At 40.0% G+C, this 277,967-nt stretch overlaps 1 protein-coding gene across 1 annotated transcript; it reads right to left on the reverse strand.

Moving 5' to 3' along the window:
- Positions 1 to 4,496: 4,496 nt before the first annotated feature.
- Positions 4,497 to 152,758, reverse strand: gfra4a (GDNF family receptor alpha 4a; the record flags this gene model as incomplete). The annotated part of the gene is made up of 8 exons (XM_083910306.1): positions 4,497 to 4,646; positions 17,458 to 17,630; positions 31,182 to 31,316; positions 34,001 to 34,110; positions 37,510 to 37,849; positions 45,489 to 45,569; positions 47,558 to 47,839; positions 152,701 to 152,758. The coding sequence occupies 8 exons, from the start codon at positions 152,756 to 152,758 to the stop codon at positions 4,497 to 4,499; spliced, it is 1,329 nt and encodes a 442-aa protein (XP_083766432.1).
- Between the last annotated feature and the right edge of the window lie 125,209 nt (positions 152,759 to 277,967).

A 277,967-nucleotide genomic window follows, 5' to 3' on the forward strand; every position in this document is an offset into this window, starting at 1 on the left:
CTTTCAGTTGCAGTTGCAATTATTTTAGGAATTATTTGAGTAATTTATTTAATAAAATGTCAACTCTTAGTTTGATGTTAATCTTCTTAAACTGGGTGATTTTCTGCTTGTTGAAGCTTAATACTGGCAATTTTCTGACATTTAAACTAAATTACAAAATTGCAAACTTTTTTTAGCAAAACATTTTTGATTTAATTATTGTTATTATAATAATATTTGGCAGATCAATTAATAATATGCATTATTAACAACATTTTCCCAGTTTTGGATCAATAAAGTCTATCTATCTATCTATCTATCTATCTATCTATCTATCTATCTATCACTGCATTAGAAAACAATTGATTAATGTAAAAATATTAAATTAAGTAACAATTTAAACAAAAAACTGTTTTATTTTAGGTCTATATTTTAAGATTTAGAGTTATTCTTAATAGTTTGTATCAGGTTTAAACTGTTGATTGTATACTTACTGGTAATTATTGATAATATATGATCTGTATTTACACTCAAAGAAAATCTCTTTTCCTCTTCATCAGGACGCCTGGTTTCACAGACGATCATTAGCCGCCGTAAACCGAGGTAATCCAACTCAACATTTACACACTTTGTTGAGGTCAAGCCGTTCACAGTTGTCGACTGTGAGAGTTTTACCTCGAGTGTCTCAGGAGGACGCAGTGGTGGACACTGCAGCAGCAGAGACGGAGACGTTTACTGCTGATTGATCTGCTCGGATTTTATGTCCATGTTCATTTTCTGCAAAGTCATAAAAAAACACATTCTTCTCGTCATAACACGAAGTTGAGTTTTGAAGGTCCACGTATACTTTCATCCACCTTGTAAACAAACCTTTAACAACGTCGTCCAGCGTCTCCCAGACTTGTTTTTATAGAGGAAACTCTCTAAATATGACAAGCAGGCGCCGCATAATACACAATATAAACAGTGCTAAAAGGTCATTTGTCCATAAAACTGGCTGCTTTTACTGCCGCATTGTTTAAAATAGGTAAACCAGCTACTTTTAATCGATATACTGTGTGTTAGATAAATGATCATAACTTCATTTTACCTCACTGTTGCACGTCTTCTACATATTACACGTCTTGGATACTGCACAGATTCTTGTTTATATTTATATTCAAATGTATTTTTTATTGTAAACCCGATCCTGATTCTGTGTTATTTGATATAATATATGGAAGTAAAACGCTGGAATTGGAAAGAAGGTTAATGTGGAAGAACTTGAGGACCAACTTTTCTAAATTGTTGTGTTGAAGAAGACCAGAAACGAGTGACTAAGATCATCAAATCTTTATGATGTTATAAATCATTAGAGAAGTTGGCTATTTTTCTAATACACTTGCCCCCTGTTGGTCATTTTAGAGAATGCAAGCCTCCAGAACTTCCACATTGGTTTCATTTTCCGGATCAAGACATAAATGACAGTTTATTTCAAGGAATAATCCGATTTTCTCGCAGTTTTTTCTTCTCTGTGCCACTGAGACCTGATCAATATTTTTTTTTATTGATTGACACGGGTCAGGAAAGGTGAAGAAACCTACATGTTCTGTGCTGGTTCTTGTTGTTGTGTTGGCGGTGGTCAGTTTCTGAGCCTTTTATCAGCCTGTAGCAGCAGCAGCTACAGTATGTGGGACAGCAGGCCGTCTGTCCCACATAGCTGATGACCCGTAACGTGGAGAATGGCACCAATTACAGTCGCCATATGCAGCGCACAGGTGGCACACAGGTAGCTCCAGTCACTTTGTCACAGGGATGGCGGCCTAAACGTCCCTTCTCGGGGCCAAAAACTGCTAATCTGCAGTTTGTAAAACTAAGTCAGGTGCCTTTTTTTTTTTTTGGTAATTTGTGAAAGTCCCAAGTGTTGGCGCAGTTTTCCAGCAGCAGAGCCCCTTGCGCCGAAGCCTGAGGCGAGAAGAAATTCAAATTGGCTGCAGCTTTGTTTACACCAGGGGTCTCATTTATTTAAGTTTTGGATTGCACAAGTTTGTGCTCTGGAAAGTTTTGATGCCAGAGTCATTGACCGTCTCTGTCAATTTTTTTTTATTAGTACTTAAAAAAATAAAAAATTATATAGACGTCATATTGATTATGTAGTTATATTATATAATTATATCAAAAATAAAATATTGCATTTTTCTCTGAAACACAAGATCAGGTCAAAGGTCACATCAGGAAAAAAAAAGTTCCTTCTCGCTCGAGATCTGCTCAGAATTCTCCTCCATTGACAGCGTTATCTCTATTTGCAGGGAGTGACACGTGTCACCGCACATCTAGGATTCTGCCGCTTCGTCGCAGTCACCTCACGCCCAGCTCCAGAGGACGTGGCGGCGGCGGCGGCGGCGGCAACGCCACACCCAGAGACTGATAAATCACGGGACGAACCGAGATGCAGAGCTCAGCTGGTGAGACGACGTCCTGATGGGAGACGAGAGGATCTGTGAAGATGAGAGGTATGACGGTATGAAACACTTTTATCACCAAGTGATATTCTGAGCTGAAGGTTTGAAAGGACAACTTCATTAAAATTAGAATAATAAATTTTTTTTCAAAATAAAGTTTTCTCACTCGAATCTCACGTGGCCTCTGTATCTTGCCACGCACAGAGGTGTGATTTCTAACTTTTTATACTTACTATTTTTTATTATTAGACACTGTGGTTGATCTTCAGATCACAGTACAGACAGTCATGTGGACTTCTTATCTTTTTCCAGACAAGAAACACTCTCAAATCGATTCCCTCCCTCGTACGGTAAATCCTATACGGCTAAAATTGTACAAAGCAGCCAAATTTACACTTACAAAATTGACGTTACAAAAAGACGATGGTTTTTGCCGTAGCTCCTGAAACGTGCTGTAACACAGAGTAAAAACCATGAGAGTCCAAGAGAAAAATGACTTTAATGTTGTGAGCAGTACAAATAAAAATCCAATCGCCTTTTTTTCCTCTTTGAGCTGTGACATCATCGCAACACCAGGGCAAATACTATCAGACGACCTGCACGTAGCGACACTGTTAAGAGTTGAGTGATAAAATCCTGTGCAGTGACTCAGCGCTTTTACAACTTCATACATTGAAATCAGTGTTTTTTTCCCTTCTTGTCATTGAACTTGGCAGGAAAATGTCCTACCAACCCTTGTGCTGTTATTGTTATGGCGACACCATTAGCTTATAGCGTGTTAGCTTCATTAGGTCCAACGTGAAGAAGGTTTGCGTCTGCGTTTGTGCTTAAATCACATAGACTGTATGTTGTCACGACTTCACCAAAGGTCCACATGAATGTCCGCTCTTTGAGGCAGAGCTATGTGCTTTTTTACAGTTTGTGTTTGTAAGTCCTTCATCGTCCCAGCAGGTGGCGCTCCAACACGAGTCACTTTCCAACGACCGTAAATCATGATTGGTCACAAATGTGTTATGTGTTTTTTTTATCTGCAGCAAAGTCCACACATATGTTAAAAAATAGAAACGAGTCTTCCTCTTTTGTTGCTTCCCCACCAAAACAATTTTTTTACATTTTGTTGAAAAACAGAACACATTTGTCCAGCCTTCACACTTAAAGCTGAATGAGGAGTGAATGGTCATGAGTGGTATGAACCAGTCTGACATATTATAACCTATTCCAATTCCATTAAGGCTTATTTGAAAGAAAAGAAGAAAAAAGACACATTTACAGACGTTTAGTAAAATTTCAATCAGATTTTTTTTTGTTTTGCTCTGTATATATTTGGAAATCAGTTCTTCAAAATTGCGACTTAAAACACAACAATAAACATCCAGAAGTCCACCGCAATTCGAGTCAACACAAATGTGCTTCCGTTAGGTGTCGGAAATTAAGAAAAAAAAAAAAGGATGTGGCGTCAAAATAAAGTGTTGCATGTGGACACATTCACCTTAACCACCTTAAATCTCATATAACACGCTGTCACACGTCATCAGACAGAAAAGTCTTAACATTTAATATTTTTCTTTCACATTGAGGAATGTTCAAGGACAAAAAGTATTTTTTGGGGGGGCTTTTTTATATATATGTATATTTATATATATATATAACTTTTGTATAGTCAGTGTCTCTTCACTGTACACATTCGGGTCCTGTGTGTTTTTTTCACTGTGCTGTGGACGTTGAGAAGGGTGAAGGGAGGAAAGAGTCTGTCAGAGTTTGTGTTGGGTTGGGTGATGGGGTGTGTACTTCCTGGTTGTTTAGCTCCTCCCTGATGTGGTACAGTGGCCACACCCTCTTTCTCTCTGGTGATATTCTGCACAACACAACACATCTGATTTGAGTCATGTTCCACAAAAAGTGATAAACTGTGATTTTTGTGATGGAGACGGAGCAGGACAAAGTCTCACCCTCCCTCCGTCCATTCATTTGACACATACAAATGTCTCTCTTGCACTATCTCTCTCTCCCCTCTCCCCCCCCCCCCCCCCCCAGGTCTGGAGTTTTGTCAGTGGAGGCCAGGTGAGCGAGGCCTTATTAATCAGACAGGAGCAGCAGGGAGCACAGGAACCAGCCGAGGCCTAGAAGGACAGACAGTTGGACGGGCTGGTCCCCACAGTCCGACAGGCCTGGAGATGGAAGAGTGGAGTCTCCATCGTCGCCCCACAATCTGTCGTTCTCGTTTACCTGTGTGGGAACAGACAGTCCATCAGTCTCCTATTTCACTGTGTAGAGGTAATGACACATCACATTTTCCATATCCACAGTTCAGGATAAACTTGACACTTGGACTCAAAATCTTTGAAATATAGTAAAACTTTAACAATGAAAAAAGGTTTGTCAAAAGCTTAATGGAGAAGACATGAAAAACAACATTGTTTGTTAATAAGTGATAGTAAAGTAGGATTTCAAAAACTCACAAGAACATCAAGTACAATAAGAGCAAACATGAAAAAATATTGGTTCGTGTCACAGGACAGCCAAATCAAAACTGCAAAATTACAGCATCACTTAAAAAACTTAAAATGTCCAAAAAATCGTACAAAAATATCGACATCCTAAACTATGACGTTTTTCTGAAATTTTGAACGACATTCTAATGATGTCCAAAATTGAGCAAAAACTTTATACTATACTATGTAGTCCAAAATTTGACAAAAACTTTATACTATACTATGTAGTCCAAAAATGGACAATTAAAAAAAATAAAAATAAATCTGGGTCCAAAATTGGTCTTACATACTAACTATCATCCAAAATTTGACCTTTTCTTTTTTTTCTCCAAAATTTTACAAAAACATCATACTATACTATGTCATCCAAAATTGGACAATGTTTTTCAAAACAATAATTGGGTCCAAAAATGGACAAAAACAAACTATACTATGTCGTCTAAAATTTGACAAAAACGTCATACTATACTATGTCGTCTACCTCAATGTTATACTAGACTATTTTGTCCAAAATCTGACAATTTTTCTGAAGAAAAAAATTTGGTCAAAAATTTGACAAAAACGTCATACTATATACTATGTCGTCCAAAATCAGACAATTTTTTTGAAAAAATTTTTTTACCCCAAAATCCGACCAAATCGTCATACTATACTATGTCGTCGACCTCAATGTCATACTTGACTATTTCGTCCAAAATCGGGCAATTTTATTGAAAAAAAATTTGGTCCAAAATTTGACAGAAATGTCATACTTTACTATGTCGTCCAAAATGTGTAACAATTTTTGAGAAGGAAAAACAATTTGACAAAAACACCAAGACTCGGTGAGATCTCCAGTTGGTGTAGCAGTTAGTGCTCCTGCCTTTACAGCAAGAAGAGCTGGGTTGCTGGGTTCGAACCTTGGCTGGAACAAGGGCTTTTATGCAAAAAAATTGACCAAAATGTCATACAATACTATATTGTTCAAAATCAGACAATTTTTTATTAACTTTTTTTTACCCCAAAATGTGACCAAAACGTCATACTATACTATGTCGTCCAAAATCTGACCATTTTTTTGAAAAACGTTTTTTTGGTCCAAAACTTGACAAAAACGTCATACTATACTATGTAGTACGTCCTACTATACTATGTCGTCCATAATGTGACCATTTTTTGAAAAAAAAAATTGGTCCAAAATTTGACAAAAACGACATACTGTACTATGTCGTCCAAAATCTGACCATTTTTTTAAAAAACGTTTTTTTGGTCCAAAACTTGACAAAAACGTCATACTATACTATGTAGTACGTCCTACAATACTATGTCGTCCATAATGTGACCATTTTTTGAAAAAAAAAATTGGTCCAAAATTTGACAAAAACGTCATACTATACTGTCGTCCAAAATCTGACCATTTTTTTGAAAAACGTTTTTTTGGTCCAAAACTTGACAAAACGTCATACTATACTATGTAGTACGTCCTACTATACTATGTCGTCCATAATGTGACCATTTTTTGAAAAAAAAAATTGGTCCAAAATTTGACAAAAACGACATACTATACTATGTCGTCCAAAATCAGACAATTTTTTTGAAAACATTTTTTTTACCCCCAAATGTGACCAAAACGTCATACTATACTATGTCGTCCAAAATCTGACCATTTTTTTGAAAAACGTTTTTTTGGTCCAAAACTTGACAAAACGTCATACTATACTATGTAGTACGTCCTACTATACTATGTCGTCCATAATGTGACCATTTTTTGAAAAAAAAAATTGGTCCAAAATTTGACAAAAACGTCATACTATACTATGTCGTCCAAAATCTGACCATTTTTTTGAAAAACGTTTTTTTGGTCCAAAACTTGACAAAACGTCATACTATACTATGTAGTACGTCCTACTATACTATGTCGTCCATAATGTGACCATTTTTTGAAAAAAAAATTTGGTCCAAAATTTGACAGAAATGTCATACTTTACTATGTCGTCCAAAATGTAAAAAATTTTGGGAAGGAAAAACAATTTGACAAAAACACCAAGACTTAGTGAGATCTCCAGTTTGTGTAGCGGTTAGTGCTCTGCCTTACAGCAAAATGAGCTGGGTTGCTGGGTTCGAACCTTGGTTGTTCCAAGGGCTTTTATGCAAAATAAATTACCAAAATGTCATACTATACTATGTTGTTTAAAATCAGACAATTTTTTATTAACTTTTTTTTACCCCAAAATGTGACCAAAACGTCATACTATACTGTGTCGTCCAAAATCTGACCATTTTTTTGAAAAACGTTTTTTTGGTCCAAAACTTGACAAAAACGTCATACTATACTATGTAGTACGTCCTACTATACTATGTCGTCCATAATGTGACAATTTTTTGAAAAAAAAAATTGGTCCAAAATTTGACAAAAACGACATACTATACTATGTCGTCCAAAATCTGACCATTTTTTTGAAAAACGTTTTTTTGGTCCAAAACTTGACAAAACGTCATACTATACTATGTAGTACGTCCTACTATACTATGTCGTCCATAATGTGACCATTTTTTGAAAAAAAAAATTGGTCCAAAATTTGACAAAAACGACATACTATACTATGTCGTCCAAAATCAGACAATTTTTTTGAAAACATTTTTTTTACCCCCAAATGTGACCAAAACGTCATACTATACTATGTCGTCGATCTCAATGTCATACTTGATTATTTCGTCCAAAATCGGGCAATTTTATTGAAAAAAAAATTTGGTCCAAAATTTGACAGAAATGTCATACTTTACTATGTCGTCCAAAATGTAAAAATTTTTGGGAAGGAAAAACAATTTGACAAAAACACCAAGACTTAGTGAGATCTCCAGTTTGTGTAGCGGTTAGTGCTCTGCCTTACAGCAAAATGAGCTGGGTTGCTGGGTTCGAACCTTGGTTGTTCCAAGGGCTTTTATGCAAAATAAATTACCAAAATGTCATACAATACTATGTTGTTTAAAATCAGACAATTTTTTATTAACTTTTTTTTACCCCAAAATGTGACCAAAACGTCATACTATACTATGTCGTCTAAAATCTGACCATTTTTTTGAAAAACGTTTTTTTGGTCCAAAACTTGACAAAAACGTCATACTATACTATGTAGTACGTCCTACAATACTATGTCGTCCATAATGTGACCATTTTTTGAAAAAAAAAATTGGTCCAAAATTTGACAAAAACGACATACTATACTATGTCGTCCAAAATCTGACCATTTTTTTGAAAAACTTTTTTTGGTCCAAAACTTGACAAAAACGTCATACTATACTATGTAGTACGTCCTACTATACTATGTCGTCCATAATGTGACCATTTTTTGAAAAAAAAAATTGGTCCAAAATTTGACAAAAACGACATACTATACTATGTCGTCCAAAATCTGACCATTTTTTTGAAAAACGTTTTTTTGGTCCAAAACTTGACAAAAACGTCATACTATACTATGTAGTACGTCCTACTATACTATGTCGTCCATAATGTGACCATCTTTTGAAAAAAAAAATTGGTCCAAAATTTGACAAAAACGACATACTATACTATGTCGTCCAAAATCTGACCATTTTTTTGAAAAACGTTTTTTTGGTCCAAAACTTGACAAAAACGTCATACTATACTATGTAGTACGTCCTACTATACTATGTCGTCCATAATGTGACCATTTTTTGAAAAAAAAAATTGGTCCAAAATTTGACAAAAACGTCATACTATACTGTCGTCCAAAATCAGACAATTTTTTTGAAAACATTTTTTTACCCCCAAATGTGACCAAAACGTCATACTATACTATGTCGTCGATCTCAATGTCATACTTGACTATTTCGTCCAAAATCGGGCAATTTTATTGAAAAAAAAATTTGGTCCAAAATTTGACAGAAATGTCATACTTCACTATGTCGTCCAAAATGTAAAAATTTTTGGGAAGGAAAAACTATTTGACAAAAACACCAACACTCAGTGAGATCTCCAGTTGGTGTAGCGGTTAGTGCTCCTGCCTTACAGCAAGATGAGCTGGGTTGCTGGGTTCGAACCTTGGTTGTAACAAGGGCTTTTATGCAAAATAAATTACCAAAATGTCATACAATACTATGTTGTTCAAAATCAGACAATTTTTTATTAACTTTTTTTTACCCCAAAATGTGACCAAAACGTCATACTATACTATGTCGTCCAAAATCTGACCATTTTTTTGAAAAACGTTTTTTTGGTCCAAAACTTGACAAAAACGTCATACTATACTATGCAGTACGTCCTACTATACTATGTCGTCCATGATGTGACCATTTTTTGAAAAAAATAAATTGGTCCAAAATTTGACAAAAACGACATACTATACTATGTCGTCCAAAATCTGACCATTTTTTTTAAAAACGTTTTTTTGGTCCAAAACTTGACAAAAACGTCATACTATACTATGTAGTACGTCCTACTATACTATGTCGTCCATAATGTGACCATCTTTTGAAAAAAAAAATTGGTCCAAAATTTGACAAAAACGACATACTATACTATGTCGTCCAAAATCTGACCATTTTTTTGAAAAACGTTTTTTTGGTCCAAAACTTGACAAAAACGTCATACTATACTATGTAGTACGTCCTACTATACTATGTCGTCCATAATGTGACCATTTTTTGAAAAAAAAAATTGGTCCAAAATTTGACAAAAACGTCATACTATACTATGTCGTCCAAAATCTGACCATTTTTTTGAAAAACGTTTTTTTGGTCCAAAACTTGACAAAAACGTCATACTATACTATGTAGTACGTCCTACAATACTATGTCGTCCATAATGTGACCATTTTTTGAAAAAAAAAATTGGTCCAAAATTTGACAAAAACGTCATACTATACTATGTCGTCCAAAATCAGACAATTTTTTTGAAAACATTTTTTTTACCCCCAAATGTGACCAAAACGTCATACTATACTATGTCGTCGATCTCAATGTCATACTTGACTATTTCGTCCAAAATCGGGCAATTTTATTGAAAAAAAAATTTGGTCCAAAATTTGACAGAAATGTCATACTTTACTATGTCGTCCAAAATGTAAAAAATTTTGGGAAGGAAAAACAATTTGACAAAAACACCAAGACTCAGTGAGATCTCCAGTTGGTGTAGCGGTTAGTGCTCTGCCAAAATGAGCTGGGTTGATGGGTTCGAACCTTGGTTGGAACAAGGGCTTTTATGCAAAATAAATTACCAAAATGTCATACAATACTATGTTGTTTAAAATCAGACAATTTTTTATTAACTTTTTTTTTACCCCAAAATGTGACCAAAACGTCATACTATACTATGTCGTCCAAAATCTGACCATTTTTTTGAAAAACGTTTTTTTGGTCCAAAACTTGACAAAAACGTCATACTATACTATGCAGTACGTCCTACTATACTATGTCGTCCATAATGTGACCATTTTTTGAAAAAAATAAATTGGTCCAAAATTTGACAAAAACGACATACTATACTATGTCGTCCAAAATCTGACCATTTTTTTTAAAAACGTTTTTTTGGTCCAAAACTTGACAAAAACGTCATACTATACTATGTAGTACGTCCTACTATACTATGTCGTCCATAATGTGACCATCTTTTGGAAAAAAAAATTGGTCCAAAATTTGACAAAAACGACATACTATACTATGTCGTCCAAAATCTGACCATTTTTTTGAAAAACGTTTTTTTGGTCCAAAACTTGACAAAAACGTCATACTATACTATGTAGTACGTCCTACTATACTATGTCGTCCATAATGTGACCATCTTTTGAAAAAAAAAATTGGTCCAAAATTTGACAAAAACGACATACTATACTATGTCGTCCAAAATCTGACCATTTTTTTGAAAAACGTTTTTTTGGTCCAAAACTTGACAAAAACGTCATACTATACTATGTAGTACGTCCTACTATACTATGTCGTCCATAATGTGACCATTTTTTGAAAAAAAAAATTGGTCCAAAATTTGACAAAAACGTCATACTATACTATGTCGTCCAAAATCTGACCATTTTTTTGAAAAACGTTTTTTTGGTCCAAAACTTGACAAAAACGTCATACTATACTATGTAGTACGTCCTACAATACTATGTCGTCCATAATGTGACCATTTTTTGAAAAAAAAAATTGGTCCAAAATTTGACAAAAACGTCATACTATACTATGTCGTCCAAAATCAGACAATTTTTTTGAAAACATTTTTTTTACCCCCAAATGTGACCAAAACGTCATACTATACTATGTCGTCCAAAATCTGACCATTTTTTTGAAAAACGTTTTTTTGGTCCAAAACTTGACAAAAACGTCATACTATACTATGCAGTACGTCCTACTATACTATGTCGTCCATAATGTGACCATTTTTTGAAAAAAATAAATTGGTCCAAAATTTGACAAAAACGTCATACTATACTATGTAGTACGTCCTACTATACTATGTCGTCCATAATGTGACCATTTTTTGAAAAAAAAAATTGGTCCAAAATTTGACAAAAACGACATACTATACTATGTCGTCCAAAATCTGACCATTTTTTTGAAAAACGTTTTTTTGGTCCAAAACTTGACAAAAACGTCATACTATACTATGTAGTACGTCCTACTATACTATGTCGTCCATAATGTGACCATTTTTTGAAAAAAAAAATTGGTCCAAAATTTGACAAAAACGACATAAAAATGGTCAGATTTTGGACGACATAGTATACTATGTCGTCCAAAATCTGACCATTTTTTTAAAAACGTTTTTTTGGTCCAAAACTTGACAAAAACGTCATACTATACTATGTAGTACGTCCTACTATACTATGTCGTCCATAATGTGTCTATTTTTTGAAAAAAAAAATTGGTCCAAAATTTGACAAAAACGACATACTATACTATGTCGTCCAAAATCTGACCATTTTCTTGAAAAACGTTTTTTTGGTCCAAAACTTGACAAAAACGTCATACTATACTATGTAGTACGTCCTACAATACTATGTCGTCCATAATGTGACCATTTTTTGAAAAAAAAAATTGGTCCAAAATTTGACAAAAACGACATACTATATCGTCCAAAATCTGACCATTTTTTTGAAAAACGTTTTTTTGGTCCAAAACTTGACAAAAACGTCATACTATACTATGTAGGACGTCCTACAATACTATGTCGTCCATAATGTGACCATTTTTTGAAAAAAAAATTGGTCCAAAATTTGACAAAAACGACATACTATACTATGTCGTCCAAAATCTGACCATTTTTTTAAAAACGTTTTTTTGGTCCAAAACTTGACCAAAAGGTCATACTATACTATGTAGTACGTCCTACAATACTATGTCGTCCATAATGTGACCATTTTTTGAAAAAAAAAATTGGTCCAAAATTTGACAAAAACGACATACTATACTATGTCGTCCAAAATCTGACCATTTTTTTGAAAAACGTTTTTTTGGTCCAAAACTTGACAAAAACGTCATACTATACTATGTAGTACGTCCTACTATACTATGTCGTCCATAATGTGACCATTTTTTGAAAAAAAAAATTGGTCCAAAATTTGACAAAAACGACATACTATACTATGTCGTCCAAAATCAGACAATTTTTTTGAAAACATTTTTTTGGTCCAAAACTTGACAAAAACGTCATACTATACTATGTAGTACGTCCTACTATACTATGTTGTCCATTATGTGACCATCTTTTGAAAAAAAAAATTGGTCCAAAATTTGACAAAAACGACATACTATACTATGTCGTCCAAAATCTGACCATTTTTTTGAAAAACGTTTTTTTGGTCCAAAACTTGACAAAAACGTCATACTATACTATGTAGTACGTCCTACTATACTATGTCGTCCATAATGTGACCATTTTTTGAAAAAAAAAATTGGTCCAAAATTTGACAAAAACGACATACTATACTATGTTGTCCAAAATCTGACCATTTTTTTGAAAAACGTTTTTTTGGTCCAAAACTTGACAAAAACGTCCTACTATACTATGTCGTCCATAATGTGACCATTTTTTGAAAAAAAAAATGGGTCCAAAATTTGACAAAAACGACATACTATACTATGTCGTCCAAAATCTGACCATTTTTTTTAAAAACGTTTTTTTGGTCCAAAACTTGACAAAAACGTCATACTATACGATGTAGTACGTCCTACTATACTATGTCGTCCATAATGTGACCATTTTTTGAAAAAAAAAATTGGTCCAAAATTTGACAAAAACATCATACTATACTATGTCGTCCAAAATCTGACAATTTTTTTTAAAAACGTTTTTTTGGTCCAAAACTTTACCAAATGGTCATACTATACTATGTAATACGTCCTACAATACTATGTCGTCCATAATGTGACCATTTTTTGAAAAAAAAAATTGGTCCAAAATTTGACAAAAAAGTCATACTATACTATGTCGTCCAAAATCTGACCATTTTTTTGAAAAACGTTTTTTTGGTCCAAAACTTGACAAAAACGTCATACTATACTATGTAGTACGTCCTACTATACTATGTCGTCCATAATGTGACCATTTTTTGAAAAAAAAAATTGGTCCAAAATTTGACAGAAACGTCATACTATACTATGTCGTCCAAAATCTGACCATTTTTTTGAAAAACGTTTTTTTGGTCCAAAACTTGACAAAAACGTCATACTATACTATGTAGTGCGTCCTACTATACTATGTCGTCCATAATGTGACCATTTTTTGAAAAAAAGAAATTGGTCCAAAATTTGACAAAAACGACATACTATACTATGTCGTCCAAAATCTGACCATTTTTTTGAAAACATTTTTTTACCCCCAAATGTGACCAAAACGTTATACTATACTATGTCGTCGATCTCAATGTCATACTTGACTATTTCGTCCAAAATCGGGCAATTTTATTGAAAAAAAAATTTGGTCCAAAATTTGACAGAAATGTCATACTTTACTATGTCGTCCAAAATGTAAAAAATTTTGGGAAGGAAAAACAATTTGACAAAAACACCAAGACTCAGTGAGATCTCCAGTTGGTGTAGCGGTTAGTGCTCCTGCCTTACAGCAAGATGAGCTGGGTTGCTGGGTTCGAACCTTGGTTGGAACAAGGGCTTTTATGCAAAATAAATTACCAAAATGTCATACAATACTATGTTGTTCAAAATCAGACAATTTTTTGAAAAACGTTTTTTTGGTCCAAAACTTGACAAAAAGGTCATACTATACGATGTAGTACGTCCTACAATACTATGTCGTCCATAATGTGACCATCTTTTGAAAAAAAAAATTGGTCCAAAATTTGACAAAAACGACATACTATATATACTATGTCGTCCAAAATCTGACCATTTTTTTGAAAAACGAAAAATTGGTCCAAAATTTGACAAAAACGTTATACTATACTATGTCGTCCAAAATTAGACAATTTTTTTGAAAACATTTTTCTGGTCCAAAACTTGACAAAAACGTCATACTATACTATGTAGTACGTCCTACTATACTATGTCGTCCATAATGTGACCATTTTTTGAAAAAAAAAATTGGTCCAAAATTTGACAAAAACGACATACTATACTATGTCGTCCAAAATCTGACCATTTTTTTGAAAAACGTTTTTTTGGTCCAAAACTTGACAAAAATGTCCTACTATACTATGTCGTCCATAATGTGACCATTTTTTGAAAAAAAAAATGGGTCCAAAATTTGACAAAAACGACATACTATACTATGTCGTCCAAAATCTGACCATTTTTTTTAAAACTTGACAAAAACGTCATACTATACGATGTAGTACGTCCTACAATACTATGTCGTCCATAATGTGACAATTTTCTGAAAAAAAAAATTGGTCCAAAATTTGACAAAAACGTCATACTATATATACTGTCGTCCAAAATCTGACCATTTTTTTGAAAAACGTTTTTTTGGTCCAAAACTTGACAAAAACGTCATACTATACTATGTAGTACGTCCTACTATACTATGTCGTCCATAATGTGACCATTTTTTGAAAAAAAAAATTGGTCCAAAATTTGACAAAAACATCATACTATACTATGTCGTCCAAAATCTGACCATTTTTCTGAAAAAGTTTTTTTGGTCCAAACCTTGACAAAAACGTCATACTATACTATGTAGTACGTCCTACTATACTATGTCGTCCATAATGTGACCATTTTTTGAAAAAAAAAATTGGTCCAAAATTTGACAAAAACGTCATACTATACTATGTCGTCCAAAATCTGACAATTTTTCTGAAAAAGTTTTTTTGGTCCAAAACTTGACAAAAACGTCTTACTATACTATGTAGTACGTCCTACTATACTATGTTGTCCATAATGTGACCATTTTTTGAAAAAAAAAATTGGTCAAAAATTTGACAAAAACGACATACTATACTATGTCGTCGACCTCAATGTCATACTTGACTATTTCGTCCAAAATCGGGCAATTTTTTTGAAAAAAAAAATTTGGTCCAAAATTTGACAGAAATGTCATACTTTACTATGTCGTCCAAAATGTTACCTTTTTTTTGGAAAAAACAACAAAAAACTTTTGGTCCTAAGTTTGACTAAAACGTCATCCTATACTTTGTCGTCCAAAATGTTACCTTTTTTTTTAAACAAAACCAAAAAACTTTTGGTCCTTAATTTGACTAAAACGTCATAGTATATATGTCGTCCAAAATCCTCACCACACTGCAGTCCACCTATTAGTGACCTATCGTAAGTCTTCCAAAATCACTCAAAAATGTCATAGCATAAATGACTTGACTTTCTGGACGCCTTACTATACTAAATGTTGCTTAAAGATGATTTGATCCACAGTTAATTTGCTGATTTAAGTAAGTCTTGACTTAAGTCTCCTGTCTTTTTTTGTGTGAGTGAAAAGCACTCACACAAGGACATCACAGACTGTTGAAACAATCACGCTTGGGACGAGGCGTTCGAGGACCTGAGGGGAGGATGTGTAATTTGGGCTTTTGGTCGTTTCCTTCTCCCTCTTTCCCGCTGGAAATGAGCGAGTGTCCTACTTACTAGTTTAGCTTGTGAAGTGTATCTGTTGGCGGGCAGAGAGTCAATTATGTTATCTGCAGCAATTTTTCGGATTCCCGTTAGAAAGCACAGGCATGAAACAAATGAAATATATTATTTAGGAATTTCTCCTGATTGTTGAAATTTGCAACAGGTTGTCCACATTAAAAATAAACGTTCAGCTGATGTTTACTTTAATGTCTTCGTTGTGTGCGGCCGCAGTAATGATGTTTACAGAACCTGATTATGCTGTTGATGAAGCAGCGATGAATAAGTGGCGGTTGTTTGCACCGATTGTCAACAATAAAAGACGTGTGACTGAAACTACGCAAGGTCTTCAGGATGGTTTGGTTTAAAAACTGCAACTACAATATTGGTGTTTGTGTTCGACAGTGGACACATGATGCTGCTGTTTGTTTTTCCAAGTTAAAGTAAGAAGAACAGCTTTTAATAAAAGATGAAAATGTTGACAGGCTTTTCCAACAAGAAGGAAGAAAAGAACATTTACCAAAGTCCATGGAAAAAATCAGCGATTTTACATCACGACACACAGGAGTTGTTGATCCATGGCTGCCTCCTTCAGCAAGTCCAAATGTATTATTTCACCAGGTCCAGTGTTTGAAATCCTTCATTTTGATTTGAACTACATACACCAACACACCAAACGAGGCAGCAGTGGACCAGCAGCTCCTGTGGCCCTGCAAGCTAAAAACACTGATTTTCTCTCTGGACTTTGGTTCAGGAAAGGGAGCAGTTCACAAAGTTATTTTCATTTAACAACAAGATAAAGTGGCAAAGAGTGAAATGACCTGGTTTGTTAAGTGGCTAAAATTGTATTTGGCTTTGGCAAAAACTTTGTACTCTCCCTTTAAGAATTCAGTTTTTCCATTTCCTAAACATATTGTATGCCATCCATGGATTTCTCTCTGTATATATCTAATAAAAGTGCTGAGACGCTCAGCCATAAACATGTTTTGCTGATATTTTAAATTGTCTGAAGTGTTTTATTCTCATTACGTGGTCTTTGGTTGACGCGCTGCTTCGTGTGCAGAATCTGTTTACTGCTGCACAGACTTAATGACCCCACAGGGATCAATAAACTTACAACCAATCTTAGAGAATCAAGGCTCCGTTCATTCAAACAAACATCAAGACACGATAAACACTCAATAGATCAGTCTTTAGTGAGCAGCGCTGCCTGTGCGGTGAGTTGACCTCATCAGCTGACAGAAGCTTGTCACAGTGTGTGATTTAAATCTGCACAAATAACAGTCACAACAAGGTCTTACCTCATATTAACCCATACTTCTTTTAAAATGCAGTTTTCAAAACATTATTTTTTCGTGTGACTGACTGTGCACACGACACTATTTGAATGATGCAGGTCTTGTCGAGTCAGCACTTTGAAACAAACACGCCGAGTCATCAGTCCTCGAAGCGACGTCGTCTCCATATGTTTGGAAAGGAAAAAAAAAAATTGAACATGACACTGATGCGGCGCTTCCATCTCGTCTCACCTGAGTCGGTATCTGTGCCCGCAGAATGTTCTGCTCTGTTTCCATGGAGACGGCTTGGGCGGGGGTTGTTGCCAGGAGAGGAATGTGGTTGTCCGTGGCCGGACTCGACATCCCGGGCTGACTGGCACCGGTTTTCACGTCCGATCCGTTTCCGAAGGCCAGGATGGCATTTTCTAGAAGACATGAGAGAGTTTGGTTTTTAAAGAGACACAACCAACAGCTTACATAGTATAGTATGTCGTCCAAAATGTCATAGTATATTAAGATGTCCATAGTCCTTCAAAAATGTCATAGTAAAGTAAGCTGTCTGAAACATCATAGTATAGTATGTCATCCAAAATCACTCAAAAATGTCATAGTAAGGTGTCCAAAATGTCATAGTCATAGATGTCCATGGTCCTACAAAAATGTCATAGTATAGTAAGATGTCCAACATGTCATAGTATATTAAGATGTTCATAGTCCTACAAAAATGACATTGTATAGCATGTCGTCCAAAATCACTCTAAAATGTCATAGTAAAGTAAGGTGTCCAAAATGTCATTGTATATTAAGATGTCCAAAATACTACAACAATGACATAGTATAGTAAGATGTCCAAAATACTATAGGAATGACATAGTATAGTAAGATGTCCAAAAGGTCATAGTATATTAAGATGTCCAAAAGACTACAACAATGTCATAGTATATTAAGATGTCCAAAATACTACAACAATTACATAGTATAGTAAGATGTCCAAAAGGTCATAGTATAGTAAGATGTCCAAAATACTACAACAATGTCATAGTATATTAAGATGTCCAAAATACTACAACAATGACATAGTATAGTAAGATGTCCAAAAGGTCATAGTATAGTAAGATGTCCAAAATACTATAGGAATGTCATAGTATAGTAAGATGTCCAAAATACTAAAATACAACAATAACATAGTATAGTAAGGCATATACTATAATATATTATTATTATTAATAATAATAATAATAATAATAATAATAATAATAATAAGAAGAAGAAGAAGAATAAGAATAATAATAATTTTTCGGTTTTATTTATCGCTTACTCAGCATTCACAACTGAATTCCCAATACAGATAAAGAAGAGCTGGGAATATTATCTGTGGACTTTGTACAAAACACAGTGTAGAGCTCTGTTATCGTCAGATTTCCCTAACGGTATTTCGCCCGAGACACATTAGCATCCATGTTTTGTTTTTTTTCTCACCAAAAAAACGCAGTCAACTCCTCGATGTGTCTGTTTCCAACAGTAGGGAGAAATAATTGCGAACTTACAGAGCCTTACATCTTATATTTATTAATGTGTATTGATGGAAACTGTACAGAAAAAACAAGAAATATTCAGAGTGAGACGACGTAACACAACCCGTTCCATCATATTTACATTCAGTATATTGTTTCCCACCCAACATTCATGATTTGATTATTTAGGAATAAAAATGAAAGCTTGAGTCGTTTCTCTTTTTCTGCTCTCAGAAACGTACGCATCGGTGGATAAATAAAAGAAAATCCAGAAGTGAGTGCTTCTTTTATAGCGAGAGCCCATTTATAATAATGGAGGTTCAGATTTTTCCAAAAACGCACACATCGTGAAGTCTTTTCTGGGCCACCAGTGTGAAAAATTGCCTAAAAGATATGTAACATATGTTATTCATGTGACTAGGGAGTAAGAATAATATTCCTTTCGGCAAAAACAAATAAAATACTGCCGTCTGCAATTCTGAACTCAGCTGCTGCTTGACATTGCAGCAAGGGAGAGACGAGTGTTTTTGAGAACAGGAATTTAATTCTGGGTTTGAAAATGTAAAATTCAAACTGGAAAAAGCTTTGTGTTTTTTTTGGCCAAACACAATCATCAGCGGCAGATTTGAGTTTTTAATGACAGAAATCTGAGAGGAGAGAGCTGCTATTAATCAGATTTTGTTATGCCACTTAACTCAATGTCAAAATCCTTCAAAAAAAGAAAAAGAGAACAGAACAATGATGAATTATGAGCTGCATGTACTTTTTTTTTTTTTTTTTTAAATCCACTCCTGGTCAGAAAGTGAATTGTTTGCCTTAAAGAGCTGTGGGGTTGCATTGAAAGACTCAGGTGAATCATCCGTCCTCCGTTAACTATTCTGATGCGTTTTTTCTTTTTTTTTTGTATTTTTCCAGGTACGTAGTTCGCAGAGTTTTCCGAAGGCTACAAATTATGCAGTAGTCGTACACCATCATAATCTAAAAATCACATTTTTTTTACCCCGTGAGGTAGAAGAAGAGTGGTGCGAAAGAGCAAGAATAAATTGTTAAGAGAGGTATGAAATGTCCACCTCATAAAATATACGTCTGCTCATGTCTACGATACCATAAGAATATGTTCTTCACTGCTGGAGACTGAAGTTTGGAATCTCTGCACCAAACTCCATAGAGAAAATCAGGGATTTTACATCACAGCACAACAGGAGTAGTTGATCCACTGCTGTCTCTGACTTCAAATGTGTTATTTTGTGTTATTTTGTGACTTCGGGGTCTGAAATACTTTATTGAGTGTGAAACTAACTCACCAAACGAGGCAGCAGCAGCAGACCAGCAGCTCCTGTGCAACCGTGAGCTAAAAACACAGATTTTCTCTATGGACTTTGGTGCAGTGAAGTGAACAGTTTACAAACGCATGTTTTCGTCCAGAACAGGCTGCATGGCAGCAAGATAAAGCGGCAAACGCGTTCTTAACATATTGTAGACTCAAGAAGGTATAAATCTTTTCAACTGAGCCTTTTGTGGAGCGGCTAAAATCTGCTGGCAGCAATGTAAAGTGCAAACAGCAGTATGTAAACTAACTATGTGTCAGTGCCTCATCATTATTTACTGAGCGCGTAGACGAGGTGCAACGGCTGAGTCATATCCTCTCACCAAACAATGGCACGCTTAAATACATTCTGATTTGCACGCCAGCAGCGAGCAGTCATGTTCCACAAATGCAAAAATATAAAAAATACAATTTAAATGAAACCTGGAGTCTCCTGCTGTCGCTTCACCCACAGAGTTTTTGTGAAATCACTCTGCCGACACTCAAAAAACACTTTACACTGTGGATTTAAACTTTAAATGTGCCGTTAAGTTATGGTTAAAGTGTGTTTGACGGATGGTGTTAGAAGTTATATGAAGTGGATTAAGAAAAGTGTGTGTGACAGAGCAGGTGGAATCCAACATCTCTCGTTCATCGCTGGTGTTTATCGACAAAAATATAAACGTCACAGACTGAAGTGAACTTTTGAAGTGAGTATTTTGATTTTACGACAGTTTATGATCCTTAATTCACTTCATTTCTTTTGAAAGACAAACTGTTGATGATTTCCAAATCCTAATTTTAGACCCTTTTGATGGAATAAAGGAACAGTATGTAATTGTTACAGCGCTAGTTTAGCAGCTTGGGATTATGGGAATTGTTGTCTTAAACCAAAATTAAAATGGTCTCTAAAGTTGAACAGAAATATACTGTAGATGTGTGTAGATTTAAAGAGTGGCGGAAACAGTTGGGCTCATTTAAGTAGACTTATTCTTGGCTTCCCGTCCTCTAGGGGTCACCACATGTAAGTACACACATATACAGTGGTTACGGAAAGTATTTAGACCCCCTTAAATTTTTTTCAATTTGCAGCCATTTGCTAAAATCATTTAAGTAGATTCTTTTCCTCATTAATGTAAACACAGCAGCCCATTTTGACAGAATTGTACAAAAACAACTGAACTATCACATGGCCACAAGTATTCAGACCCTTTGCTCGCCCTTTTGAGCTAATACAGCCATGAATCTTCTCATGAATGATGCAACAAGTCTCAGTCACACCTGGATTTGGGGATCCTCTGTCATTCCTCCTTGCAGATCCTCTCCAGTTATGTCAGGTTAGATGGTGAACGTTGATGTTACAGCCATTTTCAGGTCTCTCCAGAGAAGCTCAATTGGGTCAGGGACTCTGGCTGGGCTGTTTCAAGAACAGCCACAGAGTTGTTTCTAAACCACTCCTTTGTAATTTTAGCTGTGCCCTTCGGGTCATTGTCTTGTTGAAAGGTGAATTGTCGGCCCAGTCTGAGGTCATGAGCACTCTGGAAAAGGTTTTCTTGCAGGATATCTATGTGTCCCTGCAGCTGAAAAACACCCCCACTGTGAGGTCTTCTATAGACAGGTGTGTGCCTGGACTCCAGTAAAGGTGTAGAACCATCTCAAGAATGATCAGAAGAAATGGACAGCACCTGAGTTAAATATACAAGTGTCACTGCAAAGGGTCTGAATACTGATGGCCTGTGTTTTTCTGTCAAAACGGGCTGCTGTGTGTACATTAATGTGGAAAAAAAACCCAACTTAAATGATTTTAGCAAATGGCTGCAAATGAACAAAGAGTGAAACAATTAAGGGGGTGCTGAATACTTTCCGTACACACTGTATATGTATATATAGTTCTGTTGTTTTGAGATATGTTAATGCAGAAATTGTGTACATATGATATCGCGATGGGACTCCGTATCAGTCAGTGTCAGTCGGTCAGTGTACATCACATGACTGTAAAAATGTCAATAAAAAATGTCATGCTTGGGCTGTTTATCTAAAATGACTGGATCGGAATCATATTGGTGTCGGTAGATATACTTGAACTTTTGATATCAGTATCAGTGTGGGACACAAAAAAAATTGGTATTGTGCCATCCCTCATATTATGTATTTTGTCATTATTGATCAATAATTCCATAAAAGCCTTAATTCATGTTCAAAATAAATTGATTTGTGGGAGAATTAAACTTCTCCTGCACTAGACGTATGATCTGTCTCATGACAGCCGACTGTACCAGACTCTGACCTACTGTATCAGAGAAGGACTAGAAAAGGTCTTTAACCCAGCTTTGATAATAACTGACTACACTGCAAAGTAACCCGGAAAAAAAAGTGTCCCAAAAGAGACAGAAAAGGACACCGAGCCTCATCCCTAAATTTTTCTTTAACGACGTGGAGATAAGACTAAACATCAATCATCCCCTCAGTGCACTGAGAGTCTGTGACAAACTGCCAGAGGTTTCATTAAAAAGTTACCACATTCATCCATCAAAACTATAATAAAATACTGGCCTATATATATATATATATATATATATATATATATATATTTTTTTTTTTTCTTCCCTAAATTGAAACTTTCACTGTACAACAAACAGTATTTATTTTCCTTTTTTAGAATCTGAAATGGTTCACAGACAATTTATAGTCAGATTATTCCAAGCGATATCATGAGGTTGTTCCTGGAATCCTTCTTATCTTCTGATTTAAAAAAAGAACTATGGGCCGGAGTCTCCTGCAGTGGTGATTTCTCTACGACGAAGAGAAGTGAAGCTCAGTTTCCTCTAAAATGACTAAGCCAAATACGTATGTTGTATTCACATTGAATCTGCTGTTTATCGCGGCTGACGGATCGTCTTACGTGGTTTCTGTATTCCCGTAGCAGCCGCTACATTAAAACAGCCTGAATCTCAGCTTTAACTCAAATGCAGGAAGACAAAAAAACATGCCACTTCCACGGAAGCTCAGCTTCACTAGGCATCGAGGGTGCAGTGCGCGGGGCCTGCGTGATGATTGGAGGAACTGTCCGTCAGGTTTTGATTGACAGCGTTGCAGAAACAAATACGACAGCAGAGCCTTTTCTGCCTCAGTGTGGAGACACACAGCTGCTCGTCATAAAAATAAATAAGTAATAAAGTTGTTAGTTTTGAAGGCTAACAACGACCTGTGTGACAGAGTCTGCTTCAACTTACTCTAACTGTGTCAGGTATTTGTCGGGATCAGACAAAAAATGTGGCCTGAGGACATTTTTTTTGAAAGAAAGAAGCATAAAACAGCATGATTTCCGAGATTAAAATCCGAATTCTGAGAATAAAAAAAATACTTTCTAATACAAACAATAAAGATGACGTCTAAAAGCCCAAAGACGCTGTGAAGTGATTCAGAATCAGTACTTGAGATTAGTGTAATAATTCTCACTCTGTCTTCACATATCATGTACCATTTCTATGACGTGCACTGTGTGTGTGTGTGTGTGTGTGTCGCTCACAGTTGCTAATGTGTTGTAACAGTTGTACATTTATTGACAACGACTCAGCGAGAGTTCTTTTTATTTTTACAGTTATAGAAGGAACAGGTGTTTAGAGCAGACGCTTTTGAATCCTCTCCTGACTGAGACAGAACGAGCGTCACTATTAGAATTTCAAGCAAGTGCATAATTAAGGTGATGACTGATCATTTTCTGAAAAGTTTCAAGTTTAAAATATTGAAAAGAAAACAGTCACGAGGATCACGTGTTGCAACATTTAAATCTGAAGAATTACTGCTTCTTCTTTGAGCCATATGATAATAGTTATTTTACGCACATTTACCCCAATAAGTTCATATTGTTTCAGAATAAAAGCAAGGTCAATTGCTGACCACTGACATACAGTGTTTTACTTCGTAGTCAAAAAGACATAAGTTATAATTGAAACTTTTTTGCAGAATGTTCAAATGCATCATTTCCAGTGGTTTGCAGGAAAGCAAAATGGCTGCGTAGGACGTCGTGTGGACAAAAATCGCAAAAAACGGAAAATTTGGAAGAGGGATTTGAGAAAGAACTTTGACTTTAATTGCCTACAAATGGATTTTCGCCCACTTTGACTTGACATTCTTCAGTTGTCTGTAATGACGTGATAATGACAATGATGAATTCTTATACAAGACCACCTGCAGTGACTAATGTCGTGTGTGAATTCTGTGTGAAAATCATCACATCATGTTCTTAAGTTTTCCACACAAACCAGACTCTGACTCGATGAATGTATGATGAATTCATGTCCTGTCAGCGTCAGTTTTCACTCCGTTAACGGCGCTGTTCGACAGCAATTACATTTGCATGAAAGTCATTTCAGTTAGAACACGGACAAAAAAAAATCATCTATTAACGTCCCCCGACTTACACTGTGAGACGGATGCTGTGGTGCTCAGAAAATGAAAACCCACACTTTTTTTTATATGTGCCATTTCCTCAGCTAAAACCTCTTTATTCTAGAAACGACTCGCTGGTTAGTTATTAGTGATGGGATTTCAGAGCCTACAGTAAAGTATCAGCGCGTGACACACAAGCACTCATTTCTCACAGGATCCGCTACGAATCGATCAGTCCTCCTCAGACGGTTCACATTTTTTTGCAAAACAAATTCTGCGGCAACCAACGCTGAGTCTTTACCCGGCTCCCTCTACTGGTGTAAAAGTGCACTATAAAATATGCCCACCCCCATTAAAGGGCAACTAAACTCCCTCCTCTGACGCTAAAGTCTGCTCCACACGAGTCAAGTCACGTCAACTTCATTTCTAGAATACATTAAAACAACCAAGGTTGACCAAAGTGGTTTACATCAACATAAAAGGTATAAAACGTAAAATCAATAAAAACATAAAAGTAAAACAGTAAAATACTGAGATAGTAAAATAATAAAATTGTAAAAACTACATAGAGGCTCACTCACAGGGTTATGTTCAAGACCCAATCACTGTTCAGTCGTAAAACATCAAACAAGTTTAAATCTTACAATTTGAAATCGGTAAGACTTTGATGCTTCGAATGACCATAAAATTGCGTCTGTTAATCCCTCACACAACAGGATAATTTGGTCAGATAATCTGTTCAAATGGGGACTGAAATCAATTATCAATTATCCTCTGATGATTGCCTGACTTGACTTGAAAAATGCCAAGACGTGGGCTGAGAGAAAGGCAACAAGGCGACACATCTGGCGCTTATAAAGGGGGAGGAGTCTGGACAAGTTGCTTTTTGTTGTTTTTAAGTATGACAGTGCTGCAACTAAGCATCGTTGGTCCCTCAAATTTCTTTTTTTGTCCACAAACCAAAATCATTCACTATTAATGATTTCTTTGGTAATATGGAGTAAAGAAACCAGAAATATTCACATTTTGATCAATTAATCGAAGAAATTAGTAATTGTTTCAACCCGACTTAAAAACAATAATCACATCGCTTGTCTTAAAGGGATAAGACACGTTTAAATCATAAGACGTTAATGTTAAAACAATACTTAAGGTTAAGTCGAGTTTACTCGTCTTTTTAAGGCAGCAGCTAAACGTTCTGTCCCTCGGTGTGAGCAGAGCAGAGCAGAGACGAGTTGACCCGTTGCACTTTTGTTTGCCAGCGCTGCAGCTAATGAGAGAACGCCAAACGTTTCAACGGAACAGAAACCAGTCAATAGTGAGGGAAGCAGCTTGAGCAGCACAGCTGAGAGGTGTGGATGCATCAGCACCTTACAGCGGAGGCTGTGGACCGGCATGCTAATGGCACTGTGGGTCATTAGCATTTGCTGGGGCAGGTGGGGAAGTGGTGCCGCCGTGCTTAAAGTGTGCAGTTAGCGCTGTGCGGCGTGCACTGATCCCCTGCGGCAGCCTGACGGATGATAGAGGCGGAGGGTGGGGTGTGGGTGTGTGTGTGTGTGTGTGGGGGGGGGGGGTGTTGCAATGCAACTCCAGCTGGTCGCTACTGTCAGCTGATATCTTCAGTGGGAAGCAGTTTCTTAGTAGATGTTTGGACACGGCTGTTTAAAGCGCCGCCGTCTCGTATTTCTTTACTTTGACTTTCTCCCCGAGGCTCGACCTGATCCTCAACCTCAATGATGTGTTTTTTTTCTGGTTCTTCTCTGAGGGACAATTCAAATGTAATGTGAAGAAAGTGTGGATGAAGGCAGATGATGAACTGAGGCATCTCTCTCACATTCTTCATGACTGACTGACAAAAACACACTTATAAAACCGTACAATAAAAAAAAGGTCAGATTTACAGTATGCTAGTAGTCATAGAAGTCCTGAACACAACCTATGGAAATTGTTGTTAAATGCAATTAAAAAGTGCAAATACGTGACTTTTATGTTGAAATGTCTCAAAAACCGTACAGTACAAATATCCGGCCTTTGGGATGAGAGGGGAAAACGTCTTCAAGAACACAAGTCCAGTTTGTTTTAGCACTTAAAGAATTGTACCTTTATCTGTCTTTGTTGCTGTTTATTTCCCCATTGTGGGACTAACAAAGGATTATCTTGCTATGCTATCCTCCGTCCAGATGAAAATTCAGAAACCGTCTGTCCTGTCATTCTTTTTACCTGAACACACTCAGAGGATGAAAAAAGTCCAGAGCTGCTATTCTGCATAGTGATGCGGTTATTATCACTGCAATGAGGAGGTACAGCGGGGTGACATCTGTTTTTAAAACCTGAACGCACACTCACTCCAGGGAGGACATTTTCTGCAGTTTTTTTTTTCCCTTTCTTTTTTGCCACCCCCTCCATCTGCAAACCAGTGCATTCTTCCCTGCGACTATTCTCTCTCTGTCCACCCCATTAGTTCTGAGGCAGAAAACCAAATTACGCTCAATTACAAAGTCATCAAAGGCCATCTGAAGTCCTGTCTCAGCAAGCAGACCCCAGAGCAGCAGCAGTGGAGGGGCTGAATCCAGTCACTAAAAAAACAGACCAACGAGGATTCATTTTAATTGAAAATGGCGCCGTCCACTTCAACAGAACCATCGCTGAAGGACGGGAGACAGAGAGAGAGTTCTGGCTGGACTCAAAATGTACAACACCTCCTTTCGCTCTGCTCGCTGTGATTATGTGAGGGACGTGGGGAGAAGAGAAATATTCACAGGGTGCTTTTCTTTTTCCAATTATTGCCTCAAATCCAGGCTCCTCTCGCCCAAAATCATTACAGACACTTTCTTTCCAGAAATAGAGGCTCATGCAGCTCGTCTCAAATGGAACTCAGACTCAGCTCAAATGGAACGCGGGAGCACCACGTGCGTCGCTTTTCCTATTAGAAACCCACTCATCCAGATTATCACGTACACTCTTGTTTGGCTGCAGTCATGTTTTTTTGCTCAGACAGGAGAGGAGAGAGGAGTCTGAGGACTGCTTTTGCCTCCGAGGAGCTTACAGTAAACATCGTACAGGAGCTGCCGCCGCAGTCCTGACTGCAGGACGCACATGAGCCGTTCTGCAGAAATACAAGGCATCCATCAACAACCCCGGCTGGAGAAGGCGTGACTACCTGAACTCTCTGCAGGGTGATGGACATTTCACTTAGTGTCTGGAGTCGGTGGCTGGGAGAACAAAAACATCTTCGTAAATGTTTGTCATTAAGTCACAAACACTGCCAGGGGAGGTGTTAGATATTTTGAGATGTTTGGAGCACACAAAGGTGCTGTAGCAGAGCTAAATTTGCACAAACCTTTATTCTTCTAAAGTACAATATTCAATGGTGTACAACATTGACTATGAGATGTTTGAATAGAATTCGCCACAGACTGAAACTAGTGTCTAAAAGCTGCTCTCTGACTTTTTGAAGGCTCTGAATTCTACACGACTTTGTCGTTTTTTGTGAAGAAAAGTATTTACTCTTACAAAGCTTAAATTCTTCCACCACTTTATCCTCTGGGATACAGCGGTAGAGAATATCCCTGAGCAGGGAGCGCTGGTGCCAATCCCAGCTGACATAGAGCAAAAGGTCACACCATATGTAGACTATTTCAGTACTCTTTCCACTTTTGTGTATTTCACATGTGGCTCCAACACAAATTCATCTACATGAATGCTGGCGGGCCAGTTTTGGACACACTTGACAAAAAAAGTTTAGGAAAAAAAAGAAGTGGCTTGAGTTCTGCTGATCTTTCACCTCCCATCCAAGAGGCTTCTGCAGTTCTGGAAGTGAAGGAGAAGTGAAGAACCCTCTTGGAGGAGAGGTGAAATGTCAACAAAGCTCAACCAAGTCCAGTTGCCGATAGCTACACTCTTGAAGATACACTGACCTCAGTGACTGAGAACTTTCACGTAAATCCACTCGGGACAGCGACTTCACTGGTTTCTAGGAAACTGAATATTATGCAGCTGGATCTGCCAGAAGCCCGTGAAAAGGAAATGGTGTCAAACATAAATATGTTGTTTCAGAATATTTATAGGTATAAAAAGCTCCTGGTCAGGGCAAAGAAAAGATTCTGTTTTTATCTAATGTAGCATCTGCAGCATGACTGTGGATGGGGGTTTTATCCTCAAAAATGTAAACAGAATAAAATTGAAAAAAGAAAAACTACAATTTTTTTTTACCAAATTGCCCCCCCCCCCTCCAAAAAAAAAAAATATTAAATTAAAAACATACTACGAAATACTAATTAATTCCCACATAAAAGGTAACGTGCGCAGGAAATACTAATTAGTTCCCACGAAATAGGTAATAATGTGTCCTTGCAATGCCCAGGCTTTTGAGAATATCTTTGGAACTCAAAATAAAACTCAATCACACTAACTCTGTCCCTCTGCACTCGCTTTACTTTACGTGCAGCTTCCAATCCCTTCTCCTAATGTGTGAAATCATTACGTCTGAATGTGTTATTCTGTTGCCTCTTTGTGGAAACGCTAGGCATTTTTTTTTCCTCCAAAGTTTGCTGAAAAAGTTGTTTTTCCGGGTACAGGAGGCTGAGGTGAGAGGCCGCTTGTGTCATCATGTTTGCAGAGAAGAAGCCGATCGTTGTCTCGTTTTCACGACTGAACTAAGACGCGTCTTTTTATAAAGGTAACAAACAGTGACAGTCGGTGTCGTCACGTCATGTCAGCAGCTGCACTTTTTTCTCTGTTGTGTCAGTGGGTTTTTATCGGCTGCTGTCACTGCAGGTCCACACTTATGTTGACAGTTTTGCAACAACTTTTGTTATTACTAATAATAATAATAATAATAACTTGCAGAGCGTGCGTGCTCGGGTGCATTTCACTAATGCCTGATGATGCGTGGCAAGGCAGAGCTGCTCTTGTGTCAGTTAACGGTTAGATAGTGTAGGGGCAGTGACGAAGGTGTACAGTCTGTGAAATATCCATGACAATTTAATGAATAGATCTTGTGCTTCCTCATATTGGAGTCCCGAGTTCATGTACAAAGTTTGGTTTCGATATGTGAAAGCGTTCCTGATATATGACCTAACTTCCTGTTTGGCGGCTGACAGGAATAAGAAAGCTTAAGAAGGACAATAGTGTGCTGCCTTTCAGCAAGCACACCAATAACTAACCCTTCTGTTACCATCCTGTCGTCGCTGACAGGATTTAGCATGTGTAATTCTCATTACAGTAACTCCTAGGCCGTTGGAGATATCTAGAGAATTCAAAAACTATGGACTGGCAATCTGTCCAGGGTGTGACCCCGCCTTTCCCCGCCCTATGTCAGCTGAGATTGGCAAAGCTCCCCGCACAATGGGTACAGGAAAGCAGAGAAATAGAGCTTCCTCAGACAAACACACAACTGTCAACATCATAAATCCCTGATCATTCCCACGTTTTGATGAAATGTTTGTGTTTAAACTGAAGCTCGACTCAAATTCACACTGATAAAACAAACACAGTCTGGTTTCCATGACGACAGAGGACATTACATTAACTTGCATTCACATCCCGGAGACTTATTCTAATGTGAATCATAAATACTAATCCCAATGCTGACCATAACTTCACTTTAAACCGTAATAATAAACTTGATTTTTGTCTCCATAAGGAAGACAATACCCACAACATGAGTAATGCCTGGAACACACACACTCACACATGCGTGTGTGCAAGGTTACAGAAAAGAAAAGTAAGTTCATACACGCTGAGATCGGGAAAAAAGATAAATGTCGACAGCACAGTCAGAGATTTAATCAAAAACTAGACCAAAGAGTTTTTTAATTAACAAAAAGATTAACTAAATTTAAATAATCTCTGCTAAATTAGTTTGCCCTTTTATTTTTTTATTGTATTTTCCTAAATGTAATCTCTTTAGTTCAAGATTCAGTCCGTGTGCTTTTAAACTGCTCTATTTATTTATGTTAAAACCTCTTTGTTGTGTCCGCGTGTGAGATTTCTCACCTGAAATAAGAAAAGACCAATTATTTATTTATTTATATATTTCTTTTTCATAATCCCTCCAGTTCAGTGTGAAAGTCGGAAAGCAACGACATATTCAGGAATTTGTCACGTTCACAACAATTACCGTCACTGTAGCCATAGATGTCGTGTTTTCTTAAACTACTTAAAATGCAACTTATACGTGCCGTGCCGTTTAATATTAGACTGTTATTAGTCTGTTTTAGTCTCTCTTTTATTTATTTATGTTTCTATTTATTCTGTATTGGTTAGAAAAAGATCTTTAACTGTCTTTAAATGTCAACTCCATCTGTACGAAAGTGGACAGTCTTCCCTGAAAGTGCTCCTGCGATATCGTGGCCACTCAACTAAAAAACACTGTGCATTGTGAGGTCACGGCGACCTTGAGTTTCGGCTGGTTATAAAAGAGGTTAAAAAGGTTTTATACACTATATCTCTATGTAGGTAATTCATCCAGGCACTTTAGAGAACAATAATCTGAGCTATTGCTTAAAAATAATAAAATATTCCCAAAATAAATGTGAGAAATCAGAGAGTAAATCCTGAATAATCCAACAGCAAATGTAGAAACTTTCACTCACTAGCTTAAGGCCGACACGTGGTCGTGTCGTCAAGCTGCATTACAGGGTATTTCATGGATTATTTTGTTCACAAGTTAGACTGTGTTAATCCTCACATTTGTTCTGGTTCTTTGTTGTTATTGTTACCGTGTTGCCAGAGGTTTCTTCCTCTCTGCAGCTGTTACTCACTCAGGCAGACGTTGTCGTGGAAAAACATCAGGAAGTCGTTGCACTGCTCCCTGTGGTTGCCGCTCGCCACGCACGAGCACCACGGTCCCACGTTGGACGTGGAGTTGTCAAGGTAGTTGGGAGTGACTGTGCTTCCTGTCGAGAAGGAGGAGGAGGGGGAGAGAAAAGGAAATCAGGCCGTGAGGTCAAATGAGGTCACGTTAACAGGAAGTCATCTCTTTATTTTGTTATTTTTTGGATACAAGAAAATGTTTTGTCTGTCTCCCTGTAGGACAAGTCTGCATCTTTTAAACATTCGGAATCAGTTTTATTTACATGCAGAGAACAAACACGACTCAAGACTCAAAAGACTCAGGATCAATAGAGATTACATTTAAGAAAATGAAAGCAAACACTTTACAAGAACTTGCAAAAAAAGAAAAGAAACAATACAATATGAATCTTTATGTGATGGAAATACACCGAAGAGTGCTCTATTATTTTGTTTTCTTTTATTGGTTTAATTCATTTACAGTGATGTAAATGCGCCAGATAGGCTATTTCTCATCTGGAGATGTAAAAATAAGTTTATGACTGTTGGAACTCTCCAAACCCTGTAAATATCAGGTTTATCTATCTACAAATGTAAAGCAATACACGGCAATATTTCAGATTTTCAACTCACAAGCGCCTCCTACAGTGCAACTACAGTGTAACTGCACTGTCGTACAAGGTACAGTGTCACTGTTTTCCAGTAATATAACTTATCCCACACAGTTGTTGTCATTTTGTCACATAAAATAAAGTTGGAACAAGTCTCAGGTTTATACTTCTGCGAAATGATCTACGCTCTAGATACAGGGATTTTCCCACGATCATGTCCTTTAGCCGACTTCAGCTTTAGCAGTAGAGGCTAAGCAGAAGTATCATCAGCTGAGAGTCAAAATACACCACTAAGCTAAGCTCTATTTCACTGCTTTCTGCTAGTGAATTTCCTAGGTATCACAAATGGGGGTCTGCAGTGTTAAAAGTGTTTATTTTATATTTATTTTCACCGTTTTTGTAGAAATAAAGGCGTAAATGTGTGTTGATATTTTGTGCGTCACATCCAATGTCTACTTGAAATGTGATAAGGACAAACATTCTGGAAAGCTGTTAACTTAAAGTAATGTGTATCTCTGAATCCACATAAAAGAATCCAGAAATTGCTTTATTTAATTTCAAAGTAGTTATTTTTTATTTAGTTTTCTTTTTGTAGTTCTTAAATTTCCCAAATGCAACTAACTATAGTTGTTTAAATATCGTATGTATAAAAAAAAACTTTATACATGATATTATTTTAATTTTAAGGGTCAAATCAGATTCATTTTATTCAGGTGGAAAAGGGACATTAATGGCTCTTTTCATTCTAAAGGTTGGACAGGATGGTAACAGAAGGATTAAAGTGCTTTATGATTAAAGTTGGATTGGATTGGACCACGACTGGAAACATAATGTCACTGTTTTCCGTTTAAAGCAAGATGAAACGACCGTTTCCGCCGGATGACAGAGGAGGACTGTCGCTGAATGTATGAGCGTCATGTTTACTCTGATTATGACCTCAGTCCTGATTATGGTAATGGAATAAAAGCGTTTACATGTGGCAGTTATTGCTCTAATCAGATTAAGGCTGAGTTATTAGCGTTCATGTACGGAATAAATTCATGAGAGGAATTTCAAAAACACTGTGCGGATAAAAGTCAAAGTGCATAAAGACAGACTGATTGGTTAAGCAGGCGGCCCGCAGATAAAAGGTCAACTGGTTTGAATGTAATTACTGACACTGTTTGATATCACCGAGTTGTCTACTCCTGTACGTGTGCTCGCCATTTCAAAGAATTAGAAACCAGCTATCACTCGATAAAAAGGTACTTGAAATTGTATTTCCTTTGTGGATATGTTATATTCATGCATGAAATAATATATATATATAAAAAAGCTGCCGGGGTTATATCACCCTCTTGATCTTTTTTCATGAATCTCATTTTCCCTTCATTCTACAACAGATCAAACAGTCCAAACAAATAAGCTTTTTTGTTGTTGTTGCATTCCTGACATGTATATTTGAATAGGTGCACTTTGATAAATGCTGCAGGGCCCACAGTGCACACAGGTTTCTCTCAGATGTTCTCCCTTTTTTTTTTTTTTTCCTTTCCGTGTTTGGAGCCTTTCAGCAGTAAATAATCACTCGGTCATTTTCTCGGTAGGGTAATACAGCCCTTGTAGCTTGTATTTTTAAAGTAGGTGGAAAGTAAAATTGCTGCACTTTGAGGCTGTATGGCGGCCAAAAAGTTCTGATTTTCCTCCATCGATTTTCTGCCGTGGTCCCAGCCTTCCAAACAACACCACCTCAGCGTCCCACTTCTGCTCAATCACTGCTCCTCTGTCTCGGTCTTTCCTTTATCTGTCTCCTTTCAGTCCCAAACAAACAACCCCTCTATTTTTTTTTAACCCCCTCTTCTCTACAGCAGTGCCCCATAATCACATGTGAACAACCGCCTGTGCACTGTGTGATCTCCTCCTTCCACTCATCGTCAGGTCAGGAAGAATTCTCCCCTCCCAAAAAAACCCAGCAGTCAATAGTTGTAATTGCACTACTTATAATTCCGGGCGACTTGTTGGGGCCGCATTAATCAGCGCTCCATTGATCACTGAACTGTGCCTCTCATCACAATCCTCGATTCATTCTTTTTGAATCTACGCTCCCCTGCTCTTCTCTCCTGAAAGCCCTTGTTTTGTTCCCAATCCATCAGGAGGACAGCGAGCGAGCAAGAGCTGGCACCAGAAGATTTAGTTCTTACCTATCAGTCCGGTGTACGCCAGCAGACACGCTCCGTAGTTCTCCTGCTTGCAGCCGCTGGCGCTCTGCTCCGAGGGTTGACAATCATACTGGAACTGTGCCCAGCGAGACCTGTGGGAGCAATAACATGCCATCCATCATTGAGTCATGCCTGGCTGCTGCGCGGTGTGTGTCAGCGAAGGTTGGCTCTTTTTTTTTTTGTTCGACAGGATGTGCACCTGAAAACCCCCTCGACGCTCGTCTACCTTCCTATAATCCTACATTAACTCCCTGCATCCGTTATGATCTCCCACACTGGTGACATTCATCCCTCTTATCCCCTTCTTTTCCCACTTTCTGGAAAGCTGCCAGGTTGTGAAGAGTCATTCTGTTTTTTCACTGAGTGGAAACACAGACGATATGATTAAAAAGTGTTGAAAATATTGAGTTAAAGTCGTACACAAAAAAGTGCAAATAAAGCATGTTATTTACACTAAACTGCTCTGAAATGTCACTCAATTCCACTGTGCTCACAAACATAGCATATGTGGGGACTGACAATGATATTCAAAGCAAATATTACTGCAGGAACAGACGGGAAAAGAACTGGAATGGGACAATGAACTGAGCAGCAGCTACAAGTGCTCTGAATTTAAGTCGTCAAGTTGTGCCTGGGTCGTACCTACGACCAAGAGGACTACATGTGGAAAGAGAAAAGTAACTCTGCTTGAAAACAGAAAGTATGATGATACTGATAGCAGCGTTAGCTTTTATTCTGTTAAAGGACAGATTATTTCTAATCTTGTCACTATATTTTCTATTCATTTTGCAACTCTGATGAATAAAAGTGTGACTTTTAATGGAAAACACAAACAAATTGTATAGGTGACCCCAAACTTTTGAACGGCAGTGTAGATATTTATTCAAAATCGCTTCTGCTGTGAATGTGACACATGGATGAAATCAAATTTCTTGGTCAAATTTCAGGAAACCATTAAAATTCACAGGCTGTGCTTCCTTCTGTCAGTGGAGACTGAGAAACATGGAGTTCTCCGGGCCATCCAGTCAAACCCCCGTCTCCCTGACAGCAAATGGTCGCTAGCGTTTAATCTAGTTCCTCTTCAAATGTCAGGAAGACAAAGGCCTTCATCTGTCACGGCTATCGATCAGACGTTATTCTCCGCCGCCGCCTCGATGGATGGCACATCTCAAGGCCCCCTGCGCACCTCCCCGCCTATCCCGCACCAGTCAGCTGGCATTAACCGGCAGCTCGCAGAGGGCGCCTTCACTTAGCGCACAGGCCGATAAGTTTTACACACATCATTACAATGACATGACAAACGAGGGCAGGGCCGGGAGTTGCGGGGCCCTGAGGGGGATCCCGTTACAAATGCCAGTCGACGGGCGGCGATGATGTGATATGATGGCCGCGATAGCCTTGTGCAATGATGATGATGGTGATGAGGCTGGATGTCTGAGGCGGCTGGCAGGAAAGGTTAAGAAGAGAAGGCAAAACGCGGCTGCAAGAGGGAGTATTTATACGGAAGATCCATATTTGCCTAATCTGCTCACGGCCAGAACCTGCCACACACTATTTATCGAGAAGAGTCAAGGCCCACGTTTGCCTCCCATTAGGTAGTTTTCCATTAGAATGCAGTCAAAACCAAACGTCGTCAGTGGCACAAGTCGACAAGTCGCATGTCTTTTCTCCCTCTCTCTCTCTGTGTGTGGGCGCTTGTGTACACAATGCAATCTCTCTGATTTAATTGAGCACGTTTTGGACTTGTTTTGTACTTCGACAATAAACATTTTAACTACATAGATGTTTCCTCTCATCTCAAAATACGAACAGGACATTAATAACTGAAATTAAAATAATAAACTAGAGTTATAATGAACGATAATGAGCCGAAACTGAATTGAATATTTTAAAACGAACTAAAATTGTAGTGAAAAATTGTGCTCAGTTTTCACCTTTGTAAAATAATTTCATACATAATCCCTTTGGGTTCATATGAAGTGTGTGATGTGGATTTTGAAATATATGTTTTCGATATTTATTATCACCAGAAGGAATGTCGATGCCTTGAAGTGCACTTTACTATACATATTGACTGTTAATGTTACAGAGGAGTATAAAACCGATCCTAAGTCTGACTAAGTGTATACATCCAGGAGTAATCAGACTATGAATCATATTATCCAGGTATGTTAGTCCGACTAAGGCTGGCTTGATTTTCATCGGACTAATGTAAAAAAAAAAAAAATCTGACTTTTAACATGCATGTGTGTAAACGCACAGAGTGTGACTGAGCCAACCACCAGGTGGCAGCATATTAGCTTCATTTGCATATGTCAATGTCAATCATATGTTTTCGGAGGTCTCAATTCGCTCCATATTAATAGCCCCAGTTGGTCCTCGTGCCCCATTAAATATGCCTCAGATAACTCCTCTTGCTCAGAAGGTCAGTGCTCAGCAAACGACTCACTGATCCAAGTGATGCTGTGGCTGTTTGCTAATGTGTGTTTTCTGAGGACGCTGGCAGCGACGCCACGTGTGAATCCCTGGCGATAATGGCCTGTTCTAATAACGATTCTTTCACATGGCGGCTTTAAGCCTGGCTGCGTCCCACAGAAAATGACTTAAATTGAACCAATTAAACAGAGTTAATGAGTATAACAATTGAATTAATTAAACACGGCTGAATAATTAAATAATTAAATCTAAATTCATACCAGCCAGACATATAGAGACACAGGCCTACTCGCTGTCCCGAGGGACAGAGAAACATCATGCTGAAGCTTTCTTGGAAAAGCAGTTCACTGTCTGCTGATATTATTCTCTTCATATTAGTAATCCTAGTTAAAGCTAAGTGTTGGTTTGATTTGACACATGTTTGCTTGGACAAAGAGAACCTGATAGTTTTCTCAGGAGTCGTCTGATCAAACAAGATACCGCATGTGTCGGTGACCCCATGGGTAATGTTCGCTAACGAGTTAAAAGCCGGGACTCGATGAGCTGATTGCATCAAAGTTTGTGTGCGCCAGTGTCTTCCATCTGCCTTTAGCTGTCAAACAACGTCTAACTCGGCTTTTAATCCCTGACATCGGCGTGTCAGAGCGGCAATTGAACACACCGGGACCTTCCAGATCAATCAGGGCTTGCTGTCATGAGTAATCACTTTTACCTGTCAAGTCAATAACTATTCACACAGTTTGTTTTGTGTGACGATGAAAAACTAAATATCACATGCATACTCTCAACTGAGCACAGACTTAATTAAAAGCAGCATTTCTCATTTATGGGGAGCAGAATATTTGTGACACAGCTGGAGAATTATGTTTTTGAAATGGCAGATTAAGGCTGCGAGGTAATGCATCAACTCTAATGTGTTGTTAACAGCTGTATCCGACTGATTTTGGTATTATTAATACCACACGATACTGGTAAAACACCTGCAACAGAATCCAAAGATTCTGTAAGTGAATTGACTCATGTGATGTGATGAACTGAAGAAACTCAAGGTCTACCTGCACACATAGTCCGCCTTGCAGACCCGCAGCTGAGCCAGGCAGTTGGGCTTGTCCTTGTCCTCGTAGGAGCATGAGGGCACGATGGTTTGCCTCCGGCGCTCGGCACAGGCCGTGTCCGTGCAGGGGCAGAAGAGCAGCTCGTGTGTGTAGTCCGGGGGAACGCGGTCGAAGAACTTTCTCAGGGCCTTACTGCACCTTGCCCGGTTGCACGGCCCCGAGCGGGCCGAAGGCTGGATGCAGGACGACACGTACTCCGTGCGGAGCTTCTGACACGTCTCGTCTATGTTGCACGCCTTGGCGGCGTCGAGGCAGCGGTTCACCGTCGTCACTTCAGACTCTGAAAGAAGAGACAGAACAAAGGGAATGTTTTCAAATATTCTTTTTGGAGAAGCCTCTTCAAAATCCACCAAGAAAGCAGACATTTTGAATTTTGTGGTCATTTTCGACGATCTTATGTCGAACTTCCACAACACAGCAGCTACAGAAACCTGGATCATCAGGCACTGTGGGAGAGTGAGGGCCCTGTCAACGCTGTCTGTGAAGGTCAGAAGACTGGAATCCTGTCGCCTACAGCAAACATTAATTAGTCAAACCCCAACTATTGTTTTCCTCTTTCTGCTATTTTTTTTTTTAGCTGATTTAAACAATTAATGTATCCAAACATTTGACCTGTTAAGGACATTCCTGCTACCATTCATTTATACCTTTTTTTGAAATATTTTTCTTCCTTTCGGCCATTTTTTCTATTGAAAATCTAGGAACCTAGAACAACAGTGCAACACTTACAGGGGAAAACAAAGATGTGTCCTTTGAAGTAAAGACTAAACCAAACGGATGATTCTATGTGATATAAAAGCAACAAACTTTGTAATGAATAGAAAGCGAACAGTGTATAAATGTTGTATGAGTCTGGGCTGGCAGTGAATATTCCATTCTAACGGGTTAATGCAGAGTGGCAGCGCGGTAAAAGCTGCTCCTCCATCTCTGCAGCCGCACAACAACTCGTCTAATTACTCCTTCCTCCGTTCATCTATCCGTCTTTCAAACACATCCTCACATCTGGGCCCCCATCCGGACTCACCTGACTCCCCGGCTCTGCGCGGCTGTATCCCTCCATCACTGTGGGCTCCTCTCAACCTCACTCCATCTGTCTTTTTTCCTGTCGCCTACTCAGCTCTCGCTGCCTTCTCGTCTCCATCCATTCCTCCAACATATAGTCCATCTCTGCCTCCCTCAGTGCCTGCGCTCCCACTGACTTCCGCCGTAATGAGGCCCCTTTTGTGGAGGCAGTGAAAGCCCTTTTCATAACCATCTTTTTTGGGGCAAATTATCTCCCAATCCATCACAATGCTTCATTTTTTCCTCCTTTAAAATTTTGTTTTGTTTCGCCTTTTTTTATCCTTTATCCTCCCCCTCAAATCGACCTCCCACTCAATACAGCCATGATGACACCCGGCTCCTCTGGCAGAGAGGAGCCGCTCATTAGTTTGTAAACTGCCTGTAGTCGAGTCTCCGGGTGAGTACGGCTTTCACCGAGCTGTCATATAAAATATGGATGGCCTTGGAGGGAGAGCTAACAACCCTTCACAAAGCTTAGGTTATTCCCAACTTAACTGCTGTGCAGCCAAGGGAGGGAGGGAGGAGGGTGGAAGAGCAGGGTGGGATGACAAATTGCATCCAGTGGCCACATGTGGCGTCGGAAAGCGAATATGTTCATTCGCTTTTCTTACGAAATCCTTTTTTTTCCCCCAGAATTCATTACTTATTCAAGGGAGACTTGCTGAGCGCACACACGCTCATCCTGCCTCACATTCATGCCTTACACACATTCCACACACCTCTAAGTTGCCTGGTGCACCAAGCTGCTCCTCAACAAATCCACTGGAGGCCTGGAGTGCATCCGTTGTTCAGCTTGTTTTTTTTTTGCCATTTGCACAAAATTCCGATGTAATATTCATCATCGCAAATCAAAAAAAGAACGTCTGCCCGGCGGGAATGTCGGGGCTGTGACACAGTCTGTTAGTTTGACTCCAGATCATCACCACAGGTAAACTAAAACACTAAGGTTAAAACAAAGACGGATGACGTGACAGCTCACACACACAAAAAAAAACAGTACAGTCAAAGCATCTCGATCGTTCCTCAGTGGCTTTGTCTAAATCACAACAGGCTCAATATATCTAGGCACTTTATACAAAGCAATGCTGAGCCCTGACGGTGTTAACGTGAGGTAGAGAAACCCAACATTTCTGGGAGGATGGAGGGAGAAAAGGGGGTACAACATCAAATATTTATTAACCCTTAGTGCTTATGGATCTGTGCACTCTTAAATGGTACATTTCCATGGGAATAATACATAACTCCTTATATGGACGTGCTGTGTTTAAAGGTCCAGGCTTCAAAAAAAAAAGAAGTGTCATATGTGTTATCATTAAAAACGTGGAGGAGCGATAATTGTGCAGAAGTGAACTTTGACCTGTGTATTTACAAAATTCCAAAATATAATCAAATATTGAACATTTTGATTGAATGAGTACATGAGTACTTTTTTGCTCAGGTGTGTCAAAAAGTTGGTGAAAATGTAAAATATATATATAATTTCACCAGATTGCCTATAGGTTGTGCAAAAAATAAGTTTTAACATGGAAACAATGGAGTGTTCCTAAAGGGATCACATCTGATCTGACCATTTACATAATCTAAAATAAATTGTGATCATTTAATTATCGACAACTTGGAAAATTCTGAGAGTGATGAGTTAAAAAGCCTTGAATATTTCATATTTCATTTCAAAAACATAATTAAATTTGTTTTAACAATGTTACGATGACTCAACAGCATAATTATTCCACAATTACTTTCGTGGAACACATGCAGTAAGTAGGTAAAAAGGTGCTTCTAAAGGTTAAAGTCTGAAGTATTTATTGTGACCTACCCTTACCCTCTCTTAAACTTGGAGAAGAACCTTAGTTAATGTTAGGGAACTACTAAAACCTGTCCTATATCTGCAGTAAAAAAGGTCTTTTACACCAGGTTCATTCAAGACATGCTTGAGCAGCACATGCACATATTAGACATAAGAAGGTGGTGACCTGAGACTTTAATGCCCTGTGGCAGAATACTGAGCTGTTCACCACTATAAGCCCACATAACTCTGACACTATGTCAGGCGACTCTTCTCTTTGTCAGCTGTTTTCATTATAAAAGTGAGGATGGTGGATAGATGTGTCCAAAACAGTAGGAGACAAGCTCACAGGAAATCATTTTACCAGATCCCCACAGATCCAGAGAGACAGCGCAGGTGAATCACTGCCTTGAAAACGTGCTCATATCGAGCAGAAGATGTTGGGAAACTAACAAGCGGCGGTTTGAACTCAGTCTAAGTGACATGCAAATGCCCGTTGCCTCCAGTGACAACAACGCTGTCTTTAGTCAAAAAGCCAGATTGCATCCATTTGTTTCCCCTCCAAGCTCCTGTAAACGCTCAGCGACTCTCTGAGGAGTAAAGATGAAGGGGAGTTAATCAGGAAGTTGAAGATGTCAGGATACTGCAGCTCTGGATTAATGTCCTCTGCGGCTGTCTCCGGCCACGCTGGGGTCATTATAAACATCAGATATATTCGGTCTGTCAAGTTCTGCGATATAACGCTCGATCTCCGTGAACTCTGACAGGTTGAACTGGTCGTGTTCATTTGTGCCGCATCCTAGGCTGCCAACACGGCAGTTTATATAGGCACTGAGAACTTTATAGGAGCCTGGTTGCGTGACGGTCAGATTACAAATCTCAAGGCTTTGCAACTGGAAGATTGCGTCGATTTTTATATACAATAGTCTATGTTCGCATGAGAGAACCAAAGTATTTGTCTCACGAATGAAGTGAATTTGAAGGTCTACAAGACGGTAGTGAGACCTGATATGATGTATGACTTGGAGACAGTGGCTGAAGAAGCTGAGATTATCATTGGAAGTGACCAGGATGGACAGGATTAGAAATTAGGTTAGCATAGGTTGAACATCTTAGAGATAAAGTAAGGGTCAATGTGGAGATGGTTTGGTCACGTGCAGACGAGGGGATCGTGATTATATTGGACAAAAGAATGTTGAAGATGTAGCTGCCGGGCAGGAGGACAAGAGGAAGGACCACAGAGAAGGTTCATGGATGGTTGTGAAGGAGGACATGAGGACACAAGGGAGAGGACGAGATGATCCGCTGTGGTCACCCCTAAAGGGAGACGCCAAAAGAAGAAGAAGAACAAACTTAACTCCTCTATGAAGTCAGTGATGAATTATAAAGCATATTTGTTTTGAAGCGGAAAACATCCTGTGTGTTCAACAGAGACCTTTTCTTAAAAAAAACCACACACTTGACTACAAGTCAACTGATTAATTGGCAAAAGGTGAAGCACATCGCTGTTGTCGATGCTCGTCAGAACACTCTGAGCGGCGGCTGCGGCTTTACATCTCAGAAAAACGGTCATTACTCTGTTTAAAAGGGGGAGACGCTGTAAGGGCGGGAAAACAGCCATTAATCACGTCTTTGTTGTTTTGTCAGTCGTCTTGTCGAGATGCATGGCATGGATGTCAACTCTGACCTCCACTGGAGGAGCTGGAGTGAAATTTACGAGGTGGCGGCGGCAGCACAGTGCAGGCCCCGCATTGTCGTAATTCAAAGCAGTCTCAAACGAGGAGTGTCATTTTAATAAGCAGTTTATGTATGAGGTCACAAAAACATATGATATGTAGTGCGTTACAGGGAACGATGGCCAGATTGGAAATGTTTAGGGTGTCTCGTGGGGCTTTTTTTTTTTTTATACAACTGATACATAATCAAAGTCACAAACAAACCGATGAGGCTGGAGTTTATGTTGTTTTCCCTAATCTGCAATCTGACTCAATTACGCACAACAAGCCCACCGAAAATGAATTGCTTCTGGAGGGTATGAATCAGGATGGGAAATGTACCTTTTTTTTTTGCCCCAGAGAAATGTTTCAAGGGAATTTTGGATCGTTTTCAGAGAGATTCATACATTCATTTGTTGTCGACCACTGTGTGCACATGAGGGACAAACAACCATTCACTCTCACATTCAAATCTATTTAAGTGCTGGCTAAAAGAAAAACAGAGCTGTACACATCGATCGTTTTAGGTACACTACCGTTCAAATGTTTGGGGTCACTTATGTCCTTATTTTTGAAAAAAAACAACAACTTTTTTTCAATGAATATAACACTAAATGAAATACACTCTATACATTGTTAATGTGGTAAACGACTATTCTAGCTGCAAATGTCTGGTTTTTAATGGAATATGTACATAGGTGTATAGAGGCCCATTTCTCTCCAGTGTTCTAATGGTACATTGTGTTTGCTAATCGTGTTAGAAGGCTATTGGATGATTAGAAAACCCTTGAAAACCCTTGTGCAATGATGTTAGCACAGCTGAAAACAGTTTTGCTGGTTCTTTGACGAAAGCAAAATTATAATACTGTATAAAAATCATTATTTCTAATCTTGTCAATGTCTTGACTATATTTTCTATTCATTTTGCAACTCTTTTGATGAATAAAAGTGAGTTTTAATGGAAACAACAAAAAAATTGTATAGGTGAGCCCAAACTTTGAACGGTAGTGTATATTAGGTTTATTTGACTTGTAAGTTGTGTTTTAGTGTATTAAATTCAAGTGTAGTTTGAGCAAGATTAATCATTCTTTCTTGTGCTGATTATGTTTTTATGTATCATTTGACAATTGTTATTGTGTCCGATTTAATTTAAGCATGTAGTAATGTGTTTCAACGTGTTTGATCATTATACGTTACGATGTTACGATGTTATTACACTGTTCATGTAAAAGACTAGCAATAGCTATAAGCTCTATGTACAGTTGCATTATTTGCATTAGAACTATGTTAACTCTATTTAAATTATATTCTATTCTAACCAGGGTACTGCACTATTATAACAGTTTACAGGACATACAGGAGGAAAAATACATGGAACTGTGTCCCGTACTGTCAGTAGATGTCCTTTTTGTCGCTTTTTGTATACATAGAGGGATGAAGACAAGCAACACTGACTTTGGAGGAAGTGGACTGTCTATTTTACTTATAAAAAGCCCCCATTATGTAAATTTCAAGGCCAATTTCATTCGCCCTGAGCCAACGCTAATTTCTGATCCTGGTATACGCTGATATTACCGCCGCACAAACACCGCCCGAGATTCACAGAAGCGTTTGTAAATAGCTGGCTGAGATGTTGTGGGAAGATGCATGAAATTGAAGAAGCAGGAGAGGAGCTGTGGTACAGGAGTACACGTCTGCTGATGCTACAGCCTTGTTATACAGATGAGGCGGTGGCGTGGAGTGTGTGCTTATTTTGGCTCACATTAAGGAGACACCTATCTCCTGCTCCATAAAATCTAGGTTTCTATAAAAGGAAACATTGGACTGGGCCCAACTTTAAAACAAACTGCACCTGTGCGTCTCTGTCTCACACCTGAAGCAAAGTGGCATTTTTTACTGTCCGGCGTCCACGCTGCTTACAGAGCAAATGGACCTGCACGGTGAGATCTGAGGAGAAAGGATTTAGACGTAAAGGACGATTGAATCAAAAGGAAAGTCAGTGATGCCGACTGCCAAAAGGAAAGTCCACTGTCGACTGCATTACTATCTTAAGGCAGCAGATGTAGTCAGCGAATTAGGAAAGTGGATCCAATTCAGGAGAACTTTGGGAATTAATGGGAATTAACTGGAAATTTGGGATAATTGATGATTTGCCTGGAGTGGAACGGTTGTCTGCTGCATGTGTTGAGCTCTGGGGAAAATTTGGGGCACTTTGCAATATGCTGCTGCATTTTTGTGGCATTCTTCACATAATGACTTTCCATCAGCTCTCACAATTTCAAAAAAAAAGTAGATCTGTTGGTATGGCTGGTATAGTTCACAATAAAAATGTAACTATTATATCCTGAGATACCACATTCAATGGTCACTGTAACCTCACCAAAATCAGTTCATCCTTATAATATATAATGTATTTAAAAAGAATGTTTCTGCTCTTTTTTCAAAGGTCCCTTCTCTTTATTCCCCAGACAAAGTGGCCAGGCTGTTTCTCTCACACTATATTTACATGTTTAAATTAAGTCCTCCCTCTGAGAGCAGCCATTATCCACTTATTTAATGTATGTGCATGAGTGGGACATTTATTATTACACAGCGAGGCATGCATGGATGCCTTCCATGCTAATCACGTCAATTAAGTCATTATTTAAGTTTCGTAGACTCTTCATCTGAGCGTCACTCATCCAGAGAATAATTACTGTTCCAGAAAACAAAACACTTGACTTTCTCTCCTCTCCAGTGGATTTTTTTTTTTTTTTTAAAAATCTCATTAAATTTTGTGCGCAGCCTCTCTCTTTCCAGACATGCGGTGTTGTTCGAGTAAACAAACCAGCACCGTCTGTCTGTCTGTCCGTCTTCCTCTCTCTCTCTCTCAAACCCTCTGTCTTTTTCTTCCATGTCATTTCTCACTGTGCTTTCTTCACACTCTCTGCCCACTCCCACTTTAACTTTTTCTTTGCTGCTTCGCTCCAGCTGCATTTGAATAAACAGGTAATTAAACTGTGCCTCGGGGGCTAACAGCAGCACACACCAGCCCTGCGGTTTTTGCCCACAGGCTCAAAGGGAAGTCCGAACCGGAGTGTGGGCTAATGCTCATCAAACACTTTGTAAACCCACCTGCATGTCCACATGTCTCCTCAGCAGAATGACACCAAATAACATCTCGATTTGCTCTCTTTCACACAAACAGCAGGCTCCAAACCACGTTCCTATTCACCCACATAGCTGGTGTGAGTGGGTTTTTTTTTTGTGGGGGGGGGGGGGGGACTGTCTAAATGACTTGTCTGAGAGGTAGGGAAAAGCAGCAGCGGAGAAACACTTGTAGCAATAGCAACAGACATTTTTTTTCTCTCAGGTACCTGCAGCGATGGAGGCCAGACGGACGTAGTCAGAGCCGCGCTCCTCTGGTTCATAGGGGTAGTCCTCCACCAGGCTGAGACCTGCCGACACAGGCGAGACATGTCAGTTTCAACCCAAACTTACAATGATCTTTTCTTCTTTGTCCACTTTTCCACGACACAGTTCCAGCATGACTCGACTCAACTCTCCTTTTTTTTGCTTTTCCATTAGTGATAGTAACTGGTACCAACTCGAACTGAGCTGATGCTAATATGTGACGTCAACAGACTGCCGGCCACCGGTTTGTCAGAGAGTGGTCTTACAAAAGTGTAGATCAGTTAAAAAGACCTAAAAATCATGAAAAAATGCCTTAATATACAAAATTTAGCAAAGGAAATGACACATCTCATCATTCATGTATTTAGCGACAGCACTGCTGAAAGCCTGCGATCGTGAGCCGAATCACAACCCATTCAGTCGTATTTCAGTTGCATGCAGTAAGTACTGAACGATTCTGTGAACAAATCTTCTAATCGACTGATTCTAATGATTCAGTTACACCAAAAACAACTGCTTTACAAGTCACTAGTTTGTGTTTGTGTCACGTAGAAAACTGCGTCATGGCTGTTTCATGCCCCGCCCACGTAGAGTCGAGCCGTGCCGAGTTGAGCTGGAACTGTATCATGGAAAAGCGCCATTAGTGTCCTGAGACAAACAGTCAATATACAGTTGCCACAACAAATCAAATTATTATGGAATCAGTTCATATCATCACTCCCACCTGGTTAAATCTGCAAAGTGCCCACTGGTGGTGACATAAAACATCACATTTAGCAGTTTCGCATGCTGCTTTCACTAGGATTATCGTAGTGGTGTTGAATAAAAAAACGGTGTTACCATGGCAACTGTGCAAACTCAGATTTCAAGAGGGAAATGAACTTCTGCAGGTCAAGCATAAAACTGGTAATTCTGTGATCCGGTGTTTGTTAAGGCGTCAGAACTTAAATAATTTCATATTTTTATGAATGCTGACAGGCAGCGAACACGGTTTTCAGAGACTTAGGAGCATCAGGGCCCCCGAGGTGGTCGCCTGTGGTTTCTTTTTTTTTTTTTACATCACTGCTACTCGCAGCTTTAAATTTTCAAGAAATAGAAGTTAGAGTCTGAGCTAAATCAGCCATAATTAAGACCACAGCACTCAACATTTCCTATGATGAGGTTAAGAAACCAACAAGCAACACTTTTGAGCTGTAAAACAGTTCTGGCAATCAGCACTTAACATGTAGCAGCATGAGGTTAGTGAAGGAGCTGTTAAGAGGTCACATAATCGTTATAAAGTGAAGGATGTGTACGTTGATGAAGGCAGCTGGTTACCACCTCAGTAGTCTAACTTGTAGCATAATATGCTGTTTTAATGCTGGTTGATTCCCAATGGTCTAGTTAAATTCCCATATTTTATTATATTTCTAGCAAATATATCATGGCCAATTTTAGGGAGAGAAAAGGGTATTTAAGAGTAAAACTACAGGAATAATATATAAAGTGTGGGTAGCACAAAAGTTTGAACTATTTAAGACACAATTACTCTTTTTATTTCAGCTGAGCCGTGTGGAGGTGGACACCTAAATTACGTGTATCCCAGAGACATATTGTACCTTTTCACAACCACTACCTGAGAGCAGAAGTGTGAGAGAAAATTGAATCTTCAGCCAACTTTAAGTTTAACGCTTCTGTGACCATCGTTACCCACAGAATTTGATGAACATTTTTGTATCTTAAATCATAGATCGTTTGACTCGTTCTGAAAATGTCCTCACTCTGAAAATGTCCTCACTTTTTGAAAATGTCCTCACTTTCTGAAAATGTCCTCACTCTGAAAATGTCTTCACTTTTTGAATGTCCTCACTCTCTGAAAATGTCCTCACTTTCTGAAAAGGTCCTCACTTTTTCAAAATGTCATCGCTTAATGTCCTCACTTTCTGAAAATGTCCTCACTTTCTGAAAAAGTTCTCACTTTCTGAAAATGTCAATCAATCAAACATCTCAGTAACAATAACCATCAGATTCAGAGGGTTAACCTCAGTCTCACCGTGCAGCACAGACTGGTGCAAACTCCAGTAGATGCTCAGGCAGTTCTTCTCCTTCTTCATGCCTCGTTTACACTGGCAGCCGTGCAGCGGGGTGGACATCAGCGCAGTCATGGCGTTCTCGCACTGGTTCCGCGCCCCGGGCCCCAGCTTCACGCTGCCGTCGCCCGCCACACACTGTCTGAGCGTGCGGAGTCGCGGGCTGCAGGTGTCGTCGCTGGAGCAGGTGTCTCCGGCGCTCAGGCAGTCCCTGCCGGTCATGGAGAGAGCCACACGTGGGACTCCTGCAAGTCCAGACAGACAGAGGACAGGACAGGTTAGTGTCACGATGCATTCATTCACATGAAGGTTGTGGGACTCACATTCACACCTACGGTCAATGTAGAGCAGGGTTTCTCACTCCTGGTCCTGAGGAGTCACTGTCCTGCATGTTTTGATGTGTTTCCCTGCTCCAACACACCTGATTCAAATAAATGGTTCATTATCAGGCTTCAGCAGAGCTTACTGACGAGCCATTTGAATCAGGTGTGTTTGAGCAGGGAAACATCTGAAACATGCAGGACAGTGACTCCTCAGGACCAGGAGTGAGAATCCCGTGGGAAGAAACCGGAGAACACAGAGAAATCCCACGCACACACGGAGAAAACAAGCAAACTCCATACGTTTGTTCATTTATGTAAGGTACAAATCACCAAAATGGACACCAAAATTCAAAATGGCCGATTTCCTGTTGAGTTGAGGTCATGGTTCTGATCAACTTTTTTGTTCATCTTGGGCGATAACGTCTTCGCACAGAAAGTTTGGGGAAATTCGGTGGAACTAAATTTTGGCTCAGTTTTTTAACCATAGGAGGTGCTATAGAGCCCTTGAGCAACACATGGGTTCGGGTGCTATGGCAATATTGCATTTTTGCCAGACCTGACCTCAGTGCAAAATCTCAAGAGTTTTTAATGCACATTAACGCCCTCAAAAATGACCACAAAGCCACGGAATAATAATTATGATGTGAAGGAAAACAGGCTGTTCGGCCCCTGGCATTCATGCTGTCGCCCTGTTTGATACCTCTTTAAAATGAGCACTCATGTTATGGGAGTCAAACCAATGCAAAAATCAATGGATTGCTCCTTTAGACGAGTCACAACAAACCACTGAATGAATGTGATATTTGATTATTACGTTATTATTATTTTTTTTCGATTGCTAAAAATGACCTCAATCAAATTGAATGCAATAATTGTGTGACATTTGTTACATCCCCTGTCAGGAACGATCAGACTTGGGTCAGTGACGCGTGTCGCCGAGGCGCTCGGGCATTCCAAAACATTCAAATTCATTAACTCGAGGGGGGTGAAGCCATATTATTCATGTATTCATACAGATGTCACATGGAATACGTCTGACACCGCTGACTGGGTTTAAATGAAACTCAGAGAGCAGGCGATGGAGGGGAGAGAGAGAGAGAGAGATCCGTCTCTGCAATACATCCTGACATGTCGAAAGCGACGCCGTCACAGTCACAACAGAGTGTCATATTTAGTGAGCTTTTAACACCTCCGTGTGGTAAAACGCTAATCTATTCTCAGACATCAAGGAGCTATGACATACACTTACACAAAAAAATGCTTAACAAGATAGTACCATTAACACATCATAAATAACAACTCTAAATGCTTTTCCATCACTGATAGTACCTGGTGTTTTTTTTGAGCTAATACTAAAATGTGGCGTCGACAGAGAGAGTCATGAACGCGACGTCCGACACAAAAATCCAACCGAACAATTAATTAATCTTTAAGATTTAGCAAAGGAACTGTCTAAAATGTCAACATTTAGTGTTGTTCTTCATCTCAAATCAACACCACTAAGAGCGTACAGTCATGCTAGCAGCTTGCGGACTTTACAAGTTCTAAGTCAGAAGTTTCAACTGGAACACCAACACGGGATTCTAAGATGGCTGCCACTCACGTCGACCATAAAAACACTAGCATTTCAGTAGAGCACTATTCAGTAGAGCATTGCTAGCAACTGCTAATGCTAACAATGGCTAACCCGAGATACGTAAAATATTACAACCTTTAACCCTTCTGTTACCATGATAAAGCGGTAGAAAACGGATGGATGGATACCACAAAAGCAGAGAAATATACTTGTCATTACGGTAGCCCATTGGGACTTCCGTAGAATGAGCGTCCGATCGCAGACAAGATACACCGGCGCGTCCCACGTTTGTGACGTCAGCTTCTCAGCACTGTCATTCCTAACCGCTTGAATAACTGCCAGATATGGAAAGTGAAAGTTACCTTGGAAAAAAAGTGGGCAGAAAAACTCACTCATTTCACATTTTTTGGACATTACTACAGCCATAAAATCAAGATGCATTCAGGATATCAAGCTGGTCATGTTAATGGGAGCAGGTAAACAACTTTCAGTTGCATCGGATCAGATGATTTAATGACTTAAACAATCCCATTTCTTCTCAGTTGTGAACCAAACTGATCATCAAACTGACTGACAGTGAATTTCTTGCCTTTACTCCAAAGTTCATGGCCCGCTGCCAAACTCAAACTCTGGTGAGAAACACACACAGATATAAAACTTTCTTTTTTTAACTAGAGTGTCGAGCCTGAGCCTGAAGCAATGCAAACGCTGGTGAGCCCAGTGAAATGTCAATATAATATGTTGTCCTGCCTCAACACCTGATTCAAATGGTCAGCCGATTAGCGAGCTCCACATAATTTTACATTACAGTATTTGACAAAGTACATGATGAAAAATAACACTAAGGAGTCTTGAATAATCCTTTTCTTGTCAGATTTCTGTGTGACTCAAAACTGCAGCTCAAAGTACTTCTCCCCGGGTGATGGGATTTTAGGGGGATAATCAGATAAGAGTGAATGTTTCTACAGCATCTCTGGAATCACATTTTCATCCTCGAGCTGAAACTTGATGCGCTTGTGAGGAGGTGGTGGGGAGAGTTTGACTGTCATGCGCCCAGTGGGAGACGTCTTAACCTTTCAGGGAAGTCATCTCATCCGTCAATAAAAAGTCGAGTAAGTGAGGAGAGAAGGTTGTTGCTGTGGATGCTGTTTTTTTTTTTTAAACATTTTTTGGGGATATTATTGAGAGCAAGCATCTGCCACTCGAGTGAAGAGCTCACCTTCACTGATCCTGACAGGCTCCACTTAATCTGCAGAGCCATTTATCTCACCATAACGTCTTAGAACAGGAAATGACATCAGCCACAGAGGCTACTGGGAGCTAACAGCAGTTAGCATTTGGAAAAGTGATCATTTGCAGGCTCTAGCAGAGACATTGCCGTCATATATAACATGTATCCACTGGACAGATAAATTCTCTGAGGCTGGAAGTTTGTGTAGGACTCTGTGCTGCGGACTTCACGGACTTTGCGGTTTTTCGGATACCGTTGCACTCGCCAGCACTCTCGCGTGTTTTATGGACAAAGCGGATCTCTACGGGACAACAATTCGAGGAATTTAGCGCATTGTGACGTCCCAATGAGCACGGGAGTCAACATTGTGTGTTTTATCTCCTGTACTTAGACTGAGGAGGACCACAAAAACATGAGTGACTCATCTTTTTTTTCACACCAACTGATAGGGCCTCCAGAGTCCCAAATATAAGGATTAACATGTATAAAAAGTTGATTTTGCATAATATGGGACCTTTAAAAGTCTTTCTAACGAAAATAACAATACCAAATGATAAGCAGAGCTTACTGACGAGCTGACTGTTTCCCTTAAAAGGCTTGGGTCGGCCCTGCTTTATGTCAAAATTCTTCTTTCGCTTTGAGAAAAATGCATATTTGCATTCAAAAATAATGCTCCTTTTACTTTGTTTCAGAGAAAAAACAACAACATTTAACCATGTTTTTGAGTCACTGTCCTTCGTCTGTGTCTTCTGTGGAACTGCAGGTGGGCACAGATAAGTGTGTGTGTGTGTTGTGATATGAAAGGTGGAGCAGAGTGGAACTTAAAAGGCATGGTCTCGGCTCTCCCCTCCCGGCCTAGAGGGAAAGAGTAAAGCCGTCGGTGAGCAGAGCCGAGCTGAGCAGCTGCAGTGTAAATCTTATTAAAATGTAACTAATCCACTGTGGATGGAGGGTTTTGATATTTGTCGGAGAAATTAGGCAGCACTCCAGATCGCGAGAGATAACTGTTTGCCTGGAAACAGAGCGGCGGCGCATCAGCAGTTCAAAGAGAGACAGTCGAAACCAATTAGGAGAAATCAGTTGCCTTGTCATTCAAATTCGTTCCATCCTATACACCCCCCGGTTTTCCCCACCGAGGTAAATAATCTATTTCTCTCTCTCACTCACTTGTTTTTTTCCTCTCCTCCGTTTCCTCCTCTCTTTGTTTTCATTGCTCTGATTTCCTGTCTGCTCCTGTCATCCTTTCCCTCTCATCTCCCCCTCCTGCATCTCTGTTTGCCTTCCTTTTCCTCCCTCACTCTCTCACAAACACACTTGACACGCTTCAAAGAGCCGGTTCTGAAATTAAAGACGTTGTTTCCATAAAAAAAAAGGAGGAGGAGGAGAAGTGTTATTTTTCGGTTTGTTTTTCAGACAAGAACCAAATTAACTTTTCAGTCCTGCAACACTCGGCGGTTTCTGCTTCAATTCTTGCTGCTAAACGGAAACAAAATCGGGGACAAAATTTGCAGCACATTTGACAAAGTGTGTGCAGGACTGTTTAAATTAGCATTAAATCACTTGGCTTTGTTTGACGGCTTCAGGATCCGACTTGAAAGCAGTCACAGTTGTGCAGATTTACTGTCGTCGGGCAGAGATGAAGAAAACAGAAGAGGATGTGTTTTAATCTGCTGAATGATGGACTTAAAGTCAGGCTCTGTGAGTCTAGAAAAGCCACAAACACCCATAGACCATCTGAATAAAACCCTGGACAAAGTGAAAAGGATAAATTCCTCTCCCTTAAAATCCAAGCCTCTCTGCAGCCACTGGGCATCGATTTAAGGTTTTAACGCTCCTTTAATGTAACTTTTGTAGGCAACACAATTTAAACATTTTCGGATAAACAACAAAACTGTTTTAATCTAGACTTTAATGAGTGAAGAACTAGTTTTACCAGCGTCTTTTTCACACAACATGTACTTTTACTGCATTTATGTCAAGAATATGAGTTATTTTGATATCTGTGTTGACAACCACATTTTAATCTTTACCTAATCAAGGCCATGTGCCAAATTTGAGATTATTTCCTCATGACAACCTTGAGATTAGAGACCAACTAATGTGTCTGAAGTCTATGCTGGTTGTTTTTTAGAAATCAGGGCAGCAAATGACTGAAAATTATTGTTGTGGCTCAAATACTTAGCTGAATTCACCCAATTTGATACAATATTAGCATTCAATGATGAAAAGTTAAAAAAAACAATGGATTTGCAATGCAGTGCAATTTTATATTTTCAGTCAAAGAAATAAAGTAAAATAAACGTTAAATACATGAATATGGGATATTGATATAAAACTGGCGTGAAAGCACAGAAACAATAAGTCTCTAGCTCTTCAGTGACTTCTGCTCTGCAAACTTTATTTGAGAGAACCCGAGCCAATAAATAAACGAGGAACAACTTGCTTTACAATGATTTTTATGAAACACAATCATTTCGGTCCATGCAGCAATTCCTCGACTCAAAGTTCCAGCTGACTTCACAAAATATCGACTGAACTAAAAACCATGATGTTATTTGTGAAGTCGAAGCGTTTGTGTTTGGTTTTCCGTGTCCGTGATGTGTTCATTACATCTCTCCAGCAGCTGTCTGCAACCAAACCATAATATGCATGAATCCTATTAAATATAAGACACTATTGGACACTTTGTCAGATCATTGACAGAGTCACAGGGGGACTGTGCTTTTGTGACTGTATATAGCAGGTCCTTATTAGCTAACCGAGCCTCCCAAAACACGCTTTAACCGAGATGACTCACACGGTGTCTGCTGGGGTTTGTCATGCGCTGCTGTCTGGCTTTTCACAGCCACTAATAACGCCCTCACTGTTCCCTGGCAGTGTGGCCAAAACAAACACACAAAAACAACATTCTTCTCATAAAGGCAAACAAAAAGACACACAAGTTATTGTTCAAGAAGAAACACTGACTTTTAAATCCACTCATGCTCACAATCGTAAAGAAAACAAAAATACTCACACACATTACCATAAATTCTCTTTTCAGCGAGACTTCTCTGGACAATTACTGGCCCTGCAAATGTGCTGCGACGGGTCCTTTCGCTCTGTCTCATTGATTCAGCAAAACATGATGAAATTTGGAGGGGAACCAAGAGACCACTCGGGCCATGATGCAGAATGCTAATTTCTTTCCCCGGATTCCTCGGTGACTAATCCATCCCAGAGAAAGTCAATATCGTCCCACAGCTGTTTTCCAGAGTAACACACAGCAACACCGCTGCAATTGGGACTTTGTCTTCTTGTGAATGAGAGGGTGTGTTTGAGGCCTGAAAACTGAGTCTACAGGAGGTGTGTAAGCAAATATTGGTCAAAACCAACACAATTGACAACAACAACTAAAAATATGTTGCTTACTCCAGCTCTAACAGTTAAAATTACAGTTAAAGACATTTTTAACCAAACGCATTCATTAATTCAAGCAGAAGATGAAAAATGGCATCTTAGCATTGAATGTTAACATTAAGTTCAATGTTTGTCTTTATGCAGACGACTTAAGACTTAAACATGTGTAAAATAACCATCTGTTGACATAAATGAGGTCACGTTAATTCATAAAACATCACGTGTATTGAACATTAGTTGAACATCACACTCAAAACACCCAAAAGTCAATAAAACTACATTGGAAATTGTCTATTTGTTGGTTTATTTGTTACATAAAAATAATTTTCCACCAATCTTTATGGAGGAATGGGACATAGGCTTCGGAAAACTCATTAAAGTTTGGTCAGATAAAAGCATATGCTGGATTTAATGTAATTAAACTTTTTATATTAAAAAAAAAATAAATGCATGTTTAATGGGCTAAATATTTTGTAGACCACAAACATTGTTCAGTTCTTTCCTCTCTACTGAGCGCCATTCTCATCTCATTTAATGTTTTCTCTTTTCCTGTCATCTCTTTACTTCCTTCCTGTCACCCTTTATTACACTTCCTGTCTGTTTTCTAGCTTTTCCGTTTCAGCTGATTTGAGCGACTGAAAATCGCAGACAGAGGAAACATGAGTCAGCGAAACTGAACTGTACGCTGTTCTTGGATGGATTAGTAATTTATGCTGACAAGTTGTTCACTCTCACAGAGAAAATTTCAATGGTGACCTTTTCTTTGCATTGGAATATTGCAATTTTTATGTCACAGATAGTTTTTCTTTAGTAAAGGGACATGAGCACTTCTTCAAGCATTTCCCTTTCGCTGCATATTTTTCTAAAGTATATTATGATGCCAAAACAAAATTATCCTCCATGAAGAAATAGGTTTGACTTCCTCCTTTTATGCATGAGCACTCAAGAGTTTCAAAACATCTTGTCAAAATAAATCAGTGTTGACTGCCATGAAAGCTTTCTTGTGATAAAGTGAGCTTTGTGCTAAATGAAAGGTGAACTGACTGATATTTCAATACAGAACCAAAATATCCCAAATACATTCGCTGCCATCTGTGGTGATGTCATTTGTAACCAGAGTCTGCACAGAAGTAAACATGTAGATGCTAAACAAACACCAGCTGGCTCTTTAGCCTGTTAGCAGCACACCTCTACACCAAAACACTACACTCACTCAATCACAGTTAGCTGTAAAATGAGCATGCTAGTGAGGTTAGCTTCCCCAGCTCCGTATGAAAGACGCAAATGCCGCTGTTCACCACACAGGTGCTGAAAAGTGACAGCGCATCTGTCTACCAGGGCTAAACCAGACACCGCTTTCCATTCAGCACCCACGTGCAGATGACCAGTGGCAGTGTTTTATAATATCCTCGTCCAATAAATGCGTCAGTTCTTTATATATGTGTATAAAAAAATGTGCCGATGACTCAGAGAAACTTTACTGAAACTGTGTTCTGTCCACGTGAGCACAAAAGCCTGTGTTGTGTGCGAGCCCCGTCAGGAGCGGCAAGCGATAGGGGAAGAGAAAGCAAGTGAAAGGCTTTGATATACATTTGCGTCATTAATAAAACCGTTTTAAGGTTAAATAAATAATTAATTTCTATTATAAATGAAAAAATAAAATAAAAGGGGCTTTCATCTGTAATGTTAATGTTTTGAAATGTGTCATTTCTATTCATCAATTAACACATTTTCACCATCATCACCTGTATTCTCCATGGCTGTTGTGATCTAGCCGTGGTTAAGATCTGTCTCTATATCTATTAAATTTTTAATAGACTGACTCATTGATAACTTTATTGTCAAACAGTTAAGTCGGAAATTTGACTTGCATAACAGCTGATAACAAAGTCAGAACAATCAACGATAAACACACAAAACAACGAGAGTTTATGGTGCACTTCTGCAGCTCTGTGTTTACTTTCAGGATTGATCTTATCAAATCGAATCGTGGAACCATATATTTGAATGAAACTGTATATATTCAGAGTCAAAGATGTTATCAGCCAGGCTTAGTTACTGTGGTACACTGATTCATTGAGTTGGCCTGAACATTTCTGAACAGATTTGTAATTGTTGAAACACTATTAGCATAAGTGAGATCCACCTGGTCCTGATCAAGTTGTCTTTGCTAAAACATGGTCCCAGAGCCAATTAGATGGGTTTAGCTGACAAAACACTGAACCACATGTACCCTGCCAGCTGCACCCTGTCGTACCGTGCCAAGAGGCAAGAGGAAGGGCGTCGTACACGATGACAATGATCCTGACCATAGAAACAACAGGTTGTCAACATGACACCCTATTATTCCCTGCCTTCAGTTGTATTAATGTGATGCCCGGGCTGACAGAGCAGAACAGGTGTTCACATCTATTATTTGTCTCTGGCGAGACGGACTGGGACAGAAAAGAGGCTTAATAATTGTTGTAGACGCGGAAAAATACATTCCATATCATTGAATTGTTTGTAAAAAAATGCTCTGTTGGGAGGCTACGGGCGTGGGGCGAGGATGTTTTGTTGGATTTTCTCTCAGCCACTAAACCCAGAGACTTGATAAAAGAGAGCAAATGTCAGTTGAGATGTAATTGCTGCCAATTTCGCCAGTTAGAGAACAATCTGGGGGAAACAAAGCTATTTGTTTGATCGGTTGTCTGGGTGTTGCCATTCTGACCTTTAAATCCTGAGCACAGTGGGTTTGACACTTGCGGCCATTACTGCTGATTGGCTGTAATGTCGCGATATATTTGAACGTAACCCCTTCTTCTCAGTGGGACGGGAGGGGAAGCTCAGAAGGAAAATACTTAGAACACGACAGGGACAGAAGGAAACACTGATGGCATTTTACTCAGACTTCGAAAGAGTCAAAGACGAGTGCCGAGTCAACCTTTGCACCCAGCCATCTGCCTTGCTCTGGGTTGGGGGTGGCAGCGGGAAGTGAAATGAGCCACCCACCCATCCTCTGATTTTCCTTATGGGATTCTAAAGTACTGGATTCCCTGCTGGGAGATGTAATTACACCAGTGGGTTGTGGCTCTGCCCAGTGATCTCCTCCTATGCCTCCTCTCTGGAACACTTGCTAAAAAGAGGAGGCCCCTAGGGACATTTTTTTTCCCACAAGCATTTGAATCACCGCAAATGGCTTCTTTCAATGTGATGGAACAGCAGGTCAACGCTTGATTGTCTCATTTAGTCACATAAAGACAGGCCCGAACCACAAAGCACAGAAATCTCATCTCCCTGATCTTGCTCGTAGGACAAAGCTTCTTAAATAGTCGAGACTTTTTTGCTTTCAAACTCCGTGCTCTTTCTCGGAATCACATAACCTATTGCGAGACTTTAATGGGACTGTGATAAGAGAAGATGCCAAGTGCCGTAAAACACCAAAGAAGAAGAAGTAGCGGGAAGATATAACCACAACTCAACCATGACTTGTGCTTGGCTGCAAATCAGCCCTGAATGGCTAATTCAAGACTAAGAGACTTTCAGCAGATACAACAGATACCATTGTCCCTATGTCATTAGTCTGGCTGATGAAATCACACCCTTGGTTTTTTGGAAGACTTAATTTTGTCCAGAAAAAACATATTTTGGATGAGAGATTGGAGCTTGGGAAGAACTGAGGAACAACAACAGGTCACAGTGTGTGAGACGCCAGCTGTCAATCGAATGTCCGGGCACAAGATGGACGCAAGATGGACGCCGTTCTGTGCTGAAGAACGATGATCGACTCCAGAGGGAAACGTTGACATTAAAAAATCCAATCAGAAGTGGGATCGCTTTGTCGTACACTTAATGGCCTATTTACAAATGTAATTTTGTGCAAGTAAACATCATGATGATGATGGTGCCAAAATGCTATCGAGTGCCACAAGTTCCAAAAGTTATAAAAACCCCTCAGGCCTCAGCAAGTCCCTGAATGTCTCGATCGCTTTTGACTTAGATTGAATGACTGACTTTGAAGATTGTACTGCAGCAAAGATGAACGTGTGAGCAAAATGGGTGTGAATGGGTGAATCAGTAAAGCAGTTTTGAGTATAAATACAGAACTTTTAGAGAACTAAATTTGACTTCTACTAAATATGAAGCTCAAAATCCCAGGGACCTTGGCTTAGACCTTTCAGAGGAAGGTAGATCAGTGTGAATCCCTGTGACCTGGCACAAAACATCCACTTCCTGTGGCCCCCCCAAACTACAGCCAAGCTTAAGAAGAGTGAGCAGAGGAATCCCATCAAATGCCCGCCTTCCAATAAACCACATGGTGCAGGTCAACAGTTCACGCTCATGTGGAAAAAACTTCCTGAAAATAACGCCTCGTCTTTGGTCACCACCCAGGAGTTGCTAGATCGTCGACCTCTGCGTAACCTCTGTGACGTGTCCTGCTGCACGGACCTGACCTGCAGTCTACAGCTTCACAGCTTGCACATCCAGGTTCTCCACACAAACCTAGGATTGAGAGGAACTTATCTGGGACACCAACGATTGTCTTCATGAAAACAAACGGATGTTTCTTCACTCTGAATCTGCCTCACCAGGCTAAAAATACGAAATGTGCAGAGTAATCCATACACAGAGGTTTGAATGCACAGCCTGCTGGTGTTGTTTTCCTTCCGCTCGCTCGCTCCCCAACTGCTACGATTGCTCCTCCTGACTTTGCCACATTTTTTACTGTGTTACAATTGCAGTTTTCTGTCACAGAGTTCTGCCACGTTCCTCTAATGATCCTTCTTATTCCGGCGCGTTCTTCTTCTCCCCGCTGCCTGCTGAAGACAAAGGGCTATAAAGTCTGAAGTGAGCACCGAAGGAAGCTTTATGAAAAATTTAAGCATTTAATCTCCATATTTCTCACTCGCTCGCTCTAAATACACATGCTAAAATAGCCACATACACACACACACACACACAAACAATCTGATTGTAGCAGTTCCTCCATTTGCAACACACACTATGTGGGTATTGTGTGTTAATACAGAACACACACAGCTTTCATTTCTGCACACATTCCTCACGTCTACTCACCAGGCTTCTGTGTGCTTATGTCTTTGAAACGTAAGGAACATTTTAGTCCGAAAAATTGCCTTTTTAGTCAGGGTTAAAACTTGACTTTTAGGTTTGGGTTGGTACTCATTTCGGGGTTAGGCTTAGTTGTGATGATTAATGTCACAAAGTTTCAGAAAACTAAACCTGAATTCTGTTCATCCTGTTAGTCTGTTAGACCGATAGCGGACTAGTTCTCAGTCGATTGTGAGATGTAGCCTTGACAATTAAACTCTTACAATCAAACAATCATATTTTTCTCTCGCCAGTGCCTCTCCGTCATGGCTGTCAGGAAGAGTTTAGAATCTCTGCCCGAGCCTGAACCACGTCTGTGTGCTTAAGGTTTGGACTGACAGCCCTAAAAAGTACTGCGCAGCTGTGATGCATTCAAAGATGCTCGTAAAATCTGCTTGCTTGCTCACTCTCGTCTTTCTCCAAATGTTGGTGGGGACACATGCCAAGTGCAAACCTACGCTATTGGTAAAAACGGCACACAAAAGTCGGGTTTGAATCAGGCTCAGACTCAGAATTACAATTCTTTTGGGGCCCATTCTATACTCTACATTGCGATTGGTGACCACCTTGTGGCCGGGCTTGAGACATCTCCGACTGCCCTGGCGACAAGAAACAAGCTTCCTCTTCCCAGTGCCAGAGCACCAAGGTAGAACAATACATAAATTGCAACTCACAAAATACTTTTTTCTATTATATCTGGATGTGTCAGTTTCTTTTAAAGTAGATGTTGAGTTAAAAAAGGTTGGGCACCCCTGATCTGGGAAACTATTCTTGAGGTTACACGAACTAAAATCTGTACTTGCCACTTTATTGCAGCTACTACTGCTTTCAGACATGGAGACATTGAGGAGATAACCCCCCAGAACTTCAAACTGAGTGTAATTTAAGTGACTTTGAACATGGCATGGATGTTGCTCTGGAGTATTTCAGGAAAATGTTGATGTACTAACGTTTTTCCACACACACAAACATCTGTATTGTTTACAAAGAAACGCACTGAAAATACAAAAAAGGAAGCAGCAGTTCTCCAGGAGAAAATGTCTTGTTGATGTCAGCGGTCAGAGAAGGATATGCAGATAACCACGTCTTACAAGGAAGGGAAAACCATCTCTGAATACACATTACACAACTACCTTTTATTGGGTTTTCCTCTGTACCTAATAAATCGACTATGGTTGCCATTACTGAAGTCAATGTCTTACTCTACATTCTCTATGAGAAAATGAGTTTACGTCTCAGCTGGAGCTGTCGCAACCTCCAACGCGGCTTCCATATCAGGAGTTGTGATTAGAGTTTGCGATGTGTCAGCGAGCCTTTGCTCCCGTAATTGCATATTTGCCGAGTTAAACACACACACACACACGGAAGGAAAGAGCTGACCAGAACTTTTGTCAGTGACTCAGAAAAGTTATCACAAACTGAAAAAAAAGAAAAGAAACTGGGCTGAAAATGATAAACGGTGTAAATGGTGTTTCATCGACTGAGTCTAAAAATAAAAAGCAACAAAGTATGTGAAGAGGGAGAGAAATCTGGAGTGACGTGTTTAGTGTCTGAAAATAACTATTTTGACTATTCATCATGAAGTTCTAATTCAGCTTCTTTAACCGACATTAATGGCAGCAAATTGAATATCTTTCATTTTCTGACATATGCTTAGACATAAATGTCAAACCGAAGACATCAGGGGGAACTGTAAATGTAATTTTTTTTCTCCCTCCTTTTGTGAGACATTTTATAAACTGAATGAACTTGTTGATTGATTTGTTAATTAAGAAAATAACAGGCAGATAAGGTGATGAACGTGGGTGGTTTACATTAAAATTTTAGTTTCTGGGAAAAAAGAAAATATTTAAAAAAATTCCACCAGAAATCAATAAATTGATGAGAACATCAACAAAAACAACACTGTGTGAATGACAATGATGTGACACATGGCCAATGGGATGAACAGTGTATTGATTATTTGATTAAAGGTCACTCATAGCTGTTCTCAGCCTGTGCTCTGTCCATGGTGCTGAATCTGTCTCTTTTTCTCCAGCAAAAAAACTCTGACTGGACATTTTCACAGGTTTTAATTCATTTTAGAGTTTTTGTAATTAAATTACTAATGAAATAACTTTTCAATAGACCCGTCTGCAAAAGATGAATTTTATAGCCACAGTGCATCATTACTCAGCCCGTTTTTTTTAATATATATATTTCTTTTACGCACTCATACAGAGTCCAAATTGAATGTAATCCTATAAATTAATTAACATTAATATCAACTAATGACAGAAAATAAGACACTTGATCATTCACTTCATTCACACGGTCACAAGCCCATGTTAAGACTTCGTTGCCTCTGTTGTCAGGTGTTTGTCTATATCGTCCAATTACGAGTCTTTTTACTCTTGATGGGCGTTTTTGACCTGCTGGACACAGGTCAGCAAACATCAGACACTGAGAGAAGTGAACCTAACCTTGAAATGGACTCATTGTTCAGTAATAACTGGATGCATGCTAATTAACAGTGTCATTTTGAAAAAAGATAGCAGACTGGACTTTGATGTCAGCACTAGGCAGAACTCTGCAGTTACTTATTCTTCAGGAAATGACCCGTGTTGAGCGAGGAGGTGAGCTGATGCTCCGTTTTATAGACGGCTGCAGCGGATTAGAAGACGCACTGGTGGATTTTCTGCGTCCCCTCCTCTTATCTAAGCTGGGAGAGCGTTTATGCTCCATGAGATCAGGATGAAATGATAATACGTATTGACAGATCCTCTCTCTCACTCTTTCATCATTCTGCATGAGCAGATTAAGGTTTTTGAATCTTCTGGCTGCTTCACCCGCGTTCTGTTCAAAGACTGAGTCTGAAATTGAAATCTTTTGTTCGAATCGGTTCTTTTTTTTGTTGTTGCCAAAAACCTTGGTTCAATACTTGACTTTAAAATCTTCTCTTGAGTATGAAACATTTATTTGTGAGGTTTCGCTTTAATAAAAAACACATTAGCCTTAAATGATATTGTTATGCTGCTTTTGAAGTAAGATATTCTTACAATCTGAGATCCTTTGTCAAATTGTCTTCAAAGATTCTTCCTAAACATGTAGATCTTGCATTTTAAATCTTGTAATTATGTATTTGTAGTTCATTACATTCCTCTATATATGTTTTATATTATTATGTGTGTGTATATATTTTTTCTTGAATGTTAAGTTTTTTGTTTTTTTTACTGATTTTTACTTATTTAGGCTGGCTTTACACGGCAACGCTACCGGGTGAAACCGTCAAATATTTTATCAGATGTGCCTTTCGTTAGGACGGCGACGGCGTTTTTGGGGCTTAAAAACGCAAAAAAAATGAACCCACCCTCCAGAGTGGAAATCTTAAAAACGCTCCGCTGTCGCATTCCCGTCTAAGGGGTTGAAAACGCAAAAGTGTTTTCTGAGCTTTCACACACTTTTGCGTCACCGTGTGCATGCAGATTTCCACCCAAAGACGCTCGTCTAATCACCAGTTCTGGCCCGCGGGCCATATGTTTTTAAACGTTCTTGTGCAGCCACTTAAACCCTGCCTTTGCGCTCAACAAATAAAACTTCCTTGCCTCGTATCATTATTTCTATTTCGCGATATTATTTCACACAGTGTTTGCATTTAAATTGCACTTTCGCTACAAACCCCCAGTAAAGCCCCTTTGTAATCTTGTTTTGCAAAGTGCTACATAAACAGGGTTCATTATTGTGTTGCCGTTCATGTCAGTGGAGGGGATTTTTGTATTAACGCGTCACACGGAGGAGAGAGTTAAAGCCCTGAGGCGTCTTTTTAATGAGGAACAGTGACAGAGTGATGGAAGCCCAGCTGATCTGATACAGTCCAGACTCGAGTCAGTGGTCAGTGGTCAGCGGTCTGTGCTGCACTGTGGTGTGTTATTATGCGCACACACACACACACACAGTGACACACACACAAAGGCTACACAAAACCTGCAGAGACAGATGAAGTCGGACACAAATGAGCAGCTCGGCTCTTTCTGTGTCAGAGGCAATTTGAAGTGGCTGCTGTGTGTACACACACACACACACACACACACACACACACACACCCACACACACACACAGTATATGACTTCAGAGGACACTGCATTGACTTACATTCATTTCCTGCACACTTACTCTAACCCTAACCATAATTACTACTGGCCTAATCCTAATCCTGACCCTAATTTTAACCTAATCCCGACCTCGGCCTAACTTTGAAAATATGTTCTCACCTTAAAATGTAGTAATATATGGGGACTTTTGGGGATTTTTGTCCCCACAACATAAGAAATACACACACACACACACCCATAGACATAATGCATTCCTTAGCCCCTTACCCTAACCTTAACCATCATAACCTAACCGTTAACCTCAACCAAATTCTAACCCTAAAACCAGGTCTTGACCCTCAAAACGTCCTCCTTTGTCTTCTAGAACACCGCAGTGACGTCCATTCATTTGGACAGACTAAACAAAACCTTATCCCTAACCCTTAAACTTCACCAAAATTTCAAAACTTAGTCCTTAACTGAACCGGCTCCTCAGAAATGAGGTTCTGCCTCATTAGGACCAGGTTGCGGTCTCCATGAGGACGACTGGTCCTGACAAGGTCAGCGTTTATGACAGAAAAGGCCCCAAAGAGACACACACGCACACACTGAAGTGTGCGCGAGTCCATCTGCAGCATCATTTCACTGTCAGGGCAGAAAAGACCTTGGTCTTAATGAGGAAACAATGGCTTCATCCTGTCTCTGCAGTTCTTCACTGTCACTGCTCACGTCCTGCAGATGCAGATATTCTCCTCCTCACACATTACGCCGTATGTTTAAATATACGGTGTATAATGCGTAACTATTTCAACTTAAATTAGGCAAAATATTGGCTGAAAATGACTGTCATGAACTTTTAGTTTGGGAATTTTTAGCAACCCCAGTCGTGTCTAAAAATACGGCTGAATGACGCACTGGAAGCGAAGCTAACATATCCTTCTCAAATACTGTAACGATATAAAAACTCTCATCTTTATCAGCGGTTTAACGTCCGCTGGTGACTCACTGCACCTGTACCTGCTCCTGCTCGACTCTCTTTGGTTTTCAAGCTCTGACACTTTATGTAAAACCCCTAAAGATGAGGAAAGAAGACTCCTGCTGTGCGGCTGCAGTACCACTGACAGACAAAGAGGGAGACGGAGAGTGGATCTGTAGCACCGAAAGAATAAAGTGATGTAAATGTTTATGCAAAAATAAGCAGCAGTTGTAGGTTTTTGTTCCTATTCTCAATTTTAATTTGGCTGATACCGAGGGAATGTAAATTTAATATAACCTCACAACCTCAGAGCAGACAAAGCTCTGATCTCTAGCGCCCCCCTGAGGAACCATGGGTTTACACTGAAGTTAAACTGTGATACCCTTTACAGGAATATTCTATACAAACACTGATGATAAACAGTGGTATTTGTGGACTTTGGTCCCCACTGAAACGACTCAGAGCAGATTACATGATATCATATGATATATAAAATCACATTTTCAAACACTTCTGCTAATGTATGTTTTTGCTGTTGATTTATCGTGTGCTACGCCGCTTCAGCCTCATTAATTTATTATTTTATGATATTTCACTGTGGTTTAGTCATCACACCCTGAGGACAGACCTACTGCATTAAAGTCTCTTCCTTTCTTTCTTCTTTTATGCGCTCAGGCTAATAAAGGCTCTTCACTCACACGCTTGTCTCGGAGCGAGTGTGCCTGAAGTGAGCCCAGAGGCTTTTCTTTCACTACATTTGTCCGATTTAACTTCTGGAGCTGCTCACATTTACCCGGGGTTTATTACGTCTTAACTGTGATGTGCACATGCTGTTATACTCTCACTTTTTTTTTTTTTTTTTACCTGTGAATAACTCTTCTACAGCCTGCAGGAGAACATTAAATGATCATATAATCCAGATTATAAGCTCACGCAGATCAGACACATTCAGGTAAAAAGAGAGAGTCTCATTTTTCGCATTTAGATTTTGATTTTTTACTCCTGCAAACAAGTTATGGCACTTTGGATTTGGTCGTGACCCAAATCACAATATAAATCGTGACAAGAACAAATTTGTGCCCAATGTAGAGGCTAATTTACGGCCATATCTGTAACACCTGATAACATTTTTGACTCAGTGAACAAATCATTTCTAAGAGACGTTTGTGAAATTAATTAAAAACTTCGTTTCATGCCCGATAATTATGTATATAGACATAAATATTACAAATTAAAGGCAACCCATCTGTGGGTCCCAACCCACTGTTTAGGAAACCCTGCTTTAGAACACAGTAAATCATGTTTTATATCTTTTAAATGAGACAAGAATTTAAGGAATTATGTGGAAATGTTGACAGATTAAAAAATGAAGCAGGAGCAGCAGCTGTGCTGTGGTGACTGAAGTGGCTTTTCAAGCACTGCAACGTCACTGAAATCTGGGGATGTGGACTGAGTCACTGATCCACTCGAAATGTGTTTTTTCATTAATCAGAGAAGCTCTTTAAATCAAGTGATTACCACCTGATTACATATGAAAAACAGTTTTTTGTTTTCTTTTTCTCCTTATATGTGAAGGTTCTGTGCTGTCATTTCCAGGTTCTGTCTGATTAGACGTCTGTCAGCGCTGGACTTGGAGGGGATGAATTAATGCGAAGCCACAGAAAGTTCTTGTGCTCATCTCATAGCAGAAAACTCCAAAGCTCTGCGTTCTGACATGAGCCATTAAAGTAAATGAGCTGAAAGTGCTCGACGATGACTGATCACTTCTGCACAGCAGCCAGAGAAAAACCCATTCAATCTCACTCAAGTCTTTACATCCAAATGTGATAATCCAAGAGATGAAACCAGCTGCCAGACGCTGCTCTCCACCCTCCAGCTCCGCCAGTGTGACTGGCTTTCTGCTTCAGGGCGGATTTCCAAACACAAACTGGCAGGAACGTGTACAGTTGACTTCTGTTGGACATGAGTTTGTAATTTACGAGAAGACATTTTCGCACAACAACTACATCACAAGCTACAATGAGGCTTAGCCTCTCAGCATGTAGAAGCCATGCTTACCGACGTTCTCTCAGAGGGCTCACACCTGGTGAAACGGCTCCTCTCATCCAACATAAAGCATGAGACTCGTTCTTAATAAGCGAAATACTGATTAAACAGTGATTTTATTAGATAAATCATGGGTTTTCTACCCCTTAGGTTGTATTGCCTACCCATGTTAATCCAGAACAATCACTCATGGGATGTCTCCATGGACAGGTGTGTCTCCAGTGAGCGTCTCGGGTCAGAGTGACAGCATACATTTGGCGGAGGTATAGTATAGTATAGCATAACATAGTTTGGTATATAATAGTATAGTACAGAATAGTTTATTGTAGTGTAGTATAGTATAGTACAGTATGGTATAGTACAGTTTTTTGTAATGTAGTATAGTATAGTACAGTACAGTACAGTACAGTATGGTATAGTATAGTATAGTGTAGTATGGTATAGTATAGTATAGTGTAGTATGGTATAGTACAGTTTATTGTAATGTAGTATAGTACAGTTCAGTATAGTATGGTGTAGTATAGTACAGTACAGTATAGTATGGTGTAGTATAGTACAGTACAGTATAGTATGGTGTAGTATAGTACAGTACAGTACAGTATAGTACAGAATAGTTTATTGTAGTGTACTATAGTATAGTACAGTACAGTATAGTATGGTGTAGTATAGTATAGTATGGTTTAGTATGTTATAGTACAGTATATTTTATTGTAGTGTAGTAAAGTATAGTAAAGTACAGTATAGTATGGTATAGTACAGTATAGTACAGTTTATTGTAGTGTGGTATAGTACAGTACAGTATAGTATGTTATGGTTTAGTATAGTGTAATAGTATAGTATGTTATGGTATAGTCCAGTATAGTTTATTGTTTTCTATTTCTATTAAACATAAAGGACTAAGGTTTTATTTCTTATATCTGACACATGATTAAAGGCGTAACACGCATCGTTTCGTTCGGTCTGATTCTACGAGCACAGAAAAACAAAGCTCACAAAGATTAAAGTTCGATTAGCTCCCATATAATGAATTCTGCTGACGTTTAAGTCGACATCACAACCCGTGAGCTCGGAGTTATGAGATGTGAAAATTATTCAGTTATTAAACAACAACACAAAAAAAGAATTAACGTGTGCATGTTTTAATCATCGCTGAATATTTCCCACCTATGCCTTCTTTATGTAGAAAAGTAAAAAAATAGTCTTATTATAACAAAAGTAAGACCAGATTGAGGTAAAGTAAAGGCAAATGTCAGATTATTGTCAGACAGGAGGTTTATAATAAGTTATTATTATTATTATTTTTTTTAATCTTTGAAGCTGAAAGAAAGATGAGATCTGTAATAATACAAGAAAAACTTTGGAAGGTTTTTTTTTTTTTTTTTTACAGCCGCACATAATGTGTTTTTTTTTTCTCTTTCCTGCTCTAGATATTAGAAACTTTGTAACTGATTTAATGCAACCAATTTAGAGCAGTTAGAGGGAACATGTCTGATAAAATGCTCCCAAAACACTCAGATTAATAAGCTCTTATTCACTGCACCGTTGACCTGCATTAAGCTGAAATTTAACATCATCAACATGAGGACTTTCTTTAATTCAAAGTCGTCTCAGGAGAAGGAAAAGAGATTTATTTTTATGTAGAAATGTGTTACTTTATGTTAGAAACTCTGTGCTGTTTAAAAGTTACACTTAACGTAATATTCTGGGGGCAATTTACGCACAAAGTCGGTCCAAATTTCAATAATCATCATCTTACATCGTTATATGTCATCATAGCTATTGAGAAGAGAAAGATAAATAAATGAAGAGGAAGATAAACATAAGGTGGCACAAAATAAAAATGAACATATACATTCCTTTTTATTTTACACAGTTTAAACGACTTTACTGCTGTAAAGCTATCAAAATTAAATTTTTTTTGTGTATAGTTTTGCCCATTTTAAAAGGGATTCATTAACATTTTGACCCATCACCCCCCCAAAAAAATCAGATAGATCCGTCAAACAGGAAGTTGCTAAGAGAAGAACATGTCAGAGGAATGTTCACATTGAGCTAAATACATATTTATGCTCACCAGTTACCAGTTACCAGCTACCAGCTTATTTCCTCCTATTGTGTGGTTTCCCTGCTGCTGAACAGAAGTTTCAGGTTTCCCAAAAATCACAACAATGACCCGGAATAAAAGCGCTAAAGCAGCAGAGACGACGAGGGCTGAAGATTTGTGTTTTAACTCTCTGTGGGTTTAGGAGACAAAGTCGTTCACAACAGACCCACAGCTTTAAAAAAAACCTTACATTCAAATCTTATTTCAAGAGCGAACAAACAGGTTTCAGTGCTGCAATAAATAAATAAGTAAATAATAAAGAGAATTAGAAAAGAAATGTACTCCTGTAGAAACAGGAGGGCGTTGATGACATTTTGCACTGTGAAATCACAGAAAATGTGTTATTTGTTTCTCTCTCCACACCAATAACGCTCGTAAAAGTATTACATTAATAACTGAGAGAACTTTTCTTGTTATCTGAGAGCGAGTGCTTCACAGAAGAACAGAAGAATATCTTACATGATCAACCAGGTGTGAGCAGAGGCCTGACGACGGCAGAAGAAGAAAAGCTGGAATCCAAATGTGAAGCTTTGGATTGAATTTATTTTTCTCAAAAGGCAGAACAAACACGGTCTCGTGTCTTGAACGCATACATTTTCAAGGCTGCTTGACTTTCGGCGCGACAACTTCGAAATTCTGCCGCGTTCACAGTTCAGCGACTTAAATCTTTCTTTTTTTTCTCCGTCGCTCAGCATGAAGCGAGGAATTAGTATGAGCGCGGAGCAGTTAGCAGTTAGTGGAGAATGTGAGCAGCCTCGGCCCCGTGGGTTTTTAAAAGGACGTGAATGTGAAGACACCGGTTGAGCGACACGGGGGCCTTTACAGTCAACCGGCATCACCTCCCATCCCTGAAACAGCCTGAATAAATTGCCCCGTTTAGAATGCACAGATGTTCAATATCAACAATCATTCTGCCGTTTAAAATCCTTTTTCCAATATGGACTCGTAAATACCAACAACCCCTCCTCCCTGCCATCTCTCCTTGACACAAAACAATATCGACTGTGAGCCATCGACCTCGCTTGGTTCCAAACCTGAGCAGGAGACGTACTTGTGCTCCTGCCAAAGCCATTAAAGCCCAGGAGAGGCCTCGGACGCTTTGTCTTTACAGATATAGGTATCAATACAAACCCAAGGCAGGGAAAGAGGGAGAATTTACCCAGGTGGTTTAACAGCTAAAGTCTACACAAGCTCCTCCGGACTCATACAACATTTCTCGGCGTGTTCAAGTGGCCCAAAAGTGTGACCTTTCCACCATCTTTCAGTCTTCGAGGAAGTTTGAAGTTCAGTTGCTGATCTATCTCAGACAACAGCAGGAGAATCTCCGGAGAACCAGATGAGCAGGAGACGGGACGCTACCAGCCACTTCGTCACTTTGCTGTGGATTATCCCAGAGTTTCCTCCTGCTGTGTTCTCAAATGAGCTCACTCTGGAGATTATCCGGAGATTTGACGAGGAAAGCTGGCAGGTGAATTCCAGCAAGAGTGACTTCTTTGGACAAGTGCATTCTCACATACAGAACATACGACAATCTCCAGAGAAGATGTGGAATCCAGGACAGCTGTTATGCCAAATTTTAAACGATTTTCGGAAAGCATTTTTAAGATAATGTATTTACAAGGAAGACCTTAATCTCAGAAATTATTGACACATTGACTATTTTGGGGCTTCCAGCTTCTCGACAGCACACATTGACACCAAGACCATAACTGTTTTATACCAAACTGTACAATCAGAATGGATTTTAAATTAAAAAACCATTATCCATAATCTTTGGCTAATCTTAAATGTCATCCAAAACCTAGTAGAATGGATTGGTTCAATGAAAAATGGAAACCTGGAGGCAACTTGTCCCTCAACTACAGCTTCTGGAGGATCTTGACCTTTGACTTCCATAATATTTTCACTTCATCCTCCAGACGTTTTGAAGATAATGAGTTCATGAGAATTGGATGTAGAGATTAATGGATTGGACCACCTGACACAAACACAGTGCCTTTTCTTCCACATCTGTCATCATCACAGAGGCGTACAGACTTCATTAAAAAGACGCAGTGAGGGTGAAAGCAGCGAAGTCACGCTCTTGACATGCGGCGTCTTCACAGCTCGCCGTCCTCTCTCCCGGGAATGTGCCAGGCTTGTGCCGCAGGGCATTTTTAGTTTATATGACACAGTCCACGTCGTACCTCGGCCACCGTTTCATCTCGCTGGACCGCGGTGTTCAATCCCGTCTGCGGCTGAACCTGCAGCGGGGCCGCGGACGGGCAGCTCCGTCCGTGGAGGATTCTCTCATTGCGTATTGATCTGTGTGCGTCCCCGTGAAAAGGAACCCCACGGGAGCCAGAGGCTCATTAATCAAGCCGACGCTCAGAGTGACAGAGGCGGTGGCATCGCGACACGCCGGGACGCCACTTTCAACACCTTTTCTTCTTCTGTTCATTCCCCTGCTCTGTGCCTGTGAGCCACAAGAAGTGCCGACGTTGTAAATAGCTGTGGTGCACAAACCGCACTCTCCTCTCCTTTCACTCCTCTTGTTTCACCACCGCTCATTACCGCAAAGTCATTGTAGACATTCATTTTTACTCCACTTTAATGATAAACTCATCTGGTCATCGATTTTACACTCGCCGTTTACACCCGTTTGACGAGTCCTGAGGGCAAATATCTCATCAAACAATTATAGGACAGCAACTCAATGTGTTAAGGGATGGAGACGTGGTCAGAATTGGGCACAACGGGTGATTTAAACTGCTCATCTACGCTGATTTTCAAGCACAAACATCCAAATGGTCCAAAAAAAGATGTCAAGATGTAGAATGAAGCGATGAACCTCTGACCGTCCCTGACCATTGACCGTTCACTGACATCCTTCTGCTGCGTTCTCTCATTGACAATTTTTCAGAAATTGGACGTTGGAGGCGTCTGGCAGGACCTGAAGTTTCACTCTTCCCTTCAGGACAATTTCAGGGGAAAAACATGTGCACACTGAGTTGAACACAAAGACCTGTTCAAACCTATCCATCTTTAGTGGCACCTAAGATCTGATCACTCCTGATCACTGATCAACACCCTTTTCCCCCCTAATATCAATCAACGAACATCAACAAGTCACAAATACAATGCAGTCAGACTGGTAACAAAAGACAACAACATAATTTGCTTTTCCTGAACAACAGGAATGACCTACATGTGCATTTGCATATTAAGTGAGTGCTGTCGAGTGAGATTGAATCAGGAAAATGTGTTTAGGTCGCATTTTAATGGCAGAACAGTCAACTGTGTTGACTGTAACACAACAGGTGAAAGTGTAAATGACATAAAGTAAAAACAGAAAATATGTGTTTGAAATAATATTGGAAGCCAAGCGACCTGTCCATCTTCAATCATGAACTACATAAAAATCCAAATATGGCTTTATTTATTTCAAAGTGGGTTACTTTTAAGGAAGGATGAGGTCTGCAGAAAGGTCAACATAAAACACTTTATATGTGATATTATCTTCATTTTATGTGTCAAATAATGGGTTTTTGTGGCTCCAGATGAATTTTATTTGAGTGGAGAGGGGACAAAAATGGCTCTTTTTTATCACTTTTTCATGTTTGATCTGTGCTGGCTGATTCTACAACTACAACTGTACTGAATAAATTAACAGCACAAAACATGACTCAGCTAAAACGCTGTTGCCGTTTTTGGCCACATTCTTACATATGGCACCTTTAACTCATGATGTTCTAAGGTGACCTATACAATGAAAAACAAGAAATAACTTCACTTTTGTTTCTCAAGTGTTCCATTTGTGGACCAGAGTTTAGGTCAAACAATAAGACACCTACAGGAAAATAACTATAACACAAACATCTGCGTTGGCGTGAGCTATACCGTGAATATACAAACACGAGAAGGGCAAACGAACGCAAGGCTTCTTACAGTCCGTGTTTTCTCTGGGCCAGGACTTGTAAAGTCTGACAGGTAGAAAGTGAGAATCACAAAGTGCACAAAGTCACACATACACACACACAGCATGAAAGGACGCCCTGGGAAGGTGCAGTGAAGAGGTGAAGCATCTCCAAAGAGCGTGTTTTTAGAGAGACAGACTGAGGCTCATCTGTGCATTTCACACTTCGCATTCATGCTTGATATTCATGCAGCAGCACACACAGAGAAAATACTGTGCATTCGCTCCATTATCAACATGTAACACCCACACATGCTGTACGACTGTATACTGAAGCTAGAGCGAGCACAGAGGCAACAGCAGCTGAAGCCTTGATGATGAAATTCCCGCAGCTCTGGATTTATTGTAGATCCAGAGTCAGGGTGATTGTGTGTGTGTGTGCTTCGTCACTGTCGCTGTTTGCAAACTGCCATTTTGAAGCTCTGACTCCACCGCCATCTTAGTTTTTTTAAATGAACAAAAAAAAGAGGGGCAAGATTTGGATGAAAGGGGTGGAGCTTACGGACACTGCGTCAATCACACCACAGCCACGCCCCTACAGCAGAGTCTGCTCTATTGCGTTTGACTCAAACTCACGACTGAGACCGTAAACTCCTCAGGAAAATGTTGACTGAGGTTGTGAATCGAGTGACAGGAAAGCAAATTTTCTCATAAACTTACATACAGAACCGATGCAGTCGCCACCTGATGGCCATTCAAGAGAATACAATCCAAAGTCTGTGCGATCAACATTTGTGATAAAGGTCTCATATTATGCTAAAATTAACTTTTCAATCATTTAAATCCTTATATTTGTGACTCTGGAGGCCCTATCAGTCGCCAAAGTGTGAAAAAAGATGACTCTCATGTTTTTGTGGTCCTCCTCAGTCCAAGTACAGGCGATAGGGACGTCATTGGGACGTCACAATGCGCTCAATTCCTGGAATTGTTGTCTCCGGAAGTCCGTAAAAAGTTCTATTCTTGGCTCCACAGTGCAGCACAGAGTCCTACACAAACTTCCAGCCTCAGAGGATTTATCTGTCCAGTGGATACATGTTATATATGACAGCAATGTGCCTGCTAGAGCCTGCAAATGATCACTTTTCCAAATGCTAACTGCTATTAGCTCCCAGTAGCCTCTGTGGCTGATGTCATTTCCTGTCCCTTTTGTTTTGTTTTGCTTTTTTTTTTTTTTATTCTAAAGAGATATTCAGTATACATTGTGCAATAAAGATATTTTATTTTATTTTAACTGATTTAATAGCAATATTTTGTTTGGTTCATTCACTTTTTTCCCCCTAACTTGAACCTGCTCCCTCCTGCCATGACGCAGAATGAATTATTGGGGCATGAATAAACATTACTGTAAGACATCTGAGGTCCAATATTGACATTAAGTATTTGGTGATAGGGTTGGACGTATAAACCACTGAGTTGCCTCTCAAATAGACTTATCAGTTGTCGGTTTGAATCCACAAACCAACATGTTTTTTGTCATGTTTGTATGACAGAGACAAAGAAAAATCCAACTATTATGGTTCGTCTGACTGAAACTGGACTTCTAAAATACTGTGCAAACCGCTCACATTATTCCACTGTTCACACCCTGGGGTCGTACCTATGTTCCCCAGGTCCTATGTTCCCCGGGTCCTATGTTCCCCGATCAGGGAGCATCAGACCTTTTTATATAAAAAAAAAAAAAAGCGGGGAACATAGGACCCTTTGGGTGAACAGCGGGGAACATAGGACCCTTTTTTAGAGAAAGGGTCCTATGTTCCCTGGTCTCATACAAAGCGGGGAACATAGGACCCGGGAAACATAGATACGGTCCCCACACCCTCTTGCTTTCACTCGGAGCTAATAGAATACACACATGGAGAAATCCAGAACTGTGTAATTTGTAAGAAAAAAACATGGAATTGTGTCTGAAATGGTGCCAACTCACTGTGTGCTTAAGTTGTTTTTGGACTGTGATGCCACAAGTCAACCGGAAAATATCTACTACAGAGAAACTTTTCTTAATGAGAGCTTTTTTGGGGACTGCTTACAACTGCAACTTCTTAACACTTGGCTAATGGGGATGACACGTTTCTGTCCCTGGCCTTAAATAAGATGTTATAAAACCGAAACTGTGGGCCCCGACTTGTGGACATGCCTGGTCTAATACTAACAAGCTGAAAGGAGACACATAACCAACCTCGCGTTTGCCAAGTTGTACACTCGATAAATCAATTCCCTGCTCGAGCTCGTACACCGAGACAAAGACAGCGTCATCCAGGTTGTACTTGGTCTTCACTGTTGCACAGAAACAAACTAACAAGACGCTGAGAAACAAACAGGAAAATCGGTTGTTTTGTCAATTATTGATGGTGTGGCGGTGTCCGTGGGGGATGTGAAGCACAAACTAAATTACATATTGTTTACTCATAATGTAATAATTAAAATAATGTCTATTGCTGCAGGGAGGTTCTCATTATTATAAGAGGAGGCTGGCGCCAGGTGTGCAGACATATGAACCAGTTATTAATTCACATTCTCACAAATCTGTTGCTGCTGCTGCTGCTCAGTGTGATTCCAAACGTGTCGTACATGGAGCGATTTGTTTCCATCAGTAGATAAAGGAGTGAAGCAGGGCTGCAGGTGAGGATGACGTTGACGGTTTTATTTTAGACAGCTGCGGTTGTTATTTGGATAGTCGTGACGCACACACGTGCGTGTACATCATAACATTCCTTTATGTCACGTTTTCAACTCCTTCTGCTCTCCATCCTCGCACACGTACGTCTCCATAGTGAGGATATTCATAGACATAAATGCATTCTCTAGCCCCTTACCCGCTAAACCAGGTCTTAATCACAGAGAAAGAATTTAAAGACCGCCCAAAATGTCCTCACAAAGACACCCATACAAGAAAAACAAAAATAAAGTATTATTTCAGAACCTTATCTAACCCCATTATAGATCAGTGTTTCCCAGTCCTGGTCCTCAATGACCCCTGTCCTGCATGTTTTAGACGTTTCCCTGCTCCAACACACTCTCCATCATTAGTTTTCTGAGAGGTTAGCGTAGAGGCAGGAGAAGACAGAGCTTAGCCATACTTTTTGCCTTTCTAGTTTCTAAGATGTCGCGGTAACGTACGGTCACACGGTTTCAAATGTCTGCGGAAGTTACCAGAGGTAGTTCTTAAAGGGTTAACTATAAACAGTTAATGCCTAACCCCTAAACTTAACCGAACCACAATTCTAACTTGAACCAGTTCATCAGAAATGAGGTTCTGCCAGGTTTTGGTCTCCATGAGAACGACTGGTCCTGACAGTCAGTGTTGATCCTTAGGAGGCATCAAATACAAGGACACACACACACAAAAGATGCAATAAAGGCTGCTGTCGACCTTGCACCATCCACCATTTCCCACCACCCTCCCTCGGTGCCATCCTCCTTTTTTTTCTTTCTAATACACTTGTTTTCTTCCTTGTCATTTTTTTCTCTCCCTCCCTCTGTGATGCACTTTGGTGACAAACCTGGCCGTTGAAAGCACTTTATAAATAGATTTCACTCGACTTGACTCTACGAGGAGGGGAGTCGTCCAAACGTGCGCTGACATCTCCGGCTGTCGCCACCGAGGGGCGGCTTGATAGAGAAGATTTGGAAAAGAGCCATGTACTTTTCTGTAACTCTCCAGAGCCCGAGAGAGCGGAACAAAACAATATCAAGTGCTCTAATACTTTAAAATCCCTGTGGTATCCAGGGTCACGGAGAGGGAAGATTCAGGGCTAAAGACTTGGTCACTCTGAGTAAACTTTGATGCACTCGCTCATGAATAAGTGATGAGCTTAACTGGCCTTCTTCAGGCTATTTTTCTGAGGACACTTCAGTGATATTTTTCCCTGTGTGTAAATACAGCGTGGCTGTGTGACTGAGACTTGGTGTCATTGAAAACGTGGCTTAAATGGGTCAGCTTAAGCATACGATATCTTCAGAAAAATGTTTTATACTGTTCAAATTTCATGTACAATAGTGTTTTTTCTTAATAAATGTCAGATTTTGTGTTTTTCTTGACTTAAACTCTTAATACACTCTTTAACATGCACCAAGTTGTAAATAACTGCCATTATTTAGCCCTTTTAAGGGTGCAATAAGAAACAAGAAAAAACAAAATGGCCCTTTTCCATGATGGTCCCGGTTTAAGTTGCATCTCCACTCGAAAAAAGGACCATCTCAACGTGCTTGGAACCTCGCCAGAGCATGTACTAAAAAAAGTACCTAGTATAGTTGAAACCCGACTTAACCATGCTGTGCTGAGGCAAGTGGAGGCGGTGGAAACACGCCTAAAGATATTTAGTGGAGGGAAATTCACAGGAAGAGTCATGGAGTTTCAGGCTGTGCTAATTGAGTTTATCTTGCCTGTATAATTACTTTTAATACCTCTTGGTTGAATTAAAAAACAAAAACACATGCATATCCAATCCCTTAGTGGGAGAAGAATAAAAAAAAAAAAAAAGTGCTTCTCAACATAGCAGCAGAGTGGAGCGTCTCTGTTCCTAATCTCCAGGGGAAAAAGTCATTACAAAGAAATGTGTTCCTGCTTGTTTACTTCCACCCATCCGCGGCACAATGGACGCCCGCAATGCAGAGACACGAAAGAGAGAGAGAGCGAGCAAGCGAGTGCGGGGCCCCAAAAATAGGCTGTTTTGTGCTTATTGATGCCGTGTCATGTTTCATTCCGTTTTTCGCCATCTGTTTACAATGCGACAATGAGGAGGAGATTGTGTTCTGTCACAGGATCTGCGCTGCGTGAGCGACAATCCAGGGGAGAACGAGACGGAAATAAAGGAGCCCAAATCTCACCCTGCAGAAATGTACAGCTTTAATTCATCACATTTATTTATTCATCTGTTCTGTGAGACAACGGACAAACGTTAACATTATATTTTCTACACTCTTAGAAATAAAAGTGCTAAGTAGAACCATATAAGGTTCTTCGGCTTGTCCTCATAAGAGAACCCTTTTTAGCTCCAGGTAGAACCTGGTTGTGGAGGGTTACACCAAGAACCCTTTTAAAACCCTTTATTCAGGAAAGGGTTTTTCAGAAGCAAATGGTTCCAGGTAGAACCTCAGCCCTTGTAGAAGGACCCTTTTGGAACCCTTATTGCTAAGAGTTTACTTAGTATTGAGCTGAAATTAAATAGTGATTGAAATGAATGATGTGATGAAAGAATTTAAAAACACCCACAGGGCTCTATTTAGAAATAAGAAAACAATAACAGACATTTGAACTTTTCTGCATCATAAACCATTAAAAATCATGTGTATAGGCATTGTAAACAACTAAAATAGTACATTTCCTCCATTGTTTTTTGTGTAAAATTTTAATTTTTATGTACAAACATAAACGTAAACTTTTACTGGTCGCGTTGTTGTTTCTTAATTCCTCATTGTTGAGGAAAAAGGCTGAGGTACATTGGAGGAAACTTTCGACCCTTTTTCAGAACGGCGTCCTCCGCGTCGTGCCACTTTTCTGACGAGCCAGCACTTTGTTTTTTTCGGCGTTGCAAGCACAAAAAAAGGAAATAAGAGCGAGTGTTTGTTCTCAACAGAAACTCCTGCTCACCTCTGGAGGCCAAACACCGGGGCTTCCCACAACATGTTTGCACAGTCCTGATGAATAATGCAAACTCATTAAGCCGACGGGTCACAGCACCTTTATTCTTAGAATGCTGATCAATGTGAGAACCGAATAAGACGGTGGTTTTACCCTCGGGTGAACTCCGACTACACTCACTTTATTCATTTCAGGTCAGATTTAGGTTTTTCACATTCAAAAGTGAGTGTGTCACGTAATCCTGATTTTGGAAGGAGATTGCTTCATTTCAAATTGTTCACACACTGTGTTAACATGCGGTAAATTGTAAATAACTGCCAGATATTGAAGGTTATTCTGGAAAAGTGGGCAAAATCACTTGGTTATAGGACATGTTCTGGTCCAGGTGGACATTAAGACCTGGTTTAAGGGTAAGGGGCAAGAGAAAGCATTACGTCTATGATGTGTCCTCACTGAGATATAAAAACAAATGTGTAAGTGTGTGTCTGAGAGAGAGCAATTATCGGAAGCTGCACTTGTCTCACATCATGTCTGTATTTACATTCAAACTCAACTGCAGTTGTTACATAATAACTGCTGTGTAACGATCAGAAGAATCCATTTATTGCCATAGTCTGACTTCACTCTCACTCTCTGCATTCAGTATATAGCTCTCTCTTTCTCTCTCTCTGCCTTCACTGTGCAGTAACAGCATAAAGTTTCTTTTACAAATGTCACACTGATGGAGTTCAGACTCCTTTGTTGAATATTGACATTTTAGTCATTTCCTTTGCTAAATGTCGGAGATTAACGCATGCTTTAGGGGTTTTTAAGTCTTTTTAACCGATCTACAGACGTTGACGTCACATTTCAGTAAAAGCACCAGGTACCAGGTACTATCGCTGATGGAAAAGCGTTGGAAACATAATTTGGATTTTGCTGTGTATTTGCATACATGAATTTTTCCTGAATTTCACGTCACATTCACTACGTTTAAAGATAAACCCTGATCAGGTCTGAGTCAGAGTAAACACGTCCACAGAGTGATGATGTCTGATGAAGTAGTCCTTCCACTGGTAAACATGTTTTTCCACACAGGAAACTTTTTTCACTTTTTTTTCCCAGTGAGCAAAGATTCATACACGACTGACCAGCAGCGATGGTCTGATGGTTGGTTGCCTGGCGGCAGCGCGGCCTCACTGCTGCATCAACAGATGTCAGATTATGTCAGCATCACAGTTACAGCAGCAGGAGAGAGAGAAAAAAAAACACACGCGCTCCGCTCTCTCTTCAAAAACCAGAGAGAGAGTGAGAAAGTGCTGCGTTTGACCTTGTCCATTTCGCTTCCCAGCAGTTGCTGTCGTGCAGCGCGTCCATTGTGATCAGCTTGATGAGACCATTATGTTGCACAGAGGAGGCCAGAAGCTAAAACCGCAGGATGGGAAACATACAGACTCTTATCTAACATTATCAGAGCAAACAACCAAGCCACAAATTGATATATCTATAAATACAGGGAACTGAGGTCACATAGCTGTCCTTGACAGGTGAATTTGTAGGGACTAAAGTGCCGACATTGCTCAGACAGGAAATGCAAGAGATTGTCGGTAGAAATGTGACATAAACATCGCTTAAAATGCGTCTCGTCGCCACTTCAACAACAATTAACAGTTTCAATAATCTGAATTTCATCAAAAATCAGTCTGGTTACGGACCACAAGGTTGGTGTAGCGATTAGAACGCTTGCCTTTGCAGCAAGTAGACCCAGTTGCAACAAGGGTCTTTCTGCATGGAGAACCTCAGAACTGCCACAGAACGACCGTTCAATCAGAGACGAGATTCACCGGTCACGTTTGTGACATCAGCATCTCAGCACATTGATTCCGAAACAGTTGAATAAATGCCAGATATGGAAAAAATGAAGGTTTTGTTGGAAAAAGGGTGCAGAATACACTTTTTGGACATTTCTACAGCAATAAAATCAGGCGGCACTGAATATCAAGAGGGTTAAACTGGTGCATCGTGATGGAAAGTTTTAGCCTTTTTTGAATGGTTCAGATTGAAGATCTTGTTGGTATGGCCTGTATTCTCTCTTATTCTTAAACTACTTCTTTTTAGCTTTTATATTCTGTTCTGAAATTGTGGAAGAAGATCTTGTATCTCGTGTGGGACTTTCCCATCTAAATAAAGGATAAAAAAAATACATAAATAAATAAGAAAAGGTTGAAAATGAGTCCCATATTTTCTGGAATTTGCCAAACAAGCCGCCGTATTCCTCTCGTCTGTGAGTACAGAGGAGAATTCAGAATATTAAAATATTCTGTATGTTTTAGGATCTTCAAAAGAAAAAGAGAAGAAACCAGTCTGATTATTTTGAAGGTGCCGGTATTTTGTGACCAGCTAAATTCAGTGTTTGTGTGTTTTTGCGGTGGCTTCCCTCACAAACGTGTCTTCACATCACATCCAGACTCGCGATATAACTCTACATCAACCCCCTCGCTGACTTTTCCTCTTTAACCGCAGCCGAGCGTTTCGTTTGTTAAACGTCCCATTGGTCACATTTAATCGGGGGCTTTTCATTCAAGGGAATACATCTGCGCAAATGAGACGCCGTCTCTCGGCCTTGGAGGATGAATTTTAATTAAGGAAACTGGAAGAAGAAAAAAAAAAAGAAAAAAGGTCATCAGTTGCTTTCATCTAATCACACGCCTTTCAGACTCTCTCAAAAGGTGGAGCCGCCTTGGCTGCCACGGTTCTGACAAACCAACCCTTTTTCAAATCTGCATTTCAATTAAAAGTCCGCGGCTCGACGGACAATTGCATGTAATTAATTAGGCTGGAGCTAATACGAACGTGACATTTCACGCCGTTACTCATAATGAACTGCCAGAGAGATCAAATGCCTTCCACTGGCACTTTTCTTTATCTCGGGACGTCGTGATACGATCGATGTCTGCGACTCCCGAAAGCGGCAACCGATCATTTTAATTCTGTTTAAGCCAAATTCTGTTTGTGTGTTTTCCTTACACCGTGGTGAAGTTTGCAGAGCACAGACAAACTCTTTCATCAATAATCCACTTTATATTCAGGCGGTTACCAGCTATAAATTCATAACAGGGAGCAGCAGTAGGCTTTTTCCCCCCCGTCTGCTCACTCACGCCATGAAAATAGCCATTGGAGGAGAAGAAAGCATTAATTATTCAAGCGAGTCAGATTCTTCCACTTTTTTAAATCCATTTAACTTCAGCGTTTGTGTTCCGGGTACACCGCGAATGACAGAAGAAACATTTGTGAGAAAATGCATTTGCAGTTTATCGCCGCGGTCCTTAGCTTCCAGACGAGAGATGAGTCACACTATTTTGGCCCTGAGATGAGAGGCATTCGGATGTCGGAGTCAAAGTGCAGTCATATCTGTTATTAGATAACACCGAAGTGTTCTTCCGCGGCGTGAGAACAAAGTGACGGCTCAATCTTGCGGCCGTGCTCCGACACCGCCCGCGCCTCCTTCCTTCCAGTGCATATTGTCAAACTTTAAGATAAAAGACGCCGACGATTTCCAGCGCGTGCCTCTGATGCAGACTGACATTAAAGGAGAGAACTCGTGGATAAAAGTGACATTTTCTCTGCGGATGTATTGCCTCCACCTGGGAGATCCTTACGTGCGTGTGACAAACAAATGCGATCTTTTTATGGTCAAGACCGTCGTACAGGAGCGGAGCTCACGCTGCGGCATTATCTGTTGTGATTTATGGTAACACATCTGCACTCGCTTCATCATCCACGCTCTAATATCATCATTCAGTGCCAGATGTATCCAAAGAGCAGGGGGGGATATAAAACGCAATTACGATTGGATTTTTCCCCGACACCGCGCGTGGACCCGGGACTCGGGAGCTTGGATTTGTGTAGATCTCTCGGCATTAGCCGCACAAATCACACCATTACCCCCGCGTTACAATGTGTCATGCATTGGAAAACAGCAGGAACTTTGGAAACCTGTGTTTCGTAGAGAGGAGGCCAGTGTTTGCAGGAAAAACACAAGCAGAATCCACAGAGATTAGCAATTTATTAAACTCTAACTGAAGCAAACCTCTACTCTACTCACAGCTGAGGATGCAGCTGCTGTTCGGAGACGTCTAAGAGATCTTTACTTACCCAGAATGAGAATGTTAGACTTGAATCTATATTGATATCAATACAGATATAAATCAATAAATTGTATAAATATGAAATATGAAGCAAGCCAGAATTCACCCGTGTCTACTTGGCTAACATGCTGGGAAAAGACAACCACGGCAAAGCTAGTTGGGGAGAAGAGGAAGAGTAAAATCCAAGGAATGGTTATCGTGAACTCAAGATGTAAGCCTGAAACGAAAAGCCCTGCAAAGAAACAACGGAAGCTCGCTGGGAACAAGACACAGTGGAACAAAATACCAAATAATTTGTATAAATCTACAAAAAAACCAATACAGCTCTGCACGATATTGGACTTTTTTGCCGATATATGAGAATGCTTGGGCCGATAAAGTTGCCTACTCATGTCACAGCCTATGTCGATTGAGCAAAATAATCCACATCATGAAGAAAAATAAGAATACGCAACTAAAAATTATAGTTGTAGAGGACGCCAGCATAGAAGTCAAAGAGATAAGCGCTTCTATAACCTACTGTTGTAGTCATCTGATAATGCATTTTAAAGCCTATATCTGCTGATGCGGATGTTGTGCTGATAATATTGTGGCGGTCACATGACTCAGTAACGGTACCAGTACTTGATTCAATGTATTAGGGGTTGTAAGTGTTACCCATTCACCCAAACTTTCAAGGGTTAGTCAGCAGCGTCGTGTGAAGATGTGATTCTCAATACTTTACGATCCCTTTTCCCTTTTTACGAACACAAGCGCATGAATCGACCGACTCTGGGGCTGATTCCTTTGTTCAAAGTTCGTCCTCCTCTTTTTTGACAGCCTTAAAAAAAAATTGAGCACCGCCGCCAGGGGCTCAGGCTCCAAGGCCTCTCATCCCGCTTCAATGGGCAGACACATTTTTCAATTATGCACACGAGGGAAGGGAATTAGAGGCCCTAATCCCGGTCTAATCCCAAAACAAACAGATCCATAGCCTCCTTTTCCAGAGGAGCCACCACGGCTGCCCCGCCCCCCCCCCCCCCCCCCCCCCCCCCACACACACATCTGTCTCCTCCCATGTTAAATCTCTGCCCCTCCGCTAACTCGGTCATGGATGAAAGTCCTTTCAGCTCCGATAGTTCCTTAAATTGATCCCAGCAAGCATTAGCCATGTTTGAATGGCACTTAGACCACTTCAAACTGCCGCTCACGACTGTTCCTTGGTCGTCGCCTCGTCATTAAAAATAAAGAAAAAAAGAAGCTAAGGAAGTACTTTCATAAAGTAACTCACCCACTTATGAAGGTAGTAATTCTGTACCCAGAGCGAGGCAATTCAATTTCTTTTCACTCTCGGGTGGAGATTACCTTTTTTTTTTTGTTGTTGTTGCAGGCATTCAAACCTCTTTTCACATAAACACATAAGAATCATAAAGTGAATTGGTAACCCTTCTCATAAAGCTGTTTTCTGCTCGCAGCACAGCATTCACACGTATATATAAAATGAAGACGTGGTAAAGAAAGAGATGTGTAATGTTTGTGTGTTGGGTGCATGAATGGCGTGGTGTCTAAACAATGAATTTAACGGTGTTGAATCTCTTAAGAGAGAGAGTTCTGAGCAGAAAAACTGTGAATCCATTCCACTGGTGTGGTCCGGTACTGCAAACCACTAAAAGAGTTGGTGTCAGTGCACAGTAGTGGAGAAACCAACATTCAAATACAGTCACAGTTGGACTTTGAGTGAGAAAACACAATCTGCTACAATTATGTGATAAGAAACAACATGTTTTGTTTTGGGGTTCAAACAATCTGTTTTTTTCCATGGCCAATTTTATGTAATCAGGCCTTTTTTTGAACCATATGGTAAGCCAACTGTTATCTAATAACAAATAAAATAATCTGTCAGTCTGTCAATAAAAATAATGTATAAGAACTAGGGCTGTCGAAGTCTACGTGTTAATCATTTGTGGACTTCCTACCTCTGACATCAAAGCCGTAAATTATACGCACGAAACAGTGACTCACCTGCAGTCACGTCAGAGAGGAGAGATAGTAGCTGAAGATGGAGAGAGGTGAGGGATAAAAAAAAAAGCTGAGCGACAAATGAATGGATAAAACAAAAGTTTTATGACACAGATAGTGCCCGTAATATGCTGGCAGCTGCCCGGAGACTTCAATTTGGACACCTATGCTGCAAAGCTGACTGTGCTTTCTTTCTCTTTCGCCTTCTTTTTTATTGTGATGCGTGTTCTTGTTGCATAAAGGATGGCAGTCATCCATGTTGAGCCTTTATTTTATAAGATGACCTGGTTAGCACTTGATAGGCCCGAGACACGATTAATCTAGATTAACTAGTTCATTTTAATTTTAATCTGTTGACAGCCCCAATAAAAACGTAATACATTTAACAGGTCATAACAAACCTCAAAACCTCTACTCAAAGAAATATTTATCAAGACTCTAAGAGCAAATATGCATAATTTGTAATAATAATAATAGATGCAGATGATTATTATTTGACGATAACTGGCAAATGTCAGGCCAATTACTTGCTCAAACAGATTAATCAGTCTCCCTCTAGATATGTTCTTATCAAGTGCTTCCAAGTCACTCTGAAATCCATCGCTCTGTGCTGTGCTGCATTTTGGAACGACATTAAAACTGTTTTCACCTCAGTTTTATGACAAAAAAAACCAATTTGGAACAAAAAAAAAAGAACTGCAGAGAAAAAAGTTCTGGAAAAACAACACGGCACAATCTCTGAAGAAAAGTACCAGCGTCCTCATCGGCGTCTCGACAACAGTGACCAAACAAAAACTGCCAAGGACACAGAAGTTATCTGTCTCCGCTTTAAAAAGGAAAAGAGCGTGACGTGAATTTGATGCTTGAATGCAAACGCTCCGCGAAAACACACAAACATTTTTCAACCTAGCCGTCACCACACCATCAACCCATCCATCCATCTATCACGCCATCACATCACGCACACTCTCTGGCTGCAGGAGCTCTCTCCCCCTTGTTATGATTCTCTCCATGAGTGATACCAGCCAATCCAAGGGTGGTCAGATCTCTCTAATTTCCCTGGCGATCGATTCCACTCAAAGACGAAGGCCGCCGCTCATTCCCCCTGTCGGCCCCCGCTCCTAAATTCACTCTCCGTATCTCCTCATCGCCTCCTGAATGCAAATGCGCGAGCGGTTCTCTTTCGGAGTGAAAAAAAAGGAAAGAGAACAAGTGTTTAATCTGTAAAAGGTTCTGGCGAGACACATTTGAGGACAAGTCCCTGAGAAGATTGTCCTCAATTAAGGAGCATTTAGTAGTCGATGTCAGCCCTGTGATTGGAAGACTTTTGTGATTTTGGCTTCTTTCGACAAAAAAGGGGAGTCAATGCACCATAAAAACACTTTTTTTTACTGCACAATATGTGGATTTACATTAACACTGACCTGTAGTTTACTGTTTTTTGTATCACAACTGCAAGCAGAGTTAAATAAACTCTACTGTTTTCTGATGCAGCCTTTACAACGGTGAATTTAAGTCTTTAATAATGAATCAACTCTTTGGTCGTACTTCTCTCGAGCCAAAGCGCACAAAGATGGCAAACTAGCTTCCTCTTCCCAGTTCCAGAGGTCACACTACGGTCGAGGTTTAGGAACTCACAAAATACTTTTTTGTTGTTGGTTTCTTGTGTTCATTGTAAATATGTCATGTGAACTAGAACTAACTCAACAGAGTAGAAACTTTCACAGTAGATCCTGATTTAAAAAAAAAAAAAAAAAAAAAAAGGGTTGGGCACTATGAACAACTCCGCCTCCCTCAAAGTCCCACCCTCCAGGACGGGAACGGCGGCGGCCATGTGCATGCTAATGATTCATTAGCAGTCTGGAGGCGGAGAAACCTGGTGGGTTTATCTTACGTTTTAGAGTGCCATATGCTCATTAGGAGCAATTTAAGATTACAAAAGCAAAGCGTAAAAATGCAAGAAAGGTAAGTATAGCTTTAAGGATCTTACGACATCTAATGTGCGATCCTTCAGGAATATATCTGTCGCATTCTGCGCGATATTTCTTGCATTTCTCAAAGTCGCCCTTCATAAGTCAGGACGCCAAGTTGCAACGTATTATGATTAACAGTTCCTGGCATTAACTGATAAATGTTCTTTTTGATAAAGTTTAGATGATGCAAAATGACTGTTTTCCTTTTTGTTCTTTCTACATCACCTTATTCATTCCAGCCCTCTATTCACAAACAAACATTTCCTTTACGAGCAGGAGACGACTTCCTCTTTGTGGAGTCCTGTCATTTTAACACGGCCGAAATCCGCAGCATCTTGACATTAAATGGGGGAAAAAATATCATACAATAAAACAGCACAATAACTGCTTACACAAAAAACTTTTTTTGTATTGACAGCTGGGATCCTTTCATCTCTGTTGTACCCACATGAAAATCCTGTGTCAGCAGTGATGAGGCGATGAGAACCCCGAGCAGCAATTATAGCTCACATAAAGCAATCGCACGGAACTCGCTCTCGGGCTCTTTCATATTGTGAACGTTGGCACGCGGCCGCCCCAAGGACACGGAAAAAAAGAAATGCTGCACGCGTGCCGTCGTATGAGCTCACATTAGACTCGTCCCTTATTAGTCCCTTTGAAACAAATTAAAGAGAAACTTGTCTACGTGCGATAGAAGGAGACTCTTCTAAACGCCCAGGTAGCAAAAAAACCCTGGCACAGTGTCAGTGTTTGAAGATTTTAAAGGATTTAAGAGGTCAAGTGTCTTTTTTTTGAGTCTTCTATCATCATAAATCATATAAATGTAACAGTTCTGTGATTTTTAAATGATCTCGGTTTAAAAAAGAAAAATCTCTGGTATTAAATTTAAAAATTCAACAGCACACGAGTTAGAGAAGAATTAAAAACAGACATCACTGAGACACAAGGTTATCACGCGACAGTGCTGACATGTGCGAGCCGCTGGACTCTGACCTCGTCGCCCCGTTACTTTATTTACCCTTCTGCTTATTACAAAGGATTGGAAATGACTCTGTGTTCACTTGGAAGAAGTCATTTTCCCTGAAATTTCGTCATATATCCAACTGAGTCACTTTATGAGGAGCTTTGTTGGGTTTAGTGGTAATCATCTCTGTCTTTTTTATTTTAACTTTTACAATAAACACACGCCTGGCCCTACTGTGACGGCTGTCGCTGCAGATTTAGGCATTAAAAAAAAGAAAGAAAGGGGGAGCATTTTCATTTGTGTAAAACCAGTAAGGAAGTCATCTCAAAGCCACGTCGCAGGAGCTGATTCATGACATCCCTTGATGGAGCCGAGTACATGTAGGAAATATAAAAGTTTATCGAGCCTGATGAAAAATTCAGAATATACAGTATCTGTGTCCACACTATTATCCGTGTCCATAAAGAAGTCATATATTCTTACTGTACTGTGTCAACTTGACATTTGAGCAGTAAAAATACACGACACAGAGAATTTTGAATAGTTTCCTCATAGCTCTCTTGAGGAAAATGCTTCTTTTTTTTTTTTATTATTATGTTATTTTAGAAGATATTCCTGTAACATGTTACTCCAATACTGGTCAAAATCACTGTATCAGATATCGGAAAGTATATATAGTGAGTATTTTCAAAATATTTCTGAATATAAGAACTTCTCTGTTTTCCAAGTGCTTCAAAGGTCTTTGCCCACATATACTTCCATATAATTCAAAGATGTAAAAAACACACCCTCTTACTGCTCTGTCCATAACGGCACAAAATGGCTGCCTCCGTAAAGCATGACCCTTGGCCTTCAGTAAATATAAAAGGCGTATTCTTTTTATTTCAAAGCTGTTAGACACATATAAAAACATACTTATGGGTAGCAGATTCAATTTAAGACAATAAACCCTGCTCAATGTTACACACCGGAACTGTAAAGGGGTATTTTGGGATTTTTGAAGTGAGGTTCTATGAGGTACTTATTGATAGTCAGTGTGTTACACAGAGATGATGGTACTCTGTGCACTACTTGCGGCCAAAGAAGCAGCCGGGGGTGGGGGCGAGCGCAAGCTCAGCAGAAAGTGGCAGCACCACGTGACGAGAAGAAGAAACGCAGAGTTCAGCCAGGTTGACAAGAAGGTTCGACACTAACAACTTCCAAGTGAATTGGAAAAAACAAAGCTCGAGAATGATGTTCACCACTGTTACCTCGCAGTTCGACAGCCTCGTCTGACAGGGAAAGTCAAGGGACAAAAAAAAGAGAATTTTTTTATAGCACAGGTCTACTACAGCTGTCCTCATGTGTCTGTCTGTTTGTGTTACTTCATAAACTTTAAACCAAGAAGTCACAAAATATCTCACTGACAGGTTACTGACAACCAAATTCTGTGCATTTTTCTTCTTGTTCTAAATACTAAACATTGTACTACATGACCATGACCATGACCATAATCAGCACCACTTTTTTTTCCAAGATAACTTTCACTTTCAACAGCTGGCAGTTATTTATTCGACCGTTTAGGAATTCCGGTACTGAGAAGCCGACTGTGACCTGACGGACGGTCGTTCCACTGAAGTCCTGGGGTTCTACCGTAATGACAAGTATACAGGCGCAAAGCTCGATTTCTAGGGTGAAAGGCGGGGTCACACCCTGGACAGATCACCACTCCTGGTTTTTGAATTGGTTACGGTAATGAGTACAGAAGCCAAATCCTGCCGGCGACCAGTTTTTTTTTCTTTTATATATATATATATATATATATATATCTACATTGAACCAGTGTTTTGGGAGCTCAACAATTTTATTTTTTGGAAAACAAATCTTAAAATCACCCTTGCATTTTCATTAGAGCTGAAACAATTAATCGATTCATCGTTTATTAAATTAATCGCCAACTTTTAACTAGATTTGAGAACATCGTCATTTCCAGGTTTGACTGAACACTGATCAACGTATTTTTCATATTTTCTGACATTTTATGAACCAAATGATTAATCGAAAATAATTCGACAGATTCATCGATTACAAAAATAATAGTTAGTTGAAGCTTTAATTTTCATGTTTACCTGCAACTCTGGGAAAATACAGTGCCACATACAGGCCTGGCATACGCACTACAGCGTTTGGGGGCCATTTCATTTGGCGTCCACGCAGATTAAATGCACTCTCTGCTACTGCTTCATACAGAATGTATGTACTTCTGTGGAATGTATGTGGAAATAATTTAAAGTATATTAAGTCGATTTCTTTGCAATACAAATGTACCTACATTAATTAATGAGCAATATCCATCACTGAATGTTCTAATTACACTCGGCGTGGACGTGCGCGCCGAATGAGGAATCGCTGTCGTCATTTTCATTTTCAAGCGCTGCCACCACATTAGTTCTACTTAATATCCCCAAGGTCATAACATTTGATAGATCATAATGTCACCCCCCTCCTCACACACACACACACACACACACACACACACACACACACACACACACACACACACACACACACACACACACACACACACACACACACACACACACACACACACACACACACACACACACACACACGCTGCTCTCTGACAGCTACAGTCTGCTCACATCACGCCTTAATTGACGAGGAAAAGAGGCAGACGGCCATGCTCGGGCCGAGCCAATCGATTGTGACAAACAAATTAGAGAGGAGTTTGAATGATTAAGTTATGTATTGATTTTGATTTAAACATTAACGTGTGTACACGCAAGCGCGTTCACACGCAGACAGAGCGCAATCAATGCTTCCTCGCACATATCAACGGGGGGGTTATGGATTGAGTGTAAAAGGCAGGATTATGTTAAATATAATCACACGACGCTGTAACGTAATGAAGTGAAAGTTTGTTTTTATTCAGTCGCAGTCTTGTTTATGCAGTTTCCCGCTGCGACTACAAGACATGCGAGATATTTTTGTCACGAGAGGCCACGAAGGGAATAACATGATCTCAAAGAGTAAATCAAAGAGGGTTTTTACTAACTTTTACTCGTGCCAGATAATGGCTGTAATATATCTGTGAGGGCCGTTGATGAAAACTAATGACTCAATTACAAGATGCTAAAGATTTTTTTGTGTGTGTCTTGAATCTCAGTTCCTGGTTTGTTCTCTCCTCTTTTTTTTTTTTAGCAACACACATAAATGTGTTAAATGCAGTGCATCAGAAATGATGCAGGTTTTCTTCCCCCGGGGGGCGTTTGACGAACGTATAGGAGCTCAAAATAGGTCTGTTCCTGTGCAGTCAGTCGTTCATACCGCTATTTTTAATGGATTCATTCAACATGAGGTTACTTAGAAGCAAATGGAAAAGAACGTAGAAGCCGAAAGTGATACAAACAAAACAAATATAGACGGTATTTAACCTGACATGAGCTCATATGTGATGATAGAAACATGACTCATCGTTTCTTGTTAAACAATTATAATGGGCTTAAAGTGACATTGTTCATTTCCTCAATGGATAATGAAAAGGAAACTTAAAAAAAAAAATTGGATTTGGATAAAATGTTTGGGGTTATTTGGGTGCCACTAAGCTGGCCTATACTTGACATGCTTTCGTTAATGAACAAATAAATTATAAAATTGATGAATAATAAGACAAATTGGAGTCAGATTTGATTAGTTTTAGCCGGGGACTTGGCAGAAACTTGGTAGTTTGCACTACAAATAACTAGGGAAGATGTTCCGATATCACTTTTTTGTGTCAGATACCGATATCACAAACTCCTTTTAGATCATTTATGAACGTATGAAGAATTTCAAAGACATAATTCTCCAACTTTGTAACAAATATTGTTCTTCTCCCGTAAAAGAAGAAATAAACAGCTCAACTGGTTTTAGTTTCACTGAACTTAATTTTTACTTAGGTGGAGTGATTTGTTTGTCAACCATTTTCTATGTTCAGTGCAAATGAAGTATAATAAAAAAAAGTTGTATGAACCTTTTATATAACTTATTAATAGTTCTATTGTGCAAATCGTGTATGTTTAAAATGTGTGCAGTCAATCTGTCTTTAAAAAAATCTAGAAAACCAAATTGACTTGGTATTAGCGCATGGATATAGCTATTTTTGTATAAAAAATAAAATAAATACTTAGAAGTATAACTTGTTTAGTGTATATATTACCGGGGCCAGAAAGAACAAGAACAGCGTGACTCTTATTATGTGTTACCGTTACAAAAAATGGAGCTAAGAACCTTTTTTACCCTGTGATTTCGCTGAGTTTTGAGAGCAGCATGAATTATATAACCCAACAAATTCAAAGAAATTGTCTCTGATTCTGTTCTTTTTGCGGGGAAAGTTTCCCCCGTGGCACCGAGAAAAAGGAGCTTTTTCCTCTCGTACAAGCAAAATGCGGAACATAATATGCAAAATCCACACTTGTGCCGCTCGTATTCGCACAAACACATCGTCAAACTCTCTGCTGTCACACTGTTGAACCCGCTCATATCATTTTACCAGACAGTCTGCATTTTTCAGCACATCATTCGTGACAGCCGCGATTCTTTGCTGATGGACGGAATATTTTTCCCCCCGCGTCGTTCAATTTCCTGCTGCAAAGAAAGTTTGAAATGTGCATAATTGCCCCACTCTGTGCCACAGCCGCTCTCCTACCGTGTCCACGCTTGTTTGTGTTTGTGTTGCTGTCAGTAAACAGTGACAATAACGTGACGTGACTGATGCTTTTCCATCATGAATGTGCTTAATAATGACAGTCTGCCGTTTTATAAGGGCACACATGATGAAGCTTCACTCATAAGATCCGTCACGAGTCACTGATGGTTTTTCCCCCCCATACATTTTCACATTATTTAATATTGAAACCTATTATGTTGAAACCTGCTGTCAGTGAAAACCTTCACGCTGTTAAAGTCTCAGCTTTCACTCATTTGAAGTGTTTGCTCACTGACATTGGTCTTATTCAGAGCGCTAGACAGAAACACCTGATTGTTTTAACAGCTTGATTTCTTTAACCACCTCCCACTGCAGAAAAAAACTTTGAAGGTGGTTTGAAATGTGTTTTTTTTTTTTTTTTTTACAAATGTACCTCAGTTAAAGTTGGTTTACAACTGTATTTTGGGGCCAGGTCAGACTGTTTTTCCACTCACAGTTCAATTCATACATCAAATGAGGGTTCTGAATTCTACATTCCCTTCCAATTTCTTGGTGGGAAATCACCATCATGCAAGTGTCTATGGCCTTGTTTAGACTACAGCCCAAATCAGATATTAAAGCATATACAGATTATATCTAGCTTTATGTTTTTGGCAGTATGAAGAGCTAAAAAGAACACTCGAGATCAGATTTTTCCAAAGCTGATTCAAACCACATACAGATCTGTTTCAATCTGAATGTGTTGGACGCTCAGATGGGATTTCAAAGCAACTTCTGTGTCCCTCATAGAAAAACTCCTACGACAACAACAACGACGTAGATCCAGAGAGACGAAAGTTCATTGGAAGAATTTAAAAATCAGGATAAAAGCATGGAAGAGTTTGCATGAACCACCATGGAAAAGGGAAAATGACAAATTGTACGTCACGCAGACCTTAGCAGACCTCTGCAAATAAGGAGACATGGGGAAGTATGACCTGGCCCTTAACAGTCCACACGACAACAACATCAGAACCAGGGATAAACATGCCAGAAAGGTCCCAAAGGCTACATGTTCCCCACCACTTAGAGGTTTGTTAGAAAACAGCACACACCTCACTGCACAGCTGAACTCGTCACGGCTACACAGTGCTGTGTGGAAGAGTGTTACAACATGTTTCAAAAACATGTCACACATTCAGCCAATGTTACAAAATATGATAGCAAGAGTGTATTGAAACCAAACAATTTATAAGATCTGATTATAAACTGCATACTACACTATAAACTGTAAACTCAAACTACACTTTAACACTAAAACTAGTCTATAAAACACTGAAACTACACTATAACATGCAAAAACTACACTATAACACACTGTAACACATTAAAGGTAGACTATAACACAATAAAACTACACTTTAACACTAAAACTACACTATAACACACTAAACTTACACTATAACACACTAAAACTACACGATAACACACTATAACACAATAAAACTACACTATAAGACACTAAAACAACACTATAACACACTATAACACACTAAAACAACACTATAACACATTAATGGTAGACTATAATACATTAAAACGACACTATAACACACTAAACTTACACTAAAACACACTAAAACTACACCATAACACACAATAACATAATAAAACGACACTATAACACTAAAAGCACACTATAACACATTAAAGGTATACTATAACACCCTAAAACTACACTATAACATGCTAAAATTACACTATAACACACTAAAACTACACCATGACACACTGTAATGCACTAAAACTACACTATAACACACTAAAACTAGGCTATAACACATTAAAGGTAGACTATAATACATTAAAACTACACTATAACACTAAAAGCACAACATAACACATTAAAGGTACACTGTAACACACTATAACACACTAAAAGTACACTATAATACATTGCATCTGTAAATTAAAGCTGCATGCTAAAGTGAAATAAAGAAATAAAAAAAGTCCTCCATTTGCAACAAGACTAAACATGGAAATCACACACACCAACACTAATCTCACTGTGAGCGCTTCTTGCAGTGACACATGATATTATGGTCTGTTGTCTCAGCACCTTCAGTAAAGCAAGTAGACAGAAATAGGATCATTGAGTTAATGCATAAACACGCAGGTGTGATTCAAACCTCTTTAAAAACAGAAAGTGAAGCAGCCAGAGGAAAATTCAGACAGACGCGAGGAGGAAAAAAAATGCAAATTCCACATCCCAGAAGACGAGGTAAACAAACAGCAGGGACAATTAAGAATAGATGGTTGAATGAATCATATTTTATTATCCCTGGTCCCTGCGTCTCAGGAGAAACATCTAATAATAAACGTACAACGCCGCACATGATCTCACTTCCAAACTCCCAGGGTGAAGAAAGAGACGAGTCACCTGACGTTATACGAGGTGCTTATGAATATTTAACGCACTGAAATAACCGCTAATAAATAAGCTATTATGACAGTCTCATTAGTTTACCAGACAAAGCAGGTTTCATTTTAAAATGAAATGTCACACATTTTATGAAAACATCTTCGAGTGTGTGGACGTACAATAATTACAAGTCGTGAAAACTTGACGTTCATGACACGGCGACATTCTTTGTTTCAATCATTTATTCAAGTAAATATTGATTCTAATAATCAGTGACAAAATGGATTATGATCCATCTTCTACCACTTTATCCTCCCATATGAGGGTGGACAGTGATGGACAGTTCACCAGTCCATCACAGAGAGGACACATAGAGACAACCACACACCCATGATCCCCATATTGCATGAAACTGGAGAATATTGATGTCACATGGGTGTTTGTGAAACTGTGACTAGGCCCCAACCGACCTGAGCTTTAATGTAAACTCCATTTGCTATGACCCAAAATGGATGCCCTTTCAGTAGACTCACATAACTTAAACTAAATATATATAAAATGATAATTAGTAACTTTGTCACGTTATACCTATTTGATATGATAAAATAAAATTGACAAAATATCACATTTTGACAAAAACGTGATGGACTTTTTTCCCAGGACACTTCTCCAAGAAAAACTCGAGTTGGGGCACTAAAAGTACACTATAACACACAACACTGTAACATACTATAACACACAAAGTATACTGTAACACACTTAAAACTACACTATAACACACTAAAACACACTAAAACGACACCATAACACACTAAAGCAGTATAACACAGTAAAACAACACTATAACACATTAAAGATAGACATAACACACTGCATCTGTAAACTAAAGATGCAGGCTAAAGTGAAATATTGACTATAATATAATTATAACCTATTAATATACATATACATATATATACATATATACATATATATACATATATACATATATACTTGTGAACTTCGTCATGTTATACCTTTTTGATCTGAAAATATCACATTTTGACAAAAACGTGATGTTTAACTTTAACTTTTTCCCGAGAAACTTCTCCAAGAAAAACTCTAGTTGCAGCCAACTCACTGTTTTCAGGACATTGTTATTCTACGCGGTTTTTAAAAATCCACTATTGCTCGACCTCTAAATTAAACCCAATTACTTTTTTTTTCCCTTTTTCCTCTCACAGACATCAACAAAGTGACATCAGACTCATGAGCTGCAGCCACAAGGTCGCTCAGAGACAGAGGAGAGAGGAGAGACGGAGGTGTGGGGGATGAAGAGAGAAGTTGTCAAGCTGTCGGGCGCAGAGGACGACGACGATGATGATGAGGAGTGACACGGTGGACGAGGTGGACAGACGCGGCCGAGACAAGTCGCTGCTGCTGCTGCTGATGATGCAGGATTTGTGCTATCATCGCGCAGGGAGGGGGCGCTGTCACGGACTGCAATGATGACAGCGACAAAAGAGAGCAGGTCTGGCAGCTGATGACTGATGTAATGTGTGTGTGTGTTTGTCTTTTCTGACCTTGTCAGGACCAGTAGTCGTCATGGAGACCAAAACCTGGTCCCTAATGAGGCAGGATCTAAGTTTATGATTCTAAGATTTCAGTTTTGTTGAGGTTAAATTAAGGGATAATGGTTTGTTTAGTCAATGCAGAGTCCCAAGAAGAGTAGCGGTGCAAACCTGTGTGTGTCATGCAAGTGTGTGTCCAGCAGCTAATGGGCAAATCTCGACAAGTGAAATGTCTGTGGGAGTTTTTTTTTTGTTATTTTTGTGTGTGTTTGCATTTTAGCCCGAGGTGGAAGATAAAATGAAGTTGCTGACGACAGAATGTTGTTTCGGATCTGGCCTTTACCTTCAGTACATTATGAATTATTAAGGGTAAAACTGACGGTTTTCCGTCCAATTGGCCTACTTTTGTTTATGTCAGGCGGGGAAAAAAAGTTGGGCTGCTTTTGTCCACATTTGGCAAGTTTTTAATATTGTGAAAACAGCAAAACTCACTCTCTCTCTCTTTTTAAATAAATACATAGCCCAAATAAATACATAAATAATTGACGTGAGTTGTATTCAATCGGCATCTTTTTTATTTAATTTTGTCAGTTCAACAGAAAGCAAACGCACCGTAGCCACGCTGAATTACACTAAGTTAGTGTCATCATTGTGCGCCTTTCAGCACCACAGGTGTGGAAAGCAGCGAGGAGTGAAAGGGAGGGAGGCAGGGAGAGGCGCTCAGTATGGCATAATTCTGTTTTGTTTTAAATTGCTTTGCATGTAGTCCTCATACAGGTCATTTGTGTGATGTAAATAATGACATTTATTATGCCTACATGGCTTAATGGTGCACTTTTTTACGTGTAGCTGGCATTATTACTCATCTGGGACTGGCGCTAGGATGCCAGAGGTTCATTTTGCAATTTGTGGAGCCTATGGTTGATTTACTGTGCTCTTGTTTGGTTGCAATTTGCACAAACCTATTTATCTATCATTTATGTGTGGTTATTTGATGCAGATATGAAGCTCTGGATGTGTTTTTAAACCGGTAAAATAATAAACTGTCAATCTGATCTGGCAACACTACTCCACATTGGAGACTGAGACACAGTTGTTTAAATATTTTACAACAGTGTTAGGTTTTTAATTCAGGAAACACATCTTACTGTCTACAATAAAGCACAAACAGTCATGTTCAAGCTTTAATTTTCCCCTTTTGTTTCCACTTATCTATATATCTGAAATTAAAAACTTAAACTTAAGTATTTGAATATTTTCTTTTGTTGATAATCCACTGCTCACTGGGGCATGTGACAAAATAAAGTTATCTGCTGATTTTGTTTTCAATTAACTGATAATCTTGGAGTCTTTTAATTACTTTTTTCCTTTTTTTGTCTCAACAGGCCAAAACACAATGATGTTTAGTATGAAATAACACAAACCTGCACCCTGGGGTTGAGACGAGACAGATGCTGCACTTTTACTTAAATCAACCATTATCTCTTGCATTTCTTTGCGAAATTTACAGAGACGAAAATTAAGCACATTATCGCTACAGTTTGAGTTAGTTTTATAAACACACAATTCAGGTTCAGTTAGTTATTGTATTCTTTATTTTTATATCAGTTTCCAATTTTAGTTTCCATTATTTGGTTAGTTTTTGCTATAACTATAATAAGCTCCGTCTGAAATGAGCCTTTACTTGTAAATATTCAATAAATATTAATTAAAAAAAAACAATATACTGTACCCAATTTAAATAAATAAAACAGACTTTATTGTCATTGCAAAACACTAGAACTGAAACAATTACTTGATTAATTAATCGGTTTGAAGCTTTTTTCATTATTAAAACAAGATTTCTGATTGTTTCAGCTTCTTAAATGTGAATATTTACAGGTTTCTTTGCTCCAATATAACAAAGAAATCATTAAAACGGAATCAATTTGGTGTGTGGACCAAACAATCGACAGAGGAATTGATTATGAAAATAATGGTTAGTTGCAGCTCTACAAAACACACACTTAACAGTAAAGTACAACAAAATCTGGTTCCGGCTCTCTTTAAGATGCTCAACAAAAGTAAAATAAAAAAATAAATATAGTATAAATAAGACTAAGTAACTGAAAGCTGTGCAACGTCAGTTGAAATTGTGCAAAGGTAAATATAAATATATGTACAGCACACTGTTGTAGATATAAAGTCTATAATAAATAAATAAATCATGCCCTGGCAAATACGTCACATTTTATTTGCCGTGTAGATGATTGTCAAAGACAAACCCTGCACATGTTTCCCAGGCTTCACTCTGTGTGTGTGTGTGCACATGCAGCTCTTTATTCATGCTGTCATTTTGGCTTAAAGTGGCGTCCTGACGACGAGCGGCTGCTCAGGCAGCTTAAACGGGGAGAGACCTCACAGACGAACGCACGTGAGGCCGGTGTAATGATGAGGAATCAGGAAAGAAACCCACAGGCATGAATCATCGTGAACATCAAGCAGCTGCACAGACTTTGAGTAAATATCCTGCAGGTCAGGAGCGACTTATCTGATCTGGATTTCGAGGGGGAGGACGCGTCTTGTAAACAAAGATAAATGCCGAGCGACGACTTCACATTTTATCCTCGCTTTCCGTCTCAAAGTGCTCGCGTTATTTTTTTTGGGTTGGGGGGAGATCGTTTCATCTTGTTCTCGGGTGAGTTTGAGGAGGTTCACGCGCCGAAGCCTCAGGTGCTGCTCAACTGTCACATCTGCAGCGACTGTGAGGAAACGCTTTGATCACTGATCACACGCAAGGCTCTTCTGCACTTCTTATTCCTGTCCCACAAGCAGGTTTTTCCTCTCTACATGTCTTTGTTACACCATTAAGGCTTTTTTTTTCTTGGTCTCTCTGTAAAGATTTGTTGATTCAACCACTTTTGGGGAAAGTTAATAGTAGCTGCATTTGTTAAAAATTGCATATTTGCTCATGCAAGTCACATATTTACTCACTTTTTATGGGATACATATCTACTTCTTAGCTGCTAAATGATTCACAAGCAGAACATGGGTTTATTAGAACTTTTCTGCTGCAGGTCTGGCGGCCATTTTGGACCACCATGATTTTACAGTAGCTCACCGTGGACAAACTAAACATATATTATTGAGTATCGTATCAACACTAAATGAAGGCTACGTCGGTTCTCCAACGACAACTTCTAAATTAAAGAGTGAATAAAAAATAGCAAACTGAAATTAACAGGACGACAGAAAAACTAATTTAAAAGTAGTTAGTTATAGAACCGTAAGGACATTCATGACCGTAGCATGGTAGTCGCATCAGACAGGAAGTTAGCCAAAAAGGATATGAACTCTAAAACCCAGAGAAGGGCACTAAAATATGTTCTTAACCACTCAGGAATACTCAGTGGGTTTGTCACACAGTGAAAACCTTGAGTTGAAAGACAACGTGCTCTACCACTGACCTACCATCGCCCAAAAATGTATAGTCAACACTCCTGAAGGTCAAATTTCCTTTACTGTTTTATGTGTGTGTATATATGTGTGTGTGTATATATGTATTATATTTTTGTTGTTGTTGAGTGTTGAGTGAAAACCGAGCGCATTAGTTCCGCTTGCACAGTCTGAGGTGATCAGACTCAGGTGAGTGAAACCAGATCTGTTTCAGTCTGTTGCCTCACAAATCAATAACTTCCCTGACAAAGCCGGACTCCTGAGTGATGAAGTATAGTGTTTGACTTCTCGGACACAAAGCAAAGCAAAGAATTCAGAAATGGACAGGAATGGGATTCTACCTGAGAAATAAAGGTTTGTTTCAGCAAAAAAGGTCGCAGAAAAAATGACCTGAAACGCCAATAAAATATAATTACAATGACGTCCTCACGTCTCATTTATAATTCTGTCCTTTTTTGCAATTCAAATTCACGATGCCGCGTGATACTCTGTATCATAATAATGTTTAGTATTCCCGGGTTAGAGTGACCATATTTTTTTGTGGAGATGATGCTCTGCAGATACAAACAGGCCATCTGGACACACACACACTCACACAGAGAGCATATGCACTGACGAATACAGTCCATGCATTACAAACTAAAAGGAACTTCATGGATTACTCACACCGATCGCTGTCAGCGAGATGTTGCAGAGTTTGGACGAGTGCAGACGCAGCACTCAGTCCACATACGCTCAGTCTATAATATCATTACATTATTGATTCTGATAGCACAGCGGCTCAGGTTAAGGGTTATGTTTTCCAGCACACGTTTTTTTTTCCATTCCAGGCCAAATAAATTAAGTATCAGCTACATGTTTTATTCTCGCAGGATATCAAATTATGTTTGCACCAACAGAACGAGAGAAAGCACTCAGAGAGCGCAAACCTCCAACGAGGTCACTCACAGGGTTCGCACAGGGTTAACTAGAGTTTAAAAATAACAATCAATTTCCTGTTGCACGACAACACACTTTCTGACTCTAACTTACTTTGTCCTTATATAATTTGTCCTTATTCTGCAGGGACCTGTGACTCCTGAGCTGCAGGATCCAGATCCAGTTGTGAGGTTAATATTATTCGTATTGTCATAACTTTTGTTACATTATGATTCAAATGTATCAGGATAACTTTTAGTACTTTTTTCATGCTACAGCTTGTATAAAAGACTTTAGAACTAAAAAACTGTTATACATCTCTCCCTCCAACTCGACTCTGTCCGCCATCTTCAATTAACCACAACCGGCCATGGCATATGGTTATTTAGGAGATTTCTTCCTGTTTAAAATGTTATTGTCTGTCCTCTCTGCTGAAGTCAAGTGCTTGCTCAGTGTGTGCGACAGAAGATATAGTCAGAAGGCAAATGGACACGCAATATAATCTAAGAGGAACAACTGGCTCAATAAAACTTTACAAGAACGTTTTAATCCTGCAATATAAACTATAATTGAGTTAACGGGTGCCTGTTTTAACTAGGACTAACATTATAAACCTGATATAAGCAGGTTTTGGTAAGGACTGATGTTGATTTTTATGGCCTGAGCACTCACACAGTGGTGCAATGACTTATTGGAATTCCTGGAATTATTATTTTACCTTTAATTTCACCTGTTGGGTTTCTCTCCTCCCCTCTCTGTAATAGTGTCTCCATCTCACGATGTAAAGTGTCTTGAGATAATAATGTATGTTGTGATTTGGCACAAAACAAATAAAAATCTGACTTGATTTACCGAAAATTTCATCAGCACAGCCTTAATCTTCTGAGTTACAACAGCGCTCACAGACCAATATAAAATCCAGCAGAAACAACAACAAGCAACCTTGTCGCAGTTTAATTGGTTCAAGTTTATTCCTTTTGCAAATTTTTTTTTTTATTATTTTTTTTTTAAAAGTGCTGTAAGAGATGTGAGATCAATAACACTAACAAAAATATGTTACTCAAGCTTTAAGTACACGTGTTTTACAAAGACGCAAAAATGAGCAAACAAGCACAACACTTAATTGACAGCTAAAGCAGGTTTTTTTTTGAGGAGAATAACACATTTGTGACTGTATCAAGTTTCTGCTTCACAACCAATTATCTCTTTAATGCTCTGGGACGGCAAACATCAGCAATTAACAGGTTCTCTGCAAGGTGAAGTATGTGACAGATCAGTTAGTGTTTGATAGTCAAGAGTCACAGATGGAGCTCAGGTGATTCTTACTTCTAATTATGACTTATGAGTCATTACAAATTAGTTTGAACTTCATTTTTGGGAAAACCGTTTCACAGGAAAAGTTTGAATACAATAAATAAGAGTTGTTTCCTTTAATATTGTGTCCATGGATATACTCTGTCAACAACAAATCGATGAGTTATTACTCAGACAATTAAGTTATCTTTAATTGTCCCAGTTATTGAGTTATTGTATAAGTTATCTTATCTTTATGTATCTCGGAAATGCCTGCTTTTAGATGTTACAGAAATATAATAAAGATTTATTTGTTTTATCTCAATGTGGTTCTTCTCGTATTTAAAGTTTCGTTTAAACATTATTTTTCATTGAAAGCACTGTATATAATAAAAAAGTAGAGCATTGTTCAATAACATGTGACTGAAGTTAATTATTTGTTATCATTAAACAGTTATATCGTATTAAAGTAGGCTCACTATATTGGCCAAAATCAATGATTGGCCATCATGCTTTGATGCCGTGCTTCTAAACTCCAGCATCCGCTTGAGAGAAACCCACATGTGTGGACCTCTGGCTCAGAGCCTGGGATTCGCCTGAATGACATTCTAAAAGCGTGTGGTTAGCTGAGCACAGAGTGACTGGCTCTCTCCGAGTCCATCAGCGCTGACAGAAACCTCTCAGTGCGACTCTATAGAAAATGTGCCACATTTTCAAACACTTAGGTTCAACGTTCAAGCACATCAGTCACGGTCGCTGATTTATTGACTGAAGCTGCGCCTCTGCATTCACATCGGGGGGGGGGGGGGGGGGGAGCTGCCACCCTGCTCTCCCAGAGGAACGAGCTGCAGCAGGGTCTCCAGGCCTCAGGGCGAGAACCCGCAGGCTCGGTCACCTCAGCTGCTCAGAGGAACGTGGACGAGCTCATTCTCTCACCCTGTGTGAGAGCTAATTCACACGGTCACCAACCCCACCTGCTGGTTTTCACGCTCTCTAAAAACCACACTTCATAACTCTCTCAGCGTCGCCTTCGCTATACTTTTCTTGCCGACACCGGCAGGTTTGTGCAGGTGCAGCGAAATGTGGCGGGTTCTCAATCCAGATGACCTTAATCCCCAGTGGCTTTAAAGCATGTGGGCCGTTCCAGTTTTATTTGGCTACATTCTGGGGACACCTGCCGTGTCAACATTTACCACTAACTCAATATGATAGGAGTGAACTGAATTCTCCCAGTAGGATTCAGAACAAGAACAAACAGCAACGGTATTTTGTGGCATTATAAACAATATTGCTCCTAAACCCTTTGGGATAAGACTCCCAAAAAAGCTTGGATGTAACAGCCATGTTGCATGTTTGCCTTTCACCCAACTCTTTATTCCCTTCCTACTTCCTACTCCCGTTGGGAAAGTTTAACATCCTCAACTTCTGCCACAAGTAGCACAAGAGAAAGCACAGCAACAGACCCACAATGCAGTTGAACATCACCTAGAAGTGGAAAAATAAGCATTTTAAGTTGTAGTTGTGTCAACCTTAAGGGCGTCCATTTTGAGTCAAAGCAAATGGAGTTTACATTAAAGCTCAGGCTGGTTAAGGCCAATTCATAGTTTCACTAACACCCATGTGACGTAAAGACTGCAAACACCTATAATGTGACCGTATCGCTGTATGACCACATTATGTAGACATAGAACACCACATTATGTGGACATAGAACATAGAAGTTTTCCTCCCCCAAAACATAGGAAGTAGTCACATTTAGCTGCACTTTCTCCTGGTTCCTTGTTTTTAAGTATGCTGAACAATTCATTGGCATTTTATGGAAAATCGCAATATCGCCAAGTGCAATTTTCAAACCACAGGAGGCTCAATTTTTGTTTGAGCTGAAACGTGTGTCAAACATTACCTACATGTCATATGATCCAGACTCAAAAAACTCTATATAATATATATATATATATAATATATATATACTCTGTAATATCTATATATATTTTTAAGTGGAATCACAAAAAATGTATGCGTCACAAGCAGAATGTTAACACACACAGGAAAGTGTTTGTGCTGCAGCAATGCAAATAAAAAATTTTTTTTTAAGCAACTGGGAGGAAAAGTTGTTTAAATGCAGAGTATCTTCGCCTAAGATCTCAGATTTAGCTCCCTCACAAGGGGACTCTTCACCACGTCAAGGACACTCAGCACATTTCAGGAAGCGTGAGTCTTTATCGGGTCTTTGTTTCGCAAAGATCCATCACCGTGTTTCTCCCGGCAAACTGTTTTCTTTGCTAATCTGAGCTGCCTGGAGCCGTCCGCAGGGACACACGCGGCTGGCTGTTCAGTATGCACACCTACAGTGATGTGGGGATTCGTACAGGGGCCCGAAAGATGTGGAAGCAGCACGAAACAGAAGGCCAGGTCAAGTGTGTGTGTTTGCCGCTGCGTCTGCTTGTCCTGTGGGGTTAGACTTTCACTCGCAGCAGTGAATAATGTAACCCAGTTCCCTTGTTGTGGCGGAGGTCCAAAGACGAGGCCAGGCCTTGAGATTGTTCCCGCATCGATTCACATTCAGACCACTCGCTTGCTTTACGTACGTGACCAGACCACGATGAGCCCTTGAGTGCTGATTTGTTTCTAATGCAGCGTTAACCAGGTGGCAGCAACACTCGAGCCTTCTTTTCCATTTAAAAGACGAGGAGAAAAGAGGACAAAATGGCTTTAAGGCCGAACAAGACTTTACTGTTATTTTCCTGCTGCTCGTTCAGGCTACAGAGGCGATGCTTGTCCTTGTCTGTGTTGTTGAAGTTGTGATTAATTTATGAGTTCTGGGTCGGTGCTATTAATATCTGCCTTGAATCTGTCAGTTGGGTACAACTTTTTGTCATTAATGTAAGGCAGCGCGGGGAATTTACAGAATAACTTATGTGAACTGGGCAAATATAAATATTGTCCGCAGTGTTTTGCATTACCTGACTTCAACCTTGGTCTTAAATAATGCCTCGACACCTTGTAGCACTCAAAAAAGACATAATGTGTCCTTAGAAAATCAAGAGCGTTACCATTTGTTATATTAAACTCATTGGAGTTACTTGGAGGGATTCAAACAACAGTCGTGCTTAATATAAGGCTAATAAACATGTTTGTTTGTTAGGTTTAGGAATTCGTTTAAGTGCTAAACAAAAGCATCGGTCGAGAGCTGCTACTAACGATCATTTTAGTAATCGATTAATCTGTAGATTATTTTCTCGATTAATTGTTTGGTCCATAAAATGACAGATAATATTAAAAAACGTGGAAACAACAATGTTTTCGAACGTCTTGTTTTGGCCCCAAACCAAAATTATGTGGAGCAAAGAAACAAGGAAAACATTCACATTTAAGAAGCTGAAACGATCAGAAATCTTGTTTTAATCATGAAAAAAGCTTCAAACCATTTAATTGTTTATAAAATAGTCGATTAATTGTTACAGCTCTACTTTGGAGTCAATTTTCTAACGGTAAGACTGTGGTCTGCTTTTATATACACAGTCTGTGTGTAAGACATGTTGTCACAGGGACAGTAAACACAACAACAGACACACTGGGACCAATAAACGCCGACCTTTCAGCAAACCGAGCAGACACTTAACCGTGTCCTCTCACTTTCTTCTGGGAAAAGTGTCTCGAACTGGGCCATTGAGTCACGCGGCGATTACCCTTGAGGACTATAAATGAAAAATGCATCAGCACTCGCTCAGCATGTTGCCGTGGAATGTCTTCCACCTTGACAAACGGGGAAATTACATGTTTTCAAATACCGAGTATCAAAGCATCGGAGCTGAAAGCAAAAGTGACAAGACTTGAGTGCGAGTTGGCAAGCTGTCGCGCCACTGAGAAAAAGTATGAAAACTAATTCCACACAGAAAGTCTGGAGATGACATAATGAAAGTGGATAATGGCTGATTGAGATAAGAGACACTCTGTCTTGCCTTGGAGGAGTGGCTGATGACGACTGGGCAGCAGATGAGAGGAAGACAGATTGACGAAGAAGAGCTGGAAATTTGTGTGGACAAGAGATGGATGGTGTTTGGGCACGGACGTATCCAGATGTTTGCTCTTAAGTTGGCGTCACATGGCAAGAGATACAACTCCAGTGGCGAAAGAAAAGGAAGACGTGGAGATGATGTTCTCCTGCCCTCCATAGATAGTTTTCCTGACAAAACATTACAAATCTCGACACAGTCGAAGGCCTCAGGCATATCCCACTGTTTCACTGCCTGGTACACGAGGGACAAGGCTTTTTTTTTTTTTTTCCTGAGTCACTCCTCATAATGTCATTTTTACCCTTGAAAATGTGAGCGCCTCAGTGAGATAAAACAGGATCGAGTCATTCATCTTTTTTAAAGACTGTGCTAATTGTCCTTGCTTTTTTTTTGGCAGCCTTGCAAAAACACAACATAAGCTGATATGCATCATCATTTTCTCTGGGGGAAATTTGCTGAAACTGTAGATTTAACATTCACCTCAGAGGCTCGGTGACCTATAGGCCAAAATATGATTGTGGATGTACAGTATTGTTCTAACTCTCATTAATCTCGCAAATATTCCACCCACGTGTGACGCTAATCCAATCAAATTTAGCGTGTCCAACAGCATTCACCTACTCCACTTTACTCCTGTACTCCTTCACTCTGTTTAAGTTTTCATAAACTGCCAAAAAATATGAAAGCCATTTCAAAACTGAGCGTACTTCAGATTTCCGACATAAATCGCAATAATCACTCGAGCAGCTGTTTAGCTTTCGGCGTCACAATCATTACCTCAGACTGTAGCTTCCTGACAACATGACAGCTGCATCTCAAACAACAACACAAAAGAAAATAAATGTTCTAACAGACCATTAAAAAACTTTTCTTTTTGGTCTATTTCGTTCCAAATACGTCATGTAACTGCACTTGTACGCAGAGCCAGATGTTGGTTAGTGTATGTATGCGTGATTGCTGGGGCTGTTAACGCTAACTGACAGGCAAATGCTGGCTTTAAAGGAAGTGATTAGTCATTTTTTTGACATGGGAAGTTGAGTGTGATGCTTGTTTTTTTTTTACACAGTTACATAAATCTAAAGCTGTTCCAGAGAAAAACGACTGTTACCTCAACACCTGCATTCAATAAACATGATTAAAGTAAAGTGTCTGCTCATAGCATCCTCTCTCAGGACACACAATCAAGCCCAGAGTTCAAACAAAACATGGTGAAGCAGCATTTAGCTCTCATCCGGGTTCCCACACTTTGGTTGACATCAAATTCAAGGAATTTTCAAGCACTTTCCAGGGCCAATTCCCTCAAATTCAAAGCCTGAATGTGGAGAACTTGTAAGAGCCGTTTCGCTCATGATGATGTCCACTTTTGTTGATTTGCAGCAGCGCTCTGCATCTGGACAAGTGATTGTCCTTTTTTGGGATCTTGGTCAAAGTCAGTTTTTGAAATTGTCTTTAGGTGAGACAGAGATCTTGAACTTTTCATTTCCCAGACATCACGGCGTCATTCGCTCTCTTGCTTAGCTTTACTCGCTCATTGTTCTGCACGGTATCTCACGTCAATGTCACATAAGCTCTTTTATCACACTTATACTCTACACTACACTATAACTTTTGCTGCACTGGTTTCTTTCAATGGTTTTCAATTACATTATTGTTGGTTGTTGCCCTTTATATTTTCTGTGTGTACATTTTCACAACCTTTAAATGTTTTAAAATACCCTTAATTTGGAGAAAACAGTAAGAGCCTCCACCTCCGTGACAAGGCTACATAGAGACGTCCACTTGATCAAACACATCAGTTTTGCAGCATATGTTCGTCAATACATCAGCGTTTAAGCCAGGTCACAATGTTTTTGATGAATAACGCGTGTTCTTTAATCAGATTAAGATGTTATCATAGCCACAGCCTGCGCCGAAGATCTGCTGCGAATAAAACCACATAAACGCAAACTCATCAGATCTGGCGATGGCAATAGACGATGACAACACGCTTTACGTGTGAGAAACATATTCAGATGCAGATTGCTATTATTAATACTTCATAAAGTCAGTGTCAAAGCTCAAACCGGGCGATTGTAAAAAAAAAAAGTCGCAAATTAATAATCCCTCGATTGACGGCACATTCACACTAAACTACACAGCACAGGTGATGACAAAAGTGTTACCAACAAAAAAATAGACCAAAGAAATAGACACATCATTTTTCTCACCATTAACCTACTAATAGTCTTAAACAAGTGTTCCTTCAAACCACCACTGAACAATACATTATTCCGGGAACTTGTTTGCGTTTTTTGGCACGATGTTAAGTTAAAATCCATTCACATAGACGGGAAAAACTAATGTAAGCTTTTTGTTGGAATTGGAGGGAAAAACAAATGATTGAAAGAAATTCTCAGCTGTCTGTCGTTATTATAATGAGCCTTCAGTTTTTGCCTTGAACCTGCTGCAGTTGTTGCTTTGCGAGGGGAAAAGACGTTTCTCCTTGGAGGACGAGTGACGGCTCACGATCCGCGAATTAGACCCTCGCGCCGTCCTTGTTAGCTACACCTGACATCTCTGCTCCTACGGTTGCACTTCCCCCTCCCTCCAGACGAGCTCATCTCGCTGTGATTACACAAGGGGAGCATAGAAATTCTTAAATTCTGCTTCTCTCTCTCTCTCTCTCTCTCTCTCTCACACACACACACACAGAGGATCGTAAATGCAAATGAAATATTCATGAAAGCGCACGCTGTGTTCATATGCTGATGGGCACAGTGGAAAGAGTATCACAGATTTATGAGCATAAATACTGCTTATGCACAAAAAGCACAGATACTCTGGAGTGTGCACACATGTAGAGCGCACACACACACACACACACACACACACTTTAAAATATTGCACTGTGCTCTTTAATGTTGTGCTCAGGATGTCTGTTTCAACAACTCTATTGATTTGTTACACGGTGGGGAGTCACACCTCCAGGACCCTGCGGTCTTTACTCTGCACCACAGAAACACGTGTTTTCAAAGCACTGGCCAAGTGCGCTGCTGTGCGACTGCAACTGCATGAGCCAGGTGTCTGAAAGCAGGAGGCGCTCTGCCCTGTGAACCACTGCACGAGTAGCCCGGGTACAGCACCAATCACAGTCCCTCAAAGCATCATTAGTACAAAAAACAACTTATTCAGGTCAAGACGTCCACAGTGTGCCGAATTAAAAGCAATGACAGGATGATGGATAATCCAGATATAGCATGTGAACAGGCCCAGACTTAGTCGACTAACCAGTGCTCCCATCGCCTCTGGGCATGGTTGAGAATACCAACACAGAGATGCCCTATTTTTTTTTCCTGTGCAAGAATCAGTAAGAATGAGAGTGGGAACAGGAGAAGGAGGTGAAACAAGGGATATTAATGTGAGGTGGGAAACAGCGGATTCTGGCTTTAACAGAGATTTACCACCCCAGTAGAGCACCTGGCCTCTGCGAATAGCCCCAACTGATTCCCCTTTAATTGGACTGATTCGGCTGACCAGTGCAGTCTCTGCCAGTCTGCAGCCCAGGAGGACGGCAAGGGAAGGGAAGGGAGAGGGGAAGAGAGAAAAATGCGGAGGAGAGTATGGAGGCAAGAGGAGGGGGTGAGAAGGAGATGCTGTCAGGCTGCAGATGAGATCGAGTCACAGGAGCTGTTAGCTCCCCTGTTAAACTGCGCTTATCTCAACACCAGGAAATGGATCACTACACTCCTTTGTTTAAATGGGATGACACAAGATACGCGACTAAAGAACTCTGCAGAGCAGTTTTTCTCGATCTGAAGATCTTTGGAGAGACACTGGAGAATTTGAGTGGTTCATACCTCTGCTTAGCAACGAGCTTAATGTCCATGTCCTCTCACAGGGTTCCCATGGGTCCTTGAAATCCTTGAAGGTTTATGAAAATCGGCCTACATAGACATGACGTCTTCACCTTTGTATTTTGTGCAAGAAAGAAGTTAACTAAATGTCTCCTGAAAATACTTGACGTCGAATCTGGTTTCACAACCTTGAAACCCGCCAACAAAAAGTCTGCGACGCACAAAGCAGATGGTTGTCAGTCAAATGTCGAGGTGGTGAACGGATAAACAGCTCACTGAGGCTGCAGCCGACTTTTATCGTTATCATTCAGATGTGACGGCTTTTCATACACTTTGCTATTTCTGCTGCTTAAAATGTGAAAACTGAGCTGTTTTGAGTTCAGGTCATCATCTTAAAATATTCTTTTACACGTTCACAGACTTCAAATTTACCACATTCAACAATTGCGAGTTAATATCGAGAGACACTTAGAAGCAAAAGAGAGTATGTGAACACAGAAAGTACTATCCTTTCTACTTATTTAATCATGCAGTTAACCGTATCAACGTGTATTTGAAACACCACAGCTTTAGACGACTTAATCTCATATGTCTTAGATTTTAGAATTAGAGCTCAGGAATAATGGTCGTTCATATCAAAATGAGTCGTTCCGGGATCAAACAAGCAACCATCCTGCTGCAAGTCATCTATGCTACCCACTGCTATACCAATCCATTTTAGGTTAAAAATCAAGTTCTTATTCTTGTTAGTTTTTACGGCTCTTTATGGACTCTAAACCAATGTTTCCAAACTTTCTACATGGCAACCCACTTCTTAAACATGGCACACTCTTGTTTGCATAATTTAGCATATAGCATTAGTAGTTGGCGGCGACGGTAGCTCACTGGTAGAGCAAGTCATCATAGTCTACATGCTGATGTGTCCTTGGGCAAGACAATGGGTGAATGACAAAGTGTTGTCATCGGGAACTAGAAAAGCGTTATATAAATACAGACCATTTAGCATTTTCAAATTCACAGCCATATTTATAACACACTTAAATCATTCTATACATCTTTTCTAAAAGCTTCAGCAAATTCTGCCACTATGTTTGAGGACCCCAAACAAATCTCCCATGACTCATCCGTGGGTCCCGACCCAGTCTTTGGGAACCACTGCTATTACAGTAAGTGATAAGTGTACAAAAGATAATTTCAATTATTCCTTAATCCACTGTCATTGATAGCACTTTCGCTTAGATTTCAGCCTTTAACCGTTTTACATTGTTTGCCTTTAATTCCTCATGTGTCTCTTAAAGCAGTGACATCTAACAGTGAGATGATTAAAAATCTATTTTTTAATCCCACCTGTATGGCTTTGAATGCACATTGTGAAGCGGTGGACAGCTGGCAAGTTCATAATTAGAATCAGGATTAAGTCTACGCCTGAAAATGAAAGGGGGATTTGGTGAGTTTTAAAGGTTTGAAACAGATTGTAAAAGAAGAAAGAAGAAAGCAGTGTCACATTCAGACACTTCTGTGAGTCGTCGAGGACAGACATCAGAGTTCAGATGGAGCCTGCGATCAGACAGTGAACTAACAACACTGCAGACAGTGCTACAGTGAGCGGTGTCAGAGTGTCAGAGTCGGCCTTGAGGTTATAAAACATTCATCTGGCTCTGGATCCAAGATACAATGACGTGTCAACAAAATCACAGTGTGAAACATTCTTTCCTTATCCTTACAATCGTAAGGCTTTATCCGCGCGGAGATGGAATGAAATCTTTTTCTTTGCCGTTTTTAAAATGGTTTTCTGGAAATATGGCAGGAAATCTATGCACACACAAAGCTATAAGTATACGTCACAATGTATATAATTATAGGAACAAAGGCAGAATGACGGAGGAAAAGGAACTAAAAGCTATCATAGCGCGAACCGACCAAAAGGTCTCTAAACGCAAGAAGAAAACACGGTGAAGATAAGTTACAAGAAAGAAAGTGTGGTATTATGACAACATGAGCCAATGAGCATCTAGTCTGGTCAAAAGGGGGCGGGTCTAGAGAAAAAACAACTGTTCAAGTGTGAACTTAAAATTATTAGCACAATATTCTATCATAATATTGCAATCATGATATTTCACGCAATTCCAAAGTAAAAGTGTGTTTTTTTTGGATGTGGAAAGATGCATACTTCACAATAAAAGAACATTCATGATGCAAAATAAATGTATTATTGAATAAATCAAAATATTGAATATTATTTACTATATTATTCTATGCCTCAGCCACGTTTTTCATTGTAACAAGACATTAAGTGGGGGGGCCGCATGAAAATGTGTATTGTTTTCCCTCTGCATTCTTGTTTGTGTGCATATCCTCTCTTCTAGATGAGAGTATTCTTTGCTTGTGTATTTGTCGTCTTAACAAGCGACACAGAGCTTGACTTAACATTCATTTAGATAATTATCTTAAAGGACACTTGGTTTTTGCATTCAAAAAAAAGAAAGATAAAATGTTGATACAATGACAACAGAGATATTTATGCCACATTTTCTCATTCTTGACACACACCAGCAGCGGGGGCTGTTTTGTCTGTGTTTATTCACGTAAGTGGGACATTTTGGTCTGCTTACATTTACATTTTCCCCTGCCTCGTCTGTCAACACACAACATAGTTTTTAAGTTCCTAAAACCTGAGTGACAGTGACAGCAGCAGCAAAGCCCAAAGGTTTCCTGTGACGAATGCGCATTTGCATCAGTAAACAAAAACCTCCTCCTGCTATAGCTACACCTTTAACGCGTACACGCAGCCGTCTGTACACTGCTAAGTGCCGCCTGTGCCGACAGGTTTTTGTGACGAGACTTTCATCGGTGTCGCAGGCCGCAGAGAGCCCAAAGTCACTCTACGTCCCGGTCCACTCGCGGTGCGCCGCGCAGCCCAGATCTGTCTCCGTCATCTCGATGTCGCTCAACGCCGACTGGTTTCTGATTCCAGAGCCAGACGTGAATGACATGATTATTCCATCTGCTGAGAAGACGTTTCCCTCCCATGATCCTCTGCAGGATGAGCCATGAAAGACCGGCCTGTCTGCCTCAGTGTGTGTGTGTGTTGTCCTCAGAGTCTCGTCAGCGCTTCTGTCTTTGAGTCGTTTCTGTCTGTCCATCCGTCTTTGTTGCTTGTCTGTAAACCTGTTTGTTTTGGTTTTTTTCCGCCCCAGGGCATTGCTCAGCGTCGACCACGAGAAAACCCAAGTACTGCATCTGTCGTGTCTCACTGAAAAATGATCAATCATCTGTATGAATATGTGCTTTTCCCCCCTCCTCTTATTAGTTGTGTCCACAGGCCGAGTTCAAACACAAACAAATACCCAAATTGTGTACAACACCTGAACCAAATCGTATTTATAGAAGGAGAAGGCTGTGGTTGTTTGAGCTGCAAAAACACAACAGAAAAACCCCAGTGCTAGTTGTGCTTAAAAGAAGCTGGAGTCCAGAATTAACTATTAATCATAAAATAACTGCTAAAATATTCATATGAAGTGTTTTCTATTCATTATTCATGGTCTGAACTGAATGCACCTTTTTTGTGGTTTGGACTCGTTTTAAATTCTCTAGATGATGGTATTTTTCTATATTTTTTGGTACTTTATTCAAATACACCTATAAAGATGAACACCAGGTAAACTGAATAGTTTGCAGAGCTCAGAGCTGTATGTTTGACATCTTTCATGATTGATTAATCTGTTGATGATTTTGCTTGATTAATTGATCGGTTGGCTGGTGTTTAAAATATCAGAAAAATGTTGAAAAATGTTCCCAAACCACAAAAATGATGATGTTTCTTAAACATCTAATTTTGTCCACAAACCATCTAAATCTAAATTAATCATTAAACCTTTTTTTTTAATGTATTTATTGCTTTTCGGCTTCATAAATGTCGATATTTTCATTTGCTTCATTTAGCAAAGAAATCGTTTTTTAAAAAGTGCATTTTTGGTTTTGTGGACAAATTGAGACGTTGAAGAGACATCATCGTTTAGCATATTTCAACATTTCAACCGATCAATTAATCAAGAAAATCAATCAACGGATTAATCAGTCATGAAAGAAGTCGTTAGCGGAGAAAGTACAGCTCTGAGACCGCTGCCAAATGTTCAGTTTACTTGGAGTTCATAGAGAAACCAGAAATTATTCACGTTTCAGAAGCTGCAAAGCGATAAATCATTAATAAAAATGGGTTGACGTAAAATTTAGATATCAATTACATTGTAAAATGTGAACCAAGTGGACTACAACACAGGGCAAACACAACCAAAACATACACGCGTGTAGAACAACCCCAACAAGACCGATAGGATTTGATGCAGCTGCATTCACTTCTCTTTCAGTCATTCTTGATGCAGCGCCACCTCAGGCGAGAAGGGGAATATACGTTATTCAAAGGTTTTTGTTTCGTTTCACTTAAGTGCAAAAGTGTGAAAGCAAACTCGGACTGGCTGAATTTTACTGAGACGAGCGGACAATTAGCAGTGGAAACGACCTTAGCTGCACCTTATGCAAATCTTATAATCCATCAGTGGCAAAGACAAAGCCGGACATGAGACGAGCCCAGAGGAAAGAGCATTCCTCCGAGTTCACGCCTGTGGGTGAGCAACCTTCGGTGCTCTCACTGATCCTCAGATTTATCTCAGTGTGCACAGTATATCAGTGTGACAGAGAGCCAGGGCTTTGATAACGACTTCTATTCAAAGTTTAATGATTTTCCCCCAGTCCTCAGACAGAGCCGTTACCCTGACCTGTCCTCTCGCTGCAGATCTTGATGTAGTGGGGGACGGGGGGTGGAATGGACCACAAAAGTGCCACTTTGGGTGGGAAATCTAAGTCACTGAGCTGTGGGCTTTGGGGTGACAAAAGTTGATCCAGTGGCCCGGGCTGAGAAGATTAGGTATTTCCAAAGTCTCTGCAGTTAACGGGTTTCCGCTTGACCGGTTTTATGGCAAAAAAAAAAAGAGATCTCAGCTGTTTATAAAAGGTGACACAAAGGCTTTTCAAAAGGAGCAATAGGTAGTATTTTTCACTGTCTCCAGAGCCAAGTGTCTCTATAATATTTGCAGTGGGTTAATGGGGTTTGGCGGGCAAGGCTGTGGGATTACGCGTCAGTTCAAATACATGTGAAGAGGATCTTTTAGTGTTATCATGAGAAAACTGTGAAAAGCAAATAATATTTAATGGTGCGGTGTGGAAGAGTTAGGAGGGAGGGCTTACTGGCAGGAATTCTACTATCCGTAAGTATGTATGTGTAAGTGCACATACAAGATGATTTATTGATTTGATTTGATTTACAGAGGCAGACGAAATCAACAAAACAGCCTTTCTGGTACATGAAGGCTATATTGTAGAACTCCTTAAAGGCACCTTACGCTGACAACGAACAAAGTCATAGAATGTGACACAACAGACAACACAGGAGGGAATCAAGCAGCTCGTTTTTTTCTGCTCAGTTTGAGGCCGTTTGTCTAGTCAAGACGTCCAACTTTGCATGAGAGTAGACTGTCGGCGTTGTAGAAACACCGGTCGCAAAGGACCCGCCCCTGTACACTACCAGAGAAAATTCTTATTTTGGTACTATTCCAAATGGAAACACTGTAGACACCAGTAGACACTGGTTTCCACATACACACATACAAATGGTTTAGCTACAATTTCACTGGGTTTCGGTACAGTGGAAAAGGTGCTACAGACGACAAGATGTGCAAACACATCTTTCTCTCAGCCGATCACAAACAATAATAAACTTCTACTTGATGAGTGTCTTCCGATGCCTTCTCAGACATTAGATTTATTGTAGTGATTAGATTTTAAGTGAGCCTGATTTGACACTTATGCATGTTTGCATGAGTGAATCGTTCCTTTTCAGCAGCAGACTGCTGGAGCGATTGCTCGACGCACGCGGTGCCACTGGGACGTCTGGTGTCTTAAGATTGTGTCTCCAAGTCAGATACAAGACAACAAAAAGGTTTTTTAATTAGAAAAAATAAGCGCACTCCTTGATGAACGACATCTGGGACGTGTCGCGCATCTTTCAATTCACACGGGCGTCAGTTCTGTCGCATCTTTCATCATATCAGTGTCTCTGTTTCTGTCCAAGTTTAAGCCTCAGCTGGAACAGAAAACAGGAATCTTGTGTCAACGAAACTTCGTGTATCGCCCTACGTCAGCTGAGATTGGCACAGCTCCCCGTGCGATCCTCATGTGCAGGATAAAGTGGTAGAAGATGGATGGATTTCTGTTTGCTTCTTAAAAAAAAAAGTGTTGACACACATCTAATTCCACACAGGAGTGTGAGGCAACACGGGTCTCTAACAGATGATGTTAAACCCGTGGCTACTCTAGATGTGATTATGCAAATCACCATAGGGTGGAAGCATAAAAACCACCTCGAGATGATAAAGTTCAGGGGTTTGCAGACACGTTTACATCCACAGAAAAACTGCAAAGACTGAGGAAGTGGAAAAACCCTAAAAAGTGCATAATAACACGCCACTGTCACCAAGATCAAACGCACTCCGCCTTGATGTGCACTGATTTAAGACACTTATAGAGCCGCAATGGTTTATGCAGGCGCATGTGTGTGTGTGTGTGTGATAGCCTCCTTCACTAAAACGTTTTCCAGTGTAATGAAAAAAAAGGGGGGAAGAAAACTCCCACACTTACAAAATGACTGTTAGTGAACAAGTGAAAACAAATTATGTTTTTTTTTTTTTCTCTCCCCCCTCTCCTTACACCAGGAGATAACGTGCTTCTAAAATGCATATCTGGCACTTTGGAAATGTGCAGCGGAGGCGAGGAGGCAGCTGTGTGTGTGTGTGTGTGTGTGTGTGTGTGTGTGTGTGTGTGTGTGTGTGTGTGGTGAAGAATAAGCAGGAAGAGGGTGGAAGACTTCAAAGCAGCTTCTTCTTCATGCCATCAGAGTATCCCGTGGATAATAGACTTAAGGGGGGGGGGGGTTTATCAAACAGCACACTTGACGACTGTGATGTGAGACATGGATGTGTGAGTGTGGCGCAGACGCCTTGTGAGAGTGCTAGTGTGTGTGTGTGCTTTTATAGTTTGGAGGTTGGATCACAGGTTGGTGTGCGTGAGTGAGATTGATCCCAGACACATTCACACGAGGTGTGTCCACACTCCAGGTGTCTGCACTCAGACTGATCTCAACAAGCAGGAGCATCAAGGTATTGATTGTCAGTTGTTTTTTTTAAGCTTTCGGGGGCCGGCGGTGACGACAGGTGTGGTCACAGGCGAGTGTGTTAGCTGTCTGAATATCATGCTACTATGCTGCACCCATACTTCCCACCCACCCACTCTAATTCATTACCCATAATGCCTAAAATGTCCATGCAGTAGCTGCAAACATGACAGCTGTGACAAAATATCCAACACCTCATTTTCAACACGACAATGTGAGTATGAGACGCTGCAGATGACGGGCCCTTGTATTTGTATACATAAATAATAATGATATAGGGAAGGATTCAATTCAATGAATCTTTATTTATCAGGGACAATGCAGTGAGACAAAAAGGACAGAGTCGACCTTTACAGTCAAAGTTATGAAATCTTTTATCAGAGAGGCGTTGAATTCCAGATGTGACTTCCATTAAAGGAGAAAGCTGATTGAGTCTCTACGGTGGGATATTTTAGTGCGAAAGTGAGACAATTTAGGGGAAACAAGAGGACAAATAAAAGTTGGATTTGTCAGGTTAATAACAAAAAAAAGCTTAAAAAAAACAAAACATTGACGTAAAGGTCACAGAGAGACAAAGACGAGACAAAAGGAGTAAAGGTGAGGAGAGGAATGATCGCACCGAGGCTTAATTACAGGCCCGTCCCCTGTTCTCCAGGTCAAGCCATGATTCACTGCCACTCTGTGTGTGTGTTGTGTGTTTTGTGTGTTCATGTGTGTGTGCGTGGTTTTACCAGCTGCACACAAAGTCCATAACCTTTCCACTAACTGCTGCGAGAGGGTCAGAGCATCTGCGCTCCAACGACTGTAAATGATATCCTCATTGTGAGAGGGACAGATGGAGGGACGAGCTGGGGATGGGGGACGATGGACATGAGAGGTCAAGACACTCACACACAGATGTGTAGGTCTTGAGGAAAAATGGTGGCTGAAAGCTGTGGTTTCTTTTACGACTAAAAGTATTTTCCTGGAACGTTGGTCACTTCTTGTCCTGTTCATTAAGTTAGGATCTAAGTGGGTTAAATATGTAAAGCCTTTGCATTAAACATTTTGGATGTTGCTCCCTCCAAAGAAACATCCGTGTATTGCATTCAATGCAGTCCAAAAATAAAGAATGAATTGAATAAATCCATAACTGCTGCCATAACTGGTTTCTCCATCTCAACATTCCAAGTATAAAAGACTTAAAGGTTCAGTCTTATTTTATTGGTGACAGACTACCAGGGAATTGTAGAGTAACGTTGATGTTTTTGTGTCACAGGTTATTCATCCGTATAAACAGCAAGTAAGAATATAATCTTTTGTTTTCTTTACTTGAGCAATGAAAGGCTTGTTTTCATCTGTTCACTTGTTAATTTGCAGCAGTGCTGCACTTCCCGTTCTCAATAACCTCAGACAACCTTTCAGGCGACCGCAGAGATGGCACTGTGCTATGCGTCCTGTGTTCCTAATAAAGTGGTAGAGGGATAAAGTCCAAGCTCCCGGAAGAGCCCATTATAAATCCAGGTGGATGGGGGTTGAGATATTGCCATGTTTGTTTTTGTTTTACAGAAACAGTAGAAAGGAGCACAGATAAGAAACAAGTGGACAGCCTGGTATTAAATGGTCCAACCAGGCAGACGTTGCACCAGGAACCTGCAGCTCAAGGTCTATTTGATATTTAAACATCAGCTCTCATGGTGTCATAGAGCATAAACCACCCACATCACACCGTTAACCTCTAAAAACCAAAAGTGCAGCAGCTGCACTGACACGGATCAGGTTCAGGTCTTTTTTTCAGTAATTCCACCTCTTACAGGAAGCCTGAGGGAAGGTGTTGCTTCTCCTTATTCTTTTTTTTTAGTTGAGTTTATCAGGTGTAAAGAGTCAAGGGAAAGACATAACTCATATCCTGTACCTTTGTGCTTATAATGAGAGAGATAATTACCTTCTCTACGAGTTGAGAGAATGAGATAATGAGAGAGAGTGAGTATGAGACTGGGGCAGGAACAGAGAGATAAACATACCTGCAGGGAGGAAGAGAGAGATAGAGAGACACACGTATCATACTGTAAAATAAGTGTGTGAGAGAGAAAAGAGCACGTTTAGCACCAGAGGGAGAGAGAGAACGACTTAACTCTCACACATGATAGATGACTGGAGAGATGGAAGGAAGCAAATTAGAGAACAACAATACAGCCTATATATGCTGTAGTTTCACATTTCCAAACAAATCACAGACGAATAGGTGTACTGTCGCCATGACAACACTCAAAACTGTCCATTTTTACACCATTTACAATTCAGTGTGGAGAGAGAGAGAGAAAGCCACAAAAAGACGAGATTATATATCCTGACCGGAGTAGATATGCTCATGTTTACCTGCTCACAAAGAGCCGTGAAGTACTGGACCAAGTATCGGTACTGGTTCGATACAGTATTCAGTGTGTCGGTATTAGTCCGATATGATATTCAGTATCAGTATATTGGCCCAATATGACGCTGAGCATTGGTCATTGTGAATTTGTATTGGTCCAATATGACATGTAGTATCAGTATATCAGCCCAATACGATACTGAGTATCGGCCATTTTTAATTTATACTGGTCCAATATGGCGTGTAGTATAAGTATATCGGTCCAATATGATAATGATTATTGGTAATTTTAAATTTTAATATCTATTGGTCCAATATGAGATGTAGTATCAGTATTTCAGCCTAATATGATACAGTCATTTTAAATTTAAATTTATATTGGTCTAATATGACCGGTAGTATCACTACATCGGCCCAATATGATGCTGAGTATCGGTAATTTTTAATTTGAATCGGTCTAAATTGGCATGTAGTATCAGTATTTCAGTATTTATGTCCAATACGATGATGAGTATCTGTAATTTTATCATTTGTGCTGTTCAGCTACTGGTTACTGGAGTTTGGTTCTGGGTATTTTTTGTATTATCTCTTATCATTAAACATTTATATTTTATCACGTGGATAAAAGGAAAATTTTCTAAATATATGGGCAAACCCCCCTACCCCCAAAAAAACGAAAAAAAAACGACATCATTATCAGCCATAATCGGCCCAGATTTATAAAATGTGGCACGTCTTCACTGTTTATATCCTTGTTTTTTTTCGGATTTTAACAGTTTTGCTGGAGGTAAGTAAAGAAAAAGGTGTGTTTCCTTGTTCACAGCCATGAAATACACACCAACACCTTCCTGACACTTACTTTATAATGGATACAGGTTCATGCATCATTAGCTGAAGCCTGATAATCACCAGGTGTGTGCATCTGTTTTTGCAGAACAACATGTTTGAGTTGAAGTGAGAAAACCTGCAGAAAGATTATCTGTCTCAGTTTCTGAATTGATGCAGAAAACACAATGTTTTTCTTTATTCCATGCACTTATTGAAGATTTTAAACAACGACGACGACCAAATACGCAATATAAACTGTTTCCCACTATTTTTTCTTCTTTCATTTTTTTTTTACAGCCGTTTGTCTAACAGCGGAGGATTGAAGGGAAATCATAAATCACTTTGTAAATGAGAACTGGTGCCACCTTCACATTCATGACATAAAACCAGAAGCAGCACAATCGTAGTTCTGGCCACAGCAGTGGACATTAAGCCCAACGACAGATGTGGTGCTGGTCTGATGCTTCTCTGGGGCACAAATGATAAAAACCTTTTATGGACAGTGTCACGCCATTGCTATTTTGTTGGCAGCTATTTTAGACCTCATGATTTTGTTGGGTGTGTTTTTGTTTTGCGTGTCTTTGTCAGGACCAGTAGACCTCATGGAGACCAAAAACCTAATGGTGCGAATGAGGCAGAAGCTCATTTCTGAGGAACTGGTTCACTGGCTGAACTGGCTGAGATTAGGATCGTGGTTAAGTTTTGGGTCAAAAATGAACTAATTATAGTTAAAATATGGATCATCTTTAGTTTAGATTGTCCAAATAAATAGAAGTCAGTGCAGCATGTGTCAATGTCTGTCAGTACGTTTAATCAAGCTAAGGCCATAGTCCAATTAAGACAAGCAATCAGACAACTTGTTGTCTCCTTCCACATACGGGTCAACGAATGCGGAGGACATTTTGGTGTGTGCGCAAAAACGCCAGGTACGACTAAGCGTATACATGCAGGAGTAATCAGATTATGAATCAAATTATGATAGTCCGACTAAGACCAAAGTTGAGGGACGTTTTCAAGATACAGTAGCATCAGGAATTGTGTGCGAGACGGTGAAGTTGTGGCAGTTGATCAAACGGTCAAAACCAAAAAATCAAAAACAAAGGTCAGAACTATTAACGGAGAATGTTTATTTGTGACATTTCTTAGATATTTAAGGAGAAGTACCTGTTCCTAATTCACGATGCTAATAGATTTAAAACATGATGACGTATTACCACACACACTTCATTTAAAGATAAAATAAACACTCATGCACGGTTAAGAAGTTCAAAAAAAGGAGAAAATAAAATTTATATTAAAAATATTGTTGTTGTTTTTTGGAGAATCTTTAAAAAAAAGTGGTCTATTAAATGAAAATTCCAGTCAAATTTCTGACATTTTATAGGTCATTGAAAGTGATTGATAGCACCAGCACCTAAAACTGGATTTTACGTTGAGAGACGAGACCAGAGGTCTTAGGGTCACACCCTCCACTAAATATAAGTTATTTCTATAGGTTTTTGCATCATAAATACATTTATTTTGTGAACCCTTTATGGTTCTAAGTCAAAACAAACACTTTTATTTTGAAATGATATGAAATATCATCATAAATATTATAATTTAGAAATCTTTTTCTCAAATAATTGGAAGTATTTTTCCACACTCTGCCCCTTACTGACACCAACTAGACACTCAGTGGTCCCTGGGTCAGTTGAGTAAGAGACCCCTGGACTGTGCTGTAGATAAAGACAAGAGTGCACATCACTGGCAGATGCATGTTTGCTTTCCGGAATGAACTTTACACCTGCGCGGCGCCTGTGTTCAAACACACGCTCATCATGTGTGACGGAGCTTCTGTGGCATGAAATAAGCAATAAAAGCTGTGCAGAGTTTTCCTGAATATGAGTGAACACAATAAGTCAGCCTTGTGGCCAAACAGCTGCTGAACCAGGCCGTGATTATGAGGCGACGGCTGCAGGAGCCGATGCCAATCAGTTAGTGTAAGCACAACAAGCTCATACATAAATCACACACTCTTTGTGTTAATATACGCCCAATAAATATACGTTCGGCCCGATGTTAGCCTGAATTATTTATGATGGAAACCATCGGCGGAGTCGTGTACACACAAACAACGAACCACACAACGTTTTTACGAGTTTTAACGAGTGTAAGTTTCACATCTTCGTCTTCTAAACTGCGAGGAAACTTTGAACGTAAAAAGTCGAACGTAAACATGTCACCGTCTGGATTATCTGAGGAGAACACATGGACGAAACGACTCCAGACGCGTTCAGCGAGGGAGGTTTAAATCTTTCACCGTTAAACACGAGTGAGTTTGTGAGAAAAGTGAATGCAGCTTTTTTAGAAGTAGAAGTTTCTGGCGGGTAATTTTGCAGTAAGTGCATTCATTAAGGGTAATTTAGCAGCCTTTAAGGGGAAGATTTTGTAAATTACACCTCTCTTCGGGAGAGCTGCGGACGTCGCATGACTCATTTTGTCTTTCTTCTGCCACGGTGGCAGGAAAAACTCACCAAAAAAGCAAAAATCAAGTTTCACTGTCAGCGTTGGAAATCAGGCAATATGTCGCAGAAATAGACGGGATCGTTTTCAACTCTCTGATCAACGTTCGCTCGTCCTACTCTAGAGAACTCTAAAAAGAACTTATGTCCTTATGAAAGTATGTACCTTAAAGATATATTTACATTTAAAGCTTCTTAACGGGCTAAAGGGAGCTGAACTGAATCAGACACCTCCTAAATCTGTGAAGACCGGGACAAACCATCCTCAGTGTGCTACGTCCTGCATGGGATCAACAAAAGTACATCTTGTTGTTCTGCACTGCATCGTTTCTTTTAGCCTTATCTTATCGTACGGTATCGCATAGTAACCTTTCGTCTTGTTGAGTTGAGTAATTCATTGGGAAAATAAAACTAAACTTCTTGTGGTTTCCCTTTTCCGCTGCAGTTTTTATCAAATGATCAAATGGAAGTTTTATTTTCAAATCCACACCACTTAGAAATGTAATTTAACTGCACGGCAGACATGACAGTTTGAAGGATATGATGGAGGATCAGCATGGATTCTAAACCTTTATTTACCAAGCAGGCACGACAAGCCATAATTCAATGACATTTATAAAAAAAAAATATATATATATAAATTAAGGGGCTTTTCAGGGGCATTGGTTATGTATGTATAAAGGGTAATTCCAGATATTTGAAGGGGAATTTCTCCTACCCTGATAACCTCTAAAAGAGCCCTGGGACCCCACTTTTTCGCCTTATGTCAGCCGGGATTGGCATAGTGCCCCTCCGTGACCCTCATGTGGAGGATAAAGCGGCAGAAGATGGGAAGAAGAATATTCTGGAGAGAGGACAAAATGTTTGAAAAACTGTGTTTTTTGATGAAGAAGAAGAAGATCACCACTGTTTTTGGCTCCTCTAACACGAGACTTCCAGCTGCCTCAGCTCAGCTTTAGTCTCCTCTCGCTCTGCCTCACAGAGCACGAACACTGGAGTGAAGAGGTGAGAAGGTGAGAAGGTGAGAACGAGGTCCCTTCCTCCCTCCCTCCTTCCTTCCCTCCCAACTGAGATCTCACCTTGAGAAGTCATCGGCCCTCCTTGATCAATCTTTCATCGCTGCCTCCCGCCAGCCCGGGCCCTCTCATCATCGCCTCTTCCTCCCCCCCCCCGCTCCACTCCATAGCTCTTCTCACATTATAGAGCTGGAGATGTGGCCGCTAAAGTGAATCACTCAGACGCTGTGTTTACCGTCTCTCCGCTGCTATCTGCCGCTCTCTCTCTGCAACAGCATAGCAACAGATATACCTTTCTCGACGTTGCTTCAACAAGCCCAGAGGAAACCCATGAAAGCAAATATTGAACAGCATATGCACACAATGTACAGGCCCCGAGGACGTACATATATGCGGCATATATATATGTTCTGGAGACGTACGGCTGAGGCTAAAAACAAAGCTCATAAAGTATTCAGGTTAAGTCAGAGTGAGTCAGTGCAGTGGCTGCTGACAGCAACTTTTAATAGGATCTGTTGTTTCGAAATAAGTTAATTAATCCCGACGACTTTGCCTGCACTCATTCTCTCTCTCTTGTTCACCTCCTGTGTCACCTTTTAATCCCTCCCTCCCTCTGTCAAATTTCTAATTTCCTCCCTCCTTCCCCGGTGATGAACTCTATTCTTCTGCCCTCTTGTCTTTTTTCACAGAGTTATTTTTTCTTCCAAAAATGGCCGCCCGATACAAGAAAGACGCACAGTGGCGCTCACGTGTCTTCACACTTGTGTGTGTCTTCGTTTGGCTTTTATTCACAGTCGCCCTGAGCTGCTACCATGTCGCTCAACTGACTTCTTTTAACCCCCGCCGGGTTATTTTCAGACGAGGCGTCGATGAGCGGTGGAAGTGCTGTTCGGTCTGCAGCCAAGTCGAGGGATTAAACACGAGCAGCTGCCGCCGCCGTCGCCACTGCTGCCGTGTTTGCAAACATCGCTCCCCGTTAATGAAAGACACAAAGCAAAGAGAACTATGCTCCAGCTACAGGGGAAGGAAGTGACTGACAGGAGACAGGGATTACTGAAAAGATACAGAAAATAGAAGTAACTACACTTATTGACCACTTTATTGGGAACACAGGATATCCTGTGTGGTCTTAAAAATGGTCTTCCGCAAACCTTATTTGACCTAAATATAGAATAATTATATATAAGTGTTTACTCAATGGGGTCATATGGTGGTGTAGTGGCAAGTGTGTTGCCTTAGTTAAAAAATATAACCGAAAAACAACCAAACTGTAACGTTGTGTGGAAACCACAGGAGAATGTCTCAGTTTTTGATTCCTTCAACGTTTAACCCTGAGGTAAGGTTCTCTAAATGTTAGTTTTTGGTCTGGTTGTAACTAAACTTAGGCGAATATCGTGGGCTAACATTCTTTGAACGTTGTGTGTTTGAAGGGAAGACCAGGTCTTCATGGCCAGGTCTGACCAAGGATCTTTCTGCACGTTCTGTCCATGTGTTTTTTCTCCCACAGTCCAGAAACATGCAGAGGTTAATTGGATTGGTCTCTAAATTGACCGTAGCTGTGAATAAGATAGTAAAAGACTGTCCATCTGTGCATGCTGGCCCTCATGTGGAGGATAAACCCCGATCATATGAATTGTTGTATTTCACAACCTCAGAATGAGCCTTTTATATATTTTATGTCACCATGTTATGACAATAGCAAACAACAGCTGTACCTAATAAAAAGTAACTTGTTTTTTGTAGCTCATTTTTAAAGATTCATCAAACGTCAAGTGCATGATTAACATGTACTGGCCTTGCACTCATATCAAATGGGAATCATTACATGAGTAATTAATGGTATTGATGTTGTTAAGATTTCCCAGCAGAGGAGATACATCTTCATGTCCTCGGGTTTTTTCCCCTCTCCTTCATTTAGATGCGTCTGCTAAACATCACCAACAAATCGGACTCTGTGAGGAGTAATTACAGCGAGCGCCAGAAACAAATCAGCATCGCCAGCAGTGAAATGTAGCAATTTACCAAACCAGGATATTAAAGCCAGTGGACCTGGCTGCAATAAAGCGTCAGCGAAGGACAGAGGGAGATTATGTGGCCGAGGAGCAGCAGCAGCACTTCATTGCTTCCACTGAGCTATGTAGACATAAGCCATTACATAGGGGTCATTACATGAAATGATTCAGATACAATCTAATATCGTCAATTAAATCTGTCTCCAAGTGCGGAGGTAACAAAAAAAAACCAAAACAAATGCAGAAGCACTTTTGTTAACAGCGTCGGTGATGAATGTACGCAAGTTTCGAGGCGGACGTGTTGGGCTTTCAGCCACTTGTCGGACAGCTGTGCAAAGCCCCGGTCTCGCTAATACCTCTCCACCTTTGCACAGGTTTATGGCCACGGATCAGCGGGCTTAGTGCGAGCGCGGACAGAGGATTCTAACTAGTCGGCGAGGCAGAGGCAAACACACGAACCTGGCAGCTCCTGTCTCCGAAGAGAAGGGAGGGCTGGGGATAAATGGGAATCATCCAGTGAAGCGCAGCGGAACATGCTAGCCCATCTCAATGGGCTCTAATGATCGGGCTGGGGATCAGTGTGACATGACTCCGGTCGGAGGATTTAGCGAGCAGGGAGGGAGGACTTGGACTTTGTCCGGCAGATTGGTAATGGAATGACGAGCTGGATCATCACATCCACCGCTCCGGAACATAAATGTCACTAAATGGTTGCGGCCACAGAGGCAGAGACACACGAGGATAAAGTGGAGGGATAAATTGTGCCAAATTAACACCAGAAAGCAGTTGCTGTACAAGACAAGGAATATGGCCTTAGACCGACAAACAAAATGGAACAATTATGATAAACACGTTAGTTTAAACCGGAGTGCGATTTTGTTTAAATATAAACAAATGTCTGTCAAAGAGAGGAGAGAAAAAAAAGTTGTTAAATGAGTTCACACAGTTTTCTCAATATAGCTGTGTTTAGATGCCCGCGCTGCACGCAGGAAGTGATTTCTGTTATGTCAAAGACAGATGGCAAAAGCTAACACCTTAAAAAGAGAGGTGTCAACAAAAACGAAGAAGAAGGAGAAGAATTCTACGGCTCAAAAACACTGAACAGTCGTTCATGAGACGAACTCTTCCTGTCGTCGCTCCCACCTCTGCTCTGCTGGTGTATACACTCGATCACATCTGATAGTTTTGCTTGACAGACAAACAAACCACAACAGCATCAACGACAAGCTACGCAGTGCAGCTTTACACAAGGTTAAAGTAAAGTAGAACAACATCAGCCAACAGTTCATGTGAATGAATGTGCAAAATGATCCATCACACACTGGCAGGATGTTTCACAGGCCCAGACTTTTGACGTGAGTGTGATGTTTAAAACACCCAGTGTCATACAAGCTGTTTCCTGCTGTCTGTCAAAATTAGCTTGAGCCGAAAAAAAATTATCATTTTATTCCCCCCCGGAGGAAAAGCATCTGCCTCCATTTGATTCAAAGCCAGAAATAAAAAAAAAACAACAACATGATTTCAGTTTTGTTTTTCATCACCGTGTTTGACACGAGCTGAGATATGCAGGAAAACATTTGTTCTGCTTCGGGGCGTTTGCTGCATATTATTTATCTTTACCTACCACAGTGCTCTCTCGTTATGTCCGTTATGTTAAAGGGACAGTGCAGGGATTTTAGGGTGCTCCTGCCAGCAAGGACATAAGGAAAAAAAACTGATTTTAGCCATTTCACAAAAGGCTCACTGTGTCAGCCTAAGTCTACGATATCTTGACAATGTGTTTGCGGCACTTTCCTGACATTAAACACCTTTTTAATCTGTACTCTTTCACACCAAAGCCCATAGAGAAAATCTATGTTTTTAGCTCATGGCGACAACAAGAGTTGCTGCCTCATTTGGAAACTTACACATAATGTTCAGTTAAGTGAATCCAAACAAAGGATTCCAGTATTTTAACTTAATAACGAAGGCTGTTGAAGCCAAATATTCCATTTCTTCCCCACTTTCAAACCAAGGTTCACATAAATCTTCTTCTTCCAGACATGCAAAAAGATTTGTCAAGGGAATTAAAAAACGTCCAAATCTGTTTCATAAATATTTATCTCTCCATAGTTTTACACCAATTAATCGCCAGAGACATTAATCAGAGGTGGAAAAAGTATATCCTTTATTGTGCGGATACTAACAGTTCCGATTCAACTTCTTTACTCAAGTAAAAGTAGTAGGGAGTACAGGCTCTGAAGATCACAACTAAAAAGGAATTTTTAAGTTAAGAAACATGCAATTCCTCTGACACCATGATAATGGAATAAAAACAATAAAGATATAGCCTTAAAGCTCCCATAGAGTGGTCCTATCGCACATATACGTGAGTTATGGAGGTCTACTTACATACATGAACTTGTTTTTATGGTCAAAAACCTCCTAGTTGCTGAAAATGAGCCGAAAGAAATCTCACCTCACTGAGCAGTCCGCAGTCCCTTTTTTTTAACACCTTTGACCCGGAGTCGGACACCAGAGTCAGAAGACACAGTCGCAAGTGAGACACCTCCACAACTGACGTTCTTCTTCTTCTACGGTTCAATGTACGCAACCTGATGTCCCAGGACTAGTGCCCGGAGCAGAAGGGTCTGCTGTTCAGGAGAAATGCTGTTCATGTTACCAGAACAGGTTTTTTCAGAGATCTCGCTGAGCTCGAGATTACAATACAACACAGCGTTCTCAGCAATGGCTGAACTGTTTGTTTCGAACCTTCAGGGCTTCATAAACGAGGTAATGGTGCAGATACACACCAAACAGCATTAATTGGTACTTCCGTTCTATGGGAGCTTTAAAATGTATACAGATACCTGTAAAATGTATTTAGATACAGTGACAAAGTGCATTTACTTGCATTAATATTATAAGACACTGATTTTTTCACTGTAAGTACTTAAATGTGAGTACTGAAATATTCTACTCAGGTAAAAGTACCACTATTATTTATTTTATTGACGTGAGCATGTAGATAACTTTTTTTTTTTAACAAGATTGAGGTTCTCTCATGTATTTTGTTGCTTTTGATTAAAGGCAAAACCTTTACAATTCACATTAGTGCCAATTCACCTGTCCTCATCAATCACTGCCAAACTTTCCAGTGCATGATTTATTTTATTGTATTTATTGTATGTGATTTAAAACGTAGTAAAGGTACAGTAACTCCCAAAAAAACATACTTAAGTAAAGGTAAAATTACACATTTAAAAAATTACACAAAAATACACAAAAAAAAGCCTACTCAATTGCAGTAATGCATTACTTTCCTTCTCTGACTGTAACTCAACACTGAAAACTACTTTGGTAAGGACAACAAATTAAGGCTGAATCCCAATTCCACCCCTCATTTCTTAGGGGAACGTTTGTACCCCTAGCTCCCTCAACCCTGTTTTGAGGGCCAAGGGGAACTCCGACAAAGGGGTAGGGGGAAGGGGGAGGTCTAAGGGGTGAAATTGGGATTCAGCCTTAGCCTTACGAGGTAAATGTGTCTCTGTTTGCATATTTTTTGAAGAAATATGTGAGAGGCAAACAGCTCACATCATAATGAGACTGTTTCTGCTCTTCAATTCTTCAAAACCCTGACACTGCAAGTGCACAAAAATACACAACAAAATAACCACTTGGATGCAAATAAACTGTGAATAGAAGGAGGACGGATGTGTCGTTGAACTAATCAAGGATGAGCCGACGACTGTTAAAAGTCAAGATGTGTGCGTTCGCATCGTTTCCGTCTGCTCTCATCGCTCCACAAGAGTAAAAGTCTGGCAGCGAAGGCGATAGAGGAGGCAGTAAATATCCTCGCCGTAGTCACATTGATTAGCCACCATCCGTTCTTGTGTGCTGCATTATTCACAGCTTAACAGCCAACTTTGGAAATTGATAGCGAAAGAAGCCGGAGCAGGATTATTGCTGTACGTGAATAAGTAATAATAAAAAAACAATAAAAAGAAAAATAAAGGTACAGGAGGGATGACAGCGGGCCGCAGACGCCAAGGATCTCATAGAGTGTGACGACAAGCTCGCAACTACAGCCTCGCCTCGCCTCATCATCGATCACGGCTGTGGCCGTGGCAGATTCTTGGCTCGCCGTCTCAGTCTTGGTCTTGGTGGGAGTGTGTGACAACAGGCTGTACAAGTGTTGGAGCGCTGCTTACACTGTGTAAGCCCTCTTAAATGATATTGATGGCGGCCGAAACCTCGTGAACCCTGCGAAGGGCTCGGAAGCGCCCGGGAGAGAGCTTTTCTTTTCAGGACGACGGCCGTGGCTTCCGTCCAAAGCCGCTGGTTATCAGGAACGGACGGCGTGTTGTTCTGCGATGTGCACACACACACACACGTCCCTCAGTTTGTTCGGGAGGGCTGCTGATCAGACGTGAGGTCACGGCGTCTGACAAGCGGATCAGGAGCTTTCACTTTATCTGCTGCCTCGCAGGATAAAGCCAATGATAGGCAATCTGCCCCCCGACACCTTACATGGTCTACCTCACCTGCCTTTAAGGGAGATCCCCGTCCATTACATGTTTCAAGATAGAAATCAAGAACAAATCCAAGTTGGTCGTCTCCTCAGCACAAATAAACATTAAAAAAAGTACAAGAGAAAACCCCAGGTCCAGTGTAAGGCTGCCGAATTGATTAACTGCACCACGACCAATTGTAATATACAGAATCAAGAAGACAATGCAATTATTTGATAAAGATCGAATGTGTGTCAAAACAGCATGATGGTGAAATTCTGCAGTGCTGCGGGAATTTAACGGACCAAAATAATCTTTAAAAACACAGTTTCACAGGAATACCAGTGAAGTAGTATTGATTATGAATCATAGATCTCAAAATAATTGCCATAAAGACCATTAAGTGCAGCTCTAGTCTTGTGTGTAAGAATTAGAAACATATATGAGGAGTCCTCACTTTCCAAAGCACGTCAGGTAACTATGGTGGCCTTTGCAGACCAGAAAGGATGCCAATCCGCTTCGTTTGTGTTGAGTTTGCATGTTCTCCCTGTGATTGCCTGGGTTTTCCCCGGGTTCTCCGGCTTCCTCCCACAGTCCAAAAACATGCAGATTTGGGGATTAGATGAATTGGTCACTCTAAATTGACTGTACTGTGAGTGAATGGTTGTTTGCCTCTATATGTGGCCCTATGATGGACTCGCGAACTGTCCAGGGTGTAACTCTGTAAAACAACTAATGCCACTAATGTGATATTCTCATTGATAAGTATCTGGATCAATAAGCAGTATCAATACAGAATAAAAGCCTAAAGAAACTCATCCCTGCAGAGTAGTATACTCAGTTTCTGCCAATAAAACCCTCTTAAATAATAATAAGGTCATGGCACCTGACAAGAGGATGAGGATGTTTGGCTTTATCCGCTGCCTTGTGCTATAAAAACGATGATAGCCAATCTGCTCGAGAGTCGTCCAAGGTCGACTCCACGTCCTCGCCTGTGATTTTTTGGGAGACCCCATCCATTACTTTACTCTGATACAACAGCACACCATCAAAGGAAGTCAAGTGACTGTGACCTCTGAGGCTTTTGCCTCATAATCCTTCATCTAACGCGACGGCAGCTCCACGGAGGAGACGAAGAGAAACGTAGGTGGAGCCGAGGAATCCCCCCACGAGCCATGTACTCCAACATTCAAATCTGCTGATAAATTAAATTAAATACCTTAAAACCTGGAGGTTAAACGCAGCCGTGGATTATCAAATAATTGAATCTGGAAAAAGGTCACGCGGCATCACGACGGCTGACCCTTTGATCAATAGCAAGCGGGTCAGGTGGTCACACCTTCAGTCACCGGAGACCTGAGGCCACCGACGATGACGATCCAGGATCACATGGACAATTTGGAGTTAAAAGCAGCTAATTAAAGGTAAAGATGAGATGTGCAGCGTTGGAGGGGGACAGCGATACTCAGCCAGCAGTCGTCTGGAAAACACATCTGATATTTTCACTCGCTCTTGCTTGAGGTTTCTCCCTCACCAAGCTTCCATCTCTCATGTCCTTCTGCCTTCGCTCTGCTGTTTGATCCCAGCCTGGCCCAAAATCACTGGGCAGATGGGTTTTACATCTTATTTTCACTTTTAAGATATATATATATTATATAAAGCAGGTATCCTGGAAATAAATGAGGCTCTGTGTGACAGTTACAGGAGATATCGCGGCGGTTTCGAGTGCAAATTATTCTTTATTATGAAGTGTAAGTTGTATAATGGTATTAACACATTATCAACACCCACCTCCACATGCTCCTGCCTGGGACCTGAACACGTGCTCTTGCTGATAACATGGCTGCCAGCGGGGACCAAAGCACAAACAACTAATTTTAGCCACTAATAAAATCCACCCGTGCTCGAGTTGACTTACTAATATCTTAATAGTGTGTTTTATCGCTTTTTAACTGCAAAGTCCACAGTTGTGTCATTTGAGTAAATCTGAGTGAAGGGTTTGATATTGTGTGACGCAGCATTGGATTAACACTATTTCTGGTGTGCCAGGATGTAAATTTGATTATTTTGTGGGTGTGGGAAAGATCGAAACCTTCCAGCAGGAAAAGCTGCTGTCCAAGAGTGAGACAAAGTCAACAAATTAATAAGATATCCTCGACTGAAGCAAGGTTAGATTTAAGGCGGCTATAATCTGTCTTTTAGTGCCCAACTCTCATGAGGTTTCCACAGAAATGACAAGGTCAGTCAATATGTCTTTGTATGAGCTTTATTATATCTGTGTCAAAGACCAGAGACGTAGGAACAGTGGAAACACACACACACACACTAGGCCAGTTGAAGGTACAGTCAGTCGTAATTTGACTCCCAACTGCCTTAATATGGGTGCGTCAGTTCGACTTTGACAATTGAGGTTATGCGGCCGAGCTAAAGATGCTGAGATTTTCGTTGGGAGTGACCAGGATGGACAGGATTAGGAGTGAGCATATAACAGTTTGGAAACAAAGTAAGAGAACTAAGGATGAGATGGACAGAACCACAGAGAAGGTTCATGGACAAAGATGAAGGCAGTTGATCTGCTGTGGCGACCATGAAAGGGAGAAGCCGAAAGAAGAAGTTACCATGGATTTTTACGCACATGCAAACCCACGCCCTTGCATGAAGATGCTAGTGAATCAAAATGGTCAATTATGGGTATAAATTGTTTGTGTTTATATAGTGCTTCTCTAGTCCTTCTGACCCATGAAAGCTGCTACAGTTTTTGTCATTAACCCATTGACCACTGTGTTGTCAGAACAGCACATCACCTGCACTCGCTCTCTCTATCATCTCCACTGTGAATCACAGCGGCTGTGATGCCAAAAAACCCTCGCTTTGGCCTCCGACACTAATAAAAATGGTAGGGACAAACTGTCTTTCTCCAAGTATCCAACCTGCGCCCTTGTGTATAAATCCCTTGTAGGTAACAATGGTGCATAGCTGTGGTATAACCCTTCTCTTATTATTGCTTATTTTTGTTCCAAAGGCTGAATCGGATTAGGACAGGTGTAGGTGTCGACTGTCCACCTCCGCACCACTATTAGATTCTCCTCGCTTCTCCCTTTTTGTCATCTCCTGCTTATGCTGTTTACACTAAATAAAAAACAGGGGAAAAAAGGCCCCAGCTTGGCAGCGCGTAAATACCAAAATGATCTGTAATGGATAACACCAGGGAAAATATTTTCAATTTTCAAGAGATGAAAATCCCTCTAGCTGCGGGAGCCGGTGTTAATTGGCTGGAGAAGCCACTCCAGTTACAAAGGGCTGCGTGAGCGTTATCAATATTTGTCGAGAGGAAAAGCCTCGGAGCGGTGAATGCTGCGTGGTCGCAAGTGGCCTGTTTCTAAACGAACGGGGCTGAAAAATCAATACCTCTGTTGACTGCATATTGCTCCATATAAGAGGCAGTGGAATAGGCGCAGTAGATATGATTCTCAGTGTCATCGCGTTTAAAAAAAATACTGTAGACTTTGACTGTGATTGACTGGCACACGCCAACATACACCCACCACCTAATTGGAATTTGCTCAGAGGAAGACAAAGAGAGGCATCTCTCTCCGTCACTGACAGGACGCACTGATGCCTGGGGAAATTGAATTCTCATCGAGGGGGGATTTAATTAGGACACTTTGTACCTTTCATTGCCGCCGAATCCTATTTACATTTGCTCTTATGTTACTAAGCTTCCTTACGTTAGTTATATTGGCTCAACTAATCCTCAGGTCTGCGTCTTACAACTTGTCCAGAGCAGCTAAAGATTTCATCTGTAGTTAATGGCTCGGTTAATAGCTCAGAGTAAATCTTTAACTACACGTATAATAAAGAGAGTAAAAGGCTCGGATGACCCTGAGTCTACGACAAAAGAAAAAAATAGTTTTATACTTTTCTTGGAAAATATGAGGGATTATATATTTGTACGTTCTGTGCAGAATAAAAACGTTTACGTGCCAATTTCTTACAGTGAAAATACAAAAGTAGTAGTGAAACCTAAAGAAGCAGTTGACGACAATTACGCAGCCACAGAGAAAAAGAAACGTGAAGAAACTTCTGTAGTTGAAATCCCCCAAACTTTTGTAATTCGCCAAACTTCTTTGGCTGAAATTTGCAAAACTTCTGTGGCCGAAATTCAACAAACGTCCATGGCCAAAATTCGCCAAACTTCCATGGCCGAAATTCGCCAAACTTCCATGGTCAAAATTCGGCAAACATCCGTGGCTGAAATTTGTCTAACTTCTAAAAATTTGCAAATCTTTCACTCTAAACACAAGGATCTGCTGGAGATTGCATGAAATGCTTCATGGATATAAAATGATGCACTTGAAATGCATTATATATGCTGGCTACGTCATGACACGACGGAAGCGTATGGCAACCAGTAAGCAATAGGCTTCCGTATGATCCTGCTCACTGGGTTGGAAAGATCCCAAGTTGAGCACAAAATCAAACTGAGAGAAAGTCAAATAGTCCTGTTACACAATGAACATGTGCCACATGAAACGGGGGAAAGAAAAAGCGACTAACTGGTACGTGTGCGTGTGTCAATCACGACACTCTAAAATCCCCTTTGAAATAAATCTATAGAGGAGGGGAAAAAAGTGTTTTTAGATGAGCAGGAACAAAAAAGACCTCGAAGGCAGGATTTATCAGCTAAGCTGACGGGAGATGATCCATTGAGCGCAGATAGGAAGAGGTCGCCGCGATCTCACTCTCAGCTTAGCTGGAGACTGGCAAAAAAAGCTGCACGATAGTCACATGGAATCCATCTCTGTGCCTGTAGGATATAAATGTTCTGCCAATTTTTTTTTTTTAAAGAACAGTTGAACTTGATGAGAAAAAAAAAAAAAACCTGTTCGCCCTTGTTGCGCCTTGCGTATGTCAAGTTTCTATTTTGGCTTCCGTTGCCATGTTTAAGCAACAACACTCGCAACAATGCTGCTTCTTCTTTTTTTTCTTGACTGGAGGCAGGAGGTTGGTTGATAGTGTCACAATTCTGCCACAGAGCTGTCAAAATTTGTGTCACTGTCTCTGTCACTCGCTGTGATGATTCCATTAACAGCTTTGGTGTGAAAGTTAAAAAGGAAACACTTTGTAAAAAAAAATGCTGAATAGGTTTAAAAGTCCAGTGTGCAACATTTGGGAGTGTATATTGACGATACGACACACTTGTGTTTGTTTAAAGGGACAATGTGTAGTATTTATGGGTTTATATAACCCAAAATCCACTTTTTTATACATATTATGTGCTCCTGCATTGTCTAGTCGTGATAGTTTTTATTTAATTTACGTAGTGTTTCAAAAAGTCATGTAAAATAACATGGTCGCGGGCCGCGGTTGCATTGCCACTGTTAGCAGCGAGACGCCATGTTTCTACCGGAGCCTGTAAGGACAAACGCGAGACGGTTACAATCTTCAATCTGACCATTAAATGTCATTAAATCGTACACAATGTACATTTAAGGCTAAATTTCTATCTTTTTTAAAACATATAAAACAGGTTAAATTACTAAATATAGTGTGAAAGTGTTCACTCGATGAATGACAAGTTGGATTGGCGTTAATTAAGGTCCCTGAGTGAGTGAGAAAGTTAAAGCATTTGTGACCTTTGACCCACATTGACTGACACATCATGTGTTTACATAATATTTGATTTTGATTTCATTTTTAAAAGTTTTGCCTTTAATTAAAAACAATTCATGTGAGATTTGCACCCTCAGCAGTTCAATCACCCTACCAAAACAGCCCTGCTCAGAACGCTCTGTTTAGTAGAATCTCTTTAGGTCCACCTTAAAAAGTCAAACAAAACTTAAGGGACAGGAAATTACATCAGCCACAGAGGCTACTGAGCGCTAACAGCAGTTAGCATTTGGAAAAGTTAGCATTTGCAGGCTCTAGCAGGCACATTGCCATCATATATAACATGTATCCACTGGACAGATAACTCCTCTGAGGCTGGAAGTTTGTGTAGGACTCTGTGCTGCACTGTGGAGCCAAGAATAGAACTTTTTACGGACTTCACAGACTTCCAGTATACGGATGCCGTCCCCCTCGCCAGCACTCTCGTGTGTTTTACAGACAAAGCGGAGCTCCGCGAGACAACAATTCCAGAGTCCCAAAAGTTCCTTAAAAAGTTGATTTTGCGTAATATGTCCCCTTTAAGTCAAATGTTATCAAAACAGTGGTACATTTACTTTACTGCAGCCAAATCGTTCAATCAGACCGAGTGTAATAATTTTTCTGGGATAAGCGACAAAACAGAAACTGTCTTCAGTTGCCAGTCAACAGTTTAATGCCACTCGTATCATCGCGAAATCTTGAAGATCTTCCCATTTTAATCATTCCTTTTTCCGTCTGCCCGCGTTTGTGTCCGCCCGGGTTGACGACAGCGGAACGTGTAAAACAAAAAAAAGATACGATCGGCTGAGCAGGCCCCCGCGACAGCGTGGAGCCTGAAACTCCTTCATTAGCCCTCATAAATGTTATCTGGCACATATCTGAGACAGGCTGAGTGGAACGCCTGCTGCGATTTGGCCCGCTCCGCACATGCTCCGTCCCTCCTCTGCCTCCCCGTTGGCTTCGTCAGTTGACAGCCTGGCGCTGAACCTGATTCCCTGAGTCCTGATTTCACACTCTTCCCCATCCATTTCAGTCTCAACAGACTTAGCGGAACGCCACCTCAGAAAACCCGCAGCCCTGATTAGAAACCGGTTGGCAGCGCAGACTCTGAGGCCACTGCAGTCGAGGCCGCAGGAAGTCAGCTCCGTTCAAGCTCTGGACAGTGGGAGGTCAACGCCGCCCCCGCTGCTCTGCTCTCATTTACTGGGATGGAAAGTGGAAGAGCCGCATCTTTAATGTGACCTGACCTAAAAGAAGTGTGTGTGGCAGGCAGAGATGGACGAAGTGGTATTTTTTAATCTATCTTTGGCGTTGAGGGCAGTGAGGATTCACCTTTGAGTCAATGAGATGTTATATGAAAAGATGTTTTATTGTGGACAGAATTAAGTTTTATTCTTCCGTTCTTGAGAAACGGAAACAACGCGAACACCTAAATTAATTAGGCTTCCTTAAAATAAAGGCGTCTTTATAGGAATTGCTAAATTTATGGTGATGGTATTTTCAAGGAAATGTGACATTTAAATACCAAGTCTACATTCTTCTTCTCTTTGAGTCACCAGAAAAAGAAAATGTCTGCTTCTCATGCTGTTTGACAGGCAGAGAGACACCTGTTTAATCGTGATTTGGGAGGGCACATATTATACAGTATATACAACTAATAATGTGACATTGCATTTCTCGTCTGACAGACTCACTTCACTCTGTTTCTTTGTCACAAGACATTTCGGTTAACAAGTGCATTAACAGAGAGCAGAGCGGCAGAATATTCTTGTAGGTTAAATCGAGCTTATGGGATGAATTTAGGGTGAGTAGAGCTTTGGCAGTCGCACAACGGACAAACGTTTTCTTTTACGTGCGATAAATCCCTCAAACGGTTCGTATTACAACACTCGGCTTAAGTCACAGGCTTCAGCTTGAGAAATGGCCAAGACAAAGCAACAATAGCAAAAGACAAACAATTAATACCTGAGAGTTTATCTCTTTGCAACAGGATTACAGACCTTTCTCTAAAGGCACATGAGGTTTGTATGGAACACTTCCTTCCATACAGATAACAGTATAAATCAAGGCTCACAGAGGCCTGCGATTGGACCAAAAAGAAGGTTAGGGACGGAAATTGGTATCGGTCAGTATCTGTCAAAATCACGGGATCAGATATCGGACAGATGAAAACTAGAATCTAAAATCTGATTTACAGGCAGTAATTATGTGCATAAATATACTGATACTGCATGATACTTTGAAATTCTGTACATCCGTCTTACATCTTCACGGCAATATCGTTCAATCTTATTTTTTCTTTTTCTTTTTTTAAAATCTAGACTGGCCCACTCTTGACCAGACTGGGCGTTACTTGTCCCCGCTGATCATTTGAGTTTGACTGCCCTGTGTTAACAGCTTCATACGTTCATAAAGCGTCTAAAATGACTGTATGAGACTGTGACCGCGTGATTGTACGAGTAATGAGAGACTCCATTGCCGGGGGCCCGGGTAATGGTGTCTCACCACTGCTTTAATGACAAAGTGAAAGTTCCCCGTGTTCTCAAACTGGCAGATACACTTTAAAGAAGACTTAATGACAGGCCTTGAAGCCGAGCTAGCTTCTTCCATTACTGAGCTACCATTTACCACCAGAAGAAGGAGAAGGAGAAGGAGAAGAAGAAGAAGAAGAAGACTTTGACTTTAAGGAAACTTTATTTCGGACACAATTACTCCAAAACAAGTTTCATCAATAATAGAATATTCATTCATTCATCCATTCACTCACTCCCACACACTTAAAAGAAACTAAAAGTTAAGCTGCATTGACCCATCTGCAACCACTGAACACAGAACCTGTTTAACTCCCCACACTTCCTCAAACACTCCCAGGTTACAGGTCAGTCTGTGAAAAGAATGCTCTATCTTGAGCCTGGCTGAGACCAAGGCCTTCAGACAGAGCACCGCATCTGTCCAGCCCACGCCTGCCATCTTGTTTTTGCGGCTCTTCCAGATTGCCAGTTTAGCAGATGCCAACAAAAAATTCAGGAGAACCATTATTTGTTTCTTCTTAACAGTGTATCTCAAACCAAAAACAAACATTGAAACAGAAAACACCTCTCCCAGAGCTTCAACCCACCCGTGCAGAAACTTAAACAAAACTCTTAAACGAGGACATGAAACCACCAGGTGTTCTACCGTCTCTGTTTGTCCACAAAAAGGACACCCCTCCCCAGTGCTGGGATCCAGTCGAGCTCTGTATCTGTTAGTAGCTATAGCTCCATGTATGATCCTCCACTGAAGGTCAGCCATCCGTTTTTCAACCGGAGGCTTATACAGGAGCCGCCAGCAGCCTTTAGGGGAAGAGTCTGCATCTAAAACCTCCGTCCATTTCGATTCCCTTTGGCCCTGCAGAGAACCAAAGTTCATCACCTTGACACAGCTGAGGTAGAGCTGCTTCTTTCCACAGGAGATAAAATCACCGAGGACTGGAGTCTTCATGGACAGCAGGAGCCCTTCCTTATCTGTCCACTGTCTCACAGCAGGTCTGACGGCGAGTGATGGGAAGACATACACAGCACCGTCTCTCCACTGGTCGAGTAAGGTCTGGTCCTGTACGAAAGTCACCAGTGGAGCAGAGAGGGACTGCAGCACCTCTGCAGTAGCCTTCCCCATTAGCCTGGACCTGATGTTAGGTGTTTCACCTAATGGCGCTGATGTAGTCTCCATTAGGTGTCCCAGTTTCACCAATCCAGCTTCAACATATCGAGTCCTTACCGTTGCCGATGAGAGAACCCGACTGGATAGGAAACTGTTATTAAAAATCGGCTCCTCGAACAGCCACATTCCAGGCCTGGGGTTAGGAGGCCGGCTGACGTCCAACGTTCTCCAGGCATCGATCACTGTCCTGTAGAAAAGAGTCAGTCCTATTAGGTTGCCATGAGGCTCCTGTAAAAAGAGGTGCCTATCCAGTCCAAGCCGTCCAGCTTTCCTGAGGACGAGCTGGGCAGGAGCTAACCAGACCTGAGAGCAGCCATACAGCAACCTCTGAGCAGTCTGTAGTCTGAAGGCCGCGACCCTGGACCTGATGTCGATGAGACCTTGTCCTCCCTCTGTCACAGGAAGGTACAGGACAGCTGCCCTCAGCCAGTGACGACCCGACCAGAAGAACTCCAGCAGCAGTCTCTGCAGTTCCTCCACTAGCCCTAAAGGTGGAACCAGTACCTGCAGCTTGTGCCACAGTGCGGAGGCGACCAGGTTGTTGATGATCAGAACTCTTCCCCTGTAGGACAGCTGAGGGAGCAGCCATTTCCATTTAGACAACCGAGCTTCAACCTTTCCCAGCACTCCCTCCCAGTTCTTTTTTTCAACGTCCTCGCTGCCTAAATTAATCCCTAATGTTTTAAAACCTCCGGTTCCCCATCTGAGGTTCCCCGGGAGATCTGGGGGGAGTCCTGAGCTCCACCGCCCCACCAGACAAGCTCTACTCTTCCCCCAGTTTATCCTGGCCGAGGAGGCTCTCCCATACAACGCCAGGGCCGCCTCTAACTCTCTGACGTCCCCCTGGTCCTTAACAAAAACATTTACATCATCTGCATAGGCAGATGTGACCACAGAGGGACAGTCAGTCAGCCCTGGAAGAGAGAGACCCCTCAGCCGGGACCTCAATCTGACGAGGAGTGGCTCAATGGCCACACTGTAGAGCTGGCCTGAAATGGGGCAGCCCTGCCTGATCCCCCTCTTAACCAAGATGGGCCTGCTAAGGCCTCCCCCCACCTTTACCACACAGCAGGCATTGCTGTAAAGCAGTTTCACCCATGACAAAAAGTGCTCCCCAACACCAAACGCTCCGAGTGTCGCAAATAAAAAAGAGTGGTCTACCCGATCAAACGCCTTCTCCTGGTCTAAAGATAAAACCCCCACATCCAAACCATACAATCCACATACATCCAGACAGTCTCTCATTAAAAACAGATTGTCCAACATGGACCGTTCAGGGACACAGTAAGACTGGTCTGCTCCGATCATCAACTCAATAAAAACCTTCAGTCTGTTGGATAAAAACTTAGACAGTATTTTGTAGTCTGTACACAACAGAGCAACAGGTCTCCAGTTCTTTAAGGACGTGGGATCACCCTTCTTCGGCAGGAGGGAGATCACTGCTCTCCTGCAGGACGCTGGCAAAGTTCCTTTATTAAAAGATTCCTTAAAAACATCCAGTAAGTCAGGTCCCAACTCTGCCCAGAAATGTTTAAAAAAGTCAACAGGTAATCCATCGATCCCAGGAGTTTTTCCTGTGGCCATTTGGGACATCGCAGTTGAAATATCCTCCAGCGTGATCTCTGAGCCCAGGGTACAACGTTCCTCTGGACTCAGCTGCTGAAGGTCCTCGACTAAATCCATTACAGAATTTAAGTCACAGTCTTCTTTGTTAAATAAGTCATTATAAAAACTGACCACGTGTCTCCTGATCTCAGCTTGGTCAGTTGTTAGCCTCCCATCAGGCAGCTGGAGACACACCATCTTTTTCCTCTGCGCCACCGTCCTCTCCAGGTTAAAAAAGAATCTGGATGGCGCATCCATGTTATTTATATGTGTAAATCTAGCTCTGACAAGAGCACCTTTGGCTCTCTCCTGCATAAAAACATTTAGCTGCTGTGTTTTCTGTGTTAGCTGGGCACTTTGTTGACCAGAGGCCACCTGCAGGTCAATGATGTCCTTCTCTAACTGTTGTATTGTTCTTTTAATTCTGGCAGTGGAGAAGGCTGTGAACTGCTGACAGAATACTTTAATGTGGCTTTTGCCAACCTCCCACCACTGACTCAAGGAGGGGAAAGACTCTTTCCTTGACCTCCAGTTTGCCCAGAACAATTTAAAATTTGTACTAAAAACACAGTCAGATAAAAGTTTAACATTAAAATGCCAAAAAGATTTGATGTTATCATTTCGGGTTAAAACAAACTCCATGCAGACAGCATGGTGATCGCTAAAACCTACAGGGAGCGTGTAGCACGTGGCAGCTCTGTTAATAAAATCAGCTGATAGGTAAAGCCTATCTATCCTGGCTGCACTGACCACACCTCCAATAACCCTGACCCAGGTATATTGCCTGACCGATGGTTGTTGCTTTATCCTCCATGTGTCCACCAGGTCGGCCTCTGCTAACAGCTGTTTTAAAGCTGCAGCTGAGTGAGGGTGAAGCTCCTGACCAGTCCTGTCTACAGGATCAGTGCAGCAGTTCCAATCCCCCCCCATGACAACACACTGTCCCTGTCCACACAGACTTAGGTGTTTTTTTAAAATATTAAAAACAATTGAGCGCTCTGGGCCTTGATTAGGAGCATATACATTAATAAAAATAAAACAAAAGCCTTGAACATCGGCCTTAACTGAGAGGATCCTCCCCTTTAAAACCTCTGTGACACTTAAAACATTAGCATTAACTGATGGAGAGAATAAAACAGCGACTCCTGCACTTGTGTTGGAGCCGTGACTGAGTGCTATCTGCCCCCCCCACCATAACTTCCAGTCTGTCTCATTCACACTATCACTGTGTGTTTCCTGTAAAAAGACTATATCAAGTCTTTTCTGGTTTACTAACTCAGATATTAAAACTCTCTTCTGTGTGTTTCTGCCCCCATTAATATTTAAAGAGGCCACTTTTAAAACCTGCATAAAAGAGAGAGAGAGCACGGACAGTAAAAAGACAACAAAAAAGACCAGATAAGAAGGAAACACCCAGTGTTGTATGTTCATAGATCTGTTTTCTTAGACCTTCATTTTCTTTGTTCTTTTCCTTGCAGTGATGCCTAACTCTTTTCTGACAGCTGTTATGCATCTTTTTAACCTATAACGTTTCTTTTCATCCAGCAGCTCGAAACCAACAATTCTCTGTAATGTGTTTACTGTTTCAATGAATTTTCTTCCGTCAGGAAAAGAATCCAGCACATTAACAGACTTTCCAAAAGTGTCATCTAAAAACTGATTGATCTCATTTAGAGAATACAAATCAGCACAGTCAGTTAAACTGTCAGTCACAGAGCTACAGTCAGAGTCAGCTTCACATTCCATTTCTAAAATACTGTTTAGTTCCTCTTTGACCGGCTCAGTCACATGACTGTCAGCAGCCGGCGCCACCTGCTGTCCTGCTTTCACACAACCCTCAGTCACCTCTGTGACATCCTCTCCAACACTGCTGACCCCAGCCATGGAGCCCACTTTCACCACCTCAGGCACCACCTCAGCGACAACCACAGGCACCGCGGACACCGCCTCAGCGACAACCACAGGCACCGCGGACACCGCCTCAGCGACACCCACAGGCACCGCGGACACCGCCTCAGCGACACCCACAGGCACCGCGGACACCGCCTCAGCGACACCCACAGGCACCGCGGACACCGCCTCAGCGACACCCACAGGCACCGCGGACACCGCCTCAGCGACACCCACAGGCACCGCGGACACCGCCTCAGCGACACCCACAGGCACCGCGGACACCGCCTCAGCGACAACCGCACTCGACTCAGCCTCCGCAGGCGCGACACCCGCAGAACGAACAATCGCGGCATCAGCCGCCGCCGCGGCACCGGCCGCTTGCTGCCTGTGCGGACAGGCGATCCGCTTATGACCCACGTCACCACATTCAAAGCACTTCATGTTTCCCGAGCTCGCGTAAACCATATAAAAACCATTTTCATGTTTCACACGGAAAGAAACATCCAGTGTTTGCGTAGATGAATCTAAAAACATGAGCACCTGTCTTCTAAAAGACTGAACATGTTTAAGTTTGTGATCTTTACAACCCAAACCCACAGATCTGAACCCACTGGCGAACTTACCGAACCGCCTTAGTTCCTTCTCCAGCGCCTCGTTGGTCACAAACGGAGGAACTCCAGACACTGTGATCCTTGTAGAAGGAACAGCCAGAGGAGACACCTGTACATACTCCTCATTCAACACGAGGCCGCTCTCCACCAGTTTAGCTACTGATGTTTCGTCCTTAAGAAACACGACCACCGCTTTATTCATGCGGGAAGCGTAGCTGATCTTCCCGTGTCCAACTTCATCTCCCACCGCCAACAGCACCTGTTCCACCGTCACACTGGACGGAGGAACGATGCGCGCTCCGTGTCTCAGAGACAGAGACAGCGTCTCAGTGGACGCCATCTCCGCCGTGAAACCACGGAGGAAAACGCAAAACACAAAAAAAACGCACTAAAGCAACTCTAAAACTCCAACTCAAAAATCACTTTATATAACAGTGACCATACAATAAATAAACAGTTAGAAAATAAGAAATATGTATATATATAGGGTTAATATTAAAGAGTTTTCAACTCGCTCTCTCTTCCCCTCTCACAACCACACACCACGTGAAGAAGAAGAAGAAGAAGAAGAAGAAGTTTATCATCGCATCCGATTAATTGCAGGCTTTTAGCGCTCTCTCACCATCAGCCTGGACCATTTTGCAGCCTTTTCATTACGAAGTTAAACGCCTGGCGATGGCACACACGGGCAGTAAATGCCATATCCTTTCAGCGCAGCTAAAGGCAGGGTAATTGTCTCTGTGGCATAATCGTCCCTCAACAAAAGCCAGTGGAAATGACAGGGTTTTAACATAATAAGGAGCACTGCCATTTTGGGTTTTCTCCCCCTCCTACGCACACAACCCTCCTCCCCACCAGTGTCAGAGCTGCTGCAGTTTGATTCCCTTTGTTCCGCGGGAGTGTTTATCTCCATCTTAGGGGCCTCCATTTTGCTCTTTTCTTCACCAGCGTCAGCCTCTGTAATTGCCTTCATCTCCTCTTTACGTACACGACTTCGTGCTGGTGGAGATAACGGCTGCGGTGGCACAGCAGAAGGCAGAGCAGCTCAAAATGTCAAAATGCCATTCGCATCGTCCGGAGCAAGACGACTTTGTTTCAACCTCATGACAGCAAGAAAGATAATGTTTTAATCCCCACAACGGAGAATTAGGGCCAAACTGAAGAGAGAAAAAAAAAATCTTTCAAAGTGAAGTAATAATATTATGACGACTTTATTCTCGAAAGATTACGACTTTATTCCCCAATGATTAAGACTTTATTCTCAAAAGATTACGACTTTGTTCTTGAAAGATTAAGACTTTATTCTCCTCATATTACAAATTTATTCTTGAAATATTAAGACTTTATTCTTGAAAGATTAAGACTTTATTCTTGAAAGATAATTAGCTTTTTCTCAAAAGATTACGACTTTATTCTCGGAAGATTAGGACTTTATTCTCATATTAAAAATGTATTCTCAAAAGCTTCCGACTTGATTCTCGAAAGATTCCGACTTAATTCTCAAAAGATTACGACTTCAATCTCGAAAGATTACGACTTTATTCTCAAATGACTAGGACTTTATTATCGAACGATTACGACACTATTTTCAAAAGATTACGACCTCATTCTCTTCTTCATTCGTCACTTTGGCCCGAATATGCCGTCGTATATTTCAGCACGACAACAGTTAACAAAATAAATCAACAAATCAATCACAAGGTGGATCAGCATTGTCAAACTTAAATCTGCAAAAAACGGCTATGAGAAATCTCTAATTCTTGTAAAAAAGTTGTGCCTCCAAACCCGAGCCAATGCACCGGGGGACGTGAAGCTCTAGAGCAGATACACATCTCCTCCATGTTTGACGGCAAACAACAGCTCCGACCTCATGGAAAAATAAATCCCCTCTCCAATCCTCGCACACAGTTCGCCCTCATATCCTCCTCCTGCTCTGTTTGTCCCCGTAATACTCCGTCAATATTCTTCCGTCGTCTCTCCGTCAGTGGAAGTTCACAGCAACAGAGAAAGTGCCATCATGCAGGAGAAGGTATATATGGGTTTGTGAGGATACAATATGCACAATATTACAGCCAACGAGCATCCATTCATTCACATACTGTATAAAGCTCACCACGAGGGCAGAATGACTGCAGGGTGGATGTCGAGCAGTTCAGTTTGGAAACTAGAGCAGCCAAATTTAAGAACACTCTGGCCCATTTATTTTTTTTGCCACCAAAATCTTTCCATTTCATCGTTCCATTTTCCTCCCCTCATTAGCACAAAAATATGACTCCCAACCAATTATAAAATATGTGCGTAGCGTGAATGTGATGGACAAGTGAAACCTGCGTTGGACACTGGAAGAAGAAGAACGTATAATACAAATAAAAATGTGGCTGTTATTAGTTCTGAATGACCTCTCATGACCCACCTGCAGTACTTTCAGTGACCATGAGGGGTCACTTTAGGTTTTAGGGTTTGCGCTACAATAGGGTTTAGTTTAGGGTCAGATTGAGGGTTGGGGTAGACTTTTAGTTGTGACGAATAATGTTTAAGGTTTCACAATTCTCCAAATCCTCGATTAGACTTGATTTTTGATTACGATTCTCAATCTTTTTCTCTTTTAGCGCAGTCTGCCATTTTTAGACTTCGTCTACTTTAGTCTAGGATCATATTTTTATTTACCATTTTCATTGTCTCAACCCTGGTCCTGGGGGTACACTGTCCTCCATGTTTTTACATGTTGCCCTGCTCCAGCACACCTGATTCAAACGGTCAGCTGATTGGCGAGCTCTACAAAAGCCCGATAACGAGCCATTCATTCGAATCAGGCGTGTTGGACCAACTTTGCTTCGTAGGGTTGAGATCTTGGCGTCGTTTCCTTCCATACTCGATTTACAATCGAGATTGTGACACTAAAAATGCTGTTTGTGAGTGTGTGTGTGTGTTACACATGGGCTGCAGGTGACGTTAGCATTAACCGACCAGATAAGAGTCGGGAAGCCATGTTGATGAACGAGATTTGTTCCTCTGCAGCGGCAGTTAAACACATCTCACTGCCTCGCTGATAACTCGGCTCTATTCAGAGCTTAAACACATATTTAGTGCCGACAAACGGGAACATTAACGGTGATAAACGGCGAGCTACGGCTATGTACTGACCTCCACCTCCACCTCTACCTTCACCTCCACCACCCACCCCTGCTCGTTCCAACAACAAAAAGGTCCAAACACAGCTTCTCATCATCAGTTTGCCGAGTACAAAGGATATGCCACTGAGTGACCACGAGGCTCCACCTCCCACTGATCTACAAGACATACACTCAACAGTTCTATTATGTAATATAACAAAAAACTAATAAAGAAAACTTTTTTGTGTGCGCGTGGGGGTTTTTCATCTGTCACTGAAAAAAAAACACATTGTGGTATGAATCAGCATTTAATGTGAGACGAATAATTAATGTGTCAATGAAGTTTGGTGTGTGGGGGAGATGTAACAGTAGGTGACAGAGAAAGACACTTTACTGATCATAACACAACGTTTCATTAATGGGGTGAAACACTTTTTTAGTTAGGGGCAGGTCAAGATATAAATTTGGTGATGATATCGTGACCCTTCTTGGACAAATAGCGATATATATATATATCGGAAGCTACGTTAAGATACATTCAATAAATGTGAATAAATAGCAAAATCCTGCACTTTTAGCTTTTTTACGTTTTGTTTTCTTCAGTTATACAGATATCGCTGTATCGTGGAACATGTATCGCGTGTCGTGAGGTAGCCTGTGTTTCCCAACCCTACTTCGGAGGCAGCGTTAGAAGCGCCACACCTCTTTAAAGGTTCCTCCCAATTACATTATGTGTTATTAGTCATCAACACCCGCTTCTCCAGCAGCAGCTCTGTTGCCAGGCAACAGCTGTGTACACGTGATAAGAAAATCCTCCAGCGACCCACTTTGGTCCGGTTTCCTGTTATAGACCACCCACCCTCGTCAACGTTTACACAAGAAGAATACGTGATGTGAAGGCCAGGGCCATGAGGAACAGAACTGGGGCTGAGGGTCAAAGGTCCCCGAAGGATTTGTGCATTTAGCCAAGATGCTAAGGGATAAGGTAAGTTATCTTAACTTGTGTTATATAATAATTATGAGTGTGTGTATGTGTGTGAGAGAGAAATATCTGTTTCCCCTATTTGAGAGCACAACAAATCACATCAATACCACAGTCTTTAATAATTTAGCCACCCTGCCTGTTTAATGCTTTCATTTCCCGTCTCCAGTACTTAATCAGGGTCAGTGACATCATGAACAAAACCCAATGAGCTGACAAAGGTCAGTATCGACGCAAGGATCGGGGGGCGGATCAACAGTGTCAGCTCTCAGAAGATCTGACAGCGAGGGCTTTGATTTTGACCGTCACAAGTTACAGACTCGTCGCTGTCATCCCGACGACAACTTTCTCAATCAATATTTGTCTTCGCCATTTTCAGACAAAGCTCACATCCGAACGCAACAGAGCAAAAAGAGAGGAAATCACAAATTCTCTCAGTGTTTAACAACGTTCTTATGATCTACAGTTTCTCATTCCGTCCTTTAGATCAGACCATTCCATTGAAGTGTATAATTATAACAAAATATAATGCATTGTTACACAATGACTACGTTAATAATCCATTCAATCGGACCAGAAAGTTAATCAGTAAATAATTAACAAGTGAGGAAGGGAAACTTGTCGATTGAACGTTGTAATTACTTTTGGGCGACTCTTCGGAGTCTTAAAAAAGTACAACATCATAATGACTATTTCATTGCAGTCAGTGATTTGAGAAGCTTTAAGGGTCTTATCAGAAACTACACTGTGATTGGTTTCAGAGGAAAAAATGATTAATGGTGTAAATCCAGCAGAATGACTCAGCGACAATCGCTGCCCCCGCAAAAATGGAAGCGTTTTATAACACGTGAACTGTATGTGGACATTATTTCAGTCATTCACTCTTGTTCATTCCATCATTGTTGATACAGTTCTTTCACGCGCTTGTTGTTATTGTTATTGTTAAAGTCAATATTTTATTTATTGATCAAAAAGGTGCACGTGACGGTCACCACTGACCAGTCTCACTAGTCAGCTCCCTGGGGAAATCCAAACGTGAGACCCACTCTGCGAAAGAGCAGACGGAGCTGTTCAGTACGAAGGTGCTGAAATGCGTTGATAGCTGTGAAGTGACAGGAAAATAATAATTATAATATTACTGCAAATGGACCACTTTATATATTTATATTATATTATATACTTTATTATACTATACAATTATACAGTAACAGTAATTCATTTACTGTAAATACACACATTAGATTAGATTAGATAGGACTGGATAGACTAGATTGACTGGACTTGAGTGGATTGAATTATATTACATTGTATTTTCTTGTATTAGATTAGATCAAATCAGGACTGGATAAATCCCTACACTAGACTAGATTAATGGATAAAACAAGACTAACCGAGACCAGATTGGACTGAATTTGAGTGGATTGAATTGTATTAAACTGCATTGTAATGCATTATATTACGTAAGATTAGATTAGATTAGATTTGATATGGCTAAATAGAATTGGATAATACAAGAGTGGACTGGACTTGATTGAAATTCAAAATAATCACAATTACAAATTTATTCCAAATAGTAGGCGTCAGGCAGCCATTTTCTGAGCAAGAGTGACTTTTATGTAGAAATGATGTCAAATTATAAACAGTACACATAGTGGGAGAATACTGTCCTCCTTTCTTTCGCAACAAATACATGTAAATGCATAATTTGATAATTAAGTTCCCCTCAGTGATGGCGGCTAAAATTCTCAAACAGACAAATAATAATAACAACAAAAATCCTCATGCACTGATGCAGGAGTAGGAGTTCTCTTTTCACTTCATTAGGCCTCGACAGGACGCGATCCAGCGAGGACACAGTCATCACAAACACCGCCCACAAGTCCTCACGCTAGCACTCTGACAAACCGTCTGCAGCGCTGCAAAACGTCGACGTAGGCCACGTTCGTCTTTTACTGCCGACCACTTAGAGGAGAATAATATGCAGATAAACCTGGTCAACTAATTACAGTAATGATCGCAGAATGTTCCGAGCAGAGCAAGCACATAATCACTGGAGCGTCACAACACCGAGCAGTAAATATGCTAATTTAAAACACGAGTAAATAAAATGCTTTTTTTTTTTTTTTTTTTTAACTGTGCAAGTTTACTCTAGCAAATTAATGAGATGCAAAAAAACGCAACTTGGGAATCTAGCATATGTCCACAGAGCTCGCCATGCTTCAACAGACAGAAAGACATTTATTAGTTTGGACATAGATTATTGCAGCTCTGGACACTGCAGGCTTTCAGGTATTTAAAGCTCCTGTCGGACTCAGCAAGTTGTGGAGCTCAAGAAGAGAAAGACGCAGATTAAAAACGAAGAAACTAGATTTACAGGTTTTATAAAATGAAGCCCCTCCCACCAGATGACAGAAGCACCTGCTTCATGTTTTTTACGGACGACCTGAGACAAGCTCCGCCCACATTGACATTGATTATTAACACATTCCATGTCTGACACTTTAATGGATTTAATACATTTGGATTAGTTTAGATTAAACATGAATGGAGAGGATTGGACAAGACAAGACAAGACTAAACTAAACTAGACAAGACTGGACTGGACTGGACTGGATTGAATTATATTAAAATGTACTGTATTAGATTAGATTAAATTGGTTAGATTAAAATAGATTAGATTAGATTAGATGAGAAAATAGATTATTTGAGATTAGATATGCCTGGATAACACAGGACAAGACAAGATGAAACGGGATTGTATTGGACTGGACTTGAGTGGAGTGAATTCATTTATATTCTATTGTGTTGGATTAGATTAGATAGGACTGTGTACATCAAGACTAGACTAAACTAGACAATTTTAAATTGGATAAAACAAGACCAGATAAGACACAATTGGACTGGACTGCACTTGAGTGGAGTGGATAGAATTATATTATATTAAATTGCATTAGATTAGATTGGACTGGATAAATCAAGACTAGACTAAACTGGACTAGATTAAATTGGGTAACACAAAACTAGAGGTAAAATGGACTGGGCTGGACTTGAGTGGAGTGGATTGAATTATGTTATATTATATTATTATATTACTAATATTTATTACTAAATTGGACTGGATAAATCAAGACTGGACTAGACTAAACTAAACAAGCTGACTATAGACTAGATTAGATTAGATTAGATTAGAATAGATTAGTTTGGAATTGATTAGAATTGATTAGATTAGATTAGAAAGTGTCCACTTTCCTCGGGCAGCAATTTGTACAGAAGTCGTCAGTTCACCACTTCACACCATTAACTTAATATAATAAATAGAGACATAAAAGCATTTAACATCAGGGTCAATAAAAGTCAAATATGGAAAGATCAAGGTTCATCATCTCATCTCGTCCACAAACGTCACTTCACATAATCTGCTGGACTTTGGTCTCCTGGAGAAAATAAACAGAGTTTCCCTGATGAGGAAAAGTCAAAAACGAGAAGTACAAACGAGAAACAGCAGCGGTGGAAACAAATTCAACAACTCTTTTACTGAGAGTCGTGACTGACACCAAGTCACAGCCAGGGAGCAAATGCTGGTCACTGAGTCACTGTTTCCTCTGCCACTCACATAACAACCCCAGTGTTTTCAAACTAAAACAGAACCAGTGGCGTTTCCAAAACAGCTCCACTTCAGAGGCTTCAGAAAACTCTGGCGCTGCGTTGACGACGGCAGGCTTCTCAAAGCTGAAAGGTATTATTGAGAGAGCAGCCTCGGGCACTCGTCTCCCCAACGCTTCTCGATGCACTTTAAGACTCATTTGCTCCGTCCTTTAATATTCCCTCCCGTAGATTCAAACCCGTCCTCTTCCTCTCTGACCTTCAGGCTACGGCTGCTCCGCTTCCCTTCATCTCCTTCTGCTCTGCCTCTCTGGGTGGCTGACGGACGGGATCAGGAGACTCTGGGTTGACAGACTCTCGCGTCGTTTTGACACGTCTCTGTGACAAGGTGAGAATGTCTGCAGAGAAAAGACTGGGACTGACTTCCTCTTCCTCCTCCTCCCCACATTCTGCTTACACTCACCCCACCGGCTCGTGTCTTGAGTGACAGCATTTTTACATACGATGTGAAGAGTCAGAGAAGACAGGACGTGCACATGCAGGTTTAAGAAGGTTGTAATGTCTCATCTCAGAGATCCACAATCTCCCGCCGCACCTCGACTCCCAGCAGTCGTGGTCGTGATGGGAGGAAATGTCATGGATTATCTGAGCTCATTGTTGAGCATCTGGACTCTTTCAGGAGTCCTCAGGAGGACCAAAGACACAGAAGCATATCTGCACACTGTAGTCCAGGTTTAAGGGTCAAGGTGAGGTGTGAAATGTGACATTCAAAGTTCCAGTTTGGCATTAAGTGGGTTAAAGGGAATGCTTTGGTTAAAGCTGTGAAAATCAATGTGGTGTCCTCACAAGAGTAGCTGCACAAATCTATTCTGTGTGTGTGTGTAGGACCTGTTCTGGCATAAACACTGACCTCGTCAGGACCAGTAGTCCTCTTGGGAGACCAGAACCTGGTTCTAGATGAGGCAGAAGCTCATTTCTGAGCAAGTGGTTAAGTTTGGGACTATTTAGATTTGAATGGTGATTAGATTGTGTTCTCTATTTTAAGAGAAGACTAATATTAAATATTACATTTAAAAATACAATACAATAAAGGCTATTCTATTCTGTTACTGTTAGGGTTGTGTATGAACTGGTTATGGTTAAGGTTAGTCTGTTTAAATTAATGATAATACTGTGTCCTGAGTAGAAAAGCTGCAAACGTGTGTGTGTGTGTGTGTGTGTGTGTGTGTGTGTGTGTGTGTGTGTGTGTGTGTGTGTGTGTGTGTGTGTGCATGTGTTTAGATCTTTGTGAAGAATTGGGTTTATGGTTTAGGGTTAAGGTTAGGCACTGAGTTGTGATGGTTAAGGTAAGGGTCCATGGTGTGTCGTCGCTAAGATATAAAAACAAGTGTGTGAGAAGCAGGAGTCAGATCATTCTCAGTGTTGTGCAGAATCGCACCAAATGCCACACACGCACATACACACACACACACACACGCACATATTTCACCTGCAGAGGCAGGTGCACACATTGCGCGCACACAGCGCCTGGTTCCACGCGCACAGCCAAACCAAAGCACGCACACACTCACACAACCACTTGGGCACACATTTGTCTGCATTTGCATTTTTTTTCGCAGTAAAAACTCAACAGCAAAATCAGCAGCGACACCAAAAAAAAAAAATAAATGAATCCATGCTTTAGTTCTTTTCTCATCCTGCATTCATGAACGTGCACGAGGCTGCGTGATTGCGCGCAGCTGAGAAATGACATGATCATGATCATGATGATGATGTCTGCCACAGCTGTCAGTCACACATCGCAGAGGAAAAACCCTGCGTATATGCTGCGTCCAAATGTGCTCATATTTACACCGCAGCAAACTGAAACCTCAGTTTACGCAACTTTGTGCACAGAAAGCAAGCGCATAAAAAAACAGCCGCATTCATTTAATCCCAAGTCGATCTGCGCGGGAATAAAAGTCAAGAGTTAAACTTACCAATGAGCGCCAGCTGCAAGAAGTACAGTCCGAGGAAGTCCATAATGGAGCGCGACATTGATTCAAATGGATGCACAATCCCGCAAGACCAGTGGTGCTGGTGCTGGTGATGATGATGATGATGATGGTGATGCTGCGCGAGGATAAAAAAAAAAAAAGCCCCACTATTTGCTCGGAACTGGCACCGAAAATTAAGCCCGAAAAGACTCGAGTGAGGACTGGACGCTGGAATCCACAGCAGTGCGTGAAAAACGAGCAGGAGCGGAGCAGAGCATGGCGTTTTTCACAGTCAAACTTTTGTCACAAAAAGGAAAAGCTCCGCCAAAATCATCGAGCCGCTGCTTCCAAATGTGAGCGGAGAAAGAAGAAAAAGGGGGGAAACAGTTTTGGTTCCTGGCGTGGAAAGAAAAATGTTGCGCGTGTTGAACAAAATCCCCTGGCTGGTTTTTCATCCACAGTCCGTCCTGCGCGTCTCTCTCCTCTCGTCTCCTTCTCCGCCTCCACCTGCGCACCCGACAGCAGCTGCAAAATGCGGATGAATCACAGGGGGCGCGTTGCTCTGCGCACTCCGACCTGCGAGGAGTCCACACGCACACGGTGTGATCGCCTCTCCTCTGGCTGGAGATGCCCAGCCCCGACGCGTTTAGAAAGAGAAGAAGAAGAAAGAAAAAAAAAATCCAATCTTGGCAGAAGTTGAAATGGGACAAGTTAAATCGATAGTCTATTTCATACTGCCATAAAATGGAAACAATAAACCTGCGTAAAAATGGTGCATAGTGTCTGAGTGTGTGTGTGAAGGAGGGAGAGGGAGAGGGAGGGCAGACCAGATCCACTGAAAGTAGGTTAGTCCTCCTTCACCCAAAATTTTAAAATAAATAAAATAAAAACACCGAGAGAGAGAGAGAGAGAGAAAGAGAGAGAGGCAGTGTGACAGTGACACAGCCAAGTTGAGTGAGAGTGGCTTGATTTGAAGGCAGCTGTGTTGTTTCAGGGCCTCCAGCTTCTGTGACTCAGTGTGTGTTCATGGTGAAAATGAGGAGAGCATCGTTGAGACGACCTGCTGTCTAATGTGCTCGCGCTGGTCTGCTTTCAAAAGAAAAAACCACCACACACAACAAAGATTCACGACTATTCTCATCTGGGTTTCGGTGACAGAGTGAGCTTCTCTGTTGATCCACGCCACAGACACACGTCCTACTTGAGTGTGTTCATGATGATGAAGAAGAAAAGGGAACGTACAGTATACACAGAGGCTAATATAGAGCGCTTTATATACCTGAGCAAAAAGTACTCAAAATGTTTGAAATCGGATTGAATTTGTGAAATTTGGAAGTACACCACGGTTCAAAGTTCACTTGGCTTGTTTTTATGAACAAAAAGAGAAGAAAAACACAGTCTTTTTTGTGACTTCTGCACATATCAATGACTCAACAACACACAAGATGAAAAAATGTTTTTCATTTTTTTAATCCTGGATATGTAACATATAAACACACACCCCCAGGATGTCCATATTAGGAGTTGTGTATTATTCCCACGGCAAATTACCACAGTTTTATCTTAAGTTAGCCACAGACGGTGTTGCTACTGGTTAGCAGGAGCTGGATAGAAAATTTATGAAAATATTAGAAATAAAAAAGAATTATAATTATTTATGTCAGGCATTTTTGTGTGCAATTTGTAATTATTCAAGTGTTATATTAAATCAGATGGAGAGGGGAAAATAGTATAGTAGTAATAGTAATATAGCATTATACTCGACGGACGAGAAGTTAGCCCTCTAACATGCTCGGTGTTAAAGGGCTAACTTGTTTCTTGCAGAAAATTCAAGCACTTTAATAACCCTCAATTTCCTAAAACTTCACAAACATTCAAGGATTTTACGGATGATTACGCGGCGGCACAAAACGCAGTGTGGTGGTGGCCTGGTGTGTGTGTGCATGTTTCAACATTTTTCTCTTTACATAAACATCCTTTCCCTGTTATATGGTGAGGGTCGCATCAGCGCATGTCAGCACCTTAATACTGAACAGCCCCATCTGGTCTTTCGCAGAGGGGGTCACATGTTATTCTCTACAACAGGAGTTTGGATGTGAAGCTGCTGGAGGTTTTTACAGGGTCTCTGCAGGTTTCAACAAGTCAAATTTAAGACTTTTTAAGACTTTTTAAGACCATAATGAATATAATTTAAGACCCATTTCAAATCCATACTGGCAAAAAAGTACAAAAGACATGAAAGAAAATTGGAGCCACAAATTGTTGAACTTGCAATTCGGCGGGCGCGCATAGCACATTAGATAGTGGTGCTCGATAAATTCTGACCGGGCAGCACAGGCGGCCTACTTTAGTTCCGTGTTGTAGTTATCGCATCCTCAAAAATAGAAACATTTCAAAGCGTGACTGAAGTTTATGCATGTTTTATGCAGATTTTGAAGACCTTTCACAATTGTTTTTAAGACCTTTTATGAGATTTTAGGAGAATTTAAGACATTTTAAGGCCTTAAATTCAAATTATTGGATTTAAGACTTTTTAAGACTTTTTAAGACCCCGCGGATACCCAGTTTTATGAAACGTCGGGTGTGCTGTTGACCATTAAATTAACGTGAGTTGTTAAAATAGCATGCATAAACATCAGTTATATTCTCAATTTATTATACAGAGCATTCCCTGCAACGTTTTTAGATTAAGTAGAAGAGACAAGGATTAGTTTTTGTTCGACAGGGTGAGGTCATGGCATCACGTTGGTTGCTCTCCATTGTGATGCTCGTGTTCACGTTCACATTGATGAGCTAAACACAGCATTTCTACATCGTCTTACGTCACGTGACGTAACAGACGTTCTCCTCCGTCAGACATTTCCTCACCTGGACCTGATGGGTGAGATAGCTTGTTTGTGTTTCACTATATACATTATTAATTTCTCTACAGCTGAAGCTAAAAAAAAACCTATAAAATGAGATGAGTTACTGTGAGGTGGTCCAGTTCCGAATCATTTCACATATTAGTATTTCATGGGGGTGTGCTCAGTGTGTTGCTGGCCTTGGAGAACAAAATCCTCTCTAGCAAAATCTCTCTCCTCCTGTGGCATCTTTTCCTCTCCACCGTCTCTCTCCGTCTCCATTTGAGCAAATCCTGAGAGGAGTTAACTGCCCACTCTCTCCAACCAAAAAATAAAACACACACACACACAAAACACTGAACAGAAGTTTGTTAGTGTCTAAGGTTATTTCACAAACTGAGGACGATCCTTCCCACGTTTCCATAACTGTCAGCCTTTTTTTGTTTTTACATTCCACACAAACAGTGTTTGGGATAAAAGTGTCCCTGAGATGCTGTAAAAACTCTGAAAATAAGCTCGAGGAGGCAAAATAACTCTCTGCAGAGAAACCGCTCAAAAATTAATCTCTCACTCACGAGCGCAAGCTTAACGACTCCAAGGTAATTCAGGCTCAGACCACAAGGGGGCGCGGGTAATGGCGGTCGGTGTGGAGTATTTAAAGGTCCAGCATGTCAAAATAAGTCACGCAGCAAAATGTCCTCCTCAAAAGGTGAATAAGAGAACAGGTTAATGATGAGGACAGGCGAACGATAAGGAAGAGTAAATGATGAGGACAGGTGAATGAATGATGAGGCCAGGTCTCCTTGTCCTTTTTGCACGACACAAGAAAGAACCCTAAAAAAGTTACTAAGTAACTTTGTAACGTACCGATTGATTGGCGTCAAAAGTGTGTTTATGGCTCTGCTCACATCTGGTCATTTTTGATTCAAGTACATCACAACAGGAGAGTCTACCTGGAGGAAACTGCACCATCCACACGGCGATTTACAGAATAAAGGCTGAAAATATGTATCTTGCCGACTGGAGAACAAGAGAAAATCAGTTGATTTCAGTGGATGCCATCAGGTCCTCGGCAGCAGGAGGTGAAGAGTGGACAGACTTAAAAGCAGGAAATCGCTGACAGTCCGTGTTGGTTTCCTTTCACTTTGGCGAGTTGTGATTGTCTCCAAAATAACAAGAGAGTAAAAATGATGTATCGGGGGTGACACAGGTTTTGTCAGGACAGTCTGTTCTCCTGCAGCAGTCGAACTGACAGTGCAGATTTCATTCTTAACTTTCAATTCATCACGTCCACCGAGCAGGGACGCGAGCGGAGACGACAGCGGGATTTCATCCGGGCCAAGTATGTGTCTGTGGCAGCATCCTTTAGTGTTTTTATTTTTTTTTTACTAAATCTATCTAGAAGTTAAAGGGAAAAAAGGTGTTTTTAAGCACCAGATCTGTGGTTTGGATTCATTCACTGGCAGTCATCCAGCGTCCGCTGCCTTGCTGAAGGGCCGGCAACAGATGCTGGAAGAAGGCGGAACAATCCACATGTATATCTCCAGAACAGACCCTTTTTTTTCGCCCTTTCCAGGTTATTCAAGATCAATCGAGCCTTACCGACTCTCTACCAACACCTGGACTGAATCCAGTGGTGCAAATGTACAAATACTTTATGACTGTACTTAAGTACAACATTCACATATCAGTACTTTGTTATTTATATTTCAAGTAACTTTTACTCCACTACATTTCCCCTCACTGTCTTTGTCACTTGTACCAAATTAAATCAGAAGAAGAAAAGTACATTTAAGTACATTTCGTGTCAGAAAATGACTTTTGATACTTAAGTACAGTAAATGTCATATACTTTAAGACTTTTACTAGATATTTTCTGGTCACGTACGTGACGTTTTTTGTCAAACCATAAAAGAAATAAGTCGTTTAGTTTAGTTCCGTTTTCCACTGAAGGACAGAACTTAAAAACTAAAGCACATTCACTTCCTTCATCCTTTCTCGGCCACGGTGTCTGCTGCTAAGTACAAGTAAGATACTTTTACTAGACTTTACTTTATACACGAGTTCCACAGACTAATCCTGTGTCTCCACCTCTGCTTTCCACACCAAACACTGCCGTACCATTAACATGTATGAGAGACAGGGCAGCTTCACTGATGGAAATACTAAAACCCTGAAGAGGAATCTAACAATGGACTGATTGGGAAGCCGGCATGTGTCCCTGAGTGGACATTTCAGCTTGCTGTGCAGTTATGTATTTCCTGCTCCCTCCATTTAAGCTTCATGCATTTATAGAAAACAAACCCAAGTACAAAAATAAATCAACGCAAGGAGAAACACGTGACCACAGGAGCAAAGAAAAAGACAGATCTGAGAGGAAAAAGGTGTTGCAAAACAGCCTCCCACTGCTGATTCTGACTATATTTATTTCTGTGCTATGGTTATGTTCTTTTGTAGGAAGCCAATCGTCTAATTATTGAGTTATTTAACTTTGAAATGACTTTCTAAAGCTGCCCTGTGGCTAAATCACCTCAGTAAAATTGACTGATTCTCACAGCCTCAGTATGGTCAAATGTTTAATTTAGTCATTTTATGTTCAACCTTTTTTTTCAAAAAATCAGAAACAAAAGCTTCTTTTGCAATACTGCCTTCTTCTCTTTCCTTCCTTCTATGATTAAGTAATAATTAAGTGTTTTTTCTAATAATAAAAGCAACTTATATTGAAGACAACACGTTTGCATTACCGTAATTACGCAACGGTTTATGCATCGGGAAAAATCCAGTGGTTTCTGCAAGCTGAGACGTACTTCAAAGCCGACATGTGGTTATTACTGTGATTTCACTTGCACTGTTGCAGGAAGCCAGAGAAACAGAGTCTTTGTCACCAGAGAGTAGAACATTGGAAAAGCCTGTACTGTATTGTTAATACACTAATTTAACATGCAGTAAAATGTAAATAACTGCCAGACTGAAAGTTATTGAGGAAAAATGGGCGAAAAGCTCACAGGTACTCGCAGGTATTTTCTGGCGCTTTTATGATTAAAATATGTCTAAAAGTCCAGATGGTCATTTTGAGGATTTTGTGGCGAAAAACAAGACATTTGAGAACATGGTTATTTCCAGGTTTGAGAAGCTCAACTAAAAACATCTAATCAATCGATTGAGAAAATAATGGAAGTCTGCAAAGGAAAATAATTCCTTTGCAGACTTTATCTACTTTCCCAAACACAAACACCCATGACTGCTCCTCTTCTGCTGCTCAAACCGAGTCGTTCTTTTATGTACATTTTCCCGGGAGAATAATGATTCAAACAGAAGCTCAAACGATCATTTTTCTGTGTCCAAATCAATGAGTGGAACATCGCTCGCCCAGGTCTACGTCACGTTTCCTCTACGACACAAAGCAAAAAAAAAAAAATCACATTTTTGCCACTGCTGCGTCTTTGCAACGCCGACCCAAGGAGGGGGGGAAACAGTGTGGCGGACGTGAAAGTGGTTACGTGTGCACTATCTTCAGACTCATGTTATTAACTGCTTTTACCTTGACGCTGGTCAGCCTTTTCACACAGGAAACTGAAAACTGTGTTGTGTGAAGACATGCTTCAAAATCAGCTATTTGAGCAGAGGTGGGGACGAATGCAAGTTGTTGATCCACTGCTACCTCAATCCTAACTTGTACATATATTTATATATACACACGTAATGTTATATATACAGTATATATATATATATATATATATATGTATGAATACATATATATGTCTTCGATCAGCACCATCAATCTGTTTCTGACACTCGTCCAGAAAACACAAAAATCCACAGCTGACCTGTCACAGCTGCTGCAGCCCTCATGTAGTGTGCTCTCAGTAACCGCCACAGTGCCTACGGGGGACAAGGTGAGTGTTTGTGTGTGTGTGTGTGTGCGTGTGTGTGTGTGTGTGTGTGTGTACTACTCCAAATCCCTTAATGCACAACTATAAATCACAGACTATGTACAGTGTAGACTATAAATCCAGCATCATGATGCCTCGGATGTTCACAGAATGACTTGTTTTTGTGTGTCGCACAGTGTGTGTGTGTCTGACAGTGTGTTAAACTCACAATGATACGAAACACATTAAAGCAACAGTCGCCGAATCTGTTGTCGTTAACCTTTCCTAAATCACCCTAATGATTAATTTGTTATATTTAAAATAAAACAACGGGGAAATTTCTAACGATCAATTAAGTGTTTCATCGCAACACATTAGCGGGGAAGTCTTTGCACTCGTCACGGTCGACGGTTTTACAGCTCAGTGATTTCTGAACACATGATTCATTAGTGTGATTTACATATCTCGGCCTGGAACAGGACAACATTTTTATCTCCTAAAGAGAGATTTGCCATGAAACTATTTAACTTAAAATGTTTTAACTGCTTTTAGAAATGAAGGTTAATGATAACAGCTTTATTGAATCTGTTCGAGTTCAACCCTCTTATGACCATCATGATAATCACTTATGCCTGGATTCATTTTGATTTCCAAATATTTCCACTGCTTTATCCTCCACATTAGGGTCACACGGGGAGTGCCCGACATCGACATCTTGTTCAGAACGTCCTTTTGGAGGATTTCACCAAGAACCCTTTTAAACCCTTTATTCAGGAAAGGGGTTTTAAAGGGTTCTCTGGATCAAAATGGTTCTTACTGGAACCATTAGTGTGACCAGGAACCCTTGAAAAACCCTTTCTTTGGGAAAGGGTTGCTTTTCAGAAGCAAATGGTTCCAGGTAGAACCTCAGCCCATGTAGAAAGACCCTTTTGAAACCCTTATTTCTAAGAGTGTAGTTTCAGGGTTTTTATCCAGTAGAAAACAACGCTGCGGCACATCTGTGCAGACTGGTGTCGTCCAATAGGAGCCTGATTACTGGCGATGTCTGAGAATTCCTGGTTACAAAAACTGACAGTGGAGACATCTGTCAAATCGCAAGTTCCAAGGCAAGTTAATTTTTTCAAGATGACCTCGAAAAAACAAAAATCTCTCAATGTTAAAGGACAGTTTAAAAGTTTTGAGTATTTGTTATTGTTAAAGCATTTTTTTAAATAATTTCTTTACTGTGTTTCTTCTCATTTGTATGTATCTTTGTATTTTTAACTTATTGGAAGTTATTTGTGAAGCTATTTTTGTTCTATGTAAACTAAGATAACAATTATATTACCCAGGTTTTAACTTTTACATACAATACAGTATGTATCTATATTTAGCCAGTTTCCCCCCCCCCCCAGCTTATTAAATATAACTGTTTATTGGATAAAAAACATTATGCAACAAATTGCGCAACTTGAGTAATCAATTAGTTAACAACACAGGTTTTAGTAACTTATCAGGCTTTCTGAGAACAAAAGTGCTAAACTTGTAATGACTGGCTGATTAATACATAATAATCCTCCAACGCTGATAGCTTTAAAATGTTCTAATATCAGGTTGATGAAGTGAAACTCACATTATGGAGAGCAATATTAAAAAGACAAATTGCAAACATATATGAACGAAGAGGGAACTGGGGAGACATCGACAAACTCAGTTGTTTGCATTTTTTGAAAATGTCTCTATAAGCAGATCATTTAAATCCACCTTCTCTGTGTCTCTGCCGATGAGATATATATATTTTTTGTGAGAAGTTGAAAAATGCAGTGGCAGTGATTTTGATTAGGCAGATTCCATTTAGCCGAGAGTGTCACACCTACAAAGACTGAGCAGGAACATTATACGAGACGTGCTGAGTTTCCTCCTACTCACATCTCATACCAGAGCTCACAAACAATGCTTCCCTTGCTTTTAGAGGCTATAATGCTCAGCCAATGTGTTGTCGCACTGTGGCTTTGGTAATATTCCCCGCAGCAGGGACAGAATTTGCAAGTGGGACAGAATCAGTGTGAAGGCCGGGGAAAAGTGCCATCAGTCCAGACCTTCAGTTGTTGCTCCACAGGCTTCTATGGCTGCTATAATTCCGCCCGAGGGGGAGGAAGTGTAAAATGCTCCGAACAGAGCGCTGCAATGTTGACAATATATCACATTTACAACACAGCATACTGTAGGTTTGGAAAAGTAACTTTGAAGAAAACCTCCATTTCGAGGAGTCGCCTCTTAAAAGGTTGTCAAGACCAGTAAAAGACTCCGGTTAGCGGCCATTTTAGTGGAAAGCTACGACCAATGACGAATTGCAACACTGCCTCAGGTGGTGAAAAAGACTATTCACACGGAAACTTAAACAATATTTTTTTTCCACATGAAATGACTCTAAGTGCTGTAGTACATATGCCGGGACTGTATGTGGTGCTGTAACGCAAGACAAACACTCCCAATCTGGGACCCGTTTATAGCGTTTCAAGGCTCCCAAAATACAGATCTTGTGGATAAAACGCTGATAGGATTAAACACTTTGGCGGATTCTCGAGATGAGTTGTCTTGTGGGCTGTTCATTTCTTCTTTTTGGGAGAAAATGTTTGTTACAATGGGAGAATTATGTCTTTAAGGCTACTGATGATGGCAGATACTCATGTTTGTGGTATCAGTATCGGACAGTGGTATCGTAACGTCCCTTTCGCAGATTCATCTGGACTCGGTTTCATGTCGACAGCTCATGAGTTGTACTCACATGTCCCACATTGACTTCAGCTATGAGAACCCAGGATGTCAGTATGTTCTTTACCTGTCTGTATCTGGGACAGATTATGAGCCAGTTTGTCCAGCTTAAATTTACCCATAAATTTGCCCATAGTTCACCTCCATTCACCTCGTCTTCATTTCCGTAAACTGTCCTCTTCTTCTAAGTTTGAAAAGTCATGGTCACACAGCATGCATGCAACTATGTCCGTGAGTCAGGATATTAAATACAGATAAAATAAAAACACGAAACATTAAACCAATATGTGCACTCTGCACGGAGAAGTTTAAAGCCTCACCTCATAAAATTCCAGATATTTTCAGACTTTATTAAACCTTGAATATCAGTAATTTCAAGGATCCATGGTGACCCTGGGCTTAACTGCTATTTTGAACTGAACTTAAAAATATACAGTCTAAGGAGATCAAAATCAGGCATATTCTGAGAACTAATATCTATAAAGACTTCAAATCTGCTGCAGAACCACATATAGATCTGGACAGTCTCAAAACAGGCAACATATTTTTTATTGTGCTAATTTTACTGTGCCAACTTGTCTCTGCCGTTGTCAACAATGCAAAAAAAAAAAAGGAAGAGGAAAATTTGGAGAAAGAGCCGAATATGAGAAGCCTCACATCTTGCCGTGCCAGTTTTCTCCAGCATCAGCTTCTGCTCTCATTTCAGACTCGAGCCGGCGCCAAATAACGACAGCGTAAATTGCGCTTTTTCCAAAACAAGGCCGTGGTGTAATTATGACCATGTATGGCCGTCATGGTGAGCAGGTGACGAGACTTAATGCGTCTACGAGGAAGAAAACGACTATAAGAACCATATGCCCTTGGTAATTTGGGTCAGTTTTGGTGATGTGTTTTGCAGCGGCATATTTCATATGCACAGCGAGGAGGAGGAGGAGGAGGAGGAGGAGGAGGAGGTGTGGAAACGGATAAATCAATGAGGCCATCTGGGCAGAGGAAAGACAAGATGAGAAATGGTTTAATGCCGACATTCATTCGACAGTAACCTCACAGACCTAATTATTCTTTTCATTACCGCAGACGCAGAGAGTGCGAGCCTTTTCACCGTGGTGACACGCATCAAATGAGTAATGGGTCAGAGAATAAGGCTGATGTGTTAACAAACCTGAAGAGCAATTAAAAAAACAACTAAAAAACACTATTTTGACGCTTTCATTCTGCTGATGTGCTGTGGATATAATTATAAAATGTGATTTGTTTGTTGAGTTAAAGAGAAAAGGAAAGTTTTTGTTTTGCCTTGATGTGCAGAGGACACACAAACACACATAATAACAACCTATAATTATTAAATCTAACCACCTTGTCTCGTTATTATAAGATCAAACGTATGTATGTATTGTAGTTCAATATGAAACATTCATAATTAACATCAGGGCTGTTTCTAGCTTTGTGGGGGCCCTATGCAAGACGCTGAAATCTCACAGTAAAATTAAACATCTTTAAGTTGAGTTGCACTGATAAAAAGGTCATAATACAAGGGAAACAATAACCCTTTATACATCAACACTTTACTCTAAATTTTAACATTAAAGTTCTTACCACAGCACAAATTCTCACAAAGAAAAACAATAATTAAGTAAATAAATAAAGCACAAGATCAAGATCAAGCCTCACTTAGAGTAAAAACAGCAGCGTCCATATCAATGTGCAAACAATAAAAACAAAACCTTGTAAGAATAATACAAAAGGTGATACTTGAGTAAAAGTACAAGTATTTTACAAGAAAATAACTTTGGGAGAAGTTGAGGTCAAAATAGAAGTTAAATAATATTACTTAAGTAAAAGTCTTAAAGTATATGTCATTTATTGCATTTAAGTATCAAAAGTCATCTTCTGATATAAAATGTACTTCAGTTTTAGAAGTAAAAGTATTAAAAGAGTGAGGAGTTTTATTTTGAAGTACTTTTATTTTGAAGTAAAATGAGGTTGTTTCTTCACGTACAAATACCCAAATATTTAATAACTGCGTCTTGTGTTTAGTCCAATGTCAAAAACACAGGCTCCAAGTTACTATCAGGTTTATTTCAATGGAATAAACTTAAATAAGTTTTCATGTTGTCACTGTGACTGCTCACTGACTTCAGTGTCACACTCCCAATTAACCCACAACTGCAACCTGTGATCACAGTTTAATATGCTCTAATAAAGTCACAAATCCACTTTCCACGTCAACATCTCTCCACATTGCTTGTAACTATGTTTCGCCCCTCGTCGACTTTCCATACATTGACTGCCTTACACTTTGTCACATTACCGGCTCGCTGCGTTTGATTTAAATCTACATCAAGCCACTGTATTTAATTTTCCTTCCAATTCAATTTTCGGATGCATTTACTCGACATAAATCAACAGCTTAATATGAGGGTGACAAATTAAAATTTATGCACTACAAATACAATCTCTGCTGCCGCTAATCTCCCTCCACATTATTTATCCAGGGAGAGTTGATTGAGCATGCACGCTCCGTTCCAGCAGCAGCAGCAGCAGCAGCTCCCTGCCTCACGCGCACACAATTACACTCACAGCTGGGAGCTCTGCAGCACGAGCACAGCGTCGCGTTGACAAACACAGAGCAGCCGCAGTGGAGCGACGTGGAGTTATGGACACGTCGACCCCGGTTGTTGAATTACTCATCAACTTCCCTCCCCGTATGTCCAGGTTCCCCTGCTGCTCCACGGGTTTCTGACATCAACTGTCAGGTTACGACGCTGTTTGTTTGAAGCTGTTTTTCTGTCTCAGCTGTTTGCATTTTGTTGGTGCAATATAAAAACATAGTGTTTCAAGGACCGAGAGGTCGACGATAGGGGTTTCTCTATGAGGTAAACTTCAGGAAGTGCATGAGAGCTAGTGAAAGTTATACAGGGCCCCTCACGATACGCAGTGCATGGTCCACGATAATACCAGTCATATCACGATACAACGATTCGGTGATAATCAATATATTGTGAGACAATAAAATAGCGATAAATCACGATATCGGAAAACATTAAAGTAGCGACGCCCAGCGAGTGAAACTGGCAGGGACTGTTTACTTTAGAGCGCCTTAATTTGTTTATTAAAATATCGATATCTGCCCTGATGTATCGATAATCGTGTTGCACAAGGAAGGACGTTGATATATCACCAAATTAATATTTAGACTCATTCCTAGTTAACAGTGTGTTGAGCTAACGACAGCAGCTAACAAGATGCATTCAAAGACCCTAGTAAATGTCATCACTTCTGTCAGATCTACAGCATGTTGAGCATAGAGGTGCAGCTTTAAGATAAATTTAAGAAACCTCGCAAACACACATGAATTCCACCCACTAAATGGTTACTGCTGCTGCCACCTTGTGACAATGGATGCAGAAAAAAATTGTCAAATTGTCGCTGAAGTATTAAGAGTTGTTTTTATAAATGCAATCATTGATGCAAGATTTGTATCCTTTTAATACATGACAAATAGTCACAGAAAGTGAGTTTTTTTTTTTTTTATAATCGACCGAATAATAATAAAGTCTTCTAAATAAAACTGCCTTCCCTTGTTCTAACAACTCTGATCCAAACAAAACGATGACTCACGAAAAGTACTGAAGCGACAGCGTAACCGTCATGAACTTTGCACGAAAAGGTGTTTTTATTCCACCATCATTCTCAGTTCTCCTGCTGTCACTTCTGGTTTCCACGCGCTGAAAAAAAAGGCTTTAAGCTACAAAAGTGCCATCACACAATAAGCGAAATGCAAATGAATCCTGGAAATATTCAACATTTTCCGGCAGTATCAAACACCGAGCAGCATTTCTGGATGCCACTGAATTAGCAAACACAGCATATGTTATTATCTCCTTTAACAAATAATATTAAAAAAAAGCCTATGAGAGTGTGAGAAAACTGCATTAAGTAGAGTCGGCAATAAGTTCAGAGTTTGTTCACAGAGCTGCAGCAGCGCACGCTTGAGAATGCAAACAACTGAAGTCGGCAAAAAAGGAAGAATAGGCAAAAAGATACTAAATAATAAATATGTTGTATAGCAGTGGTGTGCTCCTTCAGCAGCACACTAATGAGCCCATCGGGGCAAAAGAAGTGTGGATGAGAGATGGTGTAGTGCTGATGCTCAGTCGACAGCGGCCTCAATGAGCTGATTATTCCCTTCATTATAGAGACGAGGAAATGTAGCTTGTTATCATTGTCGCCACACTTGCCTCGCCGATTTATTTTCCCCTAAAATGAACCTTTGACCATTGTCACACTGAAGCGCAGTCAGAGGTTTGTTCACAAAAGTGAAAACCTTGTGTTTATTTGTCAGAAAAATGTGCAGAGAAATTGCATTTAAGTAACTCAAAGTAAGGGTTTTTGCACTCACGCTCCCCCTACAGTTGGTAAACGGGTTTGTTTTTGTCACAGTCAAAGACGGATTCACTACGATCCCAGAATCTGTGCTACTATGTTCTTATAAGGTAACAAGCACCCTTGTTGCAAGTTGTACCATCAAAATAATATTTGCGACACTTTAAGCTAATTCGTTAAGCAGCGGCCGTCCGTCGCGGCTCAGAGTTGAGTCGAGGAGAAGCACAACTTTTCGACAAAGTTTATTTAATGCACAACCCGGCACAGCATCCAGAGGAATAATGACCATATTTGGACATTTACGTCAAAGGGCACGATTAATTATTTAGTGCTACTGCAGGAAATATTGATCCCCAGAGCAAAAAGTGAGCAAGTGAATGCTGATGTGGTTTGATGGCTGTGTCAGACTATTAAGCGAGAGGTTTCAAAAACAGAAGTTATCATTTGTCTTTTTCATTCCTTTCAAGTTTTAAAACTGTGTTTAATACCACAGCATTCCAACTACCATTGACCTAGAGTTTTGGGGCGGAAGCCTTTGGGGCAATTCCAATTCCTATCTTAACCCATAAGCTCAACCCTTATCTTAACTGGCCCTCAAAACCAAGTGGTGAGGGTTATTTTGTCACTTAGAAATGGGACACCCCTTAAATGCGATACGTCTTCAGACTGTGGGGGGCAGAATAACGCAAAAGCTGCGTCCAGTCTGTCGACTCCAAAAAAGAAGAAGAACACATTTACGTCACGATTATTTATTTATTATTTTATTTCAGTCAAGTTATTAGGTTGTCAGTTAGTCATAAGATGATACTCATACAAATACCACGACCACGGACATATTCAGCTGACAGTTACCACACACCACGGCTTATTGAAGGGTAAACGATAGCAAACGATCGCGTGTGCGCACCGGCCGGCTATTGACAAAAGATCGTAAAATAAAAATAAATGTTATGCAACAATGACGTCAGTAATCCATAATATGGGCATAAACTAAGATAATACAATGGTTTTCATAATTTTTATATCTCTATTAACAAAGAAAATACTTAATTTTTATCGCACTCGCTTCGCTGCTTTTGACGCCATCTTTCTTATGTGAAAACACGCAATGCATTCTGGGTAGTGAAGTGGAAGAAAAACCTCCCTCACACTCATCCTGATTGAGTACATCTGGAGAACCTGGAGTGAAGCTGGCTAAAGAAAAAGGTGATTAACACCATTCCTGTTGCCAGTGGTTTCTCTGTCCTGTGGTGTTTTATTTCACACCTGCTTCACACATGCGTACAACAACAACACCACCACCACATCGGAGCTCGGGGGACAACGTAAACAAATCCATAATCTCGGCAAACTTCCTCTAGTGGCACTAGTATTTTCGCAGGTGTTAATTGGTATAAAAAAGTTTAAGAACCACTGCCTCAGAGCATTTCCTTCACTGTAGTGGAGTCGTGGCTGATAAGAAATCATCATCATCGTTTTGAAAGGTCTCCGGGTTTTCCCTTTTTCCACAAAGCTCTTTCTAATCCAGAGCCAGAACTCCACAAACAGGCAGTCATTTCTGCAATTTATTAATGACTAAAGGACAGGAAGTGAGCCCAAAGACGACATCGCTGACAGCAGCTTCCACCGTAACTGTGACCTTTTCTTAATCCGTCAAATATTCGCAGAAGTGGAGCCAGTTTACCCTCTGTTCGTTTGATTCTGTCCAGGATCCGCGCCTTCAGCACTCATCAAACAGAGTGCACTTTGTTCTCCTGCAGTTGATTTGTATCGTCAGAGCCACTGACCTGCACCGTTTGAACGAAACTCTTCTCACCGATGGATGCGAAGTGAAGGGAGTAAATATGTTCGCCGGGATATGAACGAAACCCGCTTAAAGGACTCTTGAAGTGAATGTGGAGAATGTGGAGAGCTTAAGCGCCGTAAAAAACTTCAGACTGTTTTTGCTTCATCGTGTGTCACTGTTGCTCATACAGAACCATGACAACGAAGGCTCTCTCTGTCAGTGTCAGAGCGCGTTTCCAGGCAGGGAAGACACAGCGTATATAATAATATCACGTCCACTTTTGCTAATGCCACCCTCTCGTCTCTTCTCCTCCTCCCAATGTGCACGGACCATTTCATTTGTAATGAAGCCCGCGCCTCCCACACCTAAATGGATTATAGACTTGTGAGTCGTGAACAAGCGCACAGGAGTTAAAGGTGGCAGAGTAGCCTGGCGCTCGCAAAGACGTCCTGTAATTAAAGGATCGCCGCAAAGAAGCTGTCCATTCAAAGTGTCCTTGAGAAGCCACTCAAAGTCGTTCCGTTGAAGAGCTAAAAACTCTTCAAACGCAGATTTGTCAAGAGCAATCTTGACATTTTTGTTTGCTTCCACTTTCCACTTCATTGTTTCTTTCAAGATTTGTGACACAATCACACTGGTGTCCACCCCCATGTGCCGTATCGTCTATTTTCCACTAAATGGGAGAATAATGGAATATAAAAAGAATAAAAGTCAGATGACAAGTGTGATTCAATATATTGTTATTCACCGTTTAGCTTCAACCATCAAACAGGAACTTTTTATATGTGGTCAATGGTCATAACCGGAGGTGTGACAGTATTAAAATGTCATGTTGATGTGAAGCAAGCATTGTGAAACAATGCAATAATTGAAAATATTAAATTAAAGCTCACATAGTGGTCCTGTTGCCGGAAATGACATATTCAGCACATCAGCTTTCAGAAGCGCAGCTCCCCCCTCTGGAACGGTGGATGCACTGCTACTCATTATCAAAACATTGTTTTAACAATGCTTAAAAATAGCTTCTTCACGACCCCCCGCCGCAGTCCCATTAATGACTTTGACCCTTAGTCTGACACAGAGTCAGAAGACACTGTCGCTCATGAAACACCTCCACAACGGACGTTATTCTTCTTCTGCGGTTCAATGTACGCAACCGGATGTGCCCGGACTGGGTTTTTTTAGAGATCTCGCTGAGCCCGAGGTTACAATACAACACATCGTTCTCAGCAGTGGCTGAACTGTTTATTTTGAACCTTCAGGCCCTCTTGAACAAGTTAATGACGCAGATATACACTAAAAAACAAAGTTAATTGGAACTTCCGGTCTAGGTCCGCTTTAAACATTTGAAGATTAATCGGTTTGAAGCTTTAAAGCTGCTTCTTAGATTTTCTGGTTTCTTTGCTCCAAACTGAATCATTTTGGTTCACATTTGAGAACATCTTCATTACCAGTGTTTGGAAATGATAAACACTGATCAACATTTTTTTAAACATTTTCTGACATTTTATGGACCAAACGATTACTCGATTAATCGAGAAAATAATCGACTGATGCAGTTCTAAAACAGAGATTGAGAGTGAATACCAAAATAAAAGAGGAAACCATTGCTCCGTGTGCATCAATATAGACAGAGTCTTCCAGTTCTGCAGTGTTGAACTGAATTCATGTTCATTGAATCTCCCCTCTCCCTCACACCGTAAACGAGTGTGTCCTCGTTAGTAAAATTCTACTGTCCCAACCTTACGACCTCTGCCCTCCTGCACCTGAACCCCGCCCGCCTGCCCCCCCACTCACATACCCTTGAAGGAGGATGAGGTGGTCATTTGCCTCCAGTCATGCAAGGCTGCCCCTCCGTGTCTGCGGCACTAAATCAAAGACCGAGCCGGGGCGCCGAGCCGTATCGGTGACTCCTTTTATGATGTTCTGTAGGATCCCCATCATTGAGAGGAGGGAGATGTACGGCCACTAACACGTCCACATCCTCTCAAGGGGTCACAGGAGGCGGCTTGCCCCCGCCCATGAGTCACATGCACACAGCTGCCACTCACTTATTCCCCATCTCGCTGAATTGTATCATTGAAAACCTCATTAAGAGAGCTCAGTGTTTGTTCTGCTCAGCCTCCCCTTGGTTTGTTATCAAGCTGTGACAGTTTCCATTTGCAGGTGTTAGATACTGTTTCTGTTTCCTCTCCACTCTCACTCCCTGCTCCCCTCTTTTCTTTCTCTCTCTCTCTCTCTCACTCTCTCTCGCTCATTGCAAACATGATAGAGAGTGTCACCGGCCACTGATTTGCAATTTTGTGCAACCCCAGCAAATGTTAAAAAGAGCGAATTAGCTCAATGCTTTGAACCGCAATGCAGCAAAAAAATATACAAATCATCTTTAAAGAAGTGGCTCCAAACCACAAAACAGACAGTCATGTGGGAAAAGCCATTACAGTGTCGTGAAAAGACATCAGAAAAAGACTTTAATGTAAATCTGTGTACGCGCTGGCAGGTTATTCTATCCGCTCGTGTAAATCTCGCCGGGCAAAGCATGCGCGACACAACGATAGTGTCCACAGAGAGAGAGGGAAAAACTGAATTCTCTGTACAGCTCAGTTAGCAGCGGGAGAGAACGATCCAAACAGAAGCTGCTTTCACGCTGCAAGAAGCACAATCGACAGGTTCGGTTAAAGAAAAACAGTTCATTCATGGAGATGAAAGGGGACAAAACAAGGAAGCTCGGCCAATGACAGCAGACTCAACACGAGTGTCTCCAAACACTCGATATTCACTCCTCTACGAGTTCTAATTGCAAAATTAAAAAACAGGCGTGTTCTGCCAGTCTGTAAATGGGTCTGGAATCAGGTCACTGGCAAATAAGACTGTGGCGGCCAGACTGTGAAAAAGACAAAATAAATAATTAAATAAAAGTCTGGCCGACAACATTACCACAGTCTCCCAGCAACAGCGTGGCAGCTGGACGTGGTACAGATTAATAACAGCAGGTAACGCAGCACTTTAATTATCACATTTTAAAACTAAAGTGTGTTACTTTTTATTATTTATATAAAGAAATATTTAAACAGCGGACACACACGCTGCTGATTAAGCTCTGTTTATCTCAGAATAGAGGTGTTTAGTTCTAGCCTTTAGAAAATCTTGGCTGCACACAGGAAGTAAGAAAGAAAACATAAAAGTTAGGGGATACGGAAAGCAGGCTTGTAGCCAGCAGGGCGTCCGGGCGTCCGGGAGTCCTGGGGACACCCTGTACTGAAAATAATAAGAAATTAGACGCCCTAATTTTAGGCAGGACGCCGAAAACACGCCCTATTTTTTCCTCCTTTTTCCCCCGGTAACCACCGAAACCATGTTGTGATGACGTGCGGGTATAGACAGTCGCGTGCTGGCCGCAAAAGATCAGTTTGGAACACCAATAAAACCATTCCAACAAGATGTGAGGACACGGTGGAACAGCACCTATTAAATGCTGGAAAGTCCCTTTGCGCAAAAGTGAAACTTGGCTGCAGAGCAGCGCAGATTATGAACTCCCCGTGACAGAACTCTCTTCTCTCTCTCTTTAAGCAGTTAACTAAATAGATCAGCTCATCCGATGCATCTGTTATTTCCTTAATCACCAACCAAAGTACAGGATGTAGACTACGACAACTGTAACAACACAAACCAACTCTTCCGTCCTCATTTGGAGCGAAACTTCCTCAAAATTCAACTTGCGCTAGAGCGATAGACGTGTTTGTAACATCAGTCATGTGACCTAGTCCCGGGTTCGATTTCCATTTAAGTGTGAAATTAATTTGTGAAATGAAATTATTATAAAACAGTGCATTTGTATTTGTTAACAAAGTGACCATTGGCCCCCTGGAAATCTGCATATTATCAATTCGGACTCTCATTAAAAAAAAAGGTTTGGATACCTCTGATATAGACAATCCAAATGGGAATTTAAAAAAGTAATTTGTTAAATTTTCCTAGAGTAAACTCCAAAATGGTAGACCAGTGCTAAAATAAGAAAGAAAGATTGAGAATCGAATCGTGACCTTAAAAGAGAATCGAGGACGGCGTCAGGCTGTGAGAGTTGCTTTAATCTATGAACTCATGTTTCACTGAAGTGCTTTTCTCACTCTGTTAAAAGGGATTTTTATGATGCCAGTTTGAGGATGCACAACACACACACACACACACACACACACACACACACACACACACACACACACACACACACACACACACACACACACACACACACACACCTGTGGAGGGCAGGTTGTGGTTTGTGTGCGAATGAGTGAGTCTACAGGACTCGTCCTCACTGTTTGGGCTCATAAATATGCATTGGGCATCTATCAGCCTTTAGGGATTAATCTCAGGGCGATGGTTAAAAAACAGAGAACACAAAGCCACACATGTGGCATGTTAAGTCCATTATACACCGCAAAGTACCAGCCGCCACCCGCGGGAGACTAATGGCTTTTTATCACGGCTCCCCGGAGGGCAGCGGCCCCTCCACCTCTAGCAGCACGCCGTCCATTAAAGCCACACAGGTTTCACTTCAAGAGCACATTTTCCCCCCAAAATGCACCTGCTTTACAAGTGAAATGAGTGACATTAGTGAGACAAACGGCCCACACGTTTGCTCTTCTCCCTTCCACAGAAATCCGGTTGCGTACATTGAACTGCAGGAGAAGAAGAACGTCCGTTGTGGAGGTGTTTCACGAGCGACAGTGTCTTCTGACTCTGTGTCTGACTCCGGGTTAAAGTCTTAAAAAGAGACTGCGGCGGGGAGTTGTGACAAAGCCATTTTTAAACACTATTAAAGGTCACATAGAGTGGTCCTGTTGCACATATATGTGAGTTATGGAGGTCTACTTACATATATTAAGTTGTTTTTATGGTCAAAATCCTCCTAGTTGATGTAAACGAGCCGATTGAAATCTGTCCTTTTCGAAGCGCTTGTCAGTCGCGCTATTTTTAGCCATAAATCTCGCCGAGAAGACAGTGTGTTGTGATTGGCCAGCCAGCGTAGAGCCTTCCCACCTGTGTTGTGATTGGCCAGGTATCTGGAAGTGACGTAATCTATCACGTCAGCTCTCAGAAGCGCAGCTCCCTCTCTGGAGCGGTGGATGCATTGCTACTCATTATCAAAACATTGTTTTAACAGTGTTTAAAAATAGCTTCGTCACGACTCCCCGCCGCAGTCCCTTTATGACTTTAAACCGGAGTCAAACCCAGAGTCAGAAGACACTGTCGCTCGTGAAACACCTCCACAACGGACGTTATTCTTCTTCTGCGGTTCAATGTACGCAACCGGATGTGCCCGGCCTACCGCCCGGAGCAGGACGATCGGTTGTTCAGGAGAACCGCTGCTTACGTAACGTTAACGGGATTTTCAGTGATCTCGTTGAGCCCCGAGATTACAATAAAACACAACTTTCTCAGCAATGGCTGAACTGTTTGTTTCGAACCGTCAGGCTTCATAAACAAGGTAATGACGCAGATACACACCAAAAAAAACAGCGATAATAGGAACTTCCGGTCTAGTTCCGCTTTAAAACAATGTTTTGATAATGAGTAGCAATGCATCCACCGTTCCAGAGGGGGGAGCTGCGCTGATGTGAGAGCTCATGTGTTAATTACGGGACGTCCAAGTACCTGGCCAATCACAAAACAGTTGAGAAAGCTTGCATTGGTTGGCCAATCACAACACAGTTATGTCTTCTGAGGGTGAGATTTCGGTCTGTAATACCGTGGCTGACGAGAGCTTCAGTAAGGAGAGATTTTGATCAGCTGGTTTGCAGCAACTATGAGGTTTTTGACCATAAAAACAAATTAATGTATGTAAGTAGACCTCCATAACTCACATTATGTGTGATAGGACCACTCTATGTGAGTTTTAAAAAGGTTCTGGAGGATTTGTTGAAATCAATGGGGGTGGGCGCTACTTGAACTTCAAAATGAAGGTCTTTGTAGAAGGTATGCGGCGTAATGAGGCCTCATCCTACAGACTCTGAACAGCTGTTTATGAATCAAGAGAAAAGAAGAAGAAAAACAGCTGACACGGATTGAAGTGACAGGTAAGTGATCGATCAAGCGAGAGAGAGAGAACAGCTGCAGAGGTGTACGAGTTGAGGAGAGCTGTGCGAAAATAATAATCCAGCGTTCTTTTTCGGATTATTGCCGGAATAAGGGTGTATTAGAGTAATGCTTAAAGGGATAAGATGGACAAGCCAAATGCTCATGTACACTACCGTTCAAAAGTTTGGGGTCACTTAGAAATGTCCTTATTTTTGTCCCCACTTTTGAATGAATCTGAAATACACTCTATACATTGTTAATGTGACCCAAAAAATTTAACGGTAGTGTAAACATCGAGCAGTGACTTGAGGAACTTACTCATTTTACTGGCATCCGTTCCATAATTCATATCATTTCCCATGTCTGCATCACTGCCAACGACTGAAAACGGATGCAGTTGATAAAGGAAATTTCCGACAGCTTCTGGACTCTCTCGTTTCCAACTTCCTACGCTATGCGGTCATTTTAATTCGCCGTCCTCGTTAAACTTGAAGCACAAACAGCCTCGTCGTCAAATAGCTGCTTTCACGTTTACATTTCCGTCCTTTAGTTCATTAAGCGCAGACACTGCTCATCCATGTCACATTTTCTTCAAGTTTCCAACAACCACAGCATCGGAGAGCCTCCAAATATCTAACAGGATAAAAACATTTTTTTTTTTAAAAGTCCCGACATTTAATATCCAAAGGTTCAGAGGTGACATCATTACATTCTGCAATTTTCTTACTAACTCAATAACTCCAGACGAGGAGATTGCGTCCATATGTCACATCTGCTCCGATACTTAATTGGTGACACTAATCTTGTGGAGGTGCCAACCTTAAGTAAAGAGCCACCTTATGGTGGAACTCTCCAAGTGTACGGGTAATTACATTATAGGTTACACTGATTAATTTTACTATTATTGCTGTCATATTGCCTGATGTTATTTGGATTCTGTAAAATAAAAAAAAAATATGCCATTTTTGGTGTAATTTTATTCATTTTTAATGCATAGTTTTGTGTCTGCTCTCAGTGGAAGATGTGATCCATAGCTAACGTTTAAAATAATACTTGCCCGTCCTCTATATGACTTGTATTAATATGAGTATTACAGTGTGTGTGCAGGCGGCGTGACGTCTGGAGATGTGGTAACATCTGCTCTTCTCATTACAACCACCACATTTATCCATAATACGAGCACCGACAAAAGTCACTTCTGACCATCTGTGAGACACTGATGACATGACTCATGAATGAGCCGCTCGGCGATTTCTCGACTATTTATACTTGTTTATCTGCTCATTTTAGTTCAGTTTTTATTAAAAAAAACTCACAATTTATCAGTATAATTGGGGAATATACAAGCTTTTCTCTACAGATGCTTTTCAATTCAGTGTTTTATAGCTTTTTCTGGTTTGTAGCCAGCTCTCCTCCGTTCCTACTTAATTTAAAAGAATTGAAAATAAATAGATAGAGGTCAAAGGCATAAAATGGCTCAACGTTGCAATTAAAACAACAGCATCAGAAAAAGTCAGACAGCTCCCAACATTTACCCCCGCTCGCTTCACGAACATCATTTTAACCCGATCCCCAGGACACACAAACCTCTATTTTGTTCTCAGTGGTGGGGAACCTGGACCCAGCAGGGTCCAATCTATCCTCCAAACTTTACCTCCTATTTCCATTAGCACCTCTCTGCCTAAAATGTGCCTCTCACAATGAGACACATTTGACTCATTCTCTGTATTCTTTTTGGAAATGGTTGAGAGTAAAATGCGTACCTAATAAAGTGGCAAATTAGTGTCGGTGCAGTTGAGCACGGCTCAGGCTGGATTAATCTGTGCAAACACGACCGGAGCTCGGTGTAGTTCATCTAAGCTGTGCTGATTTTGTGTTGCCCCTGTCCCCGATTCACATTTGTTACCATGGATACTGCCTGTAAATGATCATCAACATACATTGAGGCAAAATAAAATATGGCTTATGGCAGAAAATGGGTCGCAGGAGATTAAAATACATTTGCATACAGTTATTTTTAATTAATTTACCGAATATCTCTTCAAAATGCAGTATTTATCAGGTCAGGTTAGCCCCGCCAACTTTTTCTCTTTGGATTCCCAGAACCTTCGTACAACCTTTAGAGAAGGTTCTCTTTTGGTTCCCAGAACTTTCCCCTAACATTACTTTTCTCCAATCTTCATACAACCTTTGGAGAACATTCTCTTTTGATTCCCAGAACGTTCCCCTAACATTACTTTTCTACAAACTTCATACAACCTTGAGAGAACGTCCCAGAACGTTCCCCTAACATTACTTTTCTACAACCTTCGTACAGTCTTTAGAAACCATTCTCTTTTGGTCCCCTGAAGGTTCCCCATCACTCCTTTGGACATCCTGAAGGTCCCAACAAACTCAGAGCAGGTGTCCACACATTGATGTGCAAATCTGAATTACACTACCAACGTTCACATGTGCAAAGTATCACACTATAAGGATGGTGGTTGTGTGAGTGCAACACTTAAAGGTACAATATGTAGTATTTATGGGTTTATATAACCCAAATCCACTTTTGTATACATATTATGTGCTCCTGCATTGTCTAGTCGCTGTATAATAGTTTTTGTTTCATTTTCGTAGTGTTTCAAAAAGTCATGTAAAATAACATGACCGCGGACCGCGGTTGCATAGCCACCGTTAGCAGCGAGACGCCATGTTTCTACCGGAGTCTGTAAGGACAAACGCGAGAGAACAAATCAAGCGTCTCTTTACTTGTAGCGGAAGTCCCGCCTCCTCTCTCTCCGCTTCGTCTGCTACGACCGCGGTAGCTCGCCCTCTCCCTCACCTCACGAACCTCATCTGCTGACACAGAGAAAGACGACGAGGATGACATTTGACCAGCTGCGGATACCGTAGCGCTCAGGGAAGGGAGGGGGTGAGCAGAGCAGCAGGTCTTTGTTGTAAATTTCAGCCTCTCCTCTAGATGGCACTATAAACTACTTATTTCCCCTTTAAGGGAGGTCAGAGTTCTGATCTTGTAAAGGAGGCAAACAGCCGAGAGAAATGAACTAATCTAAGTCTCTAAACACGTCCCTCATGTTCTCCAGAAGTGGATAATACAGTTAAGCATAAAGACATTTACCTGTTGAGAAGGCAAAGCCAAAAAAAACATCCATTATTCAAACACTCGAAAGCACAAATTATTCATTTCACTTTGTCAGTAGAGGACGTCACTTAAATTTGTTTAAATCTGGGGGGGGGGGGGGGGGGGTAGTTTAATTTCTCGTCACTTCTCGCAATCATTCATTCAGAGAGAAAAATGTGCCATCCGTTTCCAAACAGTGGCTAATATCTCGGCATGAAAGAAAGCTCTTTAAATGCAAAGTAGCGTCAGAGTAAGTGAGACATCACAGGTTCTTATGCTCTTCACAGACAAACTGCAGTCGGCAGGAGCATGATATCATTTTCTGATATTTCTCTCACCACAGACTCACAGGGGGGAAGGCTTTTTTCTTTCATTCTTTTAAATTGCAGATCTGCGATGGAGTCGAGAGGATTATTTTCCCCCACTAATTAGCAAAGCTTCAGAATAGCAGCTAATTGAATAAACCTCTGTACCACCTGAGCAAGAGCAACTGTTTTACAGCTGTGTGCTACAGCTGTGGCAGCAGCCTGTCGTTGACAACCATAAGATCTATTTTTGTGCAATAAAACTCAGAGAAGCTGTACTTTTCTTTGTGTAAAGTAAGGTCTTGGTTCGTGTTACATTGCCATCTCGGAAGGTGAAGGACGCATCTAAGGCCTTGTTTAGATCAGAAAATCAGAGCGAGATATAATCTGGACACAGACTATAGATACAGACTGCGTTCACATGGAACCAAAAGAACCATACACTTGGGTTTGATTCAACTGCTGCTCTGACTGCACCATAATATTGCATTTCAAAAAACTCTATAAAAAAGGTTTTTTTTTTGTTTTTGTTTTTAAATCTAAAACATATCTTCTTGATCATTGCCCAAGGAGAGCAGAGGGGGGGAAATGAAAGCATGAAACTAGAAAAGATTAATCTTTTATAAAGACAGAAACAAACCTTGGCTGTGAATAATAATTGCAGGATTACAGGTTGAACAAAAAAGTCCAGGTAAAAACTTAAAGCGAAGTTTATGTATATATATATATATTCATATATATATACATAAACTTCGCTTTAAGTTTTTTATATATTTATATATATATATATACATGACTATATACAGTATTATTACAGTTAAATAATAATAAGTTGGTAAAAATGAAACAGGACTAAGTCATATGCCTACTCCTGGTCGTAGCTAACTGACAAAATTGAAGCCAATGTGGGAGAACCTGAAACCTGCATTCTCTTGAATAGCCATTAGGGGGCACTGGTTCAATTTTATTTAAGTCTATGACAAGTTGGTCTCTACTGGTACAAGTTTATTTCTCGACTTCCAAATTGGTGCCCATTTCAGTACTTTGTAATTTGTGTAATTCTTTGTTTAAAACGATTACATACAAAAACTATTTTATTCAATAGAAATGAGTCAAAATTGACTGTTCATGCTTGTTTTTTGAATTTAAGAGCAGATACGCCATCACTGAGACTTTGCTCTACCTCTTTCTCTCTGGTGTTTGGCAGTTGGTTTATTTATTTGTAGGTAACCAAAGGTAACTTTTAAATATAAACTTTAGAGACTGACAAAAAAAGGCCTGGACCAGACTTTTCAACCTGCTGGTGGCAACAGAGGAAAATTCCCAAATCGACTTCATTTACAGACACTGTGAATAGTTTTGAGCATTTATTCATTCATTTAAGTGAAAAACCTGCCGTAAACCGCCAGACGTCTATAAAACAGACATCAAGAGAAATGTGAGCTGTTGTATGACTGCAGCAGTGCATACAATAATGGATAACTACTTTATTATCTCTCTCCACAAACTACAATAGCTATTGACCAAAAAGACACAACAGTGGGTAATTCAAACAGCTCTGATAACAATTGCCAAACAATGTAGACTGTGTAAGACGTGTGTTTGTTGTCTATTAAAAGCACATATTATTGGAGAAGTGTCAGAGAAAGTGAAAGAGCGTCTCATTATCGGGGTGTATTTCTGCTTTTGTTATCATCAGCCTATTACTGTTATTATTATTATTATGTGAACCAGGCATTTTTGGAACGAGCCGAGTGGGCAGAACGCCGCCGTCCTTGGTATTATTGTCATAGGAGGCGATGTGTATTTGGCCTTCATGCTCTGTGAAACCCCCTCCTCACCTCACACATGAGACTCTGATGAACTCCTCTCTGAAATCACTGATGAGGCTGAGCCAGGAGTCTAAACTGTGGAGTAAAAATCTGTGCAGCTTTGTCATTTTTTTCTTTTTATGACTACAGAATCGTCAAAACATTTTCAATTTCCAAGCTAACTGTCTTTGGGGCTGTAACTAAAGATCATTTTCACAATCAATTCATCTATAATTATTTGCTTGTTTAATTAAAAATGACCTATTTGGTCCATAAAATGTTGATCAGTGTTCGCCAAACCTCAAAATCACAATGTTCTCTCATATCCTGAATTCAGAAACCAGAAAATATTCACATTTAAGAGACTTATAGTTAGTTAATAAGAGTAGCTGGCAATTCATTTAGTAATCGATTAATCATTGATTAGTCATGGTGGGCCTATCTCTCACTCATTTTAAGACAGTTCATTTTCTTAATTGTGTTTTTTAATGACTGTATGTTTTCCTTTTTTGATTTTATGTTGACGGAAAGTTCTGTTCAATTTATTTATATTCTTTTCTCTGGGAAGTGTCAAATATGCTCGTCTTGTAAAAATAAATAAAGGTTCACAAGTTTAATCAAATGCAGCATATTTAAGTGTTTCAAAATTATTCTCAAATTCAACACAAAACACAGAGAAGGAGTTTTAGAGCTCTACGATACATTTACATTGGTATTATTCACTTCCTGATATCTTATGAGGCTAAATGTTGCATACTCAACCTTTATTATTTACATATTGGGTGGTAAGGATGTGAATCTTTACATAGCTCATGATTACGATTCAGTTATGACTCTTAAACGAATATAAGGTTGCTATATAATTGCATTTTAATGAATTAATTTTAAGAAAAAAGTGTATTTAAAGATCCATCATTAAATATTAATGCAAAATATATTAACATATTTCACTGGAAAGCAGCAAAAGGAGTCTTATTTTTTAGCCTTTTTAATCCAGATTATGCTGTTCAGATTGGACACTTTAGCAATAGCGCTCGCTCAGCCATCTTTGCTTAAGGTTACGCTGTGACGTATGAGGTTTTCCATTCACGAGAGATGATTTCTCCTACCTCTATTTGGTTGGCCAAGGCAAACATAGGTGGCACAGACTGTGTGTTCCTCAACTCTTTCTGCCTGATACTTTGAACTTGAACTCGAATTTGAACTTTTCTCAGCACATGGCTTTGAGAAAATAACTTCACTTCACTCCAATAAATCCTTACTTCTTTGGGAACTAAAGCCAAACCACAATTAAATGACAACAGTGTGACATTAACACATTTGGCTGAATTATGATTTTTAATATCGCAAGAAAATTGTCCCCGCCGACCCCTTGTTCCACATACTTCTCATTTAATATCCGTTATAGCACATAACTAAGCTTCAGTCTGCATTTATTCACTGCTCAGATGGTAGTTAAGGGCTTTATGGTGACTATATGTCGCCCAAACTCCGGTTCCAGTGGCATTCTATGTATAAGCTGAGCTCCATTAAGTCCAATAGACCTAAAACTTAATGATCCATCATCATTCACTGTTTCTATTTTAAACTGCTGCGCCCCCAAAATCTGCAAACATCATTACAATAGGACGGTGGGAGAGAAAAGCAGGGAGCAGAACAGGAGTTAATGCAGCTGTTTAATGTGCAGAAGGGGTCGCAGAGGCTCGGAAATGTCAACGTGCTGCTGATAGTTGTGGGAAAAAAAGGAAAAAATAAGTGGCCGCCGCTTCATATCAGAGGAATAATTCATGAAAGATATAACAATCTGTGGCATCTGACTCCGGCAGTGATTATTACCGTCGATATTTTCCACCGGTGCAGCTTTCAGCGAGCAGAGTGCAGCGTCTCACTCATAAAACGTCGTCAGAGACACGAGAACAACAGCTTTTGCACTGATATTCCAAACACGGTGCAGCTCGCTGACAAAATTGCAAGTCTAAACTAAAATACGCTCTATTAAAATTCAGGCTTGTCCTAAACTCCCATTCCCTCATATACATTTATATTGTTTGGGGTGGGGCTTGGAAAACAAAAACGATAAGATCTCATAAGTGTAAGTGTGTGTAACGCCAGAACTGTCCTCTGGTCTCCTGATGTCTCCTGACGCTCAGAGGGAGACGGGCGATCTAGATAATTCTGCCGGGTAATCAGCTTTTTGTTGGCGCCGCTGACAGCGGCGTCAACACTGAAGAAGTCCCTCGACAAGGCAAAGATCTGTGCGATCATGCAGAGGAAATGACAAGAGGTAGTAATCCTCTGTGCTGGGTCGATCAGGAAACTGGAGGCCGCTTCACCACAGTCGCTCCCTGCTTTAACCGCATATCTGCTCACATTTAATTTTAGTGACGCGAATTGGCAAAGACGGCTAAACTAATTGAGGAGCACAGCAGGTGGCGAGCGCGTGGCGGGCTTATGAGTTCACGTGTTGACACTGAATATAACTCGTGATGTGGAGAGAAGATTTCATGGAGATGAAGCACTGGGAGGAGATGAAACACTGGGAAATGACACAGCATGTATTTTTTTTTTTACTTTTCCATTAGTCAAAGTACATGGTACTTATTTTTCTGAAGTCTAATAACAGGCGGCTTTTAGATTTTAGTGCCAAAATCCAAACTATAACCCTTTTCTGCCCCCACCATTGAACATTTGAAATCACCTTTAGAGAGCCACCTCTTCTCCTTGACCTCCACTTCAGGATACAAATAGTCAACTCAGAGACTTCTATGTAGTTTCTACAATTTTAGTGTTTCATTATGTCACTATTTTACTGTTCTTATTGATGTTTTTTTTTGAGCCGATACTAAAATGTGACGTCAACAGACTGCCGGCCACTGATTGGTCAGAGAGTGTCGTCACTGGAAGAGTCTTGAGCGCGATGTCTGACACAAGAATCAAAGCCATGAGAGTCGTGCTGGAACTGGAACGTGGAAAAGCGCCATTATATCTTCTTCTACTATGTACTTTAAGTGGTAAAAAATATCTCCTTCGACGACTCACACACTTTAGTGGGGACCACAGTCCACAAACACTTGTTGTACAGAATATTAACATAGACGCACAGGTTTCAAATATAGGGGTACCACGATATTATCATGATATATATATCACGATACGATACGGCGATATAGTGTGAAATCATGTGCTGTACTCACACAGCGGCTCCCTCTAGTGGACTGAAATGTCAATAGTTTTTTTTTATGCTAATCCACAAAATGTTCATCTTTATTTGTAACATCAGTAAAAATAAAAGCTACATAATACCACCACGCAAAACAATTGCAATATTTCACTGTATTGACCCTCCACCCCCACCACAAGCATGAAAACAGCTATTTAACTACATACTGTACACAAACACTACAGTCCTGCTCTCTGTCTCCCTCTTTCCCCGTCAATGGTACTGCAGCCTCACAGCAGGAGTCGGCTCTTCTTTCTGCTTTTCTTGTTTTTTTTCATGTTTTGAATTTTGAATAAAATGTCAGAGCTTTTCTGCGTGTTTTTAAGACAAAGCCGTCTCTGTGAGGTTTTTTTTTTTAATATCCTTACAGCATTTGACAAACGCTATCTGTGGCTCCAGTGCACAGGAGACGGGAGTTTCCAGTCTTTTTTTTTTTCTCCACATGTTCTCAGTCACTTTATTCCAACATATACAATGTGTGAAGAGGAGAATCTTTGAATTGAATTTGCGTCACAGGCATTTTAGCAGGAACATTATGTGCCCTGTGGTGTGACTGAAGACACGATTACAGTGCAAATTTAATGACTTCTAATGGTGCATTCACACAAGACTCAGAGAGCTCATTTGAGTGTCACAAGAAGCATAACAGTCCATTTCGGATACATTGAGATGTTTGAAGAACTCTATTACAACCATTGACTAAACATCGCACATGAATGGAAAACAGTCTAAAAAACTATTTCGACCCAGCTCACTTTGGAGTGTCGTCATACTTTCACATAGAGACGGGGTTGAAACTTTCACCGAGTCACAAGACTTAAAACTTTTATCACCTACATCGAAGCTTTGATATCTATTAAGGTTTTTACACAGTCACAGTTTAAGTTTTTCTGATTTTGTAAGGATTGTCTATTGCATCCGCTAGAGTGGTGATGTCACTCACACCCCAGCTGAAAAATAATCACAAAAATCTCTCGACTACCCACAATTTCCAAACTACAAGGATGTATTTTACAAAAAATCGTTGCTATGGTTGTTGTCTAATGCTGAGTGTAGTTGTCATTCTCATATGACTTCTATAAATCGCCTAGAGGCGCAAAGAGTTCTGGTCAAACTTCGCATTGACTCCCATGTTAAAACTCAACTCCGGGTGAATTTTCAACTGTCATTTCTCTGTCAATTCACAGCCGTTTACCACAAATTTAAACACGGGAGCTCCTGAAAGCCTCATGATGCTCACAAACCAAACATTATCTGCATCATCCACCATTCTTCCAGGTCACAGTTCTCAAAATATAATTGAATCAGCAGCAACATGACTTTGACTGTGTCGGAAAAACTCATGAACTTGAGATGTTCAGTTCCTGGACTGTTTCCTGACCTTTTCATACACTTCTACTCTCACTGTTTAAAGAGTATTATTGGATTTCGGCATTTGGGCACTTTAATTGCAACACCCTGCTTCCTAATCACACTAATAACCGCTCTCATATTTGGCCTATTATCTGCTACTTTGTGCGAATGTTGAGATTTGGTTCTGGTGTTTTTGCATAAGAGCTCTTTTGCAGCTTCCATGAGTGTGTTCAGTGGGACTTAATTTTCCACAGAGCTCACATAATCAAATGCCAGAAATTATGTTTTTAAAGAAGTACCTCAAATACAGGCTGAGTAACGGTGTTTTTTAATGCCTATTTCCAGCTAAAAATACCCAATATTATTCAGTATGACGGGCCATCATAGTGAAATTTGCTCTGCAGCATTGGTCAGAAAAGTCATGATTTATACCAAAACAAGTCTAAAATATTAGGTAATTATCTAATTATAGTTGTGTGACTGAGCCGATTGTTCAGTCTGGTGTTGACAAAGACTAACAGCAGCGACACACGTGCAATGAAACTCAGCTTGCACAAAATGAAACTGCTGTCGAGTCGGTTTTAAGCACACTCACTGCGAGGTTGACGTCTGCTCGTTGAGTGACACTCCACCACTCCCAGCCAGATGGGGCTCCATGAAGACTGTGAGCAGAAGAAGAAGAAGAGAGGGAGACAGAGATGGATTAGTGAGTCAAATAATGATGACAGATTATCATCATGACGGTCCTGACTTCAATCTGGCAAATCAAATTTGAGAAGTGGGAGCCTTGATATCCCATTAATACATTTCTACAGTATGTTTCTTGACTGGAAATATCAGTAGCAGTATTATAAGTTAGAATTTAAATTCAGAATATAATATAATACTGATATTACTGATAGATAGTGATAGATTGAGGCTCTCTGCTCTCTGGAGCTCCTCTCTCCAGATGAACATGGACAGATGTATTTGCTTAATAAACGGAGACAAACTTGACTTTTGACTATTTTTCGTTAGTTTTTGTCGTTAAAAAGTGGAGATGTAATGTCATTGTAAGAAAAAAAAGAAGAGGAAACTAAATTACAGAGCTCAAACACAGAGTACATTTTTCAAAACAACTTAATAATAAGTTAAGAAAAGGGTATATATATGTACTTTACTTTTATGGAGCTGGGTTTTGTTTTATTTACCCACAAAACAAATGTATTATGTAGACAACGTATACTTTGTATAAATAAAGTATCATATAAAACTTGTATAGAGTACATATGTTGCATTAAAAATGTATCATAAGTAGCGAGTATTGGACAGCGAGAAGTAAATATTGCATGACAGATACAAAGTAACAGAGACGAGAGGAGGCGCACAAGTTATTTTCTGTTGCACATAATTAAAAGTGAAATAAAATATATACATTTAGTAAATTTAAATTCTTTCTTGGATCACTTGGTCCAGAATTAATGAATAATCTGCTACATTGACATTAATCCTGCTCATCCTGTGTAATTTATACCTTTGGCCTGTGATGAGCAATAGTTTGGTTAATGGTTATTGATTAATAATTGTATATTTTGGGTAAGGGTTATGAAAGAAAGAAACAAGAAAAGAACAAATTGCAGTTGTTTGAGCCGTCATCAACTTCAAGAAAACACCTCCTTGAGTGGAGTTGAGTTGCAATATTTCAGGCACAAACAGAGAGAGTGGAGCCGTGGGCAAAAGGTCGCCATTGTTTCATTCTTTACTTTCACAAGTATTTATTTGCACCCCAAACAACAACGCCATCGCCGACGGGTCAGGGATCACCTTTGTTGTGATATGACCTGTGAAGAATAATCATCTCCGGTGTTGAAAAGAGAATGTAGACAATATAGATCTGTGAGTAAGTGCACTGGGAATGCAGCAGCAGTGTGAGACGGAGGCAACCGCTGTTCGAGAGGATAATGACGAAGCAGCTGAAATGACGGTGATGTCTTTTCACCATGGGGAAATCAAGTGTTTTGTGGAATAATAAGACAAAAATAATAATGAAATAAACTTTTTTTAACAGGGTTCTACAGGTCAAACCAAACTGCAGTAAACATTTAAAAGTCACTCCATGAAGCTAATGTTGCCTTACTGAGCAATTAGCGGCATCTGCTACTGCAAAAAAAGTTACAAAAAAAAAAAATCGCTTATATAGACACAGACTGATTTCCTTTAAACTTGCTGTGACTGTCTGTGTCTACATTCTGATTACCAGCTATTCAAGTCTGATTTGATGGTTCATATTCATAACTACAAGGTATTGGTGCTTTTTCCCATTACTATGCATTTATATACAGAGGCTATAAGAATGTGCAAAATAGAGTGCACTGCAATGTGAAGAAAAATAATAATAATTTTTCACCAATGATATAAACACACCTGAGCAATAAGTCCTCAAAATGTTTCAAATTATTTATTATTTATATAATTAATTAAATTAAAATATTGAATTTGTGAAATTTAGAAATATGTCACAGTTCAAAGTTAGTTTTTTTATGAACCAAAATAAAATAATAAAACATAGTGTCTATTTTGTGACTTCTGAATAATTATTGCTATTTTAAAATCACTACTAAAAGTGCAATATAAAATGAATCATAACTTTGGCTCGAAAACACAGAAGAAGACAAATATAATGCATTTTTAAAGCCTGAATATGTGACCTATAAACACACACCCCCAGGATGTCCATATAAGGGGTGGTGTATTAGTCCCATGGCAAATTACCATGGGTGCACCTACGGCACAGATCCGTGCCATGAGAGCAATAAGGGTTAATGCCTAACCCTGAACTTGACATAAGCTGTTCTCCAGAAGTGAGGTTCTGCCTGATTAGGACCAGGTTTTGGTCGCCATGTGGACTACTGGTCTGAAATGCAAGCGTGACCTGAGTGCTTTACCATTCCAAAACGAACTGTACCATGATGGACACACAGCTTTTCTTCAAGCATCACCCAAAATGCAGTGTCGTGAACAATGTGGGGTCATACTTGTAGCGTTGCCGCGGTCCCCCGAAACAAGATCCATCTGACATTGTGAACACCGTAAAGGACAAAAAACACTCTGATTTACAAAAAAACTAAATCAGAATAGCCAAAATATAAATGATTAAACATTAGACTTCACAGCAGGAGTTTATAAGGTGACATCATACACTCTTAGAAATAAGAGTTCCAAAAGGGTCCTTCTACAAGGGCTGAGGTTCTACCTGGAACCATTTGCTTCTGAAAACCCTTTCCCAAAGAAAGGGTTTTTCAAGGGTTCTTGGTAACATTTTGATCCAGAGAACCCATTAAAACCCTTTCCTGAATAAAGAATTTCAACAGGGTTCTTGGTGGAGCCCTCCAAAAGGGTTCCAGGTGGAACCTTTATAAAAAGGTTCTACCTGGAACCAAAAAATGGTTCTCCTATGAGAACAAGCCGAAGAACCTTATATGGTTCTACTTAGCACTTTTATTTCTAAGAGTGTAGCAAGTTGGGACTTGATTGCATGTTGTTTTTGGACAAACGATCTCATGTAAATGAGATGTAAATGCATATATGCATTTGGTGAGAAAGAGAAGACTTTGACACTCTGCGTTAACTATGCAGTGCTGGGTTAAGAAATGGGTCAAAAAATGGTCTGGTCTGAGTGACACTGGAGCAGAGCAGCAGACAGCTGCAGGCTTTATTATACATCAGTTATCTTCCTTACAGAGGGCGAGCAAACACCCGCTGTCAGCCACGACCATTATGGTGTCAGACATGTTTAGAACTGAAGGTCATCCCGAGGCATTTTTCGTCTCGTTTGACCCATCGACGCAGGTGGATTCGATATAAAAACGGCACATAAAGAAAGCCTCACGTTGCCTTGTATCTGCCTCTGCTCCGTCGTCCTCAGTCGCACACTAAATACATCAGAAAAGACTGTAATTGAGTTCATTGGCGGTGCTGGTCAAAAGCCACGCATCCACAAAAAGTATGTGCTCATTCTCGCCTTGGCACCTGCTGCAGGAAGTATATTTATACTCCCCAATAGATTTTAAAAACATGTCCCTGAGCCAAAGAAACTCACTCAACACTTCATTTACTCTGTGTTAAATTTGCTGCTCTGTGGTCGCTTTTATGACATCAGGAAAATAGTGTACAGCTCCGACAAAAAAAAAAACAGCCTCGCCAATCTCACTTGCCCTCCAACGCCGTATTCTGAAGAAATGAGACAAAAGCTACGGGGAACTGAGAAGAAGAAAAGGATGTGAGGCCGGGGAAAAGAGAAAAATCGATGCATCCTCCCCTAACTTCAGAGATCACATCACTTCCTTGGCTCAGTGAAGATCACTGAGGGATATAAGACCTAAGACGTGGGTGAATAGGGAATTTAAAGCTAGAAGTGTGCAACTTTTGATATATTTTTGTTGTTGTTATTATTATTCTGTCTCTTTTTTCGTCTTGAAACAACATGATATAGACTCTGTCAAGCAGAACTATCAGACCTGACTGAGGCAGCGGGAAAACAGCTGAAAGATCAGGGGTTTGCTTTTTTGAGAGGTAGATCTGGAACTTTCTGAATCCCTGCCCTTCACTGGGTCCACGTACATTTTTGGATTTTACTGGTCACTTTTCAAACTCGTATGAGTGTGGCGTCTAACTATGAGCCACCTGGCAGCCTTAAGGCCCCTGGTATACTACCCAACGTCTTCTTCTTAACCTGATGGGGATTTGATTAGCAATCCTTTGGTTGAAAGCCCAATTCCCTTGTGTGTCTTTTTAAATTATTTCTATTCACTTATTTTGATCTAAACAAAACATAATTTAATTATATTTAAACCTTTACCATATTACTATTTAGCCTTTTATCTTGTTTGTTCACATTTCCTTAACCTGGTCCGCATAGCGCTTTGAAGCACTATGCGACATAAATAAAGTTACTGTTATTTTTTTATGATAATGTGGCTGTTGCCTCCATCTATTTTGACATAAATCACTTCCTGCGTGCAGCGTGGGAATGTCCCCGGGGGGATGTGGGGATCTAAACGGCCGCTTTACTGAGAAACACAGAGAGAGAGAGAGAGAGAGAGAGAGAGAGAGGGGTTGACAGGCTTCAACAACACCGTGTGAACTCGACTGACGACCGTTTGAACGTAAAAAACGCATTTGTTTATGTTCGAGTTTACGACGTATTCATCGTCTGATGAATGTATGAATAACAAAAACAAAACTAACAAAATGACGCCGTATGAGCAACCCGATTATCCATCGCCCCCTGTTCATGCTTCAGCTCCCCCGTTTGACTCATTCCTCGCCTGCACACGCACACTCCCTGTGGCCACACTCTCACTCTCCTACAGTCCGACGGCGTGTAAACAGCCGCGGTGATTGGCATGACAAGCGCTAACACTGACTGCCGGCTCATGTAGCCAGAAGCAGATGGCTGGTGCAGGTATTTGAAAGATGGAACTGGACATGGAAGAAGATACATTACGACTGAAGAGGAAGTGTCTTCTGTGGTGAGGTTAATTTTCCCCCCTGGTGCAGCAGCCTCTGGTGTCAGAGCCAATGTCAATTCAACACTGGTTTTTATGTTATATTAAAGTCTCTGTATGATATAAATTTGTCAACTGTCGGGGATTTCTGCTGCATTATACTCATCTCTGACTGGAAACTCCTGAGGCTACACACTCTCGCATCTTCAACCCAAACTGTCAGTAGTCGAGTTGGATTTTTTTTGGTGGGTAATAAAAGCACGGGGATTTGAAGAATGTGTGGCATGAGAAGTCAAAACTTCACAGCCTTCACGGTCTGTTTTTCGCTGGTGATTTTCTTGCACAGAATGCATTAAAACACAATACTACTTCTTTTTTATAGCAAAATACAGAGTGCAACAGAATACGAGAATCAATACTTAAATAAAGTAAAGTAAACAAATCCTAAATTTGTTCAGGACGTATGCTCCTCAGTAGAAAATGATGAATTGAATAGGAAAATAACACTTAATATATTATATTATATTATAGGGTGGCTGGAAAGTTCATATACAAATCTTGTGTTTACCAAACCTGGAAATTGTGACGAAATGTCTTGTTTTTGTCCACAAACCAAAATTATTCAGTTTTAATGATTTCTTTCTTAAACGGAGCAAAGCCAAAAAATATTCACATTTAAGAAGCTGAAAAATCAGTAGAAACTTGTTGTAGTATTAAAAATGATGACCCATGTCTATTTAGGGCAATTTTCTAAACCTTTTAAGGGCCTTGAATGTTTGTTTCCATATTCTCAAACTTAAAGATTTCAAGGACCTATGGCAGGCATGTCCAAAGTCCAAAATCCATCCATTAGTCTGAATAAAACCATGCTGCAAATACTGTACATGTAAATTGTACTAAATAGAATGCCCAGATGAAACTGTTTAGAGTCTAATTATAACGGCAAAAGTAATAACCACCGTGAAATCCAGACTGGACGGACAAGGACGCTGAATTTATGTTGTGTCAGTTTCCAGAGTTGAAATATTAGAAAACCTTCAAGAGCCTTGAAATATAGGTTTTATCTTTCAAGGATCTATGGGCCAGAAAATAGAAACTCACTAAGTAAATGACTACAATCGTGATAAGAAGTAGTAAGTAAAAGTAAAAGCAGCCATCGTGACATCCTTCAGCCGACCGAGACTGAGACTGAGAATCCCCTCACTCAGAAACAGTGGAGAATGAATTATTTAGTCCAGGTTGAGTCGAGGTTTTGGCAGTAGCAAGTCACTGCTGGTCAGCTGCCAGGTTTGAAGCCGCAGCAGAGAAGGATTTTGCAAGAACTTAAAAAGCAACATCTGACCCTTCGTGTAGCGCCTGCATTGTTACATCTGCGGTGTTCAGCGCCTTCTGGGAGGCAGCCACTGATTCTGCGTGTCCTTCAACCTGCGTTCGCCTGCTTTACTCAAAACAGCCTCCAGGGACTGGGGGTGAACTCGTCTCACTCGGCTGTGAAAGTTGCGAGTGGAGGCAGAGAAAACGACGCAATAGAAGGAAAAAGAAATCACATCTTTTTGCAACTTGTTGCAACACAGAAGCTGGACATGATCTCTCTCTCTCTGTCTGCTGTCACAATGACAGATTTCCTCACGTGTAATTAGTGAATCCTTTTTTAATTGGTGACAAGTTCACATGCACACAATTAGCACGAGTGCACAGCTGATTCTCACATGCACGGCATGCCAATTGTGGGTATGTATATGAGGCTTATAATATCTTGATATATGCACATATAAAGCTATAAATACTCTCTAAAATATACTGTTTGTGATCAGTACATAACACCTGGTTTATTTCTTTGTTTTTTTTAATGTTAAATAAAGGATATTTTGTGTCTATATTATGGTTATATTTATGGCTTAAAATGAAAGAAGTGTCATTAAGTGACTTTTTAAAGTATAATTCTCATGTGGTGCTTGGTATAAAAAGTTCTCCATAAATGTATTCAATACAATAAATATGATTATCATCAAGGCGACAGCCTTCAACGCACTTATGTAACCATCATGATATTCTGTTCCGCCTGGATTTATTTTGATTTTATGGCTGTAGAATTGTAAATAAAAATGCTCCTTTTTCCAAGATAATTTTCACTTTCCATATCTGGCAGTTATAGTATTTATTCAACCGTATAGGAATTACGGTGCTGAGAAGCTGACATCACAATTCTCGTCCTCAGGCTCTACCATAATATGGCCATAGTTAAAGCTCTATTTGTCTTCTTTCCCCATATCCATGCATCCATCTTCTACCACTTTATCCTCCACATGAGGGTTGCCAGTACATATTTTTTGAATTTTCTGGTACAACTGATGCTTCAAATGGAGTTTGGACTGGAGCCACAGAAAGACCCTGGTGGATGCTGTGATGGCTGTCGTCACAGAAAATCTGACATCTAACTTAAATTTCTCATGTTTGAACTCTTGAACTCGGAGCAGAGCTGGAGAATATTCACACACGCAGTGTCTCTCATGTCCCTCTGTCACATCTCTCTCTCTCTCTGTGTGTGTTCCCGTTTTGTCTCTAAACAACCGCGCGGTGCTACGAAAAAGGTCTTAAAAACAGAGAGGGAGAGAGAGAGCAGTATTTCCCTGGGACTGTTTTCAGAGGGTTGAGTGAAACGTCAGCCCAAATGAAGAATGGCAGTGATATCCAGACAGAGGACAGCTTCCTCACTCTGCCCTGTTTTCTTCCCTGAGCTCGATAAATCAGCTCAAGGTTCCTCGGTGATCCTCCTCTGTGTGGCTGCGGTGGGAGAGGAGGGGGGGATTTATGATTCTCAGATAAAGGCTCGGCCCTAGTTGGCTTTCACTCTCGGCATGGGGGAATTTATGAGAAGTGTGACATTGCGTGTGTGTTTGTGTGTGTGCAGCGTACCCGATGACACACACACACACAGAGGGACGGACGCACAGACGCTGTGTTTACTGTGAGGAAGTCATTCACACACAGAGACAAACACCTGCTTTATTTGCAAGGAGCATAAAGGAATCTGCCCACTCCACTTTCTCTCATAGTGCAATTCAGAAAGTTTGCATTGTTTAAATTAATTCACCAAGAACATTCTCTCAAAATGACCTTGTAAGCGCAAATGGATTTTTTTTTTTTTTTTTTATAATCTTATTTTTTTAAAAAACAGGGAATAAATTAGTGCACTGAAATGAACACAGTGTATATGCAAAAACTAATTTATTGATTAATTGATGGTCTGACTAAATTACTTAGGGATTTATTTAGGGGTAGGGATGTAAATGTCAGTTAGGAGTAGAGTAAACAGTTATAGTATAAAAAACAATATCTGAGCTTCTTTAATGTGAATATCTTCAGGATTATTTGCTCCACATAACAAAGAAACCATTACAACGGAATAATTTGTCATTTTGAGCTTGAAAAAACACAGATTTTTCATTTTATGGACCAAACAACTCATCGATTCATCAAGAAAAATTGTGAAAAATATTCATTTTCCAGGCCTAAATATGAATATTTTAAATACATTCCCAGATACTTGCGTGTGGCTGTGTAATTATCTGTTAAATGACCTGTTTTGTAACCGTTAGACAGACAAATCAGCCTCCACCACTTCAATGTGATAAAATATATACTGCAAATAACATTTTGAATGTCACAGACTGTCAGTTTGTTCATAAAAAAAAATAATAATCATACTTTCTAGTTCTGCTTGAAAAAGCTTGTGCTTGTTGGATACATTCATGTAAAAGACTCCATGCAAGAATCAAGGTTCTCTTCTTCTGTGATTCAAAAAAAAAAAAAAAAAAAGCACTCTAAAGAAACAGAATCTCATAAAAGCGGAGTGACAAGTGTCGCAGCAGTTTATGACGACGCCACACAGAAGGAAAAAAGCACTGATTTTTCAATAGGGGTGAGTATCTCAATGGAATATTCAAGTTTCAAAGTAAGCCAAGGTTTTTGCTGTTTATTGCATGTTTGATTGTACAAGGATGCATGTCACGCAATATACGACCTGCAAGACTGAATACATTCTCTATTCTCTGACTGTCAGCAAAGACAAAAGCAAAACCGCCTCCCCTTCTGTTTCCAGGAACTATTAAAGAGGCCAATTAATCACACTGTTGCACGGCGGTGACAACATTCCCTTCACATACAACACTGGAGCTGTGGTAAACACTCTCAACGACCAGTGTTTCCTACACTTTTTAAAGAGGACAAAGCGCCGCAGCAAAATTCATAATTCAAATGAGAGTTCTCATTTACGCTACCATTCAAAAGTTTGGGGTCCTTATTTATAAAGGAAAAACACTTTTTTCAATGAATACAATATCAAATTAATCAGAAATACACTGCAAACGTCTGGTTTTTAATGGAATATGTACATAGGTGTATAGAGGCCCATTTCTCTCCAGTGTTCTAATGGTACATTGTGTTTGCTAATCGTGTTAGAAGGCTATTGGATGATTAGAAAACCCTTGAAAACCCTTGTGCAATTATGTTAGCACAGCTGAAAACAGTTTTGCTGGTTCTTTATTTTGAATAAAAATCATTATTTCTAATCTTGTTAATGTCTTGACTATATTTTCTATTCATTTTGCAACTCTTTTGATGATTAAAAGTGTGACTTTTAATGGAAAACACAAAGAAAAATTGAACGGTAGTGTCCAATGACGACCTGCACAAGAGGCAGCACACAGCACATACAACTAACAATATTAACCAATTCACAACAGTGTTGAATAAAAAATGGTTAAAAGCAGGTGCAACCGTCGCAAATTGTTGCCCTGACTAAATTGTTAAAAGAAGAAAGAAAACGAAGAGCACGGCTGGTGTTATGGATATTGAGTAAAGAGCCAAGATAAGATGGAGTTTTTACCAATTGAGGTTTCTTAAATGAACAGGAAGCCAATGTTCAGCCAGCCTCTGCATGTTTTTGGACGTGAAATCTTAATATCTTTGAAGAAACATTGCGTCAAGTCATAATGGTTGGACGTTTTGTGTTAATAGTGACAGCCCTGTTGCTTTAACATCGTCACATCATGACCACCTCAGTGTCAGACTCAAAGTTCTCCAGCAGGCTGAAGGTGTTCGACTAATAAGGCACAGAAAATGCTTTTTTTTTTCTTGGAGGAACTCAATATTGGTACAAAAGAAACTTTCTCATTCATTCAGATCCATTAGTCTAACACCTGCGACTTCCAGAGGCTGCAAGAAAGTTCTAAACGTATCTGAGTGAGCGAGGTGTTTCCTCCATGGCCAAACCTTTTGTCTGAGAACTAAAAAAACACCCCAATCCTAATTATTTCTTATTTGATGATTAGATTAGCACAGCGTTGTGCGATAAAAGCAAAAAACATCAGTAGTGACAAGTACGGGCTTGGACGTGACGTGACGTCCTTTACTGAATCCAAATCCCATTGATAAAAATGCTGCTGGGTTGTAATTTGTAACGTTCGTGACGTCCCGGGAAAACCAACGCTAACATGCAGCTCAGAAGACGAGGACGTTATTTTATCGCTCCGGTGACTTTTTCCGACGTATTAATTTGTGCTTTTTTGAGGTAATGATTGATTAACTTCAGCCAAAAATAAACCTGTTAATGAATCATCATTTGCCACAGACCATCAACTGCTCTCTCCTATGGCCTCCTCCTTCAGATCGTGGGCTCTTGGGTTTTCATATATTTATTTATTTAATGAAGAGAAAGCCATTCGCCGCTCATTAGCTCATATCCTGAGGCACAGCTGTCTCTATTTTTTGCTCGTGAAGCTTTTGTTGTTGACCTCCAGGTGCTTTCACTTCAGCCACCCCTCTCTTTCTGCTCGCTTCTCAAGTTCATCCTTCGATTCTCTTTGATTGCCTCTGGGCAGACAGTCCATCTCTCATAAAATGCCTGTTTATGGCACTCTGTATTGGATGGTTGAAGCCGTATGAGGTTATACTGGTTACAGCAACAGCTACATTATTTCAAACTTTGGCTCATTATTCGTGGTTTCCGAGTTGAAGCGTTTTGCCAACATGTGATAAAAATGAATAGATTTTCTTCAATTAGATTGAAGGGTGAAATAAACTCTGTCTACCTTTTTTCCCTGTTATAAGGGTTTTTTGCCTGGCAGTTTTTCCTTACCCTGGTCGAAGGTCTAAGGACAGAGGATGTTACCAACCCTGTAAAGTCCCGTGAGACAAACTATGTTTTGTAAACTGTGGGCTATACAAATAAAGACTTATTGATTGATTGATCAATTGATCCAGGCACTAATGAGCTTAGTTTTCCATCCCATTTGCTATGACAGTGCATTTTTGGTTTTACTGGCCTACAACTGCTTAGTCCTAGTTCCAAGAACTTTAACTGGTCCACGAGGGTGCTGATACCAGGTGACCATGTAAACTCATACTCAGAGTACATATACTTGACTTTAGTAATATATGGATCTATGTATCTACAGGGTTCTCACACCTTGGTTGCCATCAAATTCAAGGACTTTTCAAGGACTTTCCCGAACCAATTCTCTCAAATTCAAGGACCCATTTCCCAGGCATCACATTGTCATTTGCTCCCTCTTTGCTTAACTTTACTCGCTCGTTGTTCTGCAGCAAATATCACATCAACAACAGCAAGAGATCTGCAACATGACCACAATAAAATCCACATTGGTGCACTTTTGGACAGACTGATTTAATGTTGTGTCAGCTTACAGAGTTAAATATTTTCAAGTTAATGGATGGTGGAAATCATTTCCTCCCCCCAGAATTGTGGTATTTCTATTGATTTGCAGTCGCCAGTTAATCAGTGTTATCCATAGTTAGGATAAAATATTTACATTCAAAAGTCGTTTTATCATGTGCAGTGCAGAATTTTAAAAAGACATTTTTCAGTTCCCTTTGCAACATATTCATTTGGAAGCCTCACATTTATGCTGCGTCATGTCTAGAGAGAGGCTCTATAATCATTTTGAATTTAATTCTATTTTCTCCCAGCACTTTGAGTAAGCATAAGTTGCAATTGTATTTATTTCATTAGCAGTGGCAGCTAAATGTTGAAATGACTTAAAAATACATTCAATGTACATAAATTACATTTCAGGATACAGCAGCAGAGCTATCAAACGCACCTCCTTGAGTCATATGTTATACCTCTGATGTGGCTGCTGCTCTGTGAGGTTTTGCCTCGTCTGTCATTCGTCTTAATGCGACGATGACGAGTCGAGTCAACTTTTACACCTTTGGGGTGTGATGTGAAATCTCCCGGGTGAAATAAAATCTGGAGCGGCAGCACAACATAGACACTTCTAATTCATGTTACGCAACATTAACCCTGCGGCTAATGTCGAAAGAGCTGATTTTGCCGTGCATGATCACCTTCCTGGCAGAACTGGTTCACACATATATAAGTTGTATAAAGGATTTGCAGAGTGTTTAAGGGTGAACCCAGGTTGAGCTCACCTGGAGCAGCAGAGAGACGAAAGCTCGCTCAAGGGCATTTTTCAACAATGTGCTTCGATCGCGAAACATTTCTCCTGATTTCTACAGCTATGGATTTAAAGCGAGAGAACAAATACAGCGTTTACCGGTCAGCAGAGGTTGGCTCTTCTCTGAGCTGTAGCCCAAGGAATCTAATGCACATCATGGATACAGAAAACTAACTGAGACGTTACAGAGCTGAACGTCCTTAAAAAACAAGAGCTTTTTTTTTTAGGTTTATTGCATGTGTGGTTGTATAAGGAATGGAAAGGTGCCATAAGTTGTGCTGAAAGCGTTTCTACCTCTAAACGTTAGAAACGCTTGACTGTAAATGCAGTGTTATTAACCATCATTAAACCACATCTCTATAGACTGTGTCAGCATCCTATAAGACGATCTATGTCTGATAAAATGACCATGAAATCATAGATAGGTTGATGATAAGACAAGACGAGAGGTCACTTTTTTTACGGTGTGTCACAGCAGCAAAAGACAGTAAAAGGTAAAAGTAATAAATAATAAAACATGCATTTTCATGCTATATGAATATATAATACTACTGTACACTTGCATCTGTGAATGTGTGTCAGGGCCGTCTAATTAAAGTGTAGAACAGCAGATATAAAGAAGTGTCAACTGCTTATCTGTTGACGTGATACTGAGTAACTGTAAAACTAAAGTGGCGACTGAAATTATCTGTAATTTCCTTTGGATTTGGACGTCCAACCTTCACACGGAGACAAACGTCCACTGTTCTCTCACCTTCAGATTACAGCTGCCCAGCAGCTCGTTACATGACCCAGTGCCATTCTCATTCTCGGTCTCTCAGACACAGTAAATGGGGATATATCGGCTCAGGAATGATGGGGGCATATAAAAGCAACAGGGAAGGAAGCGGAAGAGAGGGAGGGCTGGATGTGGTGACTCAGCGCGAATGGATGATCATCTGCGACAACAGAACCACTGGAAGTGGGTCAAAAGCCCACACAATCACCCTAAACCGAGCAGACAGTCGGAGTCTATTAATTCAAACGCTGCAAACGAGCGACGCCTCGCAGATTACCATAAAATGCAAATTGAAAATCAAGTAATTATTCCGGGCCATTGAGGTGCAGCTTTTTAGGCCAGTTTTGCCTTAAGTATCGACATTAGCTCAGCACGGTTTGTCCCTGAGCAGATGATAATAATGATGATAAATAATTCTCCTCTGGTCTAGCCCAAAATACTCCTCCTCTGGCAATTCTAAAGCAGGTAACACACTCCACTGTTAATCCTTTAAACGCGAGAAAGGACACACTCTTATACATATTCATGCAAATTAACGCACTGTTGCAGCGCAGCCTGACAGGGGAGCTTATTAAATTGTGTTTCTTTAAAACCGCCGTGACATTCTGGAGTTGAAATCTTGTCCCAACCTTGTTAGCTCGTGTAAATAACAGCGGTGCGGGGGGAACCGGTAACGCCGCACGTCCCCCCACCCCCCACTCCCCACTCCATCGACACGACGAGCCAAATGAAGATGTGTTTTGGCATTTTTCACCCCGAGACAATCAGTCAACGCACAACAGGGCTGCATGAGAATTAGCCAGCAAATACTAATAACAACAACAACAAAACGGAAAGCACCGCAGGCTCCTCTCAGCAGAGCAGTGAACGGTGATGTAACAATAACAATGTGACAATAATACAAATGAATAGCAGAAATTGGAACAACTGGACGGCAATTCATTCATTCATTCATTCATTCATTCTCTCCTGACTCCTGCTGGAAAGAGGCGGCAGCAGCGTGCATCCTGGACAAGTCAGCGCTCTATCACAGCGCCAGAACACAGAGACAAACAAACCACTCACATTTACACCGGAAATGTGTCCGTTTAGAGTAGAGGGCCACACTGGCATCAATGAAGCAAGTGAAGTTTTTAAAAAACTCATCTTTACGTTAAAAAAAACTAGTGCAGTGCCCGTAGGAAGTATGCATTCCTTTAGTGGGAGGTGAAGAAGATTTTTCAGCTATGGTAATGCATGATAAGGAACGTAAAGGCTAACATAATACAAACACTGTGCAACCTCATTAGGCACATTAGTCCAGCTACATAGCTACAACATCCAGCTACGCTAATGCTAATTGAAAATGAAAACATCTGCGTTGTGCCTAATGAGGTTGCACAATGTTTGTATTATGTTAGCCCTACGCTAATGCTAATCGTAGCCTTGCTAGCTTACATTTGGAAACAGGTTCCCCAAGGTAGCCACATAGTAGTAGCATTTAGTTTCAGTATAACACCATGTTCTACGGTGAACCGTGTGAAAATGTCTCACCCACCGTGAGGACAGCCTCTTCACTCCCACCTCCGCTCTCCAGACAGTGCAGATGCTGCTGCTGAGCCGCTGCCTGCCTGGTGTAGCGTGATAAATCAGCGAAAGTGCAAAAATAATTCCTCCCAAAAATTTGAAAATCAAGAATGCACACCATCGGGCCATGCTCAACCAATATCCAAAGTCTTAGGGCAATCTGACTGACGGTCAGCAAGATATGCCGGTCACAGACAAACAGAACTTGCTTTATAGATAGATACAGTTAATCAAGTGGCCGAAGGGTTAGGGTCGGTTAGGGTTAGGGCCGAAGACACATGCACATGAAAATATGGTTTTTATATCATTAATTAATTAATTAACTAATATATAATAATGGTAGACAGCTCAAAATCAATAGGGATTGTCTACAGGGGGTATGTGACCCATAAAAATAATAAGAAAATTTAATCTCAAACGCCTTTCCAGTTATCGCGTTAACGGCTAAAATCTGCGGACCGATTCCATAATATCCGCGCGCGTTTCTCGCGGATATAATAATAGTTGGAGAGGGCATTAGCATAGAAATCAAGAAGATCGCCAACGTTTCAGACATCTTAGCCAATATCCTCTGATACCACAATCATGTCGATAATAACGCTAATAAGAACAAATGAAAGTGTTTCCATACTGAATGGAAAAGACTCTCTGCTTTGTCCAGAAGAAGAGATGATTGTTTAAAAAAGGGCCCATTTGCATCTTTAAAGTGCATTTCCATGTGTTTGTTTTACGTAAACTCTGTGATCAGGCAGTGCCCTCCGAGGCCCTGCGGATTCTGAACCTAATAAAGTATAATAACATGCTTTATATAATGAGGATGCGCTTCCCGAGGGCACTTCATATATTATGCAAATCTGCAGGCAAATTAAGCAGCGGGGCTTAAGTGAGTTAGTGTGAGGTCAAGAGCGACCACGGGAAAACAACACAGCGCCCGTTTTCATCCACCCTTTTTTTTTTTTTTTTTTTGCATCTCTTAAGAATGATGAAAGAAATCGGGGCTAAACTCCTTTTATTAACACTCATTATTACATAAGTGTTCACCTTTGACATAGCTGCTGGTGTGCGTGTCTTTGTTATTCGTTGTATTTATTAAGGTGTTTGATGTTTTTGTTCCGTGAGCTGGCGGAGGATAACGGTTTCAGGTGAGCCGAGATCAATCAAATACATTTCAGACGCAACTGAAAACGCTACAAAGAGACGCACGGAAATGTCAAGGTGTGAAGGAGCTTTAGAAGGTTCTATTTCCAGGGTTTTGAGCTTTTTAGCTGAGACCTGATTGGGCTGTTTTATATCTTCATTTTGGGGAGAACAATATTTGTTATCAGTTGGAGAAATGACTCAGGACAAATGTGTTAATAGCTTCATACATTCATTCATAAATGGTCTAAAATGACTGTATCTGACTAATATCGATATCAGAAGATATTGGAATCAGTGCGTAGATCTTTTGGCTTTTATTTTGAAGGATAAGATCTGAACATCGGTGTTTACTTTGTGAAGCTATGAACACTTATGACGACACCACCCTGTTATGAGTGTACGCTGCGGTGCACAGAGCATAGTTTTGCTATTAAATGTCAGTATAAGTTTTTTTCAACGTGTACGATAGTTTTTTGTCCTTTTGTACAAGTTTATCCTTCTAACGACTACATCCTCGCCAGTCCTTTGCGTTTGCGAACACGTTGGGGAACTTCACTAATGAGTCAACCAAACAGGAATGGTGTGGTTGGTAAGAGAGCTCACCTCACCTCGCTGACCACAGCTGCAACAACTTCACGCCTTGAGCCAAAAAACGTGCCGAGCATCCGGAGCAGAGAGACGTGAGCGACCATCAGGATCACACGGAGCCTCTGGGAATGAGTCTGTAAACCTGTGAAAATGGAGAGTGAGTGGAGATTTTAGTTGATGGTGAGGCATATATCTAAATAAGGTTGTTATTATCCACATGTGTATATAAAAAGTGTACACATCCCTGGTTTCTGCAATTTCCCACATTTAATGTGACCTATGTCCTGTAAAGGTGTACACAACGCTGGTTGCATTAAGCATGCACAGACATAACCCTCTTATGACCATTATCATATTCATTTATTTTGATTTTATGGCTGCAGAATTGTCTATTGACCCATTTAGGAATCACGGTACTGAGAAGCTGACGTCACACCCAATTGCTCCCATTGGCTTGTGTGTGTTCTCTACTGGTGTGTCATAAGTATGGGTTAAACGCAGAGGACAAATTCACTATCACTAATTGGTGTGTGTATGTGTGTAAATTGGACAATTTGAGCTCTATTTCAAACATTCTGCAGCATGAACGGAGACCCTGAAGATAAATTCAATAAAGTCAAAAAGGAACCATCTTCAGAAACATGTTTCCAGAAACACTCGGGGGAGTTGATCCTGTTATTTTAATCTCTGCGGGACAGTCTCTCGTCGAGGAACACTTCACGAACTCTGACTGAACTTCCAAGAACCTCAAACACACAGAGGGTTCATCTTCACACTTATGTTACCATGGGTAATTCTAATTACCGTAACTCCGAGACCATTTGTGATATCTAGAAAATTCAAAAACTATGGACTGGCGATCTGTCCAGGGTGTGACCCAACCTTTCATTTCACCCTATGTCCTCAAGTGGAGAATAAAACGGTAGCAGATGGATGGATCCTGGAAAGCAGAGAAATGTTATGCCCATATTATACTTGTCATTACAGTAGAAAGCCAGGACTTCGGCGGAACAACCCTCCAACCACAGACGAGACGAGTACGGTAATTCCTGAATGATAGAATCACTGCCAGATATGGAAAGTGAATGTTGGATAAAAGTAGCATTTTTTTGACAATTCTACAGCCATGAAATGAATCCTCATGTTGGTCATGAGAGGATTAATTATAATGTGTCTGCAGTGATTCCATCTATGACTGAAGTGCAATAATTGTTCCACTGGCTTGTAAAATAATTACAGGCACTTTAACTGTTATATTGTATCATAATTCGCACACAAAGAAAATAAAAGATGCATCATATTTTGTTCTAAATAAAATAATGTGTTGATGCTTTGTTTCTTCTGTCATTGTCACGAGTTTTACATCAAAGCTCAAAAGTAGGAAAAACTATTCAGAGCAGTGAGCTCTCGCAATAGAACTCTCTGATGCTACGTTTAGGTTTTATTTAGTACTTAAACACAACATTTACTGCATTTACACACACACACACACACACACACACACACACACACACACACAATCTGTGTTATATAAACAACAAACTATGAGCTGCCAAGCAGTTTTGGAAAGAGGATTTTTTTTGTTTTTGTTCAAATTAAAATCATCAGCCAACAAGTATGTTTTCCTGCGCGTCATTGAACATGAAGCGTTACTCAATAAAAACCCACTAACAATTCCCAGTTTGTTCTATATGCACCTGTTTAAAACTGGGGACAAAGAACAAAACATAAAACAGGTACTTAAAGGGCGGTTTCATACATTTCTTTTTCTAATGATACACTTAGTGATGCAAGTATGCACTTGTTTCCACAAGACAATGTGGTTTAGGGGTTTGGTTATTTTTTAAGAATAAAAAAAAGGCAAAACATTGTAATGGGAAAGTTATCAATAAGCTTGTGAGAGGTTAGAAGAATGAAAGTCACCAGCCAGACAGTGTCACCATGAATATCTGTCGCAAATGTCAAGGAAATTCATCAAGAATTTGTCCAGATATTTCACTCTGAAAAACATAAATGTCAGCCGAGTGGAGCCAGAGGAAAAGTCACTCACGTCGTCACCAAATTTATTTGGCTTCATCTGACGGGGGAAAAAAAATCAAATATGTGGCTCCTGAAATTTCAAGTCCAGAATCAAAAGAATCCCAAATGGCAAGCGGGTCTGCAAACAGTGCTAAGAAGACTCTTATCAGTATATAGTAGAGCTACAAACTAAGTAATTATTTTCATAATGAATTAATTTGTTGATTATGTTCTAAATTAATCGTGTAATCCACAAAATGTCAGAAAAAAAACTTTTTCAATAAAGTGGATCTGACTGGACTGGATTGATTAAAAACAACCAAAAGTCCTGTGGCTGATGTGTTTTTTTCTATTATACACACACACACATATATATATGTGTATATATATGCACACATATATATATATATTTGTGTTCAAACTGACTTCAGACATCCTCAGAAAATGTTTTCATCTCCTTTTTTCTTCTCCTCTGTTTCTTCTGTGAAGCCTTCACCAAAACATCCTCTGTGTGTGTGTGTGTGTCAGAGACAGAGATTAATGTAAATATTGAGTTGGCAAAGTATAAAAAAAACTCTGACTGTTCCCCGATACATTAGACACCTCATTAGGCACAAACAGCCACGGGTCGCTTCATCTTCAAAACGCTGCTGCTGCAAATTCATACATTTAAAAGAGTAAACAAGGACTTTTGAGTGAAGCTATAGTTCCAGAGAAATATTATAATTATTATTATTATCATTATGATTATCAAGTCAGTTGAGTGTAAGCTGCTTCATCACAGCAGCATCCAGAGCTGCACTCAGCACGTTCCACAGTATGATGTCAACACAGCCGGAGCATCGTCTGAATCATTACTCAACAGACAGAGGTTTGTCACACATTTGTTTACATCGAGAAGAGTTTATGAATCACTGCACTGATGGTGTCCATGTTTTTATTTATAGTAAATTGTCTAATATTTATATAGGGCTTTTTCTCGTCTCGATGACCACTCAAAGCTGCTTTATGCGACAGTTTTGCCAATCAACCAATCACAGGAGCAACATGGGGTTAATTGTCTTGCCTGAGGACACGAGAATCGGCATGTAGACCAGCAGAGCAGGGAATCAAACCCACAACCTAACGAGCACAAATGACAGGAACTAACAAGCACATAAAAACAAACACACAAACGGTGGATAACAAAAAAATAAACAGTTCCATGTCAATCTCTCCAATTTGAAATATGTAGAGGTGGTGAAACAGTAAAGAAATCCCAGAAAAGAAGTAAAATAATAAACTTTAACCATGAGAAGTCAAGAGCAACAAACAAAATATTACTTATTACAAATATATATATTTATAAATACACAAACTTATGAAATGATATATATATATATTTTTTTTTTTAAATGCAGCGCACCAGGACAACTTTAAAAACAAGTGTGTTTCAAATTAGGGGGTTAAATTATGGATGATTTAAAGCAAAGTAAAAAAAAAAAACATACAATCAGTTTTAAAACAATATACAAAACACAGATTTTAATAAATCTGCTTGAAAAACCGTTTAACAGTTTGATGAGATAAAATTCTTGTCACCGCTGGCCCCGGCATTGTTGCTGTATATACACAAACGCTCCCTCACTCAGGGTCTGATAGTTTTGCTTGCCGGGGCCCATTGTGAGCTGAAATTATCTTATATTGTCTCTGACCATGAAAATAAAATTAACACAGGGTTAGAAACATTTCCTGCAAACAGTCCACTGTGTTCTCAGTCACCTCAAATTCGCTCAGACACAGATGTTCCAGGTGTTTCAAGAGCGAAAAAACCCCACAAACTTTACAAGAATTATTTGAAGACGAGCGACTCAGAATGACATCTCCAGAAACACACAGAACAGACAACAAGGCATTCTTTTTCCTATAAATAACCAAATAAAACTTTATGTGCAGACATAAAGAAATTCCCAGGACTGAACGTCTCAGGCTTCGTGTCAAAAAGTCACGCTGCAAATGTTGTCACGACACGAGTCCAACGTCTGCCAGGATGCCACAGCAACACGGCGGCAGCAGCAGCAGCGTTCATCGTCGCTGGGCAAAGAGAAGCCAAGGAAGGTGAATAAATCAATTAAGTGTCAAAACAGCAGCAGCAGCAGCTCCGTTTTCCAAATGTTACATTAGCAACAGAGATTTGGGGCCAATTCCAATTCCTATCTTAACCCTCAATCTTAACCCTCAAGCTCAACAATTAATCTTAACTGGCCTCAAAACCAAGTGTTGAGGGTTATTTTGTCACTTAGAAATGGGACACCCCTTAAATGCAGATACGTTTTCAGACTGTGGGGGGAAGAATAACGCGAAAGCTGCGTCCAGTCTGTCAACTCCAAAAAAAGAAGAAGAAGAACACATTTACGTTACGATTATTTATTTATTATTTTATTTCAGTCAAGTTATTAGGTTGTCAGTTAGTTATAATGATGATCATACAGTTACCACACACCAAGGCTTATTGAAGGGTAAACGATAGCAAACGATCGAGTGTGCGCACCGGCCGGCTATTGACAAACGATCGTAAAATAAAAATAAATGTTACGCAACAACGACGTCAGTAATCCATAATATGGGCCTAAACTAAGATAATACAATGGTTTTCATAATTTTTATATCTCTATTAACAAAGAAAATACTTAATTTGTATCGCACTCGCTTCGCTGCTTTCGATACCATCTTTCTCATGTGAAAACATGCAATGCATTCTGGGTAGCATTTTTGAGATTGAGGGTTTAGATTGAGGGTTAAGCAAAGGAATTGGAATTCACCCCTGGTAATAAAAACCACAGGAATGAGGTTGCTACACGAGAAGCTGTGTGTTTCTTCCCCAAAAGATTAATTAATTCCTTGTCTCGCAAGTGAAGACACATTTTACTGAGCAGACGAGGTGGAAGAAGCACACAGTGCGAGTAAAGTGAGAACTAAGCACTGATGAATATCATTTCAGAAGTGAGTTGTCCTGCTGAAAATAAACATGGACTTTCAGTAGGACTTTGAAATAATATTTAACACACAGTATTTTGACAATTTGGGCTCCTTGTGAACACAATTGTCTGTTAGAGAAAACACGTTTTTGCTAAATTAAGTGACCTATTGTGTGGATATGTTTAATATCATTACAGCAGGGATTTGCAAGTACCATCACTTGCAGGACTGGTCATAAAGGGTAGTGCAAGAAGGATTTAACAACAAAAATAATAACTAATTTTGAGCAAAATATACGCAAAAAACTTGCCCTTGAAATAAGAACAAAGCAGGTGATTCTTGGTATAAAAAGTTGGAGAACCACTCCTCATAACAACTGCGTTCATGTGCCAAATATAACACAGCTGCTGCTGTTCACTGCTCCATGCAGCTCCAATAAAGGCTGGATGAGTAACGTCACAGATATACATACCACCAACATATCACCTGCAGAAAGTAGGCTCTATCTCTACATAATAATGTGTGTGAGAATATGTGAGAGAGAAGCTGCAGTGTTTCAGGAACAGCAGCTCCTCACTGACGCGTTAACTAAATACACTGACACACATATTAGCCGACTGCCCGCTGCTGCCTCCCCAACAGCAACTAAATCTTTCACACATGTTTAACGTTTAGCACATGCGTTCGCTCACATCACCTGCTCGCATTACTCGACTAATGATTCCTTCAAAGGTCATTGCAGAGTTGCAACTAACGGTTATTTTCATAATCGATTAATCTGTCAATTATTTTCACGATTAATCGTTCAGAAAATGTCAGAAAATGTTGACCAGTCATTATCTAACCTGGAAATAATGAGGTTGTCAAATGTCTCCTTTTGTCCACAAACCAAAATTATTCAGTTGTAATGATTTCTTTGTTATATCGAGCAAAGAAACAAAGGATATATTCACATTTACAAAGCTAAAACAATCAGAAATCTTAAAAAAGCTTCAAAAACGAATAATTGATAATCAAAATAGTTGACGATTAATTTAGTAAAATGTAGAATCATCATAGATTGTATTTCAAACATTGGAAATGAACAAACTCCCGTTCTGAGGCCTCAAGATTTCACAGAACATTACAAGCTGGTGTCCACTCATATGTGCTGTGTTTTACTGTTTATTTTCCCCTTAAGCTACCTCATAACTCGTACTATAATTTTGCACGTTTTACTTCAGTCCACAACTAATATTGTTTTGCTCGTGTTAGTTTTTTTCTGTTATATGCACAAACACTGTATAAAACAGATGTCCATTTCCTTTCTACTGCATTTCTACTTCTACTGCCATTATTGTATGTTATTTTATTACTTTTAACTGTTTATCCATTTCTTTTGACATTTAACTCGGCAAAGAATGAATTTCAATTCACAGAGAAACTGTACACATGACAATAAACTCTTTGAAGCTGGAACTAGTGATTTACTCCTCGGGAAAATGTTGACTGATGCTATAAAGAATTGTAAGTTTTACTGTCTTTTATGTATTTTAATGTGACCGCACAGAACTTTGTCAAAGTGGTGTTTTTAAAGGCTTGTTTTTCTTTAAATAAAATTGGTTTGGATTTGGACTGTCAGTCTGGTGTGACCATAAAAACAACCAAATGTCTATGTTTCAGCACTTTGAAGCATTTTGGTGTGGTAATAAGCAAAGTTTTGCGCACAACTTTATTTCTGCAACAACACAATTTCCCTTGTGTGTGTGTGTGTGTGTGTGTGTGGGAACATGGTAAGCACAAGTGACTTTTGAATTAATACAGATGCACAGTGAACACAATGTGACGGCAGTGGGTCTTTGTGACGAGCAGAAGTGTTCCGATGTGCGTCTGAAAGGAAATGAAATCAGCGAGGTCAGAGCAGTTTCGCTAAATAATGGCTGCTTCTTTGTGAGCCTTGAGGGAGGAAAAAAGTCAGACCGGAGTCTGCTCTCGCTGCGACGATTCTGCAGGTGATCATTTGTGTTCCACTGAATCTCGGCTCAAAAACATGTGCGGCCTTGTAATGATGGCGCAGTGACTGTGCCAACAGACGCACGCTGAGACGGACGGAGAACAATACGAGTTCTTTGAATGCACGGTGTGGGTACGCGCTAAAAGGCTTCTCTCATGTTACTTTCTGATAAACGTTTAAATTAATGCAAAAAAAAAGGGAAGAGAGAAATACAGAAGAAAATGTTTCTGTGTTGAATCCGACACGTATTAGTGACCACTTAACTGCAGAAGGAACAAAGAAGAACAAACATGCTGCATAATTAGAGCACGAACGGGGACACGGGGTTGTTGTGCAAACGGAAACTGCGATAACATGATGAATGATGAAAACATTTATCGCAAACAAATTATATCTGCATCTGTTTTTACAACCAAATTTAGATTAAATTCAAAGTTGCTGTGACTCTATATAAAACACAGTTACGAGTAGTGAATTGAAATAACACCAGAAAACACTACTATTTTCAGTATCTTAATGGGATACTTGAGTAAAAGTATGTATGTTAGCGGAAAATGACTTCGGTAGATGTTGAAGCCACTTTTTTTAATAATATTACTGAAGTAAAAGTCTTAAAGAATATGACATTAACTCTTACTTAAGTATCAAAAGTATTTTTTTCTGATATAAAATGTACTTAAGACACTTAAACCCATGTTGCAGTGTGTGAATGGGTATGAAAGATCAGAGAAGTGCTATATAAATACAGATCATTAGCAACTCTTCTTCTTCTGATTTTATTTAGTAGTAACGAGTAACAAAGATACTGAGAGGAAATGTGGTGGAGTAAAAAGTAAATGTTGCTCGAAATACAAATAAAGTAAAGTACAGGGACGTGAATTTGAAAAGTTACACAATGGACCTTTAATGTGAATAATGCTCAAAGAGTTCTCAAAGTCAAACTTGAGCCATTTGAATGTATCTGGTGTAATCTGGTGTTTGCTGTTCAAATATGACAAACACAAGGAGACAGACTGTAGGTCACGAAGGCAGCACACTAACTCATAGGTTTGAATTAGCTGCATGTTTTTGTCTCCAGAAAATGTCCGATTGTCTCACACACACACAAACAAACAGACCCTGTGGACAATTTCGGGAACACATCGTCCGTCATATCAGTGCAGTTTTTGTGTGATGGAGGAGGAAGCATCTGATGGTAACGCTCTCCCTTTCAAGTGCAGAACAAGAGTGAGGCTGCCCCCGCAGCCAAAACCACGGTGTCAGAGATCAAAGAAAGAGCTCTGCAGATACTGAACGGACACATCTTCTCTTGTCACATGTCCGGTGGAATCAGAACACCAAAGGTTCCTCCGCTGGGTGGAAAATATCCACATCCATCTGGACTTTATGGTGGCTGATGTTTTATGTGAGTGTGGAAACTTTGACCTGATTATGGTTATAGAAAGAAAACGGCTAGCGAGGCCACCTTGGTTGACGTCAAATCTTTTTCAAGGGCTTTCCAGACCCGATTCCCTCAAATTCAAGGATAAAATTTGCTGACACAGCCTAAGATGGGAGGCGACTTGTAAGAGCCACTTCGCTCATGATGACGTTCACTTTTATTGATTTGCAGCAGGTGCACCTCCTCAATTGCTGCGGGAATAATCCACAACTCCTGATATAGACAACCTTGGGGTGTGTGTTTATAGGTCACAAGCAGCCTAAATCCTCCGTGTTCTAATGGTTAATTGCTGAATTACTTTCCCTATTTTACTTATTATCAGTATGGCGACTTGTCCACCTCCTTCAAACTTCTTCTGATTCTACTGGAGAATTTAACACTGCACGCATCAAAACCATTCCGATTCAACACTTGATGTGTACCCTTTCACTAGCATGTCTGGGAACTACAGTGGCCATTGGATACCACATTTACCAAGTGCGCTGCTTCTTCAAAACGTAAAACAGTTTGTCTGTTGTGGAAACATGGCGGCACAAGGTGGCTGCTTCCACAAAGCAAAAGGCTACAAAACCCAAAACATTGCATTTCTACTCATGAAACCCATGTAAATACTACTCTCTCTCTGGCTCTTTTTAAATTCCAATTCACGTCGCTGAACTCTCATACAGAAAAGAAAGTCCCAGTCACTGTGACTGACCAATAATTTGGGAGAAGACACTCAGTCCTCCGATAACTTTGCTCAGCGACAGCGGGTGGCATCAGGACACACAGCTCTTTCAACATCAACAACAGCCTAAAAATAGCATTGATTTCCAGCAAACATTTACTCACCATATGTGTGAATAATCTGCGGAACTGCTGCGGGTGATAGTCGGAGATATAGAGGCAATTACACAGTAATAGATTCAATCTCAGGCCAAGAGAAACATAATTGGAGAGGGAGCGCTTGCCCACAGGCCAGAATATTGTATATTGTCACAATGATTATAGACACTTGGCACAGTGTGGTGCTGTTCACAATTTAACATCAGCACATGAATGGCTTAAATACAACGCTTTGGATCACGGCTCTGATTGCACTTTAATGTTTGTGTCAATTTAAAAAAACACCCCCATTATTTATTTTCTCGCCCCGACCATCGACTGTTATGAGGAAGGAAAGAGTGGGGCCCACATTACTGTGCCGTGTTTGTACAAAATGCTAATGTGCCCAAAAGGAAATGAGGTGTTTGGAAAGAAGGACCCACAGACGTCTCTATATACAGTGTTATCGTCTCTGGAGAGATTTCTATACAAGACAGCAGATGAGATCAGGAGCGAGAAAAGCAGGTGTGTCCGGTGGAAAGCAGGAAGGACAGCATGAGTACTCCGGAGAGCACACCGAGGCCAGGAGGTCACTCGTACATTTGGGGCAGGCGGGGGCAGTAGGTCGAGGCACAACGGAGTAATGAGCATAAGCCACAGGGAAACGGAGAGTGCACAACGTGCTGCTGCTGCCTTATGACACGCGTCACAACACTGCTGCTTATTATTTTCAATGTTCTCTGAATCGTGACAGCAGCAGTTCTGGGGGTTTGTACCACTTGAAGATTCTCCCCTCATTCGCTTATTCCTATTCCTATAAAGCTGGATGTGAATAGAGGGAAGGAAGGATCGAAAACTCAAAATCAGAATGCAAAAACCAAAATCAGATTGCCTCTGCTCATCGGTTGTCACAACACAAGTGTCCTCAACAACGATTGGTGCATTTCAGACCGGCACAAGGACATTTTTACTTAATAACAATGATTTTTGTTTCACTTTGTTTGTTCTTTATCGGCAACACAGCCCCATTCTGAGATCTGATCTATTTTACAGAGCACATGTAAATCACCAGTGACAGCCAAAACTGTGAGAAACAAATCCAACATTGTAATTACCTGTAATTTCTGGTGGGGATGGGCTCACACTAACAGATGGGACTGCTTCCAGCAGCCGTCTGTTCACTGTCGCAGTCAGAGTGAATGTACAGGCAATGTTTGGTCGCCTCGCTGAGACTCCTGAGCTCACAGCCTGCTCTGGAAGTCATCCAGCCCCGCAGAGTTGATCCAGTTTCCTTCATTACTGCAACAGGTTGCAGCCAGATTATGTTTGTGAAATGAGATTCAAGACAAAAGGAGCACGACTGTGGTGCAGTCTATCATTTTAGGGTTGGTGGCAAGTGGTAAGAGGGGAAGGGTACTGAAAAACTGAATGGTTGGTAGAGATGTGAATCTTTGGGTGGCTCACGATTCGATTTGATTCCGATTCTTAGGGTCACGATTTGATTCAATATCGATTCTCGATTCAACCGATTCGATTCATACGATTCTCGATTCAAAAATTGATACAATGCATAGTGTGTTAAGATAAATTATGGTGTTAAAACAATACAGTTTGTATAAGATAATGTGATAATATGATCACACAAAGGCAAACTTAAGACACAAGTTAACGTTATTCATTCAAAACAAATAAAAACGTACTTCCTGTACAAAAAAATAACTTGCATAAATAAAAGCTTAGGCTAGCTGCCTTTTTCTCCCAGAAGTTACGAAAATAAAATGCACACAAATAACACAAACTGGTGTTGTGTGTGGTTTTTCAAAATAGAAACTTTAACTTTTAAAAAATAGATTTTTGAAGTTTATGAATCGATTCAGAATTGTGGGTGATTAGAATTCCTGATGTGAATCGATTTTTTCCTCCACCCCTAATGGTTGGGCCTGTTAATTTGGTATTATTCCTAATAGAAACACAACAAAAATACGTAACATAAAGTATTGTACCGAACCAAAATACACAACAGTCCAACAGTTCACACAACAGGTGGCTTTGTAAGGGTGTGCAGCACTAACTTTCACGTTGTTTGGACATGAAATGTAAGAGATACCGCTAGAAATTGCTCATAGTCCTGTTTCCACTGCAGTTTCAAACAGCCCGTCACTAATCACGCTGCTGTAACATGAAATAAGATTATTTTTAGCAGTGGCTTAAACAAATCAACAAAAGGTCACTAAAAAAATAAAAGCTTTGACACTGCAGAGGATGTCATGTCAGAAGGCGCCCTCTTATCCTGCCTGAGGACAGATTGAGTTCATGCATGTTCAGGAATGTGGAAACGCGTGTCCTCAACCCACCTTCATAATGTGCATTTCAATTTATTATTATTATTTATTTTTTTTTTTTTAAATCAGATCTCAGGACACATGTATGGACTGGTGAATATTTACACCAAATTAGCACAAACTTCTAAAAGAAACCAAAAATATGTACAAAGAAAAAGGTGAAAAGGGTGATTATTGCAGCCCCTGAACGTCTGGACCTACACAACAGTCACCGCACACCTTTACGCCACTGCAGCAGAAATAGAAGTTAAACCACAAAAGGTGAACAAAGCCAGGAAGTTCTTAATACTTTAATAGTGATTTCATATATAAAGTGTAAATACTGTACATACGCCACATATAAAATAATAAACAGGGTGTATTATTATTATTATTATTAATATACAAGTACAGTGCTGATGTTCTCACATGCTGCAACATCCTCTGTTGCTGAGTAACGAATATATTCCTGGATCATTAGCACAAAGATAGTCAAACAAAGCAGCTGCATCTTTTCATATTAAATATCAATGAAGTGTAAAAGAACACACACCCACACATATACAGTTTGTAGATAGGCTGTATGCATGAGTATATTACAGCTATAATACAGTAAAGTTTGTATTCTTACATTATTAATCCTACTTTTGCAGTACGTGCAAAGTCATTTTTTTAAATTTTCAGATGTATAATTAATGAATTAATAAAAAAAATTTTCTGCAAATAAAGGAGAAAACAACTCTTTTTTTAGAGGAGAACTGGCAATATATGTAGGTTGTGTTACCTTTACTACGATTAAACACAAACGATCCTGCAGCCAAACTTGTGCGAGTAACACAGCGTTAAAATCAGCTGTAAATACACCATTGGGTGTCACAGCAGAAGTCACTGTATTGCTGAGTCTATTTCAGTGTATACTGTAAAAAAAACAACAAAAAAAACTGCACTGAAAGTAGACTGTGAGGCTGCACACTGTGCAACATCACATATTGTATTATGAGAAAGCAGTGAGCAGAGCAGGCAACACTGCCTCACGAGCACTACACTATATACAGTATATATACACAGCTGCAGGACACTCGATTCCCCAGAGTTCACAGGCGCCATGCGGTGCAGGAGGGACCGACATGATAGGCTATAGAGGAGGAGGAAGAGGAGTGAGGAGGAAGAACAGATGGATGTGTGTTGTCCTTGTGTTTGAAGTTGTCTTTCCTCACAGCTATGCAGAAGAATATATCTGGGCATATATATATATATATATATATATATATATATAGAGAGAGAGACACAGCTGCATGCACATTTAGAGGGTTACTGTGCATCATTAACCTTAATTAGTTTGGTTTAAAGAAGTGATTGGCCAGCAGCAGGAAGGCTGAAGAAAAGCACAAGCCCAAAAACAGCCCACTGAGAATCTGTATGCAATATTAATAGTAAACATGTGTTCAGCTCCATTAAAGCTCCAGTGTGCAACTGTTCACAACCCATAGGTTGTGCGTTTGCATACGTATAGAATAGGTTTGAATACAAAATTATATCATGGTGCATTCCATTCACATCAGAAGTCCGAGTTAAACGTGTTCCAAATGAGAAGTCGGGGAAAAAAACATATTTCGGGCTAGCCGCTGTTTGCAACACCAGACCATACGCTGTTAGTGCGAGTGCATCCCCACCAGAAATTACAGGTAATTACAATGTTGGAAACACACTCTGTTCACAGTAGACTGTGCAACTAACACTAAAATTGGAATGCACCATTACTATAAGTCTTTTTATGTACTTTAGTCAAGGGTTTTGGTTTACAGAGCCGCCATCTTGTGCCGCCAAGTTTTTACGGCAGCAAAACAGCCAAAGTAAGAATCACATGTTTGGAAACGGAAGCTCACTGCAAAAACGAAGAAGAACACCATCCTTTCTTGCACGTGAAGGCTTCCATCGTTCCCTGATGCACTTGATAAAAAGAGAAGAGTGAGCATAAGATTCATCTGTTTGTTACAATCTGCAGTCTCACCATTAGATGTCACTAATTCTTGCCAAATGGACCACGTAGAACTCTGCTTTGTTGCTGAATAACATAAGACTTGGGCAATTAACCTTTCCTTCGTCCAATTTCTAATGTTTGCTATAACTAACATGTCAGAAGTGGCAAACAACAAAAGACAGACCCATAACAGCAATGTCAAAAATTACACTTTTATATAAATCACTATATATAAATAAGTCCCCTCTCTTTTAAATGTGAAACTAACCAACACTTACATAGCTGTCTATACTGAGAAAAGATAAATTGATTAAAAACAATAATTCACACTAAGATGACGTGGTAGATTTATATCATCAGGAAAATTGTGAATGGGGAAAATATTGTTAATATATGATATTTTCTGCCTTTCAATGCCGTGTTAGTCGTTTGGGAACCTCGTGATTTACAATGACCTCATTTAAGAGTGTTGTTTTGAAGCCATTTTTAGAAATTAAAGCAGATTATTCCTATTCAGGATAATCATGACATGGAATTGTCATGTGGTTGGTGATTGTATCGATTACAACTGCAGACAAAAGCCACAGAGAAGTGGGTTTACGTGTTTGAGGGGAAAAGGAGCTTCCATAAAAACTTGGTTACTGGCCAATCTTTTTGTAGAGTTTACGAATAAAAAGGTAAATGTGTCTTCACTTCATCGTGAAACACTGTTGCTTCAATTAGCCACGTTAACAAATTCCACAAGGTTTAAACAAAGTACAATTCAATATCTGATTCAGCTTTTTGAAGACAGACATGTTTACATTGAAGCCATTTTCCACGGACCATCTATCTGTCTGCATGGAGATAAATGCTTCCCATTGACCCGGAGAGAAGCCGACAGATATGTGTTGTGTTTGGGATAAAGCTTGGCGCTCGGCTGTTAGTGTTTACTCTAATTGTCCTGTAATCACCGAGCTTTCCGGGGGAAGGAGAGGTCTCCTGCCGAGCTGCACCTGGACCTTGTTCCAGACTGATTATACTGGTCGTGGTTGTGAAGACTTCAAAAACTCCAAAACGGGTCGATAAAAATGCAGCAGGAAATCACTCGTCGAGATAAACGCGACAGATGACGTTTTGGCAAAAGTTGAAGCATATGAAGAGATTTAAAAGTCAACAGGATGTATTGACAGCGCTTGTGAAAGAAAACCATCTGGAGAGAGATTGAAAACAAACACTGAGCGTACTTGAGGTAATGAAAAGAAAATGTATGTAGGTGTTTAGGCATGTGACGGAGAAGGCGACGCTGAGAAAGAGAGATAAAAACACTTAACCGACTGCATAATTGTGGCTCCATGTGGCAATTTCACATCAATAAATCACTAATAATTTGCTGTGTCAGTGTAATTACAGTAAACAAACATGTCCATCACGAGGAGAATTGGCTTCAGTGACTGCGTCGGCTTTACCTTACCTGCACTGGGTTTACACCTTTTACAAGAAAGACTAATCATTCTTCTTTTAAAGATCAGAGAACAATCATGGAGAAGGAAGTTAAAAATGTGTTTGTAACTGTTTGTACCATAGCGATATATCGTCCTCCTTTTTTGTGCAATACGATAATCGATACACCAGGGGGAATTTACCATGTTAAGAGATGCCCCATCCACTTATCCATTTATGCACTTTGTTCTTCATGTTGTAAATAAACAGAGAAATCCTGCACTTTTAAGTTCTCACGTTAACGTTCTGTTTCCTTCAGTTACACAGATATCGAGATGTATTGCTATAGGATTGTCTTGCAGTATATTGATCATCACAGAATTGTTGTGTCGTGATATTATTGGAATCGTGGACCATGTATTGTATGGTTCCTTCTCATAGAACATGTAGATATGGTAAAATTCTACCATATGAATTCAGGTCAGGAAAGTGAAGTGCATGAGGTTCAACATTTGGCTGATTTTAGATTCTCTTTTCCTACCGATTGTCTATAAGAGGTCAATTGCAAAGACATGACGACAAATATTTGACCTTTTGTGTACAAGTATTCATAGGATACAGTAAAGTTACCATTAAACAGGGAGAGAGGAGTTCTGAAGCGGTCCTGCCTGCTTGCTTGGGGGTGTCTTTGTACCATCTGTCTGAAGGGAAGAGCTGATATTCAGGGTTGAAGTACAAAAATGATAATTTGTGTCTGACTGATTATTATGGCTTGTTAGATATTGTCTTGACGACTCGAGTTGACGATGGCCTCCCGTGACTTTCGCAGCAGTCTGTATGAGTTTTGTTAATTTGGGCGCCTGTGACTGAATTGTCAAGCTTCAGGCAAATTTCATTAAATTGTGTGACTGAATGTGTGATTAATCAAAGACGGCGTGAAGAGCTTTGTGTCCCTGCCAAAACTAATAGTGAAACAACAACGATAATAAAACAACAATTGTGTCGGTGTCAGACCAGGATCTAACCTGGGAAAACTTAACAAAAATAACTTCAGGGTGGGGCTTGACGTGCTGAACAAACCTGATTGGTCCTTGAGTATTTTATTTTAGTCTCGCCGTCTCAACAGTAGCTCATAAAACCTGTTTCCTTATTTTATTGTCTCGCTTTCAGGTGTCTGTAATACGCTTTGTTACCAACGCTTTGTCCCCGTCCATTAAACAGCGGCACAATTTCCATCAATTTATATGGTACTTCCCATTAAATTACATCAACTGTGGCGGCTCTCCTTTTGTGATCCTGCAACAGCTTCATAATGATTTGGAAAATGCTCAATACTTCTTATAGAAACATAAAAGACAGAATAGAGATTGTCCCTGTTGCTTATATAAGGAAATATCTTCACAAAATATGGACCGTCATGAGGTTCTGGACAGTGTATCAAAGGATTATTTTTCATTAGCATTCGCATTTTCCATTAACGTAATTGCATGACGGTTGGATGGTATTGGAAAAATGACAACGGTTTCTGAAAGCTGAGAAGTTGCACGTCAATATGTGCCACAATAAAATAATAATGATTTTAAATGAAAATACCTCAAGGGCTTTTATCAGCAATTAGGTGAGATAAAAAATGAGATTAATTAGATTAATTAATTACAGATCATAATTAATTAATTAAATTGTAAATAACTGCATGCTATATTGAAAGTAATTCTGGAAAAATGGGCAGACAGGACATTGTCTGGCCCTTTCATGGTTGAAATAAGCATAAAAAAGTCCAGACGGACAATTTGGGGCTTAGATGTTTATATGTGATGGTTCCCAGATTCATTTGTTTAAAGCAAATGACAAAAAAATATACAATCATCGCCTCGTTAATTCAGAGAATGAGAGCAAGAAGTGATGACCTAAGAGGGTTCAGGAGAGTGGGTTAGGTTTTTAGTGTATAATAAAGAACGACGGAGAAATTGAGAGTGGGAAAAAAAATGGAGGGTGATGAAAGAGAGGAGGCAGCTTGACAGAGAACAGGAGCCAAACATGTGAAAGAAAAGACTAAAAGAAAGTGAAGCTGAGTAAGGAACGATGATTAGAAGTCCATGGATATGGTATTTTCTGTGGCTGATGCCGATATTCAGAAATGAAGGCAGCCAATCCTTCAATCTGATAAAATAAATGTATAATCATAACATAACATAACATAAAAACATGAGTAACAACACCAACAGTCTCTCCAATCTACATTTGTTCAATATCGGCCAATGCAATCCGAGAAATTGATCCGTCCGTCCAGTCTATACCAATGATGAGTGAAATGAATCCTGAAACAACCTTAACATCACCACACAGATGCGTTTTCTAAAGAGTCCACATACTGTATATAAACACAACACTTTTTCTGTGTTGCTGTGCTTTGACCAGTCATGAACACACAACCTTTTACTTTTAAAATAAAACGGAGAAATGTAGATGGAACAAAAGACGTGCGCAACAAGGACAGTACAGTGTGCAGAAGGTGAACGATGAGGGTAAACTGAGGTTGTGAGAGGCAGCTGAACTTTTGCTCGGCACAGCATGAACTGGATTATGAAACAAATTCTGAAAGATACAGATACAGGTACAGGATACAGGAGAATCTATAGCTGTGTCCCAAATGCAGATCTGCCGGCTTGGTGTTGGTAACAGCTGCCACGAACGGCTTCCTTGCTACTGGCTGTAGCTGTATCCTACCGGTAAGTTTCACTTTACGTTAGTTTGTTTACTTGACTGGGTTTAAGTTAACGTTAGCCTACATTTATGTTACCTTAGCTGAAGCAGCCGGATAGATCGGAAAAAACTTCAGATACAACCATCTGAGACCATTTATGATCGTATGAAGCTGTCAACAACACATTTGTGCCAAAAATAAGAAATAAACAGCCCAATCATGACTCAGCTAAAGATGTTTTTTACATTTCTGTGCACAGTGGAAAATGTGACAGATATGATTTTTGGACTGTATCGAATTCTACATTTTCATCTGTCCGATATCCATTTGAGTGATTTTGGCCAGGTATCAGCTGTGGTCACACCCTGGACAACACACCTGATTCAAATAAATGGGTCATACTCCGGCTTCAGCAGAGCTTACTGGCGAGCTGACCATTGGAATCAGGTGTGTTGGAGCAGGGAAACACCTAAAACATGCAGGACAGTATTCCAATAATCAAATATTAGTTGCAGCCCTACAGTTATAGGTTATTGTCCCCTGATGATGAAGTTTGCCGACTGGTGATTCCAACTCTTGCAGTGCACAGGGCAGTTTAATCCACACACGCACAATCACCTGTGCTGAAATGAAACCGTTCGATTGAAGCGACACTAAAGCGACCTCAAACAACGACAGAAGATGTCTCTGATCTCACAACATCCCCCACGTCGTTAATGCTTCCAAAGTACATGAGAAAAGGTGTGATGGGAAAAAGAAAACCAGGTCAGATTCGTCGGATTCCTGCGTGAAGAACTGAGGCGGAAGGTTTTTGATGCCAAAACCACAAACCGTCTCTGAGAACTGCATCTGATATGATGGATGGGGTTGTCAATAGTAGAATTTATGGCTGAAAATAAAAGTTGTCTGGGAGTGGCTCTTCTATCTGACAGGTTACATCCCCCACCCCCTCTGAACCCCCACCACTCCTTTGATTCATCACTGCTTTGAGAAAAATCACATTAACCCGACGTCTATTTTACAACACACGGTGTAAGAGGCAAAACATCTGAAGCTAATTACTTTTGTTGGCAGCGCTCTGACAGAGCCTGTCCTCCCAACAACTGAAGACGACGCTGAGATCTGTGGGGAAAAAAAGTTCCTGTAATCACGCTCTGCTCCCTGTCTGCAGCAAACCCTGGAGACGCGTGGTTGTGAGGGGTTCTTCACAGAGGGCCGAGAGAGCAGTGAACGAAGTGTGGATGCTCCCCAAGAGGAAGGAAAAGAGGGAAACGATGGCGAGAAGAAAGGGATTCAGCAAAGGGAACCAATGGAAAGTAATTGCTGTGGAGGAGACAGGAGAGATAAAACAAGAGAAATGGAACGAGAAGGACCGAGAGTATCAAAGTAAGCATGCAGTGCAGTGTGTGTGAACACATATATATACACATATTCACAGTGCACATGAACACATACATAATGTTCATATTTATAGAGCCAGGGTGTTTATTACTGGTGTTGACGCGGGCGCTCGGTGCAAGCGTGTGTGGGCTCACACTATTTGTTCGTGTCACTTAGTTCATTTAATTAGGTTCCACTCAATATCTCATGGGCGTGTGTGTGTGTGTGTGTGGACTCTGTAAAGTCCAGAGGAAGAAGGCGGTGTGAAAAAGGAGGAGGAGGATGAGGAGGAGGGGGAGGAGCCTGTGTCTTTAACAAACAAAGGAAAGAAAATACTATTTTCCAATCCATATTGATTTGTATCTAGCAGATCTGATATTGACTCAAAAATACTTGGATCGCTCTTTTAATATATGCTATTTGCAAATAACACGCTACATATTCTCCTGCTATATATATATATTTATATATAAATATGAATCAAATCTAAATTTCTGTAAGGCTGCGAGATTCTGTAAATAATATATTGATATACTGAATGATATATGTGGATATAAAGCTGTGCACAGGTTGTTTACTTTTGAGATGTTTGTGCTTCATAAAGAGCGAGAGTGACCATTAAATATCTACTTAAAATACACTATTACCTTTCATTTCAGATAATACCTGTTTTTTTTCTTTGGCTTTTTTACTGCTAGAGAAAATGTGGTCAAATTCTGCTATGACAAAAATAATGACATTAAAAAAATAAAGTGGTAATAAGTGACGATAATCAATTTAAGATTTCATTAATTAATACATGTAATGTATTCAATGTAAGATTTATCAATGCGATAGCCTTTAAAACCAGAAAGATATGAATGATATCGATATAATATCAATCTATTACCCGACCCAAGGTGAAGTGAGAGATAATAAGGACACTCTTTGGTGAGTTGCTTATGGAATGGAATGGAAAATTATGATGAAAAAAGTAGTAATTTACTTTAAGACACTAATGACGACAAGACACAGGTGAATTCTCAGCTTAAAAATGTGGGAAAAATTACATATTTTGGGCCAGAGCCACGAATGGCATCGATATAATATAATAATCTTTTGCTCAGCCTGAGATGAAGTGCGAGAAGCTCCACCTACAACATTCATCTCACCAAGAAGGCAAATGCAAAGTTTATTTATATAGCACAGTTCAACAACAAGGCATTTCAAAGTGCTTTACAATAAAAAGAAAGCAGCAGCAGTGGCATTAAAGATATAAAAAGCATAATGAAACACTATATTATTTCTTTTTTATTTAAACGCAGTGGCAATCAGGTGGGTTTTCAGAGGAGAATTTGATTTCGCAGACCTGCACTCTCTTCTGAATTCGACAGACAAAACGAAAGAAAACAAGGCGACTTTCTACTCCAGAGCTACAGAGTCTGATCTGAACACCTCCATGTGTATGTCGAACATCCAGCTGAGACCTGACCTCACGAGGATTCATGTGGCTCAAAAAAGAGAAGTACTGCTTAATTAACCCCGCAAACCCCCGAGTCATAAGAGGCCCCCAAAAGATAGATAGCTGATAATCTCAGGGGATAGTTAGAGGTTCAGCCAGTAATTTGTGCCGTGTTCTTGGTAACAAACCGAATCAAACGCGCTGTACTTTTCCCATTTGCATTTTGTTTGTGTTGCCTCGCTCCCCCCTAATTAACTTCCACTCCGAGAAAACATGGGACTCGTCGGTGCTAAAATGTCAAGCAGAGAGACAGATAAAGACAAAGAGGGGCGTTTATGGGAAGGAAAAACAAAAGCCGAGGAAAACGGGAGTCCGCCTGTTTCTCCACAAAACTGAACATTTGTATATTTGACAAGTTTGATCAATGCTTTGAAGGCTTTTGCTGCACACGTGGCAGGAATTATTGGTACGTGAAACATTTGTTTACACCTCTCGTGTAATGAGTCTTGCACAAAAAGGTACTGTGTGCACACACCTGAGACAGACTCCTCTGGATTCTTCAGAGAACCAGGAGGATGTGTGTTAAATAGAAGTGGGTTGAAAGGCGGCCAGAGAAAGACACGGAAGGGAAGGGAGGGAAGGTTCAGCAACCGACAGTGAAAGAGCTTTATATAATTGCTTTAGTGAAGACGAGAAGCTAAAGACGAGGGAGGAGAGGTCACATGGTCATTTGACAAAAGAAACAGTTGACAGAATTTGTATTTTGCCGACTGGTTTCCTTCTTCTTCTCCTGTTGCAGTGCATGTGAGGTCCCTCTACATTCACTGGTATCACAAGCTTCATCTAATTAAGTTCCACTCGATATGTGCTGCAAGTGTCGGACTCCGCTGGGTCCTCCAGAGGAGGCCAAGAGGGATAACCGGGGGGTGGGGCGAGGGAGGGAAGGAAAGGCCCTTTCGTTGGAAGCTGAAGCATGTAATTGCCTCAGCGTGACAGAAAGAAAGAAGGATGCAGGATATAGAGATAAGAACGAAGAGGAGAAGACAGAAAGTAGAGAAATGAGGGTTCTTTGCAGGAGTTTGAGGTGGGAGATGAATGTATCGATGGGAAAAAATGAAGAGGCCCCCCTGTAAGTCAGAGACTACAGGAAGGGAAGGCGAGCCGCTTCCATTACCAGGTCGTCTCAAACAGGGACAGAGAGGCCAGCTCTGGAACAAATGGACTGTAATTGCACACAATCTGTCTTCAGAGCTCAATCACTTTGGCCCCCGCGGGAACCATCGGATGAAACACTTCTCTCTCGCACTAATCTAATAACCTTCTCCCTCACCTTCCTCCCCATGGAGACGCTACCTCTCACCACCAGCGACGACACTAACCCCCCGGTGGAGGAACGAGACCGGCTGCATGTTTATGCCTGTAGTTATCAAGACTCATGAGCTTTATTTCTTCATAAACAATCATTTTATTAAATGTTTATTATAGCGGGAGGGACAAAATAGCTTTCTTTCATTTATTTTTCTAATAATTAAGACAACATCTAAAGGTATTAGCGTTGATTATCTTTTTTTTTTTGTTAGCTGTTACTAATAAAAAAACAAAACACCTTTCATGGAAAATAACTGTTGAACTTACTTTTACAGTTGTGTATGTAAGACAACACTTTCAGTTAGTTTATTTTCCTCTTTAAACTAGACGAGTGATTTCTTTTCAAGTAGTTTTATTTGAAACTAGGCTACGTCCAACATGTTTGTGAGTTTCTTCTGAAACCAGCTGGACGAGCTATTTCCTATCAAGTATGTTCTTAATAGATTAATTGTTGATACACAAACCAAAACTATTCAGTTCTTTGTTATATGGAGCAAAGTAACCATCAAATATTCACATTTAATACAATGAAAAATCAAAAAAATAAATAAACAATGAAAGAACAAGATAAATCTTGTTGTCAATTAATCGTTGCAGTCGTAATTCAATATTTAGTTTCTACATTATTTTTATTTTAGTGTTGTTCAATAACAAGTCCCTGATGTTTAGCAATTACATTATTAGTTATAGTTATTTATTTTATCAGATGAAGGGGGATAAAACACAAAATCGGCTAAAAATATGTCACAAATGATTTCTAAAAGTGTATAGAGCTGTAGCAGCGGAGAATTTACATATAGATTCTGAATGCACACAAAAAGAAAACAACTCACAGATCAGTTATTTCCTGCGTACTGCTGCTTTAATTCCTGAGAGGTACTTAACGACTGTCTGTTTAACGTCTGTTTGAGAACGAGAACTCTTTGCTCTGAAATAATGACTCCATGCTTAGTTTCTTATAGAAGCTCACGATGAAACAAAAGTTATTTTTAAGTAGCAAACTACTCCCAAGACTTTCCCTCCACAAATGACGACAAGATTGGGGAAGAACTCTCCGCTTCATAATATGGACAAAATCACCATCTTTCAGTATTTAATGCTTGTGGAGTTTTGGACAGCAGCAGCTTTATTTAGCATCTTCTATTTCAGCAGTTCTGCATTGATTAATACATTATTTCTATTTTCTTCTTCTTCTTTAATGTGGACATTTGGCTTCAACTAAATCCTCATTAGAGTGCCCACACATTTTTATTGACACTTTTTGTTGTCGTGCAGTTTCTTTAAAAAAGCCCGGGGGGATTTTACTGATCGATATGCATTTAAAAAAAAACAAGACATGCCAAATTGAGAGGAGGCCACCTGTGACTAGTGAAATTGGAGCCTCATTTCATCATCATTGAGTTGAATTAAATGTTTGCTTGTTCATTTTATAGTGAAATATCAGTATTTTGAGCCGATTTATGCAGGTGATAACTGGAAAACCCTGTTATACATCAATGTCTGTCAACTGCTTGCTGTGTGGGTTGATGTTTGTGTCTCCATCTGTGCCTTTTTTTTTTCTTTCAACCAACTCCTACTGCGTTCATGCAAATGCAATTTTTTGAATTTTCGTGTTATTTGTGAGAACTTATTTGTGTGCACATACTGGAATAAATATGTCTCCTATGCCACGTTGTGTCAAAGCCAAGTTTTGAGCGTTACACACACGACGGTGATTGTAACCGATGTGATGTACACTGATGATTTAGTGTTGTTGTTATTCTGCATCTGTTTGGTTCTTATGAACAGAACAGAAAATCTGACCTGACTGAGGGAGTAAATTATGATGTCCTCAAATGTCTCAGCAAAGTTCTACAGTTTTTATGATTTCTTTCCTTTTTTGGAGGAAATAAACCAGAAAATATTCACATTTAAGAAGCTGAGATATCAGAGCGTTTGTTTTATTTATTATCAAAACAGTTACTAACCATAACTTTAATTGTGACAGGGTGAACTAAATTAATCGGGCTGATATTTGCTGGTCTATCATTATTTTAATCAGCAAATTACTTGATAAATGCTGTCAAGCCACTAAAACTTCATTATTATTTAATCTACGGCTGCAACTAATGCATAAAATGTCAGGAAACGTTGATTGCCGTTTCCCCTCAAAATTATGACATTCTCAAATGCCTTGTTTCATAAACAAACTGAAATGAATGCATTTTAAAGATTATTTTGTTATTTGGAGCAAAGAAGCCAGAAAAAATTACATTTACCGAGCTGAAAAATCAAAAAAACTTGATTTAAAGACATCTGACCTGACTGAGGGAGTGTTTGTGTGTATACAGCAGCAGCACAAAGAAGAATCGAACGACTAAAGTTTGATTATAACTGGCAGAAAGCTACAGTAGTTATAATTATTATTATTTGTTAACAGTAACCCTAACCCTTAATTGTGGCCATAAACAACACTAATCCACATTGTTACTTTGGGATTAAATACATTGCAGATACTTTACAGGAGAACCAGTGTCTTGTTGCAGCTCTACTCGGTTCTCTGGTCATGTGACTGACAGCTGAGGCTCATACGTATGTAAATTTATGCATGAAACAATATACATTACAGAATGAGAAAACATTTTGAGCATGTATTAATGTTTTTACCATTTTAAACAACTGTGTTTAAGTTTCATCCTCAGCAATATTCATGAGGATAACACGCCAAGCAACAACCGCCTGCATAATCGCCACGTCCCCCAAAAAAAAGAAAAACACAAACACCCACGCTATACAATGTATAAAACAAACCATGACTCTCACGAGCATCAGGGAGAAGCTGATTTATTTTCTTTCCTTAAGTATTTCCACATCCATTTGAGACACGTGAATCCCCTTTACCTCCCCTGAAGGTGGGCGTGTGGATGAATCACATCAGCAGCACGCCGCGTGTCTCAGATGGAATAATGATTAGAGGTGCGCTAATCTGCAGCGGTGGAATATTCATGTGTGTGTAAGTGATCGGACGAGTCGCCGCAGTAGCTACAAGTGCAGAAAAGCTATTGTTTCTGCTGCTGCTGCTGGAAAAGCACTGATTAGAATTCAGCGAGTCGCCAAGTACAGATGCCTGAGCACGCTGTGCAGATTGAAGACTCCTGACTGTCGAATTAACTCCTGCTAAATACTGTTTGGGTTATTGCTTTGCAGGGGAACACCATTTATTAAAAAAACAAAAAGAACAGACATAAATTACTGTAGTTTTTCAGATTCTCTACAAGCTAAGTGAGCAGAATGGATTAAGCTCTTAGCAAAGCACACTGGGACCTAGCTTGCACGACTGAGTGGCATTCTGCTACAATTAATTCAGTGTATTTAAAGTGTTTTAGGAAATAATTATCCTGAGCCATCCTGCAGAAACAAACTAATATTGGGCTCGATGCAGATTCAAGTTTATATGTTCAGTCTCTGGCAGGAGCTCTTCAAGTGCCTTAAAATTACTTTTTCAAATTCACAAACTTTCAAGGACCCGTGGGAACCCTGGATATGAGATAAATCTTGAGTAAAACACTGGGAATAACAATTACATTTAAGCATTTAGGAGACGCTTTTATCCAAAGTGACTTACAAAAAAGAGGAACAAGCTAGGCAGAAGAAATCCATTAGATAGGAACAGAGCACTGGGAGAGGGTGAGAGTGCAGAAGAGGATCCAAGTGTAGAAGGAAAGGGGGTAAAGGTAAGTGCTAGGACAGAAGATGCTCTCGGATGAACTGTAACAAGGTTATTTAGCAAACCCAAACAAAATATGTGTTATGACGCTGTCTCTAAGGTTGCATTCACACCAGCCCTTCTTAATCGAATCCAAGTTTGTTTGTTTGGAAAGTCCGGTTCGTTTGGGGAAGTTTGAACAGCGCAAAAATCTCTGATGGGCAAAGAAGCCTAGAAATGTAGGTCACGCTCTACTTCAAATGAACGGACTACAACGCAAGGCATTAGCCTATTAGGTGTGAAAACGAATTGAAAATGACCCTCAGACAATATCGCGTGACTATGACATGAGCAATAATGCAGAGGAGCTAAACAATAATATAGGAAGTGTAAAAGAAAAATACTCATTATAAAAGAGCCGCAGGATAAAATAGACGATGACGGCGGGAAGAAGCACTCAAGATAATTAATGCTAAACACTGATAATTGAAGGTCTTTGCACGTCAACAGTGACACAATTAGTTGACAATAAATTGTGAATAATTCTGAGGTGTGAATTTTGACGCAGCCTCGCACTATTAACACCAATCACGACAGGATTAAGCGAATTATAAAGGGCAGGAGAAAAACAGGCGGAGTCATTGAGTGGAGAAGAAAAACCTGGATATAACAGATACTGAAGAAGAGAGGAGAAGAAAGATGGACTTTAAAAGACGATTTGCGTGGCGAAAAAACTGGAAATAAGCTGAGAAGAGAAACAGGAGAAAAAAACAAAAGACAGTGGAGGAAAAAACAAGAACAAAAACAGAGATCATTTGGAGAATAAAGTCAAAGGAAGACAGAGGTGGAGTAAAAAAGAAGTGCGAGGCAGCTAAAGTCGCCCTCCGGCAGTGAGAATCTTAAAGTTCACGCGGCTCACTGCTCCCATCTGTCCTGGCCTGGCTCTGCTCCTGTTGTGTCCACATCCTTTTCCACCAGTCATGTAGTGCATACAGGCAAGTGGAGCTTAACAAACCTTTTCCATTACGGTAATGACCTCGGTGGTTGAGCACCTCAGGAGCAGGGAGCTGCTACAGGACTGCTTCTACAGCACGGCCATTAACTCGCTCCCCATGGGGTCGTGAAAGATTGGAGGAGAGGCTGCAGCGTCGGCGTGAGCCCACTGTCAAACACAGCCGCCAAACCAGGAACTGAGAACCCAGTGCAGACTGTTTTCATTCAAACAACACGTTTAAAGTTTGATTACGGTCTTACAAAGTCATTCATCATTTTACAAACACTGTATAGCGATTAAAATGTCTCGTCTGACTTTGTCACCTAATAGAAAAAAGTGTCATGAACAAACCTTAATATCAATGATTCAAATCAACATTCTCTGAGATGCTGGAGGAGACGTTTACACTTCATGCTGCATTCTATTTGTAGCTGGAACTCGAAAAAGGCGAAAGCCCGTTGAGTTTGCCTTTCACCGTTAATAGAACTTCTGTCATATTTCTTGCACAGTGAATCATTAGTAATGTTTCTATCAGTGAACATGCTCATACGCTGTTTGAGCGAATGTCACAATGTCACTGTTTGTGCGCAATATCGCACAAACAATATCAATCTGGACTCGAGGATTTGACAGTGTTTCGGTTGTAGCCTTTGTAGCACAACTACACGTTAGCTCCTCCCGCTAACCTGCAGCTGCTGCCAACGAGGAGTAACCACGGTAACAACTGCTGATTTGGGGCGACACATCGATCGAACTCGAACCCCATCCCGCTTCTCCGAAATCAGTGAGTTTTGACGACAACGGACGCATTGTCCAGCATGTAGCAAACCACAGGACGTCTCTGCAGGACGTAGACATAACTACGACTACAACAAACTTTCCTCAAAATTCACCTCGCGCTATCATGTGACATGTGACCTTACTCAGTGGTGGGAAAATTCCCTGGATTTAAACCTTTAATTAACGCACTGGTACCACTCCATCTTACGACAAAGCCGTTTCTTTCCATGTATGATCATGTAAGTGGAGGTCAGAGGTCAGATTTCTCTTCTTTTTACACTGAAGTTTACAAATTGACTGGTTATTGTAGATTCTAGAGTTAAAAAAATGGCTTTAGAGAATATAAACATAAACGTATCAAACTTCCTGTCCAACAAACATGTAGATTAGTGACATATTGCAGTAATTGTTGGCAGCAGGAGTTACAGACAAGTTTGCATATGACAAACCTGACCCAGCTTATTCACTTTGACACAGGGTCCTTCTACATTACCGTTTAAACACTAAATACCGGACAGGAGTCTGCCAGGGCCTGTCAAATATGTCGAGCGGCACGATCTGGGCTCATCTAAGCACCGCGTTTATTTTAATTTGACATATATGTGCATATATTAATGTTGTGTACACTGCATATGCATGTAAACAAACAAAAAAAAAAGTTTCAGGGACAGGGAAGTGCAAATTAGTTTGGCTTGGTGAGTTCTCTCTTAGGTTTGGTTAGGACACTATATCAAACCCCCTCAAGCTGATTTTTGTTATTTTTAACACTATTCAATTAACTGAGTATCCACAATTAAACTAATAGGTGGTGAATTTAGGGGGGTTTTAAACAGACTTTGAGTTTGTGGTGCTTCATGGAGCTGTAGGTAATTTTAAATGTGTATTATTAAATGTTTAAATCTGCATTAACCTCATATAGAATCTGTCTTGAAACTAATCAGCAGAAACCTTCTGTTTTGACGGGCGAGAACCATCACAGCCCGTTTATGTTCAACAATCAATTCACATATTTCAACATGAAAGAAAACGATGTGATGCCATATTTAGCTGCGATCATAATATGCGCAGTGGGTTTCTGCTTTGAGTTAGTGTTCTCCAGACAGGATGTGAAGCGACAGAGCAGTAATGTTATGACATGTTTTTTTATTCTTGTTTTGTAATCCAGTAACGGTTTTTCTAAGCCTGCATCCTCCCTGGATCTCTCAGGGGGGGAAACAATATATAATTTGCTCCAAAAATGATAGTTAGAGCATATTCAGCCTGCCTGTTTTCACTGTTAACAGCGAGGATACAAATGTTTTTCTGTGAATTCTGTCAAAAAAGAAACAACAAATCAAGAGAATTATAGCAACCACAATGGATTCATTCGTCATATGATTCTTTTCTGGATTAGTCGAGGACCTGATTGGTTGAAAAACCAAAATTCATCCATTTTAATGATTTCTTTGTAATATGGAGCAAAGAAACCAGAAAAAGTTAACATTATTATTAATTTTGTTGCAGTCTTGTAAAGTATAGTCAAAGTTTTAATGGTGTGTGGTCCATGCTCCATCATTTGTTTTAAATCTATTACACAATGAATACTGAATGGAAACCTGACTTTGAAATAAGGCTGAAGGATTTTGAATAAATATTGAATTGCGTTTATTTGGACAGGAATTGCAATTGCGATATGATTTGTGATATTTCCGAGGGAATGGTGTTTTTTGCTCATTTTCATTCGAAAAACATATTTAAAATTATTACTGACTGATATTTTGCAGATCTGTAAGCAAACAAAGATGTTCTCTTTAGTCTAGAGCTGAAATTATTCATCTGTTTGAAGCTTTTTTCATGATTAAAACAAGATTTCTGATTTTAGCTTCTTAAATGTGAATATTTTCTTCGTTTCTTTGCTCCACATAACAGATAAATCATTAAAACTGAATCATTTTTGTTTGTGGACAAAATGATCGAGAAAATAATTGACAGATTAATCGACTACAAAATGAATCGTTAGTTGCAGCTCTACTTCAGTCTGTAGAATAAGATGTGTATAGATCGAGACAATAATCAATCTCAAATGATATTTTGACACACATTTTGCACATTTGAAAATTGCATTAAGATTTTGATATAATTACGATTCATTGTTCATCCCTACTTTAAAAAAATCTATTTAAAAAAATCAAAATTTACGACGAACAACGAATGTCAGAAATTATAGAATTTCATATTTTCCTCCAACAGATTCCCTGCTCAAAAGGGCCTGAATCTGCCTGCACCAACTTTATGGACGGATACAGTGCCAAAATATCAGATAACGCTATGTAATTTCCAGGAAAATTTGGCCAAAGTATTGCATGGTTACATGATGTAACAGTGTTCAGATTCTCTCCACGTTCCCCACTGCGCCCCCTCCTGTGGTACATGATGTTCTGTTGCTGCTAAAACCAACACTCTCACACTGAGATGTTTTCTCTCTCGTCGTTGGCCTCGAATACTCTGCCTCTCTGCCCTGATTCCTTTTCTCTCTAGCCATCGTACTCACCCCGTCATCTCCCTCCTTGACGTTTTCCCCTCCCTCTCTGCTGCCTATCCATCATTCGCTGGAATACTCGTGGCTGTAACACACTCTTGCCGCTTTGCACACTCACAAGAGAAGGTGTTCAACTGGTACATTAGGTCTCCTGAGTGGAGCTCAGACTTATGGAAGACACTCAGGAAGAAAAAGAAAGAAACTCTAGGTAGACGTACTCCGTCTTCATGGTAACGTCTTCAGGACTGAGTATTTAAATTTTTATTCATGTTCACGTGTACATAACACAAAGAAATGATTGATGCCGTTGCTTTAGGCAAACCAATGCATGCAAATTGCTGTTGTATTCTTACGTCCTGCATCTTTATTTGTACAGGGACATCGCAGCAACAGCTTTAACCTTATATAAATTCCCGGAAAAGATGTATTGCACTGGATTTTTATCAAATTGTGTTTTTTTTTTTTTTCTTGGGCAGGTAGAGAATGCATTTGAATGCATTAGCAAGGAAAACTCACTGGCATGCTTTAGGGCATCAGGGTTAGTATTTTACAAAAATGTAAATGTACTGTCAGACTGAACATGATGCAAAGTTTAACCTTGATTTATTCAGTTATTTTAACCAGCAACTGCACAGATGTCAGCTGCGATTATTAGCGTTCTTTGCCGCCTTAGTTTTTTTTTTTTTTTTTTTTTAAATCTATGTGTTCATGATGTGGAGACAATGAGCGTCCGAATTAGCTGCAGGAAACGCTTTAATATTTAACTCCGGCTGACAAAATACACTCATATTTGCTCAACTCAACTAACTCCACTGCCTTTAAAATGTCTCCTTGCATTCAGTCTGAACACATTTAGTCATTTAGTAATTTTAATGATATTATAAGTGTTCTATAAGTGGATAAGTGGATAAGAAGCTGTGTTGTGTTGTGTTGTGTTGTGTTGTGGCAAAAGGTTCATACAGGAAGTAGCGATGGCCGCATTCAGTGGCTCATATTTTGAAGGCGGTGGATAGGTTTAGTTACCCTTTAAGTAATTTCTCACTGCCATACACAGTATACACAGTATACACATATACTGCAGTGACACTCCAAACAAACAAAACAAGATGGAAGACGTTTGGCGCTGTATTAACCAACAACAATACGGTTTCTTCCCCGCTGCTGCTATTTCTCATACTAATTATCCTGTAGAAGTGAACACAGAACCACAGTGGCTCTACTGTACTCTACTCTACTGTACTGTACTGTACTGTGCCGTATATAGGCCACCATTCCACAGCCTCCCTACTGGGATCATTAAAGTAAATGCATACATTCATCAGTAATTTATATGGCCGGGATATTCAATAATGAAGGAAGTGTCAAGGCAAAGGCTTATTTATTTAAAGCAAACACACATGCAAATGAGGTTAAGGAATGTAAACATTGTGTAAGGGTTTTTTAAAACTCTTATCATGATGGATGTTATGGTTTTATTTCATTCACACAAAGCCGTTGCGGCAAAGGAGGAAGAGCAAAAAAGTGCCATTATTAAGATGCCTTTATGAACTTCAAGCAAATCCGTGAAATAAAGTATTATTATTCCTGCAAAACTACAAGTTGAAGGCAAATCCCAAATTAATTGGCATCGCCGTCTGCGCCATTTAGTGCCACAGAAATAAAAATAAATAAAAACAAGCCCTGTTCACAACAGGGAAGCACAAAGACGCCTCAGTCCAGCTCTTTGAAGATTACATTTGACTCTCGGAGTCAGATTATACAAGGGGGGGGATTACGGCTGTTTATCAAGAAGATTTACTTTGTTATCCAGATTCAAGCGCGTTAACAGGTGTCACTTTGTGTATTAAACGGCACTGAGACAGAATCGATTGCTTTTATTTGGAGACGAGACGAGTGTGTTCTTTGACACTGACAACATCTCCGTTTGCACATAATATATATTTTAATCCACAATATCATGTAGAAAAAAGTGTGTTAAAGAAGCCAATGGTTAAGTGTTTTATTACCAAGGAGTTGTCAAATTCACACTGTTACTGTGGTTTACAGTGAGTTCTGCTTTCGCACAGTTCCCACTAGGGGTGGGGGAAAAACATTGATTCTTAGATGTGTCGCAATTCGGACATGGACGATTCGATTCACAAATGTCTAAATTCAGATTATTTAAAGGTTGAATAATGTAAAATAGATTAAAAATGCGGAACTCCAAAGTGAGCACAAAAAAGAAGCATTAAACGATAAGTTTGACCCCCAAAAGGCCAATTCCTTTTGTTTTTGATGTGCATTTGTGTTTGAGATCAAAAGATGGAATTAAACAAGACAAGAGTTCAGAATTTCAACTTTAAGTTCCTGGTATTTACATCATCTTGCATCTTTGTCTTTTCATCTTTTTACGCCAAATGTCATCAGCATACATCAAAAAACAGACGGCACTGGCCTTTCCGTTGCAACAGTTCTGGAGGGGACTGTGGGCTGTGAGTGAAATACGTTTTGTCAGCCAACTCCTCGACTGGATATTCTGGATTTTCTAAGCCAGTGCATAATCAACTTAATAGTTATTTAAAAACTGATGTTTCATAGCTGTTGTGACTGTTATTCTACCAGTGACATAGTTAATGCTGTCACACTGGCACCAAAGCAAATTTCTGGCACGTTCTTACTAACAATAAACTGATTCTGAACCTAAAAATGTGCATCCATCCCAGTAGATCAAACACTCTCTTTACAGACAACAAGGAGCTTTCTCCTGCAACATGGAAACGCATCGAAAGAAGTCAAGGACAAGCAGAATCAGGCCAGCGCAACATTACTGCCAGAGAAAAGTCACACACACTCACAATCACAAAGTGCACAGCGCAGACAGTGGCACAAAGCATTTGCACACATAAATACTTATGTACTCGATATAAAAGACTCCTCACACTGTATTCTCCCGAGAAATGTAAGGCATGTCAGTCACATAACAACAGTTTACATAACTGTATAACGGTGGGTTTGAGAGGCCTCAAACGTGGAAGGTGACTTACGGAGGGTACCACTGTGAGCAAAGCTGACTTTGGCGGGGTTAGTGGTTAGCAATGCATGAAATGGTATGTGTGCGTGTGTCTGTGTACATATATAAATGTACACACGCACATATATTAGGGATGGGAATTTCACACATTTTTAGAGTCGATTGTCGAGGTGCACGTGTCGAATTTTTTGTGAATTTTTTTTTTTACAGCAGTATCAACAGCAGCAATGCGGGGGTGTAAACTATTCTACACTGTAGTACTTCATTTTATGCTCAAAAACATGGCTGTAATGTCCAATATTGACCATCAGAGCAGCGATAATAAAAATGTGGGGCAAAAAAAGGAAAAAAAACGGACTCTCCGAGGCGGAGAAAACTAAAAACACTGCAAGAATAAAGTTTCAAACAAATAAAATATTAAAAATCTTGAATGCACACAGCACACCAGTTGATGTGTCTGTTGATCACATCACTGTCTAACAGTTCGCTTGACAAGGTTGGCAAGTTACTAAGTGACAAAAATACACAAAAACAGGCAGATATTAAAGAGGCACTGCATTAGTTACGAGATAAAGATACAAATGTTTCATGCAATTCAACAACACAAAATTTCTCTCTTCTTTGTTGACAGACACCAAAACATCATATATTCGAATTCCCTTTCCTTTTTTTTCCTCCATGAAAGTACTTATTTGAACCCTCTATCTGTCAAAATAATTGCAACATAAGTGCGTGTTTGTTTGTGTTTCCTTCGCAAACAAACACGCACTTATGTTGCACACAGACACAGAGTGGAGAGTCAGTTTGAGCAGAGTGTTAATGACGGAGGGACCGGGGTCTGTGATTCAAGCCCACAGAGCAGGATCATCACAGCTCCCTGTTAATGAAGAGAATCGTCGACTGTGACAGAAGTCGTTTGTAACGTCAGCTGGTCACAAAGAGCTTCCACGCTTGTTTCCAAGGGAACACGACTCTCACAGAGAGATAGCGGAGACGAATTATCGCTGGGCCATATGACAATGTTTACAATGAGACCATTTGTTTGTGTCTCATTTGTTGCTGATGTCGAGGCAGCGTCTTCAGCGATGCGAAACCTCATGCCACTCTGGAAAAAAGGCAAAGCTCTCAATTTTACCGGTCAATCTACGCTCCAACCCTGACCTATGGCCTCGAGCTGTGGGTAGTGACAGAAAGAACAAGATCACCGATACAAGCGGCTGAAATGAGTTTCCTCCTTCCTTCAGGGCATCTGTGCTCAGCTGAAGACCCACAAGGTCACGAGCAGTACTGCAACAGTTAGTCTTTTTAATTACAACTAACTTGTGTTCAGTTAGAGTGTTTTTTTAAATAAAAATAAAAGTGTTCCAGGTTGTTTTCAGATTCTTAAAGGAGAATATGTTAACTCCGAGATCGAATATTGTCACAATCTCTACCTTCAAATGCAAATAGATGTGTTTGTAGCATCAGATGTACGACCTCATTCAAAAAAAACCTGGATTTAAACATTTAATTAACGTACTGGAGCCACGCTACGGAATGCCACGCAGGTCAAATCTTACTATGACATATGATGATCGTGTGATCATGTTATTGGCGGTCAGAGGTCAGATTTAGTGACCTTAACAACAGACTGCTGGACCTGCAGAGCAACACAGAGCTACAGAGTGACTCTCTATGACTAAATCTGACAATAAGGCCTTATTTTGATACACTGCAAACAAATGATGGACTTTATATCAGTCATAACAGCATGTAGACAATCAAAATGATTAGAATTAACAAATTAAATGAGTTATCATGACATAAAACCAATGATTAAAACCAATGATCCGAGGCAAAACTAGACAAGTCTAAAAATAAGAGAGTAAAAGAACTTAAAATCTAATTGAATCAAGGATAGGGAGAATCGTGACACTCCTAATAACCACTGTATGACAGCAAACTGAGGATTTTTGGTTTCTGAGTTTAAACATTGGATCATTTTGAGGTTTGGGGAAGCATCAACCAAAATTTAATAGAACATTTCTGCATTTTTGGGACAAAACTAAAGAGAAATTGTTGGTTGGAGTAGTAAGTGTAATCTTATCGAAGAGAAACTACATGACTGACTCCTGGCCAATACGTGTAGTTCCTGCATCACCACTAATATGAGAGTTATAACAGATGAAGGTGAAATTGTGTTGATTTCCTGACAAACCCATGTGACACACAAGCAGCAGAAGAAATCTTGAAAGCAAGACTGTGATCTTAAGAGCACTTCTACCTTTATACTTATTTTCTTAAAACCTGTCAGTGACAATGCTGTGTTTCAAAATATCAACCATTTTGATTTTACCTGAAGGACGCGTGTGTGTATATGCCATGTCAACGTTAGTCTTCCACTAATAAAAAGTCTCTTCAGTTCAAGAACTTGGTTGCAACAAAATGCTGTTCAGATATCTGGGATCCCTGGAGGATGAATCAGATTCTCCTGACCTTTCGTCTTGGTGCCACCAGCAGTTTGACATTTTGTTTTGTTTCTATCAAATGTATTGCCATGATATTTGGTTCAGGCATTCCTGTTCCCCAACACAATGAATTGTAATAACAGTGGTGATACACTGTCATCGATTCTCACAAAAGAGGTTTGGAAATAAAAAAAGTACATTCCTGGAGTTGTAGGCGCGCAGTAACGACAATCCAATCCATCCGTTATGTACACCGCTTATCATTTCAGACACAGACACGGGGGGAAACATGCCAAATACAAAGGCCTGAGTTGAACTTCCTTGTACTACTTCCTACGGGCTCTCTGTTCATGCTACTGGAATTGAACTGACAAAGTGTATCGCGATGTTGTTCGCCGAGATAACGCGACGCAAAGTTGATTTAAAGAGTTGTCAGTTCCAGAGCGAATGGACAGAGAAATATCGACTTACTTTACCAGCATGCACAAGCACCAAAACGGTGTGTTTATTGTGCAATGACTGCATTTCTATGCTAAAAGAGATGCAATACAAGGCACTACAAGTCAAATCATGGCTCGTTTTGTGCCAGTTTTGTAGACGAATGTTGGGACCACAAAACACCAGCTATTTTGCTTTTGGCGCTGAACTACACGATCAGTCAAGACTCAGGACCACACACTTGCTGTTTAATCAAACGATTTCAGGGATTTGGGATCTCAGAAAAACTTGAGTGGTTGAAAAACTGTGGATGAAGTCATGGCTGAGAAGATGGAATCAACTTGGCTTCAACAATATTCAATAATTTGTATTACTTCAAAGTAAATTCAAAAGGTTCAATGAAAATGTCACGTTCATTCATGAATTCCATGTTGGTGCTTTTAATTTTGACCCATATAATCGTGACTATGATTCTTATTATTAATAATAATAGTAATGATAATATATTTTATTTGTTAGCGCCTTTCAAACACTCAAGGTCATTTTATGTCTTAAATAAGAAGGTTGCAATAAGTAGATGGAGTTTAAAAAATAAATACAAAATTTAGCGTATGAGCAAAATACAAAAAAGCCTTTAGGTGTAAAGGTGCTCAGTAAATACAATGTGATGAAACGCACAATTTCACTTTTGTACATGATGCCTAACGAGACTAATAAAAAGTGTGTGAACAAACTAATTGATGTACAGAAAACACGGGGTCAGCGAGAGAGAAGCGCGTTGCAGCGCGGAGGAGGAGGGCGTTTAAAAGACGCTCCTCCGCAGCTAAACATTTTCGAGTCGATCCAGGCAAAGGTGACTGCATGTCGTCATGACAACGCAACACTTTTGGAAGTCGGTGTAGTGTGTTCGTGCAAAGTGAACAAAAACAATGTAAAGCAGTGTGAGAAATTGGAAACTCCACTTAAAGATAGAAAGAGGCAATATATATATATATATATCTTCTGAGAGAATGTAGTGATTGTTGTTTTAAAGACGTATTTAAACTCCAAAACTGCAAATTGTATTTACCCATAGTTCAGTGTTTGAGTCTAAAGGGTGGTGGACTCTACCTTAAACAAATACTATGCACAGGTCTACAGGAAACTGCTGCATTCTGCTCTGCTTTTTCCAGTTTATGCAAGACATTTTTGTTCAGCGGGAAAATAAAAAATAAAAATCTGCCACTTTTTTGTGTTCCATTATCATTTACTCTGACCCAGTTAAGACCTACGCAGAAATCTTAGCAGAAGTATACATATTGACCTTTTTATATTTATAATTGTTTTGTGCTGTATTCACTTTTAAAGATGTATCAAGCAGGGGTTTGTGGCAATGACGCAGGTGAGGCGTTTGCTTCTGTGCAGAGCTCTGTTCCTCGCGGATACTCGACCGTCGGCCAACCATCAAAACATCAACTTCCTTCTACGCCGATATCCTTGACACCCGTCTCGTCAGATGATAAAACTTCACTACAGTGTGATGCAACGTCGGCTCAGACACCGCTGACAAATTAACCAAAGATTTCTTTTTAGTTTTTGTTCAAAACTGAACCTGAGCCTCTGACTCTGAGAGAATATTAACTGAACTCCATCTGAACCCAACAACACATCCTGGATTTACTGTCCAAGCCCTGACATATACTGTCAACAATGCTGTTAGCCTTTATTTATGGTTATTGTAAAAAAAAAAAAAAAAAAAAAATACAAGAGTAATCTTCACATCCAGGAGATGGCAACGTCTATGTGAAAAACATACGCGCTATCAGCAGTACTTACTATGCAAAAATTGGTTTTAAAGAAAGTAAAATCAACCTCATTTCTGACGAAATTGTTGAAAAATAATGTTTCAAAAAAATTCAGGGTATGAGTTAAAATGTCTTTGAGTAAAGGTAAATGGTCTGTATTTATATAGCGCTTTCTTTTCTAGTCTTGATGACCACTCAAACTCTGCTTCACACAACAGTTTTTGCCATTCATACATGTTGATTCTTTTGGTTTTACTATACGTATTGTCTGCTGTGTTCTTCTCATCAACTCGACTTGGAATTTATTGAAAAAATGTGACAAGTCATTAACGTAATTTAGTACTTAAAGTACCAACCATGACTTATTTTCTCTGCATGCGCTCTAACCCTGACAAAGATATTTAATTCTGCAGGTCAGGAGACTGCATCACCAACTATACAAAGGCCAGGTGAACATGTACAGTATGAAACTCTCTTACACACAACCTCTACGTCTCTCTCTGCCTCGCTCTCTCTCTGAGTATCACCAGCCTGGGGCATCCTCCCTCTCTTCTCTCTACTCTACTCTGCACCAACACCTCAGCAGCCATATGCCATTAGGGAAGAGCCCACAGCAGCAACACTCATAAATATTGACTTAGTTTCAACATATCCCTCAGGAAGTGTTCAAAATAGCAGGTACTGCATTAGAGCACCAACAGCAAACAAAAACCGAGCCGCTGAGGCTACACTCGCTCTCTTTGGCTGAAAGACCACATGGCACCGCAGAAGGCCTGTGGGACGTTGTTGTAATAGAAAATATTTAATTAGCAGATGCAATAAACGATGATCGCAGTCAGAAGTTAAAGCATGTTGCGGGGGGATCTTTTATAACGTGACACACAAGCGGAGGGGGCGGGGCGAGGTGGGGGGAATGAATTGCTGTGACATCCTGGAAAGACGGCGCTCACACATCATCCCCCTGCTTCTTCCCCTGAGCGGAGTTTGATAGCGCGATGCTATCAAAAGGAAACGCGACTGTTCATCACGGCGGCACCTGAACGCCTCTCGTCTCCCTCCCACAGGTACGGTTAATTAAAGAGGGACTGTTTTTGTTCACCGAGAGCGGGGGGAGATTACTCGGCGGCTCTCTTTTAATCTGCCAGGAAGGTCTCTTGGTTAAGGCTTGTTAATCAATCTTATTTGAGTGGTAACTAATTACATTCTCCCGATCCAGGAGATCAGGAAACGGTGAATCATCACAGCCGCCCATGAAAGTTGCTCAAGCACTCACGCATTCACATTCACTAATGAGAGGAAAAAAGTGATTGGTTATTGGACAGTCTAAGCAAAAAGTGTCCAGAGTCAGAATCAAAAGTTTATTTAGCTGGAAACTGCAGCACTGCTAAATTAATCATCATCGTTTTTTGTGTTTTTTTTTTTTGTTTTTTTTTCAATAATTAAAACAAATTTTTCAGCTTCTTCAATGTGAATATTTTCTGGGTTTCTTTGCTGCATTTGACATAGAAATCATTAAAAAGTCTCATCATTTCCAGGTTTGGGAAACATTTTCTGACATAACAGCAACCTAGTACACTTGATTAATCGAGAGAATAATCAACAGATTAATGGATTATGAAATAATCGTTAGTTGCAGCCCTAGTTAAAAGTGAATTTAGTCCATAGAAAAAGTTCCACCCTGAATTAGGACTGAAACTAACGATTGTGTTCATGATTGATTTGCCTGTTAATTATTTTTCTCGAGCTGCTTGGTCCATAAAAATGAGATTCAGATGAATTTAGGGATACAAAATATAAGATATCAAGGGGAAAAGTATAATACTGTACTACAAATATACATTGTGGATTCTATTTAAAGTTCACAAATGAAAATGATACAGGAAGGGAAGTAAATGTTGCTCAGCGTTTCCCAAATCTTGGAACGTCTTTTCCATTTGAATGATTTTGTTTGTTATTTGGAGCAAAGAAACCAGACAATGTTCACATTTAAGAAGCTTAACCACTGGGAGGACTTCTTCTAATTATTTCATAAAGCACACTCAAAATGTTTGAAGGGCATTAAGACTGATTGCTCTTTCCTTTATTTAACTGCACCAAGTTGTAAGCTGGATTACAAATGGTGTTTCACTGTCTTAGTCTTCAGACACCTGCTGACAGCCTGATTATCGAGGTGATGTTTCCCCGTGTGTTTTGTTTCATTGTTGTAACGTAAGTGTGTCTGTATATATTTTCACTTCTGAATGTAATGTCAATGCCTTTATATGTCTCGGCATCAACAATAATGTATGAAGTCGGAGGTGGAAGGATGTGAAGCAGTGTTGCCATGTGAAAAGAACTGTAAAAAAATAATACTATATATATACACATATATATATATATATATACACATATATATACATATACACATATATATACATATACATATATATACACACATATATATACATATATATATAATAATGATCAGACTACATAGTGAGATTTATACTGCAAGGAAGTAAATAATGGCACAATTATAAGTGGGAAAAAAAGAACATTTTCTGCAGGATATGGACACCTGTGACTCAATATCTTTTATTCTGTTCTATCTTTTTATTATTTTTGCCTGTTCATTCATTGTATTTCTTTTTATATTCTCCTTTTATTCCACATCACATTTTATTTCAGCAGCCTCGATGAACTGAACATGTTACATGAGCTCTGTTATTATGGGTTTTTCTATAAAAGTCAAGGCAGCCATAATGGTATATAATAACTTATATTTAGATTTTCTGTCGATCTTCAGCACTGTGTCTCCAATCGACATTTTATGCGTGTACTACAGTGGAGTTATATATATATTTATATATTTTCAACAGAAATGATGTATAAACTAAATTAAATGAGTCCTTTATCAGTTATAAATATAAAAAAACAAAAAAGGTTTTCATATCTTACTCGAGTTCCGTCCAGATGATCTAGATCTATGGTTCCCAAACTGTGGTGTGTGTAGCGCCTGTGGTACGTGAGCTTCCTGTGGTGGTACTTTGTGGTAATTTGAAAAACTGTTTGATATAACTGACCGTAGAAGTGCGTAGAAAATTATATAGTCACCTCATCCCCCACTCCATCTTAATCTAATGTCACTATACATTACATATTTATATATATAAGGGTGGGTCAAAATATTGGTGATTTATTGTTGGCTCATCTTTTTTGGATTTGAGGGAAGAGCTTCACACAGTGTGGGGAAGAATCTCATAATTTAAATGATATATATGGGATGCAACAGGGCCAAGGCAGGGACACAGGAGGAATAAAATAATGCTTTAAAAAAAGTGGCGTCGTTGGATGCTTCTTCTTCTTGTTTTTATTATGGGGCAGAGATAACTGTGCCGTCCTCCTGAGCCTAATGCATGCTGTCGTTGATCCTCCCCTCCTGCTTTCTTAAACAATTTCAGCTGTTGCATAATTGAATGTGAAAGCAGTGTAGTGTTCTGTCGGCGGGGACAGAATTCAGAAAAATATCAGGACAGCTGAGAGATGGGGAAACATTTTTTTTGGACCAGACTGTGTCCTAATATATTTTTCTTTTGGTCTGAACACATCACTGAGTAATCATAACCCGGAAAACCCACAGGGACAACTGCTGAGGCATGACGACAGCGACGTCCTCTACTGTCTCTATCCCAGAACTCTCCTGTCCTGATTTACTGCCATTCTCACAGATACATAGATTTAAAGAGGGGGACACATTTTTCAAAGAGGGGGTTGGAAGGACGAGGAGGAGGCGACAGACTTGTTTGTGTCGTCTGTGGCCCGAGAACGATTGTTTGTGTCGGCTCAAAGGTTATCCTCATTATTAGATTGATTTCACTGCTGGACTGTGGGGAGACGACGCAGCGAGAGAGGGAGGACAGGAAGACAAACACTTAACTTGCTGAACTCATTTGAGTATTTTCCACAATCCTGTGAAATCTGGATGATGCATGAGAGGCCCACATCCTCACAGACTTAAAGCAGGACGGGGAGTCGTTGGGATCAGCCAAATTCTCATATCAGGCGACTTTCAGAGTCACAGGGTCGCAGTGAAATCCCACAATACATGACGGGATGTCTTGGTATTTGAGCTCACATGACACGACTGACTGGCGACCTGGAGGGTCAAGTACAACACGATCTTTCATGAGCAGTGTTTGGGTAACATGTTAGGTCACATATTCAGGCTTTACAAAATGCAGGTTTTTTTCGTCTTTTATGTGCTTTCATGCGTTAAAAGTTAGCTCAAAGGTTTAACTTTTAAAGTTTCTAAAGTCATAATTGTGCGAAAGTCACAAAAAAGCAGCCGAAATGCTCCGTGTTCTAAGCGTTTACTTCCCTTCATCTTACTTCAGAGTCACTGAAACTTTTTAAGAGTCTGGAGGGAAACAAAATGGAGGCAACCTGGCTTTGTGACAAACATACAACTCTGGTGTCCAACGGCTAAAGACAGCGTTGTTGTCACTGCGAGGTTAAGTGTCGCAGCACTATGTAAATAAACTGCTGTGTAAATAAACTAATGTTGTTGTGCAGACGAGCTCTTGGTAAATCTTGTCCGAGTCCGTGATTTGCCAATAGCTAACCAGGAAATCTGTTGTCTCTTATATACATCTATAGCGGTGGACTGTGTTGTTTCCTGCCATAGGATGTTACCTTGGTTGTATGATGTCAGCGACCGGCGTTCAAAAGTGGAGGAGATGCCGTCATTGTCAACCGAGTTTCCAGTTAATGCCTAACCCTAACCTTAAACTAACCACAATTCCTCAGAAATAAGGTTCTGCCTCATAAGGACCAAGTTTTGGTCTCCATGAGGACTACTGATACTGACAAACTCAGTGTTTATGCTGGAAAATGTCTGACAGAGATGACAAATACAAGAAGACACACACACACAAGGCCTCATATTTGCACAAACAAAAAGAGCAACAGTACAACAAAGCAATTACCACTGGAGAGCGATGTATATGCTGTGTTGTTTACTGCTTCCAACTCTCTGTATTCTTTGTATTGTCAATAAAACTCTTTACATCAACAAAGAACTGTAAAGGTTTTTCAACACAGTAGAACACATGGAAGAATTGGGCATTTTATATCAATATTATTTTGGAAGATCCAACAGTGGTTGAGAAAATCCTTAGTTGTATCTCTTAATCTACGCCATTTTCCTGTACCTTCAAGAAATGTGTTCTCCACAATCTCCACAATAGATAGTAGCTTAGATCGCAAGTCACACAACGCTGTCACACACAAGAGAGTGGACATCAGCCTAAATAAACTATTTCAGTTTGGATCTAAAAGATTTAGGTAAGGAATTTGTTTTACCAACAAATATAAACACACAAGACTCCACAACGCCATTTGTGTAGATTTATTATAAAACTAAAAAGACTAAACTTGTCAAAACTGAAGTGTGCTTAGAATGAGATTAAACATACTTTTGGTATATTTATTTCCCAGTGAAGCTGTAAAAACATCCCTGGTTGTCCATGAACCAGAGTTTGAGATGTGGAGTGAGGACTGAACACGTCCTCCGTCTTGTTCTGATGAAGGTCCCCAACCTCATCACCAGTGTTTAAAATTTCAGAGCCGGATAATTCATGAATTTCTTAGCGTTTTCTCCTAGCCTAGTTTTTTCTTACTGGATTTATTAAAAAACATACATCTCATGGTTGAAATAACAGACATTAGTTATTTAAACTCTTTAGACCATCATTTTTCAACAAATTATCACTTAATTAGTTAGCATTAGGGTCCAGAAAATGTCAGAAAAGCTGAATTACATTGATCGTTTTTTCCCAAACATTGAAATGATGATGATATCTAATGTCTTGTTTTCTCCACAAACCAAAATGATTCAGCTTCAATCATTTCTTGGTCATATGGAGCAAAGAAAGCCACTATTTTCTAACATCTATAATGTGCAAAGACAGACATCTCCTTATTTGCTTTTAAAATAACCCGACAGCTGCGTTGACCAGCCTTTAAAAGAACATTATGAATTATAATTTGAGAACATTACGTGCTAATTTCTCCAGGGGGAAGTCTTCAAGGAGGGATTGTGCCGCACTCTGTGTGAGGGTTTTATTTTTCCCCACTGCAGAATGAATGAGAGACATCCGCTGTTCTGATGCTGTGGTGAGACGAAGCAAGCAGTGGACCGTGCTGGAGACTCGCAAGCCATTCCACGCTCGCTCTTATTCTTAAGCACTATTCCAACAGGGAGGAAGCTTATTACCACAAGTCTGGCAGTTTCCGCTCAGTCAGATCCCCCGGACACCTACTGAACCCCACGGCGTATTACTCCGTGAATGTGCTCATAATGTACACATGCATACATAAATATATGTGAATACACGCACTAATGCATGCAAACAGTCATTCAGAGGACTCACACACATACACACAGGTTTGTGCAGCTATCCTTTTAAGGACTCTCCCTAACCTTAACCCTTACAGCTCACATGGCATGCCGTAGGTGTACATTTGGGAATCAGAATCAGAATACTTTATTAAATTAAAAATTGTTTTGTTCCAAATGTTCCGTGCAAAGTAGAATAGAAATACAGCAGAATAATACACAACTCCTTATATCAGTGGTCAGCAATTGGTGGCTCAGCTCCGAGCAATTGTCTTCGTAACATGTTGGTCCACATTATTGTTAGTTTCAGGTAGCAAACGTGGGTTTCTGAAGATGTTTTAAGGCACTTTACCTGATGAAGATACAATGTCTTGACCCAAATATTCAATTGCTTAGAAAAATTAATTGGCCCTCGACCACATTTACTTGCTGAGCCCTTTCTAATATGGACATTCTGGGATGTGTGTGTCAGGCTTTCTGAGTCAAAGTTTTGATTAATTATATGTTGCATAATTTTTTTTTATAAGTCATAATTGTACAGAAGTCACAAAATAGACTATTATGTGTTCACAAACACAACCAAGCATATATATATAGTTGGTGAAAATGAAAGGTTGTGCTAAAAAATATAAGATATAAGACACTCAATATTGCCCATTCTTATAGCCTCTGTATATACTTTTTAACATAATAATGGGGGAAAAAGGGTTAACTATGACCAGGTAATGGCTGACCCTAACCTTAACGTAACCACAACTCCTCAGGAATGAGATTTTGCCCCATTCAAGCCAGGCTTTGAGTCTCAGGTTAGTGTTTATGCCAGAAAAAGTCCTTTTAAAGGCAACACATGAAAAAACACACACACAGGGCCTCATATACACAAACAAAATGAGGAACACTACAACAAAGCAATCACCACTGCAGTGAGGCTCTCACAGCTCTCACCACAGGAGGGTGATGTATATATTTACCGCCTCTCTGGAATGGATCGGTCATGGAGGAGAGGCCGCACTGAGCAGCAGTAGCGGCGGAGAAGCTAGATGACTTCAAACCTCCTACTTATTTTAACCTCATCGGCTCCACTTTTGCTTAACACTCTTTTTTAGATTTGCAGACTAAAAAAGATGTCACGTTAGACTGTGTTTGACATTTATAGGGTGGAAAACAAAACTCCAAACATTAATTCTATTTTCTATCTTTTTGGTAAGAGTTTGAGTCTTTTACAAAGTTGCAGTGTGAAAAAAAGAACAAATCAACGGTGCTATCCCTATAAAATGTCAGAAAATTGGGAAAAATTAATGGCAGCTATAATCTCCCACAGCCTGAGGTGACACTCAAGTGTTTTAATTATCATTTTATTTGTATTTGTAGAGTCTGTACAGCACTTTGATTTAACAGAGATTGTTTTTAAATGCGCTACAGAAAATTAACTTTACTTAGAACATATATCCTCAAGTGTTTCTTCATAATCCAAAGATCAACATATTCAAGCATAATCATAAACATCTTATATTGTGTGATACGTATTTGCTTGAATAGTGATATATTATCTAATATATTAGACATATAATATATTATCCAATATTTGGTTGCATGAGATCGTTCATGCAACAAAAACCTGCTTCGTCTGTTTTTCATTGCTTTTTTTTTTTTTCAAAGTTGAGTGAATTTATCGTTTTTTCTATTGATATCGCAAATCGCAAACATATTGTTATCGTATTATATCGCTCCAACCCTAGTTTGGTGTATTGTTACAAGCCTAATTATTGCTATTATCTCAGATTCTGTTCTTTTTTGATGTGCCTTCACGTAATTCACGCTAAATTTGTTATCATGTGCTCTCTCTTCTATTTCAGGGTTTGAAAATGTGGCACAGACTGAGTTTGTAATTGAATAACCTGTACCATTATCTTGTACAGTATCATCATTTATCCACGAGCTGCTGAATCACAGAAACTTTCATATCCTCCCGTGTAGACGGAGCAGCTGCTCAGTTCTCGGCGACAGATAACGCCATGTAACGCACACAGCTTTTTGGACTGATGAGTGCCCGTATGTCAGCGTCTAATCAAACGGCAGTCTGTGGAGCCCAATCCTACGAGGAGCGCTGCTTTTGAAGCGCCCCGCGATGTGCTTTAGTACACCGAGCAAAGCTTTCGGAACATGTCGATGCTTTTGATATATGACAGCGTGGAGTTGATGCAGCCCTGTCTTGTTTTATTTTAATCTTTCTTGAAAAAATCTGTACCAGGAATAAAACAAAAAAAAGTTTCCTTGGTAAAACATTTCTATATTTCCCTTTTCATTACAATGCCCATGGGTTGCATGCAGCCACTGAAGTGTGAGTTGAGGATTAGAATATAATCTCTGACTCCTCGAAACTTCTGTGCAGTGCTATCACTTCCAACTGCACGGGAGATTTTTTTTTATTTTTGTATTATTATTATTATTCCTCTTGGTGACGGGCCAAATCCATTGCGTTTCCATTTTTCAACCTCTCTCGCTGCCCTTATTCAATTCAGAGCTTATGATTGTAATACTAAAACAGAGCGAGTTGTCAAAGCAGAAACAGCGATGATGAATGCCTATGCTGCTCTATGTGCTTGTTTGTGTTGGGGTGGCGAACGAAACGGGGGCGGCGGCGGGAGGGGGGCAACACACTGAAGTTTATGCTTACTTGTTGAAGGTGCATTTTCTCGGGCAACAGATGCTCTGCTGCACACTAGCGGGCACAGGATTGATTAAACGGAATAGTTCTGTTATCTCGATAAAAAAAAGAGAGGGAACACGAGGACGATAGTGGGCAAGGGAAAAAAATAATGAGTTCTTTCATCTTGGCAGTGAGGGCGTCTGCGTTCTTTCAGACTTCCCAGGGAGATGTACACAGCTTAAGGGAAACGTTTAATTAGAAAACGTCAACCTTGTGTCTGCGGCACGATGTGTTCTGAATAATATTTTTTTGATGTTAATATGACAGCACGCGTTTTCTTTTGCCTGCTTTCAGACCCGACTCAAAAGATACGGCATCCATTGATTCTGAAGAGGGAGGAAAAATAATTACCCGCCTACGTCTGTGCTGCGGCGCCGAAAAGAGACAAGGAGCAGTTAATGATTCAATGACACTGGATGCTTGCAATGTTTCAGATTTTATCAGGGAGGGGGGAAAAGTGATAGCTCTGCACCAAATATTTGTCTGTTATGGCATGTTTCCACCGGCTCTACTTGCCCGGCCACAGCACGTTGAAGCTGCATTCCTATTATACAGGTACTTTTTTTAGTACCTGCTCTGGCAAGGTTCCAAGCGGGCTGAGAAGGTTCTATACACTACCATTCAAAAGTTAAGTCCTTATTTTTGAAGGAAAATCACTTTTTTTCAATGAAAAAAAGTGATTAACATTAGTAACATTAAACGAATCAGAAATACACTCTGTACATTGTTAATGTGGTAAACGACTATTCTAGCTGCAAACGTCTGGTTTTTAATGGAATATGTACATAGGTGTATAGAGGCCCATTTCCAGCAACCAACTCTCCAGTGTTCTAATGGTACATTGTGTTTGCTAATCATGTTAGAAGGCTATGGGATGTTACATGGATGCACATTACAACTGGAATTACACATATTCCACAGAGAAACAGGAGGTGGAAGAATAGACCGATAAACAAAAGTAACTTCACATAGAAAGATCAGAAAATGGAAAAGTAGATGGCGCAGAATCTAATCCATTTAAAAAAATTAAAAAAACATATTTAATGTGCATCTAAAGTGCTTTTATTTCTCACTTGACAAGAATAAACTTCCTTTTTATACGATTAAATATTTATAAAGCCTCCGTTTCAATGTGAAAATTGACAAACACACACACAGTCAAAATCTATCTTCAGGATACTCTCTTTGATTTAGACTTCTCAGGATCACATTATGAACCCCCCCAAAAATGCCTGCCTGAAAAACTTTACTTCAAAAACAGTAGTGTGAATAAGCACAGAAGTTGTTTGCCCTCGACGATTTCCTGCTCATTAAGACACAAACGCTTCACGTTTGCACCTGCGTTATATTCTGCTCTGACAGAGACACGTGTGCTAATTGTGCTAATTGTGCCGACTGCTGCTAACCTACGAGCTTCCTCCTCAACATCAAACCTAAATGTGGAAAACAAATGAAGACTGAAATGTGTTAAAGTCACTTGTGTGCATTTAAGTATATATATACAGTATATGCGATATATATATATGTATATATATATATATGTATATATATTTATGTAACACTAGAGGTAGCGTACTGTATAATGCTTATTTATTAATTAGCGACACAAGTGACAGTGTGTCAATTTAACACCAAGCAAATCACACTGTATATATACGAGAGCAGCAGCGGCATCTTCGCACGCCGTGCGATCACATTATCGTAAAATGAGGTGAGAGGAGTGTGAGAAACTGAGCAGCGAAACACAACACATACATTAAAATAGTCTTAAAGTAAGGGACGGTGCTGACGGATCGCTTATTTACGAGAGACAGAGTTTGTAGGTGATGCCAATGAAAGGTAGAGCGTCACGTACCAAATCTTTGTGACGGAAAGAACGACTTTCTCTCTCAAATCACAATGTAGAATTGTCATAATGGACTGATTTTATTGTGGAAACGATGCAACATGGAAGTGCGCAAACCTTGTATTCTCTTAAATGGCCATTAGAGGGCGTAGGTGGCATTTTCAGTTTATCGTCTCAATCGCTCGTTTCAGCACTTCACCAATACAGCTTGGCGTCCATTTTGTAAATGACGTTTGCATGGAGAGTAAAATAGGTGATACAAACAGGTCATAAGAGGACTGCCTCTCAAACGCAAGTTTGTTGGCTTTTTAGGGAGGTTTTCAATGTATCTACAGAGGATGCGACTTTTATCAGCTTGATCTCTTGAAAGAAATAGTGAAAATAAAATGTAAAATATAGCTTCAGGGAGTCACTGCAGAGGCGACAAATAGCCGTAGGTTTGCAGACAATAAATCAAAATCACAATGTCAATCAGGTATTTTTTTCTTTCCACGTTCCTCAGCTCAAGTAAACACAGTGAGCCGGTCAACGCAATATGATCACATCTCTCTCTCACTTTTGAAATGCAAATGTCTCCGCTTTGGCGTTCATGTTTTCCAAGCAAAGGCGTAAATTCAAGTGGCTTTGATTTAAGAGTCAAAAGGTGAGTGTTTTGCGGATAAAAGATCTTCAAATGATGCAACAGTCTAATAATGTGTCCATAAACATGAAAATACTAAAATGTAATACTTCTTAGGGGGTCAGGAATAATTTCCTCCGCCTTCTGTGTTTGCCTTTCAGATCCACACACAACTTCCTTCCTTCATTAATCCTTGCTAAAAAGAAGAAGAAGTTAATCACACTTTAATCAAAATAAAAAATTAATGTGTGTCGACCCCTTTTTTCATCTACTTAGCCGTGGTGACTCCATAAGTCCTTTTTAGTTGTTGTTGTTTTTTTTTTGTTTTTTTTAAAGCCAGGCTTAACACAGTCATACGCTGAGTAAAAAGGCCCTCAGAGAAACCCCGCAGGAGGTTGTGTGGAGGACAGCCACGGGGGAGAATCTGAAAGTCCCTTAAAGGTTCTTCAATCATAAATGAGGGACTTAAATGATTCATGATATATCTGCTGGGATTGCCATGTATCTCTGACATGATGTAGAGGGATTTAAAAGAAGCACAGTTACAGTCGGACATCATATTTTTCAAGCATTCAGAAAAAATCTGCCTTTTTTTTTTTTTTTTTTACAAAGGACGCAAATAAACTAAAAATATTAACATTACTGGCAAAACCAAGAGGCGTTATAAATGAGGATGGGACGATATCACTTCTTTGTGTCCGATACTGATATCGAAAACGTGTCATTTTAGACTATTTATGAACGTATGAAGCTGTTAACAACACAGTGCTGCTCAGTCATTTCAAAAACACACAATTCTCCAACTGTGTAACAAATATTATTCTCCCCAAAATAAGAAATAAACAGCCCAAACACTCAGCTAAATTGGATTTGCTGATTTTATAAAAAAATTTTAATGCATTATATAGGATTTTTGGATTATACATTTTTATCCGATATCCGATCCAGTATCAAACCGATACTGATTATGTAAATGCTATGTTACAAAATGTGGTAAAGTCACTTGTTGTAAAGTGGAAAAACAACAATCTTAATTAAATAAAATGTATTTATTGTGATTTAATGTCTTATTTAAAAAGACATTAAACCACAATTCCACTTAACTCACAGCTTGGATGCAGGCTCCCCCTTGTGGCACTTTCAAATAAATGACTAAGACTGCATGTCCGTGAGGTAGACGGCATTTTCACAATCATGATTATCCCGATAAGGGAAATTTACTGAGGTCGTAAAAATTGACTGAGCTCAACATCAAACTAATTATATTTCCCAAACTAAAACTCTTTAAAAGTCCACTGTATAAAAAAAAACAAGTGACATCTACTGGTGAGACTACAGATTGCAACAAAGAGAGGACTTCGACTCTCTACCCTCCTTTTGGGGCCTATATCAGAAAGGACATGAACACATTTAGGCGGAGATGTTCTTTTGCATTTGAGAAATAAGCTTTGTGAAATGCACACTGTGGCTATTTTGTCCATTTGGGCTCCTGTAGAAACATGGTAATGCATGATAGCAGCCTCTGTAAAAGCAAGGCCCTTAACTAAAGTAATATAATATAAAAGGCTCTCAGGCTATGAAAACCTAACAAGAGATTATACACTTAAACAAGCATACTTATGGGTAGTATTTTCAATATCTGTGAGCAAACCCTCCATTAACTCACAGACTGGACCTTTAAGTGTCTCTCCAGCTCTGTGAAGATCCTTAATGACCCGATACTGAACCCTAGTTTTGTAAAGTGTGATGTTTGCGGCCAGAGCCTGCTCCATGGGCCTCTAAAAACCAAAGTTAAACACGGAGACAGTGTGAGGTTATTTATCGCCTCCCATAAAAGCCAGTGAGTGTGAAAGGGAAGAAGGGAGGAAAGATGGAGGGTGGGGAGAGAGAGAGCGAGAAATGGAGCAGCTGCAGGATCAGCAGACTCGGGGGCTGTTTGTTTTGCCACAAAGCAGGAAGCTACGTATCAGGAAGGATTTTTACGCCGTCACTTTTATGAAAAGCAGTCCATCTTAATGATTCTACAACTACTAATGTTCTGAACATCTACTGCATAGTGGGTCCCGAGGACCAGGATTAAGAAACCCTGACCTCATCACAATTCAAATTCCTCTAAAATGAGATTCTGCAAGGACCAGGATTTGGTCTCCATGAGGACTAATGGTCCTCGAATGAGCTCCATCTTTGTCGTAACTTCACAAGCCAATCACAGGCACTGTCATATTTCGTTTAGGGCTGAACGATTTGGAATAAATATCTAACTGCGATCATTTTTGAGTCGTGCAATATTATTTGCAAAATGAGAGGGAATGGTCATTCTTACATAATTATTTTAATTTTCAAATTACATTTTTTTTCATTTAAAATGATTTATGTGTGATATTTGGGCACATCTGTGAGAGACTAAGATGTTTTCTTCAGTATGTAGATTATGACGTGCGTAGGTCAGGACAATATTTCATTAAAATGGTAATTCAACACATTTTGGCTTAAAGAAATATTGCAATTTGAAAATTACAGCAGGCCGTATTTGCAATTTTGATAACATCTCACATAATAACACAGCGGGCGAGACAGATGGAGTTTGATAATAGGTCAATACCACTAACATACTAAAGTTCGATTAAAAAAAGTCACTTTAGCCCGGTCACGTCAACATCGCCCTGTAGCGACAAACACACACAGTGAGTGTGTGACTCATCCTCTGCTGCCAATGTGAAAAAGATTTCCTCATTAACCTTCAGCCTCAAAACACATTCATATCTGATGACGCAGGCAAACAAACAAGCAGAGATAACAATAAAACAAGACACGTGCATGTACACGCGCACCCACATCACACTTCCCCACCCTTCATAGAAAACAACTTCCCACTAACTGTTCTGCCGATGCCCATTTCAGAGCAACAAGAACAGCAGCCCCTGTTTGGAAGCTGATAGCGAGAGCATCAAAGCTTCTAACAGCCGGAAGATGAGAGAGTTCAGCTGAGGTTATTGGATTATTCCCCCCCCCCCCCCCCCCCCCTTCTCTGCAGTGTCGTGTCCTTAACTTAAAGGCCGCAGAAACTGGACGGATCAGCCTGTGCCATGGAGACGACGCCACAGTGCAGCAGGTTCACGTCCAAGTCGAGTTGAGCTTGTTAAAGCCTGAACGTTTTCCTGGACGACAAAGGTTTGTGTCACTTCTTGGAGGGCAACTGGAGGTAAATCCTCAGGCTGGGTTCAGCGAACACAGTCTCTGTACAGACCTGTGCAATTGGACTCAAAAATTAATTCAATGTGCGGCTCATCCTTGAGTCCTGGAGTGAACATTTTGTGCACTATTTGAAAGCATTTCCTCTCATTTTTGTCAGTGAGTTCTTTTTAGTAACTTTATGGCCATGAGGCTGCTCTTTCATACTCTTAAATGCTGCATCATCTAAAAAAACTGGGTTTGGCAAAGCTCTGTGGATTTATTGATAACCATGTTGACATCACTGATCATGTTTGCAGTAGGGCTGAACCAATTTATCAAAATCTCAATACGGCTTACTGCAATTTTCAAATGTGTGTCAAATGACCATTTAAGATTAAATATTGTAAAAACAGACTGAAGAAAATGAGAATGATGATGTAAAAATTAAAATTTTCTCTAATATTACAAGCGCAATTTCAGTCAAAATATTTGCAATTCGACATTTAATCAAAATCCTTCAGCCCTGGCTTGCAGACATGAAAACACAGAAATGTTTCCCTGAGATATTATTAAATAATATTACGTTTGGTAAACACCGTTTACCAACAATGTTTTCAACATTTTCTGACATTTTATGCAACAAACGAGTACTTGATTGATTGATTGATTGATTGATTGATTGATTGATTGATTGATTGATTGATTGATCCACATTTTAATCGATTATGAAAACAATCGTTAGTTGCAGCCCTAAACCAATCAAGGGGTTTTCACCTCTGCCAGATCAATCGTCACATTATAATACGATATTATTCACATTACAGCATGACACATTTCACATTATGAAATGCTTTAGTTCTATTTGAAAAATCATGTATGCATGTCATAATAATAATGTGAATTTGTCCAATTCAAACCTAAAAACATTAGTGGTTTTCCAGTATTTTACATTGAAGAAAAGGAAATAATGTTCACAAAATTAAATTATTTCAAAGCTGCATATGTGAACAATAATTGTAGTCATTAGAAAAAAAAGTTGTGCTGTGTTGCTCACATTATGTCTGACAAGTACAAAGCAGCGACTAAAGAGCTTTATTTGTCCCCGGAGTGTTGTAATGCATGACTAGCTGTTTGTTGACTGATATCTTCTTAATCATTTAAATTATTTTTTGAACGTTGAGTTATGGACTCCCAGGCAGCTGTCACGCCGCGAAACATCGCCTCACCCCAGGGCTGCATCTCATTAGCATGGCAGACGTCTCATTTCTCTGTCGGGCCTCAGCCACTTCACACAGAACCAATATCCCCGCTCCTGTTTTCGCCACAGTGGCCCATCACCTGCTGCCAAGGCTCCTTTCAGAGGGATTTTCCTGCTCCACTGATGCACAGTAAAGAGAACTTCCCCCCGGTGGGTTTGCCTGCCCACTTTTCATGGTGGGAGATGTCTCCTTTACAGAACAGCCGTGTTGCACCAACACACTCTGAGAGTTTGTTTTGAAACGCTACAGCACAAAAGAAAGAAGTGACAGCTTCTGAGAGTCATTTTCACAGAGGGCATTTTGTCTGGGCTTCTTTGTGGATGAAGTTTTCACATCCTTCACTTTTGTGGAATTAAATTTGTGTCAGTATTTTCAAAACGGCACTTTTCACAAAAACAAGCAAACAACAAAATACTGTATGGTATTGTATTTGTTTGAAAATGTACTTTTGGAATATTAGATTAGAGAACACATTCATCATAACTAGGTGCTTACTATATAAGTAGCATACTAGCCCTTTAGTAGTAATCATTACGCACGTATCATCACCTTATGCTACATAACATTATTCTACCTCTATTACGACATGAATTAAGATTTTTCCTACACAAGGTGTTAATACATGCTTAATAATAAAGGGCTAGAATGTTACTTATATGCATGTTAGTAAGCACCTAGTTAATGCTGAATGTGTTCCCTAACATAAAGTGTTTGTTTGCCCTTTGTCGCAGGGCTTGGAGTCGCTGTCCGTCTGGAACTCCGACAAAATAATTGTAATAATTGTTTAACAAATGTTAGATACTTACAATTATTTTGTTGGTTTGCCACAGGGGAGTTCCAAATGGACAACCAATCAGCAGGCAGCTTCCTAAACCCTGACTATGGTCAGAATAAAAAAAAAAAAAGAAAACACGAGGGACTACAAATGCAAAAGAGTCAAACAAAATTCCGATCGCTGCATACAAAGTCTATTTTCAAACAAATAAAACACAAATAGTTTTGAATGATTAAATCAATATTAGAGCTGCAACTAACGATTATTTTCATAATCGAATAATTGAGTAATCGTTTGGTCCATAAAATGTGTGTGTCATCAGTATTTGTCAAACCTGGAAATGACGATGTTGTCAAATGTCTTGTTTTGTTCACAAACCAAAATTATTCACTTTTTAGTGATTTCTTTGTTATCTGGAGCAAAGAAACCAGAAAACATTCACATCTAAGAAGTTACAATCAGGAATCTTCAAACCGATTAATCTATTATCAAAATAGATTAATTTAGTAATCGTTTAATTGAGGAATTGTTTCAGCTCTAGTCGGATGTCGACGGGGAAAACTTGGGGGAATGAGTTCCAGACGAACAGCGACACCAAGCCCAATAAGCACGTTGCTTCCTAAGCCCCGCCCATGGTCAGAATCGCAAACAAACAAAACACAAGTGTGATCATCAATGCCACAACGCCTTAGCTCGCTAGATATGTGTGTTATGAGGTTAATGTCGGAGTACTTTGACCATTAAACATGATCAAACCCCACCCACACAGCCCAAAGAATCGATCGCTATATTTACTTATATAATTCAAGAATGATAAGGTGGCTGGATGGAAAGAAACAAATTACTTCGGTAGGAGCATATCATTGAAAACAAATAAATTCATCTTAATTGAGGCGACTTTGGTCTGTAAAACGTGATTCAGCTTCATTAAAAAAAATAATAATAATATAATGATAAATAATTTTTTTTTTCTATTTCATAACCTCTACTTAAGAAGATGTGTGAAAAACATGAAGGCCAAACAAATGAGAACACAATTGTACAAAACGTTGACAGGATTTTTAAAACAGTAGCTGGTTATTAATTAAACATTTACACACAAACCGAAATGACACACTTTTAGTGATTTCTTTGTTATGTGGAGCAAATAAACAAAGAAAATATTTACATTTAAGAGGCTAAAACTATCTGAAATCTTGTTTTAATCATGTAAAAAGCTTTACACCGATTAATCGTGATCAAAATAGTTGACGATTAATTAAATAATCAATAAAAAAATTTCAGCTCTAGATGCAGCTCGTGAACTAAAATGCAGAAGAATCGTTGAGTCGAAATCACGTCGATTTGTGAATCAAGATCATTATTCTTTAATGAGTTATCGTACCGCCCTAACTCCTTCCAAAATCCCTCAAACAACAGAACTTTTCTGAATTCACTGCGTTTCCATTCAGGTGTTTTTATGTGCACACAAAAACAGGCTGATGTATAAACATAACACCGTAAAGAAACTGCAGGATTTGTGAGGAATACATGAGGAAACAGATCCCCGTCCACCTTGACTCAGACAGAAGCGTGTTAGAGCTCTGGAGCATCAACGATGCACTCGGTGCGACACAAATGAGCATGTAGAGGAGCTGTGTGGGCTGCGTGCTCACGTCTGTGACTCACTCCAAATGGGCGAGCGTGATCAAAGCCAGGACAGAGCGAGACAGACAAGAGAATGGGGACAAGAGACGGGTCCTTTTCTTGCATTAGAGGAGCTAAGAGGTGATAACATTCAAAGTGCAAAGAGGAAAAGACTCGACGTCTCTGAGCGCACAAAAACAAAACATCTGCTTTGTCATATCTGAAGAGAGAAGACACGCGTTTTCCCCACACAAATCTGAGCGCCTCACATCTGTTTGTGTGCATGTTGGCAGGTTCAGTGCTGCAGTGTTGTGTAATGCAGTCAGCAGGAAGCCACAAGGTGGAAGAGGCAGACGGAGTTTAAACAAAAAAAACAAAAAAAAACATGTTTATTTTATCCTCGGCGTCAGCGGGAGACTCAACCCAAGCTGTGACATGTGAGCCGGAGATGCGACATGTGACACAGGTCTGTTTTTATCGGAGAAACAACAACAAAACGGCGCCTGTGCCGGGTTCTTTTTCGTATTTCTTATCCAAACAACGTCAAAGTCGATACTGCACACACTGTTTGAAGCCTGACAAGCAACCAGTTTGACAGAAATACAATTATTAGATGGACAAAAGGTAAAAGTCTCGCAATATAGTGATCTATCACAGAATCGATGTATCATGAGATCATTGAAATCGCCTCCATGTATCGCGCATCGCATCGTGTTTCACACCCCCTACTGTACACTGTGACGCTGCCCTCCACAGTTCTGAGGTTCCCAGTCATATTTTTTAAAGCCTGTAATCACAGTTCTTATGACAAAGAACATTCAAGAGTGCAATTTTCTACCTCGGTTGCCGCAGCAACGCGCATTCAGATCAAAAGGAAGGTGAGGGCTGCATTCGTCTCTGTTTGAGACCGCAATAACATTTGTTATGTATCTTTTTTTTAATATTATGAAGACTGAGAGTCACTGGTTGACTTTTAATAATCAAACAAATAAATGAATACTCTGATTCCGGGTTTTAAGATTCTTCTTTTTCTCTGGTTTTAATGCTATGTAAAACCAGTTAAATTCTCATCCTTGCATAGCAAAACTTTTATATATTTTGATGATGTTTTATGTTTATGCTCGTCCTATTTTTAATTTATCACTTAAAAAGTATACTGCAAATCAAACTACAATAACAAAATCTCTCAGAGAAATCCCTCCCAACTACTTTGGGAATCAGTTGTTTCTGTAAGACACACACAAGTTACTCGAAGAGGAACATAAAAATCGCACTACACCTTATAGAAAAACAAATAAAATTCTAATGAACACTCAAGCACGTCAGTGTTGGTGTCATTTTCCCGACACAGGATTCAGCAGAAATGATTTCCCTCAACTTTGCACAACCAGAAAACAGCTCTGATAAACAAACTTCCCACGAACAGTCAGCTAAAGTTAGACGTACGTGTCACCTCTTTCCTTGTGGTTTCAAACCTGTTTACATTTAATGAACAAATCGCCTCCTGCAGCGGTGGAGCAGTGACTGGTGACATGCGAGGTTCAGAAGATACACTTACACTTACCTATACAGGTGCTCCATTATTTACATATGTGTGAATTATTCATGTCGTCCCATGGTGATTTTTGCGTGAATCATGAGGAGATTGACTCGCATGTTTGACTTTGGCATGAAATATTTGTCATAGATCGCTGGCACCCACTGGAATAATATCATGTGCGCTTGAAAAGGGAGTTATGTAAACAGAAATGTTGAACTAATGTCTAAATACAGCAGTGAAGGATAGCCAAGCAACCAACCTCCAGCAGATCACTGTTGCTGACAGAAATCCTTATGTTTTCATACCTCCACTTTGAAATTATGAGCTAAACGCAGCAAAATATTACTATAAAAGGTTATTTCTGCAGTGTGGAGATTGTCATGTGTGGCTAATGTGTTTTTACTGCAGCACTCACAGTGCAACTATAGCAAAACTGTCTTTACCTCTGCAATTATCATAAGTAGCAGTAGACCAATATCTGACCTTTTAAAAAAATGTTTTTGATCTGCTAATTATTCCTCATTTTTGTTGTCAGAATTTTGATACATGTTGTCATATAGTCAGGGTGAGAATCAGAGGGTACCTCACAATACAATACAAGGTTCAAAGAAAATCTAATGGATTTTTGGGCCAAAATCATCTTTTTTTCAAGAAAAGCCACAAAGGAACATCTATTTAACATGGTCTTAACTCAACTGCCGCTGCATTTGCATCTCAAACAGACCATCGTCTCTCCTGAGAGTCTCATCTGTGAGACAAGACGCCGTTCACCTCAGTACTGCAATAACAGTGACAGCCGCACTGGAAGACATTTAATTCAAAGCCTTTTATAGTCGGTGCAAAAACGCTCCGCATCGATGAGTTTTGCAAGGTTTGATCGCCGGAGTGTAAACGAACACTTGAGTGCATCTGTGTACCTTCAAAATGATTGTGCCACTCACCGCACGGCCGCTGCACTCCAAAGACACCGAACTGTACGTGCATCATACGAAAACAACTACAAGCAGCAGCACTCTTCATTGGCCCAAAAAAGGAGAAGGAAAAGAACAGAGACAGGGGCAGAAACCTGCTGAGTGCTATTTCTTCTTCTCCTAATAATAATTCAGGTAGGATGTACACTGAGAGGTGTTGCCCTCCACAGTTTGAAGCTCTCAATCAAGTTATTTTCTTAACATAGTTTGACATCTTCCTTCATTCTCCTCATCCTCGGTCTCTAATCCATCCTGATTTTTCCTCTCCTTCAGAAGCTCCTCTCATTTACTCAGTCAGGCCAAACACAAAAAGTGTTTTTTTTTAACCGTAATTCCTGCTAAATTCATCGGTTCACCCTAAAACTGCAGTGCACACTACTTTTCCAACAGATATTTAAGAATTGCCTTGTTACTGTTAACTGTTGCAGGAAATAATTTAATTGACACATGACCACCAGCATTTGACGTCGCAGGTACAGCATCCAGCTTCATGTAATGTCTGCTATAAGCTGCTTATGCACAGTTAAAAAGCCTAAAGTCAAAGTCTTAAGAGCCAGTGTGTAAATAAATACAATTTTTACAGGCTGTAGCTGAAGAACAGACCCGGAGTTAAAAACCATGACTCTGCCCAGTCATGACCTCGATGACTCATCAATATTGCATGCTTAAATCCTATTTAAATGCCCTTAATAGACTACCCCATTATCTCCCTCTGTAGCACTTTACACCGCTCAGTTCAAAATGTGCTTTGCATATCTGTACTTCATTGATTGTGATTACGTACAAAATGCCGTTTGTCTTGCCAGGAGCCCCGGCTATACCATCAAACCACGCTAAAGACTTGAACTCCTGAGTCCAACAGCAGAGAAAGTCTGTTAATGTGTGCTTATCTGCTTCAAAACACCTACTAATCTGCTTAAAGATGCCTTCAGAGTCAGGAAAAGCTCTGCATCGTGCTCATTTGAGCAGCGTTTTTAGCAGAATGAAAAACATGGGCTGCTGCTCTCATTATCTATAACCATTCCTTCACTTTCCTGAAGCACTTTTAAGGAGAACGTGTTTGTGTGTCTCTCGGTCTGGATTTCCTTGTTGTTCTCGTTGGTGAACGGTAATCTGAATTTATTATTAATTTGCCTGTGAATCAGTCATAAATTAGGGGTTTGGTTTAGTCGTTGTGCTGAAGTAACAAAATGTGCTTTGATGTTTTTGCACCGAGGCTGACTAAGAGCAAAAGAAGGACTAAAAATAGACGAGAGAGATCCGTTACTGCAAGTTCAGTGACTGCGCTCCCGACAGAGGATTTTGGAGAGTGAGAGGATTTGAAGCTAATCCCACCAACAGAGTACAGTATGAATGAGGGCAACCAAGTGATCCCTGCTGTATCTTGGAGAAGTTGCTCAATGACATTGCTGTCAAAGGCTTAACTGATCAAACTGGCAAAATTGGTGGTGGTGGTATTTAAGTCGTGTATTATTTATAGGCGTTGTAAGCCTGATGCAGATTGGCAGACAAAAGCCAGCGTCACAATGAACAGTGATTCTCTTTTTTCAAATCTACATTTGTTACATATCCCCCTCGGAATCACAATAGAAGACAATGTATTGAAGTCGACTGAAACTCACACACCTAAAAAAGGATGTTTATCTTTTTCAAATTTGACAGTTTATGTGAAAACGTACAAATTGAATGATTTTTTACTTTGAATAGAGTGATATCATGGATTTGTAGTATGGATGGCTCATTAACGCTTCCTCCCGTTTCTTGTCTGACACCAATACCAATATATCGATACCCAAATCAGCCAATGCAGCTCCAAATGTTGAACAAATATTCTGCTCCTGTTAAGAGGAAATAAACAGTCCACATTTTTACAGGTGTTTTACCCAGGTTACTTTTTCTGTACGTTCTTGGATTTGCTTGTGTTTACGTTGCCTCTATCCAAATATAAAAGCTGCCATTGAAGCAGTTCTTTATTGCATATAAATGTCAAGAGATATGAACAATTGCTTTCAATAACAAATAGTTGAAACAAATGTAAAACCTACCTAATCTTGCAAACACTATTTGTTTGCACACAACAGCAGAGTAGACCCACAAATTAACAGGTCTACTGAGTCAAATTTGAATATTTGTTTTTAAATATTTCAAATCAGACATCATTTTCAACCAAAATTAGTTTTTAATCAAATCATGACCCAAGGAATCGGATCAAATAGTGAGATTCTGAACAAATTCACACAAAGGCCAACGGTTAATGACTTTAACTCTTCACAAATTACACTTACCCACAAGTAATCCTGCATTAATTATTTAAACTAATCCTAACTAAATACTGGCTCCTAATAAATGTTCAGTACATAGGAAATAGTGACATCTAATGGTTGAACTGCAGATCCATTTGTCCATCTGGGCTACTATAGAAACTCCATGTAGTTCATATAAAGCTTATTCTAAAGCCACAAAACCATAATAATTTATAATGTTGAAGAGCGATAATACCCATAAACAAAGATAAACAAAGATATTATTCCATCTCTGTTAATAAATCCTTCCAAATACTGCACTCTGGAACTTTAAACACCAAGAACACTTGCTCCACTTCATTAACTGCACTGAATTAAGGCGCTCGCTGATTCACTTTACATTTAAGCCAGTTTGTTTTTTGTTTTTTGTGCACCATTTAACCAAACCTCCTTCATCCTGACAGCAGCTTCTGTACCATATGCTCCTCACTTATTCATCTCACGAATGATAATTATTACGTCCACAGGCTCTGAAGGATAATGAGTCATGTCATTAAGGGCGACCAAACTGAGACACCTCGCTTTCCTCTCCGCGACCCAATGTTATTTTCTGAACATCTGTTTTTAACAACAGCCCCAGCGTGAGATTCAATTACAAATTAAATAACAGCTGATTAGTTTATTCTCTGGATGTCATATGTGGCGACGGGCCACTCGATGAACTTCCCCATGTTTAAGTAAAAAGGCGCTGTTCAAACATACGCCGTCCTTTTCTCCAAACAACTTTGAGAAATCTTTTTTTTTTTAAATAGTTGTTGAAGTTCTAGATAAATACATAAATATATTTGAGAAATGATAATTAGCAATTCAGAAGCTTTCAACCACGCAAATTAATCATGACTGAGAGACACACGTTGGCCAGATGTTGAGTTATTTATCAAACTCTTGGTTTCTTCCGAGCACCTGCAGGAGCTCTCATTCCCAGTGTATTCTTAGAAACTCGGGGGCCAGAAGTTTAATTAGTTTAATGGATTTGTGGTGAGTTTTTTTTCCACTGCTGCATCCACAATCAAGAAAAGACCTTTGAGCATCAACTGTAAGTCTTAATTAGGGCAACATTGGGAATGTAAACGATACAGCATTAAGTTGTTTTTCCCCAATATTTGTCTGCTCATACATCTGGGTCTGAGGCTACTTGGAGGATACTAATGTCTTATTTTCAGTCTTGACAAAATATGTGGTAGAGAAATTGTGTGCGCTTAAGTTTTAGACATATAACGCTCTGTATTCTGTTCAATGTCATAACCATGGTCTACTCTACGGGGTTTGTGGAGAAGACAGTTCTTGTTTTCATCGCTTCTTTTAAAGGTTAGTTCTGGTTTAGTTTTCATCATGAAAATGACAATGAAAATATGACTTTTGACGTGTGGGCACAGAAATCCGACCGTTAATCCAGATTTTTGATTGGAAATTGTGTCACTTACAATATACATGGCCATAGAACATGTGTTTTTCTTCGCACACAGCACACAGTGTTGACGTTAGGACTATGACTGCAAAGTTAAATGCAAAATAATTGAAATTGCTATATCCAATTTTGCAAAATCCAAATGAAAGAACGCTGAAATTATGTGCTGCAGTTAAAATACGGGACAAGAAGACATAGGAATGAAATTCTGTAGTGCTACAATGATTAAAACTCTCCAAGCATGTAAAAAGCTTTATGATTTTGGAAGCCCTAGTTGTCAATTTACCTTTCCTAGTCGACTTGGACAAACGGTGTGGCAAGGTCAAACAAAAATAAGCTACATTTCAGCCACAAATTCACTGCAATAGCTTCCATTTCTAAACTATCCTCTCACCGGTACGTCCTTTTCTGTTGTTGCCGCATGCGTTTGAGGAGGCTGTCACATTTTTAATGAAAGACCAACTTTGTGTCATCGAACATTGTGTGTGTTGGGGGTTGTTTAATTGTAAGACAGCGATCAAGCAGCTCAGTTTTCAGAGGACGGTTTTTACTTGCTCGGATCCAGATTAAGTTCACTCTGTTCCAGCCAGTGTTGCATCCATCAGCAACTACCCTATGTGTGCTGTCAGACTGTCCTTGGGCAAAGACACTAAACTCCCTACTTGCCGGTCAGTGTGGATAAGAGAATCAAATCCATGTCTTAATTGTAGTAGACACAAAGGATTATGAAAGATGACACCTTTATTTAACAGTGGAGTTCACAGCTAAGCTGTTCTGAGTCGATCCGAGACGGAGAGAGAGGCCACTCTGAGCCCGGAGGCAAACTCAGTCATGATGAGGACACTGTTATTGCTCTGGCCTCAAATCTCCTTTCTCTCAATGCTGCTTTAGCCCTCGACACCTATCTCCTTGAGTCGCTATCAAAGTCTGACATTGATGATACGTTCCCCGGACAGGGGATCATGGGAATAGACCTTATCCATCATCCTGCTCTCCTCAAATAAAATCCTCTGCTGGAAAACAACAATGTGGGACATTGAGCAAAAGAGATTTACCACCAATAGAAATCGAGTGCAACCGGCTCTCAGTGACCACACGGAGCTAGAGGCATGGTGAAGTCATTAAAGGCCAAAAAATAAAAAGGAAAAAAAAGACACTTAAATAAAGCTGTTGGTGCTCATCTCCAGAGGGAAGGTTTTCTTCCTTGCTTACAGGGAAAAAAGGAGTAAAAGGTTCATAACAGAACCTGGAAATAGTCTCACTCCACTTGATGAGCACTGCTTTAATGAAAGGTGCAGAGGAACCTGTTGAAAAAGTCTGACCCTTATACCACCGCAGCTTTGATTCAGTCTGTTTCGATCTTTGGGGGGGAAAAAGAAAACTCTTAGAGCCAAATTAAAATGCAATGAGACAGTGTGAAAATGTTTTGTTGGAAATTTTGTAAATTTTTGCTCTGATTTGTGTCAGGAGGAGGTCGACCAGTGCAGAACTTACTTCATTTGTTCATGAACCGAAGAAAGTTTAACTCTCCCTTGAGACTAGATTATATGTATCATTCAAAGTTGACATTTTAGCTCAACAGTGGAAAATAAAAAGGATTTGAATATTTCTTGTGCCGAAACTGGACATTTCAACTTGGAAATGATGCTTGAGTATAAGTTGGGAAAATGAAAAAACCTCACATATAAGAGCCATTATCTTAAATCTGTGAAATGTTAAATGTGTTCAATTAATTCCTATTTTCTGAAAACCATTAATAGAGAAAAGTTGAGTGTTTTGCTCAGATATTCTCTGTTTTTCCACCATCGAACAATAAACTATATTTACAGGTTTATAATTTATTAAGCCAGTTTCAGACTGCATAGTTTTGTATTTTATTAAATGCCCAGGATGTCACATTTAGCAGCATTTATTGGCAGAAATTGAATAATATAAGTGTATAACCGCTTTAAAGCAACACAACTTCGGCTTTCAACATTCAAATAATGTCATTTGACATCATTTGAAGCCTGAGCAGGTGTGCATCAACTGCATCGACGCTATGGATCTTCTAGTTTCATGTCAATGCCACAAAAAGAGCTACAAAATTCTACTTTACGGCATGCGGCCACAGTAGCTTGCAGCTTTAGAACAAGTACTGAACAACTAGGATCCTACAACAGCTTTAACAGACATGCAGAAAACATCTCGTATCTTAGATGTATCCAACTCCGGCACAATGAACCTGCATTTAGCTCAAAAAACATATCCCCAAATTAAAGAAATTTAAAAAAAGTCTACTGATATTTGATCATACAGTATAAGAAGCCTGTGAAGCTGATGTTGCTTGAACACAAAGACTAGTCCCCAAGACACTCCACTGCAACAGAAGAACACGCTGGCCTGGATTTACCCCAGTTGGAGATACAGTACAAGGCAGTCCGGATTATTTTAGGCTTTAAAGTTTGCTTCAAGTTGAGCACTTAATTTGGTCCACAATCCACCCCTGATTCTAATGAGCCATTGTTTCTAAGCACAAAGATGGCGGGGTTTAATAGACTTTGTACAACACAAACTCGCAAAGTACCAATTTTCACAACACAAACTGCCATATTGGAGTTGCTTTAAAAATTTAATGGAATTAGTATTCGTGTTCTCATACAGGCCGAGGCGATAGAACGAGGGCCATCTTGGTCGGAAAAGAAAATTAGATGCTTTCCTAAAGAGAGCAGATCGAGAGGTGTGCTGCAATTCATTAGCGCAAGTCCCTGCCATTAGACCCCACAAAAGATGTCTGAAAATATAATGACAAGTGTACATAATTGAGGAGGCTGGGAGCTAAAGGCACAAGTGTTAATACAACTGAGTGAGCTGCATTTCAATGCTGTACATGGAATAAGTATTTGAATCCTCGAAGGCCAGAGCACCAAACACGCAGGCCATTTCATCTCGTAAATTCTTTATAGGCACATTCTCAGATGCAGAATCATATCAGAGGGGGAGCAGGGGCATGCTCATGTCTTATCCTGGATTATCGATTGAATCTACGAGGCACAGGGTTACATTTCTTACTGTTAAGTCAAAGAAATCACCACAAAAAAATCAATCGCAGGGAGATAAGAAGGAGCACAATGAGATAAATAATTATCTATGAGACAAGCTAAAAATACACAAAATGACAATGAGAGAAGCACAGAACATCCACAATTAGGCAGAGAACAAATACAAAGACACAAATAATGACCACAACCACAAGGAGGCACTAAACAATTACTTTCACAAGCGATGTCCACAAAGCTGCACAAAACAAATCAAATAAAAAGAAAAGACGCACATTACAACCATAAAAAGACATAAAGTAAACACAAAGATGTACAAAACAACCACAAAGAGACACAAAATGACAACAAAGATGCAGAAAATAACCACAGACACAAAACAAACACAAAGACTATTATGGCAAAAAATTTCCAAAACGTTGCACAAAATAATATAAATATTACACAACTATATAAAAATATCACAAAAAGCAACCCCAAGGTGACATAAAACCATAAAGAGTAAAAAAATAACCACCAAGTCGCACAATACAACCACAAAGAGACACAAAATGCCAACAGACGCATAAGACAAAATGGTCACAAAGATGCAAAAGACAACTATAGTGAAGCACAAAACAACCACAAAGAGAAGCACTATGACTATAAAGATGCACAAGACAACCACAAAAAGACACAACATGGCCACAAAGACACACAAAACAACAACAAAGAGAACAAAATGGCAACAGAGATGCAAAAAACAACTACAGTGAAGCACATAACAACCAAAAAGAGACGCACAGTGGCTACAATGACGTGAAACACAACCACAAAGAGACAAAATGGCCAAAGGGATGTCAAAAACAACTACAGCGAAGCTTAAAACAACCACAAAGAGACACAAAATGACCAGATGGATGCACTAATATATATATAAAACAAAATAAGACCACAAGGAGATCTGAACAAAAGTACAGAGACTATATAACAGTCTGAATATGTTTCATATTTGTTGGCAATGTAGTCGGATAAGCAGCAGAGTTTCGGGTTCACCTGAGGACACAGTGATCTGCGTAGGAGAAAGGTATAGACTGTGCTGAACTAACATCAGTGTTTCAATACCGAGACCTTCAACATGTCGGTCACTTCTCAGTGTTTCTGGCATTTATTCAGAGTTTTTGTTCATTTTGCTCCAGAAACAGCAGCATAGAAACAGCCAAGGTCAAAGCAGCTAAAACAAAATACTACACCTAGAGCAGTACAACAGCTTTTCTGATTTTGGACAGGAAAAAAACACAAAACTACCTGAGAGGACAGTTTAAACCATTTCAATCAAAAGTATTTCTTGTTTCTGTTGCCACAGGACAGATTTCAGCACAGTGAAGAGTTTACCGCTCAGACTTGGCTGCCAATAATGGAAAAGTAAAGCATAAACATTAGAGAATATTGCTGCAAAATCAGCCAGGATTCCTGGGTAGAAATTAGCAATCACACTGTTGTGAAAAGAGTATTTCTGTAAACCAATTATCACATCAGTTTTTTTTTTTTTTTAAGTGATTTTTCTCAGTCAAAAACCAAATAACAAGCTGAAATATATACAGTACATGTAAAAGAATGTGTCATGAGATTGTTACAAGGGAAACTGTGTTGGGGGTTTAATTTAGAGGGTGATGGTGTCACACATAAGAGGCCATGATGCTATGCGTTAAATTGCACAGAATGGTCTAAAATCCCAGTGGTTGATTGGAACGCAAATGACAATGACGTCAGTTATAAAATGAACACGCTAATGGACCATAGCGGCATCGAGTTTTAAAGCTCATCATGTGTTTGGAGTCCATGGCACATTATCAAGAACCATTTAGCTTTAAGAGCCTCTTTACAAAAGAAACAAAAAAACAAAACCAAAAGCAAATATGTATTCATTTCCTGACAGCTGAGAGCCCTAATCTGCAGGTGATCCCTAAACTATAGATTATTAAAGTTTAATAAGAGCTAATCTCTTTATCATGATAGTCATATGCTTCCAGTAATAACCCCCCCCCTCCCCCCCATGTTCACTGTGCTTGTTAAACGCAAATATCTATGGCCGCAACTCGATGAATTCAGTCATGAAGACATGGTCAAGGGAAGATCTGCTCAAGTTGAAAGTGGAAATCAGAATCACTTCCCTAACTTCACCGTCTCTTCTCAACTGTCTATGAAACATAAAAGGCAACAACGCCAGACTCAAGATAAAGGCTCATAAGTAACGATTAGTGACTCACATAGGTTAATTTTGTGGTTTGTATCTGCAAATTCCACTCACGTCTCTCTTGGTTTGGCCTTCACATTTCCTTTCTTTCTTATTTATTTATTTATTTATTAACCCATCTCGGAAAAAGACTGTTTCTGCCGGCGCCTGTCGATTTTCTCCTTGACCAACCCCGTGTGCTCTGAGCAACAACAGACGTGGCCCTCGGAACACTTTCTTTTTCAGGACATTTTAAAATGGTTTTGGGGGGCTGATGCCCAGTGTTTGTGCTCTGGTTTGAATGATTGATTTCCTCCAACTTTATTCTGCTTCAAAAAACAGGTTTTATAAAGTATATGTTTCCGAAAAAGTCTTCACAGGTGAAATCCGAGGCTACAACTGAGAGCAGATATTTGGAGGGAGCCATCTCAGGAGTAAAGGACTTAATCTACAAGGCAAACACATGGACGACGACAACAAACCTAAAATGACCTGTCAGTCATATTGTTTGTGATCATTTTTCCTCACTTCGAAAATAAAGGTGCCATGTCCTAAATTATTTAACAGACAAATACATATAGGTGTAAAAACCAGAGAGTAAAAATCTGAAATTCTGTAAGTACAACACAAGTTAACCTTGTATTTATTGACAAGCTTAGAAATGATGGAGTTATGATTGTTCAATAACTCCATGATCTCTCAGAACAAAGTAATCTGAGAGAGAACTAAACTTCTGCACTATATATAGAGTACATGTCTCTCTGTGTACGTTGTACCAATGTGTGAGCGAATTAATGTGAAATACAGACCATTGACCACGAGCATTAATCAACTTCAAGAGTTTGGGGTCTTTCAAACCAGAGGTAAACTCACTTCTGACTGAATATATAGTTGCAAGAAGGTGAAGGTAAGGTGTTAGGGAAGGATATTATAGCTCGCAGGCCTGAGAACTGTAAATAATAATTATATGAACTCAAACCGATTGCAAAATATACAGTTCGTGCAGGAAAGAAAACAGAAGCAGGTCTGTTGATAATCCCTTATTGTTCCCGAAGAGAGAATAATACAAAAACGAGGGAGAGAACAAGATCAGAAGACGTCAAGAGAGACACACATATACAGTAAATACCACCTGCTACCTGTGCTGCCCTGGAAGCCGCAGACAAAGGCCGGATCAGGATCAAAAGCCTAATGCTGCACGAGAACTGGAATGTGCCCATGTTTCTGTTCTCAGAGACGACGGCATTTCATTTCAGACAGATTCACTGTGGTTAAGCTGCAGGTCACAAGAGGAGCCTGGTGCAGTGAAGTTATCATAGGCGGCCCGGTGAATTTATTTCAAGGATTTATTGAAGGATAATTAAAAATCCTATACATATATACATATAGTTGAAGGTTCTGATAACGATTCATAAAATCTTAGGACTGATCTTTCAACCTGTATCCCCTGTCACGACGGTATCACATAACTGTCATAACAACACAAAATCAGGTATGGAAACTGAATTATCTCTTAATTAATCAAAAACAACTCCCAAAATTATTGAGATTCACGATATTATTGCAATGAATAACTGCTTTTCCTGCACCCACCTGCAGAGAGCATTTAGTGTTTTTTCTGTAGTGAAATTAACATATTTTGTCTTCTCATGTAAATATGAATTGTCTTCTTTGAGCAAAATTAATGAACATAAAATATAATATTTGTAGAGGACGCCAGCACAGAAGTCAAGGAGGTAGATATTCCGTATAATGAATAACGATAAACTGAAGTTGCAAAACATTTTGCCAAGTCGATGGCTATGGCTACAAGATTGAGATCTGATCAGTGGCTTTATTCGAGTTTATTTCAGTGCCAATTCATTTCATCCTGAGTAGGAAATTCTGTTCTGTTCTGGCAACAGCAGAGTTTTATTTTGACAAAAAAAAAAAAAATGTGAATGTGCACCCAAACACTATTAACAGTTGTAATGCGAGACACAGACACTGCTCGCTCTCCTCCTCTGTGCTTTTCAGAAATAGAGTGTGTGGTGTCTGGGGAGGAGCAGCAGCAGCAGCAGCGGTGATGTCCACTTTAGTTGCTATATCGATGCTGCCTGTGAGAATTGGAAGAGACAGTATTGTATTTGTAAAAATGGACCATAAATCTGGCTGCAGAAATTGTTTCTATGGGCGTTATTTAGGGACGTGATTCACCGGCCCATGATAATGACGATAATATCACAAAGCAGTGATAGTGTGGTCATCAAGATATATATATATCATATAATTATGACATATTAGTCTTAGTGGGAAAGAAGAAAAAAATATATTACTAATAAAAAGTTCGAATGATACTATGTGCTCTACTGAGGGAAAACGATTCCCGAAGACTTATGTGTTGAAATAACATGCGTAAAACCAGGTTCTAATTCATTTACTGAACATCTCTTGGAAATGATCCAGTTACCAATTCCAAATTATATTAGGTGTTATAGATATGGCTGTAAATTAGTCACAAATTTGCTTTGGGTGTACCTGAGATGGGCATAGCATATAGCGGTATAGGGATAAAGCGGTAGAAAATGGATGGATGAAACAAGGAATGTATAGTGAAGAAGGTTAGAAGCAGAACAACGGGTCTCATTGATCTCTCCTTTAAATGGATGGCAACACCGATTCACAATGCTGAATCGGCCATAATAACATCAGGCAGGGGGCCTCCATCAGTGCCAACAAGGGTCAACTACAGTGACCAAATGAGAGCTCTAGACAGGCATTGACTTCCTGACAGCTGACCACTGAGGTAATGTGATGCAGGCTTAAGTAACATGGATCACAGCGAATCTCAGCGGACTCACCGATGCAAAGTCACCATGTCACGTTACCGTCAGTTCTCCAAGGAAATGGTGATGCTAGTTGGATATGTTTTTTTAATTAAAATAAAACTGGTGCAGCACCCATACGCTTGTATCTCTTGTCCAAACAACGTCAGAGTCGGCACTGCACACCCTGGTGCCTGGCCAATTTTGAAGCCTTTCAAGTGAACCGTTCAACAGATATGCGATAAACACTGCTAAGCACTGGCACTGCACACAGTGGTATTTAAGCAAGCGAATCGCCTTCTCTCAAAATACTTTTTTTTACTTTATTAGATATTTTTATCTGAAAAAAAATACAGCCAAAAACAGAGAAAGAAATCTGCAAGAATGATCTCATTAACTCAGAAAAACAGAGCCAATTTTTTTTAGACACCTGCCAAGTTGGACGCCTGTCAAGTGACCCGTTAAATGGTTATACGGACAGAGAGACAGACAGACAATACTTGCATTCATAGACAGCTTTAGCAACAGCCTATCAATCTCCCGAGTTAGTTTAGGTGATTTATTTCTGTATTGATATTTTCTCCCACCTCTGGCTCCATAATTAGCATTTAAAAAAAGGTACATTTTCCAAAATAAAAGGTGAATTGGACAGATAAGCCGGGGAAAATATATCGTATTTCACTTCCCACGTATCACAATGGCATTGCTGTGACTTTAATGCATGAATTCTGTCCACATACTCTAAATGGCATTTCTGTCACAGCTGCCAAAGGGAAAGAGAGGAAGATTACATGTAATATCGAGTGACACGCTGATATCTTGCTGCATGTTCGGCCTACAGTCCCTGCTGCCTGCGTATTTTTAAAAAGCATCCTCCATGGGGCTTGAATGCATCACTTCAAAATCAGAGAGGGAAAAAAACGCATTTACATCTTTAGCAGCTTTGCAAAATGCAGTGAGAGACGAGGCACCCACAATCATCCAACCATCTTCTTCAGCAGGAGCAGCAGCACTGCCACTGATGAAAATCCAGCACCTTCTCCCCACTGTCACACAGCAAACAGATTTATGCAAACTGTCACTTCACAGCCTGCCATTTTCCACGGCTCCCACTGGGCGTCACCTCGCGCCTGAAATTAAAAGGCAACAACAGGCGAATGCGAGCGTGCGCTGCGCGGCCCTCCAGTGACAACGAGCTGTCTGAGATGAGACGAGCCCCTTTCTCGCCGCCTCTTGTTTGACTGAGAGGTTTGATCTCGGTGGGTGAGTTCACTCTGCGGGCCGTCACACTCGAACTCTAAAAACACTGCTACTGCAGCACCTAACTTCTAAGAATTCTATTCATCTTTCTCTGGGATGTAACCCACATCTACCAACTAACCAGATAAAAAATTGTTGCATGAAACATCCGTTTGTGTAACTACCTTCTCTACTAACCATCATTTCACTACATACAGTATATATATATATATATGTATATACACACATGTAAAAACGTTCCCATTATACAGATCTAGCACTAATCAACTCTACTCAGGCACATCGTTTTCCATCACATTGCCGGGCAAACTAAAAATTCTAAATTGCTAAACCAATTTGAGTGTTTATATACAAGTCTGTTAGGGTTATATGTCCAGTTGTGCACACATTTGACATTTTTTTTTAAATGTAATGTTGTTAGAAAGATTAATGATTCAAGAGCCAGCTCATCTTAGCATAGCACGATACATATTTACCCTGGAGGCAAGGTAAATATGTAGCCTGGCTGTGTGCAAAGACAATAATTTGACTACCAACAACTCCTTGGCAGATGAACCTCTTCTCATTGTACCTATAAATATATAATATTTGTGGTTTATACAGTGGTTAGCAGGTTCAGTATGTTTGAAAGATTGAAAACCCTCTACACACAGACGCCTTTATAATAAGTCTGAACTTTCATTTTGTTTCTCTGGGTGAATTTTGTTGATTTATCGTGAAATTGTAACCATTGTCACCCATGTCAGGCTCAAAGATGGAGTTTTCTTTTGTTTGTTTTGCCCGAGATTCAGTAACAAATAAATCCTATTTTGCCCCCGTGTTGATCACAAATCTCTCTACATCCATCGTTTCACCTTCACATACCTGTGAAGAGCAGCTATTCTCTCACTCTCTACTGCAGTGCTGTAGTGTGGTCCACTGTAGTGGGTACACTGTCAGCTTGGGTTGCCAGACTAGCAGCACAATTATCTACAAAAAGTGTATAATCATGATGAATTCTATTATATTTAGTGTTTAATATTTGCAAAAACATGAGCATAATTTCTGTCAAAAAAAAGAGTTGACATGTATGAATGCCCATTTTTAAGTACTGAACCCCTGGCCTTTTTCCAGTGGGTATACTCCATATACCTCGACAACACCACTGCTCTACTTATTAATCTATGTATATAACACGCTGGCAAACTCCCATCACAGATTTAATGAATTCTGTGTGAAATGCCATCTTTGAAAAAAAAAAAATAATAATAATCATCATCATCATCATTTTGCAGTGTTTCCAATTAACGTCAACTGTTAACTCATTTGTTTTCTTACTGTTGTCACACTTGCCATATTCATGTATGCAAGTGTCATTTCCCATGAGCACTTAAGCGAAAACAGGAGTCTGACACAGTTCTCAGTGTTGAAGTGGGCTGAGATACAAGTATCAAGATTTTTTTCTCAACATATAAGCATAAAGGTTTAGCAAACGTTAAGCAGACGTTTGATGTTTATTTCTAACATCAGTAAAACAAAAACTAACTTTTTGCGATTTAGCAAAAATCAATTGACGTTTCAGTCCAAATCTTACAAGAGCTGTTGTGAGAGTTTGTCACAATTTATTGCCGTGTTTCCACCGACTCCACTCGCCTCGGCACGACGCGGCAAAGTTGTGTTTCCACTAGCATAGTCATTTTTTTAGTACCTGTTCCAAATCGCACTGAAGCGATACCATGCGTAATATCATCAGACTGCTGGCCACCGATTGGTCAGTGCCATCACAGGAAGACACGTCTGAAACAAGAATCAAGCCTAACGATGCCGAACTGTAGATTTAACAATCCTAAAAATGTGGGTTAATCTCCAACAAATAGCAGTGAAATGTCTAAAATCTTAATATTTAACAAAGGAGTCCGGTGTATTTGGTGACAGCTCGAACCCTGCCGCTGTATTTCAGTCCAGTGACTGTGTCAGATGGAGTCAGTGCTCTAATCATGGCAGAAGCACTGAACAAAAAGTTTTAATTAACTTATTCTAGCAATTCAGTTACACTGAAAATTAATGCTTTAAGTCACCAGTCACTTGTTTGTGTGTGTGTTTAATTGCTGAGCATTAGGGCTGAAGAATGAATAGAAATTTTATCGAAATCGCAATACAGCCGACTGAAATTCTGCAGTTTGTTAAAGCCAAAAATATGTGTAAAAATACCATTTTAGGTAAATGATTGTCTTGGTCCTCAGGGCCTACTGCTCCAAAACATGTGATTCAAATGAATGGGTCGTTATCAGAGCTTGATGACGAGCTGACCATTTGAAGCCGGTGTGTCACACCTACACACACCTACAGTCAATCTGGAGTATCCAATTTGTTTTTGGACTGAGGGAGGGAACCGGAGAACATGCAAACTCCTAATTAGAAACCAAAGTACATAATTAGTAATAATTATCAGGCAATGGTGAGTTTTAAAACATGGCAGATAACCGATACCTCTATTTCAAATGGCTCCAGTGTTGGGGTTTTTTAAAACTCTGGCGTTGCATAGGTGCCAGGCGTCAAAATGGAATGGAACTAATTGTTGTGGACGCAGCCTAAGTGGGTGTGGTTCTTCCTCAGCCTTGCCACATAAAGCCGAGGTGTGGGTCCTTTCTTGCCAGGTGACAAATACATGGTGGCATCTGTGGCCTGTGGGCGAAACAGTGAGTGGGAAATGGCTGCTGGCAGGAGGGGATAAATAATCAGCGTTTGGCTGTTCCTCCAAAAAGGCACAGAAGATGGAGAGTGCGTGAGCTTGGAAGGGCTTGGGGTTTGAAAGATGCTCTGAGGAGATGAGAGAGACAACTTGGGAAGGTGGACGGTCAGCGGGCGGGAGCGTGGAGAAGAAGGACCGATGACGGGTACAGAGGAAATGATTGCTTTGGAAAGACGTCAGAGGGCAGAGGGAGAAGGAGAGGGGAATGGAGAGAGAAAGGCTGAGGCAAGGTGAAAGGGATTGCTTAGGAAAGACGAGTAAATTAAACCAGAATGAGAAGGCAGCAAAGGATGTGGGGAAATGGAGTGGAGCAAGAATGAGAGAAGGGTGTGGAAGTTTTGGCATCTGTGTAAAGAATGATTTATCTCTGGATGAAGACAGAAGCCTAACCCGCTCTCTTCCTCCTCCTCCTGCTCCTCCCAGCTCATCGCGCTGGCTGCTTTCTTACCTGTGGACAGGCTGCTGCTGCTCTCTCTGGTTAAGGGATAAGTAAACAAGGCTGTTGCCTGCAGATGGGACTGTCTAAGATGGATGGCCTTGTCTCAGTCACACACACACACACACACGGACGGACACCCACTAAGTGTGGTAGTGTGGAGAGGGGGAAAACAAATACTTGTGCATGGTCAAACTCGACTTGGAAAATCACTTTTAAGCAAAAACATGACACTTATGTTTTGGTGGTGGGTAAGGGCACGGAAGAGGCGGTGCAGAACTTGACTCAGCATTTACATCTGGCCGAAGTTTGGACTGAGGCTGAGAGCAAAACTCTATTTTTGAAAGGTTTAGTCAACTAATCGGATAATAAGTCATTACCGAAAACCAGAGCAACACCATCCATGTTGCCTGTTGCCTGGTTTGTACCTGCCATTTTACCTGCTAGTACATGTAAACGGCAATTAAAAAAAAAATGGCATCGATTTTTGTCGATCAACTAATCTTTACAAGCCTCAAACCGCACTGCAGGGACATTTCCCTCACCATGAAACACCCTAGCTATGATTGACTATCAGGGACACCAGGAAACAATTAGTTGGTAAACGTGTGCTTGTGACAGATGTGTGTGTCAGCGCACTCCAGATTTCTCCCTTAGCGCGTAACCACGACCCATTAACTTCGAGCTGCCGTTAAAGTTCGTCTCTGTCGATATTGTGTCGCTGTCTTGTTTGCATGAGAAACCTGTAATATCCCAGAAATGTGGAGAGCAATAATAACAAGCATCCGGCGACACGCGCGGTCCCGGAGAGACGTCTGTCGCGGGGAGGAAGTTGCGGGGGGAAACAAATGAAAAAGTAGTCACCAACCTTATATTTTCCATTTGTCAGAGGGGCACAAGCGTGACAGCATCTCTCTCCACATGAAGAGGAGAAATATGAATGCAGAGAGCTGCGAGTGTTGTCAGTCTGCCACCTCAGGCGTTGGCCAGCCCTGTAGGATTGGGGGGAAAAAAATGGCAGAGGGGAATTCATTATCTCTAATGTATTCTAAATGTGCTGATGTGCCAGGTCTCATCACAGCTCAGAAATATAATACTCTGGTTTTATTAGTGTTGGTGCGGCTGTGGGTGTCTTTAAAGTACTGTAAGTACATGTTTAAAAAGTACTGCTATAGTGTAAATGGTGACTCCATAGCTGTGTGGCTCCATTAAATCATTCATGCCCAGTCAGGCTTTGATCTAATTGCGAAAAAACACATTTAAAATGATTTACTATATGATTTTTGCAGGTTTCAGATTATATGGTTTCAATCTATGTCCATTTGTATCTAGGATTAAGCTCTATTTTCTTATTATTCTTTTTCTCCCGTCGTTAGCAATGATCCTGTGACTCCTGTGAGGTAAAGATTTTTAACCAAATAGAAACTGAACAGTTTATACACATATATCTAAAGGTTTTCTTTCCTTTACTAAAAAAAGCAGTTCCACTTTGATAAAAATACTTAAACGCTTAAGCCTCAGTGAATCTGAAGAACCTACACGTCTGTGAAGCTCAGTCACACTTAAACGCCATTATAGTCAATATTGTCTAAACTACAGTACACGGTGTAAAGCCGAGGAGAAGCTTGAGTGGGCAAATATATTCTTGTTGTTATTGATCAATAATTCCATAATAACCTTTCAGCGTAATGTAAATCAATTAATCTGAGAGAGAACTACACCCCCTGCACCACCTCCAAACTCCTGTTTACAGCCTGATCTTGAAAAATGCATGTTCGTCTTACTCTATGTATTTTTTTGCATTTACAAACAAACAAAAATTTTAAAGCAAAGAACATCACATTATGTTTTAATGTGACCTGCATCCAACTTCGATGTGAAGTGGTCAGGGTTAGGCCACTGGTCAGAGCATATTATTATCATTCTGTGTTTTTAACTATTAAGCAATGGAAGTCGACCAAATACAAGAGCACCCGAAACAAGGAAAGGAGGAAGGAGAAAGAGAGAGATTGTTAAATTAGGGGTCTATGTGGAGCAGAGGCTGCTATTTTTAAAACAGAGGTGGGCACTGACGCATCCCATGAATATGATTTGTCCCCATTTTGAACCAATTATGGAGT

The sequence above is a fragment of the Microchirus variegatus genome, assembly GCF_963457635.1.
Source record: "Microchirus variegatus genome assembly, chromosome: 2".
NCBI classification, from domain to species: Eukaryota; Metazoa; Chordata; class Actinopteri; order Pleuronectiformes; family Soleidae; genus Microchirus; species Microchirus variegatus.